General features: G+C 42.8%; 2 protein-coding genes, 1 long non-coding RNA gene and 1 pseudogene across 5 annotated transcripts; 2 read left to right on the plus strand and 2 right to left on the minus strand.

Annotated features, from left to right (window-relative positions):
* The first annotated feature begins 6,551 nt into the window (after window positions 1-6,551).
* On the plus strand, window positions 6,552-225,174 carry PLEKHM3 (pleckstrin homology domain containing M3). Of its 3 annotated transcripts, none has more exons than XM_055397162.2 (8): window positions 6,554-6,894; window positions 34,100-35,010; window positions 59,188-60,123; window positions 90,552-90,697; window positions 104,816-105,009; window positions 123,434-123,497; window positions 187,666-187,823; window positions 218,710-225,174. In XM_055397162.2, exons 2-8 carry the CDS (start codon window positions 34,416-34,418, stop codon window positions 218,885-218,887), a joined length of 2,271 nt encoding a protein of 756 aa, XP_055253137.2. In that variant the 5' UTR covers window positions 6,554-6,894; window positions 34,100-34,415; the 3' UTR covers window positions 218,888-225,174. The 3 variants fall into 3 exon arrangements, with proteins under 3 accessions (XP_088684117.1, XP_055253137.2, XP_088684109.1); XM_088827983.1 differs by lacking the exon at window positions 6,554-6,894 and adding an exon at window positions 17,732-17,861; XM_088827991.1 differs by lacking the exons at window positions 187,666-187,823; window positions 218,710-225,174 and adding an exon at window positions 178,935-179,649 and having other exon boundaries at window positions 6,552-6,894.
* On the minus strand, window positions 118,382-120,881 carry LOC148778520 (uncharacterized). Its single transcript, XR_016035307.1, has 3 exons — window positions 120,798-120,881; window positions 119,915-120,021; window positions 118,382-118,489 (listed from the first exon to the last, which is right to left on the minus strand). It is a non-coding gene; the product is annotated as an uncharacterized LOC148778520 (long non-coding RNA).
* A 24,582-nt stretch (window positions 225,175-249,756) lies between the features above and the next one.
* LOC148778521 (tetraspanin-7 pseudogene) lies at window positions 249,757-250,506 on the minus strand (annotated as a pseudogene).
* Window positions 250,507-283,243: 32,737 nt separating this feature from the next.
* FZD5 (frizzled class receptor 5) lies at window positions 283,244-285,813 on the plus strand. Its single transcript, XM_055397002.2, has 2 exons — window positions 283,244-283,382; window positions 283,682-285,813. The coding sequence occupies exon 2, from the start codon at window positions 283,931-283,933 to the stop codon at window positions 285,686-285,688; it is 1,758 nt and encodes a 585-aa protein (XP_055252977.2). The 5' UTR covers window positions 283,244-283,382; window positions 283,682-283,930; the 3' UTR covers window positions 285,689-285,813.
* The last annotated feature ends 2,545 nt before the right edge of the window (window positions 285,814-288,358 follow it).

A 288,358-nucleotide genomic window follows, 5' to 3' on the forward strand; every position in this document is an offset into this window, starting at 1 on the left:
AAAACTCAGCAGTGGGCACGGGACTGGAAAATGTCAGTTTTCATTCCAATCCCAAAGAAAGGCAATGCCAAAGAATCCTCAAACTACTGCACATTTGCACTCATCTCACATGCTAGTAAAGTCATCCTCAAAATTCTTCAAGCCAAGCCTCAGCAATATGTGAACTTCCAGATGTTCAAGTTGGATTTAGAAAAGGCAGAGGAACCAGATATCAAATTGCCAACATTCACTGGATCACCGAAAAAGCAAGAGAGTTCCAGAAAAACATCTATTTCTGCTTTATTGACTATGCCAAAGCCTTTGACTGTGTGGATCACAATAAACTGGAAAATTCTTCAAGACTTGGGAATCCCAGACCACCTGACCTGCCTCTTGAGAAACTTGTATGCAGGTCAGGAAGCAACAGTTAGAACTGGACATGGAACTACATACTGGTTCCGAATAGGAAAAAGCTGTATATTGTCACCCTGCTTGTTTAACTTATATGCAGAGTACATCATGAGAAATGCTGGGTTTGAAGAAACACAAACTGGAATCAAGATTGCTGGGAGAAATATCAATAATCTCAGATATGCAGATGACACCACCCTTATGGCAGAAAGTGAAGAACTAAAGAGCCTCTTGATAAAAGTGAAAGAGGAGAGTGAAAAAGTTGGCTTAAATCTCAACATTCAGAAAACAAAGATCATGGCATCTGGTCCCATCACTTCATGGGAAATAGATGGGGAAACAGTGGCTGACTTTATTTTGAGGGGCTCAAAAATCACTGCAGATGGTGATTTCAGCCATGAAATTAAAAGATGCTTACTCCTTGGAAGGAAAGTTATGATCAACCTAGATAGCATATTAAAAAGCAGAGACATTACTTTGCCAACAAAGGTCCGTCTAGTCAAGGCTATAATTTCCAGTAGTCAAGTATGGATGTGAGAGTTGGACTGTAAAGAAAGCTGAGTGCTGAAGAATTGATGTTTTTGAACTGTGGTATTGGAGAAGACTCTTGAGAGTCCCTTGGACTGCAAGGAGATCCAACCAGCTCATTTTAACGGAGATCAGTCCTGGGTGTTAATTGGAAGGACTGATGTTGAAGCTCAAACTCCAATACTTTGGCCACCAGATGCAAAAAGCTGACTCATTTGAAAAGACCCTGATGCTGGGTAAGATTGAGGGCAGGAGGAGAAGGGGACGACAGAGGATGAGATGGTTGGATGGCATCACTGACTCAATGGACATGAGTTTGGGTGAACTCAGGGAGTTTGTGATGGACCTGGAGGCCTGGCGTGCTGCGGTTCATGGGGTCTCAAAGTGTCAGACACGACTGAGTGAATGAACTGAACTGAACTTAAGTAGTCTTTGTGGAACTGTTTTAATATTTTAACAGTGGAATGGCCTTGTGGGTGCCTCCCAGCTGAATATCAAGTTCATTTGTACTTTTAAACAAGTCCATTTATGCCTTTAGGGTTCTACATCTCAAATGCTTTTAATTTACCTAATAAGACAAACAAATCATATTCTATTGCTCTCAGTGAATATTACAATCATCTTTACTTGGGTATGCTTGTACACATGGGGTGAGGTATACTTGGCTTGCAAAAAATTCATGAACATTTTTTGATTCTGTTTAAAATATTTTTTGATGAGACTTTTGTTTTACTTCTTGGAAGATAGCATTGCTTTATTGTATCCTGGCTTGACCATGATGTTATAAAGGAGAGTTAAGAGGAAAAAAATTTAATGAAGGCATGCAATAATAGAATCTCCTTCAAATCCTAAAAGATGATGCTGTAAAAGTGCTGCACTCAATATGTCAGCAGATTTGGAAAACTCAGCAATGGCCACAGGACTGGAAAAGGTCAGTCTTCATTCCAATCCCAAAGAAAGGCAATGCCAAAGAATGCTCAAACTACCACACAATTGCACTCATCTCACACGCTAGTAAAGTTATGCTCAAAATTCTCCAAACCAGGCTTCAGCAATATGTGAACCGTGAACTTCCAGATGTTCAAGCAGGTTTTAGAAAAGGCAGAGGCACCAGAGATCAAATTGCCAACATCCACTGGATCATGGAGAAAGCAAGAGAGTTCCAGAAAAACGTCTATTTCTGCTTCATTGTCTATGCCAAAGCCTTTGACTGTGTGGATCACAATAAACTGTGGAACATTCTGAAAGAGATGGGAATCACAGACCACCTGACCTGCCTCTTGAGAAACCTGTATGCAGGTCAGGAAGCAACAGTCAGAACTGTACATGGAACAACAGACTGGTTCCAAATAGGAAAAGGAATGTGTTAAGGTTGTATTTTGTCACCCTGCTTATTTAACTTATATGCACAGTACATCATGAGAAATGCTGGGCTGGAAGAAGCACAAGCTGGAATCAAGATTGCCGGGAGAAATATCAATAACCTCAGATATGCAGATGACACCACCCTTATGACAGAAAGTGAAGAGGAACTCAAAGGCCTCTTGATGAAAGTGAAAGAGGAGAGTGAAAAGGTTGGCTTGAAGCTCAACATTCAGTAAACAAAGATCATGGCATCTGGTCCCATCACTTCATGGGAAATAGAAGGGGAAACAGTGGAAACAGTGTCAGACTTTATTTTTTGGGGCTCCAAAATCACTGCATATGCTGATTGCAGCCATGAAATTAAAAGACACTTACTCCTTGGAAGGAAAGTTATGACCAACCTGGATGACATATTGAAAAGCAGAGACATTACTTTGCCAACAAAGGTCCGTCTAGTCAAGGCTATGGTTTTTCCCGTGGTCATGTATGGATGTGAGAGTTGGACTGTGAAGAAAGCTGATCACCGAAGAATTGATGCTTTTGAACTGTGGTGCTGGAGAAGACTCTTGAGAGTCCCTTGGACTGCAAGGAGATCCAACCAGTCCATTCTAAAGGAGATCAATCCTGGGTGTTCATTGGAAGGACTGATGCTAAAGTTGAAGCTCCAATACTTTGGCCACCTCATGCGACGAGTTGACTCACTGGAAAAGACTCTGATGCTGGGAGGGATTGGGGGTAGGAGGAGAAGGGGACGACAGAGGATGAGATGGTTGGATGGCATCACCGACTCAATGGACATGGGTTTGGGTGAACTCCGGGAGTTGGTGATAGACAGGGAGGCCTGACGTGCTGTGATTCATGGGGTCGCAAAGAGTCGGTCATGACTGAGCGACTGAACTGAACTGACATGTCATTTGATATTTGTACATTTGTTATAATGTACATATATGAAGATGATATGTGTGTGTGCGTGCTAAGTCGCTTCAGTCGTGTCTGACTCTTTTTGACCCTATAGACCATGGCCTGCCAGGCTTCTCTGTCCATAGGATTCTTCAGACAAGAATATTGGAGCGTGTCCTCCAAGGGGTCTTCCCGACCCAGGGATCTAACCCGTTTCTTATGTCTCCTGCCTTAGCAGGTGGGTTCTTTCCCACTAGTGCCACCTGGGAAGCCCCGTGAAGATCAGTAACTAGGTACCATAAGTGTTGTGGACAGAGGAGCCTGGCGGGCTACAGTCCATGAGGGCGAAAAAGTCTGGACATGACTTAGCAGCTAAAAAAATAAACACCCAAAAAACAAACCAAAAAATGCTGTGGAAAATGCAAAGATGGATAAAGCAAGTTCTTTGCCCTTCAGGGGATGCAGATGGAATATAATAGTGGAGCCTAAAGCAGGATAGTGTGAATTAATGAAAGAGTATCCAGGAGTGGTTAAAAAGAAAAGTGAATCTAGAGTGTAGAGAGGGAGAAAGAAGTATTCTGGAAGTAAGTCTGGAAGATGGAGTGCTTTCCCTTGTAAATGACGGTGCTTTCCGTTGTAAATGACAGAAACCAACACAAACTACCTAGAGTAAATAGGGATTTCATTGGTAGTATAACTGTGGGGTCTAAAAGGTATAAACAGGTGGCCCTTTGGATTCGGGGTAACAATGATGTAGACTCATGAATTGTAACAAATGCATCATCCGAGTGCGGGATCTTGATAGTGGGATTGGGGTTGTGTATGTGTCAGGCTCAGTTGGTATCTGGGAACTTTGTACTTTCTGCTCAGTTTTGCTGCAAACCCTAAACTGCTCTGCAAAATAAAGAAAAAGCATGCTATGGCTGCTATGTTTGGGATCACCCACTTGTTTTGGTGCTGAGGATCTATATCAGTGATAAGGAGTAAATCCAGTCATTCTGTAAATGCAGCCTTTTAATACATTTTAGGTACCAGATAGTCTGCTTAATGCATAGTGGGAAAAAAATGACAAAGCATCAGCCCAGTGATCACCTACATTGGAAGTACTCTGAGGCACTCGTAAAATCATAGAATTCAGGACTTTATTGCAGACCTTCAGAATAAAAATCTATGGGTGTACGGTCAGGCCACTCAATTCAGCTGTTTTCTTGCTCTCTGTACAGTCCCCTGCTCACCTACACCCTACTCATGTGACTGGCCTTCTTATGTATTTGCCCCAGGCCTCAACTGGTAATCGTTCCTATCGATGGGGCAGTGAAGGGCATGCCCCTCTACTGGTTTCCCTGGTAAGCTGTGAGCCTATCTGAGCCTATCAATTGTCAGTTCCCCCTTTAACTAGCAACCCGCCCTAGGAGTGAAGACTGCTACCAGTCCACTGCACACCATGGGGTGTCACTTCAAATTCTTGCTTCAGACATATAAGATCCCATACACATTAAACCATAGATGTCTCTGTTGCTAACTCCAAGCTCTTTTTTTTGGTCTTAAAACTAGGCAAGTGCAGGCCTTGTAGGCCTGTGGGGTGCAGCCCAACAACAGGTGTGTGACCCAGGAATTTGCAGTTTTAACACGCCTCTAAGAGCCTTGACACTCAAAATGTGGCATCACCTGAGAGTTCACTAGAGGTGCAAAGGCCCCACCACAGCCCTCTTGAATCATGATTTGCATTTTGACAGGATCCCCACACATTAAAGTTTGAGAAACACTGTTCTAGACGATTCTTTTTCATGCTGAAGTTTGAGAATTAATGGCCTGGGAAGACTAACGAGTATATAGATGAATGCATTTATAGAAGAACATGTGAGTTCCTCTGGGCACGCTTAAAAGTATCAGGTTCCTCAGTTAGAGACTTCCAGGAGAGGTGTGATGACACTTGCTTCTTAAAGAGCAAGAAGTTGGCCAGGCTAAAGGCATTGGGCAGAGGTGACAACTCTCCTCAAAGGGAACCAAGTGTCAAAAGTCCTGAGGCAAAAGAGAACACTGCATGTTTAGGGAACAACAGGTATCTCGAATTGCAGTGTAAGTTTTCTGACAAACTTATTTAAACTCTAAACATCAACCAAAAGAGATATTTTTTTAAAAAAATTCAGTGGGGAAAGATTTTTATTCATCTTCCAGAGAGTGGGGGAATCATATTTTTCAAACCTTGTCTTGCTACTTTCTCTGGCCTCCTTTGACAATTTTTTTTTGTGTGTGTCCATTTCTTTGTTCATTCAGTCAAACATATAGACCTTACCACTGTGAAAGTCAAAGTGTTACTTGCTCAGTCGGGTCCAACTCTTTGTGACCCCATGGACTGTAGCCTGCCAGGCTCCTCTGTCCATGGAATTCTCCAGGCAAGAGTCCTGGAGTGGGTTGTCATTTTCTTCTCCAGGATATCTTCCCAACCCAGGGATCAAACCTGGGTCTCCTACATTGCAGGCAGATTCTTTACATTCTGAGCCACCAGGGAAGCTCCTGATCAGTAGACACAGAAGCCACTGTGCTTTGTACCTGCAATGTGGTGGTGAGTGTTCCTGCCCTCAGGGAGTTTGGGCTTCCCTTGTGGTTCAGGTGGTAAAGAATCCGCCTGCAATGCGGGAGACCTGGGTTTGATCCCTGGGTTGGGAAGATCCCCTGGAGAAGGCTACCCACTCCAGTATTCTGGCCTGGAGAATTCCATGAATTGTATAGTTCATTGGGTTGCAAAGAGTTGGACACGATTGAGCAACTTTCACTCACTCACTCACTCAGGGAGTTTACAGGTGAGGCTGGAGTGGGGGTAGAGACGCTAACAAAACAGGTAAGTTTTTTCTTTTTTTTTAATATGTAATTATAAATTGAGGAAATGGCTAAGTGTGCTATGATGGAGAATAAAGCAGTAAACTTCAAGGACAGTCTTCCAGTCAGACCAGCCTATCCTCTTGGAAACTGGCTAAAGTCAGTGGGGGTGGGTTGGGGAGAACTCAGATCGCCTGCCAGTGTGCATGTACACACACACACACACACACACACACACACACACGCCCTTTCTGTTTTGATGTGAATCTGAATGAGGTTGAAGACCTCTCAAAACCATCCTCTTTCAACCTGCAGGCTACAACATGAAAGGGCAATGAAAATTGACTTTCATTGCAGCTCCAAACCGGAAATGCGAAGCAACCTCTAGGTTCTAATAGTCCTATTTTCAGAAATAAGTTATTTCTCAAATTTTCTTAGCCAAGGGAGCTGCTAAAAACTAGTCCCAGGTTTGTTTCAAGTAAAAATTTCGAATTGCAAACATCCATTTGGAAGTTGAGAAGAGCAGAGAGGAGATTCTGAGGCACATAGCACTGTTTTCAAGAAGTGTGTGATGAAGACTGTGAGAAAACAAAGAGGTAAGAAGGCCAGGAGGGTGCGGTTGGGCCTTGCCGGGCGCTGGGTCTCTAGGGCAGGGAAGACGAGTTCTTGCGGCCTGGAACCTTGTGTGTCGGAGTCTCGCTTCCCGGGCTACTGGAAGGAAGCATTTAAGTGTGGGACCGCAAGAAGCGCTTGTAAACAGAGAGCCGGGCCGGAGTGGTCGCTGGCCAAATGGGCTGTCACCGTGAGGAGGGCGGGCTGCCGAAACCTAGCCGCAGCCTGGAGTAGGTTGCAGGCCCTGCAGGTGAAGGGAGAGAAGCAGTCGGTGGCCAGGTGAGCATCTGCCTGCTTCTTTGCCGCCTGGCTGGCCACTGGGGGAAGGGCGTGGGGATGACAGCATTGTAAATATCCGAGAAGCTCCCTAGGGTAGCGGTGATTTTGCTATTTCTTCCATCCTCTGGTTTTTATTTCATCCTGAAAATTGCACAATAATGCAGTGGATAATAGATGAGAGGAGATTATATGATGCATTGTCTATTTATTTTTATGAATCAGGTATGTAAGTGGAAAGCAGTTGAAATAGCTGATCCTGTTCTGTGCGTTTTTTTTTAGTCCTCCCCTCCACCCCTCCCCACCCCTCCTGGGTCCTAGAAACGAGGCCTCAGCAGAGCTTTTAATTCGCATCTAACTAGGGCTCCCAGATTACAACGATTGTTCCTTCTGTTGACCTTGCTCATTTTTAATATATAGTAAATGCCACCGTGTGACTGATGATAAGCATGATTTGGTCTTCTATGAAAGGATACTAAGCTAAAAGATTGAGATCCGGAAATTTTAGACCCACTCCTCAAATAAAATAAGTTACTATTGAGATATACAAATGAATGACAAATAAAGACTGATCTAGATTTATAGCTTGCAAAGCAAAACAGATTTGAATATACCAGGTTAAACTGAGATTGAGTATTGCTGTTGTAAACTTATTTGGAAGTTTTCTTTCTTCTTGAGAAAGAGAAATATCTAGGCTTTTTTCCTGTAATATATTAATTTAAGTTGTCATAGTCAATTGCAATTTGTATTCATTCATAAGATACTTTGGCACACCTTAAGATGCAAGGCAATTTTTGTTTCATTAGCTTAAAAAAATGCCTTAACCAAAACTGGGCTGAAAGATCAGTAGGCATTAGTCTTTCTGGGTCATATAGTCTAACTTTTAGTTACTAGAAGAATATTAGAGTGATTGCACATAAAAGAGTATTTTAAAGTCATGCACATCAAGGAAATAATATTAATGATTGATGAGTTTGCCTTTACAGTGAGTATTTTCACAATGTAATGATTCATAGCAAGAACTATAAAGCCATTCTGGGTTTGAATTCCTGCTTGGTCACTTCCTATTGTGTAACCTTGAGCAGTTTATTTGTTGTGTTTCTTAATCTTTGGTATGGGAATGACAGTACTGATCTCATAGGGTTATTATGAGGATTAAATGAATTAATATTTTTAAAGTTCTTAGAATAGCACATGTAGAAATTGCAATATACATTATTTGTTAATAAATACATGAAGACATAGCAATGTTAAAAGTAAATGGTGATTGCCAGGAGCTGGGGGAGGGTTGAAATGGACAGTTGTTAAATGGGTATAGTTTCAGTTTTGCAAAATGAAGAGTTTTAGAGATTAGTTGCACAACAAGGTAAATGTACTTAACAGTAAGGAATTGTACCCTTAAAAATAGTTAGGATAGTAACTTTCATATTGTAACTTTTCCCACAATTAAATCTTTTAAAAACAGCAGTGTTAGCAAAGTTATATACAATCATCCCTCGATACACAAGGGGACTTAGTTCCAAGACCTCTGAGATACCAAAATTCAAGAATCCTCAAGACCTTTATATAAAATGGTGTAGTGCCTTGCACTTAACCTATACACATCCTCTGGTGTAATTTACATTGTTTTTAGATTACTTATGAAAGTGTTAGTTGCTCAGTTGTGTCTTACTCTGTGATCCCATGGACTGTAGCCTGCCAGACTCCTCGGTACTATAAGATTACTGGTAGTACCTAGTATAATATATATTCTATGTAAATAGCTGTAATTTCAATAAGATACTAAGTAAATAGTTGCCTTTTTTTTTTTAAGTTGCTAAGTCATATATTACTCTTTGCTACCCCATAGGCTGTAACCCACCAGGCTCCTCTTTGCTACCCCATAGGCTGTAACCCACCAGGCTCCTCTGTCCATGGGATTTCTCAGGCAAGAATCCTGGAGTGGGTTGCCATTTCCTCCTCCAGGGGCTCTTCCTGACCCAGGGATTGAACCTGTGTCTCCTGTATTAGCCAACAGATTCTTTGCCACTGAACCATTAGGGAATCCGCAGATAGTTGCCTGGTGCCCAGGAAATTCAAGGTTTGCTTCTGTAACTTTCTGGAGTTCTTTTCCCCCCAGATATTTTCAATCTGTGATTGGTTGAATTTGTGGATGTGGAAGCCAAGGGTATGGAGGACACACTGTGTTCAGAATCTTTATTAGCACTTAGCAGACCCTGTCCACAGCTGTCTTTGCTATTGTGAAAACGCACCTTTTGGCAGTCATCAGTAAGATTCACTTATTTGGTAAATTCATGCAGTTAAGCCATCATAAAGAGAACAAATAAATGATTAGAAGCAACACCTAAGATGCTATGGCCCACACAGTTCTGAAAATGCCCCTCCCCCGGGATTGCATGCCCTAATCCCTAGAACCTGTTGCAATGATGAAGTGTCACTTCCTTTATCATATTATGTTACATGGCACAGTTGAATATAAAATAGGGGAATGAGCTGGTGGGCCAAATCTAATCAAAGTGAAGTGAAGTCGCTCAGTTGTGTCTGATTCTTTGCAACCCTGTGGACTGTAGCCTACCAGGTTCCTCCGTCCATGGGATTTCCCAGGCAAGAATACTGGAGTGGGTTGCCATTTCCTTCTCCAGGGGATCTTCCCGACGCAGGGATCGAACCCGTGTCTTCTGCATTATAGGCAGACTGTCTGAGCCACCAGGGAAGTCACATCTAATCAAAGGGGCCTGTAGAAGAGGAAAACTTTCTCAGGCTAGGGAAATTCAAGAGATCTGAAGCCTGAGAAGGACTTAACATGCTGTTGTTGCTGTATTGAAGATGGAGGGAATGCTTGAGAAAGAACTGGGGTGGCCTTGAGAAAGGCAGGAGACCTGAAATTGCTGAGTGTGACCCAGCATGGAAACTGGGACCTCAGACTGAGGGCCAGCAAATTGAATGAGCTCAGAACTGGATTCTTTACCAGACCCGCTGGTTAAGAGCACAGCCTGACCAGCACATTGATTTCAGCCTTGTGAAGGAGAGCCTGAGCTGAGGACCCAGCCAAACCCAGCCAGACTCTGACCTTCAGAATTGTGAGGAAATGGGTGTTATGTTAAGGTTCTAAGTTTGTGGGAATTTGTTACACCACAATAGAAGACTATAAAGATAGGAACAGACTATCCATAGAAGAGAAAACCAAATGGCTAATATTCTTCTGAAAGTGCATTCTCAAAAATGAAAAAAAAAAAGAAAATAATGCTTTCTCTTTCCATTAATCACATAAATGAAATTGAAACAACAGCAGGGAACTGTTTTTCCAGCTCTCAAATTTACATAAATTTTTTAAAAATTTGTTTAAATTTTTTAAACTTCTAGCTCTTCACATAGTTAGTGTGCAGTGGAGCAGACACTCGCAGATGCTGTGAGGGGTACACAGACGTTAAACCTTTCTGAGAAACTTGTTGGCTGAATGTCTGAAAAATCTCACTAATGTGTCTACTCCTCAGTCCAGTAGTTCCACTTCTAGCAGTCTGTCCAAGGGAACTTATAAGAATATTTAAAAAGTTAACATTCACAAGTGCTTAATATAGCTTTGGTTAGAAAAGTCAGGTATTGACAATAGTCTCAATACCCAACAGGAGGGGAACAGTTTGAATTAATAATGGTATTGTCAAAAGATAGGGTGTTATACAGACTTTTAAAAGGATATTTATGAAGGGTTTTAACAGTGTGGAAAGGTATTTACTAATTTTTGGTAAATAGGAGATCTGTTAGAGAAATATATGTATAGTAAGTGAAAAGTGTTAGTCGCTCAGCTGTGTCTAACTTTTTGTGACCCTGTGGACTGAAGCCTTCCAGGCTCCTCTGCCCATGGGATTCTCCAGGCAAGAATACTGGAGTGGGTAGCCATTCCCTTCTCTCGGGATTCTTCCTGACCCAGGGATCTAACTCTGAGTCTCCCACATTGCAGGCAAATTCTTTACCATTTGAGCCACCAGGGAAGACCATAATAACTCTCAACTATGTTTAAAAAAGCAGAAAATATACCTACTTAAGGAAAGAGGCTGAAAGGGCCAAAATGGATCAGCACTTTTTTTTTCCCATTGGAGGATGACTAGGCATAGTTTGTTTCCCCTCGAACATTTCTATGTATTTTCAAAACGTTTAACAGTAAGTATGTAGTGGTTGTTTATAACCATGATAGTTAACAAATATTATTTTAAATCCTGTTAAAAACTCTATGCTATGGGGAATACAATTTATCTAAGACATTGTCCAGTCAAATAATGGAGAAAATAAAAATTAATAAATAACTAAAATATGTGTGAGAAAGTGATGTTTTAAAGAAAGACAGTGAGATAGGAAATGATAAATATGGTTGAAAAGGTTGAAAACAAAATAGGGTAACTTATTTGTCAATACAAATAATCAGTGTAATAAGCTTTATGGTAGAAGGATGGATGAGTATCATACTGAAATAGTAGAATAAGGAAGCTCCTGGTTGAGTTTCATTAAGTCTTTGTTTTCTCATAGATTTTAGGATTTGGGCCATAGACTCAGGTTAATTATACAAGTGGAAAACAAAGAACTAAGATGGATATATAGCCATTAGCAAAAACAAAAACAAAGAAACCTTGCACGTTATTACTAGGAAAACCAAACTAGGCTGGTAACATTTGCATTAAAAACCACACAAAGCTAATACTTACTGAATATTTATCAAGTACTTAACATACTCTATCCTAGTTTATCTTGTATGCAGCTTTCCTCTGATACTTGAAGTCAGTCATACATTTACATATTTAAGAAGCAGGCAGGCTGCAGGGTACTATTTTAATTACTGGTTTCAGAAAGCCTGATTTTAATGGAAACCTGTAAAGGTTAGACCATTTGGGTAGAATGTTTAGGATTCTCTGTCTATGGACACTTTCCAGGAGCCCCAGACCACTGCTGCTGCTCCTCCTTTTCCTATTACCTTCCTTTGATATTTTGATATGCCCTCTCCTCCACATCTGTGGGAAAGTACTGCAAGTGTCTTGCCCCACTGGCTGTTAGCCAAATTCTGATGTTCTTCATGGGGCGTGTTTACCCTTTAAAGAAACCGTGTGGAGGAATATCTAACAAGGAATTGCTTTTTTTCTTTTTCCTTTTTCTTTTAGAGTAGATTTAGTATTTGGTTCTTAAGTAGCTGAACTGGATTCTAGCTTGGAGTTTCTGGTGCAAGCTCAATAATTCAGAGAGCTGGGTACTTAGTGAGAGTGTGGTAAGAATAACCACCAGCAGTGAATTCCATGCCTGTGTTTACTCTGCTTCACTGGCTACTGTAGGTATTACCAGACAGCAATAAAAAGCCCACATCATTCACCTTCATATTGACAATAGGGTAAGAAGTTTATTTGGTCCATGAGTGTAATTAATGTTAGTGGCAACATGAGTTATGAGCAAAAAAACCAAAGTCAAAATAGAGAGGCCATTGTATTGAGATGTCAGGCATGCTATTTTTCACTAACATTTTGTTTGTTTTTCATGCACTCATTAACTATCAATTTGAGTTTTGAGTTTGAAATTTGATTCCCTGATTATATGTCACATTTATGAGTATAGTAGAGATTATTCACCTCATTACCATGATTAGTGTAACCAATTTATAGTTCAGTGCAAACTGAAGCTGCCTTGGTCTGTATTATCCAGTTTACCTGTGGACATTTATCTAACTGCAAAATTGCTAAATATCCATTTCACCCTGTAGTCTACAGATGTGATTATAGATTTTCATAGAACAAGGAACGTGTATTATAGGTTAGAAAACATTGGAAATGTAACCAACAGTTTTTATGCTCCCGGAAATTCGCTAAATGATCTTTTCTCATAAACTTTTCAAGAACAACTTCTCTTCCACCCTCAGAGATTCACTGGTTTGTTAATTAGACAAGTAAGAATTGAGCACTTGTTTTATGCCATGACACATACCTCTTATACTTGGAGCCAGAGATACAATCTTGAAGGAAACAGGCACAATCTTGCCTTCGAGAAGGTTGCCGTCTAGTAAGGGAGACAGACAAGTAAACAGGCTATTTTTACAGAGTGAAAAGCATTATAATTGAGGAAATGTGTGTGCTATGGGACCTCACAAGAGGGATGTCCAGAATGGACATGGGAGGTCAGGGAAGAAGTGGTGCCTCAGCAAAGACCTGAAGGCTGAATGAGAACTAGCCAAGCTGTGTGCCTGTGTGGTGGCGGTTACATTATAAGAGATGATAGAGATTTAAGAGGTAACCCTAGGAAAGTAAGTCGACTGGAGCTCTTATAGGCAGTATTAAGGAATATTAAGATTTATCCAGAAAATAACAGAGTTTTATCAATATTTTTAGAAAGCCCTCTCTGACTGCAGTATAGTGAATGGATTAGTGGAAGGAAAAAATAAAGGGAGGAAGCTGGCTGGTGTCTGAACTAAGGTTGTAAAAAAGGATAAAAAGGGATAAATTTGGCAGATCTCAGAGAAGTAGAATTAACATGACTTGCTGTTCAGAGTGATTTGTTGGAGAGGGAGCCAGTAGGGTCAAGGATGATGATATCCTTCACTCTATGGAGAATGCCAAGAGGAGGGGCAGGCTGAGAGTTAGGTGAGGAGTTCGGTTTTGTGCATGTTAGAAGTTAGGGGATGTCTGAAAGGCAGTGGTGTATATGAGTCTTGAGCTCAGGAGAACAATACTTCTCATTTCCACGTGGTCTTCTACTAAAAGCCACAGGGATGGAGAAGATCACCCAGTGGAGGAGGAATTAAATAAGAGGGTTATGAGGAAAATAGGGGAGCACCTACATTATGATATGGGCATTTTGTTGTTCAGTCACTCAGTCATGTCTGACTCTTTGAGACCCCATGGACTGCAACACACTAGGCTCCCCTGTCCTTCACTGTCTGCCAGAGTTTGCTCAGATTCATGTCCATTGAGTTGGTGAGGCTATCTGCCACCTCCTTTTCCTTCTGCCTTCAATCTTTAACAGCATCAGGGTCTTTTCAAATGAGTTGGCTTTTCGCATTAGGTGGCCAAAGTATTGGAGCTTCAGCATCAGTCCTTCTAATGAATATTCAGGGTTGATTTCCTTTTAGGATTGACTGATTTGATCTCCTTGCTGTCCAAGGGACTCTCAAGAGTCTTCTCCAATACCACAGTTCAAAAGCATCAATTCTTTGGTGTTCAGCCTTTTCTATGGTCCAGCTCTACATCCATACATGACTACTGGAAAAACCATAGCTTTGACTGTACAGACCTTTGTCAGCAAAGTGATAATAAGGGCATAGGAAAGGGAACTCATACAAGGGACTGAAAGGAGCATACAGAGATAAAGGAGAAGTGCTGGAAGAGACTGTGTTAATGCATTCATGAGAGCAATGTAAAGAGTGAATATCCAGTCGTTCAGTACACCTGAGAGGTCAGGCAGTTGTGGAGTGAAAAGTCTCCCAGGTTTGGCAATAAGAAGATTGTTGTTGACCTCTGCCTGTGCAGTTTCACCTGAGGCAGGATCAGAGTGCTTCCACATGGTGAGAAGTAGAGTCAGAGACTATTAAAAAAAAAAACAAATTTCTTTAAGAAACTTGGAAGAGGAGAAGGGACAAAGTGTCCGAGCTGTACAGGAACTTGGGGGACAAGGGAAGATGTTACCTCTTCGTTATTTTTTCTTTGAGAAGAAACATTCCTTTTGAATCACCCTGAATCTTGTACTAGTGAATCCTTCCACTCTAAGACCACCAGAAAGCAGAAACTAATGCTGCCTGAATAGTGGAGGAGGAACCCTTGAGTAAATTAAAACTTGATCTCAGAGCTTCCAAAACTGATTGTTGTCACCACTCTTTCCACTAGTTTGTTGGTTTGTAATGGGAGGAGATCAAAGAGACTGTTGGTGACCTTTTCCCTGGTACCATCCAGACGATACCTGTCAGTATCCTGTACCCTGCTTTTGAGTTCTCAGAGCACTTACATTATGTCATTTGATTTACACTCCAAAACAATCTTTTTTTTGAGGTAGGACAGGAATCTTTATTTGACCTACATTGAAAGAACTAGAATTCAGGTTCAGATGACTTGACAAGTAGTAGTGGTGCATGGACGCTTCAAACTCAGGTCTTCTAATTCCAGACCTTGTGGTCCAAAAGTAATTACCCTTCACCAAAAGGTCAGATATAGTATCTATATTTTCACTGTAGTGGGGTCGTATGAAACCTGGCATGTCATCTTAAAAAACAAGACTGAGAGTTGTGGGTCGACTTTGTTATTTTGTTTGAATCCCATATATACTGGTATTTGTCCCTCTGTCCACCTGTTGCCCCCCCCCAAAAAAAAGTTTAGTGAGTTTTGGTTTATTTGGATGTGCTTTAATAGCTGAAGCATGTTTGAATTGCCTGTAGTCACATCTAACTTGAAAATATTCCTTTCAATTCTTTTGACAGAAGCACTTATTTGCAGGGTTAATTTTTTTTTTTTTTAAGCAAACATTTTTACAAGTGTTTCTATTTATTGGCTAAATGAAAAATGATGTCTTCGGTAAACAGTAGTGAAAGGTTAGGGCAATTAGGACTATGTAAACATTTTTGAAAGCACTTGTTTGGCCAAAATGGAGTCACAGTTATTAGACCCTTGCAGACATTCCAAGCAGTATGTCCAAGGTCACTTCAGAGAACTGAGGTTAGCTCGTTAGAACAGCCTTTTATTCTGTTTGTTCAGGCACCTCTCATCCACCATTCCCTTAGAGAATTCACAGAAATAGTACAGAGGTTATTTATTTATTTTTTTGGTAAATTAAGTATATTTAGCAATTAACTTTCTGAGTTGTGGGATTCACAAATAGAAAGACTTAAAAATAATTATTAAAGTTCTTGCTTTGAAATTAACATTCAAGTCCCTTATGTGTGGCACTCTAGCTGTGTTATCGCAAGGTGATTAGTTTGCTGTTGTCCTGCTCGCTGGCATGTGCATTTTTAGAGGCTGGTTTCCACTCACTGACTGGCCATATTAGCTTGGACAAGGTACTACTGCTTTTCTTTAAATCTCAATCCCTTATCTGTAAAGTGGTAATAATAATAATAATAGCAGCAGCTCTCCGATAGGGTTGCTGGGAGGATTTAACAGTGTAATGAAGATACAAGGCTTCACATAATCACTTTAGTAAGTGCTCAATAGAGCTGGACTATTGAGCACTGAAGAATTGATGCTTTTGAACTGTGGTGTTGGAGAAGACTCTTGAGAGTCCTTGGGACTGCAAGGAGATCCAACCAGTCCATCCTAAAGGAAATCAGTCCTGAATATTCATTGGAAGGACTGATGCTGAAGCTGAAGCTTCAATACTTTGGCCACCTAATGAGAAGAACTGACTCACTGGAAAAGATCCTGATGCTGGGAGAAATTGCAGGCAGGAGTAGAAGGGGATGACAGAGGATGAGATGGTTGGATGGCATCACTGACTCCATGGACATGAGTTTGAATAAACTCCAGGAGTTGGTGATGGACAGGGAGGCCTGACATGCTACAGTCCATAGGGTCACAAAGAGCCGGACACGACTGAGTGACTGAACTGAACTGAACTGAAGTGCTCAGTAAATGTTACAACTTAAATCTTGGTCTTGGCATAGGAGCTGTAAGAACTCTATGTAGTTTTTTAAACTTTTCATTAAATACACCCTTCCACATTTATACGTCCATCTACACTGAAGGAGTCCTCTGCAGGGCATTTTTGAAGACTTTAGTAGTAGTCATTTCTGATGCTGGGGAACTATTTGAATCCCAACTACAGTAAGCTTATCATCCTAATGTCATATCAAAACAGTCAGAGAAATAGGCCAATCAGAGCTCCAGAATTCAACTTCAGAGGGTTTTTGCATTGCAGACTTGTTTCATAAAAATCCATTTCATACTAATGATAATAGTCTATGCATGTGTGCGTGCTCAGTCATATCCAATTCTTTGCCACCCCATGGACTGTAGCCCACCAGGCTCCTCTGTCCGTGGGATTCTCCAAGCAAGAATACTGGAGCGGGTTGCCATGCTCTCCTCCAGAGCATCTTCCCAACCCAGGGATCGAACCCAGGTCTCTCATGTCGGCATGTGAATTCTTTACTACTGAGCCACCTGGGAAGCCCAATGGCCAAATTATAAAAGAAATTTAAACCAAGATTTAGAGATGAAGATGTAGTTTTTAGTGTTCTTCCTTTTCACACTTTGTAAACGTTTCCTTCGTCTATATGATGGACAGATAATTTTTTGGCCTATGTGTTGTACTTAATAAAATATCACAGACTTGTCTTCTTATTTTTACCTTGCCTAGTCCTTATCTTTGAGAGTCAAAGACAATGTTTTGTCTGCTTTTGGCAGCCTCATTTGTTTCCTGAGAGAACTGGTAAGAGGCTGCTTGGTAGCCAACCAAGGTCATTGTCAAAAATTGAGTCCAAAAGGGAGGGAGAAGTTGTAGAAGCAGCTCATCATCAATGGGTACCTTCATCCTTTCAAATAAGAAGTGAGTCACCTTCTGTTTAGACCTTATTGTGGGTCTGGTACTCTCTGGGTGTCATTTAACAAAGATCTGGGCTCATATTTAAGCAGGTTCAAGTGTACCGAGGAAAGAAAAAAAATCAGATAATTACTTCTCATGTACATTCTCCCTAAATGCCCAGAGGAACCAGTTCTGTAAATACGTGCTTCACACATAAGCTGGTTGTTGCTTTGAAGGTTAAAGTGGTGAGTATTCTCTCCCTTTCGCTAATCCGCTGTGGTGACCTAAGAAATTAAGTCAACAGGAAGTGAGGCATGGGTTCATTTCTCATGACATCGTAGCCACCCAACAGAGACTTCTCTTGGCCAGGAATGTTCCCGTGGGTCGTATAGACTTGGGCAGCTTGTGAGGAAGCACTGTGCACACGTGCCTCCCAGGTGTGCAGTGGTGAGTTCATGTTGAGCTCACCCTTTGGTGGGACCTTTCAAGATATTCCTGTAAGTTGACAGCTTCATGCCAGAAGCAGCATCATTTCTAGAGCAGGTCTGATTAGTTTTGTTTGTACATTTGTTTCCTTTATCTTTGGTTTGCTTCAGCTGAAATCATCTCTGTATACATGTTATTATGTGATTTAATTGTGTTTTGTCACTTAAGACCTTTTATTGTCCCTTGATTTGTGATGATTCTTATTTATGTTCTTGTAACACCTTTTGTATACTTCCGTTAGAGTGCTTTTTATACTTGGTTTTGCTGGGTTTCTCCACAAGCTCTTTGAGGGCAGAAGCTGTGTTTTGTGACCGTAGCATCATCTGACATAGTGTTTGGATACTTGGTCCCTCCTCTGTGAGTACTTGTTGAGTATAAATATTTGTGTGTTTAGGAATCTACTAGCTTCTAATAGGAATGGTAATTGTTTTAGATTTACAAAAATTTCACATATATTATCTGCATTTGTGCATTACAGCTCTCTAATGGAGAGATGCTTTGAGGGATACAGGCATTGGCAGGATTTCCACTTTGCAGATAAGAAGGGCCAAGAAGTCCTGAGTCAGCCTGACTTACTGGAGGTCTTTCAGTTTAGAAGGCAGTGCTGAGCCATCAGCCCCCTCCTGGTGTCAGAAATGTGTGTTCTTCCTGTTGCTACACCTCTGTCCCATCAAACAAACTCAAAACTGGGTGGCTCATGGGTTGAATTCAACTTACTTAGTCCTTGTTTATGGTCCTTCTAGCATCAGGGTCCCTGAGTGATTAAAGGTGATTTCAAAGGTAGTTGAACTTGTACTCAGTAATTAGATGGGGATTGCAGGAACTTCTTTTTCTTTCCCATGGGGCCTTTGACTGACAATAGATGAGTTATTTTGGTCTCTTTCATCATCTCTAAAAAAGAATCCTGCTTCTCTCCTTACCTCTTTTTGTTGCTGCTGCTGCTGCTAAGTTGCTTCAGTCGTGTCCGACTCTGTGCAGCCCCATAGATGGCAGCCCATCGGGCTCTGCCGTCCCTGGGATTCTCCAGGCAAGAACACTGGAGTGGGTTTGCCATTTCCTTCTCCAATGTGTGAAAGTGAAAGTGAAGTCGCTCAGTCATGTCTGACTCTTAGTGACCCCATGGACTGCAGCCTTCCAGGCTCCTACATCCATGGGATTTTCCAGGCAAGAGTACTGGAGTGGGATGCCATTGCCTTCTCCATCTCTTTGTTGAGATTACTACAAAATTTTATCAAGAAGCTTATGAAGTGCTTTATAAACCACACACTAAACCATGCACATGAAGACAGTTACTCTCAATAAAGTCAAATAGTTGTGTGAGCTGATGACAGCTTTAAATCTAAAGAGGCTAATCTGGAAAGCTACTACTTCCCTAGCTTTTAGGGTGTCTTGCATAGCTGGGTCTCAGTTTATTCCCTTGGAGTGGCCGTTACCTTCGTTGTGGAGGTTTCATGCTAGCTGGTTTAGCTGAGATGGCCCCTCCATATTGTAGTTGTTGTACAGTTGCTAAGTCAAATTTGTCTCTTTGCGACCCCGTGGACTGCAGCCACCCCAGGCTTCTCTGTCATCCACTATCTCCTGGAGTTTGTTCAAAGTCATGGCCATTAAATTGGTGATGCCATCCAACCATCTCATCCTCCTTGTACTAGTCAATTATTCCTTGCTGCAGTTGGAGGCTGACTCAGGTGCATATGGTTTTTATGATGGAACTTGTCACTTTCTTCACCTCAGTCCTAGGATGAAGATAATTTGAGTGGTTCCTTTGTATGTTTTTTAATCACTGTTTCCTGCCATGGAGGTAAAGGGAAATGAAAAACATTGAGTCTGCATTTTTAGACACTTAAGTAACTGAAGTTTGTGTCTGGTTTTATGAAAATGGGCTTCCAAATCAGAAGCCTTAGCTTTCCAATCCAGTGGTTGACATTGGGGCGTAATAACGTTACTGCTTTCAAGAACAGAGCAGTTGGAAATTTGAGATGCCATACTTATATTTAGTTTGGTTTCTGGGAAAATACCTTGGGGTGTCACATGTCTCAGTGATTTTTGCAAGTGACAATAATCTCAGAGATGGACTGAAAAATGCTTTAGGTTGATTGCCTGGGGGTATATCAAAGGGAACATGTCCTTCCTGGTATTAGAAAGAGCTTGAGCTCTAAGTCACTGGGAAATTTGACCAGCTGAACTATGGATTTGGAGTGGTTCTCAGAGTAATTCCTAAGTGTTGCATAGGCGCTTTTGTTTTCATAAAAGGTCTGAGTGAGGTCTTTGCTACCTGACCTTTGCCATGTTATTTTTAAACCCAGTTTTAATAGCTTGGAAGCGTTTTCTAACCAAGAAAAGAATGTAAAAGCTCAAGTCAGTGTTTTGGAAATCATGTCAGATTTTACTTAGATGAGCTTATGAATTCAAATATATTTTTGCCAGAAAACCAGAGTGCTGTTTATATGTATAGATGTCAGTACTTTGAAAACAGACTTCATGTAGTTGTTCATTCAGCCAGTATTTACTGAGCACCCACTATGTACTGGGCTTCCTAGGTGGCTCAGTGGTAAAGAATCCGCTGGCCAAGCAGGAAACATGGGTTCAATCCCCGGGTCGGCAAGATCCCCTGGAGTAGGAAATGGCAACCCACTCTAGTATTCTTGCCTGGAAAGTCCCATGAACAGAGGAGTGTGGCAGGCTACAGTACATGGGCTGCAAAGAGTCAGACACGACTGAGTGACTGAACCTCCCCCCAACCCGCACACCCATACACATATGTGTATAAGCCATAGCGTTAGGTCCAGTGAGGGTTGTAAACATGCAATGGGATAGAATTGCTGTTCTCAAGTTGCTGTATGTCCAGTAGAGTAGACGTGTGACTGCAGGAAAGTTACTTGGTATCTTTGCACCTCAGATTCCTCATCTGTAAAAATGGGAATAATGGTACCACTTTAAACATGGTGAAGCTTACAGATATAAAGTACTAAGCTATGTACTTGGCACAAAATATGCTTTGGATAGTTTATCATCATCCTTATTTCAGAAAGAACAGGCACTGTGCAATGTAAGCTGTGGGCGTGGTACCAAAGACGTTCTGTAGATGGTTGAAGAAAGAGCAGACTGTTTTAGGATCGGGAAGCAAAGAAAGCTTGTGAAAGAGGTGGCAATTGAGCTTGAAGAGTGGATGGAATTTCAGTAGGTAGAGGTGGGAGATGATACCTCAGAGAAAACTGTAAGCAAAGTGTTAGAGTTGGGAAAGCCTAAAATTTGAGCAGTAGTATTCCAGTTTGGAGGAAAAGAATGTCTTACAAGAGCCAAGTGGAAAGTTGGAGAGCAAGCTAGTCCCAGACTGTGAAAGGCCTAGATTAGAGAGCTGTGCCATCATCAGTGGGAGCTGTCCTGAAGGGTTACATTTGCTTCTGTTTCGCCAGTACCTTAGACAGCACACAGCCCATCGTGAGCAGTCAGCAAATAATCATTGAGTGAAAAACTGTGTTGGCTTGAGACAAGTTGAGCTTCATTTTGCCAGAAGGTAAGTCAGGTAGAAATGTCTTACGAAAAGTTGGGAACATGTCCAAGTCCCATGAAGACCGAAGGTGGAAGTTTGGGAGGTGTGAACATGGAGGTCATTATTGAAGCCACAGGGTGGACAGATTGACCTGAACAGTACACGTGGCCATGGTCAGAGAATAGAGCTGAGGTGAGGCCCTATTTGACAAGGAGACCAGTAAGGAAAGGCAGATGATGGAACCAAGAAGGGGAGGGTAGAAGGAGGAGGAAACCAGAGACCTTGGTGCCTTTGAATCCACAGGAGGAAAGGTTTGAGGAGGGGCTGGTTGACAGGCTCATGGCTGGTCAGGGCTTTGCGGTGAGGGAGCCTGTGGTGGTGTAGTGAGGAGGTCCCTGGACTGGGTAGAAGGGAGTTCAGTCAGGTGGGGCCTGGCGTCAGGCTATAGGTCTTGCTGGACACAGCACACTCGGGCACATTTTTTCCTTTTCAAGGTTAGTTAGTTATTGGTATTTGCTTTTTGAGCATATACCTAAACAGATCATATGCCCAAACTGTATATATTATCTGATTTCAATTAAATATTAGATTTAAAAAAAAAAAAACTGTTTTCTCTGAGTTTTGAGGTCATGACTGATTTTTGTTTCTTTTCCACATCTGTCAGTATTTTCCAGGGTTTTTATGAGTGTTTATTACCTTCAGAACTGGCAAAAACACTATAAAATTATATTTTAAAATGGTATGTTCCTTATGTATTGCCCATCAACACACTGCTCATTTATTGAAACTTAGATAAATGTAGCCATTTAATTCCATCTGTGTTTCTACCTGTCATTCTTCCCTGAAAGACGTCTGAACTCTTCTTCTGAGGTCCACACCAGCACCGTTTCCTTATCTGCTGCTCCTGGCTTGCCTGTGCTCCATCAACATGCTCACATTACATGTCTTTATAACAGAGCTTAACCTCTTGTAGCCTGATTGCCCGGAAACATCCTTACTAGGCTCAGATCCTTTTGTGGTGGAGCCTTTACATTATGTAACTTGCAGGAGATTTCCGGTCAGCTGTGGCCTTAACCGAAGTGAAGACCATGTGAGAGCCACATGTGCTGATCATTCTTATAATCGCCCTTGTTTCTCATATTTGAGGATGAATTGGCAGAAACCGTTTATCCTGGGTGTCTTTAGCATTGCATTTTTCTTCATAGTCCAGCTGCTTCTAAAACTACATGGCCCCAGCCTCTTGAGCACTCATTACATTCTGAATACAAGCCATTTAGTCAAGTGGGAGGAAGTCAGCATTTTTACCATCCAACTTGGGAGATGTGGCCTGTCTGTGTGGGCCGGACTGGTATTATTACTCATATCTGCTTCTGTGTGGGAGGACTGCTGTATTCATCCTGCTAATTAGCCTTGCCTAATGAGCATGTAAACAGCAGATTTCCTTGTTAGGAAATAGCAGTACACTGGTACCGCATCCTGTTCCATTTGGATGCATGCATGGGATTCTTTGGGTTGAGTGTTTATGATGACACTTGACAAATGGACCTCAGTTTCTCAACCTGTCACGCTGGGGAAATAACGCTTTTTGCAGAAAGAGTATTCTTTTTAAAAATAAGATAAAATGTCTGTAGATCATTGAGTTGGCTGAAAAGCAGGATGCTATAAATAGTTGGTTGCTGATGTTGCTGTTGTTGGGCTGACATGTCTTTCCAAGGAGAGACCAGGAGCATGTGGTTGTCGAATGGGTGAGGTCCGGCGGAGGGCTCCATAATTGTACAGCTGTTTACATTTTTTAAAAAAGGTGTGTTGAAATCAAAACAGCTATAGAGTGAATGATCCACACATGAAGCAGTTTGATATTAGCAATGTTATTGGATGCAGGTAGCTGAGTAAGGTGCCCAGAGTGTAAACGGTTTGCCAGAGGCCACCCAGCACATGTGTGGTTGAACCAGATTTAGAACTCAGTTCTGATTAGCTCCTGATTTCCAGTTTTGTGTAGCAAACCAGACTGCACCCCCAAGGTGATTTCACTGAGTTCACTTTGTCAGAGGAAAGTACTCTGCCTACTTTGATCTGTCTGAATGTGTTATTTTTAATTAATTAATTTCAAAACCAGATGAGGCAAGCTAGTCAGAGGTGTTCACTTATAGAGACTAAACTTGGGATTAGACCCTTGTATAGTGAATTTGAGGACTATACATCCTAGGGAAAAGAAAAATTCCAAGAAGAGAAAGGTTGGAACATGAAGCACTGAAGGTTGAAGACATAGAGATTATATAAGAGGGTCAGTAAGACATCATGTGCCTGCTGTCAAGTACTTGGAATGTAGAGTGGGATCAAGAGAGGACTGTTGAGCATTCAGTATGTTGTGGCAAACCCAGGGTGTTCTGAGAGCCTGAGCAATTTGGAACATTCCCCAGCTTGGGCCAAAGCATGGAGAAATAAAACAGCAAGGTGAGTGTTAGCCGGGAACGACAAAATAAAGAGGTAGATAGGTCATGAAGGGCCATGAATGTCCTGTAAAGGAATAACAATGCATTCACGCAACATGCATCTATTTAGTGCTTTGTGTGTGTGTGTGTCAGGTATTTCTCTAATGTACTTGGGATACATGAGTGAACAAAATAAGTATCAATTCCTGCCCTTGAGGCGCTTTCACTTTAACAAGGAGGGAGAAACACTAGACATTAAATAATAATTAAATTGAGTGGTACAATAGAGGACGGTATCTGTAAAAAGGATGCAGCCATGTGATCACGGTTAATGTAAGCAGTAGTGAGTCATGTTGATAGTACCTACTCTTCTTATGATATGATGAGAATGGCACCTTACCCCTCTGGTTTTTCTCCCCAAAACACATAACCCTAATCTCATCACAAGAAAACCATCAAACAAATGTCAGCTGAAGGACAGCCTGTGAAATACCTGACCGGTACTCCTCAAAACTGTCGAAGTCATCAGAAACAAGTAAAGCCTAAGGAGCTGTCACAGCCAAGAGAAGGCTAAAGAGACTTGGCAACTAAATGTCATGTGTTATCCTGATTAGGATCCTGGAACAGGAAAAAGATGTTAGGGAAAACTGAGGAAATCTGAACAAAGTGTGAACTTCAGTTAACAATGATATATTAATATTGGTTCATTCATTGTGATAAACGTACCATATTAATGCAAGATGTTACACGGAGGAAACTGGATATGGGGTATACAGAAACTCATCGTACTGTTTTTGCAATAATTATGTAAATCTCAAACTGTTCTAAAATTTAAAATTTACAAAAAAAAACCCTACAGAGTAAAGGAGATCAGAAGTCCAGGGTAGAGACATGTTGTAATTTAAAATAGGATGGTCAGGGCAGGCCTTATTGAGAAGGTGACATGAACAGTCACTTAAAAAGAGAGTTGACCATGTTGGTATGGGGGGGTCAGCCAGTGCAAAGACCCTGAGGGGAGAAGATGTCTGCAAGTCGGAGAACCAGCAGGGAGGTCACTGTGTGTGTGTGTGTTTTGAAGGGTGGGAGGGCGGGGTTCGGAGAGTATGACATTACAGAGGAAAGGCGATGGAAACCATCAGGTGAGGACTTTTAGGCTGTTACCAGGAGATAGTGAAGGACAGGGAAGCCTGATGTGCTGCAATCCATGGAGTCACAAAGAGTTGGACATGACTGAGCGACTGAACAACGGCAGCATTCACATCCTGTGTGCTGGGAACCATGCCATGGGTTGTCCTATTTAATTCTCTCAGCTGTTGATATTTTAGGAGATTTAAAGTTAAGTTTAAAGCTAATTTATATTAACTTGCTGATTTTGCAAATGAGAAGCTTGAGATTAGGAAGATGGAGTCATTTACCAGAGTCCCATTGCTGGTGACTGACGCAGCTGAGGTTCCTGTCTTTGCACTGAGAACCGTAGTTGTCACTCCTGACTTCGGCCTCCTCTCCTCAGGGGGCTGGACTAGACCTTCTAGGCCAGGAATTAGATCTTCTAAACCACAGCCCACTAGAAAAGGTGGCCCTCTGCTTGTTTTTGTTTAAGTCATGGTTTAAAAAAAAACAAAAACATAAAGCTTACCATTGTAATCATTTTAAGGTCAATAGTATTTATATTCACATTGCTGTGAAACACTTCTCCAGAACTTTTCATCTTGGAAATCTAAAACTCTACACCCATTAAACAACAACTCCCTTTTACCTCCTTCCCTAGCCCCTGGTAACCCCCATTCTACCTTTTAATTTCCATGAATATGATACACAGATGACACCACCCTTATGGCAAAAAGCTAAGAAGAACTAAAGAGCCTCTTGATGAAAGTGAAAGAGGAGAGTGAAAAAGTAGGCTTAAAACTCAACATTCAGAAAACTAAGATCATGGCATCTGGTCCCATCACTTCATGGCAAATAGATGGGAAAACAATGGAGACAGTGACAGACTTTATTTTTTTGGGCTCCAAAATCACAGCAGATGGTGACTGCAGCCATGAAATTAAAAGATGCTTGCTCCTTGGAAGAAAAGCTATGACCAATCTAGACAGCATGTTAAGAAGTAGAGACATTACTTTGCCAACAAAGGTCTGCCTAATCAAACTATGGTTTTTCCAGTAGTCATGTATAGATGTGAGAGCTGGACCATAAAGAAAGCTGAAAAATGGATGCTTTTGAACTGTGGTGTTGGAGAAGACTCTTGAGAGTCCAATGGACTACAAGGAGATCAAACCAGTCGATTCTAAATTAAATCAATCCTGAATATTCATTGGAAGGACTGATGCTGAAGCTGAAACTCCAACACTTTGGCTACCTGATGCGAAGAACTGACTCATTAGAAAAAACCCTGATGCTGGGAAAGATTGAAGGCAGGAGGAGAAACAGATGACAGAGGACGAGATGGTTGGATGGCATCACTGACTTGATGGACATGAATTTGAGCAAGTTCCAGGAGCTGGTGTAGGACAGGGAAGCCTGGCGTGCTACAGTCTATGTGGTCGCAAAGAGTTGGACACAACTGAGTGACTGAATGACAGCAGCAAAGACATTGAAGGCATTTAGAACAGTGTCTAAATAGTAAGCGCTCCACTAGAATATGGGACTTCTCTGGTGGCTCAGGCAGTAAAGAATTCACCTGCAATGTGGGAGACCCGGGTTCGATCCCTGGGTTGGGAAGATCCCCTGGAAAAGGGAATGGTAACTCATTCCAGTATTCTTGCCTGGGAACTCCCATGGACACGGTAGCCTAGTGGGCTACTGTCCATGGGGTCACAAAGAATCAGACACAACTGAGTAAGTAGCACTTTGATTCACTTTGACCAGTAGAATAAAAGCTCCACAAGGACAGGGTTTATGTCTGTCTTGTTTACTGTTGTATCACCAGTGCCTAGAACACAGTAGTTGCTTCAGTAAGTATTTATGGAATGAATAAATCACTGTAGCTCTCAAATTCTTTTTAGCTATTTAATTTATACTGTGCAAATGCAGGCAAAAAGCTGTTTCTCTCATGTTAATTCATTTATTACACTAAAGGGTAATTTTTTTGGCAGTTGTTAAAGCAGTACCTCTATTATTTATTGCTGGAGATAATCATTATGTGATGAGAGGGCTGTCAGTCAGAGGGACTATTTCAGGAAAGAGAGTGGGACTTGAGAGGATGGTCACATTCAAGTCCCTGCGATGGCCGCCAAGTGTGGCTTCTTGCCCTCACAGAGGAGAGAATTCAAGAGAGAGCCATAGTAAAGTGAAAAAGAGTTTATTCCGGGAGATACATACTCCATGGACAGAGTGTGAATCATCTCAGAAGTCAAGAAAGGCACCAGGATATGGAGTTGTCAGTTTTTATAGGGATGAGAAGTTTCATAGGCTATTGAGTGGGAGGAGTGTTCCAGCTATTTTGGGAAAGGGGTGGGAACTTCCAGGGACTGGAGCACTGTTCACTTTTTGACCTTCATGGTTGGCCTTGGAACTGTCATGGTGCTTGTAGATGTGTCCTTTAGTGTGCTGATATGTTACAAGTATTAAAAAGCAGAGATATTTCTTTGCCAGCCAAGGTCCGTCTAGTCAAGGCTATGGTTTTTCCCGTGGTCATGTATGGATGTGAGAGTTGGACTGTGAAGAAAGCTGATCGTCGAAGAATTGATGCTTTTGAAGTGTGGTGCTGGAGAAGACTCTTGAGAGTCCCTTGTACTGCAAGGAGATCCAACCAGTCCATTCTAAGGGAGATCAGTCCTGGGTGTTCATTGGAAGGACTGATGCTAAAGCTGAAACTGCAATACTTTGGCCACCTCATGCGACGAGTTGCCTCACTGGAAAAGAGCCTGATGCTAGGAGGGATTGGGGGTGGGAGGAGACGGGGACGACAGAGAATGAGATGGCTGGATGGCATCACCGACTCGATGGACATGAGTTTGAGTGAACTCCGGGAGTTGGTGATGGACAGGGAGGCCTGGCGTGCTGTGATTCATGGGGTCGCAAAGAGTCGGACACGACTGAGCGACTGAACTGAACTGAACTGAACTGATGTTACAAATGGGGCTTCCCTGGTAGCTCAGTTGGTAAAGAATCAGCATGCAATGCAGGAGACCCTGGTTCGATTCTTGGGTTGGTAAGATCTCCTGTTGAAGGGATAGGCTACACACTCCTATATTCTTGGGCTTCCCTGGTGGCTCAGCTGGTAAAAAATCCACCTGCAATGCAGGAGACCTGGGTTTGATCCCTGGCTTAGGAAGATCCTCTGGAGAAGGGAAAGGCTTCCCTTCCAAAACTTCTAGGAATTGGACCACTGTCCACTTTTTGACCTTCATGGTTGGCCTTGGCACTTGTAGGTGTGTCATTTAGCATGCTGATATGTTACAAATGGGAGCTTCCCAGGTGGCACAGTGGTAGAGAATCTGCCTGCCAATGCAGGAGATGCAGGTTCAATCCCTGGGTCAGGAAGTTCCCCTGGAGGGTGTAATGGCAACCCACTCTAGTATTCATGCCTGGAAAATCCCATGGACAGAGGAGCCTGATGGGCTATAGTCCATGGGGTCACAAAGAGTTGGACATGACTGAACACACATGTCTTGTCATCATCGTCATGTTACAGTGAGAGTATACTGAGGCTCAAGGTCTAGTGGAAGCTGACAAGGTCTGCCATCTTGGACCTAACTGGTTCCAATCAGTGGGTCATGTTCTCAGGCTATGTCATTCTTTTAAAGGTTGTGCCCTTCTCCTTTCCTTTCTGAGTATTAACAATGAAAGAAAAAGAGGAAAAGAAAACAATGTCATGATTCTAAAGATAGCCATTCAAAAATAATTTTGTTTATTTAATTATTTAAAAGGGCTTCCCATATAGCTTAGTTGGTAAAGAATCTGCCTGCAATGCAGGAGACCCTGGTTTGATTCCTGAGCCGGGAAGATCCGCCAGAGAAGAAATAGGCTACACACTCCAGTATTCTTGGGCTTCCCTTGTGGCTCAGCTGGTAAAGACTCCGTCTGCAATGCAGGAGACCTGGGTTCGATTCCTGGGTTGGGAAGATCCCATGGAGAAGGGAAAGGCTACCCACTCCAGTATTCTGGCCTGGAGAATTCAGGGTCTCAAAGAGTTGGACACGACTGGTTCTAATCAGTGTGTCATGTCCTCAGGCTATGTCATTCTTTTAAATGTTGTGCCCTACTCCTTTCCTGTCATTCATTTATTCAACAAATGATTTGTGGAACCTCAACTGTGTTTAGGGGGCCCATAGGTGAACAAAATTGCTGTATGAGGGAATATTGACATTGAAACTAGTAATTATGGATGTCATGTGTATAACTTACAGAAATGCTGGTACTTTTCTGAACCAAGGCCCTTGTATCCTTAAACAAGGACCTTTAACCTAGTCTGGGACACCAAAGAATGCTTCCCTAAGGAAGTGATGAGTCCTAATGATTGTTTGCAGTGTGGCAAAATATCTGAAATTTAGTGTCTTAAAACAATTTATTTTCTCTCATGGGTCTGGGATAACTAGACTCAGATGGAAAATTCTCTCTTGGGATCGTGATACTGACTGGGGCTAGAATCATCAGAGAGCTCAGTCAGCCTGCCATTCAAGATAGCTTCTTCTCTCATGTGTCTGGTGCCTCTGGGCTCTAATACTTGGCCTCTCCCTCCAGCAGAGTAGCCTGGACTTTCTGTCTAATTGGCTTAGAGCTCCAAGAAATAGGAAGAGGAAGCTGCCAGGCCCATTCAGGGCTGCACCTCCAGTGGGCTCAGTATCATTTCTGCCACACATTAGTGATCAAAACATCACAAGCCTTGCTCTGGAGAGGAAAAGTAAACACTCTTTCTGATGGGGAAGTAGCAAGTTCTCATTGCAGAAAAGCACGTGGGACAGGAACTGTTGTGGCCCTCTTTAGAGAGTGCAGGTCTGTCACTTGGTGTTAGGTTGGAACCTGAAAGATGATTAGGCATTGATGTGATGGGCAGAAGAGTCCAGGAGGGCATAACGCCTCTGGCAATGGGATCAGCCTGAGTGCAGGCCTGGAGATCCAAAAGGTAAACCTTGGAGGAGGAACTAAAAGGCTTGTGTGACAAGTGGAGGAATGAGGAGAGGAAGAGTGGCCTGGAAATTCTGGGGTACATAGTGAAGGGTACGATTAATGCATGTTTACATCAGAAAACAAAGAAAATAGCTGTGTAGGTTCCAGACAGAAGCAGTGGAAAGCATCAGAAATGAAATTCCTAGAATAGGAAGAACAGATCAGCCCGAGGACTTGGGTTGGAGTACGGGTGGGTCAGGGAAATCTTACCCCAAATTACATAGCTAGAGTGAGACAGAATTAGGATTCGGAGTTAGATCTGACTCTGGATCTGCTAGCTTGCTTGCTATACTCCACTATATTGCTCACCCCACTGCCTATGAAAAGTCATTTTGTATAATGAACTTGAAAATCTCTTGCTAACCAAAAGGTGATTTACTCTTCCTAATTTCTTCGGAGCTATCCTGGCAAATACCATCTAAGTTTTCTAGGCTCAACTCAAAGGGCACGTCTGTAATCTCTCCCTCATCCTTGCTGTCAAGTGACCTCCTCCCACCTTCCCCCACCAAATCTGTTTCCATTCTCTATCAAGGAAGTATTTTGGACTTATTTTCTTGGGCTTATCATGATAGACCATGAGACTCTTTAGGGCTAGAGTGTATTTGATTCATCTTTCCATCGTCAGCATCTTTTATCTGTCGTGACCTTAATGAATCATGAATGGATGGGTAGATGAGTGGTTTCTAGAATCCCTGGGTAAACAGCACTGAAGTGGTTCTCAAGTTGAGTTGTTACTGCCCCTCAGTTCAGTTTAGTCACTCAGTCGTGTCTGACTCTTTGCGACCCCGTGAATCGCAGCACGCCAGGCCTCCCTGTCCATCACCAACTCCCGGAGTTCACCCAATCCCTTAATGAGGGTTAAATGAGGCATTGCATTCAAAGTATCCTTGGGACGTCTTACTCTCTCTCTGGGCCTCACTGTCCCTTTCTGTGGAAGATTGGGGTCGCAAGGATGATCTCAGAGGCCCCTACCTTTTCTACAAGTTTACCAATTTAGAATGCATTGGGATGAAGTGTTCCGCAAACCAGCAGTGCTGGCCAAAAGTGTTTATATGTTCCAGAAAAGCATCTATTTCTGCTTTATTGACTATGCCAAAGCCTTTGACTGTGTGGATCACAATAAACTGTGGAAAATTCTGAAAGAGATGGGAATACCAGACCACCTGACCTGCCTTTTGAGAAATCTTTTTGCATGTCAGGAAGCAACAGTTGGAACTGGACATGGAACAACAGACTGGTTCCAAATAGGAAAAGGAGTACGTCAAGGCTGTATATTGTCACCCTGCTTATTTAACTTATATGCAGAGTACATCATGAGGAACGTACAAGCTGGAATCAAGATTGCTGGGAGAAATATCAGTAACCCCAGATATGCAGATGACACCACCATTATGGCAGAAAGTGAAGAAGAACCAAAGAGCCTCTTGATGAAAGTAAAAGAGGAGAGTGAAAAAGTTGGCTTAAAGCTCAACAATCAGAAAACTAAGATCATGGCATCTGGTCCTATCACTTCATGGCAAATAGATGGGGAAACAGTGGCTGACTCTATTTTTTGGGGCTTCAGAATCGCTGCAGATGGTAACTGCAGCCATGAAATTAAAAGACGCTTGCTCCTTGGAAGGAAAGTTATGACCAACCTACATAGCATATTAAAAAGTGGAGACGTTACTTTGCCAACAAAGGTCCATCTAGTAAAGGCTATGGTTTTTCTAGTAGTTATGTAAGGATGTGAGAGTTGGACTATAAAGAAAGCTCAGCGCAGAAGAATTGATACTTTTGAACTGTGGTGTTGGAGAAGACTCTTGAGAGTCCCTTGAACTGCACGGAGATCCAACCCATCCATCCTAAAGGAGATCAGTCCTGAGTGTTCATTGGAAGGACTGATGTTGAAGCTGAAACTCCAATACTTTGGCCACCTGATGCGAAGAGCTGACTCATTTGAAAAGACCCTGATGCTGGGAAAGATCAAAGGCAGGAGGAGAAGGGGATGATAGAGGATGAGATGTTTAGATGGCATCACCAACTCAATGAACTTGAGTTTGGGTAAACTCCCGGAGTTGGTGATGGACAGGGAGGCCTGGTGTGCTGTGGTCCATGCGGTCACAAAGAGTCAGACACTACTGAGTGACTGAACTGAACTGAACTGGACCAGCTTGCAAATACCAAAGCAGGGAACACCATTAGTATATTCCTAGACATTTTGATTTTTTTTAAAAGTCAACTTGAAGGTATTTATGCTTTCTATATAAAGACTGAATTTTAAGCACTGGGTAAGGAAAGTGAAGTGAAGTCACTCAGTCGTGTCCGACTCTTTGCGACCCCATGGACTGTAGCCTACCAGGTTTCTCTGTCCATGGGATTTTCCAGGCAAGGATACTGGAGTGGGTTGCCATTTCCTTCTCCAGGAGATCTCCCCAACCCAGGGATCGAACCCGGGTCTCCCACATTGTAGGCAGATGCTTTACCATCTGAGCCACCAGGAATATTCAAAATAGAATCTTAGGTGAATAGCTTTGTGCTTTGCACCTTAGTGTCCCTTCTGTAAAGTGGGAAACATACTTTATGATGTTCATTTAGAATTTTAGTCAATAAAGAACTAAAATTTTTAAGATTTATTTTGTATTTTTTTCTTAGCCTCTGGTGTGCAAGATGAAACTGATAATTACAAGTTCCAAAATTACAGAAGTAGTAAAACTCTGCTATAAAATTCAGGAGATTCAGGCTTCGCATAGACACAGCAAACAAAACCCTGTTTGCAACTAGAAAAATGTTATAACTGATTTTCAGTCAGTTCCTTGCCAACATAATAAAAATCAAAATCTAAAAAGTAGATAAATTCACAGTCATTATCAGTTTACAAGAGGTTAGCCACCAAGTTCCTATAACCTGCATACCTTGATAAATTTAAAATAAAAGGCTGTATATACTAGCTTAACACATTAAGCAATATAGATTAGTGCTGTTGATTTAAGTACAATGATTTCATGGCCTAAGTGCTAAAAATGATTTTAATGTACCACAGAAATTGTGCAGTTTTAGAGAAAAAAGCACATTTATGTACCTTTATAGCAGCTTAAAGGTGTTGCTAATTGCCTGGTTTTATCTACTTGTAAGTAGTTAAGGAAAACAGAGCTTACCTAGTTGTTTTTTTGTCTGTTCATTTTTTTGTAAAGATACAAAGGTGTATGTTGAGCATGTGAAATGTGGCTAGTGTGACTGAAGAACTTTATTTCATTTTTAATAAAGTTAAATTTAAATAGCCATATATGGCTAGTGTCCTCCATATTGGACAGCATTTCTGTTCTCATTTGGCCTGGCCTTGAGGATCTAGGTATCTCAGAGAGTGAGGTAGTGTTAGGATTCTTTCTGCCCAGCCCCAAGGCTGAACCTACACATAGTGAAAGTGAAGTCACTCAGTCGTGTCCGACTCTTTGCAACCCCATGGACTGTAGCCCACCAGGCTTCTCCATCCATGGAATTTTCCAGGCATGAGTACTGGAGTGGGTTGCCATTTCCTTCTCCAGGGGATCTTCCCAACCCAGGGATTGAACCCAGGTCTTCCACATTGCAGACAGACGCTTTACCATCTGAGCCACCAGGGAATCTCCTGAACCTACACAAAGGCAATCCTCAAAGCCTCAGGGAGTTTGAACACTGAAACCTTTTTGCAAGCTGAGTGGAAAAATTGTCCAGAGTCATCTTCAGGCATTACATCATCCAAACCTAGGAAGCATAGCACAGTAACATTCAGAGGAAGAAGGGCCATTCTTCCTCTCTGCTTCCCCTTCGTACCTTTGAGCTGAACAAACCATCAGTGCTTTCAAAGTTTGTGAAAAGACTCATGCAATTATGACTTTCAGACTGATTATGATATAAGTCCAGTCACAGAATTCCTAGTCTCTTTTGCTTACTATTTGAGGTCAGTATCAACAGAGATTTGCCAGGGCAGTCTTTTCACACCTGCTATAAAAGGCTTCTCTGTGTGAGTAAAAGCTCTTGACTTTAATTCTACTCATCAGGAGTCCCACGCTGCTCTGTGTAAGTTTTAACACAAAGTAGAGATGTGTCCTCTTAACAGTGGGACTTCTAGGTGTTGTCCATGTTTGGGCATGACTGCCATGGAGGAGATGCCAAGATGAGGATGTAATTGGGCAGATTCATATGTGTAGAATACAATGAACCATGTGCCAACGTTGTTCTGTTTATTTTCTTTCAGGAAATCAAAGATGGCCGTGACGTTGCTTTGACAAACACTTCCTGTTGTCTTGACAGTGGTATCCCTGAAGAGTATTCTCAAAGGAGTATTTGTCTCCCAGTACCTTTGTTGATGACTGCTATCATCTAGAAAATGCTTTTCATGTTCGGGAAATCAGCCACCCTTGTGCTTGACTTGCTCCGGGCAGCTGAATGAAAGTTCCTTCCAGTTGCTTCCAGAACTCTGTTGCCCAACACACTTCTCCTCGTTGGGTGAATGTTCATGAAGCCCTTTCCTGAACCAGTGTAGGAGGCTTTGGCCCCTTGGAGCCTATAACATGGAAGCTTTGGAAGTGGATGATATTAGCCCAGCCTTGGAAGTGACTGAGGATTTCTTTAATACTTTTGACAATAAGCTCGAAAAGGCTGTGCAGCAAGCAGAGGTTTATGGGATCCAAGAAGTCCCTGAACTGGTAGGGCAGGAGGTCCTTGGTAACATAGACAATGGTGCTATCAGAAATGTCACCTCCCTGGGCCAGGGGGGTATGATCTGGGACCATTGTAAGACCAGACTCTTAGACACCAAAGTTCCAAATGTCTTCCCTGCCAAAGAACAGTTTATGGTCCAGAAGGGGATGACCCCAGATAATCTGTCCTGGATGGAACAAAAGGAAGCATCCACCTTTAATTTTTTCAACATCTGTCAGCGTCGGAGAGACAGGCCTCGTTCTGTGAATGACTTATTGGATGAGACCTCTACTTTTAAGCCTGGGCATGCTCGATCAAGGTCAGATATTACCCAGGTGGACTGGAGGGTGGTCCTCAAAACCATGCCTCTGCAGCAGGAAGAATCTCTTCAGGGTCCTCATTTCGCCAGGCCTACTTTTCTGTTGTCCTCATCAAACAACGTAGAAGATGCTCAAGGAAATACAGGTATGTCTTCATAGCTGACTGCCATTGAACAGTGGTTGATTTTGCTTTGTCTTTCTTGCATCTCCCTCATGAAAGTCTGCCTCTCCACTGTCCATGTCTGTCTTTGGCTACTTAAGCCCCTTCTTCCGTTTCCTTCCACACTTACCTTATCTGAAGTCTCCAGTCTTATTATTGTCCTAGGAAGTACTGAGTGAAAGGATAACCGTGGTTAATTCTCTTTCCTAATCTTGTTTGTTAGAATCAGAATATTCCTGTAATCAAGGCAGTACTTTCCTTTGACATCCATAATACCACTTATTCACATCAATAGATGTTTATCCGATCATAAACCTTAGTCTTGTGCTATGAAGGCTTGTATGAAGTATGAAGACACAGTTCCTGCCCTAAAGAACTTCTCCTGAGGCTGAGGGGATCAGACCACCCCCAAAGACTCAGGAAGACACCCAGTGGTGAGAGAAAGGAGATACTCAACTGAAACACCTGGAAGGGAACTTTTGTTTTACTTTATATTGTTGGGATTTTTTTTAAAGAGTGAGTGACACTGGTTGTAAGAAGAAAGAGGGAGGAGAGGACGCTTTGGGCTGGACTTGTCAGAAAAGGATAGTGAGACATCGTGGAACTTGAGCTGGACCTTGAAGGACACTACGTTGCAGAAAGAGAGTTGCAGTGGGAGGACACTCGGTCAGGATTATGGTGTGGACAGAGGGACAGACAGAGGAGAGCGGGCTGACCCTCAAGGAAACCAAAGGATCTCATGATGATCATGGGAGGAACAGTGTGAAAAGGTTGCTTAGGACCTCACGGTGTAGGCCCCGAGTTTCTTTTTCTCTTGTTTTATATGCATACACACGTTCAGGTGGATATGTACTCATGTACGTATGAACATGTGAACTTCCTCTTCTGTGAGACACGACAAACCATCTCTCTGTTTCAGCATTTTTCTTGATGATAACCTCATTTATACCGGCTTTATACATGTATCCATTTATACAGTAATCATTTATTACTAGTGATTCTTCAACTACTTTGCCTAACCTCTTAATTTGGATGTGTGAGTGCATGCTCAGTTGCTTCAGTCGTGTCCTACTCTTTGTGACCCCATGCCCTCCAGGCTCCTGTGTCCATGGGATTCTCCAGGCAAGAATACTGGAGCAAGTTGCCCTGCCCTCCTCCAGGGGATCTTCCTGACCCAGGGATGAAAGCCACATCTCTTATGTTTCCTGCATTGGCTATGGGTTCTTTACCACTAGCACCACCTTGGAAGCCCTGGTTTAGATGGCTTCTGCTCAATTAACTGGGGAGACTTTTTTTTGCACTTTGTTTCTGTTTTAGCATTACATGTATTTATTTATTTAAGATGAGAGTTTTGCCTTAGGCTCATGTACAAGTGGCTTGCCAGGTGGCTCAGTGGTAAAGAATCCACCTGCCAGTGCAGAAGATGCGGGTTCAATCCCTGGGTCAGGAAGATCCCCTGGAGGAGGAAATTGCAACCCACTTCAGTATTCTTGCCTGGAAAATTCCATGGACAGAAGAGCCTCAAGGGCTGTAGTCTATGGGGTCACAAAAGAGTTGGACATGACTGAGCGACTAAATACACACACGTGCTGTGTAAACAATTGTACTCCTTGACTAGTAAGCAAGCTCAGTTCTTGTTTAGTTTCTTGGAGTGCACGTAGATTTTTAAAAAAATCACTAAACCCCTGTAACCATTCTAAATCCCTGGCATAACCAAAGTTAGGACGTTGTTTCTACAGTTTTATTTTTCCTATCTTGTCTAGATTGTAATGCAAGAACTGGCCTTCCTCAAGTTCTCTAAAGGAACGTAAAGAGAGAACCTTCCTTAGCTGCTCCCTTGAGGATACGATGGACCTTGATCTTTACTTTTTAATTCTCAATTTTAAACAATTTGAGTATTATGTTGAAATATAAGAACTGAATGGTATTTTGAAAAGCAAACTGTAACAAATGGCCTTTGCAGGTATTGATGTTATATCACTTGGCCAGCTTTTGGGTGTCCATGGAATACACGTTTTATCAGGAATTAATAAAGTTGGGAAATGACCCGCCAGGTTTCTGACATCTTTTCTTTCTGGCACGCTAGGGAGAACAGGAGATATAAATCTTGTTTGTGTTGCTCACTCGTTTGAGGGCAGGGGTAAGCAGGGCCCATTGGCCGCCCGTTCTTGGGCTGGCGGGGAGGGTGTGTGGAGAAGAGTTAGATTCGTGGCCGGTCACCCACTCTGCCAGCTGTAATTCTCACTGCATTTGGGAGTGGGTGGGGGGGGGTGTCAGCACCCTGGTACATGCTTGTCAAAATCAGCCAAGATCTTTGAGTGAACTTCACTTTAAAATCTTTGAAAGTAGCCATCCAAACTGCAACAATTGTTCCTCCTGAAGGAGTATGCCCAAAGCCGAGGAAGGAACTGTGGCGTCTTGGCCAGAGCTGGAGCTGAGGACCCAGGAGGTTTGGGGTGTGGCCAGGCCTCATTCTTGAGCCTCAGACTTACACATTGCACTGCCTGGGGCATCTCTGCTGGAGTGTCCCACAGGCACTTGGAAGTTCAGTGTCCAGAAAAGGACCCATCATCCTCACATCCTCCACTTCAGCTATTGTAAAAACTAACAGGGTAATGAGAGGCTGAGGGCTCCGCAGAAGAAATAAACTTTAGTGCGGTGGGTTTCCATTGATGAGGGCAGCTTGGTTTTGTGTCCAGCCCTTGTCTTTGTATCTCTCCCTTACTTATGGGCTGTATTGCTTTGTAGTCTTCTCCAGTTGATTTTTTATTCTTTTCTGGATCCTTCTCTGAGCTCATCTGAGTAGCTTAGAGACTTTCCAGGAGTGAGTTTCTCCTCAGCTGCCCCTTCCTCCTTTTTTGCCCACCCCCATCCCTTCCCTTTCCTTCATAACAGTACACCTGAGGTTCTTCTTTGTTAGGTAGGGCCTCTGTGTCTTCTGCCTCATTTGGCAAATGACACCACCCTTATGGCAGAAAGTGAAGAGGAACTAAAGAGCCTCTTGATGAAAGTGAAAGAGGAGAGTGAAAAAGTTGGCTTGAAGCTCAACATTCAGAAAACAAAGATCATGGCATCTGGTCCCATCACTTCATGGGAAATAGATGGGGAAACAGTAGAAACAATGTCAGACTTTATTTTTGGGGGGCTCCAAAATCACTGCAGATGCTGATTGCAGCCATGAAATTAAAAGACACTTACTCCTTGGAAGGAAAGTTATGACCAACCTAGATAGCATATTAAAAAGCAGAAACATTACTTTGCCAACTAGCCTCTGTCTAGTCAAGGCTATGGTTTTTCCAGTGGTCATGTATGGATGTGAGAGTTGGACTGTGAAGAAAGCTGAGCGCTGAAGAATTGATGCGTTTGAACTGTGGTGTTGGAGAAGACTCTTGAGAGTCCGTTGGACTTTAAGGAGATACAACCAGTCCATCCTAAAGGAGATCAGTCCTGAGTGTTCATTGGAAGGACTGATGTTGAAGCTGAAACTCCAATACTTTGGCCACCAGATACGAAGAGTTGACTCATTGGAAAACACCCTGATGCTGGGAAAGATTGGGGGCAGGAGGAGAAGGGGACGACAGAGGATGAGATGGTTGGATGGCATCACCGACTCGATGGATAGGAGTTTGGGTAAACTCCGGGAGTTGGTGATAGACAGGGAGGCCTGGCGTGCAGTGATTCGTGGGGTCGCAGAGAGTTGGACACGACTGAGCGACTGAACTAAACCGAACTGAACTAGTCTTTTGAGCTTTACGGAGGATAAACATTGCTCTGGGTATAAAGGAACTCAGATTTTGGCATATTGAAGGCAGTGTGTAGCTGAGGTATAGTAAGAGCTATTTGGCTAATGGGCAAGCCTGTCTGAAGAAGGCCTTCTGGTCTGACAAGGTAGCGAGCGTATTAAAAAAATGACTCCAGGTCTAGACTGTTAAGAGTTTCAATCCTTGTTTCAGTATTTACTTGATGTGTAACATAGGGCAAGTTTCTTAACCTCTCTGAGCCTTTATTTTTTTGGCCATAAAGCATGAGATAATATTAGTATTTACCTCAGTATCTTGTGAGCATTAAAGGGGTTAAAAGATCTAAAGTGCTTCTCAGAACCATGTTTAGCACATAGTAAACACTTAAGTCTTTCCTAGTGGCTCAGACAGTAAAGAATCTGTCTCCAATGCAGGAGACCTATGTTTGATCCCTGGGTCTGAAAGATCCCCTGGAGAAGGTAACAGCAACCCACTGCAGTATTCTTGCCTGGGAAATTGCATGGACAGAGGAGCCTGGTGGGCTACAGTCTGTGGGGTCGCAAAGAGTTGGACACGAGAGAGTGGCTAACACTTTCACTTTCAAACACTTAATAAATGTCTTAAACATTTAGTAATATTATTACTATTATAATTGAATTTGAAACTCATCCATGAGAATCAAAGTGATCCTACCAGTCACTCCTGGTTTTTCCTGGCATAGTCAATTTCATAAAATGGCCTCACAATAAATATTTCTTCAATTGGCTTTCCTGCATTGTATTTTCTCATAGCTATTCACTGGTTCGTTAATGAGAAATAGACCATTCCTTGTCTCATACTGACTTGTCATCAACAGTTTACTGTCTTCCACACCAGAGTTTATGGTCACTGAGGAAGGGATTGTTTCTTGTGCGTTGTTTTATCCTCAGTACCTAATATAGGGCTCTGACCATAATATGTGCTCAAAACAAATTTTTACGTGTGAGATGAACATAATTCTGATAGAAATAAAGTTGATAAATTAAGAACATCAACTTCTTCAGCTGGTTTATACCTTTCTAGAAAAAGGACCATTCCACCCTCTTTTCCGAGAGCCTCGCCCAATCATCTCATAGCATCTCATATCTTGCATGTCTTTTCTGTGAAGTTCTTTAGCAGCAGTGAAAAATGAAGATTTGCTTTCATCTCACAGGCTGCCGTGTACTCTCCTTGTGATAAGAGAGAATCAAACAGATATGGCTTATAAAATAGCCCCTCGTGTTGGAAGAAGGGTGTCCTGGCCTTGGAGGAGTCTCCGGATACCATCTCAGACTCCAGGGTCACACAGTCACGGTCACGATTGACCTTTGTAGAGGAATCTTCTGACTGCTGTTTGGTGAGCACAGAGCCCAGGGAGATGATTGTGGTTTGCCCTCTACTCTTTCTGTAGTTGGCAGTCTTGTGAGGTAATTTTTTGCATCAGTCTTCAACTTTTGCCTGTTCCCTCATAATATTTCTTTATAGAAGACTGTTGCTTTGGGTTTGCAGATCACTTCTGTACTAGGTTTTTGGTATATATGAGAGCAATATACATCAAACACATCAATAGCCTCTTTGTTACCGTCAAAGCCAACATTTAAGCACCTGGTGTGTTATCCTCAGGGTAAGTGAGAGAAGGGAAAAATAATAATAATACTTACTTTGTTCACTGACGATTTTAAGTGCTTTGCAGATAGTAGCTTATTTAATTCATTTTTATTGACTCCATTTTAAGGATGAGGAAACTGAGGCACAGAGAGCTTTAGTAATGTGCTCACAGTCCCCCTACTAGTAACAAGTGGATCCTTAATTTGAACCTGGCACTCCATCTTCAGAGTCCATGCTCTTAACCATGAAGCTAGACCTGAACCCCTACTTTGGAAGCCAGTAGTTCTGTCTCCAGAACCCTCCACGCTGGAAGCTGTGTTGGCAATCAGTCCCTGTTGGGCTAAAGGGTAGGAAGTGGTATGGAAGAAACAGACCTGGATAATGTTCATCAACTAAAATTAATCCCTTGGGAAATCACTGGTTACGAAAAACTGAGATGCACCAAAGCAGTCTAGCTAAGCAAGGTTTGTTTCCTGCTTTAACACATTTACTACATGGACAGTTGCAGAGCTGGTCACAGTCCTTTAGGGAACCAGTGAGTCTGCAGAAGAAAGACTGCAGCTTTGCTCTTCACAACCTTGAATGTTAGCCATGCAGAAAAGCATAAGGGAACCGAACCCCTGGTTTGTGACCATGGAAAGAGGGCTTCAGAATTCTGCCCCATCTCCGCTGCCTTTCTCAGTCTTCCTCAGAAGCCTATGAATGCATTCTCGAGATTCCATTGCCTCAGGCAGAGGCAAACCTAAGATAGACTATGCTAAGTACTGAGTTCCAAAGAATAGCAAGGAGAGATTAAAAAAGCCTTCCTCAGCGATCAATGCAAAGAAACAGAGGAAAACAACAGAATAGGAAAGACTAGGGATCTCCTCAAGAAAATTAGAGATACCAAGGGAACATTTCATGCAAAGATGGGCTCAATAAAGAACAGAAATGGTATGGACCTAACAGAAGCAGAAGATACTAAGAAGAGGTGGCAAGAATACACAGAAGAACTGTACAAAAAAGATCTTCATGACCAAGATAATCACAATGGTGTGATCACTCACCTAGAGCCAGACATCTTGGAATGTGAAGTCAAGTGGGCCTTAGGAAGCATCACTGTGAACAAAGTTAGTGGAGGTGATGGAATTCCAGTTGAGCTATTTCAAATCCTAAAAGATGATGCTGTGAAAGTGCTGCACTCAGTATGTCAGCAGATTTGGAAAACTCAGCAGTGGCCACAGGACTGGAAAAGGTCAGTTTTCATTCCAATCCCAAAGAAAGGCAATGCCAAAGAATGCTCAAACCACTGCACAGTTGCACTCATCTCACACACTAGTAAAGTCATGCTCAAAATTCTCCAAAGCAGGCTTCAGCAATACATGAACCATGAACTGAGATGTTCAAGTTGGTTTTAGAAAAGGCAGAGGAACCAGAGATCAAATTGCCAACATCCGCTGGATCATGGAAAAAGCTAGAGAGTTCCAGAAAAACATCTATTTCTGCTTCATTGACTATGCCAAAGCCTTTGACTGTGTGGATCACAATAAACTGTGGAAAATTCTGAAAGAGATGGGAATCCCAGACCACCTGACCTGCCTCTTGAGAAACCTGTATGCCGGTCAGGAAGCAACAGTCAGAACTGTACATGGAACAACAGACTGGTTCAAAATAGGAAAAGGTGTACGTCAAGGTTGTATATTGTCACCTTGCTTATTTAACTTATATGCAGAGTACATCATGAGGAACGCTGGGCTGGAAGAAGCACAAGCTGGAATCAAGATTGCCGGGAGAAATATCAATAACCTCAGATATGCAGATGACACTACCCTTATGGCAGAAAGTGAAGAGGAACTCAAAAGCCTCTTGATGAAAGTGAAAGAGGAGAGTGAAAAGGTTGGCTTGAAGCTCAACATTCAGAAAACAAAGATCATGGCCTCTGGTCCCATCACTTCATGGGAAATAGATGGAAAAACAGTGGAAACAGTGTCAGACTTTATTTTTTTGGGCTCCAAAATCACTGCAGATGGTGATTGCAGCCATGAAATTAAAAGACACTTGCTCCTTGGAAGGAAAGTTATGACCAACCTTGATAGTATATTAAAAAGCAGAGACATTACTTTGCCAACCAAGGTCCGTCTAGTCAAGGCAATGGTTTTTCCCGTGGTCATGTATGGATGTGAGAGCTGGACTGTGAAGAAAGGTGATCGCCGAAGAATCGATGCTTTTGAACTGTGGTGTTGGAGAAGACTCTTGAGAGTCCCTTATACTGCAAGGAGATCCAACCAGTCCATTCTAAAGGAGATCAATCTTGGGTGTTCATTGGAGGGACTGATGCTAAAGCTGAAACTGCAATACTTTGGCCACCTCATGCGACGAGTTGACTCACTGGAAAAGACTCTGATGCTGGGAAAGGTTGGGGGCGGGAGGAGAAGGGGACGATGGAGAATGAGATGGCTGGATGGCATCACCGACTCTGTGGACATGAGTTTGAGTGTACTCCAGGAGTTGGTGATGGACAGGGAGGCCTGGCGTGCTGTGATTCATGGGGTCGCGGAGAGTCGGACACAACTGAGCGACTGAACTGAACTGAACTGACTCCTTGAAAGGAAAGTTATGACCAGCCTAGATAGCACAGCATATTAAAAAGCAGAGACATTACTTTGCCAACCAAGGTCCGTCTAGTCAAGGCTATGGTTTTTCCATTAGTCATGTATGGATGTGAGAGTTGGACTGTGAAGAAAGCTGATCGCTGAAGAATTGATGCTTTTGAACTGTGGTGTTGGAGAAGACTCTTGAGAGTCCTTTGGACTTTAAGGAGATCCAACCAGTCCATTCTAAAGAAGATCAGTCCTGAGTGTTCATTAGAAGGACTGATAGTGAAGCTGAAACTCTAATACTTTGGCCACCTCATGCGAAGAGTTGACTCACTGGAAAGACTCTGATGCTGAGAGGGATTGGGGGCGGGAGGAGAAGGGGACGACAGAGAATGAGATGTCTGGATGGCATCACTGACTCGATGGACGTGAGTTTGAGTGAACTCTGGGAGTTGGTAATGGACAGGGAGGCCTGGCGTGCTATGATTCATGGGGTCGCAAAGAGTCAGACATGACTGAGCAACTGAACTGAACTGAACTGAGTGAACGAAGGGTCCTGCCAGTGGGTCCTACAAGGTGGGTGGAGTATATCTTGAATCCAACGTAGTTAAGACTGTCTGCATTATCTGAGGATGGATTTATCATGTTCAAAGGATGAGGTCATAAGCTGATGGGAAGGAATAGATCTAGGGAGACAGCAACAGTTCTTTTTTATCCCCCAGCTTTATCGAAGTATAACTGACAAAATTATAAGATATTTTAGGTATCCGTCATGATTTGATACACGTATACACTACAGAAGCATGTATCCATCCATTAAGTGGACACATCCATCACCTAACCCTCACAGGCAGTTATTTCTAAAGAACCTCAGGGTAGGTGAAAGTGAAAGTGCTAGTCAGTGGAGTCCAACTCTTTGGGACCCCATGGACTATACTTGCCAGGCCCCTCTGTCCATGGGATTTCCTAGGCAAGAATACTGAAGTGGGTAGCCATTCCCTTCTCCGGGGGATCTTCCCAACCCAGGGATCAAACCCAGGTCTTCTGCACTGCAGGCACATTCTTTACCACTGAGCTACCTCAGAGTAGGTGGTGGAGACCAAAGCTTCCACAGGCCTAGCTCCTTTCCTCCTGCCATCCCAGGGTCTGTGTTGCCCGGGGCAGCTGAAGCAAGTTGTGACCAGGAACCAGTCCTGAGTAGAGGCTCTGCTCCCACCACCAGCATGGCTCCTTCTTAGTCCGAGTACTATAGTAATCTTCATTCTATACAGACATGCTCCCAACTAACATCTGCTGTAACCCTTTGTACCACTATCATCCTGTTCTTGTTTACTGAGTAAATGGTACAGCTGTAGGCAGCAGGGAATTTTCCATGGGATAAAGAAGATGAGGATGTAATACTATAGGATTACAATCCAAATATAAAAATATATTAAGGTAAGAACATGAAAAGTCATAGGAACATGTGGACACTAGAATGTTATCAATATGAAAATTAGGTGTACACATACACACACACACACACACTTATTGCTCTAAATATAAACACATAGTAGAGAATGGGGAAGCTTTATGGAAAGAACGCTCACCCTGGGCCTGCCAGCATTTTATCCCACCTCTGCCCCTAACTCGCCACGTAAGTTTGGAAAAATCACTTGTCTGTTGCCTTTGGTTTATAAACCTAGTAAAGCAGGTTAAATTGTCTTTATAATATTTTCCAACTCTAAAATGATTCTAAGATGTAGTTGAACTGACCTCAACTCATGATTGTGTGGGAGCTAATTACTGTAGTCAGATCAGTGATGGAAAGTCGTGGTGGAAATATAGGCATGGCTGTAATTATTTTACACAAAAGGATTTCTGTGTGCCTTGTAACTCTACTTCTGGATGAACTGCTGTTGCAGTTTTTAAAATAAAAAATGTTTAAAAGAAATCCTTGGCCTTAGCTGTGGAGCTCTGAAACCCAAATCTGACTGGTGCTTCCTTCCTAGCTGTGTTCACGTTTTCGTGTGCTTGGCAAGCGTAGTGGTCAGCCGGGCTTTTGTTTCCATCAGTCTCCCTCTCTGGTGACCTAGTACCATTCCTCTGCCTGTGTTTCTTTGCTAAAAACAGAGATTTTATGTAGGGCTAGAAAAACCATGGCAGTATGGTTTCTTTATCCTGAGTTCTGTGTTCAGTTCAGTTCAGTCGCTCAGTCATGTCCGACTCTCCGTGACCCCATGAATCACAGCACGCCAGGCCTCCCTGTCCATCACCAACTCCCGGAGCTCACTCAAACTCATGTCCACAGAGTCGGTGATGCCATCCAGCCATCTCATTCTCCATCGTCCCCTTCTCCTCCCGCCCCCAACCTTTCCCAGCGAGTCAACTCGTCTCATGAGGTGGCCAAAGTATTGCAGTTTCAGCTTCAGCATCAGTCCCTCCAATGAACACCCAGGATCGATTTCCCTTAGAATGGACTGGTTGGGTCTTCTTGCGGTTCAAGGGACTCTCAAGAGTCTTCTCCAACACCACAGTTCAAAAGCATCCATTTCAATTCCCCTTTCCCCCATCTTTCACTTGAGAAAAAAAAAAAAAGGCCAAATTTGGGACTTACACTAAATTGACTGCTTTTTCCGTTATGATTTTTCTCAAAAACCTTGGAGCCAATAGAAGTGGGAATATTCCTGTGGGCTTAGAACAAGTGAAGTCACCAGAACATGGGCTCTTGCTGACTCTATGATTCACCCTTCAGCACCATTAGTCAGTGCAAAGAAGTTGCTAAAATAGGTCACAGAAAGTTGATTTTATATGATTGTATAGTTTCCGTTGGTTATATTTTTCGGAAACCTAACATGCCTCATCACCAACCAGCATCCTAATTCCTAACAAATCTATATGGGAACTCTGAAAATGAAGTGTCTTTGACTTTTTTTGCGGTTGTTCTGTTAATGCATTTTATCTTTCTTGGCTAAGGAGGACTATAGTTAAACTAATTTCACAAACGTCTAGAGTTACCTTCTTAAAACACAGATCTTTTCATGCTACTCTGTTCTTAAATGAATCATGGTTCCCCATTCTTTACAAAAATCAAGTGTAAATTTTCTAAAGGATCCAGATAATCTTTCTAAATTTATCACCTGCACCTTTCTTCCCCTCCTAGTGATAAAGATCCCTGGTGTTATTTGCTCAGTCATGTCTGACTCTTTGTGACCCCATAGACTATAGCCTGCCAGGCTCCTCTGTCCATGGGATTTTCCAGGCAAGAATACTGGAGTGGGTTGCCATTTCCTTCTCCAGGGGATCTTCCCGATCCAGAGATTGAAAGTGGGTCTCCTGCATTGCAGGCAGATTCTTTACCACCTGAGCCACCAGGGAAGCCCCTTCTTCCCCCATCTAGGTGCTAATTTTGAATGTGCCATGTGTGTTCAACCAACTTAGCCTTTGCTCATGATGTCTCCTCACCCAGAAGACCTTACCAGCCTTCTTCACTTTTCACAATCCTCCATTATCCTGAGACCTTTCCATCTTTTTCAATTTTTTAAATTGAAGTATAGATAACTTACAATATTGCATTAACTTCCGGTGTACAGTGTAGTGATACACTGTTTTTATACACTGTACTCTATATAAAGTTATTATAAAATATTTCCATATTTCCTGTACTATGCATTATATTCTTGTAACTTATTTATTTTATATCTGCTAGTTCATACCTCCCTTCACCTATCTTTCTCCTTTCCTGACCTCTTTCCCCTCTAATAACAACTAGTTTGTTCTCTGTATCTGTGTATTTTTAATTACAGTTATGTTTTTTCTTTTACTTCATGTTTCCACAGCACATTTTATTCTGCTGTGCATTATAGGTAATTGCTTGACCATTCACCTCTCACACTAGGTTGGCAGTTCTTTGATGCAATGAATTGTAGACAACTTTCTATTGTATCAGATATGAGCCTATGAGGCTGTTTGGCTGAATTCTGTGTGTTGGTACTTGGAAAATCAGGATGCACAGGTTTTGTTTTTTTTTTTTGGTTTCCAGAATGAAAATGACCTGATCTCTCTTTCAGTTTTCCTTACCTAAAGCTTGAGTCAGGTTGAATAAAGTTTGTTATTATTAATACTGTCAGTAAGAGCTATCATTTAGTGAGTTAACTTTATGCCCAGACCTGTGCTAAGAAGTATTCATCTGTTATCTTATTTAATATTAATAATAATTTAATGTGTTAGATAATATTGTCCTGATTTTACAAAGGAGAAAGTGGAGGCTTAGAAAAGGTAATCTCACCCAAGGCCATCAGGCTATAAGTGGAGAAGCTCCAGGCCCACTCTGAAGGCCACACGTAACCACGCTATAAAATTGCCTCTCAAGTCTGAGGAAGCTTAGGACTCATTCACTCCACCGCAAATAAAACACAGTGTGATCTAGATTGAAAATCTGGAGGTTGGCATTCCACCCTCAACTTGCACACTTTGTGGTGTACCCTTGGCCAAGTCATTTTGTTTCCTGGAACCTCATTCCAAATCTGTTAAATCAGTTAAAATGCTTTTAGAAGCAAGTAATAGAATACTCAACTCAGTAAAAGTGGCATAAATAATGAGGCCATTTATCATTTTATTTTTTCATCTAACAGATAGCTGTTGGACACAGTGCATATCAAACACTGTAGGCAGTAAATACTTAAGGACACCTACCTCTGCTGGCCCCAGAGTCATCCAAGATCCAGGTCCTTTTCATCTTTTCTCTCTGCTGTCCTCAGTATACTGGTGTGTCTCTTCTTTCCCTCACTGATGCAAGATGGCTGCATTAGCCCCAAAGATATATATCAGCAGCCAAAGTCAGGAAGGGAAAAGCAGGCCATCTTGCCTGGGTCTTTTCTCAGAGGACCCCAAGAGCACCCCATCAGCAGTCAGAACTGGGTTCCATACTGGTCCCTAAAGCAACCTCTGGCAAAGGAAAACAGGATTACCAATTGTTTTAAACAAACCATGACACTTCTGTGGGGGCAGGGAGAAGCCCTCTCCACACCTAAACACAATTAGGGTTCTCTTGATAAAGAAGGGGGAGACACTTGATGGAGTAGATAGGCACCTGACAGGTTCTGCCTCAGATAGGGCTGGGCTGAAGAGATTTCTGGTTCCTTCTGCCTCTGTGTTTCTGTGATTCAGTGTTACCCAAAGATCGAGCGCTTATCTTAAAATCTGGTGGCCTAATTATGGGAGATTCTTTTATTCTTAATTCCTGTAGATTAATGAAACAGAATGAGAAGCTCAGCGTGGCAGACAGTGAGCATCATTTGAAAGCTGATGTTTGGAAATGTTTTCTGGGTAAAGAAAAGTTCCATAAGCACTAGCGGTTATCCCTGTTACAGAAGACAGAAAACCTCTGAATTTAAGAGGTTGAGTCTGTGATCTTCTGGTAAGGTTCGCATCCAAAAAAGTAAAATTGACCAGGTCTGTGTTGACTTGTACACTATCACTGTTGCTCCCAGCACAAAGAACTTAGATGGAGAAGATCCCTAGCTGTGTATCTAACTCCTCCATGGCCAGGTATGTTATGGGTCTGTTTCTTCTAGAGCCTACACAGGTAGTATGTCCTTTCCCCTAAGTTTATGAAGGGAAATCAAATGGGATGTTCTCTTTCACCAACAAAGAAAGATCTCCAAAGTAGCTCATCACTTGAGCTTAGTTCATTTCTCCCAGAATAAGTTTGTTAACGACCGTCCATGAGCACTGCAGTGGCCAGCACTGTGTACCGTATGTAAAATGTCCAGGACCCAGCCTGTCTTCGTTTCCTGTAGATCATTCTCTTCACGTTCTTTGCTGTGGGCATTTGTGGCAGTGTCATGGTTGACGTGCATCCTGATAAATTCACTTCCCTCATGTGACTCTAATGAGAACAAAGACCCCAAACTAGTTAACTTCTCCCTAGTTTCTGGCTTGAACACGGTCAGATACTAGAATATGAAACAGACTTGGAAAGCAAAGAGACTTGATTGATCTAGAATGTCAGAGAAGTCTTCATTGAGGAAAGGATGTTCCAGCTGAGCGTTGAGGGCTGAGCACGTAGCGGAGGTGGGGATGAACACAGCTTGCGTGGGGAGTGGTCAGAGGCTCAGCCAGAACAGGACTCATAATGGACTATGAGATTATAGAGGACCTTCAAAGCCAGACAGAGAGAAATAGCATGGTATGTTGGGCAAGAAGCACTTGAAAATTTCTTGAGAGTCAAGATTGAAAGGATATGGACTTCCCGGTGATCCAGTGGTTGAGACTTTGAGCTTCCACTGCAGGGGACATGGGTTTGATCCTTGGTGGGGGAACTAAGATGCTGCATGCCATCTTGTCCTCTCTCCCTCCCTTTGCACACTCCACTCCCGGGGAGAAATAACTTCCAGGCAGCTTTAGGAGAGGAAGCAGGCACGTATCTCTCAGCCTCTGCAGGAAACACTGATTCTGGCCTGCTCCTCTCGAGGTGCTTTGCCACCCATCAGCCCTGTGTGGGCAGCCCCCTGGGAGGAAAAATCTGTGTTGAGTGATCTAGTGATCCACTGGATCCAGTGATCCAGTGTTGCTGGTGACTCACAGGTAAGTCTGTGTAATTCTGGGGTTCTGTTCATGGCTACACCCCTAACCTGTAACCTCCAGCTGGCTCATGTTTGGATTGCTATGAGTCTGACTACCCTCTATCCATCTCAGTTGGTTTGCAACCTGGGTGAAGAAGAGAGATGCTGTTTACTGGGTCCCCTCAGGCCCTTAGAGTATGGAAGGGTTGGTAGATGGGGTGGAAACTCTGCCAGTCATCATGATGTGAAGTGATGGGACTCAAATTAGGATGACTGTGGCAAAAGAGACAGTGGGACTTTTCTCTTTGGTGAGAAGAGAAAGTGACTTTCCCCAGCACTGGCTCCGTAAAAGAAAGTGACTTTTCTCTTTTGTGAAAAGAGAAGGAACTGCTATCCCTGGGCTGTGAACTCTTGATAGGATCTGTCTGACTTATTTGGCGTTCCCACAGATCCCAGCATAGTCCTTTGTGCGTGCATCCAACAAGTGCTTATGGAGCCAGTGCCGCTAATATGGGGGTGAGAGGGACATCCAGGTCCCTGTCTTCAAGGAGCAGCAGTTCTTTGAAAGAAATAGAAGAAAGTTGTAAGATAAGAGACTGAGAGGGGCCCTTTAGCTGATGTGCTGAGGGGGCGGTGACCTCACTGAGGATGGCACCTTTGAGGTGAAACGCTGAGGAGATGAAGACATCAGTGGAGCTGGGGGGAGATGTTTCAGAGAGAGGACACAGCAGCTCCAGAGTCCTCGAGGCCAGGAAGCACTCAGCTTGTTCAAAAAACACAGGAGGCTTTTGGCTGGAGTTAGAGAAGAAATGTGAGATGGTGTGAGGTGAGGTCAGAGCAGGAGTCAGAGGCCAGACTGTGCAGAACAGAAAGCAGAGACATTGGAAGCATCTAGAACCTGGAGGAAGGAGACAGATTGAGGTGTAGGAGATGCAGGTGCAAGTGAGTACTTTGGGATAGACACAATACACTTTGGGATATTAGAAGACGAAGAGAAGAGATCCGTAGAGGGGTAATTTTCAGATGTAATAGAGGAAGAGATTCTGAAGAAGAGGGAGATTCCATCTTCAGAGTGGAGGTGGAAGGGCTAGCTTTTCCTGGTCTTCTTTTGAGACCAGAAGCTGAAGTAGGAAACAGATCGATTGAATTCTTAAGATGTATCAGGCATCATTCTGAGAGTTACTGATCTCTTCATAATAATACAATGAGGTAGGTACTACTATGCATGCGTGCTAAGTTGCTTCAGTCATGTTTGACTCTTTGCAACCTTATGGATTGTAGCCCACCAGGCATTATAGCCCATCCCAGCCCACCATGGGATTCTCCAGGCAAGGGTATTAGGAGTGGGTTGCCATGCCCTCTTCCAGGGGATGTTCCTGACCCAGGGATCACACCCACATCTCTTAACATCTCTTATGTCTCCGGCAGGAGGATTCTTTAACACTAGCACCACCTGGGAAGCCCAGGTGCTATTATAGCCCCTTTTTAAAGATGATAAAACTGAGGCTTGGGTTAAGTCATTTGTGCAGGGTTACCCAGACAGTTAGGACAGAATTATGATATAAACTTCGGCCAGTTGGCTTAAGCCCTGTGTTCTTAACCAGTGTGCTCTCTTATGCTTGTATAGTACATTGGTTGGTGTGATGTTGAAGTGAAGCCAAGTGAAATATATATAAAGGCCCTCCCTCTGGCACACATAGAAAGAGATGGTAGAATTTGGAGTTTGAAAGACTGAAGAAGGTGTGGAAAAACTGTTCTGGGATTGTGTTTGAGATCCATGAAATGAATAAAAGAATGAATTGTCAGGGTTAAAGCGATACGAGAAGTTGAACAACATGAATTGATGTTTGACCAGTGCTCTGGCCTGAATATTTGCATCCCCCAAAATTCATATGTTAAACTTCTGGCCCCAGAAGTGCTGGAATTAGGAGGGGCCTCTGCGGGGTGCTTATTAGGATGTGAGGGTGGGGCCTTTTTTTCACATTTATTCGTCTTGTTATATGAACTTAAATGCTTCCTTTAAATTTGCCTAGATAATTTTGCTTTGGAATATTGTCAGCGCGTAGGCTTCTGAGCTCTTTGAAAACATTAAAACGCTGCCCTTTGTCTTTCATTCTGCACTATTGCCTGGTCTTTGGGGGTCCTGTTCTTAGGACTTCATTCCTTGTCTTGACTCAGGCCATTCAGTTTCTTGGTAAACTAGATGTTTACCTAAATGTTTCATTAACTGTGATCTGGGACATGCATTTTTAAAAAAATGGTGGTTTTTTTAAAAATAAAATTGCATAAAGTGACCAAAATGGAAGTACATTTTGTTTAATTACATATGGTAACATATGTGAATAAGTCTCACTATTGTTTATATTATTATTACATATATATATAATGTCTAAAAGCTTAATATCAAATATTCTACAGTCTGGGCAGAAGGATTGTGAGTGCTGGGATGTGGAGGCAGAAACCTTTTTTTACATTTCTTATTGATTTTCTTGGAATATTTTATTATATAATTTAATACATATTTGATGAGTGTGACATAGTATCTGAAATATAAGTCACCAAGGTTCTATAGCCGTAGAGCCTTGTGGCTTCAGGGGAGGGCAGCTGTATTCAGCTAGAGGGGACAAAGAAAGGCCTTGGGAAGAGGTGAGATTTTATACTAGTTCTTACATATGAGGAAAACGTGGACAAGAAGAGGTTCAAGGAAATCTAGGCTAGGGGGAACAGTGAGAGAATCCATGGTTGGGAGGGGCCAGTAGTAAAAGTCACAGCAAGTCCCCTGGCTGGAGTGTGGGTAGTGGAGGAGAGTGGCTGTAACATGTGGAAGGCCCCTGGAGAAATTCATAACAGAGGGATCAGGCTAACATCCTCTGACCCTCCCGATCAATCTCCACATCCCTACAAACAGGACAACCACCTGTAGCATATTCTCACAAAAAAGAAGAGCATCTGCGTGGACCTTGAGATCTATATAGCAGTTGACTGTAAACCTAGGAAATAGAAGCATTTGAACAATACCCTGAGGATACATTCAGCCAAATCCAGTCTGTACGAAAGTCTGCAGGACAAAGGAACTAATTTCTTCAATAAATTGTTGCTAAGTTGTGTCCGACTCTTGTGACCCCATGGACTGTAGCCTGTCAGGCTTCTCTGTCCATGGGATTTCCCAGGCAAGAATACTGGAGTAGGTTGCCGTTTCCTCCTCCAGGGATCTTCCTGACCCAGTGATTGAACCTGCATCTTGTGCACTGGCAGGAAGATTCTTTACTTCTGAGCCACTAGAGAAGCCCAAAATATATGCCATGACAAAAAGGGAAAAAGAGGGAATTGTTACAGATTTAAAGAGACTTAAAAGACCTATCACAACTGTATGGATCACAAACAAGCTGTGGAAAATTCTTAAAGAGATGACAATACCAGACCACCTTACCTGTCTCCTGAGAAACCTGTATGCAGGTCAAGAAGCAAGAGTTAGAACCAGACATGGAACAATGGACTGGTTCAGAACTGAAAAGGAATATATCAAGGCTGTATATTGTCACCCTACTTATTTAACTTCTATTCAGAGTACATCATGTGAAATGCCAGCCTGGATGAAGCACAAGCTGGAATCAAGATTTCTGGGAGAAATATCAATAACCTCAGATATGCAGATGATACTACCTTTATGGCAGAAAGCGAAGAGAAACTAAAGAGCCTCTTGATGAAGGTGAAAGAGGAGAGTGAAAAAGCTGACTTAAAACTCAGCATTCAAAAAACGAAGATCATAGCATCTGGTCCCATCACTTCATGGTAAATAGATGGGGAAACAATGGAAACAGTGATAGACTTTATTTTCTTGGGCTCCAAAATCACTGCAGATGGCACCTGCAGCCATGAAATTAAAAGACGCTTGCTCCTTGAAAGAAAAGCTATGACAAACCTAGACAGCATATTAAAAAGCAGAGACATTACTTTGCCACAAAGTTAACGTATAGTCAAAGCTATGGTTTCTCCAGTAGTCATGTATGGATGTGAGAGTTGGACCATAAAGAAAGCTTTGCTCTAAAGAATTGATGCTTTTGAACTATGGTGTTAGAGAAGACTCTTGAGAGTCTCTTGGACTGCAAGGAGATCATACCAGTCAATCTTAAAGGAAATAAACCCTGAATATTCATTGGAGAGACTGATACTGAGACTGAAGCTCCCATACTTTGTCCACCTGATGCAAAGAATTGACTCATTGGAAAAGACCCCGATGTTGGGAGGGGCTTCCCTGATAGTTCAGCTGGTAAAGAATCTGCCTGCAATGGAGGAACCTAGGTTCAATCCCTGGGTTGGGAAGATCCTGTGGAGAAGGGAAAGGCTACCCACTCCAGTATTCTGTCATGGAGAATTCCATGGACTGTATAGTCCATGGAGTCACAAGTAGTCAGACACGACTGAGTGACTTTCAGTTTCACTTTCACTGATGCTGGGAAAGGTTGAAGGCAGGAGGAGAAGGGGATGACAGAGGATGAGATGGTTGGATGGCATCACCGACTCAATGGACATGAGTTTGAACAAGCTCTGGGAGATGGTGAAGGAAGGGAAGCCTGGTGTGCTGCAGTCCATGGGGTCAAAAAGAATTAAGACACGACTGAGCAACTGAACAACATAAAGACCTGTCAACCAAATCAATGTGTAAACCTAAATCGAACAAATCATCTATATAAAGAAATTTTTTGAGATAATCTGGGAAAATGAGATACATACTGTTTATTAGGTAAGGAATTATTAATGTTTGGGGCATGAAAATGGTATGATATATGTTGTAAAGTTCTTATCTGTTAGATTGGAGGTATAGCCTGAAGTATTGACATTAGAAATGATGAAATGTCTGCAATTTGCTTTCAAAAATATTCCAGCAAACACACACGCACAGAGCATGAGTTGGAGAGGAGACAGTAGCAGAAAGTTGGTGATTTTTTAAAATTAATTAATTTATTTTAATTGGAGGCTAATTACTTTATAGTATTGTGGTGGTTTTGGCCGTACATCGAAATGAATCAGCCACAGGTGTACACGTGTCCCCATCCAGAACCCCCTCCCTCCTCCTCCCCCATCCTATCCCTCTGGGTTGTCCCAGTGCACCAGCTTTGAGTGCCCTGTTTCATGCATTGAACTTGGACTCTATTTCACATATGGTAATATACATATTTCAATGCTAGTCTCTCAAATCATCCCACCCTCACCTTCTCCCACAGAGTCCAAAAGTCTGTTCTTCATATCTGTGTCTCTTTTACTATCTTACATATAGGGTAGTTGTTAACATCTTTCTAAATTCTATATATATGTGTTAATATACTGTATTGGTGTTTTTCTTTCTGACTTACTTCACTCTGTGTAATAAGCTCAAGTTTCATCTACCTCATTAAAACTGATTCAAATGCATTCTTTTTAATGGCTGAGTAATATTACATTTTGTGTATATACCACAACTTTCTTATTCATTCTTCTGCTGATGGACATCTTGGTTGCTTCCATGCCCCAGCTATTGCAAACAGTGCTGCGATGAACTTTGGGGTGCACATGTCTCTTTCAATTCTGGTTTGCTCGGTGTGTATGCCCAGCAGTGGGATTGCTGGGTCGTATGGCAGTTCTATTTCCAGTTTTTTAAGGAATCTCCACACTGCTCTCAATAGTGGTTGTACTAGTTTGCATACCCACCAACAGTGTGGAAGCTTGGTGATTTTTTTAGACTGAGGGTTGGGTTCATAGGAAAATGTGTTATAGTCAACCTAAGGAATTTGAACTTTATTATGTAGGACTGGGAAACTTGTGCAGGGTTTTGGGCTGATGAGGAGGCATGAGAAAGGTTACAAGTGGCCCAGAAAGGTTACCCTGGTAACTGAGTGGGACATGGCGGGTGGGGAGGAGGACTCGCAATGGGAGCCCATTTACGATCTTGATTAAGATGGTGGCTATGAGAATGGAAACTTTTTTTTTTATTGAGAACAGAGAGAGGAAATAATGGCAGAAGAGGAACTCTGTGGTGGGTTGGCAGTACAGAAATGAATCAGGTGCATAAGGGGGGGGGAATCCCCTTTTCCTCTTCATTCATTGGCAATTTTTATCCTTAAGCCACTGCTCTGAGTCATATGGGACAAGGAGAGAGAAAAGGAATCTTTGTTGAGGAGGAACTGAGCCAAGTCGTCATAAGTGGCCACAGTGGAAAGCAGTGGGGAAACAGAATTCTCAGGTGCTTTTTGTTTATGTTTTTGTCTTGTTTCTTGCTCTTTCTCACAAGAGAATTAGTCTCTTGCAGTTTCAGTATGAAATTTATAGATACAGTGATTCACTTTGATCACCTTTCTGTTTTCATTGGGGAAATGGTGATAATCTTTGTCAGAGGTTCTACCTGAATCATTTATGTTGTTAGTTAAGACAGAGATAATATTGTTCATTTGTGAAATGGAACACTTTAGAAAAATGTAGGTGATGATATGGTCTGGGGAAATAAACATTAACCTATGGTAAATTAATGCAAGCTTGGATTTAAGTGTATAACTTCTGATTTATCAATAGCAAAAATATTCAAGATAAACTTCAGATTCAGTAGAAAGTAATAGCAGGGGATTAAAGAGAAATGGTAGTTCTCCAGCCCCCTACAGTCAATGATAATTCATACTTCACACACAACATACTGGTAAGGTTTGATATAAACAGGCCCTCCAGAAAGGAATACACTCTGAGTATAGTTTTCTGATCACATCTGTTCTCTTCTTTTTCAAGAAATTACACTATAAACTGCAGTCTATAAGGATGGGTCATTTCCTATGATTAACCCCTCTCTTCTCTTTCTCAGTTTAACATACCTATTTAGAGAGGCCAATACTTTGGCCACCTCATGTGACGAATTGACTCACTGGAAAAGACTTTGATGCTGGGAAGGATTGGGGGTGGGAGGAGAAAGGGACGACAGAGAATGAGATGGCTGGATGGCATCACCGACTCGATGGACATGAGTTTGAGTGAACTCCGGGAGTTGGTGATGGACAGGGAGGCCTGGCGTGCTGTGATTCATGGGATCGTGGAGAGTCGGACATGACTGAGCGACTGAACTGAACTGAACTGAGCTGAGGTAGGAAGAAAATATTGAAACACTATGCATTCTTTACCGTATTCTGCAGCAAGAAGGTAGGGGAACTTTTGAGACTCCCTACTAGACTTCCATTCAGTCCACCCAAACTGGCATCTGTTCTCCTAGCTTACAAAGGCTTCCTAGGTGGCTCAGTGGTAAAGAACCCTCCTGCCAATGAAGGAGACGTGGGTTCAATCCCTGGGTCAGGAAAATCCCCTGGAGGGGATAATGGCAACCTGCTCCAGTATTCTTGCCTGGAGAATCCCATGGACAGAGGAGCCTGGAGGGCTACAGTTTATGAGGTCGCAAAGAGTCACACACAGCTGAATGACTGAGCACACATACACACACCCTAGCTTATATAATCAGAAAGGAGCCAGGTGTGCTTCTGGTTTAGGTCCAGTTAAAGTTAGAATTTCTAATTTGTGGTAGCTGTGGTAAAAAGCTCTCGGGGAGGAGAGAGAAGGAGAGGAAATTTCCTAGCTAAAAGCAAGAGAGATGGTTTTTCTTTCGCTCGGGAATGCGTAGCTGAGCTGTTGGGTCTCAGGAGGGATGGGGATGGAGGGATGTGTGGTTATGGGTCTGGTTATGGAAAAGGTTGAACTGTCATCGGCGCCTGATGGAAACGAGAGGGAGGAGGCCACAGCAGTGTGTCTAACAGCACTGCCTCTCTTATTGCATTATCAGAAAAGCAAGATAACCTGAGAAGTCTTCCATTATCTCTCTCTACAAAGGGATTAGTGCGGGTTGCAAGAAATTAATGTCTTTTGAATTAGCACAGAAATACTAATGAATGTCAGGACCAGAGATATAAAGTAGGTGAAATCAGCTTTTCTCCGCTGCATTTCTCTCCTTTTCTCTTTTGGTTTGCTATTTTAAGATCTAGATCTGTGTTACTCTTTTTTATTTTTTTCTCCATCCAAGATCAGAAATACTACCCCTTTGGGAATGTGATTTGTCTTCTTTAGGGAGTGACTCAATTAGTTTATGACTATCTCCAATGTGTCAGCAAAAAGGTTGAGAAACATCTCAGAAATGAAAAACTTTACTAGGGAGGAAAGCTACCTCATTTTCATGCCCGATGAAAGTATCAGGACATCTCCCAAGTGACAGTCCCCTTTTATTAAAATATGACATCTGTATCTATGGCAGCTAATCATTAATTAAAGATGGCATGACCAGATGAACTTGTGGGGAAGAAGGGAAGAGAAGGGAAGGGAGTTACACATACTATATGCTGGGCATTACGCTAGAAGCTTTATGTTCTAGAAGCTTTATTTCTATTCTAATTTTTACTAAACACCCACTATGCACCAGACATTGCACTATGTACCGTGACATAAGGATGACAGGACAGACCTCGCCCCTGTCCTCTGTGGAGCTTATAGTCCAGTAGGGAAGACACACTTCTTTAAAAACATCAACATTTATTTTGTTTGTTCAGATATTTAAATAAATTATTATAATACAGCCTGAGAAGAACCCATTAGAAGAGAATAATATGGTAAGGATCCCTGATACTGACCCAGGGGTGTGTGTGGGCAGACTCGGGGGTGGGGTTCGGGGAGTCAGGACAGACTCCTTCTAGAAGTGAGGATCCTTGAGTGAAGGGTAAGTGTGTGGTAGCTGGTGGAAGTGGCAGAAGGGGCATTTCAGGTGAAGCAAGTAGCATAAGCAGGTTCAGAGAGGGGAAAGAACTGCTTTCCAAGCAGACACCTAAGAAGTAAGCTAGTTGAGTCATGTCTGGAGAACTGGTTATGAACCAGAAGGCCCCTGGCCTGGCCTTGAAGACTGATGGGAGTGTCTGAGAAACAAAAGTTTGTGAGCCGCACACATCACGCTCTGTTCTTTCCACTGGCCCTTGCCGTCTTTACCAACCTAAAGAAAGATGGTATTGTCAGGGAGTTAGGTCAAGTGGCAGGGGGAGCATTCTTTTTCTCATATTTGGTGCTTTGTAGAACATTGGGCTTCCCTGATGGCACAGTGGTAAAGTATCTGCCTGCCAGTGCAGGAGACACGGGTTCGACACGGGTCAGGAAGGTCCCCTGGAGAAGGAAATGGCAACCCACTCCAGTATTCTTGCAGTAGAAATCCCATGGACGGAGGAGGGAGCCTGGTGGGCTACATTCCATAGAGGTCGCAAAGAGTCAGACATGACTGAGTGACTAACCAACAACAGAAGAACGTTACCTAGAAAATAAGAAATCCTGGCAAAAAGTGGTTGTTTCATGGGCCCGCGGAGCATAACCCCAGTTATTCCAGTGTTTCTGTTTTCCGAACAGGCTTCTGCCTGTCTCATTGACAGCGAACCCCCAGCCGCCCAGTACTTACTTTTGCAGTCTGAATTCCACCCTAGGTAAGTTCTTCAGATGTGAGGGTTTCCCTCAATTACATCTTGTTGGTTAGACACTCTCTTGAAATTTTTACTGCCTCTGTTTAATATTGTGTTTGGTTGGAGCCAGCAGGTTAGGCTGATCTGTTTGTTTCCTGGCACCTGCCTTGTCATCTCATTCGATTCATTCATGTGCATGGATTAATACGTTACTTCTTTTTTTTTTTTCCTTTCTTTCTAGAACACAAGCCAGCATTCCCGAACATCCTGAAGAAGGGTTACCTGGAGATTCGAAAGGACCATGACAGTTACTGGCAAAGCTGTTACGCCGAGCTCTCCCCTTACAGCTTGTACTTCTACAACCTTGACAGCAGTGGGAATCAGAACCTCTACGCCACGTACCAGCTGTCCCACTTCCAGAGCATATCCGTTCTGGGCAACCTTGAGGCCAGGCTGGTGGACACCGTCCTGTATGACAACACTCAGCTGCAGCTAAAGGCAGAGTCACCGTGGGAGGCTTTGGACTGGGGGCAGAAGCTCTGGGAAGGCGTGCACGCCGCCGCACCAGCCTACATGAGCCGGCCGGGAGAGCTGGCTGACTCCCCGGGGCTTGGCCATCACGTTGACTGTCCACAGAATCATTGTTTACAGAAGAAATCCCGCGAGCTGCTCATGCCATCCCCTGTGCTGGATAGCCCCAAACAGTATCAAAACATCCTCAAATCCGGGACGCTGTACAGGCTGACCATGCAGAACAACTGGAAGGCATTTACGTTTGTGCTGAGCAGGACCTGCCTGATGGCCTTTCCACCGGGCAAGCTGGACGAGGACCCCCTGCTGAGCTACAACGTGGATGTGTGTCTGGCTGTCCAGCTGGACCACCTGGACGACTGTGACTCTTGCTTTCAAGTCATTTTCCCCCAAGACGTCCTCCGCCTCCGTGCTGAGACGCGGCAGAGGGCTCAGGAGTGGATGGAGGCCCTGAAAACAGCTGCCAACGCGGCAAGGAGTTCAGAACAGAACCTGCAGGTCACGCTGAGGACCAAACCCAGGGATCAGATGGGTGGACACGAACTCAGGAAGAACAAACGCCAGTCGGTAACCACTAGCTTTCTTAGCATCCTGACGACTTTGTCTCTGGAACGTGGGCTCACCGCTCAGAGTTTCAAATGTGCAGGTATGAAACAACATTTCAGCCTAAAACTCATTAAAGAACAAAATCCTGAATCCTGCAAATGGAATTCACTTGAAAAATCCCTTTGAGAAGCCAGTCCCTGATACCTCTTGCATCTCATTCAATCGTGTCCAACTTTTTGTGATCCCATGGACTGTAGCCCGCCAGACTCCTCTGTCCATGGGATTTCTCAGGCTAGAATACAGGAATGGGTAGCCATTCCCTTCTCCAGGGAATCTTCCCGACCAGGGATTGAACCCAGCTCTTCCATGGTGCAGACAGATTTTTTGCTGTCTGAGGCAGGGAAGCCCCTCCTTTAAGGAGTTTGCTATATTAAACCATCTATCCATCTTCATGCCATGCTGATGAAGTAAGTAGAAGCAGCTGTGATCTACCCACTGAATCAAAATGACTCGGCTGCAGCATAAGCAGGCTAGAATGTAGACTTCCTGAGTCTGCTGTGATTCCATTTCCTCTGCCTTTTTAAATCAAGGTCACTGGGAATGTAGATGTCACAGACTGTCTCCTAAGAGACATCCATGCCCAAAGCTGACTGCTGGCCGTCCTTAGGTAAGGAAAACATCCATAGTCAGTAACTGTCATTGATTCATGACCTTGTCAGATTTTGTTAAGGTAGACTCCAGAAAGTCAGCCTTGACAGAGAACCTGGAGGTGGCCAACTTGCAGGGCAGTGATGAATCAGCAGGTGACCTCTGAGTCACGATGGGCTGGGCCCTCATCCTCGGGACTCCTGGGGATGCCGGAACTGCTGTGGAGGGTGAGACCCAAGGTGGAGGCCAAGGCCCAGTCATCTGGTCGTCCTTAAAACCCTATTATTGCTTCTCTCCCCTACTCACCATTCCTCTTACCTTCCCGCAAACAGTAAACCAGAAAGCACGCATCCCTCACTAAACCAACTCTGTATTTCTACTATGAGTGAAATCAAATTATTTCCCTTTCACTGTGCATGCTTGTGTGCTCAGTCGTGTCTGACTCTTTGTGGACCCCGTGGACCGTAGCCTGCCAGGCTCCTCTGTCCATGGGATTTTCTAGGCAAGAATACTGGAGTGGGTTGCCATTTCCTACTCCAGGGGATCTTACCAACCCGGGGATCAAACCCATGTCTATTGTGTTTCCTGCATTGGCTGGCTGGTTCTTTACCAACTGTGCCACCTGGCAAGCCTTTCCCTTTGACTAAACCCCATGCAATTTGTCACAAGAAATTTACCACAGAGGTAGCTTTAACTGGAAGCCTGGTTTGGTAAATTTCCATTCAGGTGTATCAGATTTAAGTATGTTGTTTAAAAATGAACAAGAAACCTACCGCCAGTCAAGATCAGATTTTCAATTTCATGCCGCTTCCTGCATTCAGCAAAGCCAAATAGTGGTGGCATAGTGAACCTTTGAATTTAGCTTAGTTATGATGGTCGCCTCTTCTAATGAAAAATAATTTACTCTAAGTGGGGATTAAGTGAATCATCTGTGCTTTGTCTGAAGGGCCTCAGTAGCTTGGGAACAGACACTTGCAGGGTGGGCTGGGAGAGACCAGCAACTCCAAGCCAGTAAAGAAGCCATACTAGGTGAGGTGCACATGTCTGCAAGCTTGTGTGACCTTGTATTAAGTCAGCCAGCTACTTTTGAAAAAGGTTTTTGAAATAAGGAGATACTGGTTTTAGCACAGTTTTTAGAAATTACTGACATTGCAGTGTCTTCATATACTAGTGCATGTATTATATTGCAGAGATCAGCCAGTCAATAATAATTTATGAGTACTTGCTCTATGGACACGCTGGCATTGTGGTACACTCCTGTGGCTTTAGACTGCTGAGGAGGGCAACAAAATACTGTGTTATTGGAATCGGGAAGAACAGCTCAGCTTCATTTTCAAGGCAGAAACCAGAGTATGAATCGGGAACTTCCTAGTAAAAGAGGGGAGAAAAGCCTCAGGTGTTACACAAAGTGATCCCTTTGTGGCCTTCTACTTCACCTTCCTGGCCTGAGTTTGCTTCCTGATGGAGTGTGCCCTGCATACACCTTGTGCTACCTGAGTAGCATCTCTAATTCCCAGAGGGAGGAGAAATACAGGCAGAGGGCACCGTTCGGCAGGTATACCACATCTGGCAGTTGGAGAAAGGAGAACAGGAAAAAGACATGGAAAGGTGAGTGGAAGAGACAGGGAGAAGGAAGCTAAGTGGAAAGAGTAGGGAAAGGATCACGTAATGGGCTGGGATAGGACCTGGAGCAGCTTCTTTGTGTGTGCCTGCTAGGTTGCTTTAGTCATGTCCAATTCTTTGCGACTGTGTGGACTGTAGTCCAGCAAGCTCCACTCTCCATGGGATTCTCCATGTAAGAATACTGGAGTGGGTTGCCATGCCTTCCTCCAGGGGATCTTCCCAACCCAGGGATCCAGCCCGAGTCTCTTGTGTGTTCTGCGTTGGCAGGCAGGTTCTTTACCACTAGCGCCACCTGGAAAGCCCCAGAGCATCTGCTTTAGGGTCCGTGTTTTAGGATGCCACCCTTTGCTATGTGAATCGGGTGCCCACTGATTGGCTGTCTGGAGAATAGGCTGTGGATGGTGGTAATAGGGACCCCGAAGACAGGGTAAGATAGTCTGAGAGTCCTTTGCTCTGCTCGGCTTTCACCTTCTTGCTTTTGGTTTGACATACTAATGGGGCACAAGTAGGTTTCTCGTTTGGCGTGGGGAGAAGCCAGTCCTGATTTGTACAGTGTGGCTGATTCTCAAGTAAAATGTTTAATTTCACTCCATGTCCCCTCTTCCATCAGAAACAGCTATGCTCAGTTGCTCTGTGGTACACGTGGGCTATGGGTGGCTTTCCATTTTCCTAAATACCTGTGCCCAGAATACTGGTTTCCTATCTCAGATAGGCATACTCCATCTCCTGTAGGGGGCAGAGTCTCAAAAGAAAAAGGCCCAAACTTGGTAAGCAAACCTCTGCATTTTTTTTAAGTTACTTAGGAGGCTGTTCCTTATAGCAAAGATTATTATAGCAGATGGAACTCGAAAAATTGATCTGTGTTTCTCGCAAACACAGTTAATCTAAACCAGCTGTTTGTGCATTTAGTCCTTATGTCCCCTAGCTTTTCATCTTCATAAAAACATGCATTCAGTGAAAGAGCTGGTTGCATAGCATGTTTACCTTCCAAGCTGTCAAAAAGTCCAATAAACTGTTTTTAGTTGAATCTTGGCTTTCTCGATCATTTTGCGGAGAAGCTAATTCACAGTATTTCACTGTTTAAGTGAGCCTCTTTAGACTACAAGTCCTTATGTCCACTTGGTCTCTCCTCCTTTAAATATTCCTAATGAATAAACTTTAACCGTGGAAGATTGCACTGAGCAGGTCTTTATCATGATGTCATTCGGTTGCTATTCGGGGGAGCCACAGATATTGGCTTTTAAATCTACAAAATAGTGCAGTTGGCCTCATTTCACTGAATACTTTCTGTAGGTGAAGAATTTTCTATATCCTTTTTAGAAACTTAAAGAACCCCGGCAGAGAAAATGGACCCTGACCACCCCCAAATGCCTGAGGTTACGGTTTTAAAAATACATGCTTGCACATAACTGTTTATTTCTTAACATGTGCTTGAACTTTTTATAGTTGTGTTTGATTATGTGTGGTTTGTTACATGGCTCCCTCTCCAGCTCCATGGATGCTAGGAAACCCAGCTACAGTGGTCTTCCTGCTATTCCATAACCTATTCTTGCTCATTCGTGGCTCCAAAGCCCTTATACTTGCTCTTCCTTCTTTCTGAAAATGTGCCTTTGAAAATTAAATTCTTCCATTCACTCTACCATTTATTGTGTGCGGAGTTTCTGACCCCATGCCTGAACCTCAGATGTACCTGGAGGAGTCAGTGCTGTGGGGAAGCCGACATGGTCCCTGCCCTCAGGGAACTTGCAGTCTCCTAGGGAAACCAACATTAACCAAATTCATCACCAATGCCAAATGGCAACTGTGAGCAGAGCTGGGGAAGCAAGGTCCACAGGTCAGATTCGGGAGCTGTCAGAAGTGGTGCCAAGTGGAAGTCTATGAAACTGCAAACATTGTGTCTTTTCTGACCCAACAAAAAAGGGCAGTTTGATAAAGTTGAACTTCATGTTTGACCCAAGTCCCAGAAGGACAAAGGGCAAAGGAGCACACGAGGAAAGTGGTATTTAGGGACAATTAATTTGCTGGTGTTTTAGTACAACTTTACAGAAGCACTTTAGCAGAAAGTAAGGAATGCTTCTTTAATGAAGTCACTGGTTGGGATTCAAAATTATGTTTGGCAATAGGGCATCTGTAGTGTTAAAATATTAACGCTAAAACAAATGACTGTGCAGCTTATTAAAATATTTATGGGCTATGTACCTGTAAGTGGTTCTAAATGAGGTCATTCACAAAATGCTATATAAATTTGATTATAAAGCAGTAGCACAGTTTTCTTCAAGAATTAGAAAATGTGTACGTACCTATTTCCCCTCAACAGATACTTGGTTTCCTAGCAGTAATATATACAGATATTTTTCCTGTAATTTCCCAACAATCAAGAAACATAGCAGTTGAGTGTTATAAAAGAGCCCGGAGCCTTGTTTATAGATGTGGCAAGAGATGGCAACGCTCACATCTCGAAGAGTCTTACTGCTTTGTAATTTGGAGGTGAAATCGGATGGCCCACTGTGGGGCAGTGTTCTTGATTGTGAACCGAAATTGAAAATGTTAACAGAAGAGACAGCAAGAAAACAGGGAGCTGAGGGGATCCCCTCCACCATTTCACACTGTCAGTTTTTATGGTTTTACTCCTTGGGCTGCTGTTTAACCTCTTAGGACTGCTGTTGGTGATTACATCTCTCTGGCATTAAGAGCTTTTTGCTTTCCTTTTTTCTACCCCCGCTAGCCCTTGGGAGGGGTAAGCCCAAGGGGTGGGGAGAGTTTTGCTGTGAATTCTTCAGCCATTTAGTGCAAATTCCTGTAATTACCGGCATTGTGTCCTCTCTGAATGGCACATAATACAGCAGAAGCCATTCCTAATTGAGACCTTACAGGAGGTACAAATCCTCTCTTTGTTCAGCCTGACAAATTAGTGCCAGAAAGTGGCAGGGTCCGAGTGGAAATCAAAGGCAAGAAACACAAAGATGGAACTTAAGGCTACAGTAATAACCCTCTCTTGTCCTGAAGGGAAAAAAAGGAATGACCAATGAAAAATGAAGTTTTTTTTTTGTTGTTGTTGTTATAAATTCCCTTGACATGACAGCACCTCGGGGCTGCTCTATTTATTTAGCAAAAGTGATTAAACAGCAATACAACAGGGCCGCCCCTTGCTTCTCCCGGCGCCTCCACCTCACAGACCCCTGCTGCCTCGGCTAATTGATTGACAATGAACCTCTGATAAAGAAGTATGTTGTTAGGACCTGAGGTGGGGGGAGCCTTTTTCCCCCTCTTTTTGTGTGTCTGAGTGTGTGTGTGTGTGTGTGATTTTATTTTTGTTTGAACTGCACTCCAGTTTCTCTCTGCCTCACCCCTGCTTTCCCCTTCTCTCCCCTTTGCTTTCCACTCCCCTTTCCCCAAAGCTTTGGAGCAGTTGCTCCCAGCTGACATTCACGAACAGGTAGTGAGGAATTGGAATTGCAGTACAGGCTTTTGACAAGTTTATCTTCAAGCAAACTTCCTCCTCTCCCTTTGGTCCATTTAAGGCAGAGCAGCAGTGTGAGGGGACAGAAAAGGGGAAGAGGGCTGATTATTGGTGCTTTAAGCTCAGAGAAGTGGGGTTTTTTTGTTGTTTGTTGTTTTTTTAGTTTCTCATGTGTGGGAACGGATGTTTGAAGCTAATCTTTCAACTTTTAAGAATCTGTGCACGTTTATGTGTGTAGGTGGGGGTGGAGTTGTAGAATAAGAAATAAAAATTTGAATTATTTAATCTCCCCTCAGTTCCTGAGAAGCCAGGATTGATTATTTTAGGATAGAATATGGCTGCTTGTAGTGTAATTCAGCACCCCAAGATTGCTGTAAATGATGGGAAGATGACCAAAGGCCTCTAGGCAGATAATTAATAGCCCATGATTATATATGCTCAGCTAGCTAAGCTGAAGCTAAATCCCAAATTTAACTGTGTTACAGCTGCAAAAACAAATCATTTCAAGCCCCTATGAAAGCAAAATATATTAAACAAACAGTATCGACCTTGTTAATACCCCATGGCATTTCATGTGATAAATGAGGGCGTCTTTCTGGCAAAGGCCTGTTTTATGGCATCATTTGGACATAAAAGATACCTTTACCCTGGTAATACAAGCATCCCTGATAGAAAGTATGGAGTGGTTAATTATTCATTAAATAGCTGCCAGTCTGGAAGTAAGCAGTATTTCTGACTTGGGCACAGTTAGTTACTTATTGGCCTCAGAGTAAATCATGCAGAATGGCAGTTCTTAAGAAAAAGAGAAATTGAATTTGGGAGCTGATTATGCATGAATCTAGGTAAAATAAGTTCTGTACATTTTTAAGTGCCAAGTAGGAAAGTTATACAACTTATTACTTTGTTCTTGAAAAAACAAATTCCAGTATGGCCAAAAAGCTGTTTTGATTCCCATGTGAAAAATTAGGGGAGCTCTAGTAGCCAAAGTGCCAGACCTCCTAAGGAAATGAGAGACAGAAATAAAAAGAAATTGACTTTCCTTGATGGCTCCAATTCCTCTTTTTACTACTATTTTCAAATTTCTCTCACACTTATTAGGAATGGTAATACAGTGAAGATTTATTTGACTTAAGGAATAGGCAGGTGGCCAATTGGAAGAGAAAGAAACAATTAACGAAGACTCTGCTGTGCCCCTCAAAACATAAATAGCTTGGAGTAATGAGAACTATTTAGTCCGTTGTTACCATCTCACTTTGTATTGGGCTTCCCTTGTGGCTCAGCTGGTAAAGAATCCACCTGCAATGTGAAAGACCTGGGTTCGATCACTGGGTTGGGAAGATCCCCTGGAGAAGGGAAAGGCTGCCCACTCCAGTATTCTGGCCTAGAGAATTCCATGGATTGTATAGTCCATGGGGTCGCACTTTGTATTGTTCAAGTTATTTTGTTTTTGAGTGTATTTGATTGCTGTCTCCCAGAGAAGAAATCTCTAGTTTGTTTTGTGTGTGTGCTGGAGGGCTAAATTTTATTTGCCCAACCTTGATTAGCACCATGGAGGGGTTTTGATAGCAAAATCCACAAGTGGAGTTTCAGTGGAGGGTTTATTTCAACATGCATTTATTAAACCCCTCATGTATGTTGGGGCTTTCCTGGTGGCTCAGACAGTAAAGAATCTGCCTGCAGTGTAGGAGACTTTGGTTCAATCCCTGGATCGGCAGGCTCCCTGGAGAAGGAAATGGCTACCCACTCCAGTATTCTTGCCTGAGAAATCCCATGGACAGAGAGGAGCCTGGCGGGCTACAGTCCATGGAGTCCCAAAGAGTCAGACACGACTGAGCGACTAACACTTTCATGTATGCCACACACATGCTCTTCCAGGTACCTTGGGATATGGGAGTAGGAGTGTGGTGTACGCTGTGCTCTTCAAAACATCTAGAACTCCTGCCCCTCCTGAAGTGTATGGGGGGCTGGATGGGACTGGGAGACAAAGGGGTCCAGCCAGTGGTTTGAAGACTCGTACGTCCGAGGCTGTGTTCATGTCAGAGAACCCTGTTGTAGAGAACTTGAAAACTAAAGCGCTAAAGGAGTGTCTTTCCTCACTCCTCCGTTTTAAGCTTTGTCCTTCTGCTTCCTGGAGAATTAATCTCAGGAGACCATCATCTCAGCTTTTACTACCATCTATCAAAGGTAAAATCTGAATTTCTATTATGTGCTCATTATGTAGTAGGTACGACAGGAGATACCAGAGGAGCATAGATGTGGCCTAGACCCCCAGGATATTGTAGTCTGGTTGAGGATGCACAAAGGAAAGTGAGGGATTACTGGACAGTTAGGTCAGAGCCATGCTTAGTGTTCAGAAAATCATTTGGTAAAAAACTTTCAAGACGGAGAAACTTGGGTTATCAGAGATTTTAATTATGTTGTTTTGTGAATGGTGAATGATTGACAGCTTTACCCAAGGATTATTGACTAACAGATTCCTTTCAGCCTAGAATGTTGTCAGTAAAGATACATGAAAAAAAGTGAGAAGCAGCATACTTTAGTAATTAGGAGCTAGGATTCTGGCATCAGACTGGCTAAGTTTCTAGATCTGCTGCTCACTCTATGACTCTGGGTAAATTAGTTAACCTCTCTGTACCTTCGTTTTAAAATTTCACATGTGAGAAAATAATCACATCTACACCATAAGTTTGAGTAAGAATAAAATGGGTTAAAAGGGCTTGAAACAGTGCCTGGCACATGCTGTATGCTATGATTAGACACTCAGTCATGTGTGACTCTTTGCGACCCCATGGACTGTAGCCTGCCAGGCTCCTCTGTCCATGGGGATTCTCCAGGCAAGAATACTGGAGTGGGTTGCTATGCCCTCCTCCATAGGATCTTCTGAACCCAGGGATCTAACCCAGGTCTCCCGCATTGCCTGGCACATAGTAAATGGTATAGAAGAATTTTGTTGTTCAGTCATTCAGTTGTGTCTGACTCTTTTCAACCCCATGGACTGCAGCACGCCAGGCTTCCATTTCCTTCACCATCTCCTGGAGCTTGCTCAAACTCATGTCCACTGAGTCAGTGATGCCATCCAGCCATCTCATCCTCTGTCATCCCCTTCTCCTCCTGCCTTCAACCTTTACCAGCATCGGGGTCTTTTCTAATGAGTCAGCTCTTCTCATCAGGTGGCCAGAGTATTGGAGCTTCAAGCTTCAGCAGCAGTCCTTCCAATGAATTTTCAGGGTTGATTTCCTTTAGGATTGCCTGGTTGGATCTCCTTGCAGTCCAAGGGACTCTCAAGAGTCTTCCAACACCACAGTTCAAAAGCGTCAATTCTTTGGTACTCAGCCTTCTTTGGGGTCCAACTCTCACATCCATACATCACTACTGGAAAAACCATAGCTTTGACTATATGGACCTTTGTTGGCAAAGTAATGTCTCTGCCTTTTAATATGCTGTCTATATGTAAGAATTATCTAGTTTTATTATTTGTCTACATAGGACAATAATTACCTGGATAAAGATATCATAGGCCTATGTACCAAATTTGCAGTTATCTCTAAACTAGGTTGAACAGCTAACGTGTTGAGTGACAATCAAGATTCAGAAATACGCCAGAGGAATGGACCAAATGAGGTGAGATTTAGTAGGGATTAACAGATAATCCTATACCTATATTCAGAAAGTCAGCTGTGAAGATGGAAGGAGGAGAAACTCAATCTAATAGCGGCTCATGTGGTCATACAGACGAGACTTGGTAGGGATCAGTAGACAGTCCTGTACTTACGTTCAGAGAATCAGCTGCAAAGATGGAAAGAGGAGAAACTTAATCTAATAGCAGCTCATGTGGTCATACAGATGAGGCCCTGGGAAAGCCAGCATTTGTGCTGTTGTGGCTACACAAAATGCAAGCACAAAACAGGTCCAGAAAGAAGAGAACGTATCCTCACTGTGGCCAGAGTGCACCTGGAAATTTCAGTTATGGATGCTGCTTTGGAAGAACAAACAACCACATCTACTGACACTGGATAGGATAGTGAAGGGACTAAAAAACCATGCCATACAAATGTCACCTAGAATAAGGAGGACCCGTCTTGTTTCCACATTATTTGAAGGCTGCCATTTAGAAGAGAAAATAGGCTTACTTTGTGTAGTTCCATTGGCTCAAAGTAACAGAAATGCCCAGTGTGGAATGGATTTTCCTTATTGAAGAGGGTTTGATGGCCATCGGTAAAAATGAGTAGCGTGGCAAGAGCCCTGGCCAATGAGACCAGAAGGTCTGGAATGTTGACCTCAAGGTCAGTCTTCTAACCTGTCTGAGCTACGTGTTTCTCCTCTGCAGGATGAAGAGATGTATTCATTCAGCCCTTCTGCAAATGTTTATTGAATTCCTTCTATATTTTATGTAGTATGCTTGATGCGTAGTGAACAAGATAATCCCGTTATGTGTCCTCACAGAACTTGAAAGCCGGAAGCCAACTGAATAAGTAATTCTAGCACCTGAAGGCCTTTGAGTATCTTTCCAACACTTCCATCTGTCTGGGGTATTTTAGAGGGAATAGTTTTGCTCTCTGTGGTCCCTTTTATCTCCCATTCTGTGATTCTTTGAAATGTCTATAGAAGATTAGAGAAAATTAGTTTAATGTGGTCCTCCATTTAAACTTCATTTAATAAGCAATGCCTTTTTGCTTTGGGTAACAGTATTTAAACCATTAGAAATATCACTTGACTAAGAAGACAGGAGATGGGATTTTTTTTTTTATTCTGATATCTGTCATTGGATAAATTACTCTTTCGCAGTCTAAGTTTCCAGGTCCAGAAAATTCATTTTCAATAAAACTAAATGTATATTAAGAATGTGAATACACACTGAAATAGTACTGTGACTATGGAAGAAGAAGAATGTTATATAATTTGGGTTTTGAACTGTTTCACATCCTAAAATTCAGAGAGATCTGATCACTTTATATAAGTAGGCCGTTTGATTTTATAGGATATAAATTTGCTTTTTTGATTTATTCCTGGTATTCTCATCATAGAAGTCACATGTTGTCTTTGATATGTTTCAGAAGAATAAAATCATTTTGAATTTCAGAAGATAGGGATCTTTTGATAGACCTTCCTGAACTTCATAGACCATAGCTGTGCTATCTTTTTTAAAAAAAAGCTGTTCATTTCTCCTAGTCTTTGTTGCTATACTTTGGTCTGGAAAGTTCTTGTCCCTTTTTGTAGCTTCCTTTATGGTTAACATTGTTCTCATCGTGTGTTCATTTCCGGCTAAACTTCTAAAGTAAGTGTTAATATACTATTGGACTCTACATTGAGTTAAAAGTTTCTATTTACTGACCTTTCACTGGGAGGGAAATTGGTCTAGGTGTGGTTTTAGGACAGACTGGGGTAGGTTCTTTTAATTTCTGGCTAAGTTCCTTGAAAAACTACGCTTTCATGAAGTGCTTAGAATAAGAGCTACTAGAGAGGTTTTCTAAACTCCATTATACTGCCTAAAAGCAGAAACATTCTTAACTGAAAAACTTGCTATTTTATCATATATCTCTGAATAAGGAAATTGGGTAATAGAGTAGTGCCAACTTATTTCTTGCATTAATATTTCCATCCATTCATTCAACAGACATGGGCCGAATACGGTCCCCAAAATTGAGGACCCTAGAAAATAATGGCTATAAACAGATCTTTATACCTTAAAACATTCTGATATAGAAAATGTTTTCATTAAATTATGTTACTTAAAAAACAACAAAGAACATGGAACTCCTTTACATGTTTCAGATAAAAAGTGGAGCAGGCCCTCAAAACCATGTGATCATGGGTGACAGCCAGTGTTCTGGGTAGTTTTGCATTGTGCTTTGTTGAAGACTTCTAGGTGTGAACAGTTCTTTATGCTCCTAGAGACTCATTTCCAAGCCTTTCATGACCACTCTCCCCAAACCCAACTCTTATCCTGCAGGTGAATTGGACCATTCCTCCTGCTTGACTCCACCCACCTCCACGCCTGGACTCATGGGCCTGTGACTTGTGTCTCACTTTTTTGAGGGCAGGACCCCAGCATCTTTCAAACTGTGGTTGGAACACCATTTGCATCCAAATCACGAGTGTGATATGGGGATCCCTGGCTGGATTCTTGCCTAAGACCTGCTGGAGTCAGGATCTCTCCTATCAGACCTAGAGATTTCACAGACTTTCCAGCTGGTTTACACACATGCAAAGTTTGAGAAACTACCAACCTAGCCCACAGAATATTCTTAGTGAAAATTCTTAGCCGTATTTCAGCTTTCTTTAGGTTGTATAGGTACGTTTCCTTTAATTGTTTCTTTTACCTATGTCCATTAATACATACCTATGAGATATCAATCTGCTGATCATCTGTAGGTTTTCATATCCTCATTATATCCTGGAAACTACAATGATGTTCTGTTAGGGTTGTACCCTGTGGTGAATACAAATGAAGGAAATGATTAGCTCAATTCCTTGACCCACATTTTGGCTGTTTTTTTCCTTTGAGACACTAATGTTATGTTTTTATTTTATACTTGGCATTTTAGTGTTTGAATTTTGAGAATCACTTTTACCTCACTGTCTTTTCTCCCAGCCTGGTCATTTTTCCCATAGATGACTACAGTGGCTTCCTAACCAGGTTTTCTGCTTTCATTTTTTTTTTTTTTTTTTTTTGGCCACAAGGTGTGACTTGTGGGACCTTAGTTCCCCAACCAGGCATCGAACCTGGGCCTTCAGCTGTGAAAGCACCAAGTTCCCTGGACAACCAAGAAATTCTTCCCTGCTTCCATTCTAACCTTTCCAAATCTTATCTTAACTGCAGTGAGTGTGATCTTATTAAAATTAAGATTGACCCTGGTAGATCTTTCTACATCATTTTTCAGTAGCTTCTCACTTCCTTTGATGTGAAGACTGGCATCTTTACAACTAACTACTCCCTGGTGATATGGCCCCTGCCCACCTCCTAGCCGTCAACTCTTGCCCTCTTGTCACTCTCCCCTACACTGGGTTCCAGCCACACTGCCTTCACTCTGTTTCTTATGTGTACCACTTCCTTCGTGCTTGCCCGAGAGCCTTCCCATGTGTGGGTTGCCTCTCTCTGAAATATTGCCACCCTCACCATTAACCCCCAACTCATTCTCAGGTCACTACTTAGATATTCCTTTCTCAAGAACACCTTCTCCAACCAACCCCTCAGATTGACTCAGGACCTTTTTAATTCCCTGTACTATCATGTTGATCTAATAGGTCCAGAAAGTTCCAAAAAGGAAAACTTGAATTTGCTGGGTATCAGCAACTATTTGCATAGCATTTACATTAGGGATTATAAGTAATCTAGAGATGATTTAAGGTACGTGGAAGGCTGTGTATGGATTCTGTACTATAATCTGTTCCGTTCCGTTCCGTCACTCAGTCGTGTCCGACTCTTTGCGACCCCATGGACTGTAGCCTACCAGGCTTCTCCGTCCATGGGATTCTCCAGGCAAGAATACTGGAGTGGGTTATCGTTTCCTTCTCCAGGGGATCTTCCCGACCCAGGGATCGAACCCAGGTCTTCCGCATTGGAGACAGACGCTTTAACCTCTGAGCCACCAGGGAAGCCCCTGTACTATAATAGGACATGCAAATACTACATCCTATTATTTAAGGGACTTGAGCATCTGCAGATTTGTTATCCATAGTGGGATCCTGGAGCCAATACCCCATGGGTACTAAGGAATGACTGTACTTGTGATTACAATTTTATTAAGGAAGGATAAAATCAGGGACAGTCAAATGGAGAGACTCGGACAGCAAGGTCTGAGAGGGCTCTAAACACAAGAGTTTCCTTGCCCTTACTCCATGGAATCAGAGCATATCACCCTCTCAGCACACCAATGTGTTCATCAGCCAGGATGTTCCCCAGAGCTTCAGTGTCCAGAGTTCTTATTGGGGCTTCATTATACAGGCATGTGTGATTAAATCACTGACTTCGTGATTGAACTCCATCTCTAGTTCCCATTCCCTTCCCCAGAGGTCACACTGACTCCTAGTCCCAGGTCTCTAACTCTGTGGTTGATCCTTCTGGCAACCACCCCCTCACCCCATCCTGAAGCTATTTGGTGGCCCACCAGGACTTACCTCACTAGCATTAACTCAGTTGTGATCCATGGGGCTCATGAATAATAAAGATACTTGTGTTACTCAGGAAATTCCAAGGGTTTTAGAAGCTCCCTGCCAGGAACGAGGAAGAAAGACCAGATAATTCATTATCATACAACAGCTCAGAATATTGAGTGGGCCATTTCTACTGCAAAAATGGAGCCTGGATGGAAAGAGGATGAGTGATATTGTAGTTGCCTCTTAGTGAGTGGGCTTCCCTGGTGGCTCAGTGGTAGAATCTACCTGCTAATGCAGGAGACATAGGAGATGCTGTTTTGATCCCTGGGTCAGGAAGTTACTCTGGTGTAGGAAGTGGCAACCTGCTCCAGTATTCTTGCCTGGGAAATCCCATGGTCTGAGGAGCCTGGTTGGCTAAGTCCATGGGGTCTCAAAGAGTCAGACACGACTGATCATATACCTCAGAGAATGAGAAAGGCATGGCCTGCTCAACCTGTTTCCTCATTTCTGGTACGCTACTGGTGAATGCCTTCTAGCACTGACTGCATCTGCCAGGGGAGGGGAGATTTCTGGTGGTGTCTTCCTGGGTCACTCTGGGACCAAGCAGCTTCAGAAGCAAATAAGAAACTGGCCAGTCTTGGACTGCCCAGCCTGGCTACAGCTCTCCCAGAGCCCCAGCTCAGGGTGGAGGGGTGATGGACAAGTCCAGTGACTTTGTGATCCCTGCTGTCTCACCCAGGTACCGCTCTCACATCTTGGTTTAAAATAGAGTGTTTCCTTTTTAAACGGCTATTATAAAGATGATCAACAAAATTAATTTTATGTGTTACCATTAACTGAAAATACAGTGTATATTATACACTACTTTTAGATATGGGAGCTAGGATTTCAAAACCAAAGACATGTAGCCTTGTGTCAGCTTCCAAAAGAGTGCAAATCACATTCTTTTATTTCCAGCTTTATTGAGGCATAATTCACAGTTGACATTGTGTAATGTGAAGGTATACGTGATGATGATTTAATACTTGTGTGTAACATGAAATGATTGTCACAAAAAGATTAGTTAATATATCCATCACCTCACATAGTTACTTTTTTTTTGGTGGTGAGAACTTTTACCATCTACTCTTTTAGCAACTTTCGAGTATACAGTATAGTATTATTAACTATAGTCATTCTAACCAGGTCTGTACCAAGGGTTGTGTCTTGCCCATATTTTTTCAGTAATGTAAATAAATCACATGTGGCTGAACCAAGAGCTTTGCTAAAAGCCACTTCCTCCTTAAATCACCAGGCCCATACCTCTGACCCAGAGGATAGACTTAGTTTGAAAGCCTTGTTCTCTTTCTTCCTTTACCAATAAAGATGTTCTTCTCAACCCCCAGACTTTTAGAGACCAGACAAAATAATAGACACACGTGATCTGGGGGCTGGGAAGGATCCAGACTCAGTAGGATAAGTAATAAATTAGGAGCACAAGAGCTCAGTCTTCTGTTTACAGCCCTGCGCTGATTTATCTTACAGCCTCGAGCTAGCCTGTCACCATCTTGCAGGTCAGCAACTTTGACACCATAACTTGAGGCAAGATTAAACTGTCTTGACTATGTACAATTCAAATGTTAAAAAATGTCAGTTGCACTCAAAGTGCTAAATATTATCTATCACTGCATTTTTTTCCCCAGAAAATATGAGGGAGGACATTCAGTCTTATGATGTAAAAGTGGATGGGAAACCTTGAAGAAAATGATGTTTATCATCCATCTTTAGGATGAGGAATTTTAACTGAGTAAAAGGTGTCCAGTTATGTGGGGGATTTCCTGGCTACCCTTTGAGTCCAACTGTCCTGCATGACCTTCCCCTCGGTAATCTTCAGCCGCCTACAGACGTATTGTGGTTTCCTGATTCTCTCCCTCTTTCCTCCCCACTCCCATCACTGGATGCTGTCTGTCTGAGCCATCGATCCATATTGAGGCTTTCCAGGGTTAATAAATCATACTTCTTCATTCTGCTTCTAGGGGTCAGGAGGATGGCAATCAAGATCTTGCATGCATTGCTCATAGATCACATGTAGTGTTATCTAAGGAAGCCTTAAATTAGGGAGACTTCTTCACATGGTCACAACTGGAGTCCCTAAGGCCATGTCCTCTTGCCACAGCCAACAGAAAAACTGCTCCCTGCAGGCCAACTGAGCATGCCAAGGTCCTTCTTCTAAACTCCCTGGTCAGATGCCTCATTTCCTTATCTGTGAGGAGGGCTGGAGCTGGGAATACTGCTCTAGGAAATTCCTCTCAAATGGCAATGTGAAGACCCGGGAATAGGCACTTCTCACTTGTAGGTGTTGTGTGTATCTGTGTGTCTTCCATTGTCCATAAATTAAAGTTTTATTGGCACACAGTGACACTTTTGTTTATGTATTGTCTGTGGTTTCTTCTGAGTCAGTAGGTGTTGTTTGTTCTCTTGCCTACCTACTCTAAATATCCTGACACCAGCAGCCTGTCTTCTTCAAATGCGAAACACATAGTTAAGAACCATATAGTTAAAAGATCAGTCTTGGCGGTGGTTGCAAATCTTTGTTTTTAGAGAGACAGAAAAACTTGGAAAGCAAGACAAAGAAGACATAAGGGAAAAGAATAAAGGAAGAAAGTAGACTAAGGCAGTTCCTAAATCTTCTGGAACACAAAGAATTTGGTGCAAGGTAAAAATGAAGGAATTCAAGCGTGGACTTGAAGCTGATGAAAGTGATTTTTTTTTTTTTTTCACTTTGAGTCTGTTCCTAGTACTGCTCGGATCCACTCTCATGACTTTAATTTTATCAAATTGTTGTCATTACTAAAATAGCTCAGGTAGAAATTGCTGTAAGAGATGTTGTCAGGGTTTCTTCACAGGTTTTAGCAAGGAAGAGGAAAGGTTGTGTTTTAAAGATATTGTAAAGTTCAAAGAGAGGAGACTCTCACAAAATAAGCAGAGAGAAACTGGCATTAAGAATGAGGAGTGATGTGAAGGAGAATTCGGAGGGGACCCTGATGGGACAGTGTGTATGACAGAAGCTACAAGCCGATGAAGCTGATGCACACGGAGCCTTCTGTATACATACATGCTGGAAGGAAACGTAGGTTCTAAAACAAGTCAGGAAAGAACAAGTAAATCTGAAAGATAATCTGAACCTCTAAGCCAATAAGAGGTTATTGATCTTTTCAAGCAATCATAATAGAGATATAACCAGGGAATCACAGAAAGAATTAGTGGTGGCTTAATATAATGTTAAATACCAGGGGAAGTCACTGTAAACAACGTAACTGGGGCACACGATGGATCCTCTGTGAAGAAAAAGGATTCAGAGCAGGGCCGTGACTAGGGTGAGGAGAGTAAGGCACTCATTTGAGGTGTAAAACTTAAGGAAATGCAAAAAAAAAAAAAAGAAAACCAAAACCCTCAGTAACCAAGATAAACATTATTTTAATGAAATATTATTTAAAAGTAAAAATTAACACCAAAAAGTTCATAATGAACAAAATAAAAAAATTTTAACAGTATCAGATAGCATCAATGTGACGGATTTCCTTGGGCCCCAGGCTCTAATATATGGTCCAGAGAAAAATTCCAGTAAGACAGTTTACTTAAGAAGATATCTTCCCCAAAGCTTTTAGTGTGTAAGTTCCAAGTAGCCCAGCCTGATGTTCACCGTGTTAATGTTGAGGATGGTGAGGTTGACCCCCCACTTGTCTGTCTAGGACTGTAAGGCTGCCAAATGGGGAATCCAGACTGATATAAATGGAGCCATCTGTTTACACGCTAGAAGGAATCGCAGGTTCTAAAACCTACATTTTAGATTAATAACTATGATTTAGCAATGACAGATCTTGGGTTAAGATAGAACTGGAGGGGACGCTGTGTAAACCACGACAGAGGAGCATTATTTCTCCACCGATCGTCTGCATGTTTAAAATAATCCACTTAGTCTGGCCCCTTCTGTTTCTGTCTTTGTTTTTCAAGTAAGAGTTACTGGTAGCAAGTGTTTCACCAGCAGAGTAATTTATGAAGAGATGAGCCCCAGGCTTGGAGGAGGGGAAACTATCAGGTAGTCTAGTGGACAGTGGTGCAGTGTGGACAGGACCTCTTTTTGGAGGCACCTCTCATGTAAACTGGGCTTCCCAGTTGGCGCTAGTGGGAAAGGACCTGCTGGCCAATGCAGGAGACATAATCAAGGTGGGTTCGATCCCTGGGTCAGGAAGATTCTCTGGAGGAGGTCGTGGCAACCCTCTCCAGTATTCTTGCCTGGAGAATCGCATGGACAGAGGAGCGTGGCAGACTACAGTCCATAGGGTCGCTAGTCCGACACGACTGAAGAGACTTAGCAGCATGAATCATTCTCTTTAGATAGGAGAGCAGAGCTGGTGAAAGGGCTTTTACACCTCCCTATTAATAGATGGCAACCCACTCCAGTATTCTTGCCAGGAGAATTCCATGGACCAAGGAGACTGGCAGGCTACAGTTCATGGGGTTAGAGTTGGACATGACTTAGTGACCAACAACAGCAAGATAATAGATGGTATATTGATCACTTGTAGAGAAAAGTGATTACATAGTACATGTGTGTGTGCTCAGTCGTGGCACTATGGACATTTGGGGCCAAGCAACCCTTTGTTGTGGGAGGCTGTCCTGTGCATTGAGGGATGTTTAGCAACATCCCTTGCCACCATTCATTAGATGCCAGAAGCTACCCCCACTCACCCTTTTGTGTCAACCAAAAATGTCCTGACATTACAGATATCCCCTGTTGGAACAGACATTTCCAGTAGTAGAGAACCACTGCTCTCAAGAAACAAACCAACTGTCTCCTCTTCCTCAGTTCTTTATAAAGTAGTGTCTTCTACTGAAATCCATGTTGATTTGGAGAAGACTCTTGAGCGTCCCTTGGACTGCAAGGAGATACAACCAGTCCATCCTAAAGGAGATCAGTCCTGGGTGTTCATTGGAAGGACTGATATTGAAGGTGAAACTCCAATACTTTGGCCACCTGATGTGAAGAACTGACTCATTAGAAAAGACCCTGATGCTGGGAAAGATTAAAGGCAGGAGGAGAAGGGGACAACAGAGGATGAGATGGTTGGATGGCATCACCGACTCGATGGACATGAGTTTGAGCAAGCTCCGGGAGTTGGTGATGGACAGGGAGGCCTGGCGTACTGTGGTTCATGGGGTCGCAAAGAGTCAGACACGACTGAGCTGCTGAACTGAACTGAATGGTTTCTAATGAGACCTCAGCCTCTTACTGGGTAGGTTTAAGGAAAAGTAGTATTATTAAAGTATTACTCGCTCAGTCATGTCTGACTTGTTGCCACCACATGGACTGTAGCCTGCCAGGTTCCTTTGTCCATGAGATTTCCCAGCAAGAATACTGGAGTAGGTTGCCATTTCCTTCTCCAGATCTTCCGAACGCAGGGATCAAACCAAGACGCTCTGCATTGCAGGTGGATTTTTAACCATCTGAGCCACAAGGCTCAGAAGTAAAAGTAGTAGCTTATAGAAATAGAACTTTCACCAACCATCATTCAGTGTAACTATATCAGATGCTTTCAGTCACAAGAAACAAAAGATTGAATTCAAATTGATTTGTATTATAGAAGTGAATTATTCTCAACTGGCTGAGTTTTAGGTATTGATCTGTTAGTTCAAATTTTTTTAAACTCTTTAAAAAATGTGTGTGTGTGTGTTTTAATTTCTGTTTGTTTGGTCAAGATTCAGCATGTGGGATCTTAGTTCCCTGACTTGGGACCGAACCCAGGCTCCCTGCATAGGAAGTGAAGAGTCTTATCCACTGGACTACTAGAAAGTCCTCCTGAGCTATTTTTTTAATTTAATGCTTCAAACAGCATTTTCTCCTGTAAACCCCGCCCCTTCTGACTGATAGATTTCCTATATAACCATCATAGGCTCAGAGTGTCATGGGTGTCTTGGCAATCCCCTTGCCACACTCTTCCCATTATTCACCTACCAAATCGTTTGCACTTTATCTCCCACCACAATATTGCCTTCTTTATCCCCCTGCCTGCCTAAGCTCAGGCTGGGGCAGTGACTTATCAACTGGTTCTCTCCCCTCCCACTGTTTTCTTGTCGATTAATCTTTCCAAAGTTAGGTTGTAGTTTTGCTTCTAACTCTAGCAGTTCGTTTATCTTACTTGTTAATACTCATCCTGGATTGATTAGTAAGGACTTCTCCCTGAGCATGTGGGAGTCTTATGTTCTAGCTTCAGTTCATCGTTCCAAGCTCTTTTCCCAACACCCCTCTAGTTACAGTGAGTTTCAGACAACTAGAGTAGTCCGTGTTCTCCAAACAAGCTACTATTTTTCTGACTTGAACCATTCTTTTTCAAAATATATATTTTTCCCCTTCAAAACCAAACTCAAATGCCCCCATGTCTACACAGCCTTTGTCAGTCTCCACAATTAGAGTGATTGCTTCCTCTTTTGCTCATCTCTGCTGTCTTCTGCCTGCCACCTTACAGATCTGTATTCTTGCTTCCTTCACCTTTCATATTCAGAGAAGATGCTAATGCGTGAATGGTCCAAGGCACAATGCATTGATGAACTAAGTAATGTTCTTGCATGTAATTGATTCATATTTTCTGTGCTTGTCATATTGTCATCACAAGGAGACAGTGTTTGTGATATCTTCTGCTTGGAGATGACCATGTGCAAATTCACCTATGCAGTTCATTGGTGTTGCTCATTAAGTGCTAAATCAGGTACTTCATCTAGGTCCTGCCTTTTCCACTAGAGGTACAACCATGAGCAGAATTACTGTATCCACCCTCTGTCTCAGTTTCTTCATCTGTAAAATGGGGATAACACCTGCCTCACAGAATAATAAGAGAATTAAATGAATGTGTGTGCATGTAAAGTGCTTATAACAAAACCTTGCGTACATCAATAGTAAGCATTATGTCGGTATTTGTTTATCCATTTGCTTATTTATTTTTTCCAGTTTAAATTTCTTACTATTTTCTCAAAAGTCTTTATGGAAAGAGCAGACAGGCATAGAACTTACAGAGAGACTCTTAAGAGGAAAACAAGTATGAAAAAAATACTAACTTTAGACTGATTTAAATATACTAGGTGCTGAATTTATAAGATTTCATTATTAAACTTATCTTCAGTTCAGTTCAGTCGTTCAGTCGTGTCCGACTCTCCGCGACCCCATGAATCACAGCACGCCAGGTCTCCCTGTCCATCACCAACTCCCGGAGTTCACTCAAACTCATGTCCACAGAGTCAGTGATGCCATCCAGCCATCTCATTCTCTGTCGTCCCCTTCTCCTCCTGCCCCCAACCTTTTCTAGCATCAGAGTCTTTTCCAGTGAGTCAACTCGTCGCATGAGGTGGCCAAAGTATTGCAGTTTGAAGCATCTTATCATTAAAAAAAAAGTAACTCATTCAAAACATTTCTTTGGAAATGAATGAAAATCCATGTCACAGATCATTGTATTTATGTCAGTGTAGCTATTTAGTAGGTAGAAAAGCAGTCAGAATCTCTCGAACAGTGCACATATTTACTTAACTTGCCTTAGCAAAAATCAAGATTTATTGCCTTTCAAGATAAATTTTGACTAAATATTGACTCTTGGTTCTCAATCATTGTTTACCCGAAAGACCAATAAATCTTGACACTTCTCAACTTGAGTTGGAGTCTACTTGGTATTTATTAATTTATTTCATACGATTTATAATCTTAATAACAACATGCCATGAGATTAAACAAATAAACATTATAGAGTTTACCAAGAGAAGAAAGTCTTTAGTTTCTATTTTCTTTTTTTTTCCTGCAAAAGCTTTCTTGTTTCCATTTGGTCCGCAGCTCAGGAGAGATCTCCAGGGTGGTTAAAAAAAAAAATCTGCCTAGTGACTGCAGGGGCCAGAAACCCTGACACCAGGGGCATGCAAACGGGTCCCACTGGGCTCTGAGGCTCCTAGTCCTGCCAGAGGGTGAGCCTCCTAAGAGATACTCACCCAGCCCCACCCACAGGGGCTAGTCCCGTTCAGTGCATCTCCTTAATGAGTTTTACCCCTTCATCCAGGGAGTAACTCTCCCATAACATCACAGAGGCAGAGATCTGTGCAGACAGAACCCAGGGCCCGCAGAGCCCACAGGGCCCGGTTCAGGGTCTTCTCCGGGGTTTCACACCACTGATCTTGGGAGGGCCTCTGCATGTCCTGGAAGAGGGTGCAGCCACCGAGCTAGTTTTACATCTTCAAGAGACAGTCATGGCCCTTGTGCTTCTCCCAAGCCACCTGGCAGCAGAAGTGACTCACACGCTCCTGAGCCATGGTGACACAGTGCAACTAGACACCCATGGAGCCGTGGGTGCAGGAGGCCCACAGATGGCCAACCAGGTAGTTGACAGTGGACTCTACCTCGCTGGAATAATTCTGATGAATCTGGTTGGCAGTGAGGCGCTAACCACAAAAACTGGCATTGACCAGTCCTGGAGGCAGAGGATGGTGAGGGTCCCAGCAGTCACAACTAGAAAGGAGGTTGGAAGCTGGTCAGAGGTAGGAAGAAGGGGCATCCCAGCATCTGTTCCATCCAGACATTGTCAAAACAAGAGACAGAGCCATGAGACCACCAGGTGTGCTGCGTATATTTTCAATCTGCAGTAATTACCTGACATGATTTTTCACTTCATTTCTTATTTAAATACAGCACTTCTAGCTCTGTTAATACAACATGCAAATTGAAACTGACTTAGCAATTTAAATATTTCATTGTGGGAAAAAAAAACCCTCAGCTAACAGCTTGGAGAATACTTTTATTTTTTTAAATAATTTTATATATTTATGTTATTGGATGTGCTGGATTTTTGTTGCTGTACAGATTTTTTCTAGTTGTGGGGAGTGAGGCCACGCTTCATTGCTGTGCGTGGACTTCTCATTGATGTGGCTTCAATTGTTGCGGAGCTTGGCTCTTCGGCCCACAGGCTTCAGTAGTTGTGGCATGTGGGTTTTGCTCATGGGCTTAGTTACTCTGGAGCATGTGGGATCCTGTCAGACCAGGGATTGAACCCTTGTCTCCTGCATCGGCAGGCAGATTCTTTATCACTGAGCCACCAGGGAAGGCCTGGAATACTTAAAAATTTTAAACCAATTAGTATTCGGATTAGATTTTTTAAAGATCTCTCTTTGGTTGCCACTGTCCTGCAAGTATAGTCAAGTGACATATGACTGCACTTGTAGGTGACCTCTGTCTTGAACAGTTGATGGCTCCTGGGCTCAGTTGCCTCTGTGTGTCTCTGTGGATATGATGCGCACTGAACACTCACTGTGTCCAGGTGCAGTGCTCGTGCCTCACAGGCACAACGTTTGCCATCTTGCTGTGTTGAAAGGAAAATTCCTTAGTTAGGTCCATCCGTTTTGTTTGAGAGGAGTTATTTACTTCTGTTATATACTTAAGGATATAGCTGTCCTAGCAACAGTTACAGTCCATTCTACAAATGCCATCTTAAATTATCCTAAATATGTGTCGGCCACAGTAGGAACATTTCCTTCCAAGTGTTACTTAGACTCGTTAACATGTGTCAGCCCTCTGACTCTGTAGCCCAACTTTTTGAGTCAATTTTTGGCCAACAGTGAGTGACAGTTTCCCTTTACAATCTCTCAGTGCCATAGACAAACATAAAATGAAGCCCACTGGACGAAAATTCTTTTCTGATGAACAGAAATGATTTTCAGAATAGCGTTGGAAGCAACCAGTCAGTACATTGCAGGACTACATTTGAGTATGTGTATTCCCTCCCAACCATGAAGTTTTCATCTCCTGGAGAATTCCCTACCAGAGGACTTAAAGCCTTATGGAGAATATAATTTGGAAGTATCACCATTAAAGGGATTCTCAGGTGGCACTAATGGTAAAGAACCCTCCTGCCAATGCAGGAGACATAAGAGACGTGAGTTCAGTTCCTGGGTCAGGAAGATCCCGTGGAGAAGGAAATGGCAACCCACTCCAGTATTCTTGCCGAAATAATCCTGTGGGCAGAGGATCCTGACGGGCTAGAGTCCACAGGGTCACAAAGAGTCAAGCATGACTGAGCACAGCACACCATCCAAAGTGAGACCAAATAGCACAGCGACTACCAGCAGCATGTCATATTATTCACATAAGCAATTAGAGGAGGGACACGACTGATTTTTCTTTATTTCCCCTTTTGTTCCTTTAGTTTCGTTTGAGATGCTTATAGGTACTATTTTCGTTATAACACAAAATACATACTCAGAGACATTTGTTTCCATGTGCCGATTCTCCAGTCAAAGTATTTCTTGTCTTAATTGATTTTATGACTAAGTAGCTGTCTCCTACTTTATGGGTCATCACCCAGTCCCAAAGATGCAGAGTAACTTGGATGCTTGAGACAGGATAAAGTTTGGGATCGCTTATTTCCAAGGAGGTATTTCTCAGTGTCCTTCGCCTTTGCCCGCTTCCTGTTGCGATTCTGTAGATTTCTGCAGCCCTGGTTCCACCTGTGTTAACTTGTGAACACATGTGTGATCAGTCTCACCTGGCAGCTCCATCCCCTTCAACAGTGGAGAATGCAAGTCTGGCCAGGGTGCTTTGCTCCAAGTTCCCTTTGTTTGTTGTGCAGTTGCTAAGTTGTCTCTGACTCTTTGCAACCCCGTGTACTGCAGCACGCCAGGCTTCCCTGACCTTTACTATCTCCCAGAGTTTGCTCAAACTTATGTCCATTGGGTCAGTGATGCCATCTCATCCTCTGTCACCCCTTCTCTTGCCCTCAACTTCCCTTAGTGGACACCAAAGCTACCTTGCAAAAAATCACTTCTTCTCTGTGTCCAGCAATCCTTTGTTTAAACACTGTGCCCAGCTTTATGCTAATGCTAGGCTCTTGAAACAGAATTTTCTACTGTATACAGAGTGTGACATCTTATTTTTTGAAAGTGCTTATTTGACGTTTTCTTAATGAGCCAATGGTTATAGACCATAAACTAGGAAAGCTAAGTTCTTTATGCCTTTCCCCCCTAATTCTTGTAAAACTGCAAGTCATTGAAATCCCCATTTCTATTTTCTGACCATGCCTTGAGGCATGTGGAACCTTAGTTCCCCAACCAGGGATCAAACCCCTGCCCCCTGCAGTGGAAGCTTAACCACTGGCTCACCAGGGAAGTCCTATTGTTTTCCTTCATTTTAGAAAATCTGATTCTTAGGGCATTTGATTAGGCTCCAGGCATTCGATCAGTGTTTGCCCAGCACTTCCCATGGCTCCCTGTCTCCCCCAGAGAACACCTGGTGGGAGGGAGGAGGCGGGAACGGGGCTGCTTCCGCTCTTCTGGCCGTCCATCCTCACTCGGTGCACCAGGTACAAGAGGGAAGGAAACTTGCCAGTTTCATTTTTTCTGTTTTAACAGAGCAAATGAAAGTTCGTCCGCACACTCCCTCTCTCTTCTCTCTTTTATAAAGGCACCTTGTCTTCTCTCTGTTTGTTCCTGTTCTCTTGTTAGGGCGTTTCTTCCTTCCCAATACAAAGTCCTGGATTTCCCCTGCCAAATGAGCTGGAGAGGGTAGCGTGGCTGGCTCCACTTAGAATGCACGGGGTGAGTTCTCTCCCGAGTGAATCACCTGGGTCCAGACACAGACCTCATTACTTTTCTCTTGTGCCCGTGAATTTTCCACCTGCCAGCCGGGGCAAAGAGGGCTGTAGCCGGGAGCCAGGAAGTAGAGGGAGATGGTTGATTGGCGTCTCAAGATCTCAGCCTCAGCAACACCTCACTGCAGCCAACTGAACTAACTAGGTACCCTTGTTAGAAGAAAGACTGTGCCCTCGTGGAGAAATATGCTAACATTTCTGCTTCAGCCCCCAGCAACAGACTTTTTTGGGTGTCTGTATTGAAAGGCCCCTTGGGAAATGGGCTGTACAAGCAGCAAATAGGATTTTGGTTAAAAGGTGACATTTGTTTCCCAAAGTGTGTCAGAAGGAAGCTAAGTTCTTCAGAACATGTCTTCATTAAAGATTGAAGTGGGGTGGGAAGCAATAAAAAAAAAAAAAGGCCAGTAGGTTCTCTTGAAAGATAGTTTTTTGTTCCTATGAATTGAATACACCCTCTGAAAAGTTTCAAAAAGAGAAGGGGAAGAATGTATTTGCTTTGATCCTACGTGTGGAGTGTTCTCTACTACAAATGCCTTTTAATTTAGAAACATCGTTGAAAAGCCTGTTTGAAAATACATGAAAATGTAATATGTAAATAAGTTCTAATTAGTTATTTCAGTTAATTATGTTTTTGTCTCTGCTTTGCAGCTCTATTTTTCCTCCTCAGAAGGTCCCTTGTCAGAGTCCAGCTTTGGCCTCCTCCAAAAAATGTGTTTTCCTAGTAGTTATTATTAAGAAAATATATATCCCCCCGCCCCCTCTGGTTGAAAACCTCATAGTGATGGAGTAAAATCCCAGGGTGTTACGGGGAATTGTTTCAGAGAGTTTTAGTCCGTGATTTGCTAGGAGGATATTAAAGCAGGAAATCTTGCAGTTAATTGGAAGAACCTGTTTATCCTTCTTCAGATAAATGGTATCTGTTATTTTTTGGAAAATGAAGCTACACCAGGCCACTAACTGGACTCCAGTCTTTCCTGACTATCCTGTGTTCTTTCAATGACAGATACATTGGATTTGGAGATTAAAAGTTTTAATTCTAAGTCAAATAAGATGCTTCTCAGTGAATGCTCTGGAAAAAAACGCTTGTAAAATGAACTGTTGTTTCCACATAGTAAATGTTTGAAAATTGACTAAGAATTTGAAATGTTGAATTTAGAAGCCTAGAAAGTAAACTATGTGACAAATTATGAGCTTTTCACTTAGCAATCTGCCCTCCCTCTGCAGTTCACTTAATTAGAATCAGAATTTTTGAGCACGGAGGGACCTTCGCAGTCACCTAGAAATCAGGGAACTCTCCTCAGCTTTTACCCACCACTGTCCCTGGTGGTGGTTGGTTGGGTAGAAATGCAAGTTCCTGGGCCCTACCCCAGGTTTACAGGGTCAGAATCTCTGGGGCCAGGTTGGGACTGAGAGGGACTACATTTTTCACAAACATCTCCAGAAAATACTGATGCTCACTACTTTTGACAAACCACAGGTTTAGGCTGACTCCTTTATTTTGTGGTGAGGAAAGACAGCCTAGGGAGTTTGATAGGTCAGGCTCATCATGTTCCCTTAGGAAAGAGCAAGCTTCCTGACTCTGTTAGTTTCTTCTGTCATGTCTGACTCTTTGCAACACTATGGACTGTAGCCCACCAGGCTCCTCTGTCTATGGGATTTCCCAGGCAAGAATCCTGGAGTGGGTTGCCAGTGAGCAGCTATTCCCTGTTTCAGGGGATCTTCGCAACTCAGGGAGCGAACCTGGGTGTCCTGCATTATTGGCAGATTCTTTCCCATCTGAGCAACCAGGGTTCCTGACTCTAAACTTATGCTTGTCCGTACACCATGTATCCAGAACACTTCTAAGCACAGGGAGAAGTTGAAACCTTCTAGGTCATTAGAAGCTGTCAACTTTTAAAACAAAAAAGGTTAAGAGTTTAGTGAACAAAATTGAGTTTATTTGGGAATAGCAGAGGAATTGCTTTGGGACATGCAACCTATGGTGAACCATAAGCAAGTTTGGAGAACAGTGGAGAGGAGCAATTCTATTAGGAAAGGGGAAGCTGGGAGGGGCTGTGTTGAAGGAAAGTTCATTGGAGGACAGTGAGTATGCGGGGTTGTGGCATCTTCTTATTGGCTGGATTGTTGACGGACAAGGAGAAAATCTTCCTTCTTCATGCTTGGCTATATAAAGTAAGCTGCCACAAATAACATATGCCTGAGACCTCCTCTTTCAGGGCTTTCTATGTCCATTTTGAATGAGGTATTCTGTTACATCCATTTTTGTAGGGTGATTTCAGCATCAAAAGTAGGAGAGCATGGTTCTAAATAAGTTATAAAAATGAAGACACCCAAGAACTAGAGGTAGGAGTTTATGTGCTGCTGCTTGTGTCTCAGCTAGAACAAGTATGAAGCCTAGCCATGTTCTCTTTCTCTTTTATGAGCCTGGACACCTGTGCAAAGTACTGAGGCTGTTTAGCTTATTGAGTTGAACCCTCAGCCTGTTAAGCTTTGAACCTGTGTGCCTGGTTAATATACACATTTGTAGGCTATATGCTTTCTTAAAAAGCACACTTGTGTATTTTAATATTGCCTATGTATTAGGTTGCATCTAGGAGATAATAATAAAGTCATTCAAAGTCATAGAATAATAAGCCTGGTAGGACCTACTAAAGCATTCAGCAAATGGTTACTGATGTTTATTATATCCCAGATTCAAACATGCAAAAGCAAAAAAGCTAAAATAACTTACATTTATTTTTGAAATGTTTTATGGTGAATGTTTCAGCTATAATGGTGCTCCCAAATTTCTACAAGATCACGTTCACTTTCTAAATCATTAGGGAAGACTGAATTCTGTTTAGTGTCATTTCAGTGTTAAAGTCAGCTTGAATGTCTACAGTGTCTAAAATGTGTCAAGTTCTGCTCAGCTCTATTTCACAGCCCATATGTGGCCATGTTTAATGTGTAATTCTTGGAATGGGCAACATATCTGCATGGGGTATTCACCAAAGTTAGGAGGATCAATTCCAGAACAGCTCTGGGACGTTAAAATCTCTTTTTATGCATGAGGCTGTTTATGTGCCAAATAATATGCAGTTTATCGTCTCTTCAACATAAACATTTATTGCTGGTCTGTCATGTGTAAAGCTCTGTGTTAAGTGCTAAGGATAAAAAATAGATCTGAGCACTTTATAGTGTGGTTGTGGCTATACAAGCACATCAAAAAGCACAATAGTTTAAGGAGGCATGCACTATATGCCAAATGAGCACCATGCCCAGTGGGTGCCGCAGATGCCATTCCAGTGTTCAGAGGCTAGTGATGGCACCTCCCACGCCCAACAGAAGCAGCAGGTGTGTTTGGTTTTCCCTTATCAATTTCACGCATATCTCAGTCCTCAGCCAATCTGAAAAATAGGAGCTTGTTACGATCTTGTTGCTGCTCAACCGTAAAGAAGTAGTTATTCTAGGAAGACAGTATTAAACTCTGGAAGCACAATTCCAATACATTTACTCCCCGTCTTTCAATATCTCTTGTATTCAAAAACAGTGGGATCTAGTTCTCTTTCTAGAGGGTACTTTGTGGACCTGCTTGATGTCATTTTATTTGTGATGAACATGAAAGCTCTAGAATTTTCTGATACTTTCATTCATTAATTCATGAGAGTAAGTATCCTCTTAGGTTGTCAAACATGTTTGAGCTCTTTCTAGTGGAAATGGGGAGCAACTCTGATTATATTATTATTACTATTATTATTAAGAGTAATCTATGCTTTCCTGATGGTTCAGATGGTAAAGAATCTACTTGCAATGTGGGAGACCCAGGTTCTCTGACTGGGTCAGGAAGATCCCCTGGAGGAGGGAATGGCTACCCACACCAGTATTCTTGCCTGGAGAATTCCATGGACAGAGGGCTACATAGCCTGGTGGGCTAGGTAGGTTGCAGAGTTGGGTGTGACTGAGCAACTAACACTTTCATTTTGTACCCATTTTATGAAATAGGCTTAATATGATATTTCTTTGATCAATATAGTTCTTGGCATCCAGCCATGAAATGGGCCATGAGGAAGGGTTTCTGAAATGAAATCTGTAGATAAGGCAGTCAGAAAAGTGATGCTGTTTATATAATCCTGATGACCTGTTCTGGATGTTGTCCTTTGGGTTGATTGTAACACAATTTCTGTTATCAATAATAGAATGTAGTTCCTCCTGCTGTTGCTGCTGCTAAGTCGCGTCCGTCGTGTCCGACTCTGTGCAACCCCAGAGACGGCAGCCCACCAGGCTCCTCTGTCCCTGGGATTCTCCAGACAAGAACACTGGAGTGGGTTGCCATTCCCTTCTTCAGGGGATCTTCTCAACCCAGGGATTGAACACAGGTCTCCCACATTGCAGGCAGATTCTTTACCATCTGAGTCACAAGGGAAGCCCAGACTGGCTGGGTGACCTCAAGACAAAATACTTCACCTGGATAAATAAACCTCAGTTTATTCATCTGTAAAAAAGAGCTGATAATATCTTCCTCATAGAGTTGTTGCATGGGTTAAATAAGATCCTATATGAGAAGCCCTCAGCCAAGTGCCTGGTGGACGTAGGATTTCTGAGGAGGAAGAGAGGAGATGAAAAGGCGTTGGTTGTAGAGAGACAGTCTCTGGCTGCTATGCAGAGGAAGTGGAATCAGAAGAGATCAGAAATGTACCAGTATCAGCAGTCCCCCAGGAGGCGAAAGGGGGGAAGCTGCCAGGTTAGGAAGGAGGCGTGCATGCTCAGTCACACAGTCGTGTCCGACCTTTTGCCACCCCATGGACTGCAGCCCACCAGGCCCCTCTGTGCATGGGATTTCCCAGGCAAGAATACTAGAGTAGGTGGCCATTTCCTTCAGGGGATCTTCTGACCCAGGGATCAAACCCACATCTCCTGCATTGCAGGCGGAAGAAGGGGACGTGTCTGTATATGTATTCTCTGCAATTTCTTTCCTGTCGTTGACTTTTGTTTCTCTTGAGGATTGAGTAACTTCATTCTACTGTGTTAAAGAAGTATAGCAATCACGGACTTTTCTTCTGCCTTCAACAGGATGCCAGCGATCCATAGGCCTTTCCAACGGGAAAGCCAAGGTGTGCAACTACAGCGGGTGGTATTACTGCAGCAACTGCCACGTGGACGACAGCTTCCTGATCCCGGCCCGCATAGTCCACAACTGGGACACTTCAAAATATAAGGTGGGTGCTGAACCTGGGTTCATTGCATAATAGTGATTTTGCTTTTTACTTGTTGTCATGTGGATTCTAAAGAGAATGAGACTTTGAGGCAGACCTGATTAAGGTCATCTCATAAAAGCTACAACCTTATGCTCTTTTCCCACTCTATACTGTTTCTATTGCATTATTTGGGGCTTCCCTTGTGTTTCAGTCATTGAGGAATCTACCTGCAATGCAGGAGACCCAGGTTCAATTCCTGGGTCAGGAAGATCCCCTAGAGAAGGAAATGGCAACCCACTTCAGTATTCTTGCTTAGGAAATCCCATGGACAGAGGACCCTGGTGGGCTACAGTCCATGGTGTCACAAAAAAAGTCAGACACAACTGAGTGACTAAACCACCATTGCATTATTTCCCTCCCTTCTAGGCTGGAAATCATAGGCTGATAATTTCTACATTTATCTCCATCTCCAGTTTTGCTACTGAAAGTGAGACGAGACCTGCAGATTTAATTGCCTGGTGGCATTTATTTCAACTGTGGTTTTCAACCTAGTCATCCTTTAGACCTGTGAACTGGTTAGCTCCATTGCACAGCATGTCTACCCTTGTGTAAACCAAATCGCATAAATCAAATTTGGCAAGTCAAGGAATCTAACCCCCAATGGAGTCATACTCTAGGTTTAGGATATTTATTTATTTTTTGTGTGGTCCTGGGTCTGGGGACCCAATAGAGAATTCTGTTACCTGATCTGACTAGAAGCTTTCCTCATTCTTCTTCCAGAATATTGTCATGTCTGCCTTGAACGAACCTTCCATGCAGTGTGCTACACACAAAAACAGGCTGTATGATGGATTTTATACCTCCTTGCTAACAGATGTCTGAGGCTTGCTTTCATTGTAACGGTATTGCCCCGGAGCAATGTGGGCGGGAATGGAACGTGTAGCTGATACCTACCTATCATCTTTGAAGTCTAAACTGAAACTGACCACTGTGATTGGCCAGTCAGCTTGGATCCTTTTCTGCATCCCTGGGCAGCTCCTGTTGTGCCCAGTAATCATCCACATGTCTTTAATCTGCCTCCTCACTGAGGAGTCCTTCTCCGCATATGCCTCCTACTTCAGGAGACACTGAAGCTAGGAGATTTGAATACGAATACCTACAAGTCTGCCTACATCTGTATCTGAATACCTACAAGTCTGCCTACATCTGTATCTGTCCTTACTAAGTTCCCCCCATGGGCTTCCCTGGTGGTGAAGAGTCCCGGTGGCAAAGAATCTGTCTGCAGTGCAGTCGATGCAGGTTTGATCCCTGGGTTGGGAAGATCCTCTGGAGGAAGAAATGACAACCCACTCCAGTATTCTTTCCTGGAGAATTCCATGGACAGAGGAGCCTAGACAGTCCATGGGGTTGCAAAGAGTTGGACACAACTTAGCAACTAAACAACAAGAATTTTTCCCTGTGCCACCCCCATACATGTGTGAATCTCTGGAATTGCACTTACTTAGGGGTTAATAGCTGGAGAAGGCAATGGCAAGCCACTCCAGTACTCTTGCCTAGAAAATCGCATGGACCGAGGAGCCTGGTGGGCTGCAGTCCATGGGGTAGCTACTAGTCGGACACGACTGAGCGACTTCACTTTCACTTTTCACTCTCACACATTGGAGAAGGAAATGGCAACCCACTCCAGTGTTCTTGCCTGGAGAATCCCAGGGACGGCGGATCCTGGTTGGCTGCCGTCTATGGGGTCGCACAGAATCGGATACGACTGAAGCGACTTAGCAGCAGCAGCAGGGGTTAATAGCAGGAACTTTTGTACAACAGGCCTTTATCAAAATCCTCTCTCTACCTCTAATTAGGTGCTTGACTGGTTGAGGCAAATAACTTGAACTTTCCTGAGCTTCCATTTCCTAATCTGTAGAATGAACCCAGACTACCTGGGTTCAGGTCTTAGCTTTGTCACTTAGTAGCTATCTAATTGGATTTCCCTGGTGGCTCAGATGGTAAAGAATTAGCCTGCAATGCGAGAGACCTGGATTTGATCTATCCCTGGGTCAAGAAGATCCCCTGGAGAAGGGCATGTCAACCCACTCCAGTATTCTTGTCTGGAGAATCCCCATAGATAGAGGAGCCTGGTGGGCTACAGTCCATGGGGTGGCAAAGAATTGGACACAACTGAGTGACTAAGCACACACACACGTAATAGTAGGGGTAGTCCCTACTTCTTAAGGTTGCTATTTGCTTAAATGAATAATTCACAGAAAACATCTAATGCAGTGTCTAGAATGTAAATAAGTGCTCAATTAATGCCAGCTTTTACAATGATTGAATTTAAGATAACTCTAAATCTCTTTACCTGACATAAAGACATTTATGATCTCTAGTCCCAGCCTTTCTAGCCCTTCCATTCACTGCCTCCCATCCCCGAGTCTCTTAAGAAAGAGCACACACCTTCCCATCACCCAGTCCTGCCAGGCTATTTCACACCTCTTGTCTCCCTCTTGCCCTCATTCAAATCCTAAACCCAGCTTAAACGTTCTTTCCTCTCCTGATTCTTCCCCTCCTCTCTGTCACACAGAGTTGTCATTCTCTCCTCTGCATCTTGTACTTGACACTTTGAACACAGGCTATAAATATATTGTCCATGTGTGTAATAGATAAACATTTATTTCTAGGGCAAGAACGCTAGTTGAGTTTTTGGTTTGAACAGTTTAATCTCCTTGGAGCAGAGCTTTGACAGCTGAGATGTGTGTAGAGTATGAGGCAGCCCCAGCCCCGTGATCACTGAGGGCTTGGGCTGGTGGCACCTGCCCTCAGAATATGTGCCCATCAATGGAACTAAAGCAGAAGAGGTGGCAGTGAATGAGGGAAGTGAAAAACTCAGGCGTGGTTTAAGAACCCATGCAGTGGAGAAGGTCCAGGTCTGTTTGCAGTGAAGGCTGAAGGCCCCTGAAATCATCAATCCAGCCATTGCTCAGGCTTATAATCTTACTATAAAGCAGATATTTTTGTGGTGGTAGTCCTTCAACTGACAAGGTTTGGTTTTGAGAAGACAGGTAAGTAATAAGGATTTTAGGTACCACACTTCATCCAAGAGGAAAGTGTCCTTTCTGAGACCATTCCCTCCTAGGCACTCAGCGGACAAGGGAAGATTTTTAAATCAAGAACAGAGCTGGTCGATTTTATCTGGATCATCTCTCACTGACATTAAGTAACTGTGTTCCATTTAGTCCGGTGTCTGTCTGTCTTTGCTCAAATGCTGGGATTTAACTTAATGTTCCTAATTGTGAGGATCAGTTCAAACCTATCAGTTTCCAAGACCAGACATCGTTCTGTTAGAGCTGCCTGCTCCCCCTAATTGCAAGTACGTGACTGGCTTGAATATCCATTTGAAAGAGTGAACAAATGGTTTTGCAGAGCGGAATGAAATCTGTCATCTTAAGTGCTTGCTTGTCTGCCCTGCAGAGTAATAATAATCCTAATTATTTTTAAAGCAGGATTTCATCTGTTTTCCAATGTACATCCTGCAGATTGAATTGAGCTCCAGGATTACCTAGCAGCTAAATTCTATCCTCCAATTCTACAGCCTTTTTTCTAATGAAATTGTTTTTGGACAATAGTGTTTCCTCTTACCCTCCCCCCTTTCAAAAATATCAAGCATGACAAAGAGGTAGTAAGGAAATCAAACTTTGCCTGAACTCTTCCTAAATTGTGCTTTTAAAAAATATTTTTGTTTCCTAGCCTGAACATGCACATTCCATTTAGCTAGGGGTTTTCCATGTTACACAAACCATTTCCTATCTCTTCATCTTGAGAGGCATTCAAGGCAAGCTCTGCTGGCCTTGCAGAGCTGGAGAGTAGCTCGCTGATGGGAAAAGCCACTTGTTCAGAGTCACTGGGAGATTTTGAGAACAAATTGTAATTAAACTTAAGATCTCTTGATTCCTCCCCCACTAGTCCACAGCACCTATTTTAATAAGACTAAGAAGTGTTATGGTTGGAATTGATCTTCTTAAAACTTTGCTATGATGTTTCATAATAGAGATGGGGAAAAATGCTTGAAGGAAACCTTATACCAAAGCAATCAGTGGTTATTTTACTGTGATTATAGGTGGATTTTTTTTCTCCTCTAATCTTTTCTGTCCTGTGAAAGTCACTCGGTCGTGTCCAACTCTTTGCAACCCCATGGGCTATACAGTTAAGGAATTCTCCAGGCCAGAATACTGGAGTGGGTAGCTTTTCCCTTCTCCAGGGGATCTTCCCAACCCAGGGTTTGAACCCAGGTCTCCCACATTGCAGGCGGATTCTTTACCAACTGAACTATTAGGGAAGCCTTCTCCTACTCTTTAGTCTCCAAATCTTTAGTAATGTGATTACATTATTTTTATTATTTTATAAATTTAAACTCTCACATAGCTCTGTAGATTCTATTTCAGAAAATTTGTACTAGAAATTAACTTTTTAATACCTCAGAATTATCATTATAAATATGAGTGTTCTAAATCTTGTAACCAATAACTTCAGTGTGGTTTAGCATGGTATGGGAGGCTGTTCTTTCTGTAAGGAAATTACCTTGTACTGCTAAAGTTTTATTCTTCTTTTTCTGAACATAATATACTTCCACATTTCGAGGTTCAAAAGTACAGAGGACATATACACATGGATAATCTCCTTCCATTCTCTCCCTCACACCCACCCTGTTCTTCCCACAGGCAACCAAATCACTCCTTCCAGAGATATTTTACATACATGTGTTTTACACAGAAATGGCAATAGGCATAGTGTACATGCTGCTCTTAGAAAACGTTCCATTTAGATCATAAAACGCTTCCTTGGGCTTTTTAAAAATCAGTTCAGTTCAGTTCAGTCGCTCAGTCGTGTCCAACTCTCTGCGACCCCATGAATCACAGCACACCAGGCCTCCCTGTCCATCACCAACTCCCGGAATTCACTCAAACTCATGTCCACAGAGTCGGTGATGCCATCCAGCCATCTCATTCTCCGTCATCCCCTTCTCCTCCCGCCCCCAACCTTTCCCAGCATGAGAGTCTTTTCCAGTGAGTCAACTCGTCGCATGAGGTGGCCAAAGTACTGCAGTTTCAGCTTTAGCATCAGTCCCTCCAATGAACATCCAGGATTGATCTCCTTTAGAATGGACTGGTTGGATCTCCTTGCAGTATAAGGGACTCTCAAAAGTCTTCTCCAACACCACAGTTCAAAAGCATCGATTCTTCGGCGATCAGCTTTCTTCACAGTCCAACTCTCATATCCATACATGACCATGGGAAAAACCATTGCCTTGACTAGACGGACCTTGGTTGCCAAAGTAATAGCCATTCCATATCCCATCATGAATTTAACACACCAATTTTCCAACTTCTTTTGATCAGCGTTAAGGTTTTCTCAGTCTTTCTAATATGACAGTGCTTCTGTGAATAACTTTATACATTATTTCGAATGTAAGTTCTTTGATTCATGAATGGGACTCTCTGTAGGTAACTTCCTAGATGTAGTATGTACACCTGTGAGTTTGATAGATGTTGCCAAATTGCTCTCCATCGGGTGGTAGGCTACACTTTAGTATTTCCTTGCAGGTGCCTCCTTCCCTTAGTACCAGAATGTCAGCTGTCACTGTGCTGTCTCTAGCTGTCCTTCCCCTTTCCTCACTTTATTAATTCTAAATATGTTGTGAACTTAGAAACAAATAATCAAACTGATAGAAGTGTGTGGTTCAGAGTCAAGGCCAGAGCCCTGTAAAGTACTCATTCATTTGTTCAGCAAGTGTTTACTGAACACTTACTAACTATGCTCACCGTTCTAGGCGTTAGGAAGTATGTTCTGCATCATGAATTTCAGGTGATAAAAAAAGACAGTAAACAAATGTTCAAATAAGTGACTTCTAGATAAATGAAGTGTTATTGGACTTTAGTTTTGTTTTAAAGACGAATGGAACCCCACACACCAGTGTACTGCATCCTTAAATTATGGTTCATCTCCATTGGTAGCCCACTTGCTTTCTATTTGACTGGGGAGGAGACAGCGACAGAACAGGAACTGGGATCTCCTCTTTTAAAGAGTGATGAACAGACAGTTGTTGGTGGAATTATTTAAAAAAGAACTGTGAACGTAAACAGTGCTAAGAAGCACAGAGCAGTGTATTCCCACATCTGAGTTTTGGCTCGAGATCTACCATGGGCTGACCACAGAAAAGTCATTTAAGTTCTCTGGACTCAATTTTCTATTAAGTGCAGGTAACGGTAGAGAAAGAGGTGCCTTCCTCCAGATGATGAGGGGAACCTCGGCTGACTTTCATTTCTCACCACCCTCTACCCCTCACTACAGTCTGCATGATATTAACCAGCTGCCCTGTCTGTAGCCAGATTGGTTGGAAAGTGGCTGGGTTCAGCAGGTTTTCTCTAGTACTCCATGTCCCAGAGTTTTAATATGCTAACACGCTGCACTTTGAATCATCAAGAGAAGAATGTAGCATGTGGCATATTTTTTGTTGGACCTCAGAGGATCTTTTCTATATGACTGGTATTCCTTGGGACACAGGTTAAGGAAAAACTGAACTAGATTATCTGTTGTTCAGTTGCTTTGTTGTGTCTGACTCTTTGAGACCCCATGGACTGCAGCATGCCAGGCTTCCCTGTCCTTCACCATCTCCCAGAGTTTGCTCAAACTCATGTCCATTGAGTCAGTGATGCCATCCAACTGTCTTGTCCTCTATCATCTGCTTCTCCTCCTGCCTTCAGTCTTTCCCAGCATCAGGGTCTTTTCTAATGAGTCAGGTATTCGCATCAGGTGGCCAAAGTATTGGAGCTTCAACATCATATTCAGGGTTGACTTCCTTTAAGATGGACTGGTTTGATCTCCTTGCTGTCCAAGGGACTCTCAAGAGTCTTCTCCAGCACCACAGTTCGAAAACTTCAGTTCTTTGGCACTCAGTCTATTTTATCTGTACCCATTCTTGTTATTCTAAGATTATGTTCTCATCCATTTTACTCTGATCCATTTTCCTCCTTTAACAAAAACTAAAATCCTCACCAACCAGTAATGCTGAAGAAGCCGAAGTTGAACAGTTCTGTGAAGACCTATAAGAACTTTTAGAACTAACACCCAAAAAAGATGTCCTTTTCATTATAGGGGACTGGAATGCAAAAGTAGGAAATCAAGAAACACCTGGAGTAACAGGCAAATTTGGCCTTGGAGCACGAAATGAAGCAGGGCAAAGGCTAATAGAGTTTTACCAAGAGAACACACTGGTCATAGCAAACACCCTCCTCCAACAACACAAGAGAAGACTCTACACATGGACATCACCAGATGGTCAACACCGAAATCAGATTGATTATATTCTTTGCAGCCACAGATGGAGAAGCTGTATATAGTTAGCAAAAACAAGACCAGGAGCTGACTGTGGATCAGGTCATGAACTCCTTATTGCCAAATTCAGACTTAAATTGAAGAAAGTAGGGAAAACCACTAGACCATTCAGATATGACCTGAATCAAATCCCTTATGATTATACAGTGGAAGTAAGAAATAGATTTAAGGGACTAGATCTGATAGGTAGAGTGCCTGATGAACTATGGACAGAGGTTCGTGACATTGTACAGGAGACAGGGAACAAGACCATCCACATGAAAAAGAAATGCAAAAAAGCAAAATGGCTGTCTGAGCAGGCCTTACAAATAGCTGTGAAAAGAAGAGAAGCGAAAAGCAAAGGAGAAAAGGAAAGATATAAGCATCTGAATGCAGAGTTCCAAAGAGTAGCAAGGAGTGATAAGAAAGCCTTCCTCAGCAATCAATGTGAAGAAATAGAGGAAAACAACAGAATAGGAAAAACAAGAGATCTCTTCAAGAAAATTAGAGATTCCAAGGGAACATTTCATGCAAACATGGGCTCGATAAAGGACAGAAATGGTATGGACCTAACAGAGGCAGAAAATATTAAGAAGAGGTGGCAAGAATACACAGAAGAACTGTACAAAAAAGATCTTCACGACTAAGATAATCATGATGGCGTGATCACTCACCTGGAGCCAGACATCTTGAAATGTGAAGTCAAGTGGGCCTTAGAAAGCATCACTATGAACAAAGCTAGTGGAGGTGATGGAATTCCAATTGCGCTATTTCAAATCCTGAAAGATGATGCTGTGAAAGTGCTGCTCTCAATATGTCAGCAGATTTGGAAAACTCAGCAGTGGCCACAGGACTGGAAAAGGTCAGTTTTCATTCCAATCCCAAAGAAAGGCAATGCCAAAGAATGCTCAAACTACCACACAATTGCACTCATCTCACACGCTAGTAAAGTCATGCTCAAAATTCTCCAAGCCAGGCTTCAGCAATATGTGAACCGTGAACCCCCAGATGTTCAAGCAGGTTTTAGAAAAGGCAGAGGAACCAGAGATCAAATTGCCAACATCTGCTGGATCATGGAGAAAGCAAGAGAGTTCCAGAAAAACATCTATTTCTGCTTCATTGACTATGCCAAAGCCTTTGACTGTGTGGATCACAATAAACTGTGGAACATTCTGAAAGAGATGGGAATCCCAGACCGCCTGACCTGCCTCTTGAGAAACCTGTATGCAGGTCAGGAAGCAACAGTTAGAACTGAACATGGAACAACAGACTGGTTCCAAATAGGAAAAGGAGTTCGTCAAGGCTATATATTGTCACCCTGCTTATTTAACTTATAGGCAGAGTATATCATGAGGAACGCTGGGCTAGAAGAAACACAAGCTGGAATCAAGATTGCCGGGAGAAATATCAATAACCTCAGATATGCAGATAGCACCACCCTTATGGCAGAAAGTGAAGAGGAACTCAAAGGCCTCTTGATGAAAGTGAAAGAAGAGAGTGAAAAGGTTGGCTTGAAGCTCAACATTCAGAAAACAAAGATCATGGCATCTGGTCCCATCACTTCATGGGAAATAGATGGAGAAACAGTGGAAATAGTGTCAGACTTTATTTTTTTGGGCTCCAAAATCACTGCAGATGCTGATTGTAGCCATGAAATTAAAAGACGCTTACTCCTTGGAAGGAAAGTTATGACCAACCTAGATAGCAGATTAAAAAGCAGAGACATTACTTTGCCAACCAAGGTCCATCTAGTCAAGACTATGGTTTTTCCCGTGGTCATGTATAGATGTGAGAGTTGGACTGTGAAGAAAGCTGAGCACCGAAGAATTGATGCTTTTGAAGTGTGGTGCTGGAGAAGACTCTTGAGAGTCCCTTGGACTGCAAGGAGATCCAACCAGTCCATTCTAAAGGAGATCAGTCCTGGGTGTTCATTGGAAGGACTGATGCTAAAACTGAAACTGCAATACTTTGGCCACCTCATGGGACGAGTTGACTCACTGGAAAAGACTCTGATGCTGGGAGGGATTGGGGGCGGGAGGAGACCGGGGATGACAGAGAATGAGATGGCTGGATGGCATCACTGACTCAATGGACATGAGTTTGAGTGAATTCCGGGAGTTGGTGATGGACAGGGAGGCCTGGCGTGCTGTGATTCATGGGGTCGCAAAGAGTTGGTCACGACTGAGCGACTGAACTGAACTGACTGACTGAAAATTCTCACCACCACCACCACATCATTCTCCTCCTCTCCAAATTGCTATCATTGGTCACCACATTGCGTTTGCCCCATCACATTATTACTCAGAACTGTTTTTGTGGGGGAACATACCAGGACACCATTTCAGAACCTCTCAGAATTACAGAAACCTGAATGACATTTGAGAATTTTTATTTTCAGAGGTACCTGTCACCAGCATAACAAAAGATGTATTATACTAAAATCTGTTAGCTTGTTAAAATCAAGTGACAAATATGCTTATTTATAAATACATATGTGTATCTAGCAGATTTGTCTTTACTGATTTATGGATAATTATAACCTGAACTGTGCTGTTTTCTCCAACTCCTCCTGAGTATGAGATGGGGAGGAGACCTGCTTCTACCTGGCCCTGCTCCTCCTCACCTCTCTCAGATCATGTTGACTGCAGGTGTGTAGAGAAAAAGTGTTAGTCGCTCAGCCATGTCCGACTTTTTGCGACCCCATGGACTGTAGCCTACCAGGTCTCCTCTATCCGTGGGAATTTCCAGGTGAAGAGAGAACCAGTTCACAAACTGCAACAAAACCAGTCACAGAAGGAAGTTCTTACAGCTTAAGCTATTCTAAAGTTAAATTATCTATGAAAAGAAACTGGTGTATTAATATTAATTAGTTAATATTAATACTAATATCATTAATAAATATTGTTTAGTAAGCTACTAACAGGCCAATAGGTTGGAAAAACGAACTGTCAACCCTGTAAAAATTGCTTCTAATCTAACTGGAGTAGGATCATGGAAAAGAATGCCAACCTAAGCCATTCATTTTTTTTTTTTAAAGTAAGGAATACTGGGCTTATCCTTTTGTACCTATGAGCTGAGTTTTCATATCAGAAACAGCACTCGGGTTTTTGATGTTTTTCGTAATTTGGTAGGCAAGAAGTAGGACAGTAGCTCTTGGCTCTTAAGTAGAATATATTTAGTGTTCCCTTATAGCTCGTGAAATGGTTCTATTAACGAGAAAGAAACTTTCTCTCACATAAACTTCGTCACTTAAGAATATCATTGGCTTCCTTCCATAAGTAACTATATATTTTTAGAAAAGCTTTTTAATTACAGTTGAATTTGAAAGTAGAGTGCTTATACCAGAATAGAGGATATTTTCGAACTTCGATCACTGTATCCCCACCGATTTCCTATTTTGCAAAAATAGCATTTCATATACAATTTTGACTCCTCTCCCAAATTCCGTCACCCATGTAAGTGGTTGGTTCTCAAAAAATGAGCGTGTGCTTTGCAGCCAAAAACAACTCAGCATGGCAGGGCTTTATTTGTTCACATTCTCAGGCAGCCGGGGTCATAGTATACTCTGTATTTGCCATACTATCTAGTAACTTCGGGAAACAGGCCTTAGACTTTCTTGAGACTAGCTCTGTTTTTGTTTCTAGTGATTTCAGTGTATGATGCTGATGTCAGTAGCTGCCATCCCATTTGTCTCACTGCTTTTACTGTCTCTGTAGAAGGCTTTTTTTTTCCCCACTCGGGCTTAAGTACCACCTGAAGAGAGAAGCCTTTTAAGGCCTGGGAGACTGGCCAGTGCCCTTTGTCCTTCTGTTCACCTACTAAAAGGTAGCATTGTTAACCTAATTCAGCAGGGCCCTGGCTCAGTATAAACACTGCTCAATAGAGCCAGAAAGACTAATTGAATTGTACAATACATCATTCTTCAGCAACAGTTTCAAGTGGATTGTACTTCATTTTCCAAAACACCATCCGTTTTTTCCTCATTTAAAAATTTTAAATATAGCAAATATTTAACCATTATAAACAAAACATTTGAACCCGGTTCTATCTTTCCCTGCTGGACGGTGAGCTATGTGAGGGCAGGAACCTGCCCATTGTGGTCTCCTCTGAGTGGCCAGACACCTGCTCTGGTGTCTGCCATGGATGTACCTGTGTCTCCAGACCTCAAAATGAGGCATTATTTAGCCCTGTCAGCTGCTCTTTCCAGTCTGATCACACAGTCCAGGGTTTTGGCTGATTCTCGGTGCTGCTCTGTGAGCACCAGCTGCAGAGACTGTTATCTTCTCTGACTCTTTAACTCTGCAGGATCCCAAAGGACCACGCAACAGAACAGGCACCTCAAAAATAATTGCTTCTATGGGGAAAATGACTTTTATTAGAAAAAAGCATTGATGCTTTTATTTTGCACCTCTATAATTACATATGAGCTTTATAATAAAGAACATGGTAATAGTGAATTTCATAAACACGTGTTTTAATCAACATATAATAACCATACGTTTAGTTACTGGGCTTCCCTAGTAACTCAGCTAGTAAAGAATCCGCCTGCAATGCAGGAGACCCTGGTTTGATTCCTGGGTCGGGAAGATCCACTGGAGAAGGGATGGGCTACCCACTCCAGTATTCTTGAGCTTCTCTGGTGGCTCAACTGGTAAAGAATCCACCTGCAATGCAGGAGACCTGGGTTTGATCCCTGGGTTGGGAAAATTCTTTGGAGAAGGGAAAGGCTACCCACTGCAGTATTCTAGCCTGGAGAATTCCATGGACTGTAAAGTCCATGGGGTTGCAAAGCGTCGGACACAACTGAGCGACTTTCACTTTAACTTAGTTCGCACATGTACAGATTGATTGAGTTCATGGTTGTATCTGCTTGTTGTCCTGTCCTTACCCACCTAGTGCATTTCTATCTTTCTAGACGTTGAGCCAGTGTCACCTTTGCCAGGCCTGCCCTGGCTTCTAGCTCCCTTCTCCCCAGCATGGTTGACGTCTCCCTCCTTCAAGCTCCCAGTGGACTTCATCCATGTTCCGTTTTGGTGGATGACTGGCTATGTGCTACATGTATATTTTTGTTTTAATTATTGGTCTGTTTTACTCAACAGTGAATCCCAGGAGGTTAGGGAGCATATCTGTTTATTATTCATCAATACTCTTCTAGAGTGGGAACAGTGGATTTTGAGTTTTGTTGATGAGCAAAGTTGTTTGTTCTGTTTATGCTGAATTCCAGCCTTACTCCCAGTAATAGAGAGGTTCCAGTGGAAACTTTGTGGAGAGGTCCATGTCCTCGTATCAGTGAATTGGTATGTAAAGACTCCCCCAAACCACCCATGGGTCATGCATTAGTTAAGCTATAGCTCAGGTGCATTTTGTTTTTTCTATTTATCTCTACTGACAAATAACATTTTAAAATCAGCTTTCATACTCTTGATGTTTACTGCCAGAAGTGGTTATAGAGTTGGCTGCATCTATTAGCTAGAGTCAGCCCAAGTCCATGAGCGTGTGCTAAGTTGCTTCAGTCGTTTCCTGCTCTGCGATCCCATGGATTGTAGCCCGCCAGGCTCCTCTGTCCATGGGATTCTCCAGGCAAGAATACTGGAGTGGGTTGCCATGCCCAACTCCAGGGGATCTTCCCAGCCCAGGGATGGAGCCACCGGTCTCCTATGCCTCCTGCATTGGCAGGTGGATTCTTTACCAATAGTGCCACCTGGGAAGCCCCCAGACCAAGTCTGCTGCTGCTGAGTCACTTCAGTCGTATCCGACTCTGTGTGACCCCATAGACGAAAGCCCACCCGGCTCCCCCGTCCCTGGGATTCTCCAGGCAAGAACACTGGAGTGGGTTGCCATTTCCTTCTCCAATGTGTGAAAGTGAAAGTGAAGTCGCTCAGTCGTGTCCGACCCTTAGCGACCCCATGGACTGCAGCCTACCAGGCTCCTCCATCCATGGGATTTTCTAGGCAAGAGTACTGGAGTGGCAGACCAAGTCTAGACCTGTACTAATAAAAGCAACTCTTTTCTGCTCACTAAAGTGTACGTTTGAGCTTGTTTTCTATGCACATTGTTCTGCATATAATATCCTTTTTTCCCCCTTTTTGGGAGATATTCCTTTCCATGTACATGGTTTACCTATCTTTTTAACTACTTTATAAAAATACTATCGAATATATGTATATATATATATATATACGCATATAGTTTTAGTTTTTAAAATCAGCATTGCTGGTAAAAGAGTCTTAATGAATTATTTTTTAAACTTTTTATTTTGAAATAATTATAGATTCATAGGAAGTTATATAGATAATATAATATAGAAGGGTCTTGTGTATCTTTGCCCACTGGGTGTATCTTAAATAACTGTAATACAATATTTTTTTAAAAAAACAACAGGAAATTGACATTGGTATACTGAGTCTGTATAGTTCTTTGTCATTTTATCACATGTGTGAAAGTGTTAGTCACTCAGTTGTGTCCAACTGCTTGCAACCCCATGGACTGTGGCCCACCAGGCTCCTCTGTCCATGGGATTCTCCAGGGAATCACACAATCAAAAAACAGAGTTAATATATGTTGTAATTCCTTTGAATGCCCAGGTTGCTTTTACCAATTGAGTTTCTTGGGAGAGAGAAAGAAAAGCCATATTTTATACTTAGTTGCACTTTGGGCTTTTTCATTTGGCTATGTTCAGAAAATGATGTCATTTTGGTATTTAAGCTATGGTTCCCGGCTGGAGGTGTGGAGAGCCGGGTGAAGGGCCAGCGCTGATGGAGGAAGTTTCTCTCGTAGGTGTCTAAGCAGGCCAAAGAGTTCCTGGAGTACGTGTACGAGGAGCCCCTGATCGACATCCAGCAGCAGAACCCCATGCTGTACGGACACGCCGAGCCGCTGGCCACCGTGGTGCGGCTGCGGCAGCGGCTGAAGTCACTACGAGCGTATTTGTTCAGCTGCCGGGCGGCGGTGGCCGAGGATCTGCGCCGCAGGTGAGAGTCATGAATGTCAGACAGCTCCGGTTTGTTTTTCTTTCCCGCCCCGGGAGGGTGGTTAGATGATCTCCGAGGGCCTTTACAACGCGGAGTGGCTGGAATTCTGTGGTTCTCCCTCAGGGCTCATCTCTGACTTTTTCCTCTGAGGGCCTCTGTCTGGTTGAGCCAAGCACAATGAAAATAATATCTCAGCGGAACTGCAGGCTTTTAACCAATGCACCGAGTTCCCACGACGGTGAAGACCTCTCTCTACCTATAGGTTAACTTGAGATAATATTCATGGACTTGTCGTGTCTTATAGTTTCTCCAATTCCAGTTCTTGTTATCGTCAGTGAAAATAAGCATGTTTGAAATATTTCATAGCTCAAAAACATTTTTTTTCAATGAGAAATTAGTAAGTGGTTATTCAAATCTTATTTTACAGACAGAAACAGACTTGGTAAGTGATACAGGCCATAGAGTTGGAATTAAAATACATTAAAAAAAAGAAAAACAACCCACTATAAAAAGGCTCAGGATTCTGCCTTTTCATGTTATCATTGGCATAGGCTGCTTTTCCATAGGTTGGTTATGTCCAAGTTTATGGAACACACAAGTCCATACCAAGTTCAGATCCTTAACATAAAATTGAAGTTAAAAAATGTGCCTGCTCTCATCAAATTCCTTCTTTTACAGTTAGGTTTTACTGGCATTTAAATTCTCACCCTTGGTATACACTAACTAGCTTATACTTGAAATAATTGTTGTTGATGTTCATAAGTACCTAAACATATCTTTAAATTTTTTTTAATGGCAACTTGAAGGCATACATTAATCATGGATTTTGGAGGCAAGCATATGTGAATAAGAAGCTTCAGAAAGTGATCGTTTGCTATTTAAAATCCAATTAATATCCTAAGAACCCCAGGCCTCTGAAAAAGATGTTTTGAAAATAACTAAATGTAGATAGTAAAGGATATGTAGACAAACTCTCATAACAATAATAATGAAAAGGCAGCTGCCGTAGAGCAAAATACTTCATAGTGGGAGTCATTCTTTTACCTAGTTGTTTTTCAGAAAACACTAGAAAGTAGTCAAGATTTACTCTTGTAAAGTCTAGGCAAATCTTAATTTTAAAAGATCGGGGCTTTGCCTGAAAGGCAATAAAATTATGTGTTTCCAACAAATTTACCAACCAAACTAGATACAAGATTTTTGGCGTTCAAAGAATGTTTGTTCTATTACTCTCAGTACCTTTTGGCTTTGCTCAGAGCTGGTTTTTCTTTGTGCTTTTATTTTTGAATAATGTTAAAATCTACACATGGAAATCTTGTTGGATACCTTTATGATACAATGTTTTGCTTTGGTTAAATATGCCAAATCTGGGCATACATTTAGAAATTAAATAGGAGATCCTGTCTTTATATGGATGACTAAGCATACCTATGCTGTTCCAGCAGTTTGGTGGCTTACCACCATGTACTACTACGCCTTATGGCCAGACCACCAGGAAAGGAATGGAAGTTCTAGAGAGAAGGCAGTCCTGGGGCTGTGAGAGTGAAAATAGGAGTCTTTTTTCCCCCTTCATTTCTCTTTCCGGGACTTGTTCATGACCATTATTCAGTGTAGTGCCTGGAAGATGGTGCATGTTTAGTAAGTCCTGAATGGATGGATGTAAGGAGGGATGGGTGATGGATAGATGTCTGTTACAGTGTCACTTTAGACCACTGAGCCATGGCTGGTAGCCCAATTCGGAGGAAGGAGTCATCTTCAGATTCTTTTTTTCTTACTTCCCTGTCAGTTAGCACAGTGTTTGAACCTTCTGAAACCTTCAGAAATTGTTGTTGAATAAATGAACAGTCCAAACCAGCACAAAAAAGATTTGGTTGATTCTGTTTCTGGGACAGCTCTCAAATGTTACCTTTGCTTTTCACTTCCAATGCAGTCCCCTGGTTCAGTCTCAGGACCATGAAAGTGTCCGTCTAACTAGTCCTTCACACTTGGGTTTCTTTCCTCTCCAACTGAACCTTCACATCAGACAAATTATTAAAGTGCAAGTATGGAATTAAAGATCTGTCCCAGTCTAACCCAGTATTTTGTTCTGCTCTCTCAAACACAAATAAGTATTTAATTCTTCCCTCAGTACATTCTGTTGTGGGAATTAAATGGGTTTTTACAATTGAAGGGCTTACAGTAGTGCCTGTACACAGTAAATAATACTATTATTATTAATACTGCTTTCTTACCCTAGATTGTTCTTGTCTCTAGCTTTAAAAATCTTTGTTAAAAGAATCCACTTAAAAGCCACCCCTGATGCTCTCTGTAACTGGAATCGGGCCCCTTCTCCTGCTACTCACTGTGTCCGGAGAGGGGTGAGCAAGAGGAAGTGGGTTGGAGAGCTAGTCTGGCACAGGGCCTGTGGTTTCTGGGTATGCGGTGCATACTTATCTGTGCATTTGTTGCATAAAAATGGGTGGAGCAGGAGGCTCCCTAAGACTTCCTAAGAGCAAAAAATAAGATGATGATTCCTACAGAGCCCTCGAAGAGGTGCTATAATTTTGTTGTTGTTGTCTTAGCTTCTGTATATTTATATAATCTCTGAGGTTACCAAGCTGTCCAGCCTGGCACAGAGAAAAGTACACCAGTAACAAGCAGTACTCATAGCTTTGGGAGGGGGGTGGTTTTGGGGGGAGTTAAGAAAGTTTTTGGATTTATTTTAAAATATGACTGTTTAGTGAAATATGTCTAAGGTTTTCTGTGATGTCCATCCTTCTTACAGCTGGCCCATGCTTATTTATTCTGCCTTCTTCAGTGTCAATAAAAACAACCATTTAACAGAGGGGAATTGCCCACCTCATGCTAAAATGCCTGTCACCAGAAGCCATCTCTTACCTGCCTTTCACTTTTATACGGAATGACTTTTTAAAACCAAAATCAGTCAACAGTACCTTTAGCGACAATCAGCTTGTTCAAAATCAGGATACCGAAGGTTTCCTTTGTTTCACCTGGGGTTCCACCTCTAGAGTGGGGGGTGGGGGGGGGCAGAATTTAGACAGTGAGAAGGACCTGCTGGGCACAAGCCATATAGATCCTTGATAGAAATTAAAAGAGGGAGGAGTTGATGAGCAACAAGGGAACCAAAATAGAGCAAGAGAATCCAGTTCTTATCTAGTCGTAAAAGGCATTCTCTCCCAGCCTGGGTTTTTACCTCCATATAAAAGTTGCCATTAATCTCCAGCAAGTAGGCCCAACATGCTGAAGACCTGTCAGCGCCATATAAACAGAATAAAGCAAACTGTTAATATTGCTGTCGTGAGGAACCTGGAAACAGACTGATTAATCGTATGGGCACTAGACCGCCAGGGAGCCAACTTTGGTCGTCGCCTTATTAGGGAAGTCGCAGTTGGCTTTTAGGCCTGTCATTACAGTGACCGTCCGGTTTTTATCCTCACTGTTTTTGTTATTGTTGTTAAACAAACGCCTTGTTCTTGAACCCGAACTGCAAATCTTGACTGGCAGGGGTGATTAGTTTAGAAAAAGTCAGTGTCTTCCACGAAGTCTAAAATGTTTATAGTGCTGACAATTCACGGCCTCTGAAGACTCCCAGATGGCGACCCTGCTGGATCAGTTCAAGGTCTAGTTAACTTTTCACTAGAAGAATTATTTACAGTGTCCACATGTGGAGGTGCGTGAAGTACTCTGTGGAAAATCTTCGCACTGTCAGGATATATCCGGATGAGCAGCCATTAAGGACGTGTTCAGGAGAGACCCCAGGAAAAGCTGGGAAGGGCCTCTGGCCTGCACGCCCCGCTGAACACAGCAACGGTGGGATCCACGTGTAAATCAGAAGTGATAAGGGGCCACCTCGGGGCCAGGTTTGCCCTCAGACATGTTTTGTTTGGCCTTTCAGGGATGGCTCACCAGGTTTTAAAGTTGCAAAATAGTAGCAAATGTCGGACCAACTCAATAGACATGAATTTGTGCAAACTCTGGGAGATAGGGAAGAACAGTGAAAGCTAGTGTGCTGCGATCCATGGGGTCGCAAAGAGTGGAACATGACTTAGAGACTGAACAACAACAGCAAAAGCGAACATTTAAATAATTAGGCCTTTTCATGCTCACACAAAATAAAGCTCTCTGGTTTCTCTTAGGAAATCAGAAGCTCTGAGTACACAAGGCTTCCCTCATCCCTGGATGTAGCAATCAGCTTTATGTATTAGACTCTCCACTTTGCCGTAGTCTCTGCCTCCTGTTATCTCCCCAAACCCACTGACAGTTGGTACATAATACGTTGCTGCCCTGCGTTTCTCATCCGCAGTCCATTTCACTTATTTGTGATGATGAGATAACCATGATTTTATCAGTTGAAAAGTACTTTGCCATAAATATACTCTTTGGTCTTGACAACAGCCCTTCAAGTAGGTAAGACATGGTGTTTAGGAAGAATGGAAGGAACTCTGACTCTGAGATGCTGTGTGACTTGCCTGAGGTGACAGAGCTGGCAAGGAGCAGAGAGCCTTGGAACCGGGCTTTCCGATGCGCAAATTGCTGCTGCTTTCCCAGGGGCATTTATTGGTGGTGGTGATGTCCAAAAGTTTCTAGACGCTTCAGAGGAAGGAACACCTTTTATTTCTCCTGACGGCTTTCATTGAGGTTGTCTAGGAGAGTGTGAAGGCAGTGAGGTGGCAGACAGTAATGTCTCTTGTGTGGAAAGGTGCAATTGCCGTACTCACTGCCAGCGCTGGGCTTGGAGAGCAAGGCATGACTATTGGCTTAGCGCTAATGAACACATTTTCCTCTAATGAACACATTTTCCATGTTTACCAGACCTTTCTGTTGTAAAGACCTGTAAATGTAGAGGTGTCTATAGGGTTATCTTATCCATGTCTAAAATAGATATTACGATCTCTTTCTCACCATCGTTTCATAAAAGAACATAATAATGCAAAAAAAAAAAAAGGTGAACAGCAATCAAACAGCTTTTTAAAGTCAGATAGGTTTAAAATTCAATCTATTATTCTTTTTTTGGTCTCATTTTGCGTTGGATTGCTGAAAAACATTGCCAGAGCAATACCAGTTGTTTGGACTAGCTTTTCAGAAATCCTGAATTAAGTCATATTTTCTCTTCTGAGTGCTGAAGTGAAATTATACAGTCCAAAGAAAGATATTACAGAAATCAATTGGTGGATGCCTGAGTGTTTCTCATTCTCTATTATTAACAGATGGTTGGGATTTTGGTTGCCTGGTGAATCCAAAGTTCCTATTGTGATAAATATTTAAAAACTAGTCTCTCTAACACTACTTGAGGCCAATAGGCAATATTATGCCTGCCTTCCCAGTTACTTAGAGCACAATTGTGATGGTTCTGGGGGAACAGGTAATCCTACTTGTTTGTTAAGTTTAGTTCTTGGCTTAGACCATTCTAAACAATTTGACAGCTCAACTTAGGAATCTTTGTGAATGAAAGTGTTAGTTGCCCAGTCGTATCTGACTCTTTGTGACTCCATGGGCTGCAGCCCACCAGGTTCCTCTGTCCATGGAATTCTCCAGGCAAGAATACTGGAGTGGGTAGCCATTCCCTTCCCCAGGGGATCTTCCCGACCCAGGGATCAAACCTGGGTCTTCAGCATTGCAGGCAGATTCTTTTCTGTCTGAGCCACCAGGAATCTCTAGACAATACCAAATGTGATTCTTCTACCTTGTAAGTCACCTTTTGCTGTTTTCAGTCTCACGTTTTATTTGAAATTATATCCAGAATTAGTTCTCACTGAAATACCAGCTTTATTGAACAGTGAGAAATTTCTATCATAAAAACTGGCATTTTTATTATCTTTGTCTAGCCTCCTGAGTGCCAGAAAAATATGAGTGAATGTGTATGTGTGTCTATCCTGTCAGACTGTCCTTGCCTCCTCTTCCTTCAAGCAAAATTTAGCAGCTTGCTCAGCTCTCAGAAATAGTCCCCAGAAATGGCATTTAATATACCAAGTTTCCTTTCCCACTTCTTTGCTCCTTACCCCCAGGGAAAGCTGTCTGTCTGACTACTGAGTTCATGAGGCAGGAAGCTAAGTCCAAAGGCTGAAACATCCTTTGGGTGTCCACTAGCATCTCAAACTTAATATGGTCAAAACTGAGCCAGTAGCCCCTCCCCAACTCCTGTGGCAAACTGCTCCTGCTGTAAGGCCCCCCATTCGCCTTACTGGCACCTTCACCCATCCAGTTGTTCAGGCCAAACACCTTTCTCTCAGTTCTGAATCCAACCTGTCAGCAAAGCATATCAGTGTCACCTTCAAAATATATCCACTCAAATTGAATCATCATAAAACCATCACTTCCCCTGCTACCCCCTGGGTCCGAGCCACTGTCACTGTCCCCTGGATTATCGCGGTAACTGGTCTCCCCTTTCAGTCTGCTCTTAAGACTACAGTTAATGTGAACACTAGATGATATCACCTCCAACTCAGGCTACCTGATGGCTTCACCTCTCTTCACCCAAGTAAAGGCCGAGGACGAATATGGCTGGTTCCCCAACCCCTCTCTGCCCTCATCTCCCGATATGTGCCCCCTCCTTTACTCTGTTCCAGCCAGACCAGCCTTGTTTAGTCCTTGAGCACAGCACGCAGGCTCCCACGTGAGTTTCTGTGCTTGTTTTCCTCTTCCCCAAGTAACTGCATAGCTGGCTTCCTTATCTCCCTTAGATCTGTGTGCAGTCATCATGTTCATGAGGCATCCTTGACCACTTTATGTGAAATTGCACCCAGTGCCCTCCCGAACACACACACTTCACCTTTTTAGTCTTTGCTTATTACCACATAATGTAGTATTTTATATTGTCTGTCTCCCTCTCTGGTGCCACACATATGGCTGTGGAGGTCATGCTTTTCTCAGACTGTATAGCCATGCCCAGAGACCCTGTGCTCTCCACACTAGATGTAAGCTAGGAAAAGTCATGGCTTTTTATCTGTTTTGCAGTCTTAGGCCCTGCTGTATCTTCAGAGCCTTGAACCATACTGTGTGTGTGTGACTGCATGTGTTAGTCACCCAGTCGTGTCTGGCTCTTTGTGATCCCATGAACTATAGCCTGCCAGGCTCCTCTGTCCATGGAATTTTTCAGGCAAGAATACTGGAGTGGGTTGTCATTTCCTACTCCAGGTGATCTTCCCAACCCAGGGATTAAACCCAAGTCTGCTGCTTGGCAGGTGGATTCTTTACCACTGAGCCAAGGCTTCCCAGGTGGTGCCAGTGGCAAAAATTCTGCCTGCCAATGCAGGAGATGCCAGAGACTTGGGTTCAATCCCTGGGTCAGGAAGATCCCTTGGGGAAGGAAATGGCTACCCACTCCAGTATTCTTGCTTAGAAAATTCCATGGACAGAGGATCCTAGTGGGCTAGAGTCCATGGGGTCGTAAAGAGTTGGACATGAATTAGCGACTAAAACCACCAACAACCACCACTGTACATACTACTTTTAACCCAATCATTTTGCTTAGTATATTGTGAACATCTTTTTTATGCCAGTAAATATTTGTCTAAAGCATAATGAATCACTGAGTAAAAATGGTATTTTGATGCATGAACATTCTGATGCACCCTCGATCTTAGAAGAAGTATGTGAGGATATTATTCAGTGTACCCAACAAAAGATTGCGTGAGCTGAAAGAGATCATTTCATAGCAACAACTAGTCATCTCCCTACCTCCCAGTAAGTCAGGCATATTAGGTAGAGGGATTATCTGTTACAGAGAGAGAAGATCGCATGTTCTTGTGACTTGAATACACTTAATGTCTCCTCTGGCAGCCTCGTTCTTAAAACACAGTCTGCACAGACTTGACATGTCTCTGAACTGCAAATGAGGAGTGTCTATAGCCAAAATCTAAGATCTAAATGTGCAACCGATCATTAGCCAAAATCTGGTTAATACCGAATGTTAGAAGGATGAGCCCATTTTAGCCACGATATTATCACTAAATTAGTCTCATTAAAGACCAGAGATTATTAGCACTTCAGATGTATAGATAACACTTCTTTAAGCCCAGTAAACGAACACAGCTCTTTATGTTCTCTGTAAGATTTAATATTGGCTAGACTTTGTGGCTAGTTTTTGAGTTAGCTAGTTAAAAGTGTCTTTGGGGCTTTCCTCTTAACAGATTAGCTATATGAATCTATCAAGACTCAAAATCTACTAAAACACAAAATGTTATTTTGATAGCAGCCATTCTATGGCTGTTTTTGAAAGCAGCCATTCTCAGTCTCCTTCAGGAACTCCTTTTCCCTTGAATGACTCGAAGAACCAAGGTTTTCAAGTCAGCAAAGCGCCTCGTCTCCTGAGCCCCTTCCCTCCCCTCGTTTTTCTCCAGAGATCTCATTCAGCAAATCATATATATGTGCTAGTATCAGCTCTCTAAAAAGGAGCTACAGACTGTCTACAAACCATCATTCAAAACTAAAGCATTAATAAACTTTGAGACAGGAGCTCTGGCAAGTTACATACTACTTTTACTATAACGTACACAGAACTTTTTATTTATCGAGAAATCCATAGCAAATTAAAAGTGATTTTGTCTTATTCTGAGATTAAATGAAATCTGTAGATTATCAAAAATCATTTTCTAAGAGATGACAAAAAAATAAAACTCATGGCATAAAAAGTGTTATATTCTGGGAATCGTGGCATATCATAGGAATTTGAGCTAGGATCTATAATGTGATATAATCTGTCACTTTTAAAATCAGACCCCAGATTAATAGCAACCCAAATTACTTCCCAAGTATTTCTACTCCAGGCTTTAGATCAAAGAAACTTAGGCACAGTTTCTGAATGAACAGGAAAAAGAGACCCTTTTTTCCCATACCTGTCTGCCAAGATATAATATCTGATGCAGTGTTGCTACTTTTTCAACCAGTGTGATTAGCAAAATGAAGTATCTAGAGAAATGATTGAAGCTTGTTTCTTCCACATGGATGGCTATCACAATATCTGCCTTTGATTTAAAATTGTTCTTCCATTAGCTGGGAGCATGGCTAGACATGAGAGTCCTGTCCATATCCAGTCTAATGTAACTATTTCAGGAAACATTTGTAGCTCATATCAAGAATACCAAATTGCATCTCCCTGGGGATATTTCTCCATGCTTTTTGCTGATGTCAGTGTGGGTACGTGTGCCCTCCAAAGGAAAAATACTGCAACCCTTTCCATTCCATACAAATTACCTCACCTGGAGCACTGACTCTTGGAAAACACAGTAATACTTCATGAATGAATGGTTTTCCTTTCCAAATTACTCCTTATGCACTTCTACAGATAATCTTCCTTTAGATCCTTAAGGTTTAGAATCAAAATTGGAGATTTTCCCTTGGTGGTGTCTTTTTTATTGTGTGTATCTGTGTGTGTGTGTGAGAGAGAGAGAGAGAGAGAATGATGGAGAGACAGCAGGGATACATGTGGAAGAAGGGAGGGAGATGAGTCTGTTTTTTAACTATTTATTTTTTAAATATCTGTTTATTTGGCTGCTGTGGGTCTTAGTTGTGGCATGTGGAATCTACTTCCTTGACTGGGGCTCAAACCCAGGCCCTTATATTGGGAGAGTGAACTCTTAGCCATTGGACCACCAGGGAAGTTCTAACGTATTTATTTTTAACTGCAGGATAATTGTCTTACACTATTGTGTTGGTTTCTGCCATATAGCAACATGAATCAACCACAGCTGTAGGTATTTCCCCTCCCTCTTGGGCCTCCTACCCACCTGCCACCCCATCCCACGCCTCTAGGTTGTCATAGAGCACCAGTTTTGAGCTCCCTGCATTATACAGTAAATTTTCACTGGCTGTCTAATTTTATATATGGTAATGAATATGTTTCAGTGCTGCTGTCTCCATTCATCTCCCCTGCTCCTTCCCCTCACCCTGTGTGAGATGAGTCTTTAAAGCATATCTGTTCCATGTGTTAAGATATTTTCATTTTAATCATTGGGCTTTTAATGCCATTTATGCAGCTCAAAGAACTGAGCGTTAGGGATATGGCGATATTACTAAATCTATCAAATCCTGCAAAGGGTGTGCCTACTTCAGGGCCTGACTTAGTCCCTTTTCTTTCATGAGCTTCAGTGCTCGATGGAAACTGAGTTTAAGCCCTCAGAAATTAGTCAGGTTAAATGAGTCTTGATGTATTTGACTCAGTGTCCTGGTACAAAATAGAAGAGGACTCCCTATTTGTTTTATATGGACTCCTGTCTTTGATTTCATAGGCCATTATTTCTGCATTTTTAACCCCAAGTGCCACCTATATAATATAAGAGATCTGAATCATTCATGACCTTTTTTCCCTTTTAATCTTTTCTCACTTTTCTCATTGGAACAATCTGTAAATGAAGCCTGACTTACCTGCTCAGTATGTCAGGAAATTCTAAAGGTGATAAAATAGAAGTAGTTGGCATGAAAAACAGTTGGGCTGGTTGGTTTTCATGATCCTTCAGCAGGTTTCTTCATTGTCCTTTGGTATCAGAGAACTTGACGGTGCCACCTGCCAGCAATGCAGTTTTCCCTCAATCAGTGAGTGAGGCGTGGACTTGACTCTCCTTATGATGTTTGTCCTCTGGCTCTGATGTCAGGACATTTACGTTGGCATGAGCAGGGCTGTCCTTATGGTTAGCTTGCTGGTGAAATGCTGTCTGATGTGATGATGACTAGGCTTGCAGTACAGCAAGATCACTTTGCACAGAAAACCCTAAACACAGCTTCCTCACCAGAAACCAAAGGCAGCACCCTCCTGCAGCAAAGAGGCCGTTTACCAAAGCACTGTCAAGTCAGACAACCTTCAGTTGATTTGTAGCTTTCCGTTCCTATTATGTTGAAGTCTGGAGGGAACATTGGGGAAATTAGTAAGTATGTTTTACATAAAGTCTTAGTAGAAACTTGAAGCATTTCAGTGAAGCAAAGAGCGTGTGTATGTACATGCACCTTCACACATGGCAAACGTTTATTTGGAAGAGCTCCTGGTGGGGTCCATGTCCCATTTCCTCTAGGCCTTTCGAGGCTCAGGCTGTGTCGTTTTTCCCACTCTTCTAACTGTCGCTTCTGATTCTGCGCTGGCTTCTTCAGTATAGCACGTGAATATGCCCAAGTGGCTTCCATCTCTAAGAAAAGAATCCTTTCTTAGTCCTGCATCCTTCTGTAGCTATGGCCCAGTTTCTCTTCTTTAAAGTGAGTTTCTTAAAAGAGTAATCCACAGTCCTTCGCCCCTCTGCAGCCTGCTGTCCTTCTTCCTCCCAAGGTCACTAATGAATTCCATTTTGCCAAATCCAGCAGGCACTTTTCAGGCCTCGTGAGTGTCTTTCCTGGGTTATTTGACCTCTCCAGGCCTCTGATGCCGTTGACCCTCTTTGTCCTTAAAATTCTCTCCTCCTTTAGCTTCCTGGATGTTGGCTCTTCTGCCTTTTCTCCTGTCAGACTGCTCCTTTGCAGCTTTCTTCCTGCAGCTGTTCTTGCAATAGTGCTGCTTTGCCGGGAGCCAGTCTTTCCTGTGGCTCTAGTGTGTGCTGTCCTGGGTTGTCCCTCATTTTCATGTCTTCACCTGTAGGCACACAGCTCTCCTCTCTGGATATGTGGGTGACTCCACCTGGACATTCCACAGACCGTTCCAGACCTCTTCCCCGACAACTGAGCTCCCTTTCTCCTCATGGGCAACTCCTCTTCCTTATTCCCTGTGTCAGTGAATGGAATTTCCATTTACCATGAGCAGTGCAGGGCTCCTTCCTGGCTTCCATTTCCTATTAGTCTTCATGGCACGTGGATGGTGTTGCAGAAACCTGTTTGTGGTAGGCTCTCTTTCTCTTCAACCCAAGGGCAACCATCTAAATTCTGTTCAGGCTCCCATCATTTCTCAGCTAGTTTACCCCCAAAATTGTCCCATCTCTTTAATCTCTTTCCCTTTCTGCTGTCAATGAACTTTTATAGGCACAAACAATGAGTTTGCACAAACCCCAGGAGATAGTGAAGGACAGGGAAGGCTGGCGTGCTACAGTGCATGGGGTCGGACACAACTTAGCAACAACAACAACAACACAGGCACAAATCTAATGCTGTCTTTCTCTTGCTTGAGGCACTCCTGTGGCACTCATCTCTTTGGGGGTAGACTGTTCTCCAGGCATCAAAGCTCTCTCATGTCTGGCTGCACACTTTCCAAGCGTACACCTTGCAGTACCCTGGTTCCCAGCATGGGCACATACATACATGTACACATATAGAGCTTGTTCCCTGAAAGAATTAGGCTTGTCCTGGCCTCTCTGCTCTTACCCACACTGCCCCCTGTACCTGCCCCCGCTACCCCACCCTTCCACTCCTTCATGTGGATTCTGACGTGTTGGTTCTGAGGCTTTTCCTGAACAGGCATCCTGCAGGCTCCCTCACCCATGCACTCCATGCTGGAGCTGGAGTTACTCGCTTACTTGTCTGTTTATCTCACTTTTTTGTAGGTATTCAGTTCAGTTCAGTTCAGTCCCTCAGTCGTGTCTGACTCTTTGCGACCCCATGAATCAGCATGCCAGGCCTCCCTGTCCATCACCAATTTCCGGAGTTCACTCAAACCCATGTCCATCGAGTCAGTGATGCCATCCAACTATCTCACTCTCTGTCATCCCCTTCTCCTCCCACCCCCAATCTTTCCCAGCATCAGAGTCTTTTCCAGTGAGTCAACTCGTCGCATGAGGTGGCCAAAGTATTGCAGTTTCAGCTTTAGCATCAGTCCTTCCAATGAACACCCAGGACTGATTTCCTGTAGGATGGACTGGTTGGATCTCCTTGCAGTCCAAGGGACTCTCAAGAGTCTTCTCCAACACCACAGTTCAAAAGCATCAATTCTTCGGCGATCAGCTTTCTTCACCGTCCAACTCTCACATCCATACATAGGTATTAGGGGGGAAAAAACTATGTCTTCTCCAAATTTCCTGTCCCATGTGTACCCAGCACCTGCCTATTACAGTGAAAATGTGTGTTGATTTTAGATTCTTCACCATGGTGTCAAGTCACAGAGGTCATAGGACTGAACTTCATTTGTATTGAATTCCTGCGCCATATGGTGATCACAAGTTGTTTTCTGACCAAAAAACTTCAATAACCGTTCATTCTTTATTAAGCACATGAATAGTAAAATTATAAAATCAGTGCTGCCATGGCTGTCAAGGAGGTGCCAAACTTTGCCTTCCACACGTGAGTGGCTTCCCTGGCTCTCCCTGAAGTGGCTGTGTCCCCTGCAGAGCCGCGTGATACTCCCCAAGCACACTTCGGGCCTGCGACTTCTCCACCAGCTCTTCCATAACTTACCCTTGGCAGGCCCCACTTGTTCCGTCCATTCCCTGAAGAGCTCCTGTCAGCCGGGCCACCTTGTACACCGAAGCCACCACGGGGGGAAGCCCTTGGCATCCCCCAAACAGGAAGTGGCCCTTGCTTTTTCTGGGCTTGGCTTTCATGTCTTTATTTGCCCTGCACTTCCCCCGTGGACATCAGCCTAAAGAAAATATTCCAAGAAAGACAAACACTGTGTGATATCACTTATGTGTGGAATCTAAAAAATACAGCAAGCTAGTGAATATAGCAAAGAAGCAGCAGACCTGAAGATATAGGGAACCAACTCGTGGTTACCAGTTCGGGAGCGGGGCAACAGTATAGGGTGGGAGAATGAGAGGTACAAACAATCAGATGTAAGATAGGCTCCAGGATGTACAAGATGGGGAATATTGCCAGGATTTTGCTATAACTGTATTGTTCCAATTTTAGTATATGTGCCGCCAAAGCGAGCACTGCAGTAACTGTAAATGGAAGGTAACCTTTACAAACTGAATAAAAATTTTAAAAAGAAGATATTCTGAGAGTGTCTTACCAATTCAGTCTGCCTTAAAGACAAGGGCAATAAGAAAAAGGAACAAGCTGATGGGGTTATCTGAGCCCGCCTTTTGAAACCCTTCTCCCCTCTAGGCAGAAAAGCAAGTCCCTCCCTTTAGATAAATCTTATTTCTTCTTTTATTTACATTAAAAAGTGTTTATTTACATTAAAGAGACACATTTTAATGCCATGCTGTCTTCCCTCTCAGGAAATTTATTCTCATATTTGACTTCAATGCTTTCTTGATATAATTTCCATCCTCATGGAGAAGAAAAGCTGACTGGCATTATCTGTGTTAAAAGTCTGTATTTTTTATGGCCACGACTAAATCTCTTGGACACAACATCTCCTCCAAACACAATTTGCTTAGTTCCTTTTCCTTTTCTGTGTATATTGCATTTTCCATTTGTGTCATTAGGACTGAACTCTTGTAAATTATTAGTATTAGACGCTGAAGAGTGCCAAAGAGGAGACAGCAAATACGGTGCTTCTGGAAGGGCTGAGAATTTCTTCCAGAGGGAAAGAGAAAATATATATGTGAAATATATTTACACACAGAATACATCGCTGAGTTTAGCTGTATACAAATCATGGTAAAGGAGTATGAGAGATGACTGTGCCCAAAGTTGGTTAGTTATTGTGAGAAGAATGAGCAGCGTTTGGAGGCAGTGAGGACCCACCTAGAGTGGAGAAAGTAGAAATCCTCTTTGTTGCTCATCAACTGTGTTCATTGAACATATCCATCTCCAGCCCTTAGCACAACACCTGGCTCATTTTAGGCCCTCAGTAATGTTTGTTGACTGGATCACCGACGGACTGTAGTACTCCAGTAAGGGTAAACCGGTGTGATTCCACTTGTAAATTTGTAATTCATTCTTACATCCTGTATACTCTCAGTTGTGGAAGTTCAAGGACTTTAGAGAAGAACTTTAAGCAGCAAAACATTAACGATATGCTGCCCTGCTGGGGTTCATTTCAGTCACCGTCCTTCTAACGTTTTCCCCAGCTGACCTTCATGTGTTCAAACCAACAGAAGAGGCAGGAGCTCACCTTGAAATGATTTTCCAGCCTACTTGTTCAGTTCACTCTGTCTCTTTTTCTCAGCTGGCACATTGCTTTCATTCTATTTAAGGGACTTCATTACGAAGCAGTTGCCTCTGAAAAAGATAATTCCTCCTATTCAGCCACACTCAAACATCCTTTGTCCCATATTAGATGACCATATTCTGCTGCCCTAGTGACCCCACAGAAAGACTGCCTCCTAGGTTTGCTTCTCTGCGTATATGTTTGGGTCTCAACTTTCAAGTGTTTATATATGTTTAAAAGTATCTAAATGTAATCTTGTATTTTGGATTCGGCCCTTGAGGAGACAAAGGACAGTAGTGAAACAATTGGTGAAATCTGAATACGTTCTAATTTACATAATTGTTCATTTCTTCATTTTATCAGTGAACCACGGTTCATGGTTGTGTAAGATTAGGGGAAGCCGGGTAATGGGTATAAGGGCACAGACATTTCACAAAGGGAGGATGTATTGGGAAATCAAATACATGTGAACATCCTGGTTCTTTTCAAAGCAGTTTTTCAAGCATGAGAAAAATTGCAGACTAGCAGAGTGTACTTCAGACACTTCTAGGCTTTGTAAGATAAACAAAATAAACCAACCCCTGTTCATACCAAGCCTCCTCTTCGGTTTCCTCCAAGGTCCGTTCCCCCCATTCCCAAAGCTTCTGTGCTGATGTCAGAAGTGCCCCTGGCTCTCCCACGTCTCTCCACCCCGCATCCCCGAGGGCCACACTTGCTGTTCCCCGCACAAGCACTTGCTGGTCAGCACAGATAAGTCTCAACGCTTTATCCCGTCCCCCAGCAGCCTGCCCTGTGTTGGCCAGTCACGTCACCATCCTGACATCCCAGCCAGGTATTTCAGAATCACCTGCAGTTCCTTTCTCCTTTTTCACCCACTCCAAGTGTTGTCAGTCCTCCCAAAGGGTCTCTTGTGTCTGCACTCACCCATTTCCTTTCCCCTTGTGGTTACCCTAGGCCACAGGCACCTGGTCAGGACTGTCCCTGCCTGCAGTCTTGCCACCCTCCCCACTGCCTTCAGGAAGTGGGCATGACCCAGCACATCAGTGTCAGTTTCCTTCTTTTAAAAAATAACAATTGGTCTATATTGCTGCTGGCCTAAACAGTAATAAACACCTACCCGGAAGAGAGATGTATTATACAACTAAATTAAACAGTCAGTTCATACCCACCTCTCTCATTCTTCCATCCTTATCTCCAGGAAAGGAGAGGAAGCGCAGGCCTTTGGAGTCAGAAAGTCCTGGCCTTGAAGCCCAACTCCATGACCCTGGAAAAATTAGTCTTTGCCTCTGAGCCTCAGTTTCCTTTTATGTAAAATGGAGGTGGTACCTACCACGTGGGGCTGCTGTGAGAACTAAAATGAGATGTTTATCGAGGGCCACACCCAAAGCAGGCTCTTCTAATTGTTAACCCTGTAGGGGCCATGAGGAACAGGCCTCTTGACAATCTCTGTACCCTATGTGTGTGAATTGAAAATAGAAGTTGGTCATGTCTCATGGGCCCTCTTGGGCCCATGGTCTGCCTTCTACAACAGGGGCTTCTCAGTAGGAAAGCTTCATCCCACATGGAGGGACTGAGCACTTTCCCTACACCCTTCCCATCTGGGCGGGGACTGTGTGCAGCTTCCTGTCACATCTGCAGCCCCGAACCATTACAGCTGAAGGGATCCCAGCCTCAGGAAGTGAATTCTATTCTTCAGAGTACAAGGACCATGTCACTCACTGGTCTGTTCTCACTCTGTGGATGAAACAGGGATTTTCAGCAGAATTCTTCAGAATCGATCATTCTTCCCAGGAGAGAGCCAAACTATTAATACAAAATGCCTATCAGGGGCCTCCCTGCCGGGGGACTTTTTCTCATTGGTTGAATGTCCTTTCTTCGGTGGCCTAGTACAGTAGCTGGCACATATCTGTGCTTAATCAGAATCAAATGGATAGAAAGATGAATGGGAGGATGAAGGATTTAATCTCTAGGATTTGTCCAGTAATGCACACTTAATTGAAAGACTGAATAATGAATTCCCCAATGAGCTAGGTATTAGACCAGTGGTTCTAAACCTTGGCTGCTTTAATCACCAGGAGAGTTTTTGTTTTAAGACTGTTTTCTGGGTTCTACTGATTCTTATGCCCTACTATTTTCTAAAAACTCCCAAGTAATTCTAATAGACACCCAAGGTGGGCACCTACCACGCTGGACCAATCTAAAAGTATGTACCCCATTCATAGCTCTTACATCCAGTCACTATGTTGTAATTAACAGTTTATGATCTTCCCCTCACTTGACTTTATGCTCCTTGATCTCTGATACTGGGACTGTCTCGTTCATAACTGTCTTCCAGTGCCTGGCACAGTGCTTGGCATATAGTAGATCGTCATAAATGTTCGTTAAGTTGATGGTTTCTTTCATTTGGGTGGTTCCTTGCAATTTTCTGGAAAAGAGTTTGATGCTAGGAGGTATTGGGGGTGGGAGGAGACGGGGACGACAGAGAATGAGATGGCTGAATGGCATCACCGACTCGATGGACATGAATTTGCGTGAACTCCGGGAGTTGGTGATGGACAGGGAGGCCTGGCATGCTGTGATTTATGGGGTCACAAAGAGTCGGAAACGACTGAGCGACTGAACTGAACTGATGCAATTTTCTTGTATACTAAGGCAAAGACAGAAAATGCTAGCACTGTGAGTTTTGTTTTCTTTGAGTGTGTAAGTGTGAGTGTGTGTGTTTGTGTGTGTGTGGTGTTTTCTAGCCATCTATGCTTTGGTATCTATATACTTGTCCATAATTCATTTTTTTTCCATGTTCACTCACTGTCGCTTTTCCAGATGCCATGAACTGACAGCATCCAGAGATATTGGACTTTGTCAGGGAGCCTCACCTTGAAATATTTTGTCCTATTATTTCCATCCATACCTGGTCTCCAAAGCTCATCCCTATACATGTAAGAGGATAGTTCATTAATGTGAGGTCTGGCACCACCATCCTCATTAATGAAAGCCACAGGAGCCTCTAGAAAAATACACACTGGTTGCTACTCTCGTTGATTTTCTCAACTCCACAGTCTATTCATTTAGACATGGAATAATAGAGCTAGAAAGATATTTAAGATACCGAGTTCAGTCATCTTCATTAAACAATGAAGAATCTGAAGCTACATGGGTTTTAGGACTTGCCTGAGATGACACACCTTTCAGGGGCACAGCTGGTGCGAGAAACCTGGCTCTCTGGTCCTCAGGCCTGGACCACTGCACTGTACTCCTGGCATCTTGGAGTACATCAGAAATCAAACATCACACTTTTACTTCCTCTTTGATATCTGTGTTAGAAACAAAAATACCTGGAAAAAGGTATCATTATAGGTTTCCCAGAGGATGTAGGGAGGAGGAGTTATTAGGTGGAAAGGGATTCTTGAATGAAAACTTAGAAACTTCTCAGAAAAAAGTGTTTTGTGGCAGTACCACAATTTGTGTTTCTGTCCTTGTTTTCAGAATTTTCCCCAGAGAATACCTCCTTCAACAGATCCACCTGTATTCCCTCGCTGATCTGCAGCAGGTAAGCACTTCATGGGGCCATTTCATGTCCATTTTCTCCCTGGGGACATGTTTTTGTTGGTTATATTCTTGGTAATGAATTCTGCCATCATTGATGTAGTTAAATTCACAAGCCCAGATAATTATTTTCTGTTCAGAATGAGAAAGCTTAATGTAAAAAGATATTATAGGACAATAAGAAATGCTAGCTAGGATTTAGAGAAACTGGAGCTCTTGTACACTTGCTGGTAGGAAGGGCAAGTGGTGCAACCACTTAGGAAAATAGCTGGGCAATCCCTTAAAAAGTTAAATGTAGAGTTTCCCTATGACCCAGCCATTCCACTCCTAGGCACATACCCTAGAGAACTGAAAACATATGTCCACATAATAATTTGTACGGGAGTGTTCAAACATCATTTTTCATGATAGCTAAAAAGTGGCAACAACTTGAGTGTTCCTTAGCTAATGAATGGATAAACAAAATGTTGTATATCCACTTAAAGCAATAGTATTTGGACATAAAAAGGAATGAAGGGTACAACATGGATGAGCCTTGAGAGCATCAATCCTTAGAGACAAAGAAGGTGAGTGATTGCCAGTGCCCAGGACAAGCCATGGGATGAGGAGTGGCTGCTGATGGTGTGGGGCTTCCTTAGGGGATGATGAAAATGTTTTGGAATTAGTTGTGATGGTTGCACAACTTTGTAACTGTACTAAAAGCTAGTGATTTGTATACTTCAAAAGAGTAAATTTTATGGTAGGTGAAATGAATCAGTAAAAAAAATTGTACAAGGAAAAAAGACATCAAGGACAATGAATATATTAAACTCTGACTTGTGTTCAAGCCAAACAGTTGGATGATGTTACATTAAAAAAAAAAAAAAAGAGCATGTAGGAGTGAAAATCATCTTTTTATACTTTTATTAGTGTACATATATCCTTTTAATGATTGACCAAGTTAACAGCCAGGAAGAAAACCAACCCAAAGTTCTGAATATGTCAGGCTTTGCTTAATCATTTAAATCAACAGCTCATTCTTTAACAAGTTTTCAGACGCTACATGAAAGCATTGCTTTCTTTTCCATATTTTCTGGATTCTTTCAAGAGTCAATTACATAATAATAATCAGTTCAGTTCAGTCGCTCAGTCATGTCTGACTCTTTGCAACCCCATGGACTGCAGCACGCCAGGACTCCCAGTCCATCACCAACTCCTGGAGTTTACCCAAACTCATGTCCATTGAGTTAGTAATGCCATCCATCTCATCCTTGTCGTCCCCTTCTCCTCCCATCTTCAATCTTTTCCAGCATCAGGATCTTTTCCAATGAGTCAGCTTTTTGCATTACGTGTCCAAAGGATTGGAGTTTCAGCTTCAACATCAGTCCTTCCAGTGAACACTCAGGACTGATCTCCTTTAGGATGGACTGTTTGGATCTCCTTGCAGTCCAAGGAACTCTCATGTCTTCTCCAACACCACAGTTCAAAAACATCAATTCTTCGGCATTCAGCTTTCTTTATAGTCCAACTCTCACATCCATACATGACTACTGGAAAAAACATAGCCTTGACTAGATGGACCTTTGTTGGCAAAGTAATGTGTCTGCTTTTTAATATGCTATCTAGGTTGGTCATAACTTTCCTTCCAAGGAGTAAGCGTCTTTTAATTTCATGGCTGCAGTCACCATCTGCAGTGATTTTGGAGCCAAAAAAATATAAAGCCTGCCACCATTTCCACTGTTTCCCCATCTGTTTGCCATGAAATGATGGGACCGGATGCCATGATCTTAGTTTTCTGAATGTTGGGCTTTCAGCCAACTTTTTCATGCTCCTCTTTCACTTTTATCAAGAGGCTCTTTAGTTCTTCTTTACTTTCTGCCATAAGGGTGGTGTCATCTGCATGTCTGAGGTTATTGATATTTCTCCCAGCAATCTTGATACCAGCTTGTGCTTCTTCCAGCCCGTGCTTCTTCCAGCCCAGCATTCCTCATGATGTACTCTGCATATAAGTTAAATAAGCAGAGTGACAATATACAGCATTGACGTACTCCTTTTCCTATTTGGAACCAGTCTGTTGTTCCATGTCCAGTTCCGACTGTTGCTTCCTGACCTGCATACAGGTTTCTCAAGAGGCAGGTCAGGTGGTCTGGTATTCCCATCTCTTTCAGAATTTTCCACAGTTTATTGTGATCCACACAGTCAAAGGCTTTGGCATAGTCAATAAAGTAGAAATAGGTATTTTTCTGGAACTCTTTTGCTTTTTCGATGATCCAGTGGATGTTGGCCATTTGATCTCTGGTTCCTGTTTTCTAAAACCAGCTTGAACATCTGGAAGCTCACGGTTCACATATTGCTGAAGCCTGGCTTGGAGAATATTGAACATTACTAGCCTGTGAGATGTGTGTAATTGTGCGGTAGTTTGCGCATTCTTTGGCATTGCCTTTCTTTGGGATTGGAATGAAAACTGACCTTTTCCAGTCCTGTGGCCACTGCTGAGTTTTCCAAATTTGTTGGCATTTTGAGTGCAGCATTTTCACAGCATCATCTTTCAGGATTTGAAATAGCTCAACTGGAATTCCATCACCTCCACTAGCTTTGTTCGTTGTGATGCTTCCTAAGGCCCACTTGACTTCACATTCCAGGATGTCTGGCTCTAGGTGAGTGATCACACCATCATGATTATCTGAGTCGTGAAGATCTTTTTTGTACAGTTCTTCTGTGTATTCTTGCCACCTCTTCTTAATATCTTCTGTTTTCTGTTAGGTCCATACCATTTCTGTCCTTTATTGAGCCCATCTTTGCATGAAATGTTTCCTTGGTATCTCTAATTTTCCTGAAGAGATCTCTAGTCTTTCCCATTCTATTGTTTTTCTCTGTTTCTTTGCACTGATCACTGAGGAAGGCTTTGTTATCTCTCCTTGCTGTTCTTTGGAACTCTGCTATCAAGTGGGTATATCTTTCCTTTTCTCCTTTGCTTTTCACTTCTTTTCACGGCTATTTGTAAGACCTCCTCAGGCAGCCATTTTGCTTTTTTGCATTTCTTTTTCTTGGGGATGGTCTTGATCCCTGTCTCCTGTACAATGTCATGAACCTCCATCCATAGTTCATCAGGCCCTCTATCAGATCTAGTCCCTTAAATCTATTTCTCACTTCCACTGTATAATGATAAGGGATTTGATTTAGGTCATACCTGAATATTCTAGTGGTTTTCCCTACTTTCTTCAATTTAAGTCTGAATTTGGCAATAAGAAGTTCATGATCTGAGCCACAGTCAGCTTCTGGTCTGTTATATAATAATAATAGTAGTAATAATTGTGTCAACTTTCAGAACATATCAAATTGCTGTGATTCAGTTCTTTTCTTTGTTGTTTTGCCCTGAAGAAAGAAGGTCAGCTTAATCTGTGTTCAGATCCTTCACTCATTTTCAAGAGTTGAAAAATAAATAAAACCTTGAAAAGTAATTTCACCTCAAGGATTTTATGGTTTTTTTTTTTGCTCTCCCAGAGGTAGGCTACTTATTTTAAATGGTAGGGATGGTTTTAAAGTGTTTATTAGAGAGGGCTGAGAGAACACTAGGGTTTTGATTTTCACTTGTGCATCCAACTTAAATCTATTTGCACCTGCCAGCTCTCTCCACCCCTTCAGCTTTGCTATCCTTTACCATGTAATCAAACAGTGATCTGCTGGCTGGTATGGAAAGAGATGCAGTTTTAATTGTGATTGCCCAGTGGTATTCACGGGGAGGAATTGGTTACAAGACCCAGTGTACACCTGTGTGTTTTTAGGATCAGGATCAGTGATCTAAGGACCCAAACTCTTAGCACTGGAGAAGTGAGTTTAAAGGCACCAGTGGTGTATTCTTGTAAAGGTGGTTTGAAATAGAATGAGTAGGCTCCAAAGTGAGTACTTTTAGAGGAAGCCTTTCAAAAACAAGTTATGATACCAGATGAAGAGAAAGAATCAGTAATTCCATATTCATTTTAGGATGTCAAAATAGTGTAGCCATTTGGCATAATAAAGCCTTCTCTTTTAAAAAGCTCTCTTATACCCTGCTGTCTTTTTTCTTTTTTTCCCCTTGTAATAATCAAACCATACAATGCCAAGCAGCTTACCTAAATCAGTGGCAGCTGTATTCTTGGTGGGCCAGACCATTAGCCTCAGAGCCCCATAAGCAGCTTAATCAGTTTCAGCCTCCATCGTAAAGCAATAGAGGCAATCAACAGCTTATCAAACTCCCTGTAGGCCGGGGTGGCCAGAGCTCCATGCGTCTATTTACTCCACAGTTCACTCTAACCTGGTTCTTTGTGCCTGGCTTTAAGATCTCCAAACCTATCATATTGAGAGGAAGTTTAATTCAATTACTTTTCCTGCCTGAGGTGGGTTAAATTGGATTTAGCTTTTGATCTATCTACATCTACGCTATTAGTACTGAAGAAAACCTCTGCCCCATCTTCCCTTGGTTTCAGAGTAAATTTTCTGGTCTGTTTTCTGAATCTGAATCTGAACTGTTCTTGCAAATAGATGAGAAGTGAACACAAGAATGGGGAAAAATACTATTGCTTTGTGACAGTGCATGTCAGACATAGCAGGAAATCCCACCTCACTAACCCAGCTGCCAGCCCCAGGTCATCCTGTACCATTTCCCCTTCTGTCTGGATGCTATGCCACTCTGTTTCAAGTCAGCTTCAGGAGTTTCAGAGTAAGTCATTTCCTCCATTCAATTCCCATCCTCACTCCTAAAGTAAAGGTCTCTGTAAAAGCATCCTTGGACAGCAAGGAGATCAAACCAGTCAATCCTGAAGGAAATCAACCCTGAATATTCATTGGAAGGACTGATGCTGAAGTTGAAGCTTCAATACTTTGGCTACCTGATGCAAAGAGCTGACTCATTGGAAAAGACCTGGATGTTGGGAAAGATTGAGGGCAGGAGGAGAAGTGGGCAACAGAGGATGAGATGGTTGGATGACATCATCAAATCAATGGACACGAATTTGAGCAAACTCCGGAAGATGGTGATGGACAGGGAAGCCTGGCATGCTGCAGTTCATGCGGTCACAAAGAGTAGGACACAACTTAACAATGGAACAACAAATAAAAAGCATCTCTTCTATCAAGTGAAATGACTGTAGAAAAATGAATTTCAGTTTATAAATTTTGCAAGGGAGAGGAAGAAACTCAAGTAAATAACGGAAGAATTAATCTTGAGTAATGGAAATGGCAACCCACTCCAGTATTTTTGCCTGGAAAATCCCATGGACAGAGGAGCCTGGCAGGCTACAGTCCATGGGGTTGCAAGAGTCAGATGCAACTTAGCGACTGAACCACAACTACAGATGTCAATATAAGTATCTTTCCTAAAGGCCTAGATTCCTTTCTACAAATTTCTCTCAGGTGAATTTGAGTTTTCTCATTAGCTTTTATTTAAAACACAAAATGTAAATATCTTCCTCTCCAGAGAGAAAAAGAAAGGTAAAAATTGAATAAGTATGATAAAAGGGAATTTATAAGTATATATCCAAAAATCTTAATACAGTATACAACACTACCACCCTAACTAAAGACACTGAAAGAATTGTGGTATCAAAAAACGTGCAACCTTTTTCTCGCTGTTTTCGTGTTTATAAGCAATAGTCCCAAAAGTTTTAGCAGATAGATTCACTTCAGCAAATCAGCAGATTTCAAACTCCCTTAATGCCTCTGATATTACACTCAAGAAAAAATTCCCTCCTCTTAGTATTTGAATTCATTGGCCTCTTTGCATGTACTCTGTCTACTTTTGTACACTTGAACATGGGAAAGAAATAGCACGGACTGACACTCCTCAGCAAATGAGACTTCCTCTAGTTGTCCTGGGCACTTTAACCACCTGCCCACTGGCCAGTGAGTAGTGTTGCCAATTATTGGCACCATTTGTAACTGATGACAGCACCAAATCCTTTTTTTTTAAACCATTTATTTTGTATTGGAGTATAACTTTATATAATCCAGTATATTGGATATGCTGGAAAAGATTGAGGGCAGTAGGAGAAGAGGGCGTCAGAGGATGAGATGGCTGGATGGCATCACCAATGCCATGGACATGAACTTGGGCAAACTTCGGGAGATGGTGAAGGACAGGGAAGCCTGGCGTGCTGCAGTCCATGGGGTCACAAAGTCGGACATGACTGGGCAACTGAGCAACAACAACAATAGCTGATTAACAATGTTGTGAGAGTTTCAGGTGGATAGCAAAGAGACCCAGCCATACATTCTGAATCCATTCTCCCCCAAACTCCCCTCCCATCCAGGCTGCCACACAGCATTGAGCAGAGTTCCCCGTGCTATACAGTAGGACCTTACTGGTTATCCATTTTGAATATTGGAGTGTGTACGTGTTCATCCCTAACTATCCCTTCCCCCCATTCTTCCCCCTGGCAATCATAAGTTCCTTTTCTAAGTCTGTGAGTCTGTTTTGTAAATAAGTTCATGTGTATCATTTCTTTTTAGATTCCACATATAAGGGATGTCATATGACATTTCTCTTGCTCTGGCTTACTTGTCTCTTTATCTCACCAGGAAGTAAGCTGCTCACTGGGTTTTACTAGCGGGTGGCAAATGTAGTAGTTAACTCCCACAGTCTTTCCTAATCATTGGCGGGGGCTTCCCAGGTGGCTCAGATGGTAAAGAATCCACTTGCAATGCAGGAGATGCAGGTTCAATCCCTGGGTCAGGAAGATCCCCTGGAGAAGGAAATGGCAGCCCACTCCAGTAATCTTGCCTGGGAAATCCCATGGACCAAGGAGTCTGGTGGGCTACAGTCCATGAGCTCGCAAAAGACATGACTTAGCAACTAAAGCAACACAACGATCAGTGACAGCATTTTAACACGTAAGACAGAACAAGTACTTCTCCTGTCCTAGTAGCAGGGCACAGAAGGTGAGGGCAGAGACTCTCCGAATCCCAGGAGCTGGGGGGTGGGGTGGGTACATCAGCTTGAGTTATTCATTTAAGTTTGGACTTTCAAATGAATTTCTGTTCAGTAAAGTAGATATTGTTAGAAAAACATGCGATCTTTGCTCCTTGAATACAAATCTGACAGAATGTGCTATTTTTTTTTTTCAAATAAAATCTTACAAATTTCCAGGAGGTTTGAATGCATAGTGGTGTTTTAAAATGACACAGCAGTTCCTCAGAAAGGATGTGGCAGGCGGTGTCTGTCTTAAGCATGTGAGAATAAATGGGCAAGTGTTGGTGCATGTTTTTAACGGGGAAACGAGGCTGCTTTTCTAGAGATTTTTTTTTTCCGAGTTTGATGCTTTGAGAAAGGAAAGTAGAATAGAATTTGTGTTTCGTTACTTTCAACCTGCCCAGCATTATTGGAGATTCATGGGAAGGCTTTACAACAGGAATACAACAAAAAGATACACTCCAGTGGGACAGCAGAAGCAATCCCATAACCTTTCATGCTTGGCTTTTTGTATTAGTTCTCCCCTTCCTCTGTTGCATGTGTGACAACCATCTCCTTACTCAGACCCCTTTGGCTCTTCTAACACTGATAAGCAAATCCCACATTTTATCAGTCGAATACATTAGTATATGCAAGTTAGCATTCACTAGATCCTAGCTGCTCTCAAGGAGCAAATCAGAACCACGGTTTAATATGTCATTCCTCAGGCTGTGTAAGTGATAGAAGGCTTCTTCTAAAGTTCTTTCTACTTGCTGAAAGGAAAGGTCAGACTTGACTTCTAAATTTTGGCTACCTGTGCTCTTGTGACAAAAGCCTAAGATGTATGTAAAATGACTAACTCTTCTGGTGTTACTCACCTTTGGGACGTATGTAAGTTAAGCAATGAATGATTCCATTTGTACACGATTCATGAGAAAGGATACTGGGTGATCCCAGGGGTGAGCAGTTGGTTAGAGCAGCCCTTCCCCACCCACTCCCTCCACCACTCACCGCCTCACCTGCCAACAAACACACATACCTGCACACACGTGCACACACACACGCACACACACTTCTTGTGGGGCAATCTCAGAACTGATTTCCCCGTTGTTCACCTTCCCTGGGCCCTAACTTTCCAGACTAACCCCTACCTCCAGCTTAAGACAATGCGATTCTAGTTCATATGAAACATGGGCATACTTCATTTTATTGCACTTTGCAGATATTGTGTTTTTCACCAGTTGAAGGTTGGTGGCAATCCTGCGTTGACAGATAATGATCAGCATTTCTTATTAATAAAGTATTTTTTAATTAAGGTATGTGTTTTTTTTTAGACATAATGCTTGTACACTTAATAGCAGTTTAGTGGAAAACCAGAAAATTCATGTGACTCGCTTTACAATGATATTTGCTTTATCTCAGTGATGTGGAACTGAGCCCACAGTATCTCTGAGGTATGCCTATATATCTCCTGAGGGGAGTAAATTATTATGTTAGCACAAATTCTTTTGTCTTATTAAGTTGAAAGCACAGAATGATACCTGAGGGAGATAAATTCCAATAGGTGAGTTTTAATTATGAAAAAAGGGGGAAGAATCTGAACTTTGGAGCACTTACTAAAGAGATGTGAAGTGGGAAGAGTGTTGAGCGGAGGACCATAGCCCTCAAGGGCTGTGGAGAGAGAGCGGGGCAAATCAGCTGCCTTTCTGGAGGGCCCTCAGGTGGTCTGAATTATTTATTTTATGCTAAAACAGTGAACATTTATACTAAGCAACTGAGCATGTAAATGTTCAAATGACACAATGGAAGGATGGATGAATGGGTGGATGAATAAATCCACACACATGTACATACACTGTCCTGAACTCATTAGCACTCTCTCCCCATAAGAGAAAAGCAAACAAATTAACATAAGCCCTTAAACAAAACAATGTTAGAAATGCTGCTTTGTAAACTGATGCACAGAATTCTGAAAGCAAATAAAATCTCAATGTTTTTCATATTGGAGCAACAGTAGATTGTTCAATGTTGCAAATTTTCTGAACACAAAACCTTCCCAAACAGCTCACTGACTTTTCAGTTAGCTTTTTCTCTAGTTCCCCACTCCCACAGAGCTCAGGAATTGTCCTCCTTGGGGCCTGAACATTTGTCAGAATTGGCTCCTGAAGAAATAACACAAGCGGTGGCCAGCCCTACCATGAAGACTTTCTAGTGTGTTCTTGCTAGTGAGTATGATCACAAAAGGTGATGTTTAAGGCATTTTGAGGCCACTTTTTAAAAACATACTTGGCCGAATTCTTCTCTGAGGAAGTATGCAAGTTATTTTGCATGGCTCTGCCCCACCGAGCAAACACAGAATCAGAGAATGTTATTCTCCGTGGGTGCTATTCACAGAGTCAGCAGACAAAGGCCGAGCCTAAGTGGGCACCCAGCGCGGCTGCCCTTTCACTGAAGAAGTAACAGGTGATGACCTTTATTCACACAGGGGCTGACGTCTTTGAATCCACAGTCCCCGGGAACACAGCGCCTCGGTGCCCACAACCCAGTTACCGGTACAGAGACCTCAGGAGCCCGAGGAACTTGTATTCATAGCCTCTCAGCACCCCTGATCCCTGCGCCATTGTCCACCCAGGCCTTAGCGGGCAGGATAACTAATTAGGAGCATTTGGATTTAACCAGCAGAAAAACAAAGCGTGACAGCTTGCCCGAGTTGCTTTATGGCCAGAACCTGTGTCCCCTGCAGCCGTCACAGCCTTCAGAAACTCCCAAGTATAATCTGGGGCAAGACGGGGACGCGGCCTCCATTAAAACATCACTAAATCCCTGTGAGCAGCTTTCATCAGGGTCAGTCCAACCAGTGAATGAGTTAGGAGAGAGGACCATAAGTTATCTCGGAGACAAATCATGCTGTTTACATAAGGAGGGTTTTCAACAGTGAACGTTGAAGGGAACGTGATGTTTCACGGTGAAGGGAAGGGACCAAATGTCGCTCTTTGAAGGATTGGCAGGTTGGTACAGAGCAAATGGAAAGTCACTCGTTCTCAGGAGAGCAGGTGGGAACAGTTCCCAACTCGTGTTCGGTCTCCCAGGGTTTCAGATACTGGCGGCAGGGGAGAGGGGGAATTGACAAGTGCCACGGCTGTAACTGGGGTCTTCTGACTTCTTCCTTGAGGCCTCTGGTCCTCAGAGGCCTGCTGATTACAAATGCTGGCGTTTTAGTGTCGGGGCCAATTAGCCGAGTGGGTTAACACAGATGGTTAACACGGTGGTATTGCAGATTGTTCGTTACACCAGCTGGTTAGTCTTTGCCCAGAGAAAACTGCCTGCCTACAGATCCCATCCCCACACCCGACTGCAGCTACAGATGAGCAAAGGGCTAGGGATGGCAGGGAGGGGCTCTGACACAAAACTGGTAGCCAGGGGCACAGTTCTTGCTCTTCTGGGGACACCAGGTAAGAAAAATGGCCCTGAGTGATGAGTGCTGGATGGAGAGCCATGTCGTCCAGGTGAGAAAGAGCTCAGAGATTAAGATTTCAGAAGCCAGCCGTGAGCCACCCCTGCCCTCCAACCCACCCCCGCCCCGAGTATAAACAGCCCGCTAGTGGATGACGATGCAGCCACACCGCTGGATGGTGCTCAGTCAGCGCTGAAGTCACTTCCCTGGAGTCCGGTTTCCTGGCCCACTCGTCTGCTTTGGCTTCTGACCATCTGCGCTCTGTTGTTAATTTGGGGGTTTATGTTATAGTTGCTGTTTCCCACTTATTAAAAAGCAGTTGTAATACTGACTAGGTGAAGGCCTGTTTCCAAAGACAGTCTACTTAAAGATAGAAAGTCAGGTTAGTGTGGCTCTTACTAAAGGTGAAATTGGACTCCCCCCAGCACTCCCCCCAGCTCCTCCTCAGCCTGCCACCTCACACATAAATATGTTTTGAGTCACTGGGAGCAGGCAAGACAGCATTTGGATCAAAACTAACCCATCATGTGTTCAGAGAAACAAATGCTGGCCATACCTTTGGTTGGTTCAGTTCAGTTCAGTTGCTCAGTCATGTCCGACTCTTTGCGACCCCATGAATCACAGCACACCAGGCCTCCCTGTCCATCACCAACTCCCAGAGTTCACTCAAACTCATGTCCATCAAGTCAGTGATGCCATCCAGCCATGGGGTGTAATTATATATGTTACCTAGTGCTATAAAATAAATTACCCCAAGACTTAGTAACTTAAAAGTAAATGCTGCCTCCCATGGTTTCTTTGGGTCAGGAATCCAGGAGGAGTTTAGCTGGGCAGTGTGGGTGCCGAGTCTGTTAGGAGGCTGCAGTCTTGACGTTGGTGGGTCAGGACCGCATCATCTGAAGGAGCCTTAACTGGGGCCAGAGCGTCTCCTTCCAAGGCAGGTTACTCCCCCATCTGGCGAGTAAGTGCTGGTTACTGGTGAGAATCCTGTCCTCCTCCTTACATGGGCCTTTCCATGAGCTGCTCAGGTGCCCTCATGACATGATGGATGGCTTGTGAGTGACCTCTGAGACCTTGCCTTGAAAGCATCATATTCTGCCATACTCTGTTCATTTGAAATAATCACTAAGTCAGGCCCATGTTTATGGGACAAATTAAAGTCCATCTTCTAAAAGGAGGAATGACAAAGAACGTGTGAGTATATTTTAAAACCACCATACTTTGTAATAGCATCTTGTTTTTTTGTATATTATGTTATCACCTTTTTTCTACCCACTTTATGGGCAAGAAAACTGAGATTTAGAAAAATTAGCCAGCATATCAAAGCTGCAGGGCTTCCGCTCAGTGGCTTAACCAAGACTGAAGTCGGGGTTTTCTGACTCCTTTCTTTCTGCTGTACCATGAGTGTGTGTATATAAAAAAAAAAGGCAGCCTTTTGGGTACTCTCATCTCATACTTGCCATTCTTATGGCACAGAGATATAAGGAGGAAAAATACTTCCAAAAAGTTCAAGAAGAGAAACACATGAAGTCAGTTATAATTCTTAAAGTTATTTCCTGTACAACCTGAGAGACATAAGGAAGTAAACTCCCTTATCATACATGATATGCTCACAGGGAATAGCCTTAGACTGCAGAAAGGTGTTTGGGTACATTTCTGTCATGTTTCTTTTATTGCCCTGGTAAAACTTCCCTTATGCCACCAACAGACAGCATGAGAGGGGGTTCCAAGAGTCCTTTTGACTCTTCGTTTTTATTTGGTTCAGTTCAATAACCATGTGTGCCAGGTGCTGTGCTGGGAACAGAAGGTGAGTCAGATAGCTCCTTCCTTCACTGAGCTCACAGTCTCAGGAAGAGGCCGACAAGCAGATTTTAAGTTCAGGAGGAGCTGGAATCAGGAAACACATCTAACCCAGTGTGGAAGGTTATATTCCACAAAGATATCCACAACTGTATCTCCCATCCCACATGCCCTTCTTACACTGTGACTTTGACATTTTTCCTATTGAGAAGGGGTATCTGGTTTAGTTTTTTTTTTTTTTTAATTTTTCTGAATTTGGGTGGGCCTGTGACCATGGAAATGATGCCATGTGACTTCAAGGCTAGGTCTTAAAAAGTGACACAGCTTCAAGCTGGTTCTGTTTGGGAATGCTCACTCTTATAAACCAGCCACCATGTTGTAAGGAAGCCCATATTAGCCCATGCAGAGACCCCACAGAGAGACGTCACATGTAGTCATTCCAGCTGACAGCCATCATCAACCAACAGACAGGTGAGTGAAGATACATCCAAATGACTCCCACCACTCCTAGCCTTCAAGTCTTTTCAGCAGAGGCTCCGATGAGGCTACAGATAACATGGAGAAGAGACAAGCCTTCTCTGCTGTGTCGTGCCTGAAAGCCTGACCTGTAGAATCTGAACATAATGACTTTTACGCCACTAGGTTTTTGGGTAATTTGTTTTACAAGCAGTAGTAACTGGAACACCCAGTAACTTGGCCATCAGAGAAGGCTTCCTAGTGGCTGTGACTCTAAGTTAAAATGTGAGGCTCTATAAATGTGAGCCAGGTGGAGGGCAATGGGAAGAGGACTTCCAGGCCTTGGTAGCCTCAAACCCTTCTGTGACCTAACTCATGGAGAGAGGCAAGCAGGAAAAATTTCTCGTTACCAACTTGAACATTTACGAAGAGCAGTTCTCATGACTGATTCTGCCAGTTGTCTGCATGCTTCAGGATATTGATAAATTCTCTCAGAACATTCATGGGACAAGTATGATGGTATGGCATCACTCTCCTCAGAAATGACTCTATGATGTGCCTCAAACAGCAAGGAGCGTGACATTTATAATCTTTGCATCCCACCTGCACCTCTGAACCATGAACCCGGTTCTCCGTCAGACTCTAGCAGGGTGTTCTCTCTATTCATTTATTCAACCAGCAAATACTTATTAAGCACATACTATGTGCCCAGAGCCGTGTCAGTTCTGAAGTTGCTGCTGCTGCTGCTAAGTTACTTCAGTCATGTCCAACTCTGTGTGACCCCATAGACGGCAGCCCACCAGGCTCCCCAGTGCTTGGGATTCTCCAGGCAAGAACACTGGAGCGGGTTGCCATTTCCTTCTCCAATCCTTGAAAGTGAAAAGTGAAAGTGAAGTCGCTCAGTCGTGTCCGACTCTTAGCGACCCCATGGATTGCAGCCTACCAGGCTCTTTCATCCATGGGATTTTCCAGGCAAGAGTACTGGAGTGGGGTGCCATTGCCTTCTCCGCCCTGAAGTTGAGAGGGCTCATTTTCTCAGAAAAGGACTAGCATTACTTGATGGTTATGGTTAAACCCCTGTATTCTGCTTGAGTCCAAGAACTAGTAGAGACTACCTATAGTTCTGCTTCAATGTGGTGACATCCAGTAGGGTGTTACCCCTTGATGCTTCATACCAGCCATTCTACCACATTTATGGCTGGTCTTCAAAGAGCAGAGAGATAATAATAAGAAGGCTCTGTCCAGTCAGGTGTTGGGGACTAAGGAGGTTTCTAGCATGTTCAAAGTTCATTTGCTTGGCCATTATTAAAAAGTCTGTTGTTCAATCACTGAATCATGTTTGACTCTTTGCAACCCCACGGACTGCAGTACAGCAGGCTTGCTTGTCCTTCACTATCTCAAGGAGTTTGCTTAAACTCATGTCCATTGAGTCAGTGATGCCATCCAACCATAACATCCCTCTGTCAACCCCTTCTCCTGCCCTTAATCTTTCTCAGCAACAGGGTCTTTTCCAATGAATATTCAGGGTTGATTTCCTTTAGGATTGACTGGTTTGCTCTCCTAGTGGTGCAAGGGACTCTCAAGAGTCTTCTCCAACACCACAATTCAGAAATATCAATTCTTCGGTGCACAGCCTTCTTTATGGTCCAACTCTCATATCCATACATGACTACTGGAAAAACACAGTAGTTTCTTTGGACCTTTGTTGGCAAAGTGATGTCTCTACTTTTTAGTACACTGTCTAGGTTTGCCATAGCTTTCCTTCCAAGGAGCAAGCATCTTTTAATTTCATGGCTGCAGTCCACATCCATGGAGATTTGGGAGCCCCAAAAAAGTCTAAAAATGCTGAAAAGGATGTAGAGAAAAGAGAACCCTCCTACACTGCTGATGGGACTGTAAATTGATGTAGCCACTATGAAAAACAGTATGGAGGTTCCTCAAAAAACTAAAAACAGAGCTGCCATATAATCCAGCAATCCCACACCTGGCCATATACCCAGACAAAACTATAATTCAAAAAGATACCTGCATGTCTATGTTCATAGCAGCACTGTTCTATGTCACAGCAGCCAAGACATGGAAACAACCTAAATGCCCATTGACAGATGAATGAAGAAGATCTGTATATGTGTGTGTATAAGTGATGCATATGCACAGTGGAATATTACTCAGCTATAAAAAAAGAATGAAATAATGCCATTTGCAGCAATATGGATGGACCTAGAGATTATCATGCTAAGTGAAGTAAGTCCGAAAGAGAGAGACAAATACCATATGGTATCACTTTTATGTGGAATCTAAAATATGACATAAATGACCATATCTACAAAACAGAAACAGGCTCACAGACGTGGAGAACAGACTTGTGGTTGCCAAGTTGGGTGGAGTAGGGGAGGGGAGGATTAGGAGTGTGGGATTAGCAGATGAAATCCATTATACAGAGAATGGATAAACAAGGTTCTACTGTATAGCTAAGGGAACTAGATTCAGTGTCTTGTGATAAACCATAATGGAAATGAGTATTAAAAAGTATATATGTATAACTAAGTTACTTTGCTGCACAGAAGAAATTAATACGACATTGTAAATCAACTATAGTTCAATATTTAAAAAAAAAAAAGACAAAGTTTGTTTGTTTGTTTGATGCTCTAAAGATAGGCTTCCCTGATGGCTCAGTGGGTAAAGAATCTGCCCGCAATGCGGGAGACACAGGAGACATGGGTTCAATCCCTGGGTTGCGAGGATCCCCTGGAGGAGAAAATGGCAACCCATTCTTGCCCGGGAAATCCCATAAACAGAGGAACCTGGTGGGCTATGGTCAAAAGGGTGGCAAAGAGTCAGACACGACTGAGCACGACCACATCATCTAGAGATGGATCCAGGAAGCAGAGCAGCCTCATTGGACAGCATTAGCGTGTGTGCCTTAGCTGAAATGTTTGGCTGCATGTGCTGTGTTGATTCGCTTAGTTGTGTCCATCTCATTGTGACCCCGTGGACTGTAGCCTGCCAGCCTGGCTTCCCTGGTAGCTCTGCTGCATGTGCTAGTGGCTGGCCTGCAATTCCATCTGCATTTGTAACTTGCTGCTCTTCAATAGTGGCACCCCCGACTCTCTTGAGGAAAAATTCGAAGGCTGATGGGGCAGCTGTTCATACTGTTCTTTGTTTTAAAATTTCTGGCTAAATTCTAATAAACTATCAACACACTCTCTGGGATTTTAAACAGGATTCAATATCATTTGTGACAGCAGGAAAGATCTTTATAGCATAACCAATTAAAAAGTATAGGGTGCAGCCTCGGTCATTCAAAAAGCTATTGAAGCATTAATAAGCCTGGACTTCTGTAGCTGGGGAGAACGTTTCTGTCTCTCAGAAATTTTGTTTTTTCCCCCCAGAGAGCTAGTCACTCACTTATTCCTAAGTGATGTCTGTTATGTGCCAGACAGTTACGTACCATGTGCAGGGACAGGAAAGAAAAAACACAGCGTCTGCACTCTTGGCAGGCAGGGGCTTCCTAGGTGGTGCTGTGGTAAAAAAAAAAAAAACCTGCCTGCCAGTGTAGGAGACATAAGAGACATGGGTTTGATCCCTGTGTCAGGAAGATTCCCTGGAGGAGGGCATGGCACCCACTCCAGTATTCTTGCCTGGAGAATCCCATGGACAGAGGAGCCTGGCAGGCTACAGTCCATAGGGTCACAAAGAGTTGGGCAGGACTGAAGTGACTTAGCATGCACGCACTGCCCTCTGGGAGCACCAGCTCTCCCAGTTCAATCTTGGTCCACCGGCCTAACCAAGCCAGCCCACATTTTAAGGGAGGGAAGAACAGTTTCAGAACAGTGTTTTGTCGACTCCAATTCCTGCAGAGGCCAGGAAAGCAGCACCCATGCCCAAAGCAGGCCAAGGGTGAGACTGCAGGTCATGCTGAGAAGCCAGGGAGTGTCCCCTCTGAAGGGGACAGCTGTTCCTCTGGGCACCAGAGCTGTCATCCCTTCCCTTTTTTCCAAGAAGAGCGGAAATCCATATTTTTATGTGAAATTTCTCAATATTTAAACACTCTGCAGGCCAAACAAAACACAGCTACTGGTTCTGACCCCTGCTTTATAACAGAATGCCAACTTTTGTTCCGTCAAACTAATGAATGCACAATTATGGGAAGGAATTTGGAGCTTAGTGTTAGATTGTGCTCCTCCAAAGGCTGCACACCCCGTTTCAAACCCTTGAGATACTCACTGACAGACTCGCACAGGCTAACAGCTGGGCTCTGAAAGTGGACACGCAAAAGGAAGCAGGCAAGCTATTCCAGGTCACTTTGCAAGGTCAGGGCAGTAATGCAAACATTAGGAAGGCCGCAGACAGAGGTCAGGTGGCAGCCAGGAAGCCCTCCATTTCCTCGAACTGTTGGTTAATAAATCATTTTCAAAAGTATCACCAGATTCCCCCCGGCACTGCTTTCTGAGGTGGAAAATTAAATAGAAATAAAAACTAAGATGGCTGTCAGGAAGTTTTAGGAGACCAGCAAGCCAGTGGGAGGCCAACAGGGGGTGAAGTTTCTGCCTGGAGCAAAGGTCTCCAAAAGACAGATGATACCTGACCTCAGGCATCGCAGAAGGGCTGAACAGTGCGGTGGTTATACATGGAGCCTTGGAAACCAGCTGCCAAGATTCAGACGCTCACCCCAGTCTCACTTAGGTGACCCTGGGCAAGTCACTTCACTTGGTGCCTCAAGGAGCACTTCAGGAACTTCACTGGTGGTTCAGTGGTTAAGACTCTGCACTTCCACTACACGGGGCATGGGTTCAATCCCCAGTCAGGAAACTAAGATCCTGCATGCTTCAGCCAAAATATTTTAATTAAAAAAAAATTTTTTTTTTAATTAAGTTAAAAAGCAGCAGCACTTCATTTCTGAAGCAGGGGTAGTAATTGTACCTGTCCCGAAATGTGCTTAAAGAAGTTAATATGTATGACCCTTAGAACTCTGCTTAACAGAGAGGGTTTAAGAGACAGGAGATGTGCCCGTGGTACCCATACTTGTATAGTGTTGCCTGGAGACATGGACCTTGGTAAATGGCCTTCTGCAGCTTTCTTCAGTGGCACCACAACTCTGCATCTGTCGACCCTAGACTGCAGTTGTCACGACATAAGTAATGCTGGCTGCACCCTGAGTTCTGCCTCTCAGATTCTGCAGGGGGGTCTAGGCAACAGGTTCCTCCACTGTGGCAGCACATGCTAAGTCGCTTCAGTCATGTCTGGCTCTTTTGCAACCCGACAGACTGTAACCCGCCAGGCTTCTCTGTCCATGGGACTCTTCAGGCAAGAATACTGGAGTGGGTTGCCATTTCCTACGCCAGGGGCTATTCCCAGGGATCGAACCCACATCTCCGATATCTCCTGCATTGGCAGGTGAGGTCTTTACTACTAGGTCCACCTGGGAAGCAGAGTCACCATATGGAGCAGCACCTTGGTAGGGAAAGCTTCCTCCTGCCTCCCAGGCAGTCCTGGACCAAATCTCCCAAGTGACCCCACAAGGGGGATTGCACCTGGATCGCCCTCCATCCCACCCCTTTCTCCAAGGCAACAAGATCTCCCCAAGGCTCTGCTGGAGCAAGTCAGGAATTACCCTCCCACCCTTGCCACCTTCATTAGCCTTGCTGAGAGACTTTCCAAGCTTAAACCAAAAGGTGGGTGTTGCTTTCCAGATAAAGGTGGGCACCTTCAGCGCCTGTTTCTGAAGAATGCATGCCCTTTTGGTGGGCTGTGCAGAGATTATCTTTTCAGTGTTAACAAAAAGCGGTCTGTTAAGTTTTATAGAACCGTAGAATACATATTTTGTGCACTAAAAAAAAATAGTCTGTGCTTTTTCTGCAGCTATAGAAGGGAGGAGCTTACTAGACTGAAATGTTGGCAGAAACGAAGAGAACCCGTGTTCTTTCCCACCTGCAGTTATAGTTTTACTTGCTTGTAAAGCACACAGGTTTGCAGTACGCTCTTCCATGCAGTATGGGAGAGGCCGTGCTGCGAGCGTAATTGGCTTTCTAGCTTCCTTTAACACTGAGGTGGAAAGGAGCTGGACTGAAGGGCCTCTACTCCTAGAATTAACTGATGTTGAATTGTGTTGAAATCCTCTGCATCTTGCTGAACCCATGTGTTCTATTAAGTCTTAGTGAGGAATGGAAACACAGCTTACCTCTGAAAATATCTGCATCCTTGTCACTTCTCAGAGCTTATAAAATCCAGGTTCTTTTTTTTTTTTTTTAACAGATTTTTAACTTAACCCTCATAGGGATTATTCTCAACCCTGTTAACCCATGTGGTAAAAGAATATGGCATCTTTAAATGAAAAATTCATACACTACATCCAACTTTGGACCACTTTTTTCTCTGACTTTGGCTTTGTACTGTCTCTGTTCCCAAGAGGAGAATCACAGGTGTATTTGGATAAAAACCACCTTGATCACCTCACTTCTTGAGTCCTGAGTTTCCTCATTTGTGAAGTGAAAAGGTTGAATTAAGAATTTTTACAGCCCCTTCCTGCCCCACGGCCCTGGTTCTATGATTTTAGGATCCTTGAGAAGCAATTAAATTGTGGAAACCACTCTACCTGTACCTACTTTCTGAGGTTTCCTAGTCAGTCTGCATAAAACAACCAAGCTTGGGGCACAGCCAGAAACCTGGGAGGAGAGCCAGCTCTTAGCTCCTTCAGTTCTAAGCAACAAATGGCAAGATTTCCATATGCCAAAGGTCAATTGGTATTTCAACTTTTTTTCATTAAATAGAAGTTCTGAGCATTTTCACAAATACAATCTAAATGACAGCTTACAAAAATGTGTCAAATATACTGATTTTTTGTATATTCCTTTGTTGTTGTTCAGCCGCTATGTCTGACTCTTTGCAACCCCATGGACTTGTGTACACCAGGATTGTCCTTCACCACCTCGGAAAGTTTGTTCAAACTCATGTACATTGATTCAGTGATGCCATCCAACCATCTTGTCTTCTGTCACCCACTTCTCCTCCAGCCTTCAGTCTTTCCCAGCATGAGGGTCTTTTCCAGTGAGTTGGCTCTTCGCATCGTGTGGCCAAAGTATTGGAGCTTCAGCTGCATTATCAGTTCTTCCAATGAATATGAAGGGCTCATTTCCTTTAGGATTGACTGGTGTGATCTCCTTGCTGTCCAGGGGACTCTTAAGAGTCTTCTCCAACACCACAATTAGAAACCATCAGTTCTTCAACAGATAAATTGTCTTCCTAATACCTTATAACCTACTAGCAATTAGAAATAATGCCCAGCATACAAAAGTTGGCCAATAAAAACATATGAATGATAATATGCCATTTAGTGGGTTTGTTCCTAAGATGGGCAGCGTCGCTCAGGTTATCTGGTAATCAGTGGGCTGGTGTTTGGCAGGGCTAACAGCAGAGAACCCACTGCAGCTCAGACAATAGAAGGACAGGGCATTCATAAGGGAAGGCGTAGACCTGACAACAAGGCAGGATATTGTGAATGGATTCTTGGCTGGAGCAGAGGTCAAGGGTGCAGAGAAAGTCTCAGCAATAATGGATAATAAAACTACTGGTTGGAGTTTCCCCTTTTTCTCTTTTTTCTGCCTACTGCCTGCTGGAGGCAGGAACTTATCATCTGACAGGCGGAAGAAAGGGACTAGAAAGAGCCAGGATTCTCAACCTGAGGGCTTTGCTCCTGAGTGGTTAAGACACAGTCTCACTGAAGGCCAAGGGCTCATTCCACTGTCATGTCGCAGCAAGGAGAGAGAGGAACATTCAGGAAACCCACTACCCACAGTAATAACAGCAGCCTGAAAGCTGATCGCGAAGAATTGATGCTTTTGAACTGTGGTGCTGGAGAAGACTCTTGAGAGTCCCTTGGACTGCAAGGAGATCCAACCAGTCCATCCTAAAGGAGATCAATCCTGGGTGTTCATTGGAAGGACTGATGCTAAGGCTGAAACTGCAATACTTTGGCCATGCAAAAGTGCGACGAGTTGACTCACTGGCAAAGACTCTGATGGTGGGAGGAGACGGGGACAACAGAGAATGAGATGGCTGGATGGCATCACCGACTCGATGGACGTGAGTTTGAGTGAACTCCAGGAGTTGGTGATGGACAGGGAGGCCTAGCGTGCTGTGATTCATGGGGTCGCAAAGAGTCGGACACAACTGAGCGACTGAACTGAACTGATCCTTTGAAAAGTGAAAGTGTTAGTTTCTCAGTCCTGTCTGATTCTTTGTGACCCATAGACTGTAGCCCACCAGGCTCCTCTGTCCATAGGATTCTCCAGGCAAGACTACTGGAGTGGGTGCCATGCCCTCCTCCAGGGAATCTTCCCAACCCAGAGATCGAGCCCAGGTCTCTTGCATTGCAGGCAGATTCTTTACTGTCTGAGCCACCAGGGAAGCCTGTCCTTGCTTATAGGCATTAGGGTATCTCAGGTGGCACTAGTAGTAAAGAATCCACTTGCTAATGAAGGAGATGCAGGAGACGTGGGTTTGATCCCTGGATGGGGAGGATCCTCTGGAGGAGGAAATGGCTACCCAGCTACCCACTCCAGTATTCTTGCCTGGAGAATTCCATAGAGAGAGGAACCTGGTGGACTACAGTCCTTGGGGACGTCAAGAGTCAAACATGACTGAGCACCTTGCACCATCTCCTACCAAGTTACATTCTATCCCAGGCACTTAAAATCTTTGTAAAATAAGGAGGTTGTACTAATAATTAGATTAACAATAGTTACTTTTTATTATATGCTGGGCTGCCCTTGTGGCTCAGCTGGTAAAGAATCCGCCTGCAATGCGGGAGACCTGAGCTCGATCCCTGGGTTGGGAAGATCCCCTGAAGAAGGGAAAGGCTACCCACTCCAGTATTCTGGCCTGGAGACTTCCATGGACTTTTTGTCTATGGGGTAGCAAAGTCGGACATGACTGAGCGACTTTCAGTTTCACTTTCAAGAAATGTTACTTTTATTTTTGAGTGCTTCAGTTCAGTTCAGTTCAGTTGCTCAGTCGTGTCCGACTCTCTGCAACCCCATGAATCACAGCACTCCAGGCCTCCCTATCCATCACCAACTCCCGGAGTTCACTCAAACTTACCTCCATCGAGTCGGTAATGCCATCCAGCCATCTCATTCTCTGTCATCCCCTTCTCCTCCTGCCCCCAATCCCTCCCAGCATCAGAGCCTTTTCCAGTGAGTTAACTCTCCACATGAGGTGTCCAAAATATTGGAGTTTCAGCTTTAGCATCAGTCCTTCCAATGAACACCCAGGACTGATCTCCTTTAGAATATTTTAGGCCAAATCCTGTTCACAATCTACATGGATTAACTCATGTAATCCTCACAACAGCCCTCTAAGACAGAAATATTATTATTCATCTTTGGGTAGTGGGATGAATTTGCCCAAAGCCTCCTAGTTAAAATAGAAGAGCGGGGGTTCAAACCCAGGCCGTCCTGTTTTAGCACATACTCTTATTTTTCAAATTTTTTCAATTTTGTATGAAAATTTTCAGACTTATCAAAACAAAAATCAATAACTACTACTCTCTACCTCATTACCACTGAAGCTACAGGAGTCCCTCCGCTAAAGGCACGCACTCCAAACCAGTGCACAGTACTATCTGCTTCAAGCACTGATGCTCTCTTATTTCTAAAGGCGAACTGGTAGCCAGATCCCCCAGGTGGCAAGGCCGAGCCCTACCATTGCCAAAGACCCACCAAGTCTTTCCACTGGGTGGAGGGAGGGAATTCTAAGCAAAGGGGATGAGAATGAGGTGCCAGAGGGCCAGCACCTTGTGTGGCAAGAGTCCCAGAGCCCAGGACACTTAGTGGAGACACTGGGATCGTAGTGGTCAGGCCCGGTCCCCTGCCCAGCTTCCTCCACACAGGCCAGACCCCCTAAAATGTTTGCATTCTAACCTCTGCCATGGTGGTCAAAATATCTCCATACTGTCCAACCCATTGACCTGTAGATGTCAAAAACAACAAGTTTCTAGAACACAGAAATGGATTATCCACAGAATATATTAACTTACAGTTTCAAAGGGAATGCAGGGCTAAATATATATGGATTCTTTGTGCTATGAATTTGCTTTTTGCATTTCAAAAGTTTGGAGTTAACACAGTCTACATTCAAAACTGGCTGACCCGTGTCGTGTGTGTTTTTGTATTTTACAGCTAGTCTGATTCCAAAAAGGACTTTTGTGGTCGAGCTGCTCTCTCTCCTCTTTCGTGTGTGTGTGTGTTTATAACTGTGACTAATTTTAATTCCCAGCCCTTTCCATTGGTTTGAATCATTGGCATATACACTTATCAAAGATGATTCTTTGCTGCTGGGGATCCTGCATGCCTGGAGTCCTGTGAATATCCCTCCTACCGAATGCGGTTAGGAAACCCAACTCGTCTAGAATTGCCTTTAGCCTCAAGGTTCTCTTCCCTTCAGCTACTGGAAAGATAGCAAAAATCTCTGATGCAGCTGACATTTTAGGTGTGTATATAATTTACCAAATTGTTGGCCACTCAGCTCTTGGTCGGTGGTCACGAAAGGAATTAGCAGCCCTCCCCTTCTCCCCCAAAACCCCAAGGAAGGGTGTCACTTGGCTTTGGCACAGGCCTGCTGGCACAGTGTCAGAGAGCAGCACCACGGTGCATTTCGGCCACAGAAGACTTTGGGGTGGCAGAAAGGGCCAAGATAGTTGTGGCATAAGTTGGCCAAGATATTAAGCAGATCTGAGTTTAATTTAACACAGAGATAACAGCTCTTTTTTGTTGTTATTTTGTTTTGTTTTGCAACTGGCCGCTGATTTCTCTGTTTCCATGGGACCAAAGATTTCAACCGGGAGTTAGTTCATAAGGGCATTAAAGCCCTTTCAAAGTGAGGCATGTAACGGTCTTTACACAGGCTTTCACATTTGGCTGGCCAAGATGGAGTAAGGATAAAAAGGCACATGGGGATCCAGGAGAAGCTGAAAATGGATCTTGAGGCTTGAATTCCTCCTATGAGTTTGCTTAAGCCACATTGCCTGAGCTTAGAATAGAGAGGCAGGCAGTCTGTCTCCTTGGGATAAGGAAGGATTTGGAACTCAGCGACTGTGAGGTCTTGGCCTCTACTGTGTTTTCTGGTTTGTTTTGTTAGCAGGGGCAAGTTATTCTAGTTTCTTGCTTCTGGGGTTTTCTTCTGCACACTTATAAGCTGAGTCTCCACCCCATGGATAGCAATGGGGTGGATGGAATGGGATAATGAAAAGGGTGGAGAGGGAAGTTGATTCAGCTGCTTAGGATGAGGGAGGCAAAGGAACTTCAAACCTCGGAGCTAGCTTCTGAGTCCATCAACGGTGGAGAGGAAAGGGGCACCCCCAAGGACGGAAGTGCCCCCAATCCGGAGAGAAGCTGGTCTCTCAGACAGTACTATGGCTAGTTCGTTAGGAAAACCAGCTTAAGGTCTGGATGGTGATTTTATTACCCATGAAATGGTTAAGATGTAGTAGTTTATAGTATTTAGAAGAGTAATCCATGAAGTATATTCAAAAGTAATCAAATACATCTAAAAATGGTAAAATGGTAAATTTTATGCTATGTATATTTACCACAGTTGAAAAAAAAGAGCTTCTCAGGAAACTACTGGCACCGTTTGATTTATGGATTATATTTTACAACTTTTCAGGTATTTGTTAACTGTTAGAACCGTGATGCACTGAATTAAAAATGCATATGACAAGACACACGTGCTAGTGGGTAGTGCGCTGAAAGAGATACATTTAGGAAGAGAGATCCACCCTTCACAGGCGGAATCTGGAGGGGCTGGCCCAGTGGGGTATCCTCAGTCCCCAGGCTGGGAGCAGATAGGGTAGTTTTATGATTCTTTACAAGACACGTTTCCCAAATAAAATGTCACCTGAGTTACTTAGCTCTTAGGCCTGCTCACAGAAACTTTTAAAGCAATCCATAAATAAGTGAAAGCTTCTTAGTGGCTCAGACCATAAAGAGTCTGCCTGCAATTCAGGAGACCCGGGTTCAATCCCTGGGTCGGGAAGATCCCCTGGAGAAGGAAATGGCAACCCACTCCAGTGTTCTTGCCTGAAAAAAATGGGCCAAAGAACTAAACAGAAATTTCTCCAAAGAAGACATAAAGATGGCTAACAAACACATGAAAAAATGCTCAACATCCCTCATAATCAGAGAAATGCAAATCAAAACCACAATGAGATACCATTTCACACCAGTCAGAATGGCTGCTATCCAAAAGTCTACATGCAATAAATGCTGGAGAGGATGTGGAGAGAAAGGAACCCTCTTACACTGTTGGTGGGAATGCAAACTAGTACAGCCACTATGGAGAACAGTGTGGAGATTCCTCAAAAAATTGGAAATAGAACTGCCATATGATCCAGCAATCGCACTCCTGGGCATACACACCGAGGAAACCAGAATTGAAAGAGACACGTGTACTCCAATGTTCATTGCAGCACTGTTTATAATAGCCAGGACATGGAAGCAACCTAGATGTCCATCTGCAGACGAATGGATAAGAAAGCTTTGGTACATATACACAATGGAGTATTATTCAGCCATTAAAAAGAATACATTTGAATCAGTTCTAATGAGGTGGATGAAACTGGAGCCTATTATACAGAGTGAAGTAAGCCAGAAAGAAAAACACCAATACAGTATACTAACACATATATATGGAATTTAGAAAGATGCAAATGATAACCCTGTATACGAGACAGCAAAAGAGACACAGATGTATAGAACAGTCTTTGGGACTCTATGGGAGAGGGTGAGGGTGGGATGATTTGGGAGAATGGCATTGAAACACATATGTTGTCATATGTGAAACGAATCACTAGTTCAGGGTCGATGCATGTTATAGGATGCTCGGGGCTGGCATGCGGGGATGACCCAGAGGGAGGATAAAGGGAGGAGGGAGGTGGGAGGGGGGTTCAGGAGGGGGAACTTATGTAAGCCCGGGGCAAATTCATATCAATGTATGGCAAAACCAACCAATATAATATTGTAAAATAATTTGCCTCCAATAAAAAATAAATTAACTACAAAAAAAAAAAAAAGAAAAATCCCATGGATGGAGGAGCCTGGTGGGCTATAGTCCATGGGGTTGCAAAGAGTTGGACATGACTGAGCCACTAACTCTACTACTGTAAGTGAAAGAGTCAACCTTGAATGCAAATCTCTGTCTTATATGCAAGAGGAATGCCCAGTAAACATCTGCTGAATTAATCGGTTATTAGAAGAGCAAGACGAGGATGAGAATATACTCAAAAGGGGTTGTGCGTTACTCCAGGCTGTTGTTGCATAGTGAGCCTTTGTGAACTGAAGACCTCGCTAACCTTTATCTTCTTTAGCTTTGGGACTATTTGGTTCTGAGTTCAGACACCTGTCTTTGCAGTAAAGCTTTAAATAGCCATGGCCTGTTGTGTGGCTGCAGCATGCCCTCTGCATGTAGCCCAGTAGTTGAGAGTACAGAGGATGGCAACAAGACAGCCTGGGTTTGCATCTTGTGATCTTGAGCAAGTCACTTAAACAGTTATCATTAAAATGAGGATGATTAAAGTACGTCCCTCACAAGATGGCGAAGTTAAGCAAGTCAAAAATACATAAAGTGCTTAGAAGAATGCCTGCTGTATAGTGAATGCTCCACAGATGCTGCTGTGGAAAGTCCCTCACTGTAATATTAACAAGGTTCAGCAGATTTATAACACTGATGAGCCTTTAGGCTGCACCCTATGACGCCGGTGCTTCTTTCTCTGGATTTTTTTAGGCTGACTAGCAATTCTAGCTGTCTGTGAATAGGAAGAACACCTTAACTGACAATAGAAATTCTGAAATGGTTCAAAGGGGATTCCCTTCCTGGACAATTTGACATTTGTTTCAAATCCTACTTCCGCCTCTACTACCAATCTCTTGTAGTTTTGATGGCTTCAATTTCATCTCTGACATGGATTATAATTTACCTTACATGACTGATAAGGAAACTAATAAAGTATGCTGCTGCTGCTGCTAAGTCGCTTCAGTCGTGTCCGACTCTGTGCAGCCCCATATACATTGACATTTTATCAAGGTACCTTAGCGAATTATTAAGTGTAATAAAATGTTTGCAAATGGCACAGAACTAATACAGGCATTAAAAAAAATTACATTGAAAATAGTAGTCAACTTATTAATAACCATACTCTTTAAAGGCAGTATTATAAAGCTAAGTATGGAGAAGGAAATGGCAACCCACTCCAGTGTTCTTGCCTGGAGAATCCCAGGGACGGGGGAGACTGGTGGGCTGCCATCTCTGGGGTTGCACAGGCTCGGACACGACTGAAGCGACTTAGCAGCAGCAGCAGCATAAAGTTAAGTAACAATACCTCAATAGAAGAACCAAAAAAACCCAATATGTAGCCATTCTGCTATAGAATGGAAATTCAAAATCAGAGTTTGGTAGAGTGATGCTGCTCGTGACATTGCATTTAATGATGGCCTTTGCTACTGTCAGGTTGCATAGCATATTTCTTAGTAGTAAATTACTTTATTTGTAAGTGTGCACAAATATATATGCAAATATATATTATACACAGCCATATATTTAAGGAAATGGTCTCTTCTCCATAATTTGAAGATTCCTGGTAACTCCATTTTAATTTAATAACATACATTCACACTTGATCTTAACTACCTGCTTCCTCGGATGCCCTATAATTTGTACTGTTGACATTACCTTGTGACAGGAATTATGAGCACTACAACCAGTTTGGGATCCTTAAAAAATGAATGAAAAATAAAGAGAAAAAAGCAATCACCCATGAATGGGAAGGGTTGGGGGTGGCAGGAGAAGAGGAGGAAAGCAGCTTGTCCCAGGAATGGCCTTGGAAGTCGGCAAGGAGAGGGAGCTGGCCACCTCAGGACGTGTTATTTTTCCTGTGGCTTCTTGCTCCGCTCCACCCCCACCTCTTCCAGTCTGAGCTTTTAGTATAGTTGAATTTTCACCGCAGAACTTGGCTGGGTCTCCTCAGGGACTTTCTCTTTCCCATCTTTCCATAAATTATAGGTTTGCACATGAGAGCAGAACAGATGATTCCCATTATCTTTTGGGTTGGGTTAAGATTTTTTTTTTGAAACCTCCTGCCCACTCTTAAATGTGTATCCTAGTTCAGGGAGGTGGAGCTTTTATTAACAGTGGCCCATCCACCAATGAATTGCCCCCCTCTTCTTTAATAGGATGGTTTTAACCTGATTTCTTTGACCGGTGTGACTGTGATCATTTTCCTTGGCTTTTAAATACTCGCAGGAAGTTACTGCTCCAGAAGAACAGGGCCTGTTGGAGCTGTTCACCCATATCCTGAGCACCTGGAACAGTGCCCAGTGTTCTGCAAGCTCCCCATGAATGAATATGAAGATTTTGTTCCTTATTTTGGTGGTGGCGTGATATTTCTAAGGCACTATTTACTTTCATAAATGACCCATTCAGATCACTGTAAAGGAATCAGACAGATCCAAAGGCGTTAATTTACACCAGAGCATAGAGGCCATTTATAGGTAGGGTGTAGGGTTCACTGAAAGCTAGAGCCACTTCTAGTAGTTCAGGTTAATTGAGTTCCAGTCCTGGGCATTCTTTGATTATATACCCAGACCAGATGCACATTCAGTAAAGAAAGGGGAAGGGAGTTCACTGCTTTGCATCTGAGTTTGGTGGTGGTGGTGGTGGTTTAGTCTCTAAGCTGTGTCCAATTCTTGTCACCCCATGGACTGTAGCCTGCCAGACTCCTCTGTCCATGCGATTTTCCAGGAAAGAATACTGGAGTGGGTTGCCATTTCCTTCTCCAGGGATCTTCCCTACCCAGGATTGAACCCATGTCTCCTACATTGCAGGCAGATTCTTTACTGACTGAACTACCAGGGAAGCCCTGCATCTGAGCTTATTTAGCTCATTTTGGTTTCTTAACGAACTCAAGCTAAGCTTCTAAAAGAAGTGCTAGGGAAAAGGTTCAAAGGAAAATTAAAAGGTGTGACCTAATTCCACTTCCAAAATTTGGAACATTCTATTACTTAAAGACATAAAAGTAGAGTGAGGGAATTTTTCAAAAAAATATCCTTGATGGTAGGGAAGGAAGAGGAGAAGAAAGGAAAGATAACATTGTTTAGAAAGAATAGTTAATGTTTGATGCTGAATTCACTAGAAAAGTTGGGGGACCTGCCTGGAAGAGCACAGACATTGAGGATGACAACCTGATCTCATCGGAAGAGAAGCCTTGCAAGGAAAGGGGCTGCAGAGAAAAGGGAGGCAAGTTACAAATGGAGGATCATGACAGCAAAAAGGAAAAGCTGAGATGATCAACTTGAGACATTAGAGGAAGAAAGAGACAAAGTTGAGTGGAGGGAGACGGGGGAGAAAAAGATGCCACCAAGAAGCATCTTGTAGCAATGGCAGAAACTGATCTACAGTGAACAAACTGGGGAAGATATTTTTAAAATCCAACTCCTTTGAAGGAGACCTCCATCAAGTAGACCCATTAGAAGATCTAGAGATTAACTATAAATTTTCAATTTGACCTTATCTTGTAGTTTAATAAACTAAATATGTACTTGTCCACTATCTCTTGCCCTAACCTTGACCAAGATCTACTAAATTAATACCCTCTCTTTCTACTTGACTGCCCTGGCAGTGCTGCTGTTCTCACTGTGCTAAATATAGTCCCAGGGACAAAAGGGATGAGACACATGAAAGGCAGCAGCTTAGGATATGTTAATATATGTCTTTCTTGTTCAAGACCAACTAATCCATCTTAGGAGCCCCCTAGAACTCCTGCTTTTTGAAGTTAGCTCATTTATTTGATGACTCGGTAATGAGTAAGTCCTTCTGAACTGTGCTTCATAATATAAGTTAAATCATAACATGTGAGGGTTAAATCCCCCCACTCTGAGAGTTCAATCCTACATTAATTCTATTGTTTACTCTAAATAGAGATGACATTAGTTTCATACTTAGAAGCCTACTATATTTGGATGGTCTTGTTTACTTAAGTAGTGACTTGCAGTTAAGATTCTGAAAGCCTTTCTCTATGGTGTAATCTTTTTGTGTCAAATGCATCATGTACTATGCCTTAGAGGCAAAAATATATCATTCAGACTTGCTCTTGACCTAGAAAATGGGCCATGGAAGGAAACAAACCGAATGAACAATGAGTTGCTTTAGATGCATGTGTACCAAGTTATTCACTTTAATGCAAGTTAGCGAAGGAATTCTCATTCTTATGCTCTAGCTATATGTTTTCTCCAGAAACATGTTACTGTATCACTGTAGGCCTGATATAGTCTAACAGATGCCTAGACCTTTTGGTGTTCCTCTGAGTGTAGAATAATAAGAATAACTATTAACATTTTTTAACTCTTAATACCTGTCACTTACCATTCTAAGAACTTTACCCGTAGATACTTGTTTGACCCTCACAATGAAGTGGGTATTATTGTTATACCCATTTCATAGATGAAGACCTAAGCAGAGAAGGTAAATGGCTTGCTGAAGGTCACTAGCTGGTACATGGGAAAGTCTCCAGATTTGAACCAAGTTAGCCATTGCTCTTAATTACTATGTAAGGATACCTCTGATTCTGTGGAACGTCTACCAGAATGATATTAGTTGGTATAAGATATGCTTTTAGGCAGTACATGGTCATGGCATTAAATGGCATTAATATTTCCTTGAGGTTGTATCAAGCAAAGTTTCATTCCGGTGCTGGTGGGACTTGAACCCCTAATACCTGCATATCTCCCTTTCAGAGTTATCTGGAAGCTCAGGGCCTTTCAGCAGTTAGGTTATCTCGATTTTATGGGCAAGGGATTCTGGCCTTCCATTTATGATATTCATATAAGACTGTCATTTTAAATGTATTTACTTAAGCAAACAAGTGACTCAATTGAAATTAACACAAGTGCAGACAGGAATCAAGACCATCCCCAAGAAAAAGAAATGCAAAAAAGCAAAATGACTGTCTGAGGAGGCCTTATAAATAGCTGTGAAAAGAAGAGAAGCAAAAAGCAAAGGAGAAAAGGAAAGATAAGCATCTGAATGCAGAGTTCCAAAGAATAGCAAGGAGAGATAAGAAAGCCTTCTTCAGCGATCAATGCAAAGAAATAGAGGAAAACAGTAGAATGGGAAAGACTAGAGATCTCTTCAAGAAAATTAGAGATACCAGGGGAACATTTCATGCAAAGATGGGCTCAATAAAGGACAGAAATGGTATGGACCTAACAGAAGCAGAAGGTATTAAGAAGAGGTGGCAAGAATACACAGAAGAAGAACTATACAAAAAAGATCTTCACGACCCAGATAATCACAATGGTGTGATCACTTACACTCACATAGAGCCAAACATCCTGGAATGTGAAATCAAGTGGGCCTTAGGAAGCATCACTATGAACAAAGTTAGTGGAGGTGATGGAATTCCAGCTGAGCTATTTCAAATCCTAAAAGATGATACTGTGAAATTGCTGCACTTAATATGTCAGCAAATTTGGAAAACTCAGCAGTGGCCACAGGACTGGAAAAGGTCAGTTTTCATTCCAATCCCAAAGAAAGGCAATGCCAAAGAATGCTCAAACTACCGCCCAATTGTACTCATCTCACACACTAGTAAAGTCATGCTCAAAATTCTCCAAGCCAGGCTTCAGCAATACGTGAACCGTGAACTTCAAGATATTCAAGCTGGTTTTAGAAAAGGCAGAGAAACCAGAGATCCAAATTGCCAACATCCTTTGGATTATCAAAAAAGCAAGAGAGTTCCAGAAAATCATCTATTTCTGCTTTATTGACTGTGCCAAAGCCTTTGACTGTATGGATCACAATAAACTGTGGAAAATTCTGAAAGACATGGGAATCCCAGACCACCTGACCTGCCTCTTATGAAACCTGTATGCAGGTCAGGAAGCAACAGTTAGAACTGGACATGGAACAACAGACTGGTTCCAAATAGGAAAAGGAGTACGTCAAGGCTGTATATTGTCACCCTGCTTATTTAACTTATATGCAGAGTACAGCATGAGAAACGCTGGGCTGGAAGAAACACAAGCTGGAATCAAGATTGCCGGGAGAAATATCAATAACGTCAGATATGCAGATGACACCACCCTTATAGCGGAAAGTAAAAAAGAACTAAAGGGCCTCTTGATGAAGGTGGAAAAGTTGGCTTAAAGCTCAACATTCAGAAAACGAAGATCATGGCATCCGGTCCCATCACTTCATGGCAAATAGATGGGGAAACAATGGAAACAGTGGCTGACTTTATTTTGGGGGCTCTAAAATCACTGGAGATGGTGATTACAGCCATGAAATTAAAAGATGCTTACTCCTTGGATGGAAAGTTATGACCAGCCTAGGCAGCATATTGAAAAGCAGAGACATTACTTTGTCAACAAAGGTCCCTCTAGTCAAGGCTATGGTTTTTCCAGTGGTCATATATGGATGTGAGAGTTGGACTATAAAGAAAGCTGAATGCTGAAGAATTGATGCTTTTGAACTGTGGTGTTGGAGAAGACTCTTGAGAGTCCCTTGGACTACAAGGAGATCCAACCCATCCATCCTAAAGGAGATCCGTCCTGGGTGTTTGTTGGAAGGACTGATGTTGAAGCTGAAACTCCAATACATTGGCCACCTGATGCAAAGAGCTGACTCATTTGAAAAGACCCTGATGCTGGGAAAGTGAGGGCAGGAGGAGAAGGGGACGACAAAGGGTGAGATGGTTGGATGGCATCACTGACTTGATGGACATAGGTTTGGGTAAACTCCGGGAGTTGGTGATGGACAGGGAGGCCTGGCATGCTGCTGTTCATGGGGTTGCAAAGAATTGGACACGACTGAGGAACTGAACTGAACACAAGTGGAAATGCTGCTTTGAAAACGTCTGTGAAGGTATTTTCACATGATTGAAACTTGGGAAGTTTCCCAATTCTATTTTGAAATTCACTTTAAAGTAACAGTTTTGGCAGATAGTGAGATCCTTATTCTCTTATCACACAAAAATCTCAATTTTCTTCTGTGGGTTGAAGACTCATCTGGGATAGAGTTCTCACCAGGTCATGAGGAAGGGAGAAAAATATAATGTGGTGAATTTGTCCTCTCTTGTGAAATGTGGTGATAGTAGCTGCTCTTCATATCCTTCATATCCTTACTACGCAGAATTAAAAATGGCCCTTTTTTAAAAGTTGTTGTTTAGTCTCTCAGTCATGTCCAACTCTTTGGCAACCCCATAGACTGTAGCCTGCCAGGCTCCCCTGTCCATGGGATTTCCCAGGCAAGAATACTGGAGTGGGTTGCCATTTTCTTCTCCAGGGTATGTTCCCAACCCAGGGGTCGAACCTGAGTCTCCTACACTGCAGGTGAATTCTTTACTGCTGAGCCACCAGGGAAGCCCCTTTAAAGATTGTACTGATCCAGAAAACATGAAATCTGGGTGCTCTTCTCAGTCACTCTCATAGTATGATCCCTTTCGGTTGCCCAAGTAGCCTTGAGTACTTCAGACAGGTTGATGTGGAATCATGCCAATTCTTTCTAAAGTGCATTCAAAAAAAAATAATAAAGTGCATTCAAGCATTTTCTTCAGGGGAATTATTAAATAGCTCCTGCTTATGGAATTCTGTTAACATCTTTTCTCTTGGTTTATAGTTTTCCTGCCAGGATTACAGTGCTACTTATTAATAAAATAGTTTTTGAAAGATGAGATATCTGAAATAACTGTTGTAAGCAACCAATCTATTAGAATACTTATACTTGCTAACAGGTTTATTTCATTTTCACTTCCAAACTGGAAAGTTCAGAGCATGGTTGACAAATAAGTAGTTAGTGTTTGTTTTTCTTTAATGTTTCTGCTGCTGTTTCTGGGACTCAAGAGAAAGAAAAGCTAAAAAATTGGACAGATTTAAGAAAATTTTAAATGGTTGGATTTTTTTCTGTGTGTTTCTTCATTGTTTTAATCAGTACATCAGTACTTTACATGAGATTTCAAAGTTGGTCTAGAAAGAGAAGATACATTTGGAGATACAGAAAGATTTGTAAAAGGGAAAGGAGGAGGACCAAAATGCCCAAAGTCAAGGAGACTAGAGTTGCAAGGGTTGACTATAGGGCCAGAATACAAACAGGAAGCAAAGTTGAAGGACTCAAGCAAGATTTAAAGTGGTTTTTCAGGTTATGTACGAGTTAGCCAGGGAAGATCTGGCAAGTTCAAGACTAGCATGGGTCAGCAAACCCAAAGCAAGAGGATCACTGCCATTGTCATCATGCTGAGAATATAAACTAGGCTCAGACCAAGACATTCCCAAGCACCTGACTAGTGGATATTACTGGATTACATGGAGATTTTATTTTTTACTTAACTCAAAGATATCTGAGTAGTCTGCTCCTTAACTTGGCTTTCCTTTGTGCCTTAAAGGATCTTTTTAGGGAAACATGCAGGTTCTCATTCTCATCTACCCTTTGGCCTCAGTTTTAGCCACGGGTGGCCATGGCTTGTTTCCAGTCAACTCTATGCCCCATGTCCATATGGAGTCTTTTATGATCTAGTACACAGGGAGCTGGAACAGGCCTATCACACTGATGTCATCTTTGTTCCCTTGTGAGTAGCCATGACTCAGAATACCTGTAGGAGACAGGGCCAGACTGAAATATGTGGATATTCAGGCAGGCTCATCATTTGGATATTCGTTGGAAGGACTGATGCTGAAGCTGAAGCTCCAATACTTTGGTCACCTGATGTAAAGAACTGATTCATTGGAAAAGACCCTAATGCTGGGAAAGATTGAAGGCAGGAGGAAAAGGGAATGACAGAGGATGAGATTGGATGGCATCACCAACTCGATAGACATGAGTTTGAGCAAGCTCCAGGAGTTGGTGATGGACAGGGAAGCCTGACATGCTGCAGTCCAGGGGTCACAAAGAGCTGGACACGACTGAACGACTGAACTGAACTCAACCATTTGGAATCTTACTCATTGATACTTTTTAAGATATTTTCAGTAGGTACTTAAATAATATTTAATATGTTTAATAGATAGGAGAAGAGAAACTGATTTTCTCCTAATAAAAATACATATATACTTCTTTATGTTGAAATGGGAATTTATTACATGCTCTGACAGTAATTTTAGCTTGTTGAATGGGATTTCTAGTAAGTGTTTCCATGAACTGGATAGTGTTAATCAGTCAGAATCTCTAAGAGTATAAACAGCTCACATGGATATAGTTACAGAGTCTTGTTCAAAATATAATAGTTTTTTTTTATGACTTTCATATCAGCAAAACGTTTCTGGCTTTTCTTTATACCAGATCTTGTCATCTGAGACTAGAGATGGTTTTAGATCTTCCTTTTCAATCTAGGGTTTTAAATTTCTTTTTCTTACCTGATTACTGACTAGAACCTAGTCTAGTATGATGTTGAATAGATATGGTAAGTCTTTTCTTTAGTTTTTTGGTATTCAGAATGAACTGATTCTTTCAGTTAGATACCTTCCTCAATCTGATACAAGCTTCTTTTCCTACTTGTTGAGTATTTTTATCGTGGAGAGATACTAGATTTTGTCAAATTATTTTTCTGCATCTATTGAGATCATTATGTGGTTTTTGTCCTTTCTTATGTTAATGTGGTGATCTAATGTAATCAAACTCTTATACTGTTTGATTTTCAGATGTTAAACCAACCTTGCATTCCTGGGATAAATCCCAGTTGGTCATAACATATAATTCTTTTTATATGTTGCTGGATTCAATTTGCTGGTGTTTTATTGAGGATGTTTTCATCTTTTTTCTACTTTTCTGTAATTCTTATTTTCTAGGTTTTTTTGTTTGCAATTTTTATGGAATCAGTTGAGTTTAGCCTTTATTAGTAAAATTAATCTCTGGACTTCCCTGGCAGTCCAGTGGTTAACACTCCATGCTTCCAATGCAGGGAACACAGGTTCAGTCCCTGGTCAGAAAACTTAAGATCCCATGTACCTCATGGCATGGCCAAAAGTAATAATAATAAATATAAAACTAAACTCTTGTACCCATGTTAGTTGGTTGCTACTTCAGATAACTGTCAGCTGCTTCATTCCAAGGCTGTTTCCCTGACTTACAGTGGTTCTGTACACCTTACACATGCTTACTACGAAAAATGTTCAGTATTCCATATAAAGAAGCTGTTTTAGAACTTCATTGCCATCTTCTTATTCTCAAGTGGGACTAGTTCACATTTGCTAGTAAGTTAAGGAGTGGATATGAAAACCCAACCTCACTGGCACCTTATTTCCAATTTATTTGGTGAGAATATAGTACAGTTTACCAGTTCATGCCCTAGGACGGGCTGGGTCACACCTTCATCCAGGCTCCAATGGCGGGGGTTTATAAGAACCTCATCATCGGATTCTGGCATTAGAGTTCATTGTTACTGATAGTCAGAATAGATATAAGGCCACAGAAGAGAGCTCTCTGGAATTCTTTCCATTTTGTGTTGTGCCAGCCTTGTTTTGGAAAGCATAGTCACAAAACAATATTCACATCTTATCTTTCATTTTCAGTTATTTTCTTTGGGAGAAAGGAGACAGATTTCTATTTGAACACATGGTACCAAAACCTTGCCAATTGGTGGTAAAGTCAAATGGGTGGAGCCTCCCAAGTTTTGAGTGTGTGTTTCCAGGTGATTGAGCTTGTTGAGCAGGTATAGCAGGTTACTGAGACAGAGACTTGGATCTGCCTTTTAATCTGAACTAACTGCATCAGTGGAAAATGATTTTTGGTATTTGATTAGAGCTGTTGGATTAGCCAACTCTTCTTGTGATAGCTCAGGCCTTTTATAACTGTTTTCAGAGAGAGAGAGAAAAGAAAACAAGAGAACAACTCTGACCATGGTCTATAGCCAGGCTTCTGTCACTAAGCAATAAAGAAAAAGCTCAAGTCACCCTTGCATAAGTGGGAATTTGCGGTTTCTAAAGCTGCCCATTCCCCAAACGACTAAAATATGTTATTGGTGTTTGGCACTGTTTCCTATGTTTTGCTCTCCTTAAATTTCTCTTTAAAAGACTTGGAGTTTAAAGGCAGAACCACTGAAAAATGCAATTTAATCATAGAACTGTGAAAGGCCAGCCCACAGTTAACCCCAGGATGCCCTGGTTTGTTTTGTTAAGCCAGAACTTTGAACCAGGCTTATTCACAGGGGCTGCTGGAAAGGCAGGAGGAAAGGAAAAGGAGGCGGCAAAGGAAAGAAAAGGAGTAGCCAGGCTGGCCCTGGAATGTCTCTGCTGTGCACCAAGGGCTTTACTCTATCTCTAGGCCAAGTGACTCCATGATTTACAGTGGAATGAGCAGAAGAAAGGGAAGGAAATGGAAGGAGAACCCAGAGCCGGGGGAAGAATGGCGAAACTGTCTCCCACACTACGGGCTGTCAGGGGACAGAACAAAACTTCCAGGGGCTCTTGGCCCCGATTCACTGTTTTGAAAGATGTGGGTTTTTTCTGGATTATAAAAGTGTACTCATTGCAGAAAATTTGGGAAGTTACTGAAGAGAAAAGAACCGCCCAAGCAGCATGGCAGAGAGGTTCAGATCCCAGCCCTTGAAAACCTGAGTCTGGGTCCTACTACTCAGTGTTTGTATAGAAACAGGGGTGGTAAGATCCCTAGGATGATGATGTGGGAATTAAAGGAGCTCACAGACCCCGCCAGGGCTGGCTACTGCAGCCGTGAATCCCCCACCAAGGTTAACATTGAGGTACATAACTGGCAAGCTCTGTTCTATGCATGCGTGGGGGTAAAGCATGGCCATTCTTCAGAGCATATAAAATTTTATCTTGCTTTCAACTCACAAATACCCATTGCATCTGAAGATTGTTAACTCCTATGTTAAAATCCTCATTGCTATAGCTAGTTTAACCTCCTTTTTATTGGACATTTTGGGGTTTCCAATTTTGTTTTATTACAAATAACTCTATGATATATATCCTTGTACCAAAATCATTTTGTTTCTGACTATTTAAGATAAATTCAAATAAGGAACTACTAGAGTAGAGGGTCTGAACTTTAGAAAAGCTCTAGATGCAATTTACTGTATCTATACCCACACCAGGGCTTCCCTGGTGCCTCAGACAGTAAAGAATCCACCTGAAATGCAGGAGACCTGGGTTCAATCCCTGGGTTGGGAAGATCCCCTGGAGGAAGGCATGACAACCCACTCCAGTATTCTTGCCTGGAGAGTCCTCATGGACAGAGGAGCCTGGCGACCTACAGTCCATAGCAAAGAGTCGGACTTGACTGAGCGACTAAGCACAGCACAGCACATACCCACACCAACAGTGTAAGCAAATTCTCTCTGTAACACTGGAGCATTAGCCAATGTCATTTAAAAACTGCAAATACTTGGTAATATTAGAAGCAGAAAAAAATTCTCCTTGTTTGACTTTGCATATCTACTTTTTATTTGTGAGGCTAAATATTTTATATGTTTCTTGTTAATACTATTTTTTTTCATGAGTTGTTTGACCATATCTTTTGACCATTTGGGAATAAGCTGTGTTTTCAGTTTATGTGAGTTCCTTCTATAGTGGGCTATCAATACTTTATGTGTGGTATTTTCCGTCGTTTTGGTTGTTTGCCCTTGAATTTTATATATGATTTTTTTGCTCAGTAGTTTAACTCGTATGTGTCCAGATCTGTCCGTTTTTCCCCTTGTGTGATTTTTTTCCATTGCTTTAAAGGCTGAAAAGCCTTTCACCATGTCCAGGTCAGATAATCATCATTTGCTTGTTGCATGTTCTTGTCTTTTTAAAGATAACTTTATGTATTTAATAATTTAATAAATGTTGGGATTTGTTCTACTCCTTGATATAAAGTGAGGTTATAGTTTGATTTTCCCCCAGTGGTTAAGCAGTGATTTCAGCTCCATTTTTAAAGTAATCCATCCTTCTTGTGCTTTTTATTCCATATTTATCATAATTTAATTACATATGTGTTCTAGGATCTGTTTCTGAGCAGTCACTTCTATTTCCTCAATAGCCATTCTGATGCCAGCATCAATTATTTGAACTGTATGATATATTTTGATGTCTGGTAGTATAAATACAATCTCATATTATCATTTTTCAAATTGTCTTATTTATACTTGCCCTTTTATTTTTCTAGATCAATTTTGGAATCACCTTGTCCACCCAGTATTCTTTGTAATTTAATAATTGTGCTCATTCTGAATTGGATTTCTGTACTTTTTCTTAACAATGAGATTTTTTTAGCTTGGAATTTAAAACAGGTTTTAGTTTATATATACATGTGTCCATTCTCTCCCAAACCCCCCTCCCATCCATGGATACATGTATATGTATGGTTCAGTCCCTTCACTGTTCTTCTGAAACTACCACAACATTGTTAATCAGCTATACCCCAGTATAAAATAAAAAGTTTGAAGTTTAAAAGATAAATAAAAAAGGATTAAAAAATAAGTATTAGTTAAATTTATGGAAGAGTAATGTGCTAAAGAATCAAGTGACTTTTTTTATAATCTTAACTACAGGTATGATTGAATGATGACAACCGAATGCTGCCACAATTTGTCAGGAGGTCATTGCAGAGCCAGTCACTCCCCGTCAAGTTGTGAGACTTTCACAGATTACACATTAATATTTGCTTTTTAGGTATAAAAGGAACTGAACATGTATCAAATGTTCAAATGCTTTGGTATCTTTCATTCTACATAATCAACAAGAATGTTAGCTATTCCAATGATAAAATGCTTTTCAAGATCAGTTCAAAAATTGCCCACTCCGGCCTTTCCAGTGGCCCATAGAATTCATCCTCCCATTGTTCTCCGGTTTGAGGAGCTGGCTAGCTCATCTCTCAGGAATTATCCATGTCCCAGAAGGGCATGAATCACACAGCCCAGGAGGTTCTGCTAAAGTACACATGGTGTTTAAATGGCAGCAACTTCTCCATTTGCCCTCTGTGTTCACACCATCAGATCATAACCCTGTCTGGCCTAAGACTTGCCAGTTTGTCTGGACAAAGCTGTCATCTCAATGTTGGGTTCCAGGGCCTGCATTAGGAATATTCCAGAAATATTCAGTTTCAACTTTTTTAATGCAGAGGTTGAATGCACTTGGAAAGGCCTAGAACAGAAATGGAGCATGGGCCATTCTTCTTTAATGAGTCATTTCTTTATACCTGGGGAAAGCAACAGAGAAAGACAGGTGCATTGGTGGCCAGAGTCACAAATGCCTTAGAAACCAGGTGACACTTGAGCCAGTTATGAGAATGTGTTGCTTGAAGGGAATGGCAGCAGAGTAGGACGGATCACACATGGCAGTCAGACAGCCTGAGTTCAGACTCCAACTTTGATGGGCTCTCTGACCATGCAATGAGGCTTCCTAGGTGGCTCAGACAGTAAAGTATATGCCTGCAACTTAAGAGACCTTGGTTTGATCCCTGGGTTGGAAAGATTCCTTGGAGAAGGGAATGGCAACCCACTCCAGTATTCTTGCCTGGAGAATTCCACATATGGAGGAGCCTGGCAGGCTGCAGTCCATGAGATCATCACTGAGTTGGACATGACTGAGCGACTAATGCTTTCATTTTCATTGACCATGAAACAAGTCCCGTAATCTTCCTGTGACTCAGTTTATATGTAAAATGAGTGTGATACTATTTCAGACAGTTGCAGTAAGAATTGGAAATAAGATACAGAAGCACCCAGAACTCACACCTGCTGAGAACAATGATGATAGCTATTAAGATCAAAACTTTTTCAGGGAGTGATGAGTAGGCAGGCATCTGAGAGCAGGAGATGGATGCAAGGTAGATAAAAACCAGAAGCAAGTGTGGAAACACGGGCTGCATCTAGCTGGTGGGAATCCCTTGTAGGGCCTGATAAGGAGTTGAGACCTCATCCCATAGGGGCTGAAGAGGTTTTGGGAGTTCTCATTAAGGAAATGCCAGCTCTAGGACAGCACTAACACCTCGTGGTTAACACTTGGGCTCTGAAAGTCCAGCTCCCTGCTCTACAACATCCAAGCTGGGTGACCTTGGGCAAATGACTCAAGCATTCTAAGCCTCAGTTCTATTTCCTATAAATTATTAACAAAAAAAACTGACCTTCTAGGACTCTTTTTTTAACTTTTTATTTTGTATTGAGAGATAGCCATGCTAGTTTCAAGTGAACAGTGGATGGACTCATCCATATATACACACGTATGCATTTTCCCTCAAAATCCCCTCCCACCCAGGCTGCTCCATAACATTGGGCAGAGTTCCATGTGCTGTACAATAATGACCTTTTAGGGCTCTTGCAAATAATATTTATTTGTTTAATATTCACTGCATGCCTGCCAATGTTCCAAGTGCTTGACTTGTATTATCTTAAAGGAAATCATGAATTTAAAAGCTTAGAGCCGTGACTGGCACATATCAACAGTTAATCACTGCTGTGGGGGTGGCACAAGAGCTGATGTCATTATTTTTATTGTTTGGTCAAATCTGTATTTTAGGAAGATCCTTCTGACGATGGCACAGAGAATGGGCTGGAATGGTTGAGGCTGGAGGCCAAGAAAACAGGTAGTTTCACACATAAGTTTAAAAGGTCATTGCACTGTATACTTCAGATCCATGCACCTTATCTATGTTATACCTAAGTTTAATAAATTAGATAACCAATGAAACCTCTTCTGGTACAAAAGAGCTGTCGGCTCGCACCCTGTTTATTTAACCTATACACTGAACACATCATGAGAAATGCTGGGATGGATGAGTTACAAGCCATAATCAAGATAGGTGGGAGAAACATCAACAATCTCAGATATGAGAATGATACCACTCTAATGGCAGAAAGCAAAGAGGAACTCAAGAGCCTCTTGATGAGGGTGAAGGAGGAGAGTGATAAAACTAAATAGTGAAAAAACTAAGATCATGGCATCCGGCTGCATTACTTCATGGCAGATAGAAGGGGAAGAGGAGGAAGTAGTGACAGATATCCTCTTTGGGGGCTCTTAGATCACTGCAGATAGTAACTGCAGTCATGAAATCACAAAACGATTGCTTCTCGGCAGTAAAGCTATGACAAACCTAGACAGTGTTTGAAAAGCAGAGACTAAATCACTTTGCCAACAAACGTCTGTATAAGTCAAGGCTATGGTCTTCCCAGTGGTTATGTACAGCTGTGAGAGCTAAACTGTGAAGACAGAGTGCCAAAAAATTGATTCCTTCAAACTGTGGTGCTGGAGAAGACTCCTGAGAGTTCCTTGGATAGCATGCAGATCACACCAGTCAATCCTAAAGGAAATCAACTCTGAATATTCATTGGAAGGACTGAAGCTGATGCTCAAGTATTTTGTTCTCCTGATGCTAATGGTGACTCATTGGAAAAGACCCTGATGCTGGGAAAGATATTGAGGGCAGAAGGAGAAGAGGGTGTCAGAGGATGGGATGGCTGGATGACATCACCAATGCAATGGACATGAACTTGGGCAAACTTTGAGGGACAGAGAGGCCTGGCATGCTGCAGTCCATGGGGTTGCAAAAACATTGGACATGACTGGGCGACTGAACAACAAGTGAAATCCTTATTTCAATGAACCATGTTTCTGAAGGACAGAAAGCCCAAGGAAAACAAACCTCTACAACTCATACAAATTTCTGACCTAGTGGATAGTTTCTCTTTGCCGGAGCTGCCTGTACCAGTAGCGAACGAATGTAGAGGAGAGTCTGTGTCTGCTTTCAGCCCAGGAGTGCCAAGATGCTGGAACCAAGAAAGGCTGGCCATCCGGGTGCTGTGGAGAAGGGTATTAGATGCTGGATCACCAGCTGCCCACCCTTGGCCCTCTGGAAAGTCCACTGTTTTACAGGGCTTCCTACCTTAGGGCACTTTTCCATTTAGATATTACTGAGCCTCTAAATGTGTCACAGGTGGGAATACCAGTCAGAGTGCTTTTCTCTTTGAAGCTAATCTTATCTTTGAATGTCCTCCTGTTGTAAAACCACCATTCTCATTTCTTTCTTAAGGCCACATCTAAAGCAGGTTAGTCAGTACATTGACCCTTCTCGGACTGACACCAAATGAAGTGGTAAGAGTGTTCAAACCGGGCAACACACTTCCCCTGCAGGTGCCCTGGGAGATGTGGAATGATTGTGACCTCTGAATAGATGGGAAATGGATTCTTAAAATCTGATACCAATTCTGTTTCTCCTTCTATTGATTGCAAGAACACAATCTATAACAGTAGGAATTGCGAGACCAACCAGGTGATCCAGATCAAGTAATGTGCCTCCAGGGACGGAGCGTTGAGGGGGGAGAGTCAATTCTGATAGAGCAGGAGGCCCAGCAGAGCTGGAGAAGGGCATTTAAAACATTTAAATATCATTCGTAGAAAATGCAATATTCATCCTAACCAACTGCTTACTTACTAACTCCCAGTTAGGTATTTAAAAAGATAAGATTAAATGTCTAGAATTCAGTGATAATTATGTAAACAAAAACCAACCTTAAATTGCCTAGAATTAGATACGGCTATTGACACTATGCATATCTTATAAATCATTCTAATTGAGCAGGGCAGTGTTACCTTCCCAAACCTAAAAACCCATAAGTCAAGAGAACATTCTGATTAGACAGACAGGTCTCCTTGGATACAAGCGTTGAGTCTGATCTGGCCATGACAGGTTCACTGATAGGTAGTTTTCAAGAACTTTTGTGAAAATAAACATGTTATGGGGATAAGTGAAAACACAGGTCATATAAAACCAAAAAAATGAAGGTTCTTGACATTTTTGTAATGCTTATACAGATGCAAATGCAAACTAGATGCATATATATTTCTAAAGCCATGCTTTGTGGCACTGTCATTGTTTTCTCTTTTTAACAATTTAAGCATTTACTATAAAAAGCGGCCACACGTATACATGTAAACATTAAAAAATACAGAATTATATACATATATATTTTTTGAAGGTACGAAAAGGTTTATTACTTACATATAATTTGAGGTCTCTGGGATGAGCAGAGCAGTCTGAGGTTGGTCCAGAATGGCTGCAGAGAGCAGGGAAAGCAGACTGGCTTGGGGCCTTTATTGTGGTTGAGAGTGGGCCAGGTGAGGACTGTCATCAGAAGGCAGGAGAGTGGGTGGTTTGAATCTCCTGTAGGTGCTTGGGCTTTCTTATCAGCTTACCCAGGTGTGGGGCGCAAGAAGCAGGTGTGAGGCTTAAAAGCTGTTTGCAGTCAAATATCAGCAGAGTTTAACTCTTTATCACAAACATCATTCACACAGTCACCAAACGTGCTCTTCCAATGTTACCACTCAATTTTTTCTTAAAACTTTTCTTCCCTCGCCACTCTTACTACTACTCTGTTAGTTTTAAGAAGTTATCATCTTTGTGTGAGTCTCTGTGATAGGTTTTTTTTTTAATTGAGGTTTAAATGACATATAACGTGATAGCTTCAGGTGTGCAATGTAGTATTCACTATTTGTATATATTGCAAAATGATCATCACCACAATAGGTTACAGAATTTCTTTTCTTGTCCTGAGAATTTTAAGATCTACTTTCCTAGCAACTTTCAAATATGCAAGATAGTGTCATTAAGTGTAGTCATGGTGCTGTAAATTTTATCCACATGATTTATATATTTTATAAATGGAAGTTTGTACCTTTTAACTCCCTTCACCTATTTCACTTACTCCCCACCCACTGCCTCTGGAAACCACCAATTTGTTTTATGTAACTATAAGCTAGCTTGTTTTGTTTTAGATTCCAGATATGAGGAGATCATACTGTATTTGCCTTTCTCTGTCTGACTTATTTAATTTAACATAATGCTCTCAGGGTTCATCCATGTTGTCACAAATAGCAAGGTTTCACTCTTTTTTATGGCTGAATATATATATACACACACATACTATATATATATATGTATACACAAACATGTACACACACACACATGCATGCCTCACATCTTTATCCATTCATCTATCAATGGACAATTAGGTCACTTCCATATCTTGTGCTATGTGCTGAGTCGTTTCAGTCATGTCCAGCTTTTTGAGACGCTATGGACTATAGCCATCCAGGCTTCTGTGTCCATGGGATTAATGCTGGAATGGGTTGCCATGCCCTCCTCAATAACTTGGCTGTTGTAAATAATGCTGCAGTGAACTGGCAGTTCATATGTCTTTTCAAGTGAATATCTTTGTTTTGGTTTCTTTGGATAAATACTCAGAATTGGCATTACTGTATCATATGCTAGTTCTGTTTTTTAATTTTTTGAGGATCTTCCATACCGTAACATTTTTTATAATGGCTGCACCAATTTACATTCTCACCGACAGGACACAAAGATTCCCTTTTCTCCACATTTATACCAACTCTTGTCTTTTTTTTATGATAGCCATTCTAACAGGTGTGAGGTAGTATCTCATTGTGTGTGTTTTTTTTTAAATAAAATATTTTTAATCTTATAGTATCTTGAAAAGTACAGTAGTAAAGTACAACAACTGACCTGTTGGGGCTGGCATTGAGTGACTAGGCAAGAAGAGTCACTGACTGAAGGAAGGAAGGGAGGTGGGAAATGGTGGAGCTGAAGGATGGTGCTGAAGGGGGACTTACTATAGTATTTCCAAGGTCCACCGATGTTGTGGAATGTATCAGTTAAGTCATCCCTTTTTGTGACTGAATAATATTCCATTGAATGGACATATATTACATTTTCTTTACCCATTCATCAACTGATGGACGTTAGGTTCTTTTTCAGTTCAGTTCAGTCACTCAGTCGTGTCCGACTCTCCGCGACCCCATGAATCACAGCACGCCAGGCCTCCCTGTCCATCACCAACTCCCGGAGTTCACTCAAACTCATGTCCACAGAGTCGGTGATGACATCCAGCCATCTCATTCTCGGTCGTCCCCTTCTCCTCCCGCCCCCAACCTTTCCCAGCATCAGGGTCTTTTCCAGTGAGTCAACTCGTCGCATGAGGTGGCCAAAGTATTGCAGTTTCAGCTTTAGCATCAGTCCTTCCAATGAACACCCAGGATTGATCTCCTTTAGAATGGACTGGTTGGATCTCCTTGCAGTCCAAGGGACTCTCAAGAGTCTTCTCCAACACCACAGTTCAAAAGCATCAATTCTTCGGCGATCAACTTTCTTCACAGTCCAACTCTCACATCCATACATCACCACGGGAAAAACCATAGCCTTGACTAGACGGACCTTTGTTGGCAAAGCAATGTCTCTGCTTTTTAATATACTATCAAGATTGGTCATAACTTTCCTTCCAAGGAGTAAGAGTCTTTTAATTTCCTGGCTGCAATCAGCATCTGCAGTGATTTTGGAGCCCAAAAAAATAAAGTCTGACACTGTTTCCACTGTTTTCCGTCTATTTCCCATGAAGTGATGGGACCAGATGCCATGATCTTTGTTTTCTGAATGTTGAGCTTCAAGCCAACCTTTTCACTCTCCTCTTTCACTTTCATCAAGAGGCTTTTGAGTTCCTCTTCACTTTCTGCCATAAGGATAGTATCATCTGCATATCTGAGGTTATTGATATTTCTCCCAGCAATCTTGATTCCAGCCTGTGCTTCTTCCAGCCCAGCGTTCCTCATGATGTACTCTGCATATAAGTTAAATAAGCAGAGTGACAATATACAGCCTTGACGTACTCCTTTTCCTATTTGGAACCAGTCTGTTGTTCCATGTACAGTTCTGACTGTTGCTTCCTGACCTGCATACAGGTTTCTCAAGAGGCAGGTCAGGTGGTCTGGGATTCCCATCTCTTTCAGAACTTTCCACAGTTTATTGTGATCCACACAGTCAAAGGCTTTGGCATAGTCAATGAAGCAGAAATAGATGTTTTTCTGGAACTCTCTTGCTTTCTCCATGATCCAGCGGATGTTGGCAATTTGATCTCTGGTGCCTCTGCCTTTTCTAAAACCTGCTTGAACATCTGGGGGTTCACGGTTCACATATTGCTGAAGCCTGGCTTGGAGAATTTTGAGCATGACTTTACTAGCGTGTGAGATGAGTGCAATTGTGCGGTAGTTTGAGCATTCTTTGGCATTGCCTTTCTTTGGGATTGGAATGAAAACTGACCTTTTCCAGTCCTGTGGCCACTGCTGAGTTCTCCAAATTTGCTGGCATATTGAGTCTTTTTACTTCTTGTCTGTTACGAATAATGCTGCTGTAAACACTCATGTAGACCCGTGGACCCGTGTTCTTAATGCTTTTATCATTAAGTGTATACAGAGGAATGGATATGGTACCTCTTTGTTTTAAACTGTTTCAGGAAATGCTGGACTGTTTTCCAAAGCAGCTACACCATTTCATATTCCCACCTGCAGTGCAATGAGTGTTCCCTTTCACTTGCACCAGGAGGACTGAGGGGCTGTTGGGGGAGAGGAAACCATTTGGGCACCAGGAGGGGTTTGGGTGCCTTTGGGTGCTGGGAGCAAGTGCCTGCTCACCTGGGAGAGGGAGGGACCACTGAAGGGACCAGAGGATTCATTATGATTTTGGTTCACATTTCTCTGATGATTAGTGATGTTGATCACCTTTTCATGTAACTATTTATCTGTATGTCTTCTTTGGGAAAATGTCTATTCAGATCCTCTTCCCATTTTTAAATCAGATTTTTTTTTTTTTTGCTATTGAATTGTATGTGTTCTTTATATATTTTGGATATTAACATTATCAGATATGTAATTTCTGCCATTCAAGTTTGTCTTTTCCTGTTGTTGATGGTTTTCTTTGCTTCTTAGTTTGATATATAGTTTCCCTTGTTTATTTTTGCTTTTGCTGCCTTTGCTTTTTGGTGTTGATTTTAAAAAAATCATCTCTAAGACCAATGTCAAGGAGCTTACTGTCAATGTTTTCTACTAGAAGTTTTATGATTTTAGATCTTTCATTCAAGTTCTTAATACATTTTGAGTTAATTTTGTAAATGGTATAAGATAGTATTCCAGTTTCATTCTTTTCCATTCTCCTGTTCCATTTCCCCAGCACCATTTACTGAGGAGGCTCCCCCTTCCCCAGTGTATATTCCTGGCTCCTTTGTCATAAATTAACTGAATATATATCATGGGTTTATTTCTGTTCCATTGATCAGTGTGTCTATTTTTATACCAGTACCACACCATTTTGGTTAATATAGCTCTGTATTATACTTTGAAATTAGAGTGTGATGCTTCCATCTTTCTCCAGATTATTTTGGATATTCAGGGTCTTTTGTGGTTCATACAAATATTTGGATTATTTGTTCTGTTTCTGTAGAAGATGCCATTGGAATTTTGATAGGGTTTGCACTGAATCTGTATATTGTTTGGAGTAGTAAGGACGTTTTAACAATAGTGATTCTTCCAATCCATGAGCATGAAATATCTGTCCGTTTACTTGTATTTTCAATTCCTTTCATTAAGGTCTTATAGTTTTCAGTGTATAGGCCTTTCACCTCCTTGGTATTTTTTTTTTTTTTTGATGTAATTGTAAATGAGATTATTATTGTATTAATTTCTCTGATAATTGCAGAATTCTATTTTTAACATCTGCCTTTCTCTTCCTCACATCACACTCTGCAGAGGTAACTTTTTGTTTTATAGTCGGTCTATCTTCTTCCAGACATTCCTATATACACATGTGAATATTTTTATTTCTTTGCAAATGGGATCAAACTATACTACCTTTCTGCATTTTGCCTTTTCCAACTAAGAGTATACTGTGGACACTGGGCACATGTGCCCCTTCAGTATGCATAAAGGTTTACCTCATTCTTTTATTAGATACATAATATAGAATTACCGTGATTTTTTTAACCTGTGGTGTTTTTCTCTATTAGAATCAGTACTGCAGTGAACACACTGATACATGTTCTTGTACAGTTGTGTGAATGGGTCTGTAGGGTAATTTCATTAACTTGAGACTACCAGGTCAGAGGGTATGTATGCTTTGCAGTTTGATATATATTGCCACTTGCTTTTTGAAAAGGAGAAACCAATTTTTACTTCCATTCAGTGTCTTAAGAATGATTGTTTTCTTATATCCACATTAACTTTCTGTGTTAGCAATATTTTTAATCCTAACCATCCTGATAAATAAAAAATAACTTCACACTATGATTTTGATTTGTATTTGTTTCATTGTAAGTAAGGCAGAAAGTGAAGAGGAACTAAAAAGCCTCTTGATGAAAGTGAAAGAGGAGAGTGAAAAGGTTGGCTTGAAGCTCAACGTTCAGAAAACAAAGATCATGGCATCTGGTCCCATCACTTCATGGGAATAGATGGAAAAACAGTGGAAACAGTGTCAGACTTTATTTTTTGGGGGGCTCCAAAATCACTGCAGATGCTGATTGCAGCCAGGAAATTAAAAGACGCTTACTCCTTGGAAGGAAAGTTATGACCAACCTTGATACTATATTAAAAAGCGGAGACATTACTTTGCCAACAAAGGTCCGTCTAGTCAAGGCTATGGTTTTTCCCGTGGTGATGTATGGATGTGAGAGTTGGACTGTGAAGGAAGTTAAGCGCCGAAGAATTGATGCTTTTGAACTGTGGTGTTGGAGAAGACTCTTGAGAGTCCCTTGGACTGCAAGGAGATCCAACCAGTCCATTCTAAAGGAGATCAATCCTGGGTGTTCATTGGAAGGACTGATGCTAAAGCTGAAACTCCAATACTTTGGCCACCTCATGCGACGAGTTGACTCACTGGAAAAGACTCTGATGCTAGGAAAGGTTGGGGGCGGGAGGAGAAGGGGACGACCGAGAATGAGATGGCTGGATGTCATCACCGACTCTGTGGACATGAGTTTGAGTGAACTCCGGGAGTTGGTGATGGACAGGGAGGCCTGGCGTGCTGTGATTCATGGGGTCGCGGAGAGTTGGACACGACTGAGTGACTGAACTGAAGGTTGAATATCTTTTTTATATTGTATTGGCCATATGTAGTTTTTGTTAATTGCCTTTTTATTCCATTAACCTCTAATTAAATTATATTAAGGAAATTGGCATTTTTTTAATCTAAGTAGGAAATATTTTTCCCAATGTTTTGTCATGTGACTTTGTAAATGGTATTTTGTATTGTAACTAATTTTCTAATATTACATATTCAGATTTATCACTTTTCTCTGGTTTCTAAGATTATAAAATATTTACTCACATAAGTGTTTATCTAACATTTTTCTCTAATACATTTATAATTTTAAAAATACCTTTATGGCTTATTATTATATTTAAATTTTCCATTTGTCTGGAATTACATTTTTTTATGAAGTGAATTAGAGATTCAGCTTTGTTTTTTTTCTCTGATGGCTAACCAATTGCCCCACCATCATTTACTAAATAATTTCTCTCTCCTCACTTTCACTATATACTAAATTTCCATATGTATTTGAATCCATACCTGGGTATACAGATAAAAGCATAAACACCACAAACACAGCAGATAATATTCTTCAAAAACAGGATGTGTGAAGTTATAATCAGTACTGAATGGTGGTTTGCTACTTATTGACACCTTGAGGCAAAGAATAAAAAACTGCCCACATTCTTAAGACAATGGCATGCAAGCTAATAAAGAACACCCATTTCCACTTATGTGCAGGGTTTGTTTTTCTTCACATCAGTGACCCAGCAGTTTATTAGATCACAACCTTCTAGTCAGGAACTCATTTTTGTTTCTCATTTAATCTTAGGCATTGATGGTCTCATAAAAGCTGTTAAGTAATAATAATGTTGGGCACTTATATTGTATTTTTCATCCCTAAGTGCTATCTAAACATTAACTAATTAAATGCATTGATGAAAGGAAAGGATTTGCAGACTTCATCAGGAAAACTGATATCTGGTTGCACACCTGAGAGGGCATGATTCCTGAAAAGCATTAACTCTCTCTTTGAATGGCGCTCAGCAAGCAGAGGAATAAAAAGCTGGTGACATTATTTTACTCCTTTTGAAAATTTCCTTGGGTATCTTCTAATTAGTCTGGTTAAACTCACCTTTTATCTGTCTCCCCAGACATTTCCTTTCTACATTCCTGGGGGTATTCAACAAGCTTCTTTTGATGTTTTCCCTGTCTGTTAGTCACAAAATCATAGGATCTTCAAGCTGAGAGAAATCCTTATTGATCATCTAGTTTTGAATAACTTAGTATGATCACTTTATTTTGTAGGTGAGGAAACTGAGGCATGGAGAAATTAAGGGACTTATTTAAAAGGTCAGACAGCTTAGTGGGGACAGAACTGAGAAGTCAAGATGTTTAGCTCCCATTTCAGATCTCAAATCAGTTTTCAATCCTTTTTTCTCTTTGTGAGCATCTGAGTTGCTTTTCCCTTTTTTAAAAAAACTTTTTTTTTAACTCCATCCTTTACGTACTTCTCCTTTTGTTTTTTGCTTTCTACCTTTTATGTCTCTCCTAACCCTTAGTGGCAGAGAAGGCAATGGCAAGCCACTCCAGTACTCTTGCCTAGAAAATCCCATGGATGGAGGAGCCTGGTAGGCTGCAGTCCATGGGGTCGCTACAAGTCAGACATGACTGAGCGACTTCACTTTCACTTTTCACTTTCACACATGGAGAAGGAAATGGCAACCCACTCCAGTGTTCTTGCCTGGAGAATCCCAGGGATGGGGGAGCCTGGTGGGCTTCCGTCTATGCGGTCGCACAGAGTCGGACACGACTGAAGTGACTTAGCAGCAGCAGCAACCCTTAGTGGGTCATTCCCATGCATGATCAGGTAACACTGCGTTAATTTCTCCTCTATTTCTCTACTTCTTTAAACATGGGGTCTTTTGTTGTTGGTAAGATGTCCAACAGATCCCTCTGAAAAACACTGTTTCTTCACTTTCTCTTACATATGTGCTTTCAGGGAGTTGATTTAGTTTGCTTTGGTTTTTTCCAGCCATAGTTGCTTCTTCCTTTAATAAAGTTACTTCTCTTGGTAAATAGCCTAGGGTTTAAGTTAATAAGTCCATTTTCATCATAGAATTTCATGTTACTTTAAAAAATAATTTTCTTTAATTGAAGTTCATGTTACTTTAATTCATGAATTTCCCAGTCACTCAATAATGATACTCCATGTTTAGAAATTTACACAAGATGTGACTACTTAAGAGAATTTTTGTACAAGGAATAAATATGTTGGAAAATAAATCCTTACATAAGCCAAAGATAGATCCAGTTCAGATCAAAACTGTGGGAGTAAACCTGGACCAATCTAGGCTGCATCTTATTTCCATGTAGGGACTGAGTCGGTTTAGAAATCCTACATTTCTATATGGTGGCTCAGTGGGTATCCAGTGACTTCAGAATTCTCAGGCTGAACCAAACCCCAAGGCTGCACTCTGACCCTTGATGCCCTCATTAGGGCCCCTTCTGAGAGTAGTGAAGAGTACTTAAGGAGACGGGAGTGGGGGTGCCAAGGCCTGACATAACCCAGCTAGGTGATCTTAGCTCCCTATCACCTCCCTGGGCCTTAGTTTTTTCCTTGTATGTGTGTGTGTGTTAGTCGCTCAGTTGTGTCCAACTCTTTGCAACTCTGTGGACTATAGCCTGCCAGGTTCCCCTGTCCATGGGATTCTCCAGGCAAGAATACTGGAGTGGGTTGCCATTCCATTCTTCAGGGGATCTTGCTAACCCAGGGATCGAACCCCAATCTCCTGCATCGCAGGCAGATTCTTTACCATGTGAGCTACCGGGTGCTCCCCATCACCTCTCTGGGCCCCTTTAGCCAAGTTAAAGAAACCATTTAAAACACGGGTCCCCAGTCCCTGGGCCACAGACCAGTATTGGTCATGACCTGTTAGGAACTGGGCCACACAGCAAGAGGTGAGTGGCGGCAAGAAGCAAGTGAAGCTTCATCTCCATTTACAGCTGCTCCCTGTTGCTCACATTGCTCAGCCTCCTGTCACATCAGTGGCAGCATTAGATTCTCATAGGAGCATGATCTCTATTGTGAACTATACACGTGAGGGCTCTAGGTTGCTCATTCCTTATGAGAATCATCCCAAAACCATCCCCCTCCCACCACGTCCTACCCAGCCTCTCATTGTTGTTCAGTCGCTCAGTCGTGTCTCTTTGCAACCTCATAAATGGCAGCATGCCAGACTTTCCTGGCCTTCACTATCTCCCAGATTTTGATCATACTCATGTCCATTGAGTTGGTGATGCCATCTTACCTCCATCTCTGGTCCGTGGAAAAATTGTTTTCCATGAAATGGTCCCTGGTGCCAAAAAGGTTGGGGGACTGCTGACTTAGAGCCTTTCCTTGTATACTATTCAGTGAGTAATAATGACATAACTGGGCCAAAATGAATAGTTGAGACCTAAATCAGATTTATATTAGACACATAGCTAGTTAACTCAATAGAGAAGTAAGATTCTGCTGATCATACCATAAGAATTTCCTGAACTGTCTCAACTTAAAATATCTTAATCTACTTTCCCTGTAAATAGTGGAAACAGTGTCAGACTTTATTTTTGGGGGCTCCAAAATCACTGCAGATGCTGATTGCAGCCATGAAATTAAAAGATGCTTACTCCTTGGAAGGAAAGTTATGACCAATCTAGATAGCATATTCAAAAGCAGAGACATTACTTTGCCAACCAAGGTCCGTCTAGTCAAGGCTATAGTTTTTCCCTTGGTTATATATGGATGTGAGAGTTGGACTGTGAAGAAAGCTGATCGCCAAAGAATTGATGCTTTTGAACTGTGGTGCAGGAGAAGACTCTTGAGAGTCCCTTGGACGTCAAGGAGATCCAACCAGTCCATTCTAAAGGAGATCAGTCCTGGGTGTTCATTGGAAGGACTGATGCTAAAGCTGAAACTGCAATACTTTGGCCACCTCATGCGAAGAGTTGACTCACTGGAAAAGACTCTGATGCTGGGAGGGATTAGGGTGGGAGACGGGGATGACAGAGAATGAGATGGCTGGATGGCATCACCGACTCAAAGGACATGAGTTTGAGTGAACTCCGGGAGTTGGTGATGGACAGGGAGGCCTGCATGCTATGATTCATGGGGTTGCAAAGAGTCGGAAACAACTAAGCGACTGAACTGAACTGAACTGATGGCCTGCTTTGGGGCTCAGAATATGTGGGCCACATAATTGTACTTACTCTTTGCAAATGCTTCTACTGAAGTTCCATGAGGTTATGGCTTCACAAGCCTATAGCCATTGAGGTACTTTCCATAATGAGGAAAAACTGAAGTAGACCCCATACTATATATTTTTGTGAATTAAGAAATTTATGTTCTTCGGTTCAGCTTTACCATTCAGCCATTGGAGAAAGTTGAAATTCTTTTAGTCCCTGAGATAGTTTCTGCTGCTGCTGCTGCTGCTGCTAAGTCACTTCAGTCGTGTCCGACTCTGTGTGACCCTGTAGACGGAAGCCCACCAGGCTCCCCCGTCCCTGGGATTCTCCAGGCAAGAACACTGGAGTGGGCTGCCATTTCCTTCTCCAGTGTGTGAAAGTGAAAAGTGAAAGCAAAGTCGCTCAGTCGTGTCGGACCCATAGCGACCCCACGGACTGCAGCCTACCAGGCTCCTCCATCCATGGGATTTTCTAGGCAAGAGTACTGGAGTGGCTTGCCATTGCCTTCTCCAGAGATAGTTTCTACCAGGAAGCAAAGTATAATTTGATAGGAATGGTGATGGCCACTTACAAACCTACCCAATTACATCAACCCAGACAACCCAAATTATAACATAGTTTCCAAAATCTAAGTAGAGATTGTCACCCTTGGGAGAGAATCAGATAAGAGCTCAATGCTGACATCATTATCCACCATGAGTGAAGTATTTGATTAGCCAGAACCTTCGTCCTGTTAGAACAGTCCCATAATAGATAAAGAAGGGTGTGGAGCAGCTAATTGGAGAAGACACAGTTTCCTGTTTTTGTGCAAACATCCCAGCATTGAGCCATGATAAGGAGCTTTAAGGCTAATTATGGAGAAGTGGGATTTTAACAAACTTTTTGAAACAGGAAAATCCCCTATGCCTTTTATTTTCTGTTAAGAAAAATAATATGGTAGTACACATTTTATTTTCTATTTTTAAGAATTTATTACTAAGAGGAATAAAATTAACTAGACTTACTGTGATGATATTTTGCAATATATACAAATACCAAATCATTACAGTGTATACCTGAAACTAATATAACATTATATATCAATTTTTTTAAGAAAAAAGGAGTAAAATTTAGAATCAAATGAGAATTCAGAATTATTCTTGCATGTGTTAGCTTTTCAAACTTGAGCAGACTCCACAGACTGTTTTTCCTGAATCTTCAGGAACTCAACTGGCCTAGATCACTAGCCATCACTGTCCCACCTGTTAACGCTAAGAAATGTCACTCAGAAAGAAAATAGTGAGTGCTGTCTTTCAGAATCCTCTGGCCAAGCAAATGCAAACGAAATTATATTTGAAATCATTTTACAGCGTGTGACAATTTTGATTCTTCCATTTCACCAAGCTCGCTTGTTGCTAGTGAGTGGCAGGTGGCTTTGTGAACATGAATGGGGTCTTTTGGTTAGACTTTCAGAGGAGGGGCCATTTGTTAAGTGCAGCAGCCCTCCCCATCAAAGTCTTCCCAACAGTTGGCCAGAATCTAGATGCTCCACAATGGCGGAGGAATGCCAGTATTGAAATGGAAGGTAACTTGACAGATCAGGGGGAAGGAATTCGTCGATGCATACATTCAATGAAAAGGAGATTTTTCTTTCTTGTTTCTTGTCTGAGTCCCCCAGTGCTCCGTCTTTCTCCCAGTGTAGATTTTGAATTTTGTGGTAGTGCCAAGGGAGTGAAGGTAACGGACATAAAAGAATCATTTGTGCCCTTTTCCCAATCCCACAGATCTCTATTGGCTGCAGACCTTGAACATGACACTGCAATTTCCTGGTGCCACACATGAGTAATGAGCAGCTGTTTCTGAAACTGTGGTTTGGAGAAGGCAGCCCTAGGTTATTTTTTAACTTAATTGTAATTTTTGATTGCTCTGCAAGAAGGCAAATCAAATAAAGTCTGTTGTCTTAGTCTGCAAGAAAGCCATAGGCCTCAAATTCCAGTGCTGACCATCTTGCCCAGAATAGAAGAGGGGGGAGAATGTGTGTATCCTTGAGCTGGAAGTTCGACCAGCAGCTTTCGTGGGCTACTGTCACACAAGAAGGGTAAGCATACTTGGTGTATTTGTCAGTTTGTGGGATCATGGAAAGTGACATTTGACTATTCCTTGATTTCTAGAAGTACCTGAGTTGATAGAATGAAAATAATTTGTAGAGAGACTGCAAAAGTCAAAAATAGAAAACTCTTGAAGAAGGTATCAGCTTGGTATTGCATTTGTCTTTATTCTACAGTGCAATAAAAAGGACACATAACTTTAAGTTACAAATGGAAGTGTGTATTCTTTGAACACGAAGTCCCTATGATACCCCGGAATAATCATATATGCAGTACCTCCAAATTAAATCAGACTACGTCTGTTTTCCGTATAAGAAATTAATGGAAAACAGAAGCAAACTATTTTACCATGTTTTGGACATATGCCTTTTTCTTAAGGAGATAGAACAGTTTGGTATATGGAGAAGATGAGGGAGATTGAGGAGCCTGATGAAGAGCTACCTATGTTTTCTGCTAATTACTTGTCATGATTTTGTTCACATTAACAGGCACTTGGGGAAAATAACTAAGCCTAGGCTAAATAAACCTCATCTCAGAGGTCAATTTCACCAGCACTTAGAACATATCCAAATGAATGCCTGGTTAACAAACCACCAGTCTTCTAAATGCTAAAGCTGAATGGGCTTGTGACTTTGATGGAAGGATGTAAAGTTATATTAACCTGTGACCAGGAAAAAGTTTAAAAGAAAGGCTCCTCGAGCTTTGGTCTTCTTTGAGGCTTCCATCTTCCCAGTGTTTGTGGAATATGGTCCTAACCTCAACATCCCACCAGGTTTGCTAGGAAAGTGGGAATGAAAAGCAGGATTCTTGAGGGCAGGAGGAGAAGGTAGGACATCTTACTTCTTTTTAAGCAAGTATCTCAAGTAAAGATATAGCTATGAGATATGAGTTGCAGATACCTGGAGCCTGTTTCCATTAGTGCTGAAGCCTCTAGACCAGAAGCCAGAATAGCTTCCCAGTGTTGCTAGTTGTTATATTCAAAACAAGATTAAATCTCCTAAATTTTACCTTTACCCTTTGAAATCAGTATAAAGTTTTCTTCCCTATAACATTAAAGAAATGTTTGTCAATTCTAAAATAAACTTACAGAGAATTACCTCACTTTTCTGAAGAAAAAATTCCAGCAACTTCAGCACTTTGAAACATGGCCCTGAACCTCACCTGACAAATAGGAAGACCAATTACTTAAGGGTAAAGAAGCGAAAAGGGTTTCTAATTAGCTGAGTTGCCACCAAGTTCACGTGTTCTTCGTTCTCCTCCCCAGATCACACAGCGGAATGATTCAAAATGTTGTGACACAAAAACAGCACAAAGATATGACTGTTGCAGCAAAGGAAAAAGACTGGAAAGCATCCTCAGTCATTCAGCAAGAGCCTCGATGCTTGGCAGAGAGAGGGTCTTTAAGACTAGTGTGAGGTTCAGTCAGCCTTTAAGCAGTTTACATTCTTTTAGGTTGCTTTACATAAAATTGCCATTTTTATAAGTAAAATTGCCATTTTACTTTTATGGGCAAAATCACCATTTCATAGGTAGTGCCTCCACTTTTACATTTTCAATCTACAGTTGGATAAGCAAAACAATCACATGTTCAGTTCAGTTCAGTTCAGTCGCTCAGTCGTGTCCGACTCTCCACGACCCCATGAATCACAGCACGCCAGGCCTCCCTGTCCATCACCAACTCCCGGAATACACTCAAACTCATGTCCACAGAGTCGGTGATGCCATCCAGCCATCTCATTCTCTGTCGTCCCCTTCTCCTCCCACCCCCAACCTTTCCCAGCATCAGAGTCTTTTCCAGTGAGTCAACTCGTCGCATGAGGTGGCCAAAGTATTGCAGCTTCAGCTTTAGCATCAGTCCCTCCAATGAACATCCAGGATTGATCTCCTTTAGAATGGACTGGTTGGATCTCCTTGCAGTTAAAGGATAGCAAAAAATACAGGAGAACATCAATTTCCATATTAAACTGTGTGGTTATAAAAATAAGTTATATGAAGCACAAGAGATCCATGGCAGGTGAAGTAGCCAAAGATGACTGTCCAGATCAAGCCAGAATAGATCTGAGCCATGAATCCTGGGTGACATTTAGAAGTGAAACTCCAGATAGAAAAAATACATTGGCGAAGGCACAGAAGCAAGAACAAACATATTCTACACAGGGAAAAGTCCCCTCACAACAGAACATAAATACTAAGGAATGGAAAATGTATTTGGATAGACAGTGTGGAATTAACCTATGGAGACACTTGTACACCAGGCAAAATATAAGCTCCAGTTTTGTCTAGTTCATGCTTCTATCAGTAGCCAAGTATATTCAAGACCGACTATTCATTGAATTCAGCAAATTCAGTGCAATTTTCTGAAATGAATGAATGAAGAGTTTTTACTAATGGTAAAATAAGAATTCAACAAAAGGTTTGAGGGAAGAGATAACACACAATGAAAGTAATATCTAAACTGATTAGTATATATGCTGGATAGATTCAAGGAAAAAGGCTATCATCCATAAATAAAACCAGAATCTTATTTCATTATTAAATCAGGACTTCCCTGGTGGCACAGTGGGTAAGAATCTGCCTGCCAACATGAGGGACACAAGTTTGACCTCTGGTCCAGGAAGATTCCACATGCAGTGGAGCAACAGGACCAATGCACCACAGCTACTGGACCTGCACTCTAGGGCCTTTGAGCTGCAAGAACTGAGCCTGCGTGCTACTGAAGCTTGCATGCCTAGAGCCCATGCTCCACAACAAGAAGCTACTGCAGTGAGAAGCCCACATACTGCAATGAAGAGTAGCCCTCACTCAACTGACACTATAGAAAACCCACATAAAGCAATGAAGATTCAGTGCAGCCAAAAATAAATAAATAAAAATATTTTAAAAAATCAACATCAACGCTGAAACATTATGCTAAGTGAAAGAAGCCAGTCATAGAACACCACATATTATATTATTCTATTTACATGAAATAGCCAGAGTAGGTAAAATTATGAAGACAGAAAGTAGAGATTGCTTGTGGGATGGGTTAGGGAGAAAAGATGAGTGACTGCTAATGGGTGTGGGGATTTGGAGGAGAGTGGAGGAAATGTTCTAAAACTGATTGTGGTAATGGTACAAGAAACACCTGGAGTAATAGGCAAACTTGGCTTTGGAGTACAAATAAAGCAGGGCAAAGGCTAATAGAGTTTTGCCAAAAGAACGCACTGGTCATAGCAAACACCCTCTTCCAACAACACAAGAGAAGACTCTACACATGGACCTCACCAGATGGCCAACACCAAAATCAGATTGATTATTTCTTTGCAGCCAAAGATAGAAAAGCTCAACACAGTCAGCAAAAACAAGACCGGGAGCAGACTGTGACACATATCATGAACTCCTTATTGCCAAGTTCAGACTAAAATTGAAGAAACTGGGGAAAAACCACTAGACCATTCAGGTATGACCTAAATCAAATCTTTTATGATTATACAGTGGAAGTGAGATATAGATTTAAGGGACTATCTGATAGAGTGCCTGATGAACTATGGATGGAGGTTCATAACATTGTACAGGAGACAGGCATCAAGACCATCCCCAAGAAAAAGAAATGCAAAAAAGCAAAATGGCTGTCTGAGGAGGCCTTACAAATAGCTGTGAAAAGAAGAGAAGTGGAAAAAAAAGGAGAAAAGGAAAAATATACCCATTGAATGCAGAGTTCCAAAGAATAGCAAGGAAAGATAAGAAAGCCTTCCTCAGCAATCAGTGTAAAGAAACAGAAGAAAACAATAGAATGGGAAAGACTAGAGATCTCTTCAAGAAAATTAGAGATACCAAGGGAACATTTCTGCAAAGATGGGCTCAATAAAGGACAGAAATGGTATGGACCTAACAGAAGCAGAAGATATTAAGAAGAGGTGGCAAGAATACACAGAAGAACTGTACAAAAAAGATCTTCACGACCCAGATAATCACAATGGTGTGATCACTCACCTAGAGCCAGACATCCTGGAATGTGAAGTCAAGTGGGCCTTAGGAAGAATCACTACAAACAAAGCTAGTGGAGGTGATGGAATTCCAATTGAGCTATTTCAAATCCTAAAATATGATGCTGTGAAAGTGCTGCACTCAATATGCCAGCAAATTTAGAAAACTCAGCAGTGGCCACAGTACTGGAAAAGGTTGGTTTTCATTCCAGTCCCAAAGACAGGCAATGCCAAAGAATGCTCCAACTACTGCACAATTGCACTCATCTCACACACTAGTAAAGTCATGCTCAAAATTCTCCAAGCCAGGCTTCAGCAATACATGAACTGTTAATTTCCAAATATTCAAGCTGATTTTAGAAAAGGTAGAGGAACCAGAGATCAAATTGCCAACATCCACTAGATTATCAAAAAAGCAAGAGAGTTCCAGAAAAACATCTATTTCTGCTTCATTGACTATGCCAAAGCCTTTGACTTTGTGGATCACAATAAACTGTGGAAAATTCTTCAAGAGATGGAAATACCAGACCACCTGACCTGCCTATTGGGAAACTGTATACAGGTCAGGAAGCAACAGTTGGAACTACACATGGAACAATAGACTGGTTCCAAATAGGAAAAGGAGTATGTCAAGGCTGTATATTGTCATCCTGCTTATTTAACTTATATGTAGACTACATCATGAGAAACGCTGGGCTGGATGAAGCACAGGCTGGAATCAAGATTGCCGGGAGAAATATCAATAACGTCAGATATACAGATGACACCACCCTTATGGCAGAAAGTGAAGAAGAACTAAAGAGCCTCTTGATGAAAGTGAAAGAGGAGAGTGAAAAGGTTGGCTTAAAGCTCAGCATTCAGAAAACTAAGATCATGGCATCCAGTCCCATCATTTCATGGCAAATAGATGGGGAAACAGTGGAAACAGTGACTGATTTTATTTTGGGGGCTCCAAAATCACTGCAGATGGTGACTGCAGCCATGAAATTAAAAGATGTTTACTCCCTGGAAGGAAAGTTATGACCAACCTAGACAGCATATTAAAAAGCAGAGATATTTCTTTGCCAACAAAGTTCGGTCTAGTCAAGGCTATGGTTTTTCCAGTAGTCATGTATGGGTGTGAGAGTTGGACTATAAAGAAAGCTGAGTGCCAAAGAATTGATGCTTTTGAACTGTGGTGTTGAAGAAGACTCTTGAGATTCCCTTGGACTCCAAGGAGATCCAGCCAGTCCATCCTAAAAGAGATCAGCCTTGGGTATTCATTGGAAGGACTGATGTTGAAGCTGAAACTCTAATACTTTGGCCACCTGTTGCAAATAACTTACTCATTTGAAAAGACCCTGTTGCTGGGAAAGATTGCGGGCAGGAGGAGAAGGGGATGACAGAGGATGAAACAGTTGGATGGCATCACTGACTCAATGGACATGAGTTTGAGTAAACTCCGGGAGTTGGTGATGGACCGGGAGGCCTGGTGTGCTGTGGTCCATGGCATCGCAAAGAGTTGGACATGACTGAGCGACTGAACTGAACTGAAGCTCTTGTTGGTAACATCATTTGCAAATGTCTTCTCCTAGTTTATAGGTTATCTTTTTGTTTTATTTATGGTTTTCTTTGCTGTGCAAAAGTGTATAAGTTTGATTAGGTCCCATTTGTTTATTTTTGCTTTTATTTCCATTACCTTGGGAAGCTAACCTAAGAAAACACTGGTACAATTTATGTCAGAGAATGTTTCACCTATATTCTCTTCTAGGAGTATCATGTCATATTTAAGTCTTTAACCCATTTTAAATTTATTTTTGTATATGGTGTGAGGGTGTGTTCAAATTTAATTTGCATGCAGCTGTTCAACGTTCCCAGCACTACTTGCTAAAGGGGCTGTCTTTTTCCCATTTTATATCCTTGCCTTCTTTGTCAAGATTTATTAGACCATAAGTATGTGGGTTTACTTCTGGGCTTTCTATTCTGTTCCATTGATCCATGTCTGTTTTTGTACCAGTACCACACTGTTTTGATTACTGTAACTTTGTAGTATTATCTAAAGTCTGGTAAAGTTACGCCTCCTGCTTTGTTCTTTTTCCTCAGGATTGCTTTGGCAAATCTGGGCTTTTTATGGTTCTGTATAGATAATTTTTGGATTATCTGTTCTGATTCTTTGAAAAATATCATGGATAATTTGATAGGGATCATATTAAATCTGTAGATTGCTTTGGGTAGTATTGCCATTTTAACAATATTAATTCTTCCAATCCAAGAGCATAGGATATCTTCCTATTTCTTTGAATCATCTTCAGTTTCCTTTATTAATGTTTTGTTGTTCTCAGTATATAAGAATACTGGAGTGGATAGCCATTCCCTTCTCCAGGGGATCTTTCCAACCTAGGGATCAAACACAGATCTCCCACATTGCAGGCGGATTCTTTACTGTCTGAGCCACCAGGGAAGGGACAATAGATTTCAGGATTATCAGTTCTGGTTCTGTGAAAAATTTCAGTCAATTTGATAAGGATCACATTAAATCTGTAGATTACTTTGGGTAATATAGCCATTTTAACAATATTAATTCTTCCAATCCAAGAGCATGGGATATCTTTCTATTTCTTTGAATCATCTTCAATTTCCTTTATTAATGTTTTGTAGTTCTCAGTATATAAGTCTTTCACCTTCTTGGTGGGGTTTATTCATAATTATTTTATTTTATTGTTTTGATGTGGTTTTAAAAGGGGTGATTTTTTACATTCTCTTTCTGATATTTCATTGTTAGTGTGTAAAGAAATTGCAGAATACATTTTTATATTCCTTATAGTCTTCTACTTTTGTATTATCAGCCACTACTATTTGTTTACCTTGACCTTGTAATATCTCTTTAAGTATGATTTACTGCTCTAAGATGTTATTTTTATGTAGAATTCTCATTTTAATTATGATTCATTTGAAAGTATCCATCTATTTCCAGCTATTTCCAAATTAAATTCAATCTTCATTTTTTTCTTATATCAAAATCAGCATGTATATGCATGTGCCTCAGTAAGAGAGAAATAAAGGCAGATTTTATCTTGTTAGTATAGAAACTGCTAAAGTCTTTGAAGCCTGTGCATTATTAGTTAAGTGACGTGGGGCTCTGATGAACCATCAGCTCCAAACTCATGAATGTTTGAGGGGAGGGGACTGTGGGAGGCAGGCAAACTCAAGACACTGGGGCCTCGTGGAGACAAGTGTCAGTTGAAGAGCACATGTCTCAGCAGGAGCCAACATCCTCTACTCACAGCCGGGATCATCATCATGTTGGAATCCAGGCCTAGTTTTGCCATATCTAAAGGGATCAGTCCTGGGTGTTCATTGGAAGGACTGATGCTAAAGATGAAACTCCAATACTTTGGCCACCTCATGAGAAGAGCTGACTCACTGGAAAAGACTCTGATGCTGAGAGGGATTGGGGGCAGGAGGAGACGGGGACGACAGAGAATGAGATGGCTGGATGGCATCACTGACTCGATGGACATGAGTTTGAGTGAAATCTGGGAGCTGGTGATGGACAGGGAGGCCTGGCGTGCTGTGATTCATGGGGTCGCAAAGAGTCGGACACGACTGAGCGACTGAACTGAACTGAACTGAATGATTTTTCATAAGAAGCCAAAAATCTGAATTTTTATGTAACCCCCCCCCCAATTATTAAATTGGCTCATTTTTTTAAACACTAAGAGATTTAAAAAAATCTTCAGGCTAAATATAGCCCTCACACTGCCAAATTGCAATTTCTGTTATGATACTTAGCAGCAGCGAGAGAAACCTATTTTTCCACATTTGTTACATGTTCTTAGGTGAGCTGGTGAAAAAACTATTCTGTTAACATATTCAGTTCAGTTCAGTTCAGTTCAGTCGCTCAGTCGTGTCCAACTCTTTGCGACCCCATGAATCACAGCACGCCAGGCCTCCCTGTCCATCACCAATTCCCAGAGTTCACTCAAACTCATGTCCATCGAGTCGGTGATGCCATCCAGCCATCTCATTCTCTGTCGTCCCCTTCTCCTAGGAAACAGATATTATTGAATATATAACATAACATAAAATTCTGCATCAGTAGTTACCCTGTATGTTTTCGATCTGTTTTGGGAAATCCACCACACTCCTGGTATACTACACCTTAACTGTGTCTATGAAAGTAGGCTTCCCCGTTTGTTGGTCCTCTATCCGCTACAACACACTGCAGAAAAGGAGCAATACAAAAGAAGTTTCAACATCTTCATTTTTCAACCCCCAGTGGTTTAAGCCAGAGAGTTCTTTTGGAGCGAAAATACTATGTCTTTTCTTTCTCAGAGTTGCTGAGAAATTATAATTAGAGGTTTTCCTGTTGTGTAAAGGAAAGGAATTCAAGTCTTGCATCTACAAGACTTTTTGTTCTCAACAAATTTGCTTTCTTCCCTGTTCTGTTTCTCTTTCTGCAGGTAATAGAGGGAAAGCTGGCTCCATTCCTGGGCAAGGTCATTAAGTTTGCCACCTCCCATGTGTACAGCTGCAGTCTTTGTAGCCAGAAGGGGTTCATCTGTGAGATCTGTAACAATGGAGAGATCCTCTACCCTTTTGAGGATATTTCAACAAGCAGGTACAGAATCTCTTGTCTTATAACAGTATACCTGAATATGTCACATGCAGTGTTATTGGGCCAGATCGGGCCAACTTTTAGTCAAGTACTGTGTCTCTGTCTCTGCCTCTGCATCAGATTTTCCATTTTCCTGGAGAATATTTTTTACCCTTTTGTTTCCTACATTTATTTCCAACTCACCTTGCTTCCTTTATCCAGAATGATATAACAAAGTTGCAAAAAAAACATAGTCTAGATCTGCCTTATTTGGTAACAAAGAGTATTCAGCTTCATTTTTGAGAATAAAAATGGGGGTGGAAGAATTCTCACAACCATCCCAGGGTCAAGTGATGGGCTATGGAAATCGTAGTCTCAGAGGAAGACCCAAACTGGATGGATGACTAGGAAGAAGACCAGAGGACACTGGTGAACAGCTGTCTAGCTCACCACATGCTCTTTCTATAGATGCACTACAGTCTAGTGATGAAAGTTTTAGGATCCAAAGGAGAGAAAAGTGGGCATCCATGTGGGATTCTTTTTCTAACCAAAGTAATATTTGGGTATCATCACTTCCATTGATTGACGGATGACTTTTTTCCCCTGACTTAAGAGCAGGGTTTTTCCTGTTGCCTGTTTCTTGAGTCATAAAATGATACATATCACTTTTCCTTTTATTCCAAAAGCATAATAGGAATATACATTGTTTGTGCATAAGTGCATTGGCTTCTCTGGGCATGAATGTCATGGCTCATTTCCCACCCTGCGAGGCTCACTTACTCTGTGGTTCAGGATAGAAGGTGAGGCATGCAGCCAGGGAGAGTTGAAGCATGTGTGGTAAAGCTAAGATATTAAGAGTCCACTCAGCCCTTCTGGCCTCTTCTTAAACCCAGAGACTATTTGTAAACATCTAGGTCCCACACACAGAAAGACAGAGACATAAACATAAGATTCCCTACATACACACACACACACAGACACACAGTCCTAAGATTCCCTACATACACACACACAGACACACACACACTCTCCTGCCTCCAGTTTCCTGAGTACTGTTATTTAGCTCATAGCCTAAAGATTATGTACTTCTTAAAAATGTATACCACACAAAAACTTGTATACAAATGTTCATAGCAACAGTATTCATAGTAATCAAAAATTAGAAACAATATAAATGCCTATCAGCTAATGACTAGATAAACAAAATGTGATATATCCACATAGTGAAATATTATCCCATCTAAAAAGGAATGAAGTATATGGTACAGAGTGGATGAACCTTGAAGCCAATATGCTAAGTGCAATAAGCCAGACACAAAAGGCCACATATGTTCTATTTATATGAAATGTACCCAAAAGGCAAATCCATAGAGACAGAAAGTAGATTTGTAGGTGCCTAGAGCTTGGGGAAGGGGGAAAGAGAATAACTACTAATGAGCATGGATTTATTGGGAGGGGGGTGATGCAAATGTTCTAGAATTGGATAGTGGTGATGGTTATATAGTCTTGTGAATATACTAAAAAGCAGTGAATTTTACACTTTAAAAGAGTGAGTTTTATGTGAATTATACTGAAATAAAAAATGTTTAATAAAAAAGTAAAAATTAAAAAAATACTTCCAACTGAATATGCCATATATTCTGGGCCATAAAAGAAGTCTCAATAAATTTAAAAGATTGAAACCATACCAGGTGTGTTCTCTGAAACATGGAATTAAGATCTCCAGTAGAAAAAAATTTTGAAAAATCCCAAAGTATTTGGAAATTAAATAATGTGCTCTAAAAACCCATGTGTCAAAGAAGAAATCCACAAGAGAAATTCTTAAAAAATTTTAAAGAGCATTAAGTTCACCATTTTACTGTATCAGTTTTTTAAATGATTTTTGTAAGTCTTTATAATGAATTTGTTACAATATTGCTTCTGTTCTGTGTTTTGGTTTTTTTGGCTGTGAGACATGTAGAATCTTAGCTCCCCAACCAGGGATTGAACCTGCAACCCCTACATTGGAAGGTGAAGTCTTAAACACTGCCAGGGACATCACTAAAATATTTTTAAATGAATGAAAATGAAATACAAAATATCAAAATGTATGGAATGCAGCTTAAGTAGTTCTTTGAGAGAAATTTATAGCTATAAACACCTATATCAGAAAAGAGGAAAGAAGGTCTCAAATTAATAACCTAAAATTCCACTTTAAGAAACTTAAGAAAAGCAAAGTAAATCCAAAGCAAGCAGGAGGAAAGAAAGAATTAAGATTAGAGAAGATATCAATGAAATGAAAAACAATAAGTCAATGAAACCACAAATTGGTTCTTTGAAAAGATTAACAAACTTGATAGCCTTTTAGGTAGGCCGACCAAAAAAATCAAGAGAGAAGATACAGATTGCCAGTATCAGGAAAGAAAAAGGGTATAGCAATTAAAAGAATTTTTAAGAGGCAGTATAAACAACAACTTAGATTAAATGGATAAATGTCTAGAAAGACAAAGTACCAAAACTGACTCAAGAAGAAATAGAAATGTGAATAGGCCTTCAACAAGAAATTGAAATAGTAATTTTTAAATCTTCCCATGAAGAAGTCAGATGGCTTCACTGGTGAATTTTGTTGAATATTTGAAGAAATAATACCAATTTTTTACACCATGATAAAGAGGGGCATTATATAACGATAACTGGGTCAGTTGTTTGAAAAATAAAAAGCAATCTTTAGTGTGTATAAACAGAGAGTCAAAAATGCATGAGGCAAAAACCAACAACTACATGGAGAAACAGATGAATCCACAATTATATTTAAGTATATCCATTATTATAGTTGGGCTTCCCTGGTGTCTGCAATGCGGGAGACCCTGGGTCAGGAAGATCCCCTGGAGAAGGGAATGGCAACCCACTCCGGTAGTCTTGCCTGGGAAATCTCATGGACAGAGGAGCCTGGTGGGCTGCAGTCCATGGGGAAACAAAGAGTCAGACACAACTGAGCAACTAATAATTATTACAGCTAGAGACTTCAGCGCCCCTTTGTCAGTAACTGACAGATCCCATAGGCAGAAAATCAGTGAATGTATAGTTAAATTGAAAAGCAGTATCAACCAGCTGAATCTAATGGACATCCGTGTCAATTCGTGTGGTCCATCCAAAAGCAGAATATACATTCTTCTCAAGCTCACATGGAATATTTACTAAGAGAGAGATCACATTCTGGACCATTAAACACATCTGGACAAATTTTAAAGAATAGAATTTATGCAAAGTATGGTCTCAGACCATAATGAAACTAAACTATAATCAATAATAGAAAGATACCTGCAGAATACCCAAATATTTGAAAATTAACAATATACCTTTAAATAACATGAGTTTGTAACTTAGGTTCACTTAAAAATCTACACATGGGTATTTATAGCAGCTTTATTCCTAATTGCCCCAAACTGGAAACAACCAAGTTGTCCTTTACTAAGTGGATGGATAAAGAAACTGTGGTTTATCCATATAGTGCAGTATTATTCAGGGATTTAAAAAAAATGAGCTATTTTACCACAAAAGGACATGGAGGAAACTTCAGTGCATATTATTGAGTGAAAGAAGCCAATCTGAAAAAGTTACTTACTGTATGATTCCAAGTATGTGACATTCTGAAAAAGGCAAAACTATAGACAGTAAGAAAAGCAATGATTACCAGGGTCTTGAGAGGGGGTAGGGAGGAATGAATAGGTGAAGCACAGGAAATTTGGGGGCAATGAGATTATATGATTCTGTAATAGTGCATACATGACATTATACATTTGTCAAAATAACTCTTTATTTTAAACTGTGGACTTCAGTTAATAATATACCAATATTGGTTCATTAATTCTAACAAACTACTGCACTAATGCAAGATGTTGATAATCAGGAAAACTGGAGGTCAGTCATAAAATGGGAACTCTGTACTACTTACTCAGTTTTCCTGTAACTCTAAAACTGTCCTTAAAAATGTTGTTGTCATTTAGTTGCTAAGTTGTGTCCAACTCTTTGGGACCTTGTGTACGATAGCCTGTCAGGTTCCTCTGTCCATGGGATTTCCCAGGCAAACACCAGAGCAGGTTGCCATTTCATTCTCTAGGGTATCTTCCCAACCCAGGGATCAAACCCACATCTCCTATGTTAGCAGGTGGATTCTTTACTGGGGAGCCACCAGGGAAGCCCTATCCTAAAAAATAAAACCTGTTAAAACAGTTCATTCAGCAGAACATTTGGCTCAAAGATCAAAGCTGAAAAGTTTTAATAAACTTTATTAGAACAACTTTAGATTTACAGAAAAATCACAAAGATAGTACAGAAAATTCCTTTATATTCCATACCCAGTTTTCACTATTAACATCTTACATTAGATGGTACATTTGTTACAATTCATGAACCAATATTGATATACAATTATTAGCTAAAATCCATAGTTGTTTTTTCTGATTTCCTTAGTTTCTGCCTAGTCATCTTTTCTGTTCCAGAATGTCACATTACATTTAATTGCTTCATCATTCTCTGCTCTGTGGTGGTACCAATCTTTCAGACTTTGTTTTCATGGCCTTGACAGTTTTGCAGGGTACTGGTCAGGTATTTTGTACAGTCCTTCTATTGGGATATATTTGTTGTCTTTCTTATGATTATACCAGGTTCTATGGGTTTGGGAGGAAGAACAAGGAGGAAGTATCATTTTCATCATGATTTTCATCATGATATCATATCATGGGTACATACTATGAACGTGACTGATCACTATAGTTTTTGTGTCTCCACTTCAAAGTTACTCATCCCCCACCCACTCCCATCTCCTTTTCATACTTTCCTTCTGGAAGTCAGTATGTTCGACCCACACTTAAGCAGTGGGGCTTATATGATTGGAATATGTACAAAGTCATTTGGAATTCTTCTGCCTAACAGATTTGTTTCTTCTTTCCCATTTATTTTTTTAATTATTTATTCATATCAGTATGGACTCATGCATATTTATGTGTGTGCGTTAGTCCCATAGTCATGTCTGACTCTTTGTGACCCCATGGACTATAGCCCACCAGGCTTCTCTGTCCATGGAATTCTCCAGGCAAGAATACTGGAGTAGGTTGCCATTTCCTTCTCCAGGGGATCGAACATAGGTCTCCTGCATTGCAGGCAGATTCTTTACCATCTGAGCCACCAGGGAGCCCAAAATAAATAAATAAAAAGTATTTATTTTATACTCTGGGTTATAATCCAATACCACTTGCTTGTGGTACTCAAACCGTTCCAGTTTTAGCCATTTAACTCTTTCAGTTGGCTCTTGTGTACCCTTGGCATATCACAGTGATTATGGAGGTTTTGGTGTTGAGCAGTTCCTTACTTCGTAGCGCTGCCCAATGCTCCCAGCTCATCTTATATAATTCCTGCCCTAATCGTAGAAGCAGTCATTTCCCCAGGGGGCCCCGGTTCCTTTTTAATAGAGAATATTAGAAACCAAAATCAGGGTGCTGGGGTGCACACACGTTTAAAGCCTTCAGTCTCGGTACTTGTCTCTTGCAGGGCAGAGGTGCTCCTCTCTCACTGCACATCTGAATCTCCTGTGAGATGTGGCTTCTTTAAATCCCCAGAATCGGTATCTTCAAAGACTCCCCATGTGATTCTGAGTCACATGCAGGAGAAAGAACCCTCCTCTAAGATACCTGTGGTCATGATCCAAGATGCTGGATTCTCACAACCAAAATGACCACATTAGCACAGCCATGGGCTCATAAAGCCTTTACCCTGTAGGAAGGAATACAGTCGGAATCCTCTGTTTCTCCCTTAGTCAGATTCAGTTCCCTTTATTTGCTTGCACGGATGTCTGAGTCTGAAGGAGCCATGAGCCTTCCTGGAATTCCAGGTTCATAATACTTTCCAGGAACCTGCCGAGCTTTTTCATGGTGTTCACTTTCCACTTAAACGCTGGGAGTGAATTATACACGTCAATGGAAAAGGACAAACAGAAACCCTAATAAAAGATTTACTGAAGGAAAACTGTAATTAGAAATAGAGTTGCAGATTTAAAACGTATCTATAAAGATGTACTAAGTAAAGGTGGCGCTAGTGGTAAAGAATCCACCTGCCAATGCAGAAGGCACAAGAGACCCAGGTTCAATCCCTGGGTCAGGAAGATCCTCTGGAGAAGGAAATGGCAATCCACTCCAGTATTCTTGCCTGAAAAATTCTATGGACAAGAGCCTAGAAGACTACAGTCCATGGGGTCACAAAGAGTTGAATACAACTGAGCACATACACATACATAAATAAAAATAAATTTGAATAGTAGGATAAACTTTAAAATCTATGTGTAACTAAAATCTTTATGGATGAAGTGATGATAAATCAGATTTGCTTCAAAATAATCTGATGGTGGGAAGGAGAAGATAAATATAGATGAAAGAGATAATCATTGAAACTAGGTTATAAGTATGCAGGGGTTTATTATACCATCCTCTCTACTTTCTGAATATGTTTGACATTTTCCATAATAAAATATGTTTTAAAAATCTGAATGTGAAAATCCTAGAAATTTAGTTTTAGTGAAATTGTTACCACATCCATATCTAAACCATCTTGCTAAATTCAGCACCCCTTTGCCCTCAGAACTATATTTAATATCCTTTCAGACCCAACTATCATGTGAACAACATAATTACAATTCAGTAAAGAACATTCCACAAGCATTAGAACTATTCATTCCTTCAATAAATGATTCACTGAGCATATTATGTTTGTGCACTGGGCTGGGTTCTGGAGACACAAAGTGAACCCGGCATGCTCCTTGCTCACAAATAGTTGACGGTCTCCAGTAAGAGACAGACAAGCCACCAGGCAGTTGCATTCGCATGTGGGAGGAGCCACAGTGGAGGGGGTCGACCTGGGGTTCCACTAAGGAGAATGGCATGCATTGTGAGTAGAAAGATGTCCCACAATTTCTAAACAGAGGAGAAAACCTCATGTTGAGCTCTGAAGCACTGATTCATGCACTTCAGTATCAGCATATACCCAGTTCTAACAAGCTTATTTGATTATGGCCATATATCACCTGGACTTCCCAGGTGGCTCAGTGGTAAAGAATCTGCCTGCCAATCCAGGAGACGTGGGTTTGATCCCTGGATCGGGAAGATCTCCTTGAAAAGGAAATAACAACCCATTCAAGTATTCTTGCCTGGAAAATTCCATGGACAGAGGAGCCCGGCAGGCTACAGTCTATGGGGTCACAAAAGAGTTGGACATGACTTGGTGATTAAACAACATTATCAAACATTGGTCAACTCTTAAGACTTTCTTTTCCTTATTAAATGAATTGTTCTGCAGAAGGAAACTTCACAAATGTGTAATTTAGAAATAAAACCCTAGTATTAATTTTTAGAACAGCATCTCTGGCTGACATAGCCACTATTCTGGGCTTGTAGGGGAATCGCACTAATACTTACTAGTGCCAGCAGTTTTCATATCTCATCGTTTAATTCTTCTACCAGTCCTCTGAGGAAGTATTGTTACCTCCATTTTTATAATGAGGAAACCTAGTTTCAGAGGAGGCAATTAACTTGGCCCAAGAGATAAAGCCAAAACGTGAACCCAGATATATCTGACTCTAAACTCCGTGCTTTTTTCATTGTACATCACTGTTTTTTCTGTACCTATAGTCTTGAAACTGTTTTTGGAGCATACCCCCTAATAGAAATTTGAAAATCGTATGTACCTGTTATTAAAGAAACCTCCCTGCAAAACTGTTCTTTACAGTTTTCCCTTTATTTGCCAACCTGGATTATTTTTATACTTGGAGCAGTGAGCTGGAGTTAAATTGGGCTGGGGGAAAGCTCTGCCTTTGTTTTGTGAAGTGTCCAAAGGTCTATCCTGAGAGGGCGGGGGAGCTGGGAAAGGGGACCACAGCCAGGCTTCCCCCTCTGTGCAGCCAGGGCAGGCCATGGTACCTGTGGAATGAGGGCCTGCCTTTATCAGGTTTAGGAAGGCACATCTCAGATTAAATACATACCTCTCTCCTTTAAATAGGAAAACACTGAAATCCAGGTTGCAAGATTTTGAATACAGTAGAAAGATCCAGAATCACAAAACTGCTTTACTTGAGCCTAATCCAGCATTTACCCCTGTAGAGGACTGAAAAGAGAGCTCAGCTCTAGGAGAGAGGGACCTTCTGTGAAAACAATGGTCCAGGTCTACATCCTGAGGAAGCAGGAATGACAAAACACAGCCTTCTTGATGGAGAGTAAGAAATAAGGGCTCTAACTTCTCAGAAAGGCAAATCAGAAGATTAGACTGATAACAGCCCTAAGATGTTAGGGAAAGCAATCAGTGTAAAAGCAAAGAAGTCACATAAACCCACAGAATGACCCAGAACTTAGGTTGTTTTTTTTTTTTTAATCCTAAAATTCCCTTCTATCCAGCTTTCTTTCCAACATCTCTGCATATCACTGATCTTCTTTTGTTACTAAGGACAGAATGCTGCTAAGGAGGCCATCCTGCATCACACACGTCTGTGAAGGTGCCAGTCCTCAATCTTGAAATGTTTCCACATCACAAGGACATAAATGCTTCCTCTTAGATAACACTCTGCATGCGTTTTAACATAAGACTTACAAAGTATACCAGCTATCATAAATCAGTTGCAGCCTTTCAATCTAATCCATTCAGCCGTGTTGAATTTTTCATGTCACAGACAAGCCATCCCCACAGGTTTTCCAGTATGGAAAACATTGCACTTTAAGGTTTAATGACCCCACTCCCATTTGGGGCTGTATTTAGATATGGAGTGGGCTTCCCTGGTGGCTTAGATGGTAAAGAATCTGCCTGCAGTGCAGGAAAAGAAGAAGGTGAGTGAAGTCGCTCAATCATGTCCGACTCTGTGACCCCATGGACTATAGCCTGCCAGGCTCCTCCATTCATGGGATTTTTCAGGCAAGAGTAATGGAATAGGTTGCCATTTCTTTCTCCAGAGGATCTTCCTGACCCAGGGATCAAACCCGGGTCTCTCACATTGCAAGCAGACTCTTAACCGTCTGAGCCATAAGGGAAGCTCTGGTTCAATCCCTGGGTTGGGAATATCTGTTGGAGAAGGAAATAGCTATCCACTCCAGTATTCCTGCCTGGAGAATTCCATGGACAGAGGAAGCCGACAGGCTACAGTGCGTAGGGTGGCTCAGTTGGATACAACTGAGCAATTAACATTTTGATTTTCACTTTCACTTTTGATGTAGAGTACTATAAGAACATTATACATTAATATATGAATTTGGCTTCCCTCGTAGCTCAGTCAGTAAAGAATCTGCCTGCAATGCAGGAGACCCGGGTTCGATTCCTGGATCAGGAAGATCCCCTGGAGAAGGAAATGGCAACCCACTCCAGTACTCTTGCCTAGAGAATCCCATGGACAGAGGAGCCTGGCAGGCTACAGTCTACGGTGCTCAACAGTCGGGTATGACTTAGTGACTAAACCACCACCACATGAATTTGGTGGGTTTCATACAGTAAGCATCCCAGAGCTACTTACTGTTTGGTTCAACTCTCCCAAGTATGTTATGTGTATTCGTTAAGAACACTGACAGAGCTTTTTAAAAAAAGCTGATTAGTTCAGTTCAGTCACTCAGTTGTGTCTGACTCTTTGTGACCCCATGAACTGCAGCATGCCAGGCCTCCCTGTCCATCACCAACTCCCAGAGTTTACTCAAACTCATGTCCATTGAGTCGGTGATGCCATCTAACCATCTCATCCTCTGTCGTCCCCTTCTCCTCCTGCCTTCAGTCTTTCCCAGCATCAGGGTCTTTTCAAATGAGTCAGTTCTTTGCATCAGGTGGCCAAAGTATTGGAGTTTCAGCATCAGTCCTTCCAATGAATATTCAGGACTGATTTCCTTTAGAATGGACTGGTTGGATCTCCTTGCAGTCCAAGGGACTCTCAAGAGTCTTCTCCAGCACCACAGTTCAAAAGCATCAATTCTTCGGCGATCAGCTTTCTTTATAGTCCAACTCTCACATCCATACATGACTGCTGGAAAAACCATAGCCTTGACTAGACGGACTTTTGTTGGAAAAGTAATGTCTCTGCTTTTTAATATGCTGTCTAGGTTGGTCATAACTTTTCTTCCAAGGAGCAAGCATCTTTTAATTTCATGGCCGCAGTCAGCATCTGCAGCGATTAGTTAAGAGAATTTATAATATTGGCACTAAGTGAAAACAGTCAGACAGGGAAAGGCAGATATTGTATGCTATCACCTATAATGTGGGCTCTAAAAAAGCAAATTCATAGATAGAACAGATTAGTAGTTGCCAGAGGTGGGGGGTATGGAGTGGGCAAAATGAGTTACGGGGGTCAGAGGTACAGATTTCCGTTTATAAGATGAATACTGTATAGCATGGTGGCGGCGGCGGCAGCAGGCTTAGTCACTACGTCACGTCTGACTCTGCGACCCTGTGGACTATAGCCCACCAGGCTCCTCTGTCCTTGGAATTTCGCAGTCAAGAATACTGGAGTAGGTTGCCATTTCCCTCCCCTTGAATTAGAGATGGCAATACTATATCATATATTTGAAAGTTGCTAAGAGAATATATCTTAAAAGTTCTCAGCACAAGAAAAAAAAATTGTGACTATGTGAGGTGATGGAGTTAGCTAAACTTATTGTGGTGATCATTTTGCAACATGTACCTATATCAAATTATCATGTTGTATGCCTGAAACTAATACAATATTATGTTAACTATATCTTAATAAACCTGGAAAAAAATATTTATGAAGCTAGAGGAGCATTAGGCTTCCCTGGTTGCTCAGTCAATAAAGAATCTGCCTGCAATGCAGGAGACCCAGGTTCAATCCCTGGGTTGGGAAGATCCTCTGGAGAAAGGAATGGCTACTCACTCCAGTATTCTTGCCTGGAGAATCCCATGGACGGAGGAGCCTGGTAAGCTACAGTCCATGGGGTTGCAAAGAGTTGGACATGACTGAATGACTCAGAGGAGCATAGTTTAAGTCTGAAGTAACACTGCAGCTTTCTACATAAGGTTGAAGCAGCTGATCTATCATTTCAATTATTTCTCTGGCGTGAGTGTTGGCCTAGGAAGAATGATGACATGCCCCTGTCCTGGGAAGGCATCCCCGAGCATGTGTTCTTCCTGTGTTAGGGCATCTGCGGCTCACTGGTTATTCTTCTAAAAGGGTTACATGTTTTGTTAAAGCGCTAGGGACTTGGAGAACCAGACTGAGTGTTAGCTAGTAGTTAGTCACTTCCTACTCTCCTTCAAGAAACCACGATTGCACACAGGACCCTGAACTTACCAACACCAAACTCTTACCGGTTGAGTTAACATACTCTGACACCACATCCAGTCTGCACACATTCACAGAACATTCGCTACATTTGTCTATTGAGAACAAACACTGGCTGAATGGAACAGCCCATAGTGAGTGAGTTTCTAAGAGGTCTTAGCCTCTTTTTCACTTTTAAAATCTATTTTGTCAGGTTGCGCTGTGTTTAGTTGCTCACTCGTGTCCAACTCTTTGCGACCCCATGGACTGTAGCCTGCCAGGCTCCTCCCTGCATGGGGATTTTTCAGGCAAGAATACTAGAGTGGATTGCCATGCCCTCCTCCAGGGAATCTTCCCAACCCAGGGATCGAACTCAGACCTCTCATATTGCAGGCAGATTCTTTGCTGTTTGAGCCACCAGGCAAGCCCTTTGTCAGGTTACCTTACAGAAGGAAAAAAAAAAAGTCTCCTAAAGAATTCAGTTCAAGCCCCATCACTTTCATCCATTTTGGCCAAACTCCAGAAATGTCTAGCTTGTACCGAAGAGCACGGGGACTCCTCCCAACACTTTGACCTCTGGAATTGGCCTTTGTCATTTTGCATCTCATTGCAATTCACATCATCCTGCCCCTGAGGACCTGAACTTGTTGAGGCATGGACTTTGTTCTCTGTCTTGGCACCCTCTGCCCTTCTTTAAGCTTCATAAACAAATGAAGCTTCAAGTAACTAACTGTAGTCCAACCTTTTAAAGGTTTGCTTTTAAAAAGAGAGAAAGAAAACTGCTTTATTATGAAGTATAGAATTCTTCACACAGAAGATGCTGAGATGGGCAGTTCTTAGCACAACTTCAACAGTCCGTTAAGAGCTGTGTTTCCCACTGCCCTGGTTTCCTTTGATTTGTTCATGGAAGGTAACTGTGGAGATGGCTTTGCCTAAGATGCCCCTTAACGTGCCTAGAAAATTATCAAACTCTGAATCTGTCAGCGACCTTACAAAGGCTCTTCCATTTTTCTGGGCAACCCATTAGAGTTTTCATTTCATGAAAGAGTTTCACGTTTGGGCAGGAATCTTTTGATGGGAGTCAGGAGAGTAGGAGAAAACGCCGCAGGAGGAGGCGAGAGACGCACCACGCAGACGCTGGTCTTCCCGTGCAGCTTCCTGTTTGCTCAGCCTCCAGTTTCTGTGAGTCCCTGCACAAACAGACCAAATACCTGGATTATGCCCTCATCTGGACTCGAATACACATACATTACATACCCTTTTTTCACTAATCAGCCTGACACATTCCTCTGTTGGTAAATGGTTCCAAAACAAACACTGTCGGTGCACCTAATTAGCAGGTTCGTGGGCTGTGCTTGGCAGCCCTGTTACATCCTGTTCAACAATAGGAAACAACAGCCTTGGCTGAGTTGGGTGTTAGGGAGGGAACAGCTTCCCCTCAATGCATATAGGCTTTTTTAATGATATTTCCTTTCTGTGGCTTTTCTTGGGACGCAGCCACTCAGCAAGTATCGTAATGAGGTGTGGGATTCTCCCAGCAGCTCGAGGGACTTTGGACTCCTCCTCGTAGGTGCCTTTGCTGAGGAACCAGTGGTTTGCATCTGCTTAGTGTTTCTCTCTCTCTGTTCTCTCTCTCTCCCCCTCTGGTGTTGAAGAAGAGCATATTAAGGAACTTTCTCCATAGTTCTCTAACTCCCCTGCCTGTGTTCTAGAATCAAAACTAACAAAGATGGAAGGACCTGTAGAGACCATGTCAACATTTTTAGCGTAGAAACACTGAAGCCCAGAGAGCATACAGATTTTGTGAGGGGCAGAAGAAGGAGACTAACTTACAAGATGGAATTCTGCTCCACTTAGGCTACATGACTGCCTGCTCCTCAGTGTATTTATTGAGTGAGTAAAGGTTCTCCTTGATAAAAACTGGAGCACAATGCTCGTTTTTTTGACTTTTAAACTTTGGTCAAAGAGTAACTTGGTAAATAACATTTCACCTTGGCCTGGTGGCTCCTATATTCACACATTGAAATGTTTCGGAACGTCTGCTGATACAGGCAAGACTTTTGTGTAATCCTCAGGGCTGACCTGACCCTTTATGCCATTAAGCCACTTGATAAATACCGCGCATTTGTAAACACAATCCTAGCTGGTGAGGCCGCTATTGTTTTTTGAAGCCATTTGGTCACTTGAATAGATGGCTGTTGTCTCCCCCAGACAGATTTCTTACCAAGTTTCTAGTTACGTGTGTGGTTTATATTGTGTTAATCATCTTCTCTCTAAGCATTTCAGTTAACCTAATTTTTTGTGGTTTGGAGTGGGGGTAAGTTATTTAATTCCTGTTTTACCTTTCCAACTGTAAGATTGATCGATGTTCATTATAGAAAGTGCTTAAAATACATAAAAATATAATGAAGAGAATTCTCCATACTTATGTATGCATATATATTTTTTAATAAAACTGAGATTGCATCCAGTCTTTTTATCACATTATAGTAGAACCAGGAAGATAGTCATATTTAACCTATATATTTTCACTAATGGGTAATTTTACAGAAAAAAAAATACGTAACTGGCTCTAAAATTGTGAAGATCCATTTAATAAATAGAGGCAGACTAGTCCTCAGAAAAATCATTGGACTGATGACTTGAAAGTCTAGATGTCATTCCTAACTCTGCCACTCAGTTGCTTTGTGACCTCCAAGAAGCCATCCCCTCCGCCTCTACATGTCAGGTGTATGACACTGTTTTAAGCTCTTATTGACCAAAGAAGTAAGAGCTTGTAAGAGCTTTATTTCAGGTTCATTTTGTATTAGTCTCTTGATAGTTTGTCATGACATTTTCAGGGAAGTTGACTGGTTTTTTTTTCTTTTTAATACAATCCACCCAAAGGCATTAAGATATAAATTCAAATATTGATTCAGTCCACCATTTAGAAATAATGTAGGATTCTTAAGGAAATACTCTTGTTTTGCTCACTGCTCCATCCTCTACATCTAGAACAGCACATAGTAAATGCTGAATAAATAATTTATGAATGGATGGTTTATTTTACTTTGGTTTTTCAAATCCATACTTACCTATTTTATTTTAAATAGCTTTTAAGCTCATTTCAGGGAATTTGCCTGCTTAAATGTAGACATTGCCAAGATATCTGACTTTTATCAAGTGATCGCTAACATTCAATTATATATTAGGGGCAGATGTGTTTTATTGGCCCAGTGGAGACTTCACTGTCAAAAGCTTGAGCTTTGCTAAGCTACCCAGGTAACTTAATTTTCAAAACATCTTTGAGGTCACTTCTTAGTGTGTGCTTTTTCCTTCTCTGTGGAACTGTAAATAAGTAACCTGAATACACAATGGAGAAGAGAAAGAGTATTTACCTTTCCATATAAAAAATGTTGACTTTTCAGACTGAGCAATATGTTTTGAAATGAACTGTTTTTATACTTTAGAATTACAAGAGGTACAATAGTATCTTGGTTTTGTCAGTATATGTTTATGATGGTTTGAGACTTTTTTCATCCAACTATAGGAGTACAAACAGTATCCTGTTAAAGTTGTTTTCTTGTTCTTATTTCAGCATCTAATGTGCATTATCATATCTTTATTAAATCCTTTCAGTATTTTGACTATTAAACCACTCAATGCTGCATCAGGAAACATCTGCCTATGCCACCTATAGCTACCATTAATAATCGTCTGCTTGGTTCCTGATTCTCTCATGGGACGTAAAACAGAGTTAAAAGGCTCAGTTCATAGATGTTTGCACTCTGTACAAAAGTTGCTCTTTAGACTGAATTGTATCAAAACATAGAACTTGGGGAGCTTAGCAATCATTTACACGTCACCCTGCAGCACACTCCCCTTCCCCATTCCACTCCACCATCCATGGATGCCAGCATCCCCTGCAATACCATTCCCATAGGTAGTTGGAGATTCAGGCTGTCAAACAGTACAGTATCCTTTCTGCTCACTGTGCTATCAGCACTTGCCTGAAGTTTGAGGGAGGCACAAAGCACCCTAGGAGGGTGAGGGTAAAAGACTACTATGTATCCTTTGCTAGCTAGTTTCACTTACTTCTGCTGATGGATGGGGCTGGGGGTGGGTGCGCTCACCAAAATTAATGGTAAGAACATTTTTGATGCGAGAACAGGGAAAGAGAGTATTAAAAGAAGTGATTCATGAGACTTCCCTGATGGTCCAGCGGTTAAGAATCTGGCTTGCAGTGCAGGGGATGCCCATTCGATCTCTGGTCAGGGAACTAAGATTCCATGTGCCACAGAACAATTAACCCCGTGTACCACAACTAGAGTCCATGTGCAAGAGATCCCACATGACATAACGTACGAAGAGCCCATGAGCCAAAACAGCCAAATAAATATTTTTTAAAAAATAATTCATGTGAAAAACAGAAATGCCTTTTATAAAACCAGTAACATAATAGACTGACTTGCAAATAATGAATCAGTGACTGGTTTAAAGACTGCACTGGAAACATTCAGTTCAGTTCAGTTCAGTCGCTCAGTCGTGTCCGACTCTCCACGACCCCATGAATCACAGCACGCCAGGCCTCCCTGTCCATCACCAACTCCAGGAGTTAACTCAAACTCATGTCCACAGAGTCAGTGATGCCATCCAGCCATCTCATTCTCTGTCATCCCCTTCTCCTCCTGCCCCCAACCTTTCCCAGCATCAGTCTTTTCCAGTGAGTCAACTTGTCGCATGAGGTGGCCAAAGTATTGCAGTTTCAGCTTTAGCCTCAGTCCTTCCAATGAACACCCAAGATTGATCTCCTTTAGAATGGACTGGTTGGATCTCTTTGCAGTCCAAGGGACTCTCAAGAGTCTTCTCCAACACCACAGTTCAAAAGCATCAATTCTTCAGCGATCAGCTTTCTTCACAGTCCAACTGTCACATCCATACATGACCACGGGAAAAACCATAGCCTTGACTAGACGGACCTTTGTTGGCAAAGTAATGTCTCTGCTTTTTAATATACTATCAAGGTTGGTCATAACTTTCCTTCCAAGGAGTAAGTGTCTTTTAATTTCATGGCTGCAATCAGCATCTGCAGTGATTTTGGAGCCCAAAAAAATAAAGTCTGACACTGTTTCCACTGTTTTTCCATCTATTTCCCATGAAGGGATGGGACCAGATGCCATGATCTTTGTTTTCTGAATGTTGAGCTTCAAGCCAACCTTTTCACTCTCCTCTTTCACTTTCATCAAGAGGCTTTTGAGTTCCTCTTCACTTTCTGCCATAAGGGTAGTGTTATCTGCATATCTGAGGTTATTGATATTTCTCCCAGCAATCTTGATTCCATCTTGTGCTTCTTCCAGCCCAGCGTTCCTCATGATGTACTCTGCATATAAGTTAAATAAGCAAGGTGACAATATACAACCTTGACGTACACCTTTTCCTATTTGGAACCAGTCTGTTGTTCCATGTACAGTTCTAACTGTTGCTTCCTGACCTGCATACAGGTTTCTCAAGAGGCAGGTCAGGTGGTCTGGGATTCCCATCTCTTTCAGAATGTTCCACAGGTTATTGTGATCGACACAGTCAAAGGCTTTGGCATAGTCAATGAAGCAGAAATAGATGTTTTTCTGAAACTCTCTTGCTTTCTCCATGATCCAGCGGATGTTGGCAATTTGATCTCTGTGATTCATGTGAATCAGTGCTGTGATTCATGGGGTCGCAAAGAGTCGAACACTTCTGAGCGACTGAACTGAACTGAACTGAACTTAAGCTAAAAGATCTAGTTAGGCTTGAACATGGGGAAGTTGAAGCTCTTCTTTAAGAGGGGAGTTGACGCATTCTTTTTCCAGAAAGAGGTGGTGGAGAGAAAGGAAATTTAAATTAAAAGACTTAGGTAGGAAAGCAGCTTATATCAGTGATTGGGAAGAAAAACTTCAGAATTGAGAATGAAGAAACAAGCAGAATTTCCCTGGGAAGACAAGGGGTGGAGTTGGGTAGGATGACATTAGGGTGGAAGAGTGAAGCCTGAGTTAGCCTGAGGGATGGCATGATTTTCATGCCGTCAGAAAGAGGCACCAGCCCAGGGGCTAAGGGACACAAGTGATGTGAATGTCAAAGCAGCAAGCATGAAAGGTGACTTTTCCCTTCCTCCGCTTTCCAGAGAGTTACGTAAGGTCCACTATTTAGAAGAGAGAGACCTGGGACTTCCCTGGTAGTCCAGTGGTTAAGACTCTTTGCTTCCAGTGTGGGGGCACAGGCTCAGTACCTGGTCAGGGAACTAAGATCTCACATGCTGCACAGCACAGCCAAAAAATAAATAAATTTAAAAAAATGAAAGAGACCCAATCGGGAGAACCCTAATGCTTAGAAGTACCTAAGAGCAGTTCTTAACCCTTTTCCCCACCTAACCCCACAAAAGTTTCCTACCTCAGTTTTTCTCATTGAGGGGTCTAGAGGGCTTGCCCAAGTCACCTCCCAGAGACACTGAAAGGCTTAGTTATTAGTTAGCAAGCACGTTGTTAACCAGACCTAAGCGAAAGGCACCCCACTGGCTTCTCCCAATGAATGACCACATTGCTCCCCTTGAGAGTTTCCTTTGCTGATATACAACCCTCTAGCCTTCTCCACCCTAGTCCTGTCTTATGAGTGAATATACACAGCGTTGAAAGAAATACAACTTGCAGTGACTTCCTGGTGTCTAATGTGTCTGCTTATTACTTGTGTACCAAGTATAACTATTCATAACATTTTTTTATTACTGTGTTATCAGTTTCAGGGGCTTCCCTGGTAGCTCAGCTGGAAAAGTATCCACCTGCAATGCAGGAGACCCCAGTTTGATTCCTGGGTTCAGAAGCTCCCATGGAGAAGGGAATGGCAACCCACTCCAGTATTCTTGGGCTTCCCTGGTGGCTCAGATGGTAAAGAATCTGCTTGCAATGTGGGAGACCTGGGTTCCATCCCCATCCAGCTTTTACTAATATGCAGAGTGGAAGTGAAAGTTTCCAATAATGTTCTCACTAAATCAAAGGAGCTGCTAAAAAAAAAGGCATGTTGTTCATGCATTTTTCTGTCATTCAGTGTTTTAAGCATTATTACATTATTTTTTCAACACGTTTGGTTCAAGCACACTAGGCTAAAACCTTATACATTGTTGAACAGTTAAACTATGTTTTCTAATCTAATAAACATGTACAGTCTATTAGTTTAACCCACCAAAAGTTAATATTTTTGTCACTGTATAAAGATAAAAATGAATAAATAACTGAGATATTCAAAATGTCAAATATCTAAAGACTGAAAAAAAAAAAGTCAGAATTGGTCCTTGATTACCTGATATGTTTATACTGCTGCATCTCTTTTTAAATAAAACCAGGAAATGAAATTATAATATAAATTTAATTGGTTAATGATATACATTTCAACTTTTTTCATTTAAAAAAAACGTAAAGGTGGGCAGCATTGAACTCAATAGAGTCAAGATAGAATCTTATAACTCTTTGGGGAGTGGTGGTTGTTTAGTCGCTAAGTCGTGTCTGACTCTTGCGACCCCATGGATTGTAGCCTGCCAGGCTCCTCTGTCCATGGGATTCTCCAGGCAAGAATACTGGAGTGGGCTGCCATTTCCTTCTCCAGGGGATCTTCCCGTCCCAGGGATTGAACCCAGGTCTCCTCCTTTGCAGGCAGATTCTTCACCAACTGAGCTACAAGGGAGGCCCTCTTTAGATTAATTAACTCTTTGAAAGTGAAGTCCCTTAGTCATGTCCTACTCTTTGCGACCCCATGGACCATAATCTACCAGGCTTTTCTGTCCATGGGATTTTCCAGGCAAGAGTACTGGAGTGGGTTGCCATTTCCTTCTCCAGGGGATCTTCCCGACCCAGGGATCGAACCCAGGTCTCCCGCATTGCAGGCAGACACTTTAGCCTCTGAGCCACGACCAGGGTGGCAATTAACTCTTTAGATTATATTAATTATAATTAATTAGTTATATTAACTATAACTCTTTAGATTAATTCTAAAGTTGTTTACTTGAAGGGAGACTGGTTTTTTTTTTTTACCAGATATCCAAATGTATTATAAAACAGTATACTGTTTGGACTTCCCTGGTGGTCCAGGGGCTAAGATTCTTCGCTCCCAATGCAGGGGGCCCTGGTTTGATCCCTGGTCAGGGAATTAGGTCCCAAAATGCTGCAACTAAGAGTTTGCACGCTGCAACTAAAGATCTCACATGCTGTGACAAAGACTAGAAATCTCGAGTGCCACAACTAAGACCAAGCACAACCAGATAAATAAAATATTTAAAAAATAAAATTAAAACATAAAGCAGTATAGTGTTGGCATAGGAAAATAAATCAGTGGAATAGGATTTCAGAAAGCATGGAGATCAATCCAGGTTATAGGGAAATTTAATGCACAATAAAGGTAGCACAGCAAATTAGTAACACAAAAATGGATCATTCCATAAAAGGAACTGGGAACCAGACAACCATTGGAGAAAGAAAAATAATGCTGGATTTTACCATATTCCTTACATCAAGATAAATTCCAAATGGATCAAATATGTTAATATATAAAACAAACAAAACAAAAACCCATAAAGTACTAGAAGAAAAGAAGGGTGAATATTTTTATCATCTTAAAATGGGGAAGGTCTCTTTAAACTTGACACAAACCCAGAAGCCATGAAAGCAAACCCAGAAGCCATGAAAGCAAACCCAGAAGCCATGAAAGCAAAATGCTTTTAAATACATTTTTTTAAAAGTTAAATGCCTAAAATTTTACAGATAAAGGCAAATGTAAACAGGAAACTTGGAGAGATATTACCACACATGTGACAAGGCATTAATTTCCTGAATATGAAAAATAGAAATCTATAAAAGGCATTAGAAAATGCGCAAAGGACACAAACAGAAAAAATATGCAAATGGCCAATAAATATAAGAACAACTCCATTTTGTGATAAAGAAAAGCAAAATGAAATGAGATGCTTACTTATCAGCTATAGGAAAATATTAATAGACATGAAATGTAAAGACCTATGTGAAAACAGTAATTAGCATCACTTCCTATTTCATTTTGCTAAGTCCATGTTTTTGTTCTAAGTATTTAGAATGAAAAGTGAAAGTCACTCAGTCATGTCTAACTCTTTGTGACCGCATGGACTGTAGTCTGCTAGGCTTCTCATCCATGGAAATCTCCAGGCAGAATACTGGAGTGGGTAGCCGTTCCCTTCTCCAGGGGATCTTCCTGACCCAGGGTTCAAACCCCAGGTCTCCCAAACTGCAGGTGGATTCTTTACCAGCTGAGCCACCACGAACCCCAAGAATACATAGAATAGCTTTGTCTAATATATTAGATAGAGCAACTGCCTTTGGAAATTATTGGCCTAGAGCAGTTGTTTTTGAACTTTTTTATTCATCAGACTTCTCTGGAGGGCTGGTTAAAATAGAGAGACAAGCCCCACCCTGTAGTTTATAATTCAGTAAGTCTGGCGTGGAACCCAATAATTTGCATATCTAACAAATTCTCTGGTGATGCTGGTTTGGCTAGTCCAGGGACCACACTTTGAGAACCATTGGCCTAGAACACATTGAGTATTAGAAAATAAAGTAATACTGTATTGTAGAAAATTGTATTGATGAGAAGAGACAAATAGGGAAATAAGTAATGACAAAACACTTTGGGTCTTTTATTTGAATGCCTTTCTCCTTTTAAATTTACATCATTTAACTTATTCCTAAGCAACTCATCATGCTGTTTAAACTAGATTTACCTTCTGAACTTTTTTGCATTTTTCTAATGTACCCATGCTTGACAGTTTCTTTTATTTGTGTTCCATTAAGTGTCTTGAGTAACTGAAATGTAGTATGTTAAATACAAGCAAATCCCATCAGAATCTTGGTATCTATCTTTATAAATTATTGTGTCTTTTAAAGAGATTTTACTTCAAACCTTGACAGTTAAATTTTTCAGTTTTACATTTTAAAGGTAGGCGGGTAAATTAAACAGCATATATACATAAGCCAAGATAATTTTTTTAAAATCTGCATTAGCCTAATAATATTCTTATATTTACTGTCTTTGTCTTAGATGTAGCAAGATATTTCTAAACATCTCATGGACTCTTAGATATTTTGAACTTCTTTAGAGGTTTTCACAGAAAGCCATTGCTCTTATTTATGGTTTTTTAATGGCTGCAATCATGATATATCCTAGCTGTTCACAAAAATTGTAGAAAATTTTAAAATACTTCTTCAGTTTGCTTTTTCTAATATTAAAACAAGATTTTCCTAAAGTAATCCCAAGAAGTAATGAATATTTGTCTGTTTAGAATGATATTAACTGCCAGATGAACCATTAAAAAAAAAACTTAGAAGTGTCAGAAATTCCAGTTTTTCCCTATATGCAAAAAGATATTTCATTCAGGTCAAATCTGTTACGATTTTACATACACAGAGTATTACTGAGAATTCCTGTCACCACCTGCAAATTAGCAAGAAGCATTTATTAAGCATTAGCACTAAAGATAATGGTGAGTTACCGTCCCCAGTAGGGTAGCAAAATTAGCAAATGAATTAATTAACCCTTGTTTACATTCTATTTTCAAAGCCAAGATTTTAAGTTAAAGCTCTTGTCAAAGGTATTAGCTGAGCTTGGGTTTACAAACTAAAAGTGCAAGACCTGTGAAAGCCAAATGCTTTGTGGGCTGTAATCAGGGAAGAAAACCTTCCTTAATTAACTTCAGGGATTAAAAGGTAAATAAAAAGATCATTTCAGGGCATACCAATTGTTCTTCCCAGATTTGAGTCTTAGCAGGTATTTGGGGATATACTAAGTAACTTAAAGGACCATGTGGCTAGTAACTGCGGAGAGAGGGCCAGATTTAAGTCAGAAGACAGAAATCACAGCCAAAGTTGACCACCATTTACTAGTTCTGGGACCAGAGAAGCCACCAGTTATTTTATTATTTCATTTCATGTTTATCTATTTACTGACTGACTTACTTAAAAAAGGAATACAAGTAGGAGAGCTATTTTAAGGATAATTTATGTAAAAATTAATTATGGAAAATCCCATGGACAGAGGAGCCTGGTAGGCTACAGTCCATGGGGTCGCAAAGAGTCGGACACAACTGAGGGACTTCACTTTTCACTTCACTATGTAAAAATAGGGGCAAGGGCCATATAGGTATTGTCTGATTTAAATATCTAATTTGTACATTTCACAATTCAGAACTACTGGAATAGATTTACAAATTAGCACATAGCATGCCTAAATCTGCCTGACATTTAGCCAAAGGCACTGGATCTTTGATCTTTTCTAGTCTCATAGAACTCCAGTCAAACTATAGGGGATACCTTTACACTACCCACCTCCCTACCCCCAGCCAAAAAAAAAAAAAAAAATCACAGTTAACAACCCTAAATGTGATGGACCCAGATGCAGTTCATCCCTGCCCTCACTCTCCAAGGAGCCAGGCCCTTTATTGTCTCCCTCCCCCTTCCCACCTGCTTCTCCTGGGGCAGAACCGAGGGGAACCTGGGAAATGGATTTCTGGTTATCCCAGCACAAGGCTTACTCATTCATTCATTCAAAAGAATGAATCTGTTAGATTGTATCATCTAGTTAAATCATATTTAATTCATTTTACCTTTGAATGTTTAGTAACGTATTCTGTGTATTCTTCTAAACAGCATACACAGCTCTATAAGTAAATGTGTAGCACACATACACACACAGAGACAGATATGCTGTATATCATATTGGCTGGTTTCCTATTTAAGCAAATTATAAATTGTTTGCTGACATCCATTTACTGACTCAAGAACAGAAGGAAACACCAACCCCAAACATGAAAATAACCAGGCTCCAATAACTACCTCCCTTAGCTAAGAGATTTGAATGATCATCTTGGTTTCTGAGAAAAACCGATAATAACTAGTGACCCTGTGAGGCGTCTTACATAGCAGCCATACCCCAAACCGCACACGCATGCCTGATAATGTGCCCTTACTCTGCGCCCCACCCTTTTCGTCGTGGGCTCCACTGAGTGGAAATCAGCCAGAGCTCACCCTGCTCTGTGGGCCTGTCTTTCCCTTGTCAGAGATCCAACCAAGCTAAGCCTGAATTTCAATCCTAGTGAAATATCTGAGGTCATTGCCTGAGCCAAAAATAAAAATGCAGCCAGGGAGGAACCCAACATGAACAGAGTAGAAGCATCTCGGTGACCTCAACCTGGGGCAGAGGCCTCTAGCGGCTTCCTGTGACCTCCCTGTGTGCAGCTAGAAGCTGGAAGGGCACAGACAAAGCCATCATCAGCCTGTCTCTAATTGGTTTCACATCATCAGCATTCCAGAACAGGAAACTCTCAGCAGCCAGAAATTCTTGCTTCTTTGCCATAGTATTTGAGAAGCAAGCCTTTTCCCCTGCACATATTTAGTTCTGTTAGTTTTGTCACAGGTGAGTTTTCTTGAATTTGATAGCTTGTAATAAGAACATAAGAACATCCTGTCTGTCCAATCTCTTGGCAATTGACTATTCGATTTCTGGGTTCTGGACCTCTTTTTCATTTCAGTAAGCCAAGTTTTAGGGTTGTTTATAAGAAATCAACCCTGAATATTCATCAGAAGGACTAATGCTAAAGCTGAAGCTCCAAACATTAGCCACTTGATGTGGAGAGCTGACTCATTGGAAAAGACCCTGATTCTGGGAAAGATTGAAGGCAAAAGGAGAAGAGGACGGCAAAGGATGAGATGGTTAGATAGGATCACCGACTCAATGGACACGACTTTGAGCGACCAGGAGATAGTGGAGGACAGAGGAGCCTCTGCAGTCCATGGGCTTGCAAAGAGTCAGACACGACTTAGCGACTGAACGACGACAATAGAGTCTCGTTTGATGATGCCTTTATTAAGACATAAAATGAGATTTGTTTCCCCCAGCTGGTGGAGATATTCCTCTGCCCCGTTTCAAGAAAGGGAATCAGTTTGCCAGGCGCGCACCAATCATTAATGGTATTGACCCGTAGGGCTTCTGAAGACTCGAACCTTGAGTTACTCCTTTCTCCTCATACATCCTCTGGCATACACTACTGATCGGCACCTGGTCCTCTCTAGTGTGGCTGTCCCAATGTTTAAAACACAAAAGTAAGTACTTCCATGTAGGCTGGTGAATGACTACTGCCTCTAGCCAGTTGTCACCCCCACAAAATGAAAACCCCACAACATTTAACAATTCTGGGGATTCTTCTTGGGGAAAAGGGATGGTGATGAAGATTGGGAGAAAACTTAAGAGAGAAGTCCTTAATGTTTAGTTGAAATTTTATTTGAAGGGGCAGAGTCAACTCCTTTTGCGCAAATTCCTGATGATCAGAGCTGTATGTACTAGTACATATAAGCTATTTCATCACTTGACTATTGAATGCAAATAACATTTAAAATCTCACTCTTCACTTTAAGGCTCATCTCATGTAAAGGCTCATTCATTCCCAGCTTGTCAGTTTGAGATTTTTCTGAGAAGGGACCAGCAGGGCTACATTCCCACTCATTCATCCACTCATTCATCCCACTCATTCATCCACAAGGAAGATTGGAAAGAAGATGATAAAACCCAGAATAGCTTTTTTTCCCCTACACAAAATCTGCAGGTTGGAAGGAACCTTAAATACCATCTAATCCAGCTTTCTCTTAGCTTTCTGGGGAAAGTGAGGTTCCGAGATGAAGTAAGTTTTCCAAGATCCCAGTAATGCGAGGGCCAAGAGTTCAGGATTACGCTCTCTGTGCTCTCCCTTCTGCAGTAAGTGGCCTCACTGATATTTTACTGGTCTCCTTTCCATTGCAGAAGTCACTGAAACCGAACTGCTTCACAATTAGGTAAAAGAGATTTATTTTATGGGGCAGATAGAAAAGTATTTGGTTTTGGTTCTCTGGATGGCTTAGATAGGGCTCGAAGAAGGAAAGAACACCACAGAGAAATACCTTGGAAGTTCTTGGCCAAAGAGGGGAATAAATGTGGTGCAGGGTCAGTCACCAAGATGGCCTTTGGGGAGAATGGAAAAATCAAAGTGAGCTGATAGAAAGTTGAGGGTTACTAGTCAATGCATGGACTTCCCTGGTAAAGAATCTGCCTGCAACACAGGAGACCCCAGTTCGATTTCTGGGTTGGGAAGTTCCCCTGGCAAAGGGATAAGCTACTCACTCCAGTATTCTTGCCTAGAGAATCGCCATGGACAGAGGAGCCTGGCAGGCCAGTCCATGGGGTTGCAAAGAGTTGGACACGACTGTGAGTGACTGAGCACAGCACAGTCAATGCACAGAATTGTGCCATGGGTATGGACTTCTTAAACGATGGCCTAAACTAATTTTAAAAACTACAGAATGGTTAATGGTAAGTGAGTTTCAGCTATTTTAATCAAGTGATATATTAAAATATGTATTTGTGAAAACGATGTGAATAAACATACTACACTGGACCTTATTGGTCAATTTGACTGTAAACCCGCAGGGAATACTTGCAGGTTCCACCTGGAGAGGGTGCTGTTTATGTACTCCCTGGGTACCCTCTCTGTGATACCTTATCCAGATAGGTTGAGTCAACGGTTCTCAACCCAGAAGGTTTCCTACCCCTGGCTGCCCTCCACCACACCCCAGGGACATTTGGCAGTGTCTGGAGGTACTGACGGGCGGAGCAGGGTTTGCCACTGGCATCAGGTGGGCAGAGGCCAGAGATACCACTCAGAAGGCGGCGGTGGTGGGTCTGCTCAGTCGTGTCTGACTCTTTGCGACCCTGTGGACTGTAGCCCACCAGGCTCCTCTGTCCATGGGATTTCCCAGGCAAGAATACTGGAGTGGACTGCCATTTGCTCCTCCAGGGGATCTTTCGACCCGGGGTTCGAATCCATGTCTCTTGCATCTCCTAAATTGGCAGATTCTTTACCACTAGCACCACCTGGGAAGCCCACACTGCTCAGACTAGCACCATACAACGAAGGACTATAAGTCCCAAACATCACTAGTGCCAAGGTTGAGATCCCTGGATTAAGTGAAGCAGTGAATGCTTTCAAGAAAAAAATAGAAAAATCTATTGCATGGCCCTGGTTATAGCAAGTATATGTCTATGCAGTCACATCCTCCATGACACGACACTGGAAAGGGAGGCCACGGGGTCTTTGTTCTCCAGGGGCCACAGCAGCATCCAAAACACTGCTGACTGCTGGACTGGGTGACTCAGAAATGAAGGTGCTGGCTTTCATTTGAGGTATCACTGAAGAATGCAAAAGGGACGTTGCTCTTTCATTATCTGTAGCAATTTTCTGCCCAGACAAATACATTGGTAGCTTTGCCTTATATAAAAGATGTGTTCCTTAAAAGTTATGTTTAATTGTACTTTGTATTTCAGTTAGGAAATTCAGTAAAAACTAAGGGGTCAGTGAATCTTTTTAGCATGAAAGTTTCTTTTTAGTAAAGTCCTATTCTCAAAGAAAAGAGTACCTATATATTGCATTTTTAATGTAAATATTTTTTTCCTGCACACTACATTTTTACTACGGAGCTCATAACTCTTATGTGAGAGTCTCTCTTCCTCCTTCCTTCTCCTGCCCTTGTTTCTGTAAAGAGAGGATCAGGGGAAAATTTAACAGTACCATCTCTGAATTTGGGAAAGTCATTGATAAGTCTGTCCACTTACACAGGTCAAAAGATGCCTGCTGGGTTACAGATTGTTAGAAAAAAATAGGACTTGGTTCTGTTTTGAAATCATTCATTTTTTATCTTACGCCTTTTTTTTTTTTTTTTCCAGTTAGTGACCTTTGGCTAGAAAGAGCAGGTGTACTTGGTCCCTCCATCACCCCATGGGTGTTGGTTGCACCAGAAATATCTGATAAGACTCAACCTCTCCACTCACAGTGGGGTGGGAGAGGGGTATCAGCAGAGACAGGGAGTGGTACTGAAGGATCCCAGCGGTTGTCTCCTTATCAGTCATTCCCTGGGGTAACATCCCTAGGTGTGTAAGTCACTGACTAACTCAGCAGGGTAGAGGAGGCAGGAAGGAGGAAATTTATTGTCTCCCTTCGGTAGTAGGAGGTTACAGAGGTGTGACCCGCTGAGGACAAGGCCACCGGGGAGGAGCCAGCCTGACAAGAGAGGCACAGGACACCTGCATTTGGCCTTCATTCCCCGCCTGCACTCTCCCTGGGAAGGAGGGTAGGGTTGAGGCCAGAGAGATGATAAGGATGACCCCACCATGTCCACAGCCCGGCAGCTCCAGGCAAGAAGGCAGGTGCCAGTGTCACCATGGGAGCTGGTGTACCACCTCGCTTGCTCCTCGAACCACTTGCCATTTGACTGTCGCTTCCATATACATCCACCCGTTTTCATCTGAGAATGCCACTGACTAGGAAGGAAGTCATTGTGAGTACCAAGAATATAAATTCCGTGCCCAAGGTCACTCAAAGAAAGATTTGAGATTTGGACACAAGGATTCTAACTTCAAGCCCCGTGATCACGCACTACTCTCACTTGGATAAGCAGGCGTCGGGTACAAGCCTTGGCTGGGCTGCCGGGAGTCCTGGGTTCTAGTCTCTGCTCTGGCTTTTACTCACTGTGTCCTCATGAGACAACTACTACCCCTGTTAGAACCTCAGTTTTCCTGTCTCTGAAATGACAGGGTTGATCAAAGTGCCCTCAGGTCACCATGGTGGCATAGGTGAAATCAGGCTGAAATGAAGACTTGCAGGAAGGCAGCGAGTAGCTGCTGACACTGGAAGAAGCCGTCTCAGCTGTGTTATTAAGTGTTAACCAGGTGCCAGGAACTGTGCAAACGCTCTACCTGTGATCTCATTTGAGCCACACAGCACCAGATGAGGTACATGTTAATGGAAACCCAACTTAGCAGATAAGGAAATTGAAGCTCAGGGAAGTGAAGTAACTTCCTCAAGGTCACTGTCTTAGTCAGCTCTGGCTGTCATAGAGAATACCACAGACTGGATTTATTTCTTACAGTGCTGACAGCTGGAAGTCCCAGGTCAGGGTTCAGCAGGGCTTGGTTTCTGGCCAGAGCTCTCTTCCTGGTTTGCAGACGGCTGCCTTCCTGCCTCAGTCCTTACACCGCCTCTCCTCCGAGTGCAGGCAGGGGAAAAGAAGGGGCTCTCTGTTGGCCTTCTTGTTGTTGTCCAGTCACCCAGCCATGTCTGACTCTTTGTGACCCCGTGGACTGCAGCATGCCAGTCCTCCCTGTCCCTCACCATCTCCCGGAGTTGCCCAAGTTCATGTTCATCACATCGGTGATGAACATCTCATCCTCTGACAGCCTCTTCTCCTCTGCCCTCAATCTTTCCCAGCATCAGGAACTTTTCCAGTGAGTCATCTGTTCGCATCAGATGACCAAAATACTGGCACTTCAGTTTCAGCATCAGTCCTTCCAGTGAGTATTTAGGATTGATTTCCATTAAGATTGACTGGTTTGATCTCCTTGCTGTCTAAGGGATTTTCAGGAATCTTCTGCAGCACAGCAGTTCAAAGGCATCAATTCTTTGGTGTTCTGCCTTCTTTACAGTCCAGCTTTCACAACTGTATGTGACCACTGGGAAGACCATAACCTTGACTGTATGGCCTTTGTTGGCAGAGTAATGTCTCTGCTTTTCAGCACACTGTCTAGGTTTGTCATCACTTTCCTGCCAAGAAGCAATTCATGGCTGAAGTCACCATCTGCAGAAGAGGAAATCTGTCACTACTTCCACCATTTCCCCCTCTGTTTGCCATGAAGTAATGGGGCCGGATGCCATGATCTTAGTTTTTTTAATATTTAGTCTTAAGCTGGTTCTTTCACCCTTCACCCTCATCAAGAGGCTCTTTTAGTTCCTCTAGTTCTCTTCTTATGAAGAAACAGATCATATCCGATCAGGACGTATCTTTATGATTCCAATGAACCCAATGGAGTCCTTCCTGAGGACTCCATCTCCAGATACAGATACATTGGAGGTTGAGGCATCAGCATAGGAATTTGGGGGGCACACAGTTCCATCCATGGTGGTCCTGTAGGCAGAATGTGATTTGAAGATAGATTGGCATTAGGCCATCTCACCCTGCCTGCTCTACGAACCACTGCTGTGCAGTATTTAGACCAGATAGCTGAGCTGGAGGGAAAGACTTCTGGGTACAATGAAGCTTCTGTCTTTTAATCTGTAGATATAGATTTATTGCATTTAAGATAGATACAGATTTAAGCTGGTAGATACAGCCCCTCACATACTAGTGCTTCTCCCTCTAAATCCCTGCCTTCTCTCCTGGGTACCAGGGTGGGTGGGAATATTCTCCTTTGACCAAACTTTCTGAATCCTGAGCCAATAACAGGCCAGGGAGTGGTGCTCCAGAGACCATCCCACACCCAGGTCTGAAACTCAAAATAAAATAGGGGACATAAGGCTGAGCCCTGAGGACTGGCCCCTTCACAGCCATCATTGAACCTGCATGGACACTGCCGGTAGAGCAAAATCACACAGGCCCAGTTCCCTGGGCTCCTGGGATGAGGTCCTAGTTGGTTGTCACTCACGTGAGGAAGGATGAGAACTTAATCCTCACTGGCAAGCCACCCAATGGAGCAGCTATAGTTGTGCTTGTCAGTTGAAAGTGAGAAAAGCATTACTCAGTCATGTCTGACTCTTTGCAACCTCATGGAGTGAGGCTCGCCAGGCTCCTCTGTTCATGGAATTCTCCAGGCCAGAATACTGGAGTGGGTAGCCATGCCCTCCTCCAAGGGATCTTCCTGACCCAGGGATTGAACCCAGGTCTCCTGCATTGCAGGCAGATTCTTTACCATCTAAGCCACCAGGGAAGCTTGTCAGTTACTCATTATTAAATGCTTTGCAGTAAAAACAAGCCATTTAGACTCCTACAGGCTTCCACCAAGCCAAACAACATCATCCACCTGGAATGTCTTCTCTCTATAAATTACAGTATTTGTGTGTTTTTTGTTTTTCTTACAAAACAAGATCTCTCCCCTACTCTCTCATGCTTCACTGTTCCCACGTGTGTTATGAAGCTAGATATAGAAAGGTTTGAGGGAGTTTCTAATTTAAAAAAACAAAACTCAAAAGAGCAACAGACCACAGTCTATCATTCAGAAATTAAAAATATGCCATTTTGACACTTTCCAAAGTGTCAAATAAAGGCACGGAGTGACAGGGAACCACTTGGCTCTTGTTAGTGGAAGTGAAGAGCCACATTTTCACAGCTGTGACACAGGGGCTGTCACTGGTGTTGGGAGTGTTTTCAGTTGGCAGGGCACTCCGCTCTTATTTTCTGTCACTTCACCCTAGAGTCACTACCCCCAGTTCTTTCTCAGTCGAGCTAACACATGGAGCTTCTATTGTAACCATGATCACAAAATTGCTAACTGACTGCTGACTCCCCTCCACCCAGAAAACATAAGCCTGCCCCCAGCTAGTTCTAATCAGAAAAAACAAACAAAAACAAAAACAATACATGTTTTTCAAGTGAGATTCAATCTTGAGTCTTTTGGAAAAGGAAAGAACCCACTTCTATGAGTCACGTCTCTTCGAGGGGTCAGGAATAAAAGGCTGTGACCTGAGCTGTGCAGAGGTCTGGACTTCCAGCCTCCTGCCCTGCTCACTTCAACCTTACTCACCATCTCCGTGGTTGGCTCTTGCAGGTGTGAAAGCTGTGGAGCCGTTTTCCATGCTGAATGCAAAGAGAAGTCTGTCCCCTGCCCACGATGTGTCCGCCGAGAGCTGCAGATGAAGCAGAAGTCTTTCTGGCGGAGGTTGAACATGGACGAGAGCCTGGAGGAGGCTTGCAACATGTTTGAGCTGTCCTACCAGAACACCTGACTCAGCAGGAGTCCAAGGCCGGGCGGTGACCTCTCAACCATCCATCAGCCCCAGTGGCTTCCAAACTAGACAGTTAGACCCCTCCAGGAGAAGTTAATATCTCATCCTCAGCTAGATATATATATTTATAAATGTACATGCACACATACCTATACGTCCTGTACGTATGTTCAGTATAAGTCGTTGTCTTAAAGGTCCGTGGAGCTTTGTGGCTCAAGAAATTACCAATAGCGGGATTACACTTAGCCATGAATTTCAGCTGCTTTGCCCCCAAGTCAAATGTGGTTTACACACAAGGCTCTATAGTTCAGACATTGTGGGGCTCTTAGGAGCCATTTATTACACAGGACATAGGAGAAAGCATTTTCTCCAGAAAAGTGCTTTGAGTTATTTTTGTGTTATTTATTTTTAGCCTTCACAGAGGATGAGGTAACTGAGGCAAGCACTCATCATCAAGTTTCATAAGAAAAGCTTCAAAACACAGCAGTGACTCCTGGATCCTTCCAGGAACCCATGTCCCGGCTCTCAACTGTGTGTCTTCGCAAAGGCTGGGATCCCCTAAGCTGAGTTAAACAGCTTGGAAATCAGGAGCGCGAGCTCCCTCTGACAGAAAGCGTGTGTCCCTAATTTATCAGGGGAGCTAGATAAATTCTTCTGAAGTTAATCTCAGAAAGCATTTTTCCTGACTAGAGACCTCAGTAACCTACATGTCGTCCGTCTGTTTGCTGGTACAAACCCCAACACCCACCCAGAAATGTGACCGTATTTGCCAGGCTGGAAACATGGCTCTAAAAGGCAGTCTTCCAGAAGTTCCATGGGTGACAGGATGATTTTTTTTTTTTTTTAATGGTGCTGGATGGCGGAAATTGCTTAGGATTGTCAAATACATCAATTTGTAGACCAGGAGGTCAGGTGTGGATACACACATTCCAAGAGAGGATCTGCAGTTTTCTTTTCACAGAATCCTGTGTGGGCAGTTCCCACCTATTCATTACACTTTATTTATTTTTATTGTTCTTCATTGCCCTTTCACTCTGACCTTTCATTTGTCAGCGTCACCAGGTCTGCTTTAATACTTTCTTAATTGTTTTGAAAAATCAGAGCACCTTGGAACTTCACAGTACCAACTTTAGACTATGAAGAAAATACCAAACTGACAAATATAATTAAGGAATTAATTCTAGTATTATTTAAATATATATATATATATATATACACACACATGCATCATTGCCACCATGAAGTAAGATGCAAAGTGCTAAGCTAATAAGGAATAAGAATGAAAATGAGTTGCTCAGGCACTTGGCAGGGGGGTATTCTTCCTCTGCAGCATCCTCTTAGCGTAGTGGCCATGGTGACTAAAATGGCAAATAGCTTGGCACTGGAAAGCATGGCTCCCATTCCTTCCACCTTAACTCTTTCCAGAACCAAAAAGCTTATATTTAAGCAATTCTCAGTAGGTTATATGAGAAGATTCTTACCGTTCCTCTAAGCAGATGCCTTCAAAGCCTCCATGGTTTAATAGCTACACTCCTAGCAGGACCTAGGGAACCAGTGTTCGCACAGCCCATGGGACGTTTAACCCCACTGTTCCTTTCCCCACACCTGGCTCCCTCCGATCCCAGCTCACGACGCTTCTGTCCATTTGGAGATGTGACATTTCGGACTCACTTCTGTGCAGACTGTTGGGTATGAGCATTTCACCTCTCAATCCACACCCATTCCTTTGGCCCCAGACCACACATTTCAACGTTAATAGCTCAACACCACTCTTGCATTTATCTTCTGATTATACAGTAGCTGTAGCCAAGGCATGAAAACTTATTAAAAGGCCGGGGCCCCATTCATCAGATGCCTTACAGTGCCTTTTACTTTTAGAAAAACAAGTTGACTCCCTCTCCCCACCCCACCCCACTCTATAGAAACTGTTACACACAAAAGAAGAAGGGTGGAAAATCTCAAACAAGCACTTGGCAAACAGGCAAACAAATTTGATCATCTCCCCTTTCCTCTTCCCCTTCGTGAAATACAGTATTTATATAGTCCAGCCTCAGAGAAGATAGCAAAACGTGATCTTTCACAAGAGAATTACAGACCTGCTTATTATAAAACAGATGTGCTCCGACGGCAAAGTGCCTTCTCCCTCCGCCCCCAGCTCCCTGTCACTGTAGCTTACTTCTGCCTACGCCGTAATTAATGTATCTGTGACTCCAGCTGTCAGCAAGGCCATCCCCAGCACATTGCAATTGGAGACCCGGAGTACAGGGCCATCTCCTCCCCTTCTAGCACGTTGGCTGCATGTACAGAATTTCCTGTCCTGTCTCACAGGCCCCGGGGTCAGACCCACCGAGAGTCAGCTTGACACTCTGGGTCTGTGCTCCCAAGGCCTTGGCTTTTACCAGGGTTGTTTCGAGGCCCAGCAGAATAGTGGAAATCCCTGTGAACCTGTAAGGAGAACTTCCCACCCACATTGTTGCTTATTTTCTAAAGGGAAAAAAATGATAAATGTGCTATCACCATCAGCTACCAGAGCTGGAAGCATACCCCAGCGGCCCGTTTCCCTTCTCTTTGTGGAGCCCCGACAGTCTGGCCGGTGCCAGCCGCAGGCCTACATGACAGACTCAGCCACCAACCCCCAAACCTGAATGGACAGGGCAGAGCTGGCTTAGCAGTTGGGTCTGCCATGAAAATTCAAAATTGCTATTTTCAACCCAGGATGCCTTAGCGCATACCTGAACGCCCTTACTGTTTTCGACCCTAACAAATTACTTGGTGCACTGTAGGTAATTGTTCCACTACTTAGAAACTGTCGAAACGAAAGCAAATCTGTGGATTACCACCTCCTTAAGACCTAAGCTAATACCTGCTTTCCCTCATGCTCCATTTTTCATCCCATATTAAATATCTCGTACATAAAGCCCAGGAGAAAATGGCCCATTAATCTCTTAGAGCTGGCAGCCAATTTCAGGGAACCTCTTTTCTCTTGAAAGGCCCCTTCTCTGGTGTATCACTTGAGGAAATCCCTCCTCACAGTGCCAGAAACTCGACTGTGGGACAGTCCAAGCCTGGTGAAATGCTGGCATCTCACCCTGCAGTAAAAAAGCCAGTTCCTAAAATAGACCTCAGTTTGCACTGCGGCAGGAAGGCCGCAAAGTACTTAAAAAGCAGTCAACTGGGATGGGAGTAGTGTTCTTTCCAGGGTGGCTCTTTCTCCAAGTTGAAAGCTCTGTATGTGAAAACCACATAAAACTCCCGTCTTCCCCCTTTGCCTCATTGCCTTTTCAGGGGACTGTATTATGGTCGTCTTCATGATCATTGTGCTTAAGACTAATCTCTCTAGGAGCTTTCATATTTGATGAGCTGAGAAGGCAATCACTTTTGGATTCTTCCAGACTAGGCCTCCACCAAGAAGGGAATATCGCTAGGACTTGGGATTTGTGGTTTCCAGCCAACCCAGTGGTGTCCTTCAGACCCCCGCTGATGGACCATGCCTGGCTTCCTTCCAGCTGCGCGGGAGGCCAAGCTGTTCACAGCAGTGTGGCTGCTGTTGGCCACCTTTGCTAAGCTGGAGTGAGTCCCCTTGCGTGGGGTCCAGCCTCTGTTTTTGTCTCTGCATCTGTACACCGACACTGGATAGTTCCTTCCCATGCCTTCTCGAAAAGGCATGACTTCCAAACCTGTGGCTTTGTCTCTACCCATGAGCCAGAAAGGGCCACACGTAAATCACTGTATCAGGGTAGGACTTGCGTGAGGCCGCACTGAGCATTTTCTGCAGAAAGGCATGATCTGAGGAAGCCAAGATACACTCGGCTCCTAATTAGGGTTAAGCCAATGCTGCTGTTGCTGTGTGGGGGCAGTGTTCCTCACCTCCACTGACCGGCTGCTCTTGACTGAAGTAACTAGACTGTGAAGTAAATCTTCAGCTCCTGATTCTAATACTGCCTGGAGTCAACACATGGTGATTTTCTTTTTTATTTTTTTCACTTCTCCCAGTAAAGAGAGGTAAGTGCAGTTCCCCCCGCCCCCTTATTGCTTGAGGTTCCTGTCTCACTACTTTTCTTCCTCTAAGACAATGTGAGAAAAGTAGAGAGTTGGGGCAAAACTGAAAGAAGCGAACGTGCCCTTGTTGGCCTGAACTGAGTCATTGAAACCACTCTCTGTTTTCCTTTCCCTGGTCCTTACCAACACCTGGGCATTAACAGCAGCTCCGAGTGTTGTGTCCTCTGCACCTTTCTTCCAATCCTCAGTCTAGTAGAACTCACTGCCCTACTTCTCTACTTGAACCCAATGACAGGTGAACAAGCCCTGCTCAGCTTAGCTAAACAGACAAATGTGATTTCTATGATGGGGGACAGTGTTTCAACAGTGAAGTACCAGTACCCCAAGCCATTGTCAAAAGTCATTGACAAAAATCAAAAGAAAATTGTGGAACACCGTCTCAAGCACACCCACAGTCGTCAGGATTTTTATTTTAAATGGGCTCCAAGGGATCATGCGATAGAGCCCTTTCCTCCTGCAGTGGCCTCCAAGGTGATGGAAGGTGCTGTTAACCCCGAGTGAAAAGACAGCTGCTGTTTTGTTTGGATTTTCCTGTAGAGAGAGATGCCATCTTGTTAGGAAGGTCTGCAGTGAAGCCAGTTGTTACCCAGGTAGAAGATTCAGGCGCTTATGGAAACTCTTAGCACAATAAGACACCCTCCTAGGCCGCTGAGCTGCAGATCAGCCTCTCTTCCCTTCCCTTGACCTTCCTTGCTGCAGTCCTGAGCCCAGATTCAGCCCTGGTAAACTGGCTGGTGGACTTCTGGGGCTTGTGGCTTCTCACACTGACTATCATATTCATGTCTTTTTCCCCGTAGGAGTGCCTTACAGTACTGCCTCGTGCTTCTAGTCTAGACTAGCAGACCCACTTGAAGCCTGCAGGGTCCTTTGCCTCAATATGGATCACCTTGCTTCTTCCCTGCTGGCTGCTCTCGACACAGGCACGCTCGGAGCCCACATATTCCATGCACATGTCAGACCTTTCACCTTCATTTAACCTGGTGCCTTACCTCATGAGTACAAGGGTTCCTGCTGGAAACACATTGTCAGAGCTGACTAGTGGAAACACTCCTTGGCGCCATTGACACTTAACCAGGAAACACAAAAGATACAACCACATAATGTTTTGACTCTTCTATGCTGTTTCTCAAATTCCTCCTTTTGTTTGCTTGCTTGCTTTTCATGAACCAAACTCAGGGGAATGTCATGATGTCACCAAGGCCAATGGGTAGAAAAATTAAACTGGTTATTCAGATTCCAATCTGTAAAGTCAGTGAACTTAGCCTTTTTCAGGTGAAAAAAATTACACAAACAAGGATTTTCTTTTCCTTTACTGTATAAAGGGTTTCTTTTATTTTGCCACCTGTCTTCCAAGTGGGAAGTGAGAGGCCTCTTGGATGGATTGTAGTGAAGGCATTTCTACGTGGCGTGGGCAGTCCACCAAGCTATTACATTAGGCTTGCACCACCAGAGGCTGAGGTTCTGATTTTGGTCACCTCTCAGGATCCTATTGTGAATAGCCTATCCTAGAACATTCAAGGGGAAAAAAAATCTAGGGAACAGTAAAAGGAGAGGAAATGTGTAGGTTGCAAATGAAGAGTATTGAACGTGGGGTGTGGAAGTCTTTGCACAACTTGTTCTTAACACTCCTGGGTCAGATAGATGTCATTTTCCCTTATTTCTGTTCATGCTGTACAGAACTGTCTAAAACTTGGGGCTTGGGCTATTACTCTGTCACTCTGTGTTGAGCTATTTGTAATATCTACTGTAACTTATATATGTATTGTTCCTGTTTTCTGGATTTTATTGTCTTTTGTTTGGGCATAAGTTATCCATAGTTTTGTTTACATCGTTTTTTAAAATATCAATAACTGTAATAATAAAAAAAGAAACTGTGTTGTAGACAAGACCCCTAGTTTTTACGGTCATCTGTCATATAATTTAAGTGCACCAGTTCCTGATGTATAAAGTTATCTCTCAATAAACAATGCAGAAAGTACTTTCTCTTCTCATAACAACTCCATTCAAATGCTGTTTTTGCGGGGGTAGTAAAAGCCCAAGATGAGCGCTGAATGTTAATTCAAAGTCAAGATTTAAACTTTATTGAAAGTGAGCTACTGGGAACTTAAAATAGTTCTTAAGATTTTTACTTTTTTTTTTTTTTAACTGTAGTCGGTTTACAATGTCAGTTTCAGGTGTACAGCAAAATGATTCAGATATATAGATATATAAAATAGCTCTTAATATTAATCTTATAGACTTCATTTTTTTCCTAATTTTTTCAACCTCAATATTCTCATCAGCCCTTCCTATGCTTATGAAAAATATAGTGTAACTTTGAAAAAATTGCAAATGTGGTGGTCTAGGCCTCATTTACGGAGAAGGCAATGGCATCCCACTCCAGTACTCTTGCCTGGAAAAATCCCATGGACGGAGGAGCCTGGTAGGCTGCAGTCCATGGGGTCACTAAGAGTCGGACATGACTGAGCGACTTCACTTTCACTTTTCACTTTCATCCATTGGAGAAGGAAATGGCAACCCACTCCAGTGTTCTTGCCTGGAGAATCCCAGGGATGGCGGAGCCTGGTGGGTTGCCGTCTGTGGGGTCGCACAGAGTCGGACATGACTGAAGCGACTTAGCAGCAGCAGCAGCAGGCCTCATTTGCCGAAACAGACCATGATTTCTTTCTGATCTGAGACAAACCCGCCCCAGCTCCCACATGGAGCATCTATCCCAGCTTTTCCCCAAACTTTCATCACCACTGCACTCTCCAAATTAGAGGAGCAAGTGCCAGATGGTAGGCCATTAGGCAAGGCCACTGGTCATTCCTGAAGACCATGAAGATCATACTTTCAGAGCAAAAAGTGAAAGTAGAGGGGACTTGTCTCTGTGAGGACAGCAACCCTCTGGGAGCCAAGAGGTGATGGGAAATACCTACATGACCTTCCCCAGGGCTGGCCCTCACAGCCACAGAAAAGACCATGGGCACAACTGTCCACTCGGAACCTTTTAAAAGCACCATTGAAATTCACCTACTCAAAGACATTGAAGAGACCAGAAAAGGTGCTTCTGGTTAAACATTTATCACAGGTGGACTCTGAGCCTCACTCTCTAGGACACACCTAAACAGGTTCATGCCCAGCTGCCCCTCCTCCACCCCCAGGAAAGCGACTGGAACTCATGCCCATTCCATCCCAGGAACAACTGGACCTCATCTTCACAAGCAACCTGCCACAATCCACAATAAAAAGAAACAAGTTAATGTTTCACTGAACCAAACTAGACACAGCGCAGCCAGAGCTCCAGTTCCTGTGATTTACAGGATGGGTTAGCCTTCCCCCAGTAGCAGCAAACCTGAGTGACTGGATAACTGCAGTAAGTTTTCGCATTATCATAAGCCATTTCCAAAGGGTGGAAAGAGACACCATTCTGTTCTTCTCTCCCCACCCTCAGGAGATGTGATTGGAATCTCCCTAAATCGTTTCCAGTCCTGTTCTTTGATGAAGCCACTAGACGATGACTTTAATCGGTGGTTCCCACAGGAGTAACACAAAAATACAAGCAAAACTCAGGATCCCATTGCAGACAACTGAATCCGAATCTTTCTGGATGGGGCCTGAGTATTTGTATTTTTTTGAAAGTTCCCTGGGTGAGCCCTGTGCGTCCTGAACGTTAAAACCCACTAGACTGAATGAAATAAGTTTCCCTGAAATAGCCAAGTGCTTGGGATACTGGTAGTCCACAGTGGGAAAGATGCCGAAGATGTGTAGAGGGACTGAGCAGTCTGAGTTGCCCTCCAGCTCACACCTGTTGTCTCCCTTCCTCCCAACAGACATCGAACAGGTACAGTACTTTGGAACCTGCTGCTCATAGACTGCCATTGTTTTCATAAAACCTGAACTTTATACCCTCTTCACTTTCTTCTGGGGTGTGGTTAGTGTCTATTTATCCAATATATACCATTGCCAGACAGCCGGGTGAATAGGAGTCCTGGCCACAGGTGACTAAGCTGGCCTACAAAGACAGTCCTGTACCCTTCATTTTTTCATTCCCCCTCATTATGCTGCTGCTGCTGCTAAGTCGCTTGAGTCGTGTCTGACTCTGTGTGACCCCATAGACGGCAGCACACCAGGCTTCCCCCTCCCTGGGATTCTCCAGGCAAGAACACTGGAGTGGGTTGCCATTTCCTTCTCCAATGCATGAAAGTGAAAAGTGAAAGTGAAGTCGCTCAGTCGTGTCCGACTAGTAGTGATCCCATGGACTGTAGCCTACCAGGCACCTCTGTCCATGGGATTTTCTAGGCAAGAGTACTGGAGTGGCTTGCCATCGCCTTCTCCGCATTATGCTGCAACTGTCCTCAAATGTATGCATGTGACAGTCTGCTCCCAGGTCAGCCCCACCCGATGAACATGAAACTTCTCACTCCAGACAGTGTTGTTTAAATGGAAAATCACTAGGTGCTTCTTGCCCAGAAAGGCCTCGGAGATTTGGAAAAACCTGAGCCGTGTCTAGATTTGCCTTGGATTCGTGGAAAAACTATAGACTTTACTTCAACCACAATCATTCTGAATCCAGGCATCTATTGAACTGACGATCTTCAAGCTCTCCTGCCAGTTGCAGGTGAATGGAAACTTAATCCTTCCCCTCTCCTCCTTTTATGAAGTCAGTAACTTTGATGATGACAAATATTCCTCACTGATGGAGCACTTGTACAAATGGTTCAGTCTTTAAAAGATGTGATCTGCTCCATTTCCACAGTGCTTACCAGAAGGGGAACCTCCACAGCAAAGACTTTATTGAAAATCATTGTAGAAAGACAGAGTTTCCAAAGGGCAGGGATGCAAGTAGAAATGAATTTGGGACTTGTTCTAAAGCAGCATCCTTAAAAATTACATTATTGACTTGAGTGGGGCCGGGTTGGGGGGGTGTTTAAAGTGGATTTTTATTACTGTATTGGATTCTGATTGGAGTAGAGGATTCCTTCTCCAAGAGAACAATGGCCCCTGGTATATAAGACTCAGGAAGCCCAAGGCAAAACCCACATAGCACATTCATTTATCCTCCCTTGTTTGCATCTATTCCTTCATAGTTTGGACAGAAAGGACAAGCAGGAAGAACAAACTGTTCCCACGGCTGAGCATACAGAAATTCTGATTTATGTGCAATGGCTTACAATTTACCTGGACAATCAGGAGATTCATAATAACCCCCTCGCCCCCCACTCTATCTCATATTCCTCCATTAAGAGCTATTGGTTTTACGCCAATCAGTTCAAGTTCATGGGTTCATACAGTATTTCAGATCCTGCCATACAATCTCAGGCAGCTGTTGGTCTGGGGGAAATTCCTCTAGCTTTTATCCAATCCCTTCCAGACAGTCTGATATGAGAATCACTTTCCATGGCTTCTGTGCTCTCCCAGGACAGTCTGTTGTTCAGAAGCTGAAGAGCTGCTATTAGCACCATCATTTTTTCAAATGAACATTGAGCTAAATTATCTCAAATGTATAAAAGGAACATCTCTCACTGTGTTATGGAAAATTGCCTTCCAGATTACAAGACTATACAAAGCACATATTAATTTGGGGCCCAAGGACATCCAAATTGCCTCAGCTTCCGTGCTGTATTGTGATGGCATATTCTTAATAATGCCGAGTTCCAAGGAGACCGCAAGGTGCACGCTGTTAGGAAAATAAACCAGAATCTTTCTCCATTAGGATCACTGCACGCATACTCAAGCCCAGCTGGAGGTATTTTGCTCTGAGATTCAAGCCTTTTGCAGAGGAAATAAATTCCAATTGCACAGGCAGGGAAGTGAATGTGAATTCTAAACTGGGTCAAGCTCCCCAGATGGCTTTCTCACTGCTGCCCAGGAGTGAGACCACCAAGGAAGCAGCCACGGCAGCCCCAGTGCCCAGAGGAGATGTCTAATGATAGACATCTCAGGAAATACCTCTTGCTCATGCAAGTTCAATTCCACACCAAGAGGAAGGGGGACAGCAGAGGCCTGGCACTGACTGATGGAGTTTGCCAAGCGCCAATACTTGTGGCAAACGTATTATCAAAATCAACATGTGGTCCAACAACCAGCAAGTCCTAGGAACAAGCTCTGCCCAAATCGGCCCCAAACGTGCCCCCCTGGACCCAACAGTCAGCTTATATGCAGCCCACCATGGGGATATTTGGAGGTAAAAATAAACTTTTTAAAAAATAAAAATTATTCGATGTTTGCCTTGTTTGTTCTACCTACTCTTGTTTTTCTTCTTTTTTTGAGAAAATATCACAGAGTCAATCTCAGATATAATGATATTTCATGCTGATGTGCTTTAGCACACATCTACAAAAGATGTTTATTTTTCTTCTACAGAGTCACAATGCCACTGCACACTGAACAAAAGTAGTAATAATTTCTTGTTATCATCTGCTGCTCAAGCCCAAATTAATCTCATGGTCCCCCAAATGCCTTGTTTTGTTTTGTTTGTTCTGACAGTAAAGATTTTACAAAATAAGGTGCTCTGCCTGAAGGCCTGACACACTGTAAAGGGCTATGGGTTCCATTCCAGCTTCCTTTTCTCCTTCTTTAGGGAGCAGGAGTCCCAGTCTCTTCAGAGGACAGTACCCCCTGCCCTATTCATGCCAGCCCATGCAGCCAGCAGACAAGAACACACAAGAGTGAGCACTGCCAGAGTGCATCATCCTCGACCTCTCCATTCAGAAAGCTGCACCAAAGCTGGAAGAAAATTTGTCTTGAATTGAGAAAAGGGGGCACTTCAGGAGTCTGCTGCACCCCTGACATGACAATAGTGACTTACCAGTGGATGCTGAATACCTAATTGAAAGGACTAGCTCAAGAAACAGGGTTGGTTCCTAGAGAACTGAGTGGAGACAGAACCCTTTATTTGCAGGGAGGCAGTTTCCCCCAGTGCAGAGGGGTCCTATCTGTTCCCTGGCACTATGTTGGGACCCAAGGCACTAGCTCCTGAACCAACACGTTGGGGGTCCCCAGGGGTGGGTTCCTCAACTTCTTATCCATCCGTCAAGAGGCCCTCACCAAAAGGACTTTAGAATTAAAATCCTCTTTATTCAATTCTTCCACTGGAGGAGCATTTCACTTTCAAGTATACAATATCCATGACATAAAATTAAGAGGCACAAAAATTGATGAGAAAAGAACTCTCCAAGACAGTCTTCCCAAATAAAAGACTCTATCTAGATATTTTCTAAAGCATGTCATTGTTTGCAGTGTTGTTAGTTGGGCATATCACTGATCATCTTATTTTTTAAATCAGATATAAATCACTGTTTGATTAAGACTGTTTTTTAAAGTAGGAAAGAGTCTTAAGATTATTACTCATTATGGTCCAAGCTATGACAAACCTAGACAGCATATTAAAAAGCAGAGACATCACTTTGTCAACAAAGGTCCGTATAGTCAAAGCTATGGTTTTTCCAGTGGTCATGTATGGGTGTGAGAATTGGACCATAAAGAAAGCTGAGCACCAAAGAATTGATGCTTTTGAACTGTGGTGCTGGAGACGGCTCTTGAGAGTCCCTTGGACAGCAAGGAGATCAAACCAGTCAATCCTAAAGGAGATCAACCCTAAATATTCATTGGAAGAACTGAAGCTGAGGCTGCAATACTTTGACCACCTGATGCAAAGAGCTGGCTCTTTGGAAAAGACCCTGATGCTGGTAAAGATTGAAGGCAGGAGGAACAGGGGACAACAGAGGATGAGATGGTTGGATGGCATCATCGACTCAATGAGCATGGATTTGAGCAAACTTCAGGAGATGGTGAAGAACAGGGAAGCCAGATGTGCTGCAGGCCATGGGGTCACAAAGAGCCAAACACAATGACTGAACATCAACAACAGTGGTCAAAACTTTTCACCCTTAATTTCTCCTTAATAAAACTCCTGATCTCAGACCACAAAACAACCAGCAACAACAACAAAACCAGAGATAATGGCAGGAATGTAATTCCTGATGCAGTGTGAACATTATGCAGGAACTACAGCAGCCCTTTCAACTGTGGTCCCCAGACCAGCTTCACAACATCAGCTGGGGATGTATTAGAAGTGCACGTTCTCAGTTCATTCATGACTGGGGTACATGGGGACAGGAGGGAAAACCTGTATTTTAACAATTTCCCCCACAGGGGATCCTGATGAGCCTGAAGTCTGAGACCCACAAGGACACAAAGAATGTCTGCTAGTCCTAGAGCCCTCCCTGCTGCCCTCTCTAGTCAACAAACTTTTTGGAGGCCTCCCATATGTCAAGTGTTCTATTAGATGCTAGAGCTGCTGGAGCACAGCCTCCCTGCCTCCTCACCCCCAACCCAAAATGTATATAGAGTGAATGGAGAGAGGCGCTCACTGAGGCCAAGAGGGCAGTGTTCACCAGTGCTGTTATTGCAACTGTTAGATTCCTGGCTCTTCAGCTTTGATGCTCAGTGACCTCGGGCAAGTCGTTATCTCCTTCTCTCTGGGGATAATAATAGTCATCACGTTGTGGGGCTGTGGTGAGATTTCAGTGAAATAATGCAGACAGGGCATTTAGCACTGGACCTGACACACAGAAAGAGAGGAGAGGCATCCAGGGAATAGGGGAAGAGCGTGGACAGCACGTGGGTCCGTATCACTGGGCCAGGAAAGTTTCTGGGAGTGGGTGCTTTTGAGGCTGGTCTGGGAAGGCGGCTCATTCTGTGTAAAGCCGGGCTGTGAGCTGGAACCAAGTGGCTCTGAGGCTCTTGCCGGCTCCACTGGGGTTCTGAGATTTTGGGGGGCATCTCCAGCAGGCCCTGTGGGCTCAGCACACATTGGTTATCATTCTGTTCTTGTTTACCATTTTGCCCAGCTCCCCCTTCCCGACCATTTTAAAAGTCAGAATCACTTTCTGCAGCTCCTGGAGTTTATGAACATCTTATCCAGGTGGCTCAGTGGTAAAGAATCTGCCTGCAATGCAGGAGACTCAGGTTCGATCCTGGGTCAGGAAGATTCCCCTGGAGAAGGAAATGGCAACCCACCCCAATATTCTTGCCTGGGAAATCCCATGAACAGTGGAGCCTGGCGGGCTATAGTCCACGGGGTCACAACAGAATTGGACACAACTGACTGACTAAACAACAACAAATCTACCACCATCCAATAAATGGAAGCCTTCTCCCTTGCTGGCTTCCCCTTCTTGAGAAATGTGGTTGAATCGAGGACTTCACCACTCACCAACCTCAGCACTTGCCTCTCAATTATCCTGTCTGGTATTCCTCTCAAAACCTTTTCTCACCAACTTCCCCCACTTTTGCATCAGTTTGCAGAAACACAGAAATGTTGGATGTGCAGGTCTGACTGATTCAAAAGAAACAAAAGAGACCATAGCAAAAATCAACAAAGCCAAAAGCTGGTTCTTTGAGAGGGTAAATAAAATTGACAAACCACTAGCCAGACTCATAAGAAACAAAGGGAGAAAAACCAAATCAATAAAATTAGAAGTGAAAAGGGAGAGATCACAATACAGAAATACAAAGGATGATAAGAGACTATTATCAGCAATTATATGCCAATAAAATGGACAACTTGCAAAAAATGGACAAATTCTTAGATAAGTATAACTTTCCAAAACTGAACCAGGAAGATATAGAAAATCTTAACAGACCCATCACAAGCATGGAAATTGAAACTGTAACCAGAAATCTTCCAGCAAACAAAAGCCCAGGTCCAAATGGCTTCTCAGCTGAATTCTACCAAAAATTTAGAGAAGAGCTAACACCTATCCTACTCAAACTCTTCCAGAAAATTGCAGAGGAAGGTAAACTTCCTAACTCATTCTATGAGGCCACCATCACCCTAATACCAAAACCTGACAAAGATGCCACAAAAAAAGAGAACTACAGGCCAATATCACTGATGAACAAAGATGCAAAAATCCTTAACAAAATTCTAGCAATCAGAATCCAACAACACATTAAAAAGATCATACATCATGACCAAGTGGACTTTATCCCAGGAATGCAAGGATTCTTCAATATCCACAAATCAATCAATGTAATACAACACATTAAAAAATTGAAAAATAAAAACCATATGATTATTTCAATAGATGCAGAGAAAGCCTTTGACAAAATTCAACAACCATTTATGATCAAAACCCTCCAGAAGGTGGGAATAGAAGGAACATTCCTCAACGTAATAAAAGCTATATATGACAAACCCACAACAAACATTATCCTCAATGGTGAAAAATTGAAAGCATTTCCCCTAAAGTCAGGAACAAGACAAGGATGCCCACTCTCACCATTACTATTCAACATAGTTTTGGAAGTTTTGGCCACAGCAATCAGAGCAGAAAAAGACATAACAGGAATTCAAATAGGAAAAGAAGAAGTAAAACTCTCACTGTTTGCAGATGACATGATCCTCTACACAGGAAACCCTAAAGACTCTACCAGAAAATTACTAGAGCTAATCAATGAATATAGTAAAGTTGCAGGATATAAAATCAACACACAGAAATCCCTTGCATTCCTTACACTAATAATGAGAAAACAGAAAGAGAAATTAAGGAAACAATTCCATTCACTGTTGCAACGAAAAGAATAAAATACTTAGGAATATATCTACCTAAAGAAACAAAAGACCTATATATAGAAAACTATAAAACATTGGTGAAAGAAATCAGAGAGGATACTAATAGATGGAGAAACATACCATGTTCATGGATTGGAAGAATAAATATTGTGAAAATGAATATATTACCCAAAGTAATTTATAAGTTCAATGCAATCCCTATCAAGCTACCAACAGTGTTTTTCACAGAGCTAGAACAAATAATTTCACAATTTGTATGGAAATACAAAAAGCCTAGCATAGCCAAAGCAATCTTGAGAAAGAAGAATGGAACTGGGGGACTCAACCTGCCGGACTTCAGGCTCTACTACAAAGCCACAGTCATCAAGATAGTATGGTACTGGCATAAAGACAGAAATATAGATCAATGGAACAAAATAGAAAGCCCAGAGATAAATCCATGCACCTATGGACACCTTATCTTTGACAAGGGAGGCAAGAATATTCAATGGAGAAAAGACAATCTCTTTAACAAGTGGTGCTGGGAAAACTGGTCAACCACTTATAAAAGAATGAAACTAGAACACTCCCTAACACTATACACAAAAATAAACTCAAAATGGATTAAATATCTAAATGTAAGACCAGAAACTATTAAACTCCTAGAGGAGAATATAGGCAAAAAACTCTCCAACATAAATCACAACAGGATCCTCCATGACCCACCTCCCAGAATATTGGAAATAAAAGCAAAAATAAACAAATGGGACCTAATTAAAATTAAAAGCTTCTGCACAGCAAAGGAAACTATAAGCAAGGTGAAAAGACAGCCTTCAGAATGGGAGAAAATAATAGCAAATGAAGCAACTGATAAAGGATTAATCTCAAAAATATACAAGCAACTCCTGCAGCTCAATTCCAGAAAAATAAACAACCCAATCAAAAAATGGGCTAAAGAACTAAACAGACATTTCTCCAAAGAAGACATACAGATGGCTAACAAACACATGAAAAGATGCTCAACATCACTCATAATTAGAGAAATGCAAATTAAAACCACAATGAGGTACCATTTCACGCCAGTCAGAATGGCTGCTATCCAAAAGTCTACAAGCAATAAATGCTGGAGAGGGTGTGGAGAAAAGGGAACCCTCTTACACTGTTGGTTGGAATGCAAACTAGTACAGCCACTATGGAGAACAGTGTGGAGATTCCTTAAAAAACTGGAAATAGAACTACCATATGACCCAGCAATCCCACTCCTGGGCATACACACTGAGGAAACCAGAATTGAAAGAGACACATGTACCCCAATGTTCATCGCAGCACTGTTTATAATAGCCAGGACATGGAAGCAACCTAGATATCCATCTGCAGATGAATGGATAAGAAAGCTGTGGTACATTTACACAATGGAGTACTACTCAGCAATTAAAAAGAATAAATTTGAATCAGTTCTAATGAGGTGGACGAAACTGGAGCCTATTATACAAAATGAAGTAAGCCAGAAAGAAAAACACCAATACAGTATATTAACACATATATATGGAATACAGCAAGAGGATAATGATAACCCTGTATACGAGACAACAGCAGAGACTTGGATGTGTGGATCAGTCTTTTGGACTCTGTGGGACAGGGCGAGGGTGGGATAATTTGGGAGAATGGATTGAAACATGTATATTATCATATGTGAAACGAATCTGACGTGGTTGGGGGCTCCCCACCTCAACACTGTGGATTTAAGAGGCCGTTCCTTCCGGAAGTGTATAAATTAGCCTGGGATAGAAACTGCATGCTGAATTTACTAATTAAGAAATGAGAAACCAGAACTATAAAGGTGGCATAGAAATACAAGAAACTATTCTTAAGTAATCTTTTAAACCTTTGAAAAAAAAAAGTTTCCCTTCCCGAAGGGTGCTTCTGCATGAGGCTCACCATGCCTCACCTTGGCTCCCCTCCATCCCCTATCCCCCTGAAGCGGGTCAAGGACCCTGAAGTTGTTTGCGGCATAGTCTGTGCTTTTTTTTTCAAAATAATTCTTTTCTCCTTTGTTTTTATTTTTAATTGAGAAGGCCCAGCACAAACGCCAGCACTGCGCCCCCTCTGTGGGTCTATTCCCTCTCCATCAGGAACCTGGGCCTCCCGTCCCCTTCCCGCCCCTTTATTTCAGTGGCTGATTGGAAAAGAGCGGGGGCCCCGTCTTCCTCCCCAACCCCACAATTGTCACCGCCAATTAGTGCATTGTTAGGACACACAATGGCGTTACTGTAGCCAGTGGAATGGGCGGCCTTTGTGCTTCTCCAGCCGGCCGTGGGGGCAGTCAAGTTTCATTTAGAGACTTAAAACACAACGCCAGAAGAAAAATGCTATCAGAAAAGCAAGCAGGAAAAACGGAGAAAGAAAAAAAAAAAAAAACAGGAGGAAAGAAAAAGAAGGAAAGAGGGGGGAAGAAAGATGATGATGAAGATGAAGGGGAAGAAGGCAGGCAATAAGCAAATGTTGAAAAGGAGAAGAAAAAAAAATCTGCTATTCAGGGGTTAGCCCCAACTCATGAAAAGACCCAAGTGGTCTCTACACACTGAAGCCCCCCTCAGAACACAAAAAAGGGCTCAGGCTTAACAGTAATTAGTGGCCTGATTGTGCTTGGAATACTGTGTGTCTTTAGAGGATTTTCCCAACTTTTCTATTTTTTTTTTCAGTCTTCTCAGATCTAGAAGGTGGGGGGGAAGGTGGGGCCAGGGGAAGGAAGGGGCCACACTTGCTCCCAGCAATCTGGGTTGGGGGGCATTCAGTCTTTTTCTTTGACAGGTAAATTGGATTTCATTCTCTATAGCTTGTAACTAATTACAGAGGGTATTTTTCTGGAAGAACGTGACATATGGGTGAGTTTGGGAGTCACTGTTTTATTTGTTTCAAGTGCCCTTCCAGCAGCCTGGCCCTTTTTGCAGCCTGGAAGATGCCCCCAGAGGCCCAGCCCTTTAATCCAGAGCCACAGGTTGTGGACTTTTTCTCTCAGCCAAACTTTTGTGTCCAAGAGAGCTCTTTCCTGCTTGTAAAGATGAATATCCCAGCTTAAACACGAGACCTGCCTGAAAAAGCAGCCTTCCTTGGCTTCTGAGCTGGTAGTCACCTGGAACGTTCGTCAGAGGGCTCTCAGGCTGGAAACACAGCTCCCCCGGTTTTCACTCCTCTGGTCCTCATGGATCCCTCCCCAAATCGATGTGTTCCCTGCTTGTTAGAGCTCCGGGTACAAAGGATGCTCTCTGAACCCCAGAAGCCTGCAACCACCCTGCCCTTAGACTGGTCTCTCTCCCCTCCCACCTGCCCCGGCACACCCTCCAGTTTCTAGAATGTGCCAAGATGCACCACATCAGACTGGCCACCAGACAAGAATATTCCTGTGTTGTTTGTAAGATTTTTCTCGGAACCACGCAACCCAGTACAGCCCAATTCATAAACTCGTGCCGACTTCACTCTGTGACATAGGGGTTTTTATTTTCCTTCAGATGCACTAAATATGCCTCCCCTTTCCCTCTGTCTGAGTCAGACCACACTCCCAATGTTTGGTTGTTTTTGTGGTTTTTTGTTGTTTTCAATAAGCTAATTAATGGAGACATCCATTCCATGCAAGGTTTACACAAAATCACACTCACTTGAGACAGTTTCCCCACGCTTTACCCAGGACCGGCTCACCTTTGGTGCCTCCTCTGGTTTTTCCATCTCTCAAGCAGAAGCCAAGGGAACTGGGGGCTGTTCCCCGGTTGGCTGAGACCAGAGAGGGGTGGGGGGTGGGCCCCCAGCCACATGAAGATCAGAGTTCTAATCCACATCCTGTCAATGACCGCTGGGTGTTCATGAGCAAAAGGGGGGCCCCTGCGCTCACCTTCAGGCATTGTCATGAGGATGAGAAGAGACAGCCTATGAAAAGAGAGGAGCCCTGGCACACACCGCCTGGCCGTGAATACACACCGGCTTCCTTCCGCGTTGTCTGCGGTCCGGAGGCCGCTGGAGGGGCTCGTTTTTCATCCCCTCCGCGCTGCGCTGTGCGGCTGTACCGCTCACTCGGGGTGGACGCCTTGTCCACACTGGCTCCCTCACCCACACCTCCAACCCCGCGGAAGAAGAACGAGACCTGATTCCCTCAGGAAATAAAGAGTGAAACCCTCTGATAATGGCCCCTGGAATGTCACAAAAACCCCAAGTCAGGAAATGCAAATCCCAGGGAGGCCGTAAGGAAACAATGCTGACCGAGCCTCTGCTAAAGGCGGGGTGTCTGGGACTGGAGTGGAGAGGGGTTCGGGTGCTTTGGTTCCCCCCAGAGCTGGGGCAAGGGAATCTCTGCTTCAGGTGGCAAACAGAGTGGGGCCCAAAAGGGTGCTTGGTGTGCGATTTGGGGTGTGACACCGGCGCCTCCCATCTTCCTCCATCCTCAGCCTTTGGCTCCCGGAGGGCTCACAGAAACCCAAAGCCTGGGAACCTGCAAAGAAAGAGGGACACAGGATCGCAGCGGAGGGTGGCCCACCCTGGACCACAGCAAACAGGGCTTCAAGCCTGAAGTCCTGTTATCAAGTTCACTGAATCTCATCTCCTCTCTGTCCACTGTTACTTCTGCCATCCTCGTCCACTCTCTCCCCAGGCCATTTCAATGGCTGCTTAACCAGCCTTCCTGCCAAGCCCTTCAGTGCTCAAGCCTAATCTCGCCCCAGCCCCACTTAAAAGTCTCTTAAGGCTCTCAGCTGCCTCAGGGACACAGTCCGAACATCACAGCCTAACCCAGAAGCCCTTGAAGTTTCCTTTTAACTTCCTTTCCTGCCATCAGCATGGCCTCCTGGGCTCGTGAGCTGTGCTTCTGCATGGGACCCCATTATGGATTTAATGCTCAACTGTTGCTGTCTTGAAATTCTGAAGTCATGTCTGGCTCTTTGCAGATTCATGGGATTTTCTAGACAAGGATACTGGAGTGGGTCCAGGGGATCTTCCTGACCCAGGGATTAAACCCACATCTTGCGTGTCCTACATTGGCAGGCGGATTCTTTTACCACTGAGCCACAAAATGTGGTGACCAGACCTGCTTCTCTCCTTCCTTCCCCTTCACATTGCTCTGCCAGCTAATTTCTTACAGTTCTCCAGGTTTGTGCAGTTCCCTCTGTTTGGAACATTCTCCTTATCTATTTGCCAAGCTTTCTATCACTCATCAAATTTTGCTTGCATGTCCCCTACTCTGCAAATCGTTGTGCATTCCCCCGTCTGAAGATTGTAGTGCCTCTTTGTGATTGTTCACTTTTCAGTTTATCACAGCTTAGTCTGATTTATTTCCTGCTTCAACTTACAGGTTCACTTCAGTTCAGTCGCTCAGTCGTGTCCGACTCTTTGCGACCTCATGAATCACAGCACGCCAGGCCTCCCTGTCCATCACCAACTCCTGTGACTCAGCATGTGAAAATGACAGAACTGGTGTCTTGCACAAGTACCAAGATTTCTGATGCTCATTTGAGTGACACTGAATCGAGTGCTATATTTAAGAAATAAATGTTTATTGAAAGTATCATTTTCACTCCAGTGACTACACCTGTGCTCTGCGTACACCTTGATTTCGACCCTTATATCCTCACTCTGGGCTCACTAGGGTCCCTCATAAACCGTGCACTTAAACCACTGCCTGTGACCAGTAAAGTGGCCTCTGTTAAGTGGTACACCTTTGAGGGATGCCGTCCAATAGAACGTTCTACAGTGACAGAAATGTTCGGTACGGAAGCCACCAGCCACACAAGCTGCTGCTGCTGCTAAGTCGCTTCAGTCATGTCCAACTCTGTGCTACCCCATAGACGGAACCCACCAGGCTCCCCCGTCCATGGGATTCTCCAGGCAAGAACACTGGAGTGGGTTACCATTTCCTTCTCCAATACATGAAAGTGAAAAGTGAAAATGAAGTCGCTCAGTCGTGTCTGATTCTTTGCAACCCCATGGACTGCAGCCTACCAGGCTCCTCCATCCATGGGATTTTCCAGGCAAGAGTACTGGAGTGGGGTGCCATTGCTTTCTCTGGTCACACAAGCTACTGAGCATGTAGAACATCATAGCTAATGTAACTGAGAGACTGAATTTTTTTTAACTTATTTTGTGTATTTGGCTGCGCTGGGTCTTAGTTGTGGCAAGTGTGGTCTTCTACTTGCAGATGTGGGATCTAGTTCCCCAACCAGGGATCAAACCCAGGCCCCTTGCATTGGGAGAGCAGAGTCTTAGCCACCTGACCACCACTGAGAGTCTGAATGATGAATTTTATTTCCCTTGAATTCATTTAAAAGTTGATAGCCACATTGAAGCTCCCACATTGAACAGCACAGACCCTTCATGATATTACTGATCGATGCTCATCATGGCCAGGGAGCAAGTCTGCTCACAAACTTTGCTGCTCCAGAAAGACCTCTGTGCAAATCACAAGCTTTTGAGCACCTCCTGAAGATAAAGATTTTCAGTGACAGGGCAGCCAGTGTTTCCTGGCTTCCTTGAGTGAAACCAGCAACCTCTCTCCACACACAGACTGCTGACAACCACAATGTGGGGCCCCCTGATATAGACACATCCGGTCTTACCTGGGAAGTGAGAACAAAGAGCCTTCCACACCCGAGGGGGAAGTACCTGATGGAGTCAGGTATTTTGGTTGCCAAGGGCAATAAGACTAGTCTTCATTCCTTTCTTCCACAGTTGTCAAAGGTTCCTATTCACACTAGTTATGGCTCTTCAGAGGGCCTTTGAGTTCTGGGTACAACACCAGTGGAGGGTCCTCTGGGTGCTGGATTGTTAAAGACTTGTAGTGAAGCAACAAAAGAAGGAGAGGATTCCGTTATCAGGGTGCACTGTTCCTTTCAGTGAGAACTTCTATAACCAAAATAGGTATCAGTAGATCACCTGGGGACAGTTTCAAAGGTGAGAGCAGCCGGGTGAGTAGAACTCACAACAAAACTATATGGCTGAGATTCAGGATGGCACAGGCAGATCACATGACACAAGAGTGAGCTTCTTGGCTCTTTTGTATTTAAAAATGATCCACACACTTGCAGCGAAGAGAAAGTCCCTGTAGGATTTGGATCATAGTTCCAAATGCTATTTTAAGTTATAATCAGAAGCGGGGCTAGAGGATGGGTGAAATTGATGAAGGGGATCAAGAGATTCAAACTACCAGTCACAAAATAAGTAAGCCACAGGGACACAATGTATAGCACAGAAACTACAGTCAGTAACATTGTGATAACTTTGTAATTTACAAAAATATTGAATCACTGTTGCTTACCTGAAACCTTGACTGCAAGACCAAACCAGCCATTCCTAAAGGAAATCAACCCTGAATATTCATTAGAAGGAAGCTGAAGCCCCAATACTTTGACCACGTGGTGCAAAGAGCCAACTCACTGGAAAAGACCCTGATGTTGGGAAAGATTGAGGGCAAAAGGAGAAGGAGCAGCAGAGGATGAGAAGGTTAGATAGCATCACTGACTCAATGGACACAAATCTGAGCAAACTCCAGGAGTGAATGAAGGACAGAGGAGTCTGGCATGCTACTGTCCATGGGGTCGCAAAGAGTCAGCAGCTGAACAACAATACCTGAAACGAATATGTCAATTATACTTCAACTAAAAAATTATCCTCAAAAGGATAGATTACAGGAATTCCCTGGTGATGCAGTCATTAGGACTCCATGTTTTCACTGCTGAAGGTCCGGATTCAACCTCTGGTGAAAGAATAAAGATCTCACAAACAGCATGGCATGACCAAAAAATAATAATAATTATTGATAAATATTTTAGAAAAGAGAGAGATTAACTTTCAGGTCATCAAGTAAAATATGGGTCCTTCCCCTCATCTTAACTGCCACCAACTCCACCACCACCATCTCGGGTTCCCTTGGGCACTCTCTATTTTCACAGGCCCTTGAATAGACATTTCTGGAGAATTAGCTACACCTAAGTCAGTACTTTGGCCACCTCATGCAAAGAGCTGACTCACTGGAAAAGACTCTGATGCTGGGAGGGATTGGGGGCAGGAGGAGAAGGGGACAACAGAGGATGAGATGGCTGGATGGCATCACAGACTCAATGGACATGAGTTTGAGTGAACTCCGGGAGTTGGTGATGGACAGGGAGGCCTGGCGTGCTGTGATTCATGGGGTCGCGGAGAGTCAGACACGACTGAGAGACTGAACTGAACTGAAGCCTGGGAAGTTTGAAGTGAAGTTGGAAGTGAAAGTCGCTCAGTCATGTCCAACTCTTTGCAACCCCATGGACTTGTCCTTGGAATTCTGGCCAGAATACTGGAGTGCATAGCCATTCCCTTCTCCAGGGAATCTTCCCAACCCAGGGATCAAACCCAGGTCTCCCGCCTTGCAGGTGGATTCTGTACCAGCTGAGCCACGAGGGAAGCCTGGGAAGTTAGATCAAATCAGTCAATCCTAAAGGAAATTAACCCTGAATATTCATTGGAAGGACTGATGCTAAAGCTCCAATATTTTGGCCACTTGATGAGAAGAGCTGACTAATTGGGAAAAACCCCTGATGCTTGGAAAGATAGAAGGCCAAAGGAGAAGGGGATGACAGAGGATGAGGTGGTTAGACAGCAACACTGACTCCATAGACATGAGTTGGAGCAAACTCTGGGAGATAGTGAAGGACAAGGAAGCCTGGCGTGCTGCAGTCCATGGGGTATCAAAGCGTCAGAGATGACTTAGCTGCAGTCCACGGGGTCACAAAGACTCAAGAGATGACTTAGCGACTGAACAACAATAACAAGCCTGGGAAGTCAAGATGAGAACTGGGAAAATAATAAATGATACTGTGGGGCTTTTCCCCTTAAAGCTCTGCTAATTGCATTTAAAAACAGATACACAACTTTCTTCCCAGAAATATAAAATTCACTTTGAAGCATTCTCCACATCTTTCTTCTCTCTGCGAAGCTGTTCATGCTAATTATTCTCAGCTGACTCTATGGTTACAGAGGCTCTGAAATGGTTCACTGAAAAGACACTTTATCAGTCACTATTTGGCTCTAAAACTGCATTTAAAGGGAGTTGTGTACAAAAAAAAACATAACGCAGGTCTCTGACCCCAGAGGAATCACTATTTGTCTGCCTATGTGACAAGGAACAAAGTTTAGAGACCAATACAAGAATAAATACAAGTCCATGTTAAGTTATGGGCTGAAAGCTCCCAGTATGGTCAGAGTTGGGAAATGCAGAGATCTCTGGGGGCTACCGTCAGAAGGCAGCATTCCCCAGGAGATAAGGAGAGCCATTCCCAAGGGGTGATAAGCTGGAGCCTTCATGCTGGCTTTAGGAACCTCTTCTAGCCCCTGGATTTGGCAGGGCCTCAGGGAAGCAGTCCCAGGAGGAGGAGGGGCTCGACCAATTAAGCTGTAAACCTCAGAGGGTTAAGGACATGCAGTCACTCCAACCTGCATCCCCACATCCAATTGGGGACACCCAGCAAAACCATGATTCCTCTCCTGCCCCCCTTCCAGGGCAATACACTGCAAAGCCACCTTCTGGCCACGATGCCTGTCAATAATTTGGATCCAGTGTTAGGGGACCATGAACACAGGGTAAGATAACAGTCAGGAAGATTTCAGTGCCTACTGCTTAAGGGACATGGATGAATTCCCAGCTCTGCTCTTTACCATGAGCTGTGTGACCTCCAGCAAGTGACTTCACCATCCTGAACGCTTCCCATCTGTCAAATGGGGTGATAAAGTTTCCCTTGCAGGATTATGATGAAGACCAAGTATGATTAAGAACCACTGGGAGGTGGGAGAGAGGTTCAAGAGGGAGGGGACATAGGTATACCGATGGCTGATGTTTGACAGAAATCAACACAATACTATAAAGCAATTATCCTTCAATTAAAACCAAATTTTAAAAATTAATTAAAGATCAATAAAAATTAAGTGGAAAAAAAAAGAACCTCTGTTCCTTTTCTACTCTTTATTCTAGTCTGTGAGTTATTTGATCACGAACTAGCCTCATTTTGACAAAATTCATGGCAATACAGTTTCCCTGGAGTGCTTTTCAAACAGCAGAAACTTGATTTACTATTTCAGAGGCACTTGGCTTTCTTTTTTTCTGAGACTGGTCAACAAGGTTAAACTTAGGGAAAACTACGCTGTGATGTATCAGTAAGAATTTAGTTCAGTTTCTGGATTTGACTGATCTTAGTCATGGGCTGTTCAAAAGTATATTATTTAATCATTTGGTAAATATTTATGGAACACCTACGATGAAGTAGGCCCTGTGCTGCATACAGATGGCTGCCTGTCTCCTTTTATTTTTATAACAATAAAAACCCTTATCAATAACTGTTCCTTAAATAATCACAGAGATAAGGACAAGGTCTTGGATCTGAATGATGTAGAAACATGTTTAAATGTGTCTAAGTTGCCATATATACAACAGATAAAGACTATCCAGATTACATAAATATTGTTTAAAGCCCCACTAAAAATCAAACCAGAGAATGGGCAATCTACAGAAAAGAGAACCTAAACTGCCGGTAAACTTATGAAGTACACAGTGGAAGGTTGTGCAGTATTTAAAAAGAGTGAGTTAACATAAAATTATCATATGATCCAGCAATTCCACTTCTGGCTATTTTCCCAAAAGAATTTAAAGCAGGGACTCAAAACTCTGCACCCCCATGTTCGTGGCAGCATTATTTCCAAAAGCGAAAAGGTACAACCACCCAAGTGTCCATTAACAGATGGATAGGTAAACAGATGCACACACATACAGTGGGCTATATTATTCAGACTTTGAAAAGAAGGAAATTCTATTACAACTCGGATGAACCTCAAAGACACGATTTGAAGTGCAATAAGCTGGAAAAAGAGACAAAAATACTGTATGATTCCACTTATATGAGCCACCTAGAGTAGTCAAATTCACACAGACAGTAAGTAGAATAGTGGCTGCCAGGGGCTGAGGAGGAAGGAATGGAGAGCTGGTGTTTCATGGGTACAGAGTTTAGGGAAAACAAAGAGTTCTGGAGATGGACAGTGGTAATAATTGTACAACAATGTGAGTGGACTTAATGTCACTGAGTTGTAAACCTAAAAATGGTTAAAATGGTAAATTTTATGTTATATTATAGATATTGAATCACAATCAAGCATTTCTAAATTTGGATTCCAAAGTAACTGTTTTTTAATCTTTAATTAGGGGTACTGGATATTCTTCCTCCCCCTCCCATCACTGAACTTACTCAGTGAGTGTTTACTGTTAAAAATGCAAGAGGGAAAAATAAAAAAACAAGCACAAGGTAGATAAAGAAAGACGTCTAAGATAAATCATTTTGTGAAAAAGGGTGATTGCAAGTTTGATGTGTACAATGTTGTCCCATGTATATTAAGGAAAAGAAACACATCATATGTGCAAAAGCATAAAAAAGTGTCTTCTAGGAAATACCCAATACTGGTCTCAAAAGTTACCTCTGAGGAGGAGAAGGGGAGATAAAGGAGAACTCCTGATTTATCTTTATTGCTGAATTGTTAAAAATAGATCCACAATTTCCCAGTACCTGAGAGGAAGGCTGGGGTCTCCTGCCCAGAGGTCTTGGCAAGTGAGGGAGAGGTCTTGGCAAGTGAGGCCTCAGCTTGCCCCATCTGACTTTGATAGCATCCCACAAAGTGAAAAACAGACTACTGCATGCCAGGAGACCACGATGGCAAATATCATGAACCATTGCCTACAAAGACTGAAACATATCTGTGATGTCACCACTTTCAGTTTTCAGTGTGGAAAATATTCTCACCATGGCTCTACCTGGGTGGTAACAGCTCAGCTTTGAGCCAGAAATATAGGAATATGAATATACATTTTATTGGTATGAAGTAGGCAAACTTACTTAACCTCTTCAAGCATCAGTTTTCTCACCTGTAAAATGGTTATAACAAAAATATAGATTTGGGAAGGTGAGAACTAAAAGCATCTGGCATATACCAAGCACCCAATAAGTACCATTCATATAAAATAATCAGGTCTCATTTCTTTAACAGAGTATTTAGAGTTCAGTTCAGTTCAGTTGTTCAGTCGTGTCTGACTCTTTGCGACCTCATGGACTGCAGCACACCAGGCCTCCCTGTCCATCACCACCTCCCGGAGATTACTCAAACTCATGTCCATTGAGTCGGTGATGTCATCTAACCATCTCATTCTCTGTCATCCGCTTCTTCTCCCACCTTCAATCTTTCCCAGCATCAGGGTCTTTTCAAATGAGTCAGCTCTTTGCATCAAGTGGCCAAAGTATTGGAGTTTCAGCTTCAACATCAGTCCTTCCAATGAACATTCAGGACTGATTTCCTTTAGGATGAATGGGTTGGATCTCCTTGCAGTCCAAGGGACTCTCAAGAGTCTTCTCCAATACCACAGTTCAAAGGCATCAATTCTTTAGCACTCAGCTTTCTTTATAGTCCAGCTCTCACATCCATACATGACTACTGGGAAAACCATAGCCTTGACTAAATAGACCTTTGTTGACAAAGTAATATCTCTGCTTTTTAATATGCTGTCTAGGTTAAGGAGATCCAACCAGTCCATTCTAAAGGAGATCAATCCTGGGTGTTCATTGGAGGGACTGATGCTAAAGCTGAAACTGCAACACTTTGGCCACCTCATGCGACGAGTTGACTCACTGGAAAAGACTCTGATGCTAGGAAAGGTTGGGGGCAGGAGGAGAAGGGGACGACCAAGAATGAGATGGCTGGATGGCATCACCGACTCTGTGGACATGAGTTTGAGTGAACTCCGGGAGTTGGTGATGGACAGGGAGGCCTGGCATGCTGTGATTCATGGGGTCGCGGAGAGTCAGACACGACTGAGCGACTGAACTGAACTGAACTGAACTAGGCTGGTCATAACTTTCCTTCCAAGGAGTAAGCATCTTTTAATTTCATGGCTGCAGTCACCATCTGCAGTGATTTTGGGGCACCCAAAAATAAAGTCAACCACTGTTTCCATTGTTTCCCCATCTGTTTGCCATGAAGTGATGGGACTGTACACTATGATCTTAGTTTTCTGAATGTTGAGCTTTAAGCCAACTTTTTCACTCTCCTCTTTCACTTTCATCAAGAGGCTCTTTAGTTCCTCTTCACTTTCTGCCATAAGGGTGGTGTCATCTGCATATCTGAGGTTATTGATATTTCTCCCGGCAATCTTGATTCCAGCTTGTGCTTCCTCCAGCCCAGCATTTCTCATGATGTACTCTGCATATAAGTTAAATAAGCAGAGTGACAATATACAGCCTTGACGTACTCCTTTTCCTACTTGGAAACCAGTCTGTTGTTCCATGTCCAGTTCTAACTGTTACTTCCTGACCTGCATACAGGTTTCTCAAGAGGCAGGTCAGGTGGTCTGGTATTCCCATCTCTTTCAGAATTTTCCACAGTTTATTGTGATCCACACAGTCAAAGGCTTTGGCATAGTCAACAAAGCAGAAATAGATGTTTTTCTGGAACTCGCTTGCTTTTTCAATGATCTATCGGATGTTGGCAATTTGATCTCTGGTCCCTCTGGTTTTCTAAAACCAGCTTGAACATCTGGAAGTTCACAGTTCACGTATTGTTAAATTTAGAGTTATGACCTCTCAAAAGCCAAAGTCAAAGCTATTTCTCTCCCTTTCCCAGTAGCTGGCGTTAGAAGTGTTTTTCTCTTAGTCTTATGTGACTCTGCAACTCCATGGGATATAGCCTGCCAGGCTCACCTGTCCATGGAATTCTCCAGACAAGAATACTCGAGTGGGTTGCCATTCCCTTCTCCAGGATCTTTCCAATCCTTGGATCAAACCCAGTCTCCTGCACTGCAGGCAGATTTTCTACTATCTGAGCCAACAGGGAAACCCCATTTAGAAGGCAATCAATAAATAGGACCCCGTGCCTTACCCACAGGACCCGTGGTTTGCAAACCTCGGTGGGCATCCAAATGACCTGAGGAGCTTGTTATAAATAACAGATTCACAGGGGGAATTCCCTAGCAGTCCAGTGGTTATTACTCTATGCTTTCACTGGCAAGGGTGAAGGTTCAATTCTTTTTAAAAAAATTAATTTATTTATTTTAATTGGAGGCTAATTACTTTGCAATATTGTAGTGGTTTTTGCCATACATTGACATGAATCAGCCGTGGGTGTACATGTGTTCCCCATCCTGAACCCCTCTCCCATCTCCCTCCCCATCCCATCCCTAAGGGTCATCCCAGTGCACCAGCCCTTAGCACCTTGTCTCATGCATCAAACCTAGACTGGTGATCTATTTCACATACGGTAATATACATGACAGGGTGAAGATTCAATTCTTTTTTATTTTCTTTTTTTTCTCTTTTTTTTTTGTAATGCCTATTTATTAATACATGTATCACAAATGTTCACAATATCAATGCATTCTTGTTGGCATGCGAGACAGAGGCATTTTTTAAGATCTTTTAAAAATATCTTGACTTTTGTCCCCCCCTTCACACTCATTTTTAAATTGATTTTGGTGAGGTCCTCAATGTCTGTAATGTCAATGCAAAGAAAAAATATAGAAAGAAGTAAAATAACACAATAGCAATTAATTGGGGAAAAACAAGTAATTATTTACTTCACAGGAAGCAACAATACAGCTTTGTAACAGGGTTATACAGGCGCACTAAACCCTCTATATGTTCCCAGGCATGTAACAGCAAGGAGCAAGGAGGCCACCCAAAGCTCGATAATCTCCTTCGTGCACGACACATGCCCTTTTCTCCTCAAGGACAATTACAAAGTATTACATGCCCTAGGCAGCCTGAAGAAGGTAGGAAAGAGCCTTCAGTTCAGTTCAGTTCAGTCGCTCAGTCATGTCTGACTCTCCATGACCCCATGAATCATAGCACGCCAGGCCTCCCTCTCCATCACCAACTCCCGGAGTACACTCAAACTCATGTCCACAGAGTCGGTGATGCCATCCAGCCATCTCATTCTCCGTCGTCCCCTTCTCCTCCCGCCCCCAACCTTTCCCAGCATCAGAGTCTTTTCCAGTGAGTCAACTCATCGCATGAGGTGGCCAAAGTATTGCAGTTTCAGCTTTAGCATCAGTCCCTCCAATGAACATCCAGGATTGATCTCCTTTAGAATGGACTGGTTGGATCTCCTTGCAGTATAAGGGACTCTCAAGAGTCTTCTCCAACACCACAGTTCAAAAGCATCGATTCTTTGGCGATCAGCTTTCTTCACAGTCCAACTCTCACATCCATACATGACCACGGGAAAAACCATAGCCTTGACTAGACGGACCTTGGTTGGCAAAGTAATGTCTCTGCTTTTTAATATACTATCAAGGTTGGTCATAACTTTCCTTCCAAGGAGCAAGAGTCTTTTAATTTCATGGCTGCAATCAGCGTCTGCAGTGATTTTGGAGCCCAAAAAAATAAAGTCTGACACTGTTTCCACTGTTTTTCCATCTATTTCCCATGAAGTGATGGGACCAGATGCCATGATCTTTGTTTTCTGAATGTTGAGCTTCAAGCCAACCTTTTCACTCTCCTCTTTCACTTTCATCAAGAGGCTTTTGAGTTCCTCTTCACTTTCTGCCATAAGGGTAGTGTCATCTGCATATCTGAGGTTATTGATATTTCTCCCAGCAATCTTGATTCCAGCTTGTGTTTCTTCCAGCCCAGCGTTTCTCATGACGTACTCTGCATATAAGTTAAATAAGCAAGGTGACAATATACAACCTTGACGTACTCCTTTTCCTATTTGGAACCAGAAGAGCCTTAGTAAAAGGGAAAACCCAACCAAAGGAGATTAAGCCAAAAGAACAGATAGCTATCTGCTTATCTATATCTAGGGGGTGTGCAGCGTTTATCAAGCATGATCAAGGGCTAACAGGAGCCTCCCACACTACATGCAGGGCTCAGCAGGGCCAGTGATGGTATGGAGAACCAGTCACCTACAATGAGCTGCAGTTGGACCAAGTACAGATGGAGGAGTTGGCACGCACAGGGCCTTAGGGGGGGTCCCCTAGGACTAGATGCAGGGAACCTGGCTACACTCTGGCACAACAGGGCTTCACAAAATGGAACGCTATGCATGATGCAGGCTGAAAGGTGGAGCAGAGGCTGTGTGGCAGTGGCAGTTGTAGTTGCATGCGGGGTGGGGTGGGGGTTAGGACAGGTGTATTATGTACTGTGCTCTAACAGTCTTTGGGAGTCTTTCAAAGATTGCTGCAGTTCCTTTTGAAAACAGGTCTCTTATTCCGTCATTCTTGAAAGACTCCTTACACTATCTCATACTGGTTGACCGTGATGAACCGGGACAAACAGCAGGCCAGCAGCATGCCAATCAGCTGGGAGAATGCAATCCCAAAAGCCACTCCAGTGATGATTCCCATGTTGGTCTCCATGAAACTGGTTACCAGATCATAACAACCCTTCTGGTTCACTTTAGTGGCGGCGACAGTCAGGTTGTGCAGATCCTGGGGATTGCAATCGGTGTCATTCATGCAGCAGCTCGGGGGGACGCCGTGCTCCAGGAAGTAGGGGCTGGTGCTCCAGTTGGTATAGTTCTGCACACCGCAGCAGCTCAGGCTGCGCTGCACGTGGTCCACCGCCCGGCTCCTCTCATCGTTGCCATTGTAATTCTGCATGGCATCCGTGTAAGTCCTCAGGAAGGTGTCCTTGATCTCATGACGAAACACGAACCCTGAAATGCCAGCCAAGAGCTCAGCCAGAAACACCAGGAACAGAAACATGGCGTACAGTTTCAGCATCCATGGGCTACCACGGCATGTGGCAAAGCACCCAAACAGGCCAAACACGACGATGGTGGTGCCAGTGCCGATGAGCACATAGGGGGCATTTGTGGAGTTCTCGGCGATAAGGGAGATGTAGGTGCCCAGAGCAAGTTTGCCCCAGACTCCAACGGCCAGCAGGATCACCCCAGTGATCCAGAAGACGAAGGAGTAGATGATGAGGAAGGTTTTGAGACAGGTTATCACAGGTTTGGTCTCCATTCTCCTCGCAGCCATACTACAGAGCTCCGGCGGCTGGAGGCGGGCGGGCGCGCGGAAGGGGGGAGGGGGCGGGGCGGGCCGAAGATTCAATTCTTGATCAGAGAACTAAGATGCTGCAAACCTTGCAGCCAAAAGAAAAAATAAAAAACTTGAAAAACAAAACCAGATTCCCTGAGCCCATACTTAGAAACTGTGATCCAGTTGTGACCCCAGAATCTGCAATTTACCTTCGGTGATGCATGAAACAAAGGTCAGAAACCCTGTTCTAAGAGTCATGTTTGAAAACGGTGGGGCAGATTTCTCCACCAGAATGTTCTTTTCCCTACTCTGCCCTTCTTCCCTCCTTCTCTATAAGAAAGTGAGCACTTCCTTTCTTCTCCCTTCTCCAGAGTTTTAGGAAGTACACTTTCTAGAAAAGATGCCCTTGCTATTTCTTCACAAAGTCTCAACAGGACAGTTTCTAAAAGAAAAGGAAGGGGAGGGAAAGGAAGTGGGGAAGGAAGGAAGGAAAAAAGACAGTTTCTTGGAGATGGAGTGGGAGGAGGAAGCAGAAGATTTCCAACCTTTGGTATTTAAACCAAAAAGACTAAAAATCCTTACATATCCCATGTAATGGGGCAGACAGACCCTTTCTATCCTCTGGGATAAAATCCAGAGTTTTCCAGTTGGGATAACAGTGGAAATTAGAGATACAGGAAAAAAAAAATATATACAGGCTGGAGGAAGAGAGGGCAGGATAGTGGGGGTTGGGAGTTTGTTTTTCATATAATTTGTTTAATTATAGTTTATATATTTGTTTAATATTTATTTATACATGGATTTTTCTCTAGCTACTCCCTAATTGCAGGGAAACTGAGGACCATAGCATGCAGTCACATAACTGGGGTCTGAATTCAGGCCAAGGCAAAAGTTCCCCTTTTCAGTATCTTTTAAGCAAAATAATAAATAAGTAAAAATAAAAACTCACCTAATGCTTTTTTTCGGTTTCCTGCTGCTCAGCAAACACCAACTAATGAATTCATCTGCCCAGGACAGCCCCTCCAGAGGGAGGTAAACAGTTCCAGGCTCTTAGACCCTATCTGCTAAGTAAACCAGAGCTACAATGGGCTAGGAGTTAAGCAGCTTGTGTGGCGGGAGGCTGCATAAAGTTAATTAATTGTGTCGCGGCTGTAGCTGATAAAGCAGGTCTAGTGGGTGGCTATTTTGCAGTCACACAGCTCTAGGTGAAAGTTGAAAATTAACGTAGCTGCTTCAGCAGGAGCCTTGAGGTTCCAGAGTCAACCCCTATTAACACTAGGGATTCAAATGAAGGGGCAGGTTGATTAGAGAAACACAAGGAGTTGGGGTCTGGGGTTGGTGGGGAGAGAAAGAGGGCCCATTAAAGTCGGTAGCTGAGGCAGCTGCTAACCTGGAGTTTTAATTCAAAAGACAAGAAAGGCACGTGCAACAGTACGAGGCCTGGATTCTTCCAAGAGAATCCATTTTTCTCATTCTCTACATCAGCAGCCATCCAGCTATGACCTCCTTCATCATACCTACACCCCCCTTCATCCAATATGCTTAATTATTTTAAAAAACTTATTATTATAGAAAATTTCAAGCATACATATAACCCCCACCCCATGCCTCCACTTCAACCCCAACAACTATGCACTCATGGAGAACCTTGTTTCATCCAAACCAGTGGTTCTCAAACTTGAGTGGGCATCAGAGTCATCTGAGGAGCTTGTTAAACCACAGATTGCTGGGCCCTGCTCTCAGGATTTCTAATCCAGCAGTCTGGGGTAGGACCTGAGAATTAGGATTTTTCAAGTTTCCAGGTGTTGTTGATGCTGCTGTTCAGGCAAGCACATCTTGAGAACCATTTATCTCTATACCCTCTCACTATTTCCTCCAGTATTATTATTATCGAAGCCAATCTCAGACAACGTATCATTTCATCAGAAATATTCAGCGCTCTAAAAGATAATACTATTCTCACACCTAAAAAACAATGAAAACTCATTAATGTTATTAGATACCTAGTAAGAACTCAAATCTCCAAACACCCATAAGTGTCATAATTTATTTTTTAGTTTGCTTACTTTAATCAGAATCCAAGTAAGATGTGTGTATTGTGGTCATGTGATAAGTCTTTAAGTTTCTTTTAATCTTTAACCATTAACATTCCTTGAACTCTTTTATTCCTTGCAATTAACTTGCTAAGGGACATCTATTATTTTTTAAGAGGTAGAAGAACACAGCGGTAACCTTCTCTGCAATCTTGGCTCCACCACAAGCCTTGTGACCTTGACCAAGTTAGTCAAGCCTCTGTCAGCACAGGGGTACTGGTGAATGTTTAACAACCAGTCTGGGCATGGGGCGGGGGTAGGGGCATGGGCAGAGTTCAAGCCCTAATTAGCACACTAGCCAATTTTTATGGTATAAATGCTCCCACCATGGTAGATTCAAGCCACCACCGTGATGTTGCAAAATGGAAAGCTGGGATGAGACTGTGAAGTTACACATTATTACACAATATTTCCTTCATCTGAGTACAACAGACTATACCACCTCCAAAGCACAGATGATAGTGAAAAGTAATAAAATAATTAGAAAGTGATAAATTTGAGTATCTATTACCTTTGTTTGTAATATAATTTATTTAATTATAGTTTATGTATTTAATTGTTTAATATTTATTTATTGGCTACACTGGGTCTTCCTTGCTGCATGAGGTTTTCTCTAGCTATTCCCTAATTACAGTGCATGGGCCTCTCATTGTGGTGGCTTCTCTTGTTGCGGAGCACCGGCCCTAGGGTGCACAGGCTTCAGTGGTTGTGGTACCTGGATTCAGTAGCTATGGCCCCAGGTTCTAGAGCACAGGTCCAACAGTTGTGGCGCACCGGCTTAATTGCTCCACAGCATGTGGGATCTTCCTGGCCCGGGGATCAAATGTGTGTCTCCTGCATTGGCAGGAGAATTCTTCACCACTGAGGCACCAGGGAAGCCGTATATATTTAACAGTTGTGTGTAACTACTGGCTTGCCAAACTCCTTAAAGTTCACCAGTCAGCGCTGGTTCCTGCAAACAGCTGTCTCTAAGTCTTGTCTTTCTTACCTGTGAAATGGAAGACATAATAGCAATGATGCTTAGTGGTGAGGATGGAAGGAGATGGTCCGTTTGAGCAAACAACACAGATTCAGAGTATGCACCTGGTCTGGTGGACATCAAATAGAGAATTACTCGCCCTGGCTGGCAGGGAAAGCAGCGATGTGGGGGCTTGTGATCACTAGATACAGTCACCCAGGCTCCAGGAATTGGCCCTTGGGCCTGCCTTGGTCACCACACAAATTCCAACTGCCCAGAAGAAATGCACTTTCAGCAAGCTGATTCAGGCCTGCTCCACCCTCCACTTTACACAGAGGCCACTTAAACTGTTTGCTAAAATCAAGACCCTTCTTTTGAGATAGATCAGGTTACCGGCAAGGTGATTATTGCTTCTAATGGTCTGCAAACAGGTTCTCAACTGCTAACCCCTCCAGCCTCTGGGGACACTGGGCCAAGCCGATGGGCAGAGCCAACAAAAGCAACAGAGCCTCAAGGGTTGCGAGATGCTAAAAGAAAGAGGCTGGAGTTAGGAGGGCCCATTTCTAGTTAACTAATTGAAGCTCAATTCCAAGCTGAGTGCTTAACAACGATAGTAGTTCCCTAAACAGCCTGTGGCCCCCTCCTAGAGGTCTCAGATTCCTAGGAGGCCCAGAGTTTAAGCCAGGGCCAGGAGATTTCATAGGCACACCAATCACTGTCCACAGAATAAGTAAATAAAACAGGCAGAATAGAGTGGCACTAAATCTTCCAGTTGCCAGGCCACCGCTTCCCATCTGTGAGTGGGAGCTTGGACAAGTTACCGAACCTCTCTGAGCCTCCATTTCCTCATCTTTTACAATAGTTTGTGCTCTGTAAGGTTGTGGGATGAACAGAAGATAATGTATACACAGCACGTAGCAAAATACCTGGCACACAACAAGTACACAATAAATAGTAGCTGCTAGGGACTTCCCTGGTGGCCCAGTGGTTAAGACTCCGTGCTTCCAGTGCAAGGGGCATGGGTTCAGTTCCTAGTGGGGATCCCACATGCCATGAGACGTGGTCAAAAAGAAAAATAGTAGCTGCTAATGATTATTTAATGCTTGTAGATTCTGTCATAATTAATAAAATACAAATCTGTTTAAAGATATTATATTTAATTAAAAGTCGCTTTTCCTGTCCATGTACTGTTTCATTCAAAAGATATTCAAGGTACTATAGGGAATGTCTTTGGGGTGTTTAGACTTTAAGAAAGGGTCCTTATTCCTGAGGAATCACTGATCTAGCCTCTGAGAGAGCAGCACTTTCTCCATGCACCTCAGGAGGTCTCAAGCCCACAAAAAGTGACAATGTTTTTTGCACAGCTGACATGGGAAGAAAAAAAAAAAGCCATAGGGATCAAACAGCATGATCTTAGATATCGAGAAGACAGAGGCTGGGATGAGGCTGGGAATGGAAAGATGTACCTCTCTTAAGAGAAAACTGTTTAGGAAACATATCATCAGAGCATTCTTTTTTTCCTCAGTGGTGCCCATGAAATCTTTCTAAGCACTCTCACATGGAAAGAATATTTAACATGAAAATAGGAATTTGCTGACACTCAGAAATGTCCATCTCTGTCTCGGTGTTCAAGGCACAAAATGCCTTCCTTTGGTTCTAAGCACTGCCATGAAGCGGGGTACAGCCCTGTGGGTGGGGTGAGCCCATTTATGTGGAAGTATATGCCTAGAAGGAGAAGGCAGTGGCACCCCACTCCAGTCCTCTTGCCTGGAAAATTCCCTGGACGGAGGAGCCTGGTAGGCTGCAGTCCATGGGGTCGCTAAGAGTCGGACACGACTGAGCGACTTCACTTTCACTTTTCACTTTCATGCATTGGAGAAAGAAATGGCAACCCACTCCAGTGTTCTTGCCTGGAGAATCCCAGGGACGGAGGAGCCTGATGGGCTGCCGTCTATGGGGTCGCACAGAGCCAGACATGACTGAAGCGACTTAGCAGCAGCAGCATATGCCTAGAAAGAGTCCATGGAAGGTTATTGCCTGAAATAGCAAACAGTGGTTAGCTCAGAGATGCAAAAGTCGGGTGTAAGAATAGCTTTTGCTTACTTCATTACTTCAGGATAAAGTCTTGTGACAATCATGAACTATGTTTTCTACTTTTTAAGTTTAGATATAACTTACAAAGTAAAAGTGCACAGATACACAGACTATTCTAACAAATGCATATACCCATGGAATCCACACCTGCATCGAGATATTGAACACTTTTAACACCCCCAAAAGTTCCCTCATGCCCCATTCCAGTTAATCTTCTTCTTCTATACCCCTTCCATCCCCCTATTCTTCCAGCCTCTGAAAGCAAACACTGCTCTGATTTCTAGTTTTGCCTGATCTAGAACTTCATATAAACAGAACCATACAGAATGAACTCTTGTATCTGGGTTCTTCCACTCATCATAATGTCTGAGATTCATTATTCATACTGATACATTTGTGGTCAAATTTATCAGTAATTGATTCCTTCTTGCCTAGAGAATCCCATGGACAGAGGAGCCTGACGAGCTATAATCCTTGGGGTCACAAGAGTCAGACACAACTTAGAGACTAAACCACATTGTATTGGTGAGTAATATTCCATGGCATAAATCACAGTTTATGTAGCCATGTGTCAATGGACACCTGGGTTGTATTCAGTTTTTTTATTATTATGAATAAAGATGCAAAAAAAAAAAAAACTCATGTCCAAGCCTTTTTGAAGGCATATGTTTTCTCTCTCTTAAGCAAATGTCTAGGAGTGGGATTGCTGGATTCAAGTTGACTGTTTTTTGCATTCCTACTCAGGGCCTCATGAGCCACTGTCAGGATGAAATGGAGGCAAAGAGAGTTGGGGAGAAAAAAGTAAATCTGGAATGAGGAGGATGTGGCATTATAAGGCATAAGATGCCATAGATGGTGATTTGGGAGACCTCTGATTTCAGTCCCAAACTGGCTCTTTGTCTTTGGGCAAATCAGTTACTCAGGGGGACTTCCCTGGTGGTCAAGTGGTTAAGACTCTGAGCTTTCACTGCAGGGGGTGCAGGTTTGATCCTTGGTCGGGAAACAGAGATGCCGCAGTTGAGCTTAAAAAATAAAAGCAATTACTCAGGGTCCTGGGTTTCTTATCTGGAAAAGAGGAGCAATAATGCTAGCGATGGAAGGTAGGAGCAGACCTTTTCATGTCGACACACCAAGAATGCAGCGGGGATGGCGTCATTATTAGACCTTTTGCCCTTTGAGGTGGGAAAACATGGTCAGCATCTCCACTGCTGAGCATCCATGAGGAATAGACATTGTTCATCACGGCTTTCTGGATGTGGCCAGGGAAGAAAGAAGGAAGGATGAGTCTAGCTCTGTGCAGTCTCCAGCTCACAATTTACCAGGACCAATTTCCTGTCTTCTGAAACTCTTTTTCCTTCTTTCACAACCCAGCGGAGCAGGGGATCCAAGTCCAGATTTCACAGACCAATATTTGAACTCTCTGGCGGGATGAACTTGGTGCTGATGGGAGTGGTGTGCTATGGGGATGATGGAGGAAGGTCTGGGGAACGCCCTTTAGTGCTTGTCCATGGGAGCACTGCTGGTGAGACTTTAGCCCTGGACCGGGGGCAGGCAGTGAGAGATCCCTGGGGGTCATTGATCACTATCTACCAGGCCCTGTGGTTACTTCTGGGTTTGGTCTTCTCTGCTGCACTATGATCTCCTAGATGTCTGGAGAGCTGTGTTTGCACTTCGTATCTCCACAAGTTCCCTGGAAATAGTGAGGGTCCTTTGAGTTGGGGGTTTTTTGTTTTGTTTGGTTTGGTTGGTCTTACCACAGCACGGGGGCTTCCCAGAGGCATCAGCCGTAAAGAACCTGCCTGCCAATGCAGGAGACACTGGAGGCACAGGTTCCATTCCTGGATCGGGAAGATCCCCTGGAGAAGGAAATGACAACCCACTCTAGTGTTCTTGCCTGGAAAATTCCATGGACAATGGCGCCTGGTGGGCTACAGTCCATAGGGTGGCAAAGAGTTGGACATGACTGAGGGACTGAGCAGGCACGCACACAGAATGCAGGATCTTAGTTCCCTGACCAGGGATCGAACCCACACCCCCTGGAGTGGAAGTACAGAATTTTAACCCCTGGATTGCCAGGGAAGTCCCTCCATGGACTACTGAATAAATGAACAAACTATCCTGTTTGTGGCTTCAAGTTGGGAAGAAAAAAAGCTGAAACAACATTTTTAAGGTCATGCAGGTTGGCTGTCCCCCTGAGTGACCAAACACTGGGATCATTCTTTCCTGAGCTCTAGATTTTCCTGCTGCTCATTCCAATAAAATTCTCAAAATTCTAAGTCCCTTCCCTGAAATTTTTCCTTTTGTTTACAGGCAGGAATATTTCCCTTCTGTGTTCCTGCCTCTGGCAAGATCTTAAACATCATCAGGGCAGAAAATTACACAAAGTAAATAGAACTTGGGGCAGTGGGGTGGGGAGAAGAGAGGTGGATGTGAGCCTTAGGATTTTACAGGTTCCCGCACCTGGCCCAGGGAGTGTCTGTGGCTTTGGTCACAGTAATTTCTCCTGGATCTATTAGCTCTTATTTTGTCAAAATGACTTACCCTCGCTTTTCCCTCCTCACTCCTGAAGGCTTGGCCTTGGGAGGGAGATGGTTTGGCAGCTGTAAGAAAGGCAGGAGCAGGAGGGGAGGCAAGGACCTGACGCTAACACCCACTGCAGCTCCTGCACCAAGGCTGAGGCCCCTCTGATGACAGCCCCCAGGAAGCAATGACAAAGTGGACTTAGATTTTTGTTTCCAAAAAAAAAAAAAAAAATTAGCAGAGCTTGGAAAGTAAGCTCAGGTTCTTTGGATTGCAGTCCTGGCCACTGCTAACCAGGGTAGCCTGGACAAGCCACTTCAAGTCCAGGCGCCGCAGGGAGCCTTCCTCCAGACACCCAGGGAGAGCAGCAAGATAAAACTGACAGAGAAGTATGTCCATGGAAACCATGAGAGGGGTGGAGGACCGGCGTTTAGGGGCATAGGAAAAAGCAACTCATGAAATCACCCCACACTCTGCTACTTCCTGTCTCTTTCCGTCTTCACTCTCACAAGTAGAACAGCCCTTCAGACGCACACACACACACACTCTCACACTCATACTACAATGATTTCCCACTGGGCTCCAGGAATGCTCTTCCCTCATCCCTGCAGAGGTGAAGGCCTCAGGTCCTGGAGCTCCAGGACGAAGTGGGTGTAGACAGGCCTGGGGTGGGAGGCTGGTCCCATTCACTCCTTGGCCTATGCGATTGGGTGAGTTACTTAATCTTCCTTTCCCTGCGTGTGAAGTGGAGCCGGTATCACCTTCCTTGGAGGGTTCTTGTGAGGACTAAATTAGAAAATGTATATTAATATTTAGAATACTGCCCACACATAATAGGTACTCAGAAAAATATATAAGTGAATAACACATATCATTTACATGGATCACTTACAGAGTGATCCATGGGTGGCTGGGGAGCTATGAAATCTTAGATATGAAGAGAATCTGAAATTGTGAGCTCTATGAACTTAGAAACCCTGTCTTATTTACCTGATGCAGTGCCTGGCATACAGTTGGCACTTGATCAGTGCTTGTCCAATGAGTTATTCATACAGAAGGTTGTTGGGGGGCAAACTAAAAAGTCTGGGGACTATTTTATGTTTTCAGTAAACTCACATTTATTAAGGACCAACTGTGTGCCAGGCAGATTCTGAGGAGAAAAGAAGACAGGCTCTGGCTTCCAGAGGGCTACAGAAAAGCCAGGGCATAGGATCGAGTTGGGGGTGGGGCGGGAAGGGAGGAAGGTTGGATGAACTGGAGAAGAAGGACGAGGGAGGTTGGGGGCTGGGAGGCTGGCCTGCCAGAGCCCCGTCAGGCTGCGAGTCCACCAGAGGCGCTGGTGAGGGAGACAGTTCAGGGGAGAATTCTCAGCAGGTGGAAGGACAGGGAGGACCCAAGATAAAGTCAAGTTTTGGTGTCCCTGTTCTTGGCCATGGAAAAGTGGACCCTCATTTGCCCCATGGTGACAAGTTACTTGGCCTGGGGAAGGAGGCCTCCTCTCCTTCTAGAAGGGCAGCAGGTTTGTCAGAGACGTCCACAGATGGGACTCCAGAAGCTTGTTTGAACCTGGAAAGCAGGGGTCTTCCCATTGCCCCTGGGAGAAGATAGCACCCAACCCCACCCTTAACTAGAAACTCTGTCCTGACCACAGCAAATGTAGAGAACAATCCCCGGTATAACACAAAATGCCATGGTCCAAGACCCAAGGCCTGGAGACTTTCAGAGAGGGAGTGGGGTTTGCGCTGGGTTCAGGAGGAGCTTGCGTGCGTGGTTGCATGCGTGCTTAATCGCTTCAGTCATGTCCGACTCTTTGCGACCCCATGGACTGTACCTGCCAGGCTCCTCTATCCGTGAGATTCTCCAGGCAAGAATACTGGAGTGGGTTGCCATGCCCTCCTCCAGGGGATCTTCCTGACCTAGGGATCAAACCCGCCTCTCCTGCACTGCAGGTGGATTCTTTACCGCTGAGCCACTGGGGAAGCCCCAGGAGGAACTTCAGTTCAGTTCAGTCGCTCATCTTACCTGATTATTAAACAAACACCTTTCATTATACTAACCCAGGGCGTTTCAGTCTGTGTCTCCTTTACGTGCAATTAACTGTTCCCACTTTTCCCCATATTATTCCTCTCCCTCTGTCTCTCTGTCTCTCTCTTCCTCACTCTCTCAATGGTGTGAGATTTTTATGTACCCATTCATTTAACAGTTAATTAGTCATTGAGTGCCAACATGCTGGTGATGAAAACAAGTTAGAATTCCAGCTCTCTAGTCTGGCAATAGTTATTAAAAAGTTAAATATTATCACAGCCTTTGACTCAGCAATTCAACTCCCAAGAATATATTTTAAAGATATATGCCCACCAGTGCCAACACTTCTATATAAAAAGATAATCCCTGAACTATTTTAAATAACAATTCAAAATTAAGAACAATGCAAATGTCCATCTATAAGGAACTAATAAAATAGATTATGAAAAATGGAAACAATGGCATACAGTAACTGTCAAAAAAATGATAAATTTTGTGGAATGATAAGAAAAGATAGCCAGGTAACATTGTTCAGTAAAAGAGCTTGTATATTATACCACTTAATTTGTGTAATTATGTGTATAAAAAGTCTGTCTAGATTCTACAGCTGAGCTGTCCAATGTGATAGCAGTACCCACACAAGGCTATTAAGACATGAAATGTGGCTGATCTGAATTCATCTATTAGTGCAAAATTTCACAGACAATTTCAAAGATTTAGTATGAAAACAAGAATCTAAAACATTTCAATAATTATTTTGATTATAGGTTGAAATGATAATATTTGTATAAAATAAAAGATAATGTTGAAACTGGTTTTAGTTTTTTTAAAGAAAAACTGGATTTTTTTTTTAAATGAATCTACAAGAAAATGTACATTACATGCATGGTTCAAATTAAATTCTATTAAACATCAAGTACCATCTTAGGTCAGGAGACGGCAAACAGAGGTCTCAGGGCCAAATCAGGATGAAGCCTATTTTTGCAAAGCTAGCATTATTGGCACACAGCTATACCTGTTTATTTAGGTGTTGTTTATGGCTATTTCCCTGCTATAACGGAGTAGAAAATGGCAGCCCACTCCAGTATTCTTGCCTGGAAAAATCCCATGGACAGAGGATCCTGGCGGGCTACAGTCCATGGGATTACAAGGAGTTGGACATAACTGAACGACTAACCTTTCACTTCACTTTTTCCTGCTATAAAGATAAATTTGAGTAGTTGTGACAATGATCATATGGCCACAAAGCCAAAAATATTTACTATCTAAACCATAGCAGAAAAGGGGTCTCAAAGCTGCACCAACCTTTATTCTAGAGAAATCTATAGAAACCACAACCTATAGTGACTATCTTTACGGGCTGAGATGAAAGTCTATTTTTTAGATGATTTTCTTCCTGGTAAGAAGAGGAGAAAACCAATTAAAATAACTTTATAAACCTTCTTTTGAAGGAGGACACATTCTAGTAGCGGGGTCAAGCAAGTAAATAACTAGGGAGTAAAGGAAAAGTATAAAGTCACTGTTAGGTGTTGAAATGTCAAGTAGACAATAACAATAATAATAGCCAACAATAACTAAACACCTAGTTGATACTGGCCACCATGAGGAAAATAAGGCTTTGTATATCTTATTTCATTTTATTGTAACATCCTCACTTTACGGTTGAGGAAATTGAAAGCTGGAGACATAAATAACTTGCTCAGTGAAGCAAGTGCAAGCTTGCTCCACATTGGACTGAACTCTTCCACACTGGACTCTTCGAGGGAGTCAGCCTGGAGAAGCCATCTCAGTGACCTTTATTATCGCTCTCCCTGCTTCTGTTTATTTCTCAAACTAACATTTTCCTCTGTTTTCTTATAATAGGCTTGAAACTGAGGAAGGCAATGTGGAGGCTCCTTCTCTGGGGTGTGCTAAGTGCCTTTGAGAATCTTTTCATGATAAGCATTAACCTGCTGGTAAAACTCTGCAGCTATTCAAAAGCAAAAAGGATCTTTCCCAGACTGTGCACCATTCTTCCCACATCTCCTGTGCCCCAGCTGGAGGGTGACCTCCCAGACTTCATACTTCGAGCATATATAAAGCTTTTAGCAGAAGTAGTGCATAATGATACTATCAGTAAGCCTGCTTTTATTACTTAACAATAGAGCGTGGACCCCTTTACATGATGGCACTCATAATCTAGTTAGTTTTTTTTTTTATTAATGGTGTTATTTTAGTAACCCCCTTTCAATGAAGGCATCAATTAAAGTTCTGACCGAATACTAGAAAAATAACTTTAAAGAATCACTTTTGCCCTGTAGCCTTTGTTTTCAGGAAATGGATTTACCCATGTTTATGATTTCTCTGCCAACACAGCAGAAGGCTGGGGCAGCTCTGGGTGTGCTGGGAAACTGGCTCCATATCAGTTTTCAGTTTGCAGTAGCAATCTGCAGAGGAAGAGATGCAACAGAACACAACTGTCTATTGCCCTCAATGTGCTTACACAATCGACAGTGTCACACACCTGTAAAACCCAACACAATAACTGTCACAGTAATTATAACTTGCCAGGGGAACATCAAAATCATGTCCAGGCAGGGTAGGGTGAGGAATAAGGCCTTAGTGCCTGCCTCGCTTTTTCTACTCTTCCAGCCACTGAACTAGGTTGGGCCTCTTCCCTTGGTGCCTGCACTCCTATCCAGCTCTCCAGGAGTCTCCTAACCTCAGATCTCCTCTGCTACAACCCACTTGTCAAATGGTGGCCAGATTACACTTCCCCAAACCCTGTCTTGTGCATGTTGCCCCTGGCCCAAATACCTGAGCAAAATTCCAGATCTTTATCTTGGCATCCAAGTTCCTCCTCAGTGTTGCCCCAAACTATTATTCTGATTTTAGCACTGAGTTACTATCTAAACCCATCTCCCTATCTCCAGTCAAAGTGGTCCTCTTGGCCCCCAACTCACCTTGCTCATTGCAGACTCTGCCTCTGCTTGAGTCTCCTGCCTAACTCCCACAATCCTCTTGTTCTATCTAAATCCTTCCCTAACTCAAATGAAATTCTCCAGAAGACTGCTGAGTCTAAATGTATTCCTCATCCTAACAGGTTGATTTCATGTTCATTCTCTGATCACATGATGGTTTCAATTGCTAGTTGTCTTTTATACATAAAGATCATGAACCTCCCTCATGTTTTGCCTTGAGTTTTTTCAATAATTTGTTTCATAAACAAAATACTAAACCACTTCAATTCATGGATTTGGGGATGGAAGACTACTCTAAGAAAAGAAGCAGAAAGATCTATAATACTATATTCCCAATTTTAGATTTATTGACGCTCAGCTACATGTGAAACTACTTGTTCTACTAAATATCATTCTACTATAAATATAATTCTTGATGAATTACGTGTTCAGTGACTCAAAGTTGTGTGTTTGCATTGTCCTGCCATGTCTCTCAACAAGAAGCTGTACTTGTGACTAGGATTCCCCCAACTAGACTGTACTAGATAAAGTACCTATCATTTTATATCTTTCTCATATCATTTCATATCTTTTACAGAATGTACCTGAGCACCTTTCATATGATACATTGTCCATAAAAGTGGCACAGATTGATTAAGAGGAAACTCACTGCCTCTGTGGTGCTTCCCTGGTGGCTCAGACAGTAAAGACTCTGCCTGAAATGCAGGAGACCCAGGGTGGGGAATATCTGCTGGAGAAGGGAATGGCAACCCACTCCAGTATTCTTGCCTGGAGAATCCTATGGACAGAGGAACCTTGTGGACTACAGTCCATGGGCTCGAAAAAAGTCGGACATGACTGAGTGACTAACTTTCTTTTCTTTCTTTCTTTTCACTGCCCTGATGCAGTAAGTCAAGCCAAGCGATCTTCTCTTCCTGGAATTTCAGAGACTCTGTCCTCTTTATGGGCATTATGATATTATCATTACTTAGCAGGACATCTTGGAAATGTTCCATGTGAACCAGAAAGAGCCTCTTCCTCCCCCTCCTCCTCTCCCTTTTCCCCTTCTTCCTCCTCCTCTTCCTCTTTCTTCTCTTCTGCCTTCCTCATAGTTGCATGCTATTTTATTCTAAGGATGTACCATAGTTTATTTAACTGTTTTCTATTGATAGTCATTTAGATTACTTCCAATATTTTACTAGGAATATAACACTGTTCTGAATAATTTTGTAATCTGTGGATAATTCTGTAAACAAGTTCCTTATGTTAAAATTGTTAAAAACCAATGCGTGTTCATTTGTAGTTTTGAAATATATTTTCAAATTGCCCTCCTCGAGGGGTTATAACAATCTACACTCACCCTATAAAGCTGGAGAGATAGTCATTGTACTTAATGTTTTTAAAGAATTCCACTGAGCAGAAGATCCATACTGATCAAGCCATTCCATTATTTCTGTACAGTTAAGCTCTTTTCTGAGACCTACTTCCATAGTCCCAGAAATTGAGAACTTGATCCTTTGTCTTATAAATCACACAGCTTCTCCATAGAAAAACAATAAAACCCAAGCACTGGGCTTCCCTGGTGGTTCAGTGGTAAAGAATCTGCCTGCCAATGCAGGAGACATGGGTTCAATCCCTGGTCCTGAAAGAGCCTACATACTATGGAGCAGCTAAGTCCATGCGCCACAACTACTGAGCCTATGATCTAAAGCCAAGAGCTACAACAACTGAGCCCGTGAGCTGCCCTAGAACACAGGCTCTGAAGCAAGAGAAACCACTGTAATGAGAAGCCTATGCACCGCACAAAGAGTAACCCCAGCTCTCTGCAACTAGAGAAAGCCCATGCAGCAACCAAGACCCAGCACAGCCAGAAATAAATAAATAAATAAAATTATTTTTAAAAACCCAAGCACCCAACTCTGTTTTACTTTACATACACTGATGTCCTCCAAAAACAACATGTAAAAATTAATTTTTTGTAAGTTAATCAAACAACAAGAAGATTCAGCATAATTCAGTAGAATCAACACAGATTTCAGGGTCAAAGGAGTAAGTTTTCATCTTTCTAAGTTGTATGATCTTGGAAAGACACTTAATCTCTCTGAGCTATAATTTTCCCCTCTGAAAAAGAATCTAGCATTACATGTTTTGACATGAATGACAATGTAAGGATAGATAGCTCAGGGAACATGTCTTATTCATAGCTTCATTCCCTGGGTCCAGGGCACTTCCTGGGATGTTGCGTCTATTCAGTGTGTAGTGGATGAATGAAGCATACTTCCACTTACCCTTAGGATAAGTGACCTGTCCAAGGTCATGTAACAAATGACCAAGCAAAGTTAAAGGTAGTGAAGGTAGGAGCTCACACAGGTATATCGGACTATTACCTTTCTATCTGACCAAAGACTTCATAGTTGTCCTCAGCCTTGCTTTATTTCAGCTGGAGAGCTGTCAGGAAGGCACCTTCTGTAAGAATGTTCGGTCATTTGCTGCCCTTACTTACCCATGTATCTCACACTTTTAAGAGAGCATCTTTTTCTTTAGAGAAATGAGACTTGATTTTATATCTGGGCTCCAACTCTATCTCTCAGCCTTAAATCAAACCTGTTGTTTAAAATCAGCCAATACTCAATGGATCTGACCCTTTCCTTTGAGTATAATATGATGCATGCGTGCTAAGTCACTTCAGTCGTGTCGGACTCTGTGTGACCCTATGGGCTGTAACCTGCCAGGCTTCTCTGTCCATGGGATTCTCCAAGCAGGAATACTAGAGTAGGTTGCCATGCCCTCTTCCAGGGATCTTCCCAATGCAGGGATCAAACCTGAGTCTCTTATGTCTCCTGCATTGGCAGGCAGGTTCTTTTCCACTAATGCCACATACTCACACCTGAAGAAAATACCTTCTGACCTCTGTCCCATCTTCCCTATCCCTTTCTTAACTCTTCACCAATGAGGTGCTGGGACCCATATTAATTTTCTGACATTATCTCAAGCTCTCATAGTTTGAGTCTGCAAGTCAGCTCTGTACTTTGATGATAAGACCTAGAAATTTTACCTTTTTATTTTGGGGGGTTTTTGTTTGCTTTCTTTTTTTTTAGTGTAGTTGATTTACAATGCTGTGTTAATTTCAAGTGTTCAGCAAAGTGAATCAGTTATACATTTACATACCCAGAAAACTTAAATTATCTGTCCAAGTTACAGAGTGAATTGAGGGCCTGGATGGACCCCATGATCTGGGTAGACTCAGATCTTCAGGTTCTAGATCCAGAGCTTGGTCAACAGTCTACTCCCTTATACTCACCCCCTACAATTTTAAGTTTGCAAAGTGCTTTTGTTTCTAGTTGGTTATGTAATCATCATAATAGTTTTGGAGGCATGGCCTCACTGCAATTGCTAGGGGGGCAAAACACCTCAAAATTCAGAGTCTTAAAACAACAAGCACTTCCTACTTCATCTCCGGCATCTGCAGTTTATGTGAAGTTTCTTTAGGCAGACTTGCTGAACTTGGCTGGGTTTGTTCCTATATCTCTGGGTCAACTGGACAGCTCTGTTCTAGGTTGGGTTGGGCTGGGAAGGCTTCCTTGGGGCAGTTTTTACCAATATATCTCATCCCCCCTGGAACCAGTGGGTCAGCCCAGGGATGCACTTTTCATAGAAAGAGAAAGATGCAATGATTCAAGCATACTTTCAAGCCTCTCCTAACATCCTGTTGAAAAAGCAGGTGTCATGGTCAGAATCAGTAGATTGGAGAGGCTTCCCTGGCAGTCCAGTGGTTAAGACTCCAAGCTCCCAATGCAGGAGGCAGGGAAAATCCCACATGACCAAAAAAGAAAAAGAAACAGTGGGTTGGAGAAGACATTCATCTCTCTACAGGAAGAACTACAAAGTCCCATGGGAGAGGGTAGAAATATAGGGAAGAATGAAGATTCGGGGCATTAAGACAATCTATTCAAATATCAAGCCATCCTCCTGCTGCCGTTGCTGCTAAGTCACTTCAGTCGTGTCCGACTCTGTGCGACCCCATAGACGGCAGCCCACTAGGCTCGTCTGTCCCTGGGATTCTCCAGGCAAGAATACTGGAGTGGGTTGCCATTTCCTTCTCCAATGCATGAAAGTGAAAAATGAAAGTGAAGTCACTCAGTCATGCCCAACTCTTAGCGACCCTATGGACTGCAGCCTACCAGGCTCCGCCATCCATGGGATTTTGCAGGCAAGAGTACTGGAGTGGGTTGCCATTGCCTTCTCCAATCAAGCCATCCTAACTTAAGCTAATTTTTCTTCATGCCTCCAAACACAAGCCAGTGCTCTAAAGCATGGTCTCCACTCATAGGTACCAGAGCACATGAGTGTAGTTAGAATGGGTTCTGAGGGTACTTCCTTTGCTGATAACTCCAGAACAAGGCGACATTTTGGCCTGTTGCAGCAGCATCAGCAGAAAATGAGAGTGACAAACTGGCACTTGCTTCAACCTCCTGGCTCTGTATCCAGCTGTCCCCAGGCTACCAGCTTCTTGAAGTGTGATTCACCGCTCTAGGAAGAGAAAAGTAATTGAGGGTGTAATTTGTATTGGGAAAATTGCTCTGAAAAAAAAAAGAAATTAGAGCAACAGACCAAACACTCTGGCTTGAAGAGAATCTTATACCAAAAGTCTAGGGGAACTGAACAAAGCAGGAAAAGGGATGCAATGATCTTAAAGGGTAGGTGGGTGCCCTGCAGAGGCGGAAGCTAGAGATGGGGGAGAGATCTAAAACCAGGAAGAACAATGAACAATACCAAGAAACTCCAAAATAACTGCAGAAGAGAAATATGGAAGAGCAACAAGACTCACAGTTTCTAAGATTTGTTTTGCTTCTTAGAAGGGCTCAAGAAGGAAGACTTCCACGTAAAACACCAAGTTTTTAAGAGAAATGTCTCCAATAGATTTCTTGCATATCCTATGCCTTCCATTGCCAAAATAAATACACTAGGAAGCTGATCATCTATGACACGAAATCCAAACAAACTGCTAAACTCAAGGAAACCTGGGAAGATCCAGTTTCCAACTCAGATAACTCTGTGATCATCAGTTCTCTGTCTGGTTTAGACTAGCAGCTCATTATATTCCCTGGTGGCTCAGATGGTAAAGAATCTGCTGGAAATTTGGGACATCTGGGTTTGATCCCTGGGTTGGGAAGAATCCTCTGGAGAAGGAAATGGCAACCCACTCCAGTATTCTTGCTTGGAGAATTCCATGGACCGAGGAGCCTGACAAGCTACAGTCCATGGGGTCGCAGAGTCAGACATGACTGAGCGACTAACACACATAAAGAGACTTTCATAATTACACAAATAACAATATTCACATGTGAATACGCTACCAATGTTAAATTAAATAATGTCACCAGTCACAAAGCTGTACTGACCAAGGCCACACACCTGTGCATCTGAGGACTGGAGGAATAGTTCAATGCCCACAGCTGCCCAATGAAAGCCTTTCCTAGCCTCTCCACTAGGAGTGTTTGGACTTTATTTTTCCCTCATTCAGTTTGTTAAGCTATCCAAAATCTTTTTTCTTGGCCTGTTCCCTCATCTGTAAAAGAAGAAAATAAAAATACATGACCACTGGGCTTCCCTGGTGGCACAGTGGATAAGAATTCGCCTGCCAATACATGAGACATGGGTTTGATCCCTGATCTGGGAAGATCCCACATGCTGAAGAGCCTGTGCACGACAACTACTGAGGTCACGTGCTCTGGAACCCATGTGCCACAACTAGAGTCCTCCCACCACAACAAAAGATCTCTCATGACTCAATGAAGATTCCACCTACCAAAACCAAGACCCAATGCAGCCAGAAAAATTCATTAAAAAAAGACAAAACTTTTTTCATCCTTGTATCTGGGTGTTCCCTTTGGTGGGCCTTACCTACGTCAAGCTAGCTTTGTGTCCCTTGAGAGAAGACTCTAATTTCTCATTTGCACTTTCTGCTTACCTCACCAAAGAAGACATACAGATAGCAAATAAACCTATTAGAAGATGTTCCATATCATGTCATTAGAGAACTGCAAGTTAAAACAAAATTAAAATTACATGCTTATTAGAATGGCCAAAATCCAAAATGCCTGCAGCAACGAATATTGACTGGGATATAGAACAACAGAAATTCTCATTTGCTGTTGGTGGGAATAGGAAATGGTACAGCTACTTTGCAAGACAGTCTGGAAGCTTCTTACCAAACTAAGCATACTCTTATCAGACATTATAGCACTCCTAGGCATTTACCCAAAGGAACTGAAAACTTCTGTCACACAAAAACTCAAATATAGTGGGTTTGGGCAGCTTTATTCCTATTTACCAAAACCTGGAAGCCACCAACATGTCATTCATTAGGTAACTGGATAAATAAACTCTGGTACATCTAGATAATGAAATGTCATTCAGTGCTAAACAAGAAAAGAGCTATCAAATCATGAATAGACACAGAACATCCATAAAATGCTACTACTAAATGAAAGAAGCCAATCTTAAAAGACTACTTATGCTGATTCCAATTATATGACAATCTGGAAAAAGGCAAACTGGATCAGTGGATACTAGAGGTTGAGAGGAGGAAGGGATTAATAAGTGGAACACAGGATTTTTAAGGCAGTGAAAATAATTTCTTATGATACTATAATGATAGATACATGTTATAACACATTTGTCAAAACCTATAGACTACAACACCAACTGTGAACCCTAATGTAATCTATGGTTGCTGGTGATAATAATGTGTCAGTGTAGGTCCATTTATTATAACAAATGGACCACTCTGGTGCAGGACATTGGTAATGCGGAAGGCTGTGCAAGTGTGGGGGCAGGGGAAGTATATGGGAAATCTGTACTTTCTGAACATTTTTGCTAATGTGTTGTAATTTGTTCTTTTAAAAAAGAAAGAGAGGCTTTTAAAAAAATGAAATGAGCCATCACACCCTGAAAAGACATAAAGGAATCTTAAGTGCATATTGCTAAGTAAAATAAGCCAATCTGAAAAGGCTACATACTGGATGACTCCAACTAGACGACATTCTAAAAAAGGCAAAACTATGAAAAGGGTGAAAAATCAGTGATAGTCAGGGGTCAAGGGTCAAAGCAGGGTTGGGAAGTGATGATTAGGTGAAACACAGGAGATTTTTAGGGCAGTGAAACTCTTCTGTAGCATACTGTATTGAGGGATACATGACATCTTTTATCAAAACTTACAGAACTATATAACACAAAGAGTGAATCCTAATGTAAACTATGGACTTTAGTTAATAATAGTAAATCGATATTGGTTCATCAAATGTAACAAGTTGTAACCACACTAAATGCAAAATGTTAATAACAGGAGAAATTGTGAGTGGAAAAAGGAGAGAATATACAGAAATTTTCTGCACTATCTGCTCAATTTTCTGTAAACCTAAAACCACCCTAAAAAATTGTCTACTAAGTTTTTTAAAAGTGCAACCCATTGCTTGACCAGTTCTCTATGCGCTACTTTCTTAGACAGTAAATTATCTTTGCAGAGCACCTTTGGGCTACAAGCAACAATGCAGCCTGGCCCATATAGGCAGAAGGCTTTCAAAGCCAACAAGCCTTCAGAATCATCCCCCTGCTAGAGTGTGAGCAGGAACGGCAGAAGGGGTAACAGAATATGGTGTGCGGAACACTGGGTCCCTCTTTTAGCTGTGACCAAGGAGTCACTGAGCACAGGAAGACAGCCTACTATGGGTAACACCTCTCTAAAAAACAAGCCACGCTTCTGGTTTGTTTCATGAAAATAATCTAAATAAGCAAATAACAACCCAGTGAGTCAACCTACATGATCTTCAGTTTTGCCACTGGTACACCTGACAGTATTATTCATTATAGATGCTGCTGTGATGTTTTCAAGTCTTCCTTGAAGGCCTTAACAAGAACCTCAAAACATTCTTGCATATTGGAGAAGGAAATAGCAACCCACTCCAGTACATTTGTCAGGAGAATTCCATGGACAGAAGAGCCTGGCAGGCTATGGACACAAAGAGTACCATGCATGGGTCACAAACAGTCGGACACGACTGAGTGACTAGTGCTTTCACTTTCATCCTTGGGTATGAAAGATGGCACTGATGAACCTATCTGCAGAGCAGCAGTGGAGACAGACATTGAGAACAGACTTATGGACATGGCTGGTGGGGGAGGAAAGAGAGGGTGGGATGTATGGAGAGAAGCATATGGAAACATACATTCCCATATGTAAAATAGATAGCCAATGGGGATTTGCTGTATGACTCAGGGAATTCAAACCAGCTGGGTAACCACCTAGTGGGGGTGGGATGGGGAGGGAGGTGAGAGGGATGTTAAAGTGGGCAGGGACATGGGTAAACCTATGGTTGATTCATGCTGATGTTTGGGAGAAACCAACACAATACTGTAAAGCAATTAACATTCAATTAAAAATAAGTGAATTTTTAAAAAGTTCTTGCATATAATGCTGATGATAAGGAAGGAGGCATGCATAGTCATACATGAGGTATCTTATTAAGGAAAGTGTGGGAGGATTCTTCGTCAGAATATTTTCAAAAAGTTCTTCTAAACACTAGATATATATTTTTAATTACTTTCACTGCTGTTATTCTCTTACTTGTTAACTGAAGTTTTGTCTAAATCTTTATCCTCCATGAATTACAAAGGCCTCAGGGGTTTTGTTTGGACCATTGCAAAGAGGTTTCTGTTGAGTAGGACCTTGTCATGCTGCTGCTGCTAAGTCACTTCAGTCGTGTCTGACTCTGTGTGACCCCATAGACGGAAGCCCACCAGGCTCCCCCGTCCCTGGGATTCTCCAAGAACACTGGAGTGGGTTGCCATTTCCTTCTCCAATGTGTGAAAGTGAAAAGTGAAACTGAAGTCGCTCAGTCGCGTCCAACCCTCAGCGACCCCACGGACTGCAGCCTACCAGGCTCCTCCATCCATGGGATTTTCTAGGCAATAGTACTGGAGTGGCTTGCCATTGCCTTCTCCCTTGTCATGCTACTTGTTGCTATTGATAGAGTTTGTTAATCCAAGAGTGACAGCAATCTGTTCTCCCAATGCATGGTAGCTCTTCAATAGTGGAAATTCTCTAATAAATTTTAAAATCAGAGATGAGAAGCCTTTCCCCCACCTGGGATTGGAAAGTGAAAATTCAATAAGACAAAACAGAAGGCAGAGGGATTTCCCTGGTGGTCCAGTGGTTAAGATGCCATGCTCCCAATGTGGGGGGCATGGGTTCAGTCATTGGTTGGGGAAGTAAGACCCTGTATGCTGTGTGTGTGGCCAAAAAACAAACAACAACAACAACAAAAGCAACCTGGATGCAGAGTTTAAGAAGTGGGTTAGAGTCCATGAAGTTCTAAGAATCACAACTGTTGAAGAAATGTTAAGACCAGAAAATAAGTAAAATGAGTCTAGGCTGAGTGAGACTGAATGCTTTCAGCAAACCCACGTGGTAACAGCTTTTTTCCTTCTACATGGAGAAAAAGGGGTTTCCCTGGTGGCTCAGACTGTAAAGAATCTGCCTGCAATGCAGGAGACTCAGGTTCAATCCCTGGGTTGGGATTATCCCCTGGAAGAAGAGGGCATGGCAACCCACTCCAGTATTCTTGTCTGGAGAATTCCATGGACAGAGGAACCTGGTAGGCTACAGTCCATGGGGTCACAAAGAGATGGACATGATTGAGCAATTAACACTTTCACTTTCGTGGAGCAAAAGGATTGGGGAGAGATTTCAGATTTCTTGAGATTCACTTGAATGGTTCCTGCTGCATTGCTCACTGGGACAGTATTCTTTTTCCTCCCCAAGGTGGCCATGCAGAGGCAGTTCACCCCATCCATTCATTCTCATTCCTTAGCATGGAGTTGTCCCCATGCAGACATTCAGCAAGGGCACCATAAGAACTGATAGGTTCATGAAATGGGAGCCCTGGGGTGCACCACCAAACTAAAAGGACTCAGGTTGCAAGAACTGTCACTTAACAATCACAGCAGGAATATATTTTTGGTAACTAAAGCCTAATTTGGATTCTGTTTTGGAAAATAACATTTGTTTTCAAAAAACTAGAGAATATTTTTGTGGGGGAAGCGGAGTTCTTTCCGGTTCCACTTTAGAGCTGAAAAGACAAACTGTTTAGAGGATAAACTTTTCCTTTCCAAGGATTGATGTAGTAGATGTGTACTGGCAAGTATACAGAATTCATAAAATGTTAGAGGGAAAGGGGGGCCCTGGGATCCTCTTATTGAATCTCCTTACTCTACAGTTGAGGAAAATGAGCTCCAGAGAAGTGCTATGCCCAAGGGCACAGAGCTGGCTTACAAGATGAGACTTAAATCCAGATTGCCCATGTACTGGCCAATGCCCTTCCCACAATACTGTGTTCCATTTCCCTGCACCACAAGAAGATACCCACCGCATCTTGCAGAAATTAAGACTATTTTAAATTAGTCACAAGTTAGACTTGTGGCTAATTAGAATACAGCGTTCCACCACCTTTAAGTGACTAGCTAAAATCCACTGCTCCCCATCACAGCACACCCAAGGCCTTCTGGTTGACCAGAGAAAGAATTAATCTCAACTCAGTTCTCTGTGTCTAGGCACCCACAAAACGGAAATCGTTGTACTTGGGGAAGAACAAGAGGACAAGATGAGATGAAAAGGAAGTATGTTTAAAACGGATGAAAGGAGGTACTTTTTTCCCACTACACACAACTGACCTGGAGAACTCACTGCAGCAGGATATTAAGATCAATGGTGAAGATTTGTGTTTTAAAAGATTAGACATTTCACATGCATATCATCAACAGCCACACTCAATAGGATGAAAGTAAGATGGATGAAAGTTCTCAAGCTTCAGTGCAGAAGTTGATCACCAACTGGGTCAGGTGAAAAGAAAAAAGTTGTCTACTCAAGTAAGATTTCACACAAGGGCAGAACTGGGGGAATTCTAGGCATCGCTGCTGAGTAACAAACCACTCCAAAATACTGGTGTAAACCAACAGGCATTTTATTATGCGCCTGGATACTATGGGTCAGGAATTTGCAGAGGGCACAGTAGGGATATATGACATCTGGGGCCTCAGTTGGGAAGACTTGAACAGCTGGGGGTGACTTGAGGCTGGGGGCTGGAATCATCTGGAAACTTCTTTACTTGTATATCAGACACCTGACCTAGAATGACTTGAAAGCTCGCTCGGCTGGGACTGTCAACTGGAGCCACATTTTATGCAGGTGTCAAGTGTGTGTCCCAACCAAAGGCACTTCCAAAAACCATGTGTCCCAAGGGAACCAGGTAGAAGCTACATGGCCGTTTATGACCTATTTGTGAAAGTCCCATTGCATTACTTCCAACATAGTCTATAAGTCAAAGCCATCACAAGTCCATTGAGATTCAAGAGGAGGAGACTTAGGACCTTTTACATCCCTCCCCTATGGGGAACTGCAGAAAAATATGTCAGATGGGAGAGGTTTTTGCAGTCATCTTTAGAAAGTGCAATCTCCCAAGGAATGGTTGGGTGATGTGAGGTTGCAAGAACACAAAATCTAGTGGAAAAAACTGACGTATAAAGAGGTAATCACAGTACAATAAAATAAATATCAAGGTAGTTATAAGAATCCCTTTTTTTTGTCCCTTTTATAAGAGTCATCACATTAAAATTTTTTCATTCATTTCCTGTCTTCCACTAGATTGGAATCTCCACGCTTTTAGTTCCCTACCATAACCCCTGTGCCTAAAACATTACCAAGCCACAAATAGGTACTCAATAAATATTTGTTCAAAGGGTAAGTGCTGTAATAGAGAAGCAGTGGAAGGACTGAGGAAGTAAAGGCAACAACAAAGAACTCAGCTTGATGGAAATGACACTTGAGTGGGTCTTGAATGCTTTTGAAGAGTAAATACAATTTTTCTGGTAAAAAAGGGGGGAATAAATTTTTGTCTTTAAATCTCCTCCAGAGACTTCCATTAGCCCAGTTTAAGTGGGCAGATCTTCATCCTAAATGTACAGACTGCATGTAGTAGTTACAATGTTCTTGGTTGAAAGTGAAAGGAAAGATGGACTCAAATGGATTAAAAAATAAGTAGTATATTGTATCACATAATAAGAAGTCTGGAGGCCTGCAGTTCAGGCAGCCTCAATGCCATCCTTTCTCATGGGGTCAGCTTGGCACTTTCATGTTTGCAAGCTGGCACCTACAGTGGTAGGCATCACAGGCAGACAAAACAATACCCAGCAGGGGAGAGGACTGTTTCTCCTTTGGAATAAATCTTTCCCTCAATCCCCTGACAGATTACCTCACACTGGCCCCCGAGGCATCCCTTATTGGCCAGAATTGTGTCCCATGCACGAATGTCACCCAAACACTGATAAGAAAAAGGGGAGCAACATGAGCAAATGGCCTAGTCACACGTTACTCCTAGGGATGTGCCGGAAGTTCCTGCCTCTCCTGAAACACAGGGCTGTTCAGTAAAGGATGGACACCCCAAAAGAACAAAACAAACCATTGGGGTTTTGTTAGAAGAAGAAAAGAGAGGTGACTCTTTAGCATGTATTCAACCATATATGGAAGTTTCCAAAACTTTAGCCTTGGAGAAGGTTAAGGTTCTATTTTCTTTGTAGATAGATATTATCTAACATTTCTATTTATTCTTTTTCATGCTTTTAGCTCTTTTCCTTTCTCCTTCTGTGTTAATAATTAGTTGAATAAATCAAGTGCTGTATCAAAAGGAAAGAATGTTATGTGTAGAGTGTATATATAAGTGGAATTAGTAAAAAATACATTGATTAGACATAAGTGCACTTTCAGGTTAAAAACCTTGATTCAGATGCTTCTGATTGCCTAGCCATGCCCAGCTGTTCACCACTTATATCATACTCTTTCATGGCCTTGTGCCTTTTATTTGTACCAATTCTTCTGTCTAGGAAGTCCTTCCAGTTGCCTCACCTGTAGTGGATACTGGGGATTGCCTCTCTAGCCTCCATTCTATCCTTCTAGTAATTTACTTAAAGAGATTGGGAATTGCAAAACTACTTTTTTCAGACTCCCTTGCAGCTAGGATCTGGCTCTGAAGTAAGTTCAGTCAATGAGGTACATTTGTGGGAGATTTGGAAAGAGATGCAAGAAGAAGGTATCATTCTACTGCTGCTGCTGGCAAGCAAGGTTTGAGCAATAATCCTAAGGCATTTAATGCTGTTGGAATCCATGTTCTGTTTTGGGGTCTAGTCACCACTTTCATGGGTGTGAAGAGCTGTAGCTGCAGAAGTACCATCCTGACTTCTGGAACATAGCTACTGTGGTGGGCCCTTGAACTCAGTAGCCCAGGAGCAGCCCCCTGACTTCTGCCCCTCCAGCCCAACAATTTTGTAAGCCTCTGCTGATTCTCAGTATTAAATCTTTCTCTGTTTGAAATACCTAGAGTGCTTTCTGTTTCCAGTGCTAAACCCAGACTCATAGATCACCTAATTCATGTTTAGCCTGGTAGGCACCAGATTGGGCCAGGTGCTTCCTCTGTTCTCCGTCCATGCTCTTCCTGGTGAGCCCATGCTTCTTCACCTTTGTACGCCTAACACCAGTGCTTGGCTCACAGCACATGCAGTGTCAATATTTACTGAACCGAAACATCCTCTGCCAAGATACTAGGATTGTCCTGAAATCTAGACAAGGGTTCAGATTATGCCCATCTCATGCCTGTCCTGTGAAGTCCAAAGGACAAGTTCATTCTAGACTACAACTGCATTCTAGAGGAATCCAGAGCCCTCAGCAATTCCATACTTTAGCCTACCACACAAGAAGTCACACCAGAATTGAAGATCCGACCTGGTGCCCAGGAAAGGGATGATAAGGAGCAAGGGACGCTGCTTATGTCAGGAATTATGATCTGGTGGTTCTCAGGACCCTCTATTGCTGGGCCTACAAAGCCTGCAATTAGCAGCATAGGCTTTGGAGTGAGGAAAACCCAAGTTGGAAGGTATGTGCACTTGTGTAGCAAGTTACTTAACCTGTCTGGACCTCAGATTCTTCATCTATAAAATGAGGTTGATAATACCGATCTCACAGGATTCTTGGGGGTAGAAGAGATTATATATGTAAAACGCTTAGCACAGTGCATGAAACATTGGAAATGCCCAGTACCCATCCATCAGTGGCTGTTATTATGGTCACCACTGTTCTTGGCTGTGCCATCACTATACAATTCTGTTGCATATTTTTTACTTTGCATACATATATTTTCCTTCAGCCCAAACAGACGCACACACTATCAGACTAGAAAACACTTCTCTTTATCCTCTCCCGAGATGTTCCATTTTGTATTCTGTTGTGATTGACCCTTTTTTGCAGAAGATCCAGCTAGGCACAAGACTGGGGCTGTGCCGAGAAAAAACAAAAACCATCTGTGTCGGTGGCTCACAACCCTAGCTGAAGTTCAGGATCACTTGAGAGTTAAGAACAAAACGGCAACAAAATAAACAAAACAAAACCAAGAAACAACATCTGGGTCCCTCAGCCAGAGATTCTGATTCAATAGGGCCCAAGCATCAGTATTTCTTAAGGCTCCCCACGTGCTCATAATGCTTACCTGAGAGCCACTGCTCAGTATGGAAAAGATTAGTGCGTCTATCGCCTCTGGGAAAAAAGAAAGAAGCTCTTACTTTTCTGTAATCTCCACCACAGTGGCAGAGGGGAGAGGACTGAAGATTATAGTTGCAGGATTCCACTTATAATGTGAACAAGGCCTTCTTATTATGAACCTGGATAAATGACTCATCATGTTAATCCTTTGGTTAGTGTCTTGGTTTCTTCTTTAGAGGTGTCTCATGAGAAGAGGAGTGATAAGAAATGCTCTAATACATGAAAAAAGCTAGTCTGGAAATATCCAGTGTGGCATATATGTTGGCTCATAGGTATTTGTTCTGTGCCAGCCGTGTGCAAGCTTGCACACTTTCGGGCTGGTTGCTGATGGCAGGTGAGTGTACTTTGTACTTTGATCCAGAGCAAGTGAAATGATCCCTGCTTTGGCATAAAATCTAGCTAATATCTAAATACTAGAGATAGTTGGTGACAGCTGGGAGTGTGCTTGGACATAAAGTACAAGCCTACCTCATTTTACTGCGCTTAGCAGATATTGCTTTTCTTACAAATTGAAGCTTTGTGAAAACCCTGAGTTGTCAGATGATGGCTAGTATTTTTTAGAGATAAAGTATTTTTTAATTAAGGTATGTGCATTTTTTAGACATAACGCTATTGCACACTTAAGAGACTGGAGAATAATATAAACATCAGTTTAGACACTATTGGAAAAGCAAAGAATTTGTGTGATTCAGTTTATCGTGATATTTGTTTTATTGCAGTAGTCTGGAACCAAACCCATAATATCTCTGAGGTATGCCTGTATATTGAAAAACTGTAACTTTTTCCCCATTATTAAAGAGACACACAAAAGAAAATAAAGAAGAGTGCTGTGGTAAGTCACTTCAGTCATGTCTGACTCTTTGTGACCCTATGAGCCTGCCAGGCTCCTCTGTCCATGGGATTCTCCAGGCAAGAATACTGGAGTGAGTTGCCATGCCCTCCTCCAGGGGATCTTCCAGACCCAGGGATTGAACCCATGTCTCTTATGTCTCCTGCATTGGCAGGCATGTTCTTTACCACTGGCGCCACCTGGGAAGCCCAAGTTCAGTTCAGTTCAGTTCAGTCACTCAGTCGTGTCTGACTCTTTGCGACCCCATGAAACATAGCACGCCAGGCCTCCCTGTCCATCACCAACTCCCAGAGTTCACTCAAACTCATGTCCACAGAGTCGGTGATGCCATCCAGCCATCTCATTCTCTGTCGTCCCCTTCTCCTACTGCCTGCAATCCCTCCCAGCATCAGAGTCTTTTCCAGTGAGTCAACTCTTCTCATGAGGTGGCCAAAGTATTGGAGTTTCAGCTTTAGCATCAGTCCTTCCAATGAACACCCAGGATTGATCTCCCTTAGAATGGACTGGCTGGATCTCCTTGCAGTCCAAGGGACTCTCAAGAGTCTTCTCCAGCACCACAGTTCAAAAGCATCAATTCTTCGGCGATCAGCTTTCTTCACAGCTGAAAGAAGAGTGGAAAAACAGAAAAATACAATAAACCCAGTAGAAACTAATAATAAAATTACATAGCGTTACAAGGTGCAGGGCATGGTTCTAAAACTTTTCCATGTAAATGAATTTACTCCTCACTACAGCTCTACAAGGTAGATAACTATTTGTGACTCCACTTTACAGATGAAAAAAGAGGGTCTGGTGCTGTTAGGTGACTTGTGCAAGCTGGCACACAGCTAGTAAAGGGAGAGCCATGGTTTGGATTCATGTTGCATTCAACAGGGCATGGTCAACCTCAGAGACAGCTCATAATGTAAGCTTTATTCAGGGATTCAATACCACTTGGTAAAGTTTAAAAAGTTACTCTCAGTTGCCATTCACTCATCCATTTATTTCACAAATATTTATGGAAGGCATCTATGGGCAGCATACTGTTCCACACTGGATTATCAAGATATTGAAAAGTTCAGTTCAGTTCAGTTCAGTCGCTCAGTCGTGTCCGACTCTCCGTGACCCCATGAATCACAGCACGCCAGGCCTCCCTGTCCATCACCAACTCCCGGAGTTCACTCAAACTCATGTTCACAGAGTCGGTGATGCCATCCAGCCGTCTCATTCTCTGTCGTCCCCTTCTCCTCCTGCCCTCAACCTTTCCCAGCATCAGAGTCCTTTCCAGAAGAGTAACAGAGGCTAATCGTCCAGTCATCCCTATAGCACTAAACTCTCAAGTGTCTCCCCAAAATACACAGTTATAATCAACAAAAGTCTTAAGATTAGAAACACAGTAACTATTCCCTGAATAGAAAATCCAACACTGATACTTCAAAACTTTTGGAGTGTTACTAGATGGAATGTTTAGCTTACTAAAAGGAATGTTTAGCATGATCCTCTGTATTTTCATCAATTAATAAGTACACCTGGGACAATAATTTAAGTTGAATCTCATAAATTTCAGTTCGGAGTAACATGTTTAATATAGCAGTAGTATCTTCAACTCAGAAATTTGATGTTTTTGGATGGATGGATAGATGGATGGATGGTTAGATGGAAGACAGATAAGTGAATTAACAGGTGAAAAGGCATGCCAATGTTCTAGTTGCTTAAAAATTGCATCTTTAAAAATAATTTAGTGTTTTCCAGTTTGTTAAACAATAACTATTACTCAGGAGAAAAATCAAGATTTCTGCCCTTTCCATGGACTAAATATGTAATTTCAAGCAAGTCATTATGGTGCCAATTTCATCTGATTGTTGTGAGGATTAAATGAGCTAACTGAAATGAATTATGTAGCACCTAACTCATGTTAAACAGCATATTTTAAACTGCCTTTAAAGTGGTGTAATACAGGTGAAAAAGCAAAAATTCAAATGACATGAAAAGCTATACAATGCAAAGTAACTTTCTTTTGGCAAAGTTTTCCCACTGTTATTACTATTACAATACTATTATTAGAGATCTCCAAGCAAAAATAACATTCCCCTGTTGACTGAGAAGGGGAAAGTTTACAGACTAGGAAATAACGTCCTTTGAGTCAGAACCAAGTGAAATAACACATGTATTCTGGCTAAATTCCAGCATGAGTGATTAACATTCTCCAACTTCAAATAATTTTTATTATTAGCCAACACTTGTCCATCCCCAATAATACACACGTTGCATAAAGACCACAGTATGAGGCAGCCTCTCTTGGTATGTTCACAATCTGTGCATACTTTCCACTGAGGGTTTCCCTTTCTTTTTGATTGCTATTCCATAGCTGAAAACTCCCACTGCTTTCAACCCTGGGATGTTTGCTGACACTGACTGCCAAGTAGTTCCCCCCAAAAACCAAACAAACAAAATATAAGCACAGGTACCATCACAGGGAGTGAAAATAAGTAATATACATTTTAAACATATTTATTAATAATTTTGATGTTTGTGAAGCGATTGATATTTAACTTTGAGGCTGAAATTAATACACATATTCTTCATTACAAGTCTTGTTGATAAGCAGGGAGGAGAGGACTGTTTTGCAATCTAGTGTCCCAGTCTATGTAAGTGGGATCCAGGACACAAGAACGACAATAGCCGCGGTGTGTCTCGGTCCTTCAGTCCAGTCCTAAGTACTTTGAGAACTCAGGCCCTCCTGCCTTTTTTTCCTCCTTCTTCCCAGTAGAAGGAAGGGGTTGGGGAAAGGGAAACAATTCAAACCCTCTTTGTAAGCGTGTGAATGAATTTCAAGAATGCTAAACACCTCAGTCTTCCAACCTAATTAGAACATGTAGAAAAGAGGCATTTTTAGGACATTTAAAACTTGCAGCATAATAACCCATCTGGAGAGCGCCACAGTGCGTCCCAGTGGTTGGGGGCGCCCAGCAGGTATTCCCGTGGGCTCCCGCTGCTCCGTGTGCCCTGGATCCCCGGCGGCTAGCGGTTGCACCGCGAAGCAGTGGGTAGCCCCGGGGAGCGACGGGGGCGGGCCGGGGGGGAGGGGGTACAGCCCCTGCCCATTACACTGCCTGGAGCCAGTGTTGCTTTTCTCTGCAGGCAGCTTCGGAACTGCCTGGATTTTTAACCCGATAAACTGATAAAGGACTAACATGTTTGGAGTCTTCCAAAGACGGAAAGAAAATCACTTTCTTGTTGCAACAGTAAGATTGTTACGAAATGCAAAAGTAAAGGTTAAAGCCTGGGAGATAACCGGTAGAATATGGGGGGGGGAGGGGAAAGAGGTGGTAAAAATTGTGGATATCGCGGCCCAACTATCTCGATTCGAATCCCGGGTTTCCCATTTGAGAGCCTACTCTGCGCCAGGCGCTCGGAATACCGTGCTGAACAAGATTACGTTGTGGTTTTCTTGGGGGGCATTAACATTGGTTCGGTTGCCTTGGTTAAGTTTCTAAACTCTGTTTCTTCATCTGTAAGGAGTGTCTGATTCATAGAATTATTTTAAAGATCTGAGACATCCTGTATTAAGATGTGAATGACTAACGCGCTGTCCGACACAGTAGGCACTCGGTAAGCATTTGTTCCTCTCTAAATCTGAGCTCACCTGGAGTGAGGGCGGCGCAGGCGGAGACAGGTGCCACGGTTAAGAGTGATTCTTTGAGCAGTCTTTTAAACAAGCGCTGGACTCTAACGATACTTAGCTGCAGAGAAGAGATCTGGTAGGTGCCCTGGAAGCAAGGGTTCATACGCTAGAACATTACGGGAAAGTGAGCCCCGAATAAGTGGGGATCAGCAGAGAACTCGGGAGGGACTTGTAGCCAGGGTTTCCCGCTCAGGGTCTCAAGAAGGCGAGATTAGCATTCGCCCCGCCCTCCATAGCTTCCCGGCGGGCGATTGGCCCGTGCTCCTCGGCTACCCGCTCCGGGCTGGACCCGAGGGCGCCTGGGGAGAGGCCGAGCCGGCGGGGCAGTGGGCGGGGCCGCACGAAGAGTGTGGCGGGGCGGCCCACCAACCGAGCCCCAGCGCGAAGGGGCGGGGCCGGGGCGGAGTCTCCCGGCGGGCATTAGAAGCAGGTGACCCGGGCGGGGCGGGAAAGGCCAGTCCTCCCGCGACCGTGACTCTGCTGTGGCCGCCGCCGCCGCCGCCGCGTGCAGTTCAATACCCGGCGGAGGTGGGCGAAAGGGTGTTAGAGTGCGGGGGAGGAGCCGAGCCCGGCGCGTCCCGGGAGCGCCGCCACCGCCCCCAGGAGTCCGCTTGGAGCGCGGAGCCCCCTGCAGGGGAGGAGGCGAGCGGCGGGCGGGCGGGACGCGGCGGCGGGCGCTCACCATGCAGTCCCGGCAGGGCCAGCGCTGGCTGCTCACGGTGCTGTGAGGCGGCGGGATCCGCCAGTCGCCTTCCTCTCGCCCAGGTGCAGCCAGGCGCACTCGCTCCTCCGTCCGGCTCCCGGACCCTGGTGGAACGCACGGCCTGTCCCCGCCCTACCCCCGCCCGGATCATGCGGGGGGCCCCGGAGGAGGAGAGGGCGAGTGACCGGTCTGCGGCGACCTCGTTCAGGGGGCGACCCCCTCTCTGAGACGCCCCCACCTGCTGCCATGTGCTGCTTCCTCGGATACCCAGCCTCTCGCCAAACTTTCCCGATGCCAGTCCGTCTCTGAGAAACGCGGAGTGTCCCAGAGACTGGGGACCCAGGTTGGCTACGGACTATCTGCTTCCCTCGGGATTCTCGGAGGTGAGAGCCCGCGCCTTCCCCTTCTCCCCGTTCTTTTCTCTGTCCCTCAGCCCTTTTCCTGGGGGGCTGAGCGCTGTGACCTTGGGGTGCAGCCTGGCAGGCCCAGGAAAAAGGGAGGCAGGGTGAGGGACGTGACGGGGAGTCTGTAGTTGTGTTCCAGGAGGTGGAGGGGAGGGAAAGGAGAGAGGTTAACTTTTGAGATTTGGAGACCGCTTGCGAGGATTGTACCGTTGACGCCCCTCTAATTAGGAGTGGTTGCCATTTTCCTTCTCCCCCACCTTTTTTTTTTTTTTTTTAAGTGTTCTTTCCCCAGAATCGGAGCCTAATCGTCCCTCTCCAGCCCTGTCCAGCGAAGAGCTGAGCGCTCCCTGCGGAGGCAGCGCCCTCCCGAAACAGTTGGTCTTTGGACGGATTTCTTGAAAAAGAAACCAACAGGTTGCCAGCCCCGGCGCCACACAAGTCCGCGGAGAGGGAAGCTCTGATCCCGGTTTCCTCCTGCCTGAGCTGGCCCCGCGCGGGCTGCGGGAGACGCGGGGAGGGAGGGGGCTATGGCTCGGCCTGACCCGTCCGCGCCGCCTTCGCTGCTGCTGCTGCTCCTGGCGCAGCTGGCGGGCCGGGCGGCCGCCGCCTCCAAGGCCCCGGCGTGCCAGGAGATCACAGTGCCCATGTGCCGCGGCATCGGCTACAACCTGACGCACATGCCCAATCAGTTCAACCACGACACGCAGGACGAAGCGGGCCTGGAGGTGCACCAGTTTTGGCCGCTGGTGGAGATCCACTGCTCTCCGGACCTGCGTTTTTTCCTGTGCTCCATGTACACGCCCATCTGCCTGCCGGACTACCACAAGCCGCTGCCGCCCTGCCGCTCCGTGTGCGAGCGCGCCAAGGCCGGCTGCTCGCCGCTCATGCGCCAGTACGGCTTTGCCTGGCCGGAACGTATGAGCTGCGACCGCCTCCCGGTGCTGGGCCGCGACGCCGAGGTCCTGTGCATGGATTACAACCGCAGCGAGGCCACCACGGCTCCCCCCAGGCCCTTCCCGGTCAAGCCCACCCTCTCCGGCCTGCCGGGGTCGCCGGCCTCGGGGAGCGACTGCGCCGCCGGGGGCCCGTCGGTGTGCAAGTGCCGCGAGCCCTTCGTGCCCATTCTGAAGGAGTCACACCCGCTTTACAACAAGGTGCGGACGGGCCAGGTACCCAACTGCGCGGTGCCCTGCTACCAGCCGTCCTTCAGCCCCGACGAGCGCACGTTCGCCACCTTCTGGATCGGCCTGTGGTCTGTACTGTGCTTCATCTCCACCTCCACCACGGTGGCCACCTTCCTTATAGACATGGAACGCTTCCGCTACCCGGAGCGCCCCATCATTTTCCTGTCAGCCTGCTACCTTTGCGTGTCGCTGGGCTTCCTGGTGCGCCTGGTCGTGGGCCATGCCAGTGTCGCCTGCAGTCGCGAGCACAGCCACATCCACTACGAGACAACGGGCCCTGCCCTGTGCACTGTCGTCTTCCTGCTGGTCTACTTCTTTGGCATGGCCAGCTCCATCTGGTGGGTCATCCTATCGCTCACCTGGTTCTTGGCGGCCGGCATGAAGTGGGGCAACGAGGCCATAGCGGGCTACGCGCAGTACTTCCATCTGGCCGCCTGGCTCATCCCCAGCGTCAAGTCCATCACCGCGCTGGCCCTGAGCTCCGTGGACGGGGACCCGGTGGCCGGCATCTGCTACGTGGGGAACCAGAATCTGAACTCGCTGCGCGGCTTCGTGCTGGGCCCGCTGGTGCTTTACCTGCTGGTGGGCACGCTCTTCCTCCTGGCGGGCTTCGTGTCGCTCTTCCGCATCCGCAGCGTCATCAAGCAGGGCGGCACCAAGACGGACAAGCTGGAGAAGCTCATGATCCGCATCGGCATCTTCACGCTGCTCTACACGGTGCCCGCCAGCATCGTGGTGGCCTGCTACCTGTACGAACAGCACTATCGCGAGAGCTGGGAGGCCGCGCTCACGTGCGCGTGCCCGGGCCCGGACTCCGGCCAGCCGCGCGCCAAGCCCGAGTACTGGGTGCTCATGCTCAAGTATTTCATGTGCCTCGTGGTGGGCATCACGTCGGGCGTCTGGATTTGGTCCGGCAAGACTGTGGAGTCGTGGCGGCGCTTCACCAGCCGCTGCTGCTGCCGTCCGCGGCGGGGACACAAGAGCGGCGGCGCCACGGCCGCGGGGGACTACGCCGAGGCCAGCGCCGCGCTCACGGGCAGGACCGGGCCCCCCGGCCCCGCCGCCGCCTACCACAAGCAGGTGTCCCTGTCGCACGTGTAGGAGGAGGCGGCCGAGGGACTGGGAGCCGGGCGGGAGTTGAGGGAGCTAGGTTGTTTTTGTTTGGTAGCTTTGCCAAGGTCACTTCCGTTTACCTTCATGGTGCTGACGCCCCCTCCTGGGGCAACTTGGAGAGAGGGGCGAAGGGGCTGTTTCCAGGGATGCGCCTGTCCCAGGACTTCTGAGAGGGGCTCAGCTGACGTCTGCTCTATCTTCCTGCCTTTTCGAGGGGAACCCTGTTTTTAATTTATATGTCGTTTTCTTAATTTTTAACTTTGTTGCATTTTGGCAACACAATTTACCTTTGCTTTGGGGGGCTTTACAATCCTAAGGTTGGCATTATAATGAAGTTCCACTTGGTTCAGGTTTCTGTGAACTGTGTGGTCTCAATTGGGAAAATGTATTTCCTATACTTGTGTCTTTAAAAATAATGTGAACAGTGAAAGTTTAGGTTGCTGTGACCGGGAAGTTGTCCCGTGGGCTTCTCCAGCTTACTTCTCCTTCTACTGCTTAAAGTGTCCCAGATGCTTTAAGGTGAGCTGCTTGACCCTTTCCCTAACTTAGGGGACACCCTAAGTCATACTGAGGAGGGGGAGCATAATGGGGTTAGGGCCTCCGGAAAGTGACAAGGTTAGGAAGTGTTTAGAGTTTCTGTGTGCGTCCTAGCTTTGTTTAGCAAGCTTGGGTTTCTTTTCTGTAGTACTTGTAATCATTCTCATTCTTAACAGTGCCAGCTTTGCTTGAATGACGTAGAGGTAGCACTGTAAGCGTCCAGAATAAATGTTTGGAATAGTGCTAACCTAAGAGATGGCGATTGGTTGGACTTCAATTCTAGACTGTTAAGATGGCAGCTTTGTGCTGGAGGAGTGGGTGGTTCTTAATAGACTCCAGTGATCTTACTTAAAAAAAACCCAAAACTTGTGTTATATTTTGGTAAAAATGAACCCACTTCCTTCTTCTGAAAGTACTTAGTGATAGAGCTGAAGGGGGCTCCTTTTAACATTAAGGCCTAAACTGGATATACCTCCTGTAATTAAGTAAATTTCCAACACTTCTGTTATCTGCTCCACCCCCATCCCACCTCCTTTATCATGTTAAACAGTCTTTTTGCTTTTCTTATTCCTCCTCTCCTGGAGAGCTGTGATTAGAAACCACACCCATCCTTGAAAGAGGTGCTTGAAAGGGGGGTGGGGTGGGGTGGGAGGGTGGCTGGCTACCTGTGAACAAACATTGGCAGCAATGAGGGAAAATGAGTGTCCCTGGACTTTGGACTATATTACAGCCAGATATTTCAAAAGCAGCGAGATACTGCTCTCTGCAGCCTCTAAAAACAAATGAGACCGTAACACTCTTGCTTAAGCTTTTGAAACGTGGATCAGTGTAGCAAAAGGAAAGCTGTTTTCCCCACCCCACGTCAATATATTTTTCTTTTCCTCCTCTCCTGACAAAGCCTGCATATTGGTGAGCACACCCTCACACACTTTACTGTTAGAGAATTCTGTTTGCTTTTCTAATCTGTTGAACCATTCCCTCATTCATATATAAAAGCCTGCGTATTGTTGAATACACACGTACACACACTACACACACACACTTTACTATTAAAAATGCTGTTTGCTTTCCTAATCTGTTTAACCATTCATTCATTCGAGAAAAGTGTGAGGCTATAGCTGGGGAAGGGAGTGACAGTGCATTTTCCAGTAAAATACTGGGGACTAAATTTAAGAAGCTAAAATGGCAAATGCAATTAAAATTTGGGAAGGCCTCTCTAGAAAAATGACAAGTATAAAGATTTGCACTTAATTTATACCAAAGTTGGAAAAGTAAGATTTAAGCCCTGGTCAGGTTTTACTTTATGGATATTAAGTAAACAAGTATATATTTTCCACAGTGGATTTAAGCACTATGCTGGTGGAAAGAAGCATGATGTTAATAGTTTTCATGAACTTTCAAAGGCTGTTCATGTTTATAAAAATGCACTGCTCTTACACACTCATCTAAATCAAAATTAAATTTCAGTATATTTGACAAAACCTGGTGCACCAAGCTATGGAACTTTTTGCACGTCTAATTCCTCTACTTATTCTGCAGCTTCTTAGAACCTTGAAATAGATCCCCTGCCTGAGGGCCAGTTCTTCTCCTGTTTTTCAAATGAGGACCTTTTCTGATCACCTTGACCTCTTCCCAGAAAGTACACAGATTATTCTGCTGCCTTCAGTCATTGCGTCTAATTTGGGTTGTCCTCTTCCTTTTTTTTTTTTTTTTTGTGGAAGATTGTAAAGATGATGCAGAATTTATCTAAAAGTTGTGAGAGGATGTGGTTGAAGTGACTTAATTCTTTTAAAACAATTTTTTTTTATTTTGGCAACATACCAAACCTAAAAAGAACAACCAATTTACTTAAAAAAATGTAAAGACAGTTAAGAGAAAGAATACTAAGGCAAAGAGCAGTAATAGAGGTAATGCACTGAAGGTTTTTTAGGTTCATCCCAGTTCTTAGCGTTGCCTGTTTTCACTCTCTCTCTCACCCCTGCTCTCCCTTCCCTCAAAGATTAAGCCCACCTGCTTCCTGAAGTCTTGCATCAACCACTCCTCCCCCTACCCAGGCAGAGAAACCCATCTATTTATGCTCACCCCGTTTCCATCCCCTGCTCGATTTTCTCCTGATTTTTA

The sequence above is a fragment of the Moschus berezovskii genome, chromosome 2 (genome assembly GCF_049115385.1).
Source record: "Moschus berezovskii isolate FMDL1 chromosome 2, NW_MosBer_1.0, whole genome shotgun sequence".
Classification (NCBI taxonomy): domain Eukaryota; kingdom Metazoa; phylum Chordata; class Mammalia; order Artiodactyla; family Moschidae; genus Moschus; species Moschus berezovskii.

What these genes read in the sequence shown, in the direction of transcription:
- PLEKHM3 (XM_055397162.2), top strand. Translation starts at nt 34,416, where the DNA reads ATGGAAGCTTTGGAAGTGGATGATATTAGCCCAGCCTTGGAAGTGACT. An exon ending in GGGACACTTCAAAATATAAG is followed by an intron (nt 90,698 to 104,815) that starts GTGGGTGCTGAA and finishes TTTCTCTCGTAG; the next exon opens with GTGTCTAAGCAGGCCAAAGA. An exon ending in CCCTCGCTGATCTGCAGCAG is followed by an intron (nt 123,498 to 187,665) that starts GTAAGCACTTCA and finishes CTCTTTCTGCAG; the next exon opens with GTAATAGAGGGAAAGCTGGC.
- FZD5 (XM_055397002.2), top strand. Translation starts at nt 283,931, where the DNA reads ATGGCTCGGCCTGACCCGTCCGCGCCGCCTTCGCTGCTGCTGCTGCTC.